At 32.6% G+C, this 288,358-nt stretch overlaps 3 protein-coding genes across 4 annotated transcripts; all 3 read left to right on the forward strand.

Moving 5' to 3' along the window:
- The first annotated feature begins 81,338 nt into the window (after positions 1–81,338).
- Positions 81,339–200,524, forward strand: LOC129217070 (uncharacterized). Of its 2 annotated transcripts, XM_054851316.1 has the most exons (6): positions 81,339–81,414; positions 99,788–99,887; positions 166,450–166,681; positions 183,360–183,491; positions 197,085–197,331; positions 199,203–200,524. In XM_054851316.1, the coding sequence occupies exons 3-6, from the start codon at positions 166,472–166,474 to the stop codon at positions 199,880–199,882; spliced, it is 1,269 nt and encodes a 422-aa protein (XP_054707291.1). In that variant the 5' UTR covers positions 81,339–81,414; positions 99,788–99,887; positions 166,450–166,471; the 3' UTR covers positions 199,883–200,524. The 2 variants fall into 2 exon arrangements, with proteins under 2 accessions (XP_054707291.1, XP_054707292.1); XM_054851317.1 differs by lacking the exons at positions 81,339–81,414; positions 99,788–99,887 and adding an exon at positions 138,324–138,472.
- A 22,593-nt stretch (positions 200,525–223,117) lies between these two features.
- LOC129216336 (uncharacterized) lies at positions 223,118–244,127 on the forward strand. Its single transcript, XM_054850547.1, has 5 exons — positions 223,118–223,180; positions 233,072–233,270; positions 235,654–235,785; positions 241,243–241,492; positions 243,400–244,127. Exons 2-5 carry the CDS (start codon positions 233,109–233,111, stop codon positions 244,125–244,127), a joined length of 1,272 nt encoding a protein of 423 aa, XP_054706522.1. The 5' UTR covers positions 223,118–223,180; positions 233,072–233,108.
- Positions 244,128–264,120: 19,993 nt separating this feature from the next.
- LOC129216337 (uncharacterized) lies at positions 264,121–284,878 on the forward strand. The gene is made up of 4 exons (XM_054850548.1): positions 264,121–264,306; positions 266,569–266,700; positions 277,420–277,669; positions 284,556–284,878. Exons 1-4 carry the CDS (start codon positions 264,121–264,123, stop codon positions 284,876–284,878), a joined length of 891 nt encoding a protein of 296 aa, XP_054706523.1.
- The last annotated feature ends 3,480 nt before the right edge of the window (positions 284,879–288,358 follow it).

Below are 288,358 nucleotides of genomic sequence, written 5' to 3' on the forward strand. Positions count from 1 at the left end.
GGAAATAAGTCTCCAATTCAACAAAAACGATTCAAAAATTGTATTTCGACGATCAGTTTGTATTTATATTTTCACTCCACAAAAATAACACTCATGTTTTTCTTCCCTGAAGAAGAAGCATTAAGCAAAATTTCCTCTATACTTAATTACGAGTTTCGTTTTCGATTATTATGGAAAAGCACTCGAATCAATAAAGCGCTCATAACGAACTCATTTCGAGCAAAAACTGAATTTGAATAACACTTAATTTTGTTAATTAGAGAAGATTTTCTTGTTTTCGGAAACATTTTTAGGACAAATTCGGAGTTTCTATCAATTTATCAAATTAATTACTCGTTTCTTGGAATATTTTTTTTTCAAGGAAATCCTTATATGTTTGTTAATTAGCTAATTAATGGGAAAACCACGAAATATTAATCAACTCTTCTGGAAGGAATTAAAAGTGTTTGCTTTTGTAAAATAAAAAAAAGCAGGAACGAATCGCTATTTAGTTTTCGCATTTTTTTTCTGAAAGTTGTTTTCAAATGAAAAAAGCTTGCATTTTAATAGAATAATCACATTTATGATGCGGGATTTCGAGTCATTTTAGTTGCAGAAAAACTATCCCACAAAAATGCGTGCTGCTACATGAGTGCTCTTCATAGCAAAACTATATATAATTCTTGATATATAATTCTTGAATATATAATATAAATAATATATAATTCTTCTATATATAATTCTTGAATGAGGAAACATTTCCACATGAAGATGAATCCCAAATGTAACACATTCTTATTAAAAGCAAATAAAAACACACGGAAATTTTAGTACGTGTTCCTATTAACTCTTAATAAAATAAAAGAAAACATGGACGTTATTCCTTTATGAACCTTAAACTAATGAAAACTAGAGAGGCAAGTTTTTTCAAAAAATCTTCTCCCAAACATTATCACGTGGAAATTTAATACATTATTTATTCATTTGACGTATTACACTTCTAACCACTGTATCATAACACTTTTTTTTTTGCTCACCAAATGGTGATATTGTTATTTAAATGATTTTTTAAAGGAAACGAAATACATTCTATGAAATCTTCGTTATCATTATTGTAATATATTCATAAATTCTTCGGTCAGAACAAAAATGAAAAAAAAAAAAAAAAAAAACAGCCGATTCTTGATACAGTAGACAGTCGCCAGTCAAACCTGGAAATTTCTTCTACTCTTCTACATTTGAAAAAAAAACAATTGCCTGTTTGGTGATATTTTGATATTTGAAATTTTAACCCTAACTCCAGTGGATTTACCTTAAACTTCAGTAAGTATAGCGTTCATTGTTGACCATTTTTTCGTTTTTTCATTCCCCTGAAATGACACAGTTTTACCAGTAAAACAGTTAATTTACCGGATCCAGTTCAGCCTTGTCACAACAAAGCATATCCATGCATGTTAAACATTACAGAAACATATTATCAAATTATCATGCCGTGGCACGAGTTTCATTGTTGAAACAAGCTGGTTACTCGATCATCGGCTATTATTTATATGAGGGTGTCTGAATTGATGAGAATTATGGTGATATTTTCTGTTTAGCTCAAGCAAAGAGAAAATGCCTCCAAACAATAAATCTTTTATTACTATTTGAGTAACGAGTAAAAAAAATGTATGATTAGCCTTTACTACATCTTGTTACATTAGAAAGTTTTTAATTATGTTTCGATGGATTGTCCTCCTAAAAGAACAATCACATTAGAATACATTTTTATATAAAATCCTAGAATCAATTCGAACTGTAATCCTATTTCAACTTATTCATATCTTTAACAGATAACGAAAAACAAGCAATAAACAGTTTAGTTGTCGTAAAACATGCTTCCTTCATAAAAATGGATTTTTTTTCCCGCCTCGCAATTTATTCACTTTTTAAAAGCCTTTGTAACCTGTACACTGCTTTTCTTTTGCCAGCAGCATTAATTGGTATGCAGAACATCAACAAAAACCCAATCAACTCTTTTGTTGATACCGTATGGATATGGCACAAAGCAAAAAATCCTAATCAAAATCTTTTTCCTAAAATACTCGAAAATGCTTTTGGTGTTTATGCAAATGGTTGCAATGACTTTTAAAATAAACTGCTCGAAGATGTCGATCTTCTTGTTCAAGTTCCCTCCCTGGAAGGTAAAAGGCACTATGTCATAAAAATACGGTATTTTTCCGTTATAGGTAAGCCACTTAGATTGGAGATTTATTTACTTTCTACCCTTGTGGACATTGAAAAAACAAGTTATAAATCAACCCTATGTTTGCCTCTTTTGTTTTAGTTTTACATTTTGATGGAATTTTTAACGTCTACTTATGACTCATCATATCTGATTATTTTACATGTTAATGGAACATCTATAATTTATTTGAAAAGTTATTCAAATGGGATATTTCTAGCTGTTTAATAAATTGTTGTATTATTTAGCTTATTATTTTACACAATAAACGGCTTAATTTAATCTTTCAGCGGATTTATTTTTTCATTTTAATTGAACTTTTGATCTTGCTTTACGGGTAGTCCACTAAAAGTACAAAATTGTATCAAGAAATATGTACTTTTTTTGTAGCTTTGACCAAATGCCAAAAATTAAAAAAAAAAAAAGAAATATGATCGTCAAGAATAAAAAAAACTTTGTGAAGTATCTATTACAGAAAAGTATAACAGTTAAACTAATTGAAACGAATGTTTTGTGCGAATTTGACGCTCCATTGTTCTAAAATGGCTTAAAAAACAAAGTAAATCTGGGCATTTAAAAAATGTAGATAAATTTTCCAACACAAGACAATTTAAATCGTCACGTTTTCCAATATCTGGAAAAGAATTTCAACGAACAGCTGACTTTTTCTCGAAATAAAAACTTTTGCACGTGTTCTCTACACATAATGTTAATTGATCTTCTTATTAAACTTATGACGGTGAAATTACAATGATTGCCTTAAGTTAATAATAATTCAAAATAAAGGCTCATGTTTTTTATCTTACCAAGCCTACCTTAAAACCCTTTTAGTATAGGTTTCATTTATTTATTTTTTTATTTTTATTTTATTTTATTTTTATCTATCTATTTATTTATTTTTATTTTATTTTTATTTATTTATTTATTTATTTTTATTTTATTTTATTTTTATTTTAGTTCATTTTTATTTATTTATTTTTTTATTTTATTTTATTTTATTTTTATTTATTTTTAAACTTATTTATTTATTTATTTATTTATTTTGTACTTAATGGTGCCATGAAACGTAACCATTTTTGAATATGTTCAAAATTAGGAGAAAATATTAACAATGCAGCTGTTATTGCGCTTATAACAACGGTTTTTTACAAACTGTATCCCAAATTGCTCATTTGTCTTCTGATAACTTGCAGTGCTCACGCTAGTTCTTTTGCAATAACTCACACGTAAAAAATGCATTAATTTAACTCAGGATGCTTTTTCACCAGGCAAATCTATTTTTGTTTTTTGAACTGTTCATTAATATTTTATAGTAAAAACAAGCAACAATTCTGACTTTTGCCAGGAATAAGTACTATAAAAAATTCTGTTTAACCTTACTCCATAAAACTGGTGGCAGCTTAGCTTCCTTCATTGCTCTGGAGTGTAAAGTTTCACATCGCTTGTGGAAGGTTACACCATGGTAATGTAACTACAGGTATAGCGTAACGTCTCACTAATTTCTGCGTAAGGTTACACTACAATTTTCTGTATGCTTACAGAGAAACGTTTGAAAGGTTACACATTAGCAAAAATTAAGCGTTCATCTGACTTTCTTCAACGAGTACTCATTTTTAATTGTACGTAGACTTATACTTCAAGTTAACTATTCGATCGTTTTAAATTGAAAATACAAAAAGGAATTATAGGTTACAGTAAAGTCAGACCAAACAACGTAAGTAGAAGCACAAATTTGTAAATTTGCTGTAATTTACAAATTTGTGCTTCTACTTACGTTGTTTGGTCTGACTTTACTATTCAGCACAAAGGTATTTATTTATCTTATAGGTTACAGTACTTGAAATTTCATTTTAATAGTAAAAAAAAAAGAAAATCGTGTTAGAAAACCCCTTTTTTATAGCACTTGATTTTTTTTAATCGTTTATGCAACATTTATTAAGTTCATGCTTTTCCTCAATTAATGTAAACAATTATGTATATATTTTAATGTAGAAACAAGACATCTTTATTGCACTTAGAAAGGAAATAACCTAACTGGTGTCCGAACCACAACGCGAATTTCACAGAGAGGTCGCAAAGCAAGAGCTTTTGCCGCTCGGCCACAAAGGCCAGTTTTCCTTTTTCTAATAAGAGTTTACCTGCTCTGCGTTGATTCTGATGTTTACGCATGCGCTTTGAATCCTACTGAAACCGTACTGCAAGGTTCTTTCAACAGTTTAAGTTTATTAAACCATAATACTACACACTTCAGAATTCGTGTAACGTTACACCCATTAATGCTGGTAACCTTACACTTTTTTTTTAACCCTGAAGTGACTTGTTCGTCTGCACGAAATGTTTCTTTCAAATCAATAAACCCAGCATAAATTATTAGCGGCTAAAAGAAACAACTATAACATACTTATTTTTTACAGAAGAAAAAGAAAAGATATTCATAATATTTTCATCGGAATTCTTTTGATCAGTTCAGATAGAAATGTTCCTTAAACGGAAAAACATCTCCCTTTATCGCTTAAAATACTCAATTAAAATCAGGCATCAGAATATAAACTCGGATATTCTGCATAAAATATCTCCAAGAAAAATGGTCTTTTTGCTGAAAAGATTTTCTTTTGAAAGATATTTCCATTTTAAAATATTTATCCAAAATCTAGTTTAAAAATCATCGTATATCCTGAAACGCGGAAAAGACCTAACGGATTTGAAGATGCATAGAAGAATAAATTCTAAAAGCTTTACTCTATAATAAGAATCTTTTGAGTGTTCGATTTTCGTCTTTACTGAAAATAAGGAATAGATACAAACAAAAACTCCATTTATAATTCACCCCCACATATTCTAAAAAAAGCTGTAACTTTTTATTATGTATGCAAAAGAAGCACCTCATTTGAATTTCTTTATCCTTTTTAGGAAGTACCAGCCATATTGTCATTAAAATGGCCGTGTATGTTTGTTAGGGATAAAAAAGAAATACTAAAGCGTGATTATACAGAATTTTCGAACTTAAAACTGCATTCACAAACATGAGAGGTAAAAAAAAAAACTTTAAAAAAACCTTTTCGATATGATGTTCATTAAATATTCTAAGAAGGTTCTTTTTAAATAGTTATCATTTTTACATTCTTTGTGTAACATCCCCCCCCCCCATTAGTTATGATTTAAAAATGCACCAATCAAAACACAGACAATTTGGTTGCATGTAGAAATTAATGTAGGGGAATGTAGGGCAAAGTGAAATTGCTAAGATGACTGAGCTTTCTCAAAATGAACAAATTGGAAATTCGTTTTGAAAATTACAGTAGAAGAAAGAAAGAACATTGTGTTTTATAATAAAACTTTCATTGAATAATTTTTGGTAGTAATTTTGAGCTTTAAAAAAAGTGGAAAATTTTCACTTTTTTTTCATGGAGCAAAGAGAAAAATGAAGTATTTTTTATTCGATTATTTTAAATATTTTTTAACAATTAAATAATAAAATAAAAGAAATAATGAATGAATAAAAGTAAAATGGAGCAGTAAACGAATAATTTAATTAATTAATTAAATAATGTATGAAGAAAAATGAATGAGTGAATGAATAAGAAAAGATGAGGATGAATGAACAAATAAGTGAATTACTAAAGGAAGGAATGTAAATGAATTAATCAATACATGAATACGTAAGTGTTTTAGTAAATGATTGAGTGATTTAACAAAATCACCTATTACACTTTGCCCCATTCACTTTGCCCCGCACGTACTTGACTACTTGAGCAAAATATTTAAAATACAAATAAGCTTAATATTAACTAAATAAATATTGCAATGCATATTAGAAGATCTCAATTAATACTTAACATGTTAATAACAAGAACTTTATTTTATTTTATAACGCAAAAACTAATTTTTGACTTTCAACAATTATTACAAAAAGAGTATCTTTTATTTTATTTATTTGTTTGTTTATTTATTTATTTATTTATTTATTTATTTATTTATTTATTTATTTTTGAAAATTACCTGTATTATCATTTGCTTTAATGTTCGGCGGTATTTTTTCCTGACTGTAACAGACTTAATGTACATCTACAATGTTGAAATATTACCAGATAAGTGTTGTTAAATGCAGATTAAATATTTTACCTTTTCACTTTGTCCCACATTCCCCTTTGTGTATGTGATTGTGAAGTAAATTTAACCCAAAATTCCCTCATTTTCTGATAAAAATAAAATTTTAAATATTATGCTAAAAATCGAATTAGCTTTTTTATTTGTATTTATTTTTTAAATTAATTTAATATTTATTCATTTAATTGCTTATTTATTTTTTATTCTTTTTTTTTCTTTCTGACACTAAAAAAATTTAAAAAAAAAATCATCTCATTTTTACAGATTTAATTTTCATTTTAAAGTTAAAACAAAACTACGTCAGATGCAGAACTCTAGTTTAGAGTAAGAGCTCGTGTTACAACCAGCTTCTTATAAACTTATACGAACTCTTATTTTGTCGCAATCCTCATATATATAATAGCCAATGGTCGAGGAACGCTCCTGACGTCATCAACAATGAAACTCCTGTCATGGCGTGATTATTTGATAATAAGTTTTGGTAATGTTTAAAATGCATGGATATGCTTTATTGTGACAAGGCTGTACTGGATCCGGTAACTTAACTGTTTTACTGGTACTGTGTCATTTCAGGGGGTAAAGAAATGAAAAAGTGGTTAACAATGAACGCTATGTACTAGAGTTTAGGGTTAATTCACTGGAGTTAGGGTTGAAATTTCAACTATCAGAATATCACCAAACAGACAATTACTTCGTTCAAATGTAGAAGCAATTTTCACCCGTCATATCTTGACGGGGATTTTCTAGTTACAAATAAAAAAGCTTAGCTTTATTGCTTAGAAAAGATTTTTGAAAAAATTATTTCAAACAATTATTTATTGTAAACTAAAATTGAAAGCGACAGCCAACTGAGACTCCCAGTGACCTTTCATTTAAAGCAAAAGGATTAACTTTACTAGACATATTTCTTATCACAAACCTATTACCCCCTGTCTATACCATTTACATTGGTGTACTGTGGTGAACACAGCTTTGTAGTGCAGTTCGAACTTCTTCTTCTTCTAGCGTTACTTCGAAAGCAGTGAGCACAAACTAAAAAGTAAGTATAGTCCGGATCTGACAAAAAGTTGCTTCACACTAGACGAGCTCTTTTACATTTGAATTGAAGGAGGGAAGAAGTTTTGCATTAGAACAACATCTATAACTGTTATTGGCAGATCAAAATACCTTTCCTCACCCTTATATTAAGAAATGGTTTTGTTTAATCTTTCTCATATCGGAAGTCATCTTATCTGAACAAGACTTATGATTTTCATGTCTTGTTCGTGTCTTGTCATGTCATCATCATGTTTTCCTGCAGTACTTTTCCAATCCGCAGTACTTTTCCAACTAAGCGACACCAGTAAAAAACGCTAGTCAAATGTTACAGCTTTTTGTCCGGAATAGAAGAGAGCTATTGACAATGTGTATCTTTAATAATGGTCGTTGCTGAGTTACCATGCTTGAAGTTGTGGATCCACCAGGTATCCCCTCTGTTCAACTTTTTTTTTTTTTTTTTTTTTTTTTTTACATCCAGAAAAGAACAAGGTTGTGAAAATTATGCCAAATAATTAGCAACTTTCTAATGCTGTGTGGTACAGGGCTAGGGATAAGCTTCGTGGATAAGAAGCTGCATTCAAAATCGGAGTCCTCCAGGCTCGAAGCTCGACCACGTTTAAAATATGTTGATCCTGAATAGCACTGGAGTCGCTGTGAGCGAAGTTACCTTGGAGGCGGCAGAGTACTGAAGACTCCTCCTCCCGTTCAATACTATGCCGAGATTGTGTCGGTATCACTGACCACGTGGTGCCATGGAATTTAAACATGATAAAAACAATTTCAATTCGCAGGTGTGCTGGTGTCGCTGGTGGCAAAATGTTCTTATTATGTACTAGTGGTACCCGCACGGCTTTGCCCGTAGTTGAAAATTAAAAGGCCATTCGGTCCGCCTGTATATTTACAAATAACGGCTGACGAATTTCTCGCCAATTGGCTATGTTCATTCGCTCTCCCATTCCACGTCATGCTAATTTCGTAATTTACTCGTCTATCTTATGATATTTTTGTCCTGGAAAATGTTCGTAAAATTGAAATAGAAAAAGAACAAAATCGAATTTTCGAAAAATTGCTTTGAGGTGCACACCCCGATGCTACAAATTAAGTTTGTGTGAAATTTCATGAAAATCGGCCGAACGGTCTAGGCGCTATGCGCATCATAGAGATTCTGACAGACATCCAGACAGAGAGACTTTGAGCTTCATTATTAGTAAAGAAGAGTATAATATACGTATGACACAACTTACAACTTAAAGTAACACTTAAAGCATTATAGAAACCAAAGAAAAAATTCTTTCATTCAAAAACACGTACTGAAACAAGTGAAAGTAATCTTGCATAAAACAATAACTTAATTATATGAGGCAGTGAGAAGCAAAGGGATGTAAGGGGAAATTTTAATGTTTTAAGTAAAGCGCGTTTTAAGATAAGGTCCTAGGCAGCATTCTTTGAAATTACTTTTTAAATCATGCTGTACAGCAGAACCTACCAGGCTACGAGTACTGTCTCTTGCCCCAAAACAGAATAGAGGTTCACCTACCATTTGTACTAGTTATCTCTAAATTTTAATTTTGTCACTTACATCCTTTTGCTTCTGACTGACTCCTTTGTCAAAAAATTCTAAAATTACAAATGTAGCTTAAATTTTCATCTCAATCCATCACCAAAATCAACATGACACCATTCATAATGACTACTTTACACTAGTGAAACATACACGCGTCCTCTGATCAGCAATCAATATTCGAATATTTGCAGGTAACAGCTTCCTCACATTTATTTCCATTCCATTTATAGAAAAGGATGGGAATTTTCTGCCGCCATATTTGCATCGCTCCCTTATGGAAATGACATTTGGAAGTAAGCTCTCCCTTTCCATCAGCTCAGTTATCCACTGCACTTGACAGACTTTTTGATGAATGGGTATAACTATGCAACTTTAGATAGAATTCGCGGGTGAAAAGCCTAGCGTAAAATCTATCTTCCGGAAGAAAAAAAAAAGTCCACTGTTTTTATCTTTCTCACTTAAAGATGCGATCATTTCCATACTTTGTGACTATAAATCATGGTTTATAAAAAGAATCTTGATCTCTTCTCATGCATATGAGATCATGGAATAAAATAACACATTGTTTTACTGGTGTTGATTTTCTTTTTTCTCAAGTCTACCATGAAGAGTTACAAATTGCTAAATTTTTATTTTGATGCTTATAAAGTCGGAATGAATAAAGAATTATCTGACTTACAGACTGTTTATGAGTGTTAAAAGTCTTGAAAATCTTAAATTAAACCTTCTCAAGCGTGGTAAAATAGTCACGTACGAGACTATTCGTAAAGAATATGTCAGGATTAGAATGAAAATTCCTTTAAGAAATTCAAACATAATTTCGAGTAAATGAAGGTTTTGTAAAAATATCTAAAAAAAGCAGGACTATGTAAATTGAAATTTCAAGAGCGGAATTTGTACTTAAAGATGGGTACCTATTTATTATGAAACATCTTTTACCAAAAGCTCCTTAATACTGGTTTTAAAGTAACTTGAAATGAGTTACCCCGCTTTCATTTGACATTTACAAAGGGTTAAAGAAGGCAAGTCTAATGCATCTAAAGACTTATAAATTAAAAATGAGCAGAAAACTCTGGCTGCTGATCTATTCTACACCATTGGAAACTGACTAACGCTACTCTCATTCGACGATGGGTTACCTGAAAGAAAGTCTAACATGTAAGACTATTATAAATAGAAAATAAGCAAGAAATTCTTGCAGCTGGTTCAATCAACGGCATTGGAAACTAACATACCCCAATCTTATTCAACATGTATCGATATAATGATAATAATAATAATAGGGTAAATTAGGGGAAGACGCAGTAGTTCTTAGCTTACAGTTTGCCATACAAGATTCTACGATGGTTTTATTTTTAATTAACTGTTTTATCAGAAATAAATGTACTTATGTGATTAATAAAAAAATATATTTCGACTTGGAAGACTATTTTTTACCTAAAAAAATAATAATTGGTAAACGTTTGCTTAGTCGGTGTGGTAGTCTGATCAGTTAGGGATGAAGCATGTAGCTGGTGTGTTTCAAGCTCGATAATAATAATAATAATAATAATAATAATAAATCTATAAAAATTGTTCACACCCGGTCTTTAAAGACATGAGTTTAAAAGCCTTTTTCAAATGTTTTCCACCGCGTTATCTTTAATGATAATTACATTATTCTTGCTCTTATTTTTTGCAGCTAATGTTTACTACGTTTACTATAATCAGATATAAGCAACTTAGAGGATATACAGAAACAACTGGTGAAACTTACTTGTCATTTTACAAAAAGTCAGTAATTTTATTTTTACCAATAGGCAAAATTGGCAACTTATACTTCACTTGTTTTATCCACGGATACGGGCAACAAATATCCAAGCTTGATCGAAGATGTTTCTTTGAAACATTACTTCAATGTCTCAAACCAGAACTAAAAAATAATGATGATAATGATAATGAATTCAATTTAATTATATTTTCGAAGGCTAAACAGAAAAATTTATCCCAATACAATTTTGCTGTTTACAAGCATTTAAATGCAGCTAGACTGTTAAAGAAACATACTTTATCACTTGTATACACCAATGAAATATGAACATTTTGTTCTATCTCATAACCATTGGAAAATAAAAATCATAATAGGACTAGCTTGCACTAACTGCTTTATCATTTCGTAAAAAAAAACCTCCCACATTAGCAAAATAGTTCATATACATGTAATTAATATTACGAAGAAATAAATACACTGCTGTGGGAAAGTAAAGCGCAGTATCTGCCGAAATCAGTTTTTGAGATATTTGAAGACTCCCGATTTTTATTCCATACTAACACTAGGAAAATGTTGGAATTTGACGTTGGTTTTGTGCTTTACTTGCAGCGCAAAAACCAAATAAGCTGCTTTACCTTCTTTTACTATAATAAAGCTGAAAGTCTGCATGTTTGGATCTTTTATGTCTGTTACGCACATAGTGCCTAGACCGTTCGGCCGATTTTCCTGAAATTTGGCACAAAATCAGTTTGTAGCGTAGGGGGGAGCACCTCGAAGCGATTTTTTCGAAAATACAATTTTTTTCTTCTTCTATTCCAAGTTTAAGCCCATTTTACCGAACGAATTATCATAACGTGGATGAGGAAATTACCATAACATGAACGAGCAAATTGCCATAACATGGACGAGCAAATTAACATATCATACTGGTTAGAAATTCATCATCCATTATTTCTAAATATACGGGCGAACCAAATGGCCTTTTAATTTTCTACTACGGGCAAAGCCGTGCGGGTACCACTAGTCTTCAATATTATGATTCTTGCAATATTTTCCTTTAATACTACATACATGCAAAACACGGTAAGCATTGCATTGTTAAATTGGCAATTTCAATTTCTTTTTGTGAACGAAAATAATTTCCCTTTCGAATGAACTGTTGTTTTCTTGGTTACAGTTTTAGACAGTGCCTTATACCACAATTTATCAGTTTGAGGAAAAACTTTTAAGTACGCAGAACAACGAGAAATATACCAGACATCTCGGTTATCATATCCAGAGACAGCAGTTTCGTTCTTAACAGAACTCATCACTCTGGATTAGTGAATAACCGAGCCGCATGCAGATGACATTTCATTGAAGCTGAGCGTACCAACAAACTCGTAGATACTGCTAAATACCCAAGCTTTGCCTTCAATTTACGAGTTGAACCGCACCATGTCTGTGGACGCTGGCTAGTGAGATAAATTTACTTTTGGCACTCTCATCATTAATGAGAGTGCTCGGTTATTTTCTAATCCAGACTGATGAGTTCTAATAAGAACGAAACTGCAGTCTCTGGATGTGATAACTGGGCTGCACACATTGCATGCAAACTTTTATAATTATTCTGCGGCAGCTATCACTAATTTTTCCTCCCGACTGCGTGACTTCAAATCTACTTCTGAAGCAATTTCTCATTTACAACTCTTACTATAAGAAAACTTCATAGTTACACGTGTATTCAATAGCATATTTCATTTTGAGTATATCACTTGAAATTTTTTTATTCGGTTGAAAGCAATAGCTTACTATTATTCATTTTCAAAACTTTTTTTTTTTTTGTATTCATTTCTAAGGAGCCGTGGTAGCCCGATCGGTAGAGTGTCGGATTCGGGGCCGGAGGGTCCTGGGTTCGAACCTCGATGGTCGAAGACCCACCGTCGTCATTAAAGGGGACTGGGTGACGTTAAATATGCTCGTGGCCTCAATGTCCTCCAAGTGAAACGATACCTCTGGGGGTGCTAGCACCAGGTAGCTATTAGCTCCTGGACTAGTTCTAAATTCTCATTAACTGTTCGATCCGGTGATGGTGCTGCCATCTATCGGTATATAAAATAATGGAGGCAAGGCACTTAGTATGCAGTCCTCGACATAAATACAGTTGTAGTCAGTTGTGACTCTGAATAGGAATAGGATTCATTTCTAAATACGTTTTCAATTTTAGCTCCTCTCCAAGTAATGTATTGCAAAAGCAATATCATTCACTATTGCACTTCATAGGATATAAATATGAACTATCGATCTAACTGTTAAATTCACATTATTACTGAATTGCCATGGAATAAGGATAGCAATGATCAAACCTTAATAACGCATATTTATTGGACAGCACATACATTTACATTCTGCAAATTCAATTACCAGTCCGCTAGTATCACTTACACTGACACTGGCACTGTTTGCAGTGCCTTTAATAACTCATCCAAAATAGCATCATTTTGGCAACAGTCGTTTTTTAGTTGCACTCCTTGAATCAACTTTTGTGTAAATAGATTCATGAAGACTTCCATCTTTGTACTAACCCAGAAGATTCAGAATTAGTGTCTGGCATTTACGCATAAAATGTCTAGGAAGCGCTATCACACAGTAAACATTGAGTTAACCACCTACATGAAACTGTAAATGTTAATAACCTTTAGTCTGAAGCTTTGGGAATTCCTTGATATGAAAAGGCATTAATGCCCTTCGATTAGAAGCTGTGTCCTCATTAATGCTTGAATTGCGTGCTTCCGAGGATTTCTCACGCAGGATTTGCATTCCTAGCTAGTATATGATGCTTCCTAATTTCGACGATTCAAAGTATAATGGACAATTAACGAAAACTAGTTGTGGGCATGATGACTGGATAAGATTAGATTCCACGTTCATTATGTAGAATGTGCCAATGAATAAATTCTGTTGTCACAAATGAAGAGATTATATCATTTACTTTTTCAACCAGTCAAAATGAGTAATTTTTGCCCAAAGTACTGCCTGAAGTTTGGGTACCAACACAGTCCATGAAAAGAAACTTCTGTTTACAATAAGGTTTAAGCCGACTTTTTTTTTGGGGGGGGGGGGGGTGACGAAAATTTGACTCGAAATTGCAAAATTTGATCCGCGACCTAAACTTTTAACATGTGATAACAAAGTAAAGAGCTATCATATTAGGTTTTGATATTTAAAGGATAAAAGTTTTAAAAGATTTTTACAAAGATGTTAGGTGCAAACATTATTCCTTTATTCCAATATTGTTCATAGGCGGAGCATTCACTTTCGACAAATTAAACACGTTTTGTGAACTGCACATAGTCGAAAACCATTCCACAGTTTTTTAAACCTGTCTTTGAACAGTTTTATGACACGAATAAGAATTGAGAAAAAGAAGATATCTACCCCCATAGTTTTTTGCAGAGGCATCAGTTTTAATGTATGGGGTGTGTTTATACACTGGTTAAAAGTTTTTGAAATATGTTTTGTAGAACAAGTTGAGTTTTGTTGTGAAAAGTTATGAGACAAGCTGAGTGGGGCGGTTTGGTTAATAAACGCGTATAAACGGTAGTGTTCAAACTTTAAAAATATAAAATATTGCAACTTTTTCTTGTTGCAACGTATTCCATTTTTAATCCAGGGCTTATTAAAAAACGCATTCTTTTTCTCCCCCTCCCCTTTTTTTTTAAATTTGAGCTAAAAGCATTCGCATATACGTTACCTTCATATCTTTCAATCTATGAAGGAGCAATAGTGAGAAAAAATAATAACAACTCTAATATTTTATGTAACTTGTGGAAATTTGAGAACATTTTCTTTGAAATTAAATCGGAATAACAAAATAAATTACTTACGGATGTGCTAAACATGAACCGAGCTAATTCACTGAACAATATTCCAGCACTGCAAATTAAAACAAAATCTATCAACATGCATTCTGACGTTCATAAAACTACTTCTACTTGAAAAAGTGATGTATGGATTAAAGTATTAGATGTTAATACCCCAAAAGTCCTAAAAAAATATTTTATCACGAACACCATTTTTCGAATTTTTCAAAAACTTCATTTATCAATTTTGAGCGATAACCTTAAACTATTAATCACCAACACAATATTGCATCCTTTTAAAGTTCATTAAGTATACTTTCTGTTGTAGATTATGTTTAAAAACAAAACTGTCTCTAGGATGTATGTAGTTGATCCCTTGTATACTTCGTGACAACAAAAACCATTTATCTTAATGAAAGGAACTGATGTAAATTAGAGTTTGAAACACGGCGGATTTATTCATTGCTTTTGAGTTCCTCCCGTGTCTTTTACAAAAGGGTGTTATTTTGTCACTTTTAAAATGAAGAATAATGAGAAATTTTCACATTATTGCCTGTGTTTTAATAACTTATTTATTACAATCGACAGATAATAATGTCTTCTATGAAACATTTTTAGTTTAGGAACACATAGCCTAGTTTTAAAATATGTGTTTTCGAGATTACATTATCAAACACAGTAATTTATTATCCATGATTTCTAGGTAGCGTTTTCAACTATATTAATAAGTCAAAATGTGTGGTTTGTTAGAAGAACAAAGATTTGTTTTGTACTCAGGGTTGCAATTTTAAAAATGTTTTAACTGTGTCTTTTTTGCCTCCTCTGTTTCGTTTTTTTCTTTAAGGATCCCGTTCCAATTTTTAAAACTAGTCAATGATTTAAAAAAAAACTAAATCAGCACTTGGTAAAAAAGAAAATTTCAAATTCCAATTTTAAGTTCTAATTTTGACACAATATTTTATTGCTGAGGCATAATATACCAAATATGCATTTAAAAAATGTATATAGTTAAACAAAAAAAATCATACACTGGAGCAAAAGAGAACACGTGCCTGCACACACGCACACCTGCACACACGCACACCTGCACACACGCACACCTGCACACACGCACACCTGCACACACATACGCCTGCACACACACATACGCCTGCACACACACATACGCCTGCACACACACATACGCCTGCACACACACACATACGCCTGCACACACACGTACGCCTGCACACATACACATACGCCTGCACACACACACATACGCCTGCACACACACACATACGCCTGCACACACACACATACGCCTGCACACACACGTACGCCTGCACACACACGTACGCCTGCACACATACACATACGCCTGCACACACACACATACGCCTGCACACACACACATACGCCTGAACATACATCTGCCTGCACACACATACGCCTGCACACACATACGCCTGCACACACATACGCCTGCACACACATACGCCTGCACACACACGCCTGCACACACACACACGCCTTCGCACACACCTACGATTACACAATATACACATGCCTGCACAAATACGTCTACACACATCCACACATAACATAAAACATAAACATAAACATAAATATAAAAACATAATTTTAATTCAAGATGACAAAAACTCAAATTTCTTTATTACTTGAATTTTTTCCGGCTGAAATCTATTTTTTCCCACTTTTTTTATACTTTAGCATGAAGATAAATTTCTAACCTACCCCGTTCTCGTACAATGTTAGTTAATTAGCTAACTCTCTTAAAACGAATTAAGACGATTGATTCATTAAATACGGCAGAGCAGTTATAATTATTCTGTGCGTCTATACAAATGCAATTGAAACTTACGAATTAATAAGCCAAATCCATTCTCGTTATTCAATTAATTCATTTCCAGGAAACATTAGGGTTGCAAATGAACGTCATTATCAAAGCTATCGCATTGTGACACAAATCTTAGTTAGAAATATTTCCGAATCAGTATAGTTCCAGCATCCGCCATTTATTTTCCCCAGGAGAATCTGCGTGCCATTCTCCTCTGCCATGACACAGACCATCATACTTATCAGGTTGATGGATGGAAAAGCGAAAGCTTTCTAACAAAATTCGGGAGAGAAAATAATTGCACGTCCCACGATGGTGATGAATGGAAATGTGAACGGTCATCTGTGAGTGATGGGGGTGATTTCCCATTAACGGCCACATGTACAGATTCTGTTCGTGATGGAGTTGAGGCATTTTTTTCCCAACAATCATAGAAAATAACTATTTTGGGGTCCTATTTCTCTTTTTGCTTTCCGTTACCTGTAGAAGAGACATAATTGATTATACCAGAGCTGAACGGAATTTTCAGACAACAGCAAGGGCGCCCATATAGGGGGGAAAGGAGGGGCTCGAGTCTCCCCCCCCCCCTGAAAAGTTAGAACTCCCTTGCTTTCAGTATTTTTTTCCTTTGTAAAAATGTAAAAACATTTCTTCTCCAGCCATTAATGAATAAGTTATTAAAAATGTCAAATTTTAATGACTTTTATGTGTCCTGAAATCGGTTTCCAAGGGGAAATATCCTGCTAAACCATGGGGAAAATATCTGAGCCCCCGCCCTCTTACAATTTTGCATATGGGCGCCCTTGGACAAAAGTACTGGTGCTTTTACAAAGGGCTGTGGAGTCGGAGTGAAAAAACCGACTCTGACTCCGAGAATATCAGAGCTTTCGAGTCCAACTCCGACTCTGCAAGCACTGGCGGATGTTGGGGAAAAATGACAAACTGCGACTCTTGATATTTTAAACCTTCGACTTCTGACTCCGACTCCGGAACCCTGCTTCTACAATAAATATACACGTTTCAATAATTTGCTGTTTCTTTTTTTACAAAATGCTAAAAGAAAAAAAATATGTAGGGGAATGTGGGATAAAGTGAAATAGCTAAGATGACTGAGCTTTTTCAAAATTAACAAATTGGATACTTCTTATGAAAATTACAGTACGTGTGTTGAACATTGTATTTTATATAAAAATTGCATTGAAACATTATTTTTAATTTTTGGTAGTACATTTGAGCCTTCAAAAGAGAAGTGGGAAATGTTCCCTTTTTTTCATGAGGCGAAGTGGAAAATGAAATATTTTTCTAATGGAAAATATTTTTAATGTAAGAAGAAAAATTAATCAACGGATAAAATAGTGAACGAACAAGAAAATGAGCGAATGAATGAATAAATAAGTGAGTTACTGAATGAAAAAATGCAAATGAATTAATTAATAACCGATGCCGTAAGGATATAGTAAATGATTGAATGAGTAAACGAAATAAACCATTTCACTTTGCCCTGCATGTACGTGATTGTTTGGACAAAATATTACAAATACAAATAAGATTGTTATTAACTAAATAAATACTGCATCTAGCATTGGAAAGTCTTAATTAAAATTTAAACTGTTAAAAAAAATCACATTAATAATTTTATAGTAACAAAAATAATTTTAGACTTATAACAAAATATTATAATGTGAGTTTCAATTTTTGAAAATTGCCTGTATTATCTTTAAACTTCAGATGCATTTTTTTCCTGATTGGAATAGACTACATACTAATTAAAATATTACCAGATAGTTGGCGTTAAAAGCAGACTAAGTTTATTTCACTTTGCCCAACATTCCCTTACATTTACCCTACACATCAAATTTAAATACAGAAGACTCTTTCAAGCGCTCATCAGTGAACTGTGATAAAAAGTTCTTTTACTGGTCTATTTTACAAAATCTGAACAAGATTTTTCTATTCAATCTGCAATAAATTATTGATTCAATTATGCTGAGTACTCCAGTGAAAAAAGATGCCGAGAACCTAATTGAATCATTTATGCTGATTAAAGCTGCTGCAGTAAGAAATAATTTTGTAGTGTATCTTTTTGTAAAAAATAAGGAATGTTCTTCCATAAGAAATAATTTACCCACGTCTACAAATCCAACGTTCGAATGCTTTCGCTTAAAGAAGTTTAAGAAGAAAATCTATTATATTTTACAACAAAGTATAATGAAAAAATTAAATTTTGTTTGAACTTTTCCGTTTCAAGCATTTTGAGCATTTTTAGACTTGGCGATTATTTTTCATCTCATTTATGACCACTATGTCTGGCCAAAGATGCATATAAACGTCTTGTTCGGCGAAACTATGCAATATTGTGTCTTTGTGTTCACTTTTAAACAAAACAAGCCATTAATTAAGACTAAAGCTAAACATGGAAACGTAATATGTAGTTCGATTAGAATAGTCCATTAGAAATAAAATTATCCACCAAATAAGAAACAAACCTTTTCATCTCATAAAAAGTTCATTAAAAAAGAAAAATTAAAGCATGTGGAGAGAATATGGCTGCAACGTTGAAGTATTTTCAGCTTTTACTGAATCAGGAAGGTGATTAAAATATTTAAAAAAAAAATAACTTCATCATGCAACAGAAGGGGATTATAAAACATTTATTTTAATTCAAAATAAATCATAAAATCATTCAGTGCTTTAAAATGAGTGATTAATTAGTAAAAATGATTGAGCACTCAATAAAAAGAAATTTACTAGTTGCATACAATTTGCTTAGAATATTTTATATGCATAAATGCTTCAAATGTAATAAACCGCAGGTTAAAAACTGTTCAAGAATTTTAAGATGTATGATAAATTACGCGAATTTACCAAGAAATTTTCTATGAAATTATTTCTTGGTAGTATTAATTCGTGGTAAAAAGGCTATAAATAAAAAAAACATTTTACCGTTTACAAAACCTGCTGTTTATTACACTTAAAAGACATGCATAATAATTTTATGTTTCAATATTGCACAGAATTTTCAAAATCATATCTTTCGTAGTCAGTACCGAGCGAAAACTGCATTTCTTCAAAAAAACGTAAAATAGACTACTGAAGGCATTTTGACTTCAGACACTTACTATTCGAGTGATTTTGACTTGAGTTCGTATTCACATAAAAAAGTAGATTGAAAATTCAAAACCATTTTAAGAAAATGTGGTGAAATATTACCTTTTCAACATATTCCTTGATTTAAGGAACAAAATCATAAGAACATTCCGAATTACTTCATAAATACGGACTCCACTTTCGACAAACATGGGACACCACAGATTAAAAGGCTGTCAATGCGTTAATGGGGAATGAAGAGAGACTAACAGAACTTAATTCGATGAATTACTTATGAGAATGCTTTGGGATGAATTGACTCCAAACGAAGTGTTCGCAACAGAGTAACACAATGACAAATTGATAAAACACGAAATCAAACATTTAAGAATCCCATTACAGTGAACTAACTCCGAAACAAACTGATAGACAATACATCTTCTTTTTACTTTTTTTTCAATAAGTTACCGCCCTATAGCCATTGCTAAGGCAAAAATACATGAAATACACCGCCAGCTCAGGCATTCCAGCCGAGGACAGCAGTTTCGTGCTTATTAGCACTCATCAGCCCGGCATAGGAAGTGACTGAGCTGAAGGTGGAAAACCGCTTAAGGAAGCCAAGAGTATCAAACATACTGGTAGATAGTATAGAATCAGCACTGACCAGACGAATGATCGAAGCAATGGTTTGGTTCAACTCGAAGATTGATTGAAGGCAAGGCAAGGTATTTTCAGTATTCCACCTCCAGCTCAGCCACTTCCTGAGTCGGGCTGATGAGTGCTAATAAGCACGAAACTGCGGTCCTCGGCTGGAATGCCTGAGCTGGCGTTGTATTTCATGTAATATATCTTCTCGTTGCGAGTGAATTTACGAATACTTCCTTTGTTTCGATACCCCACATCTTAAGGAAGTTTGATTTGAACCTTGACAACAAAACGTGCGATAAAACAACTTAAGATTGCAAATTTCTGTTTTACTGAAATTACTGCTTTTCATATTAAAAAATGGTATATGTAATTAAAATCAAGGCCAAACCATTCACTGGTATCCCTACTAAATATCCCAATGTATTATCCATGGATTTTTGAGCTTTCGCATTTTAAAAATCTGCATTACTCAAACGTCGTCTCGCAACAATCACAAGACTCTGAATAGCTGTTCAGGAGGAATGGGATAGAATACATTTCTGACATTTCAAAAGGCATTATTATCCTAGAAATTACGGTTTCGGAAGACAGTTCAGAATAAAGGCTATCAAATAGAATATTCAAATCAAAAAATTTTATGTAATTTAATTTTGTGTATCCAATATCGTCTAAAAAATGTGTGAACGGTCTCTGTATTTGCATACTTTAAGACAAATTTTACTATAAATTATAGAATTTACGTTATTGAATCATGAAAATGTATAAATAATGGTAATCGACGTTTTGAGATTCTGGGTAGTCTTATTGAATATAGAAAATATTTTGAGCTACTTACGCTGAGATAGTAACCAAAGAAATCTCCTCCAATAGGAATAGTAGCTTTAGAGTCTTGCTCCTTCAACTACTGGACGAACAAGAAATAACTTTTCGCATTTTATTTCGGCAAACATTGCATTTATCCTTTATTCTTTCTGCACAAAGGTAAGAGTATATTAAATATTAACAGAGCTTAAGGTATTTAAAGCAAAATAAAGAATCAAAGAACTTAATTCAGACTTTTAAACAAATCTGCAAGCAATCAGCGCGTTAAATTTTTCTATAGAAATTTGCATAATTGCCTTCTTTTTCCTATAACGAGTTCTTTTCCGATGGCTTAATGTGAGCTTTGTGTTAAATCAATCTTCACATTATATTTCTTCCATCTGAGCTGAGAGAGTAGTTCATCTAACTCTTTTTCGATACGTTTCTTCTCGAACTGGCTTGCCGCAAATACGGATCGTTACTTTGAAATTCGCCACCACCATAAATAACAGTAATCTGCAGAGATCTACGATATCCGATAAATGCCGACATGCCGATCCCTGATGGAAAAATTATGCACTATGGCAATGGTATGGAGGGAAGAAGTTGAGTAATGGTAAGAAAGAAGAGTTTAGATGGTCTTTTCCCCTTTTTCTTTCCCAGAGAAAGGTCTTATCTGATGTACACATTTAACATCGGTCTTTTCGAAAGATATAAAGGTTTTTGTGCTTTAGAAATGAGTTTCGTCTGAGGAATTAAAGAAATGAATAAATCCGATTGCTACCATTTGAACGTTTTCCAAACATTGATTTGTTTTTATCAGGGCTGCGAAATTGGTGTCGATGAGTCAAAGTGAGATTGATTTTGGGGCAAAAGAGTCGGAGTCGGAAGCCGAAGGTTTAAGGTTTCAAGAGTCGGAGTCGGTCATTTTCCCCCAAAGTCCGGATTTGGAGTCGACCTGCTTGTGGGGGGGGGGGGGGAATTTGGAATCGGAGAAAGAGTCGAAGGTTATAAAATTTTCAGAGTTGAAGTCGGAGTCCTGGTCGTTCATTTTGCTTCCTACGCCAGAAGCTTTTCTTTTTCTTTTTTTTTTTTAATCTTAGAGTACCTAAGCAACGTAGTCAACGTTGTGTCAGTATGCTTTTGTGCACTTTGAAAAGATTTCAAAGTTTTTATGAATTAATTTACTTCAAATAATAATTTCAATAAAAATTGGAGAAATACATTCAGAAATATTTTTAAAGGTATAACATATAGATAAATGAATTTTTTCTGAAACATCTAGCCATTTTTCGTGACAAAGTAACGTTTATGTTAAGTTTCAATCATAATATGGCCAAAGATATTGTCTGAAAAGTATCATATGACCTTCTTTTAATAGTCTTTTGGTTGAACAAAAACATCCTCTAAAAGCAGTGAAATTTACCGTTTTTATTTATTTCTTATTTTCGGTTGTTTCCATAGAAGGCAGATTATTTGTACCTCATTGTTTGAGGGGGGGGGGGTTCTAGTTTTTTCTCGTTTATAACGATTTTAGGAGTCTAAGATTCAAAGCGGATTTTAAAAAAAAACTTTAAAATTTTATATAAATGTATTTTTTTTATTTCGGACACAGCGTTTTTCTTCTTCTCTGCTGACTAATTCTAATTATTCTAGGATAGATTGCTAAGTATATTACTGAAAGAGTGAGTCGTGAATCAAAATAACTCCGCAGGTGTTAGAATTATGTCAATTAATACCTGTTAATGGGTTAGGGACAAAACAAGTGAGTACTATGTTATGCGCCTGTTTATTTAATTCCCGGGATGAGAATGATCGATTCAGCCTTTCATCCCTTCAGTGGGCTGATAAAATGAGTACAAAGCGTACTTGGGAACTAAACACAATAGTTGAGGCAAACTTAACCATGCAGTGGTGTAAAGGGTAGGCAGATCTTAATCACAGCATTGCGACGCTGCCAGGTTAGGTTTGTCCCAACTATAGAGGTTCCGCTTTCGACTCACCACCATAACGGAACATTTGCTCTTTGCACTCGAGAGTTTTTGGGCACAAAAACTGAGGTGGGTACAGTAGACCTTGGTCCCAGGCCCAGTTCTCCGTATCCGCAAACCCCGCAGTGTGATTCGGGGTTGCCCACAGCGCAAAAAGGCCCATTGTCCAATAAACCAAAAAGTTTTTTGAAAATTAATTAAAAAAACCTATTTAAAATTTTAAAAGTTGAAATTTTTTTTGTTATGTTTTAGAAAAGTTTTAGGTAAAACAGAAACATAACACATGTTATGTGTGAGCAACAGAGAATCTTGCTTAATAGAAATATCTTACTATAGTAGAGACAAACCTGACCTGGCAGCATTGTGAAGGCTGTGCATATTCTAATCACAGTATTTCAAAGTTGCCAGGTTAGGTTTTCTCCCACTATAGTAATAATAAATAAATAAGAGAAGATTTAAACAAATGAAATCAAAACGTAGTTAGAAATATTGAAGCAGTTAAAAAGAAACAACACTTACTCGTTTAAAAATTTATTATTTGGGAGGGGAAGGGGATTGAGCAATACAGAAGGCGGTTAGGGGCCCAGCTGATTTTTTGCAGGGTGGCCCAACATTTATAGATTCGGTCCTGCTGGGCCTCCATGATCTGTTGCGCCCCCGGGTTCAAGTTTAACCTGTTTTTTCATCCGTTTAATCAAAATCCGTCTCAATTTATTGATTTGAAATATAAAAAAATTGTCCTCGCTCATATTTCAAAGCTAAATACATTTTTTTATACAAAACAATTATCTTTTATTAATCGCAAAACACTAGTTGCAAGTAATAAAGTAGTTCTCATTATATTGGATTGGCTAAATTAATATTCAAGCATTAATTAAATGACGTCCCTCCCCGACATTTTCTCATTCATCTCTTTTCTTAAATCTTTTCTCATTATTTAATGTCTATCATTCTTAAAAGCACGGTTTTTTTTTTTTTTTTTCAGTTTTTTAAAGATAATATTATGTTTTTCATCTACCTTTTGAGCTTAAAATTCAATCCCACTTTTAACATTCTCAAAATTAAGAATCTCTGAGGTACTGATATTTATATCATTCGCTTGGTACTTCCTTTTTTCATCTTTTAATCAAGAATTTTGATAAAAAATACGTCAGCAATCAAAAACAACAACAACAAAAAAAAACGTAACAAAATAAAATAAACAAATAAAATATTAAACAAAAGAAAAAAATCATGTCTAAAAGTCAAAAGAAAATAAAAGCAAATTGCGTGGTTACTTGTCCATTTCTATAAAATCTCTTTCATAAGCAGGTTTTCGAAAATTTGCTCTCCGTTTTCCATTGAAATTTTCTTTCACGACACTGAACTTGAATACCTGTTGCTGGGTTCAAATCGGTACGCGGAAGTAGTTTTGTCGAAATTCGCGGAGAACATCCCCCCGGCAACATGTTTTTGGGATTTTCCTTCCTGATAAACTTCTTTCCATTTCGCGACCTCTCTATTCTTATGAGATTTGCATTTAAAATTTGTCTTTATCTGAGGAACATGCGAATATGTAAGTTTTTTTTCTTTAACAGAATGTCATAATTTTATTCTTGTTTAATGCGGGCACATTTTCCAACAGCCTAATATGTATGATGAAAAGCACACCATAGTATTAACGTAAATGCATGGCGTGCGAGTATAAGAAGTATTCTTGTCTAATTAATGTAAGATATATAGCATTGCTACGAATGTTACAAAAGACTCACAAAACTACTCTTTTTCTTGTTCAAACTATTAATAAAATGTGCCTAGCCTCCATTGGCAGGATCCGGTACCGAGCTGCATATTTAGTTAAGAAATTTAGAGATCATTTATGAAAACTCCTCATCGAAAGCAACTATAAGATAAATTTACTGCTTTTAAAACGTAATTTGCACACAGTAAAATATCTTTTGAGCAAACTGCGAATTGCTAATTATCCTTACTTGACCAAAGTTGATGCTGCTCTGATGTTTTAGATTACAATGATTACGATTATTTTTAATATTTATTTAAAAAGCGAAATTTTTGTCATATGGTGACAAATCGTATGCAGTTGGGTTTCATTCATATTTTTTTCAAAGATTAACTTAAGCAAACTTTGTATTGAAAAAGGATTTTTTGTGTAAAATTACGTTTCTTCTGGAAATAACACCTATACAGATCAATTTAAATAGCAAAACTTCATTTAAATACAAAATGTCCAAATTACTAATTAGATCATTTAAGATTGGTAAGAAATAAAAACACATAACTTTATACGCAGCAAATAATTGGATATCGGCCATAAAATCTTTGTCTTCACTACCGCATCCTAATCACCATTTCATTTTTAATGAGTATGCCTCATATTTTCTATTCTAGAAAATCACCAGTCATAATATGACGGATATAAATTTCATGGCCATTTCCATTCCATTCCATTTGTAGAATAATGAAGCCCAACCAGTAGGATTGCTATTACAACATAAAATAATTTGAAAAACTAGTCTTGCATGAGAGAACTAATAAACAAAAATGAAGAATAGAGTTTAGGAAAAATAAATAAAAAACGGTACTTTTTTAAAGAGATATAAATAAAATGAAAATCTACACATACATAAATGGTTAGATACATGCAAAGGCAAAGCAAAACTGCGATTTTTTTCAATGCATAAGATATAGATTTATCAATGTAAAGTTCTATATTATGTAAAATTTTATCCAGAAAAGAGTTGGGAGGAATGCGAAAGTGCTGCGTGCATGACAAACAAAATGTGAAAAATTAATTTTTGCTCACACTAGTGACGTAATAGCTTTGGACTCCTGCAGCTACATCTACAGGGCACAGTAATTTAGAGCAACGTCAATGGATTTCATGGGCTTCTACCAGGTAATATAGGAAAACAAGTAGATTTGGGGAAAGGTTTACTGAATTGCAACAAGCAACTTCAATACAGACTTCTTACTACTGTGATAAAAGATTTTAGCTACCAGCAAAATATATTCATCTTCCTTATACGATGTTTCACAATCAGCTCAGTTATGGTCATTCCAGAACAAATGAACCCTAAACATGATCGAAACGCAGTCTCTGGATATTCTACTTTTGCAAGTATTGCAGACAAATAAGCTGTTCAGTATTTGCTTGAAATTCGGCCTTAGCATCGGCCATATTACGTTTAAGAGCTTTCTTGGTAAATCAGGAAAGTACAAGCTATTATTACAGCATATGTACGTTTTGTCTGATTGTCCCATATTTATTCCAGAAACTTGACTGGCTTTTATTGGGAAGGATGCTGAATTTTTCAGAAAGATTCCAGGTTAATTTCAGGAAGATTACTGAATTTTAGCGGGAGATCTTCCTATTTCTTTTCAAATGTGTTACTAACAGAAATTAGGCACATTAGCTGTCCATTACTTTCCATTAACGTTACTGAAATGATTTTGCAGTGCAACCTGTAAAAATGTTTTTATTTCAGGATAAATGTAGCTCTGTGACATTCATTCCCCCGTGCCATTCCTCTCGACTCAGCCCTGTCAGCCGTTGGATGTAATTATGTAATCCAGCTGGTGAATGAAGATACTTCATCGAATATATAAATCGTAATCGTATACGAATAATCGTAAACAGGTAGACCGATCAGGGAATGAATGTATACTTCGATGAATGAATCGTAGTTTATTTTTAAAATAAGGTTTCAAAAGTTTGATCTTAGCAACACTATCATCATCCTTGCTGTTTGTTTGTATGGGGCATTGAGAAAGAATACTGATGGAGGGAGCCATAGCAAATTTCTCAGTGAAATAAGCTTGGGACGCAATGTTTCCCAGGTCAGGTGACTTGTTTGGCTGGGAAGTTGTCGCGTTTTGGCACGCAATCGTTCTTTTGGCATTAAATATTTTTCAGACGGCGCTTATTATGAAGTCGGGGCTAAAAATCAGAGCAACTCTGGCTCCAACTCCTTTACCGCATAATAATAAATAAATAAATAAATGATGGATACAAATACAGGCCTATCATTCAAACTCACTCTCCCCACTTCTTTCCCGATTTTAAAATATAATGTAATTGCATTTTTCATGTATTTTGATGTTTATTCCCTGAAATGACGGGCATGTACAAATAGTTTAAAGTGTTCTGTTATTGACTGAAAATTTATGGATTCATATGTATTGAAATCAATATTTTGAAAGGAGTTCATACGCAGGCATACCAGCATATAAATTGAACCATAGGCAAATCTTTATTCTTGCGCATCTGCTGTTCACAGGAGCTTGGCGAGAAGATACTCGCCAACAAAGCAAATGTACATAAAATGCTTAAGAGCCGTTAAAATAATAACTAGTTAAGTAAAAAGTTTTTATGGAACTAAAATGTTAATTGCACTCACGATATACTATGTTTTATAACTTTTATAGGTAAATAAGTACAAAAATTTAAAAATTATAGGCATCTGTGGAATATGTACTCGTTGAATGCATATAAATGTTATTTTTTCTTTATTTAGAAATAAAAAACATTCGTACATGATAGGGAAAAGTTACTGGACCTCCTGGTGTGGCTTTTTCCTCCCAGTTTACAATGCTAGAATACTGCACTATTACAATAAATCTAATTTTTCCCTTCTACAGTTAAAGGTTGTTATCATGCATGGCTTCAGCCAATGAAAACTTTTTCAGCGTTTACGGTCAACTCGAAATTGCTCCCCAAATCACATGGTACTGTTGCCGTATCGGGATAGCAGGGTTGCACTCTCTCCATCTCAATGGTATGGTTCCTTCTCAATGGTATGGGGCTCCATATTGGCTCTACGACAGAGACGTTTAATTTTGATGACCAATTTCACAACAGGTAGAAACACGTGGGTTCTCGCGATACAAAACTACACTAGGAATTAAATTTAGTCAAGAGTATCCAAGCAAAGAAGATAATCAAGGGGTCTTTAAGATGCTGTATAATCAACCAAATCGGATGCCACAGATTTTCAACATCTGGAAATACAGCAACTGGAACCGAATTTGAACCCGCGACCTTGGGCGTGAGAGGGCAACACCCAAACGCCAAATGCCAGCAACAAAACTTGTTTACCTTTACAATTCGAAATTTGAAACGATAAGAAAATTTCATATTTGTCCATTTATTGGATGCGTTAATTTACTCTGACCTACCGTACTTTTTTCATTTAAACCACCTGTGAAATCTAAAATCAACTGAAGCAGAACCATAAAATTTCTAACCTTTTCTTTTTTTTTAAATTTACATATTTAAAAACATGCATTTAATGTTAGGTACCAAATGTTAATAGAGTTTTTAGCCATATTATGAATTTCCGAATATGCACTTGTGCTTAAGTTTATTCATCGTTCAGACTATCTATGTGCTTAACTTACAAAGTAATTTAAAGCCCTAATTAATGATATTTTTTATTTATGTGTACGAATTATTTTAAGTTACGTAAAAACTTTTGTTTATGGCTTTGATAATTAGCTAACTGAACTTGCAATATAATGTAAAGTTCAAAACATCTTTTATTCGTGTGGGACTCTTTCTATATGACGAAAAATTTTATGCATCAGACTTAGATGAAGTTTCGTACAGTACACTCTTGATTATCCACAGGCTTTTCGGCGGACTTTGCCGTTTCAAAAAAAAAAAAAAAAAGGCAATGAGAGATTAACTGAAAGTAGATAAATGCACACATTTTAAGTGCAAAATCTATTTTTAGACATTTTTTTTCTTCATCCTCCCTGTCAATGAAATCAATTCTTCCAAGGTCACCGAAATCTGACTAGTTAAAAACCTGGTCTTTTAAATCAGCACTTCTTGATCTACCTCATTTACTGAGTTTTAGATTAGCACTACTTACACACGTAAACGAGTGTCCGGATCAGTCTTAAAAAACTTTCCACCCTTTCCCGTGAATATTTTGAGTAACCTATTTTCATCTGCTGCGGGCAATCTGGTTGCGCGAATTGCTCGCGTATGTGTGTAATCCGGTTCGCAATAATAGATGGACGTTTTTTTTTTCAGCTTTCACATGCACTTTTTACGTACACTTAGTTTTAGCTATAGTTAAATGTTGGCGAGTGTTGTTGATATTTTTAATCTTTTGCATAAACTAGCAACGTTTCTTCCTAATTTTCGGATTATCCGTGGATTCAGTTATCCCCGGTTACCCTCTATTCTGCGGATAATCGAGAGTTTACTGTGCTTAAAAAATAAGTTAAAGCCCAAATTTAAAATTGTTTATTTATACACCCGCCAAGTAAGCAAATAGTTATCGTTTTCTTCATTACGAATACACAACTCTTGGCTGTTGATGAAAACGGAACGCAAGCAAACAAGGCGAAAAATCTTCATTCTCAGCAACACAATGACGCAGAGCACCTTTTGATTGGTTCTAGCTTCCTGAAAGCTTTGTTTGTGTCACACAGATCTTCGCAAAAAAAAAAAGAAAACACGGTCCTGGAACTGCATGCAGTGTGCGGTGGAAGACAAGAAGACAGACACGTCGTGGAACTCGAGAATTCCCGGAAGATTTCTTAAGGAACAAAGGACTCTGTCCGGAAATCATTATTTTCAGGAAATATTTCCCTCACGTGTGCTCCGAGAGAAAGGAAATTACTTTTTCTCGACCTTAAGGACGGGAGTGGATTTTTTTTTCTGAGAAGCGAATGTAAGATCAGAAACAAGAAATTGCAATTAACTTTAGTAAGCAGGTAATGTTCAAGTCAAGTTTAGTTTGAAAAGATGCGGGATTCATTTAAGAGATGTCTACTAACTATCCCCTGAACCTTCTTTATCTGGTGGCAAATTATTTATTTGCGCGTAGTCGAGGGCTTTTACTGAAATTAAGAGCTTTAATTATTTTCTGAGGTTCAAAATATTTAATGTTTTTGAAATTTAGGTTTGAATCAATAATGAGTCGTTCTCATTGGATGCCAATTGTAGGCTGTAAATCTAATCTTCAAACATTGATTTATTGTTTTATTCTTATTTATAGAAACTTATTTATTCAGTTATTCATTCACTAAAATAATTTATGTATTTTTATTTACTTATTTATTTAGTTCACTTATTTCCTTATTTTATTTTACTTATTTTTATTTCTTTACTTCTTTATTTTTATTAAGAACGGTAGTGGAGAGTTTTTTACTTGGGAAGCAAATGTAAGACCGAACACAAAAAATTGCAATTAACTTTAATAAGCAGGTAATGTTCAAGTAAAGTTCAGTTTGAAAAGATGCGGGATTCATTCAAGAGATGTCTACTCACTATCTCCTGAACCTTCTTTATTTGGTGGCAAATTGCATGCGCGTAGTCAAGGGCTTTTACTGAAATTAATAGCCTTAAATATTTTCTGAGGTTCAAAATATTTAATGACTTTCAAATTTAGATTTTAGGTTAAATTTGAATTTAGAAGTTTATAATTTAAAAAAAAACTGTTAAAGATCAAATTTTTACAAATCTGATCTTTAAACAGTTTTTTTTAACTATACACTTCATTTTTTATTCTCATTTATGTCCACGAATTTATTCATTTGATCATTCATTTCTTAATTTTATTAATTAATTTTTATTTATTTACTGATTTATTTCATTTATATATTTTATTTAGTTATTTATTTATTTATTTTTATACTTGTTTTATTTACTTATTTATTATATTTATTTACTGTTTAATTTAGTAATTTATTTTATTCATTTCATTATGTCATCTACTTCTTTTTATTAAGTAAGGGAGTGGTTTTTTTTTTTTTCTGAGAAGCGAATGTAAGATCAGAAACAAGAAATTGCAATTAACTTTAGTAAGCAGGTAATGTTCAAGTTAAGTTCAGTTTGAAAAGATGTGCGATTCATTTGAGGAATATCTAGTATCTACCTCCTGAACTTTCTTTATTTGGTGGCAAATTGCATGTGAATAGTCGAGGGCTTTTACTGAAATTAAAAGCAGTAATTAATTTCTGAGGTTCAAAATATTTAATGCTTTTTAAATTTAGGTTTTTAGTCAATAATACATCGTTTTTACTTGATGAAAATCTAGTATTCAAACATTGATTTTTATTTTTAAATATATATGTATATATATTTTTTTTTTATTAAAAGCTGCTTTTTATTCAGTTATTCAATGATTTACTTATTTTATTTATTTTTATGTTTGTTTATTTATTTATATTTTTTTATCCATTTCTTTTTTATTAAGAATGGGGGAGTATATTTTCTTTTTCTTTTTTTTTCTAAGAAACGAATGCAAGATCAGAAACACGAAATAGGTAATAAATTTATCAAGTAAAAGTTCAGTTAAAAAAGATGCGCGATTCATTTAAGAGATGCCTTCTAACTATCTCCTGAACTTTCTTTGTCTGGTGGCAAATAACATGCAAATAGTCGAGGGCTTTTACGCAAATTAAAAACATTAATTATTTTTCGAGGTTCAAAATATTTAATGCTTTTGAAGTTAGATTCAATAATCGTTTTATTTGATGACAACTGTAGGCTGCAAACCTAACTTTCAAACACAGTTTTTTTTTTTAAACTATACACCCCTTTGTTATTTTCCTTTACATTTATTCATTCCTTTATTTTTATTCATTTGTTTTATTTGTTTCATTCATTCATTTATTTTATTTGTTCCTTTGTTTATTTTATTTATTTATTTATTTTATTTGAATTTATTTTAATTTATTTTTGTTTATTTAGTTAATTTTTCGGACTTTGCTATATTTTACGAGCAATTTTGGCGATTTTTTTCCTTATTAACTATTTTTTCGGTATAAACGAACAAAAACTGTACTGCTTTTCTTTTGCAGGTAGGTAATAAAGAATGAATTTACACTGCAACACGTAACGATATTTTCGTTAGTACTTACGGAGATGGGGAGTTTTTTGAAATGACTTCGTGAAAATAATAGAACGCTTGTAGACACAACAAAACTACCGAGATAGCTTCTGCACAAGCTTTTTACTTTTAGATTTGACTTAACTGGTTCAAGATAAAAAAATAACTAGCCATTAGATTCCTGGACATCTTGTTGTTTTTTCTTGCTAGTTTTTTTTTTCATGAAAGACACATGAAACAATTGCTATTGCTGATTTATACATTTTTTATTTAACTATAAGGAATAAAAGAAACTGTCTCCAGCAGTTGCTTTTCTGGGAACTGGCCATCTTTTTAGACTAAACAGTTTTTGTGATTACAAGTGCAGAAGTACCATTACAGTAATTGCTGCAACAGGATATATTCAAAAAATAAATAAATAAATAAAAACGTATTCATATGTATATTGCAATTTATTTTTAACGATTGTTGTGAAGTAATAGCCTTGTTTATAGCAATTTGCTTTCAACGTAGTAGGTACATCATTTGTTCTGTAAGATTTTTTGTAAGATCTTACCACGCTCATACTAATGCGTAGGACACTATAGTTGGCGTAGCAGCTTTTTAAAAGCTACAGGGACTAACCGCAATTATAGGTTTAATCATTAAAACCCTTCCAAAATTGTTCCTCCTCTTTCGTGAGCTTGGCGTTTTGTACTCCTTTAATGATGCGTACTTTCTTCCTTGTGCAAATGTTTTGGTTTTCCTCGCTTGCTATTCTTTTTTAGAAAATGACTTTATGATTTATTTTGTTTCTGCTCAAAATTATTTTGAAAAAAAATTATGTATGTATCGATTGGCTGGCTCTCGTGTTTTTCGCATAACGCGAAGTTTTATCTCATCACTGGTAACTTCAATTTTTTATCTCTTGTCGACTGTCTGATTTTGGCTTTCAAAATTAATTTGTCACAGTAAAGCTAAGCGATCTTTTGAAAGGTTGATATGTTATTAAATTAAAAGGCTTGAAATAAAATCATCACCTTTGCAATAGCTCATGTTTTCTTAAAAACAAATAGCAATTTTTCCATTAACACGTCGCTGCATTTGTCGTACCGAGGAACTCATTGTAGTCTTTAATGAAGCATCCTTGAATGTGTCAGTTTTCTGTTTTATGTACAGATATTGAAATAATTGAAGATATAGAAATCTGTGACTTTTTACTGTTTTTGAGCAATCACGATTGCTTATTGTTCTCACTTGACCGTCCTTGATGCTGTGGTTCCTTTTTCAGCTTGGACCAGGGGCCTCTGCAGCACCACCACCCACCGGCGCGGCTCCTATGTTCCTGAGCACTGTCCCCCAGAATCCACTTTTGCTGGACGGTGGCGTCCATGTCAAAACACACGCATGCTCATACACATTCAAACTCACACACGCGCGGGCCTTTGCACACATACACACTTACGTACACACACTTAAGCCTACACACACACACACACACTCAAATTTACACACATAACCAACCAGGAGGAGGGATATGCTTGGAGGGGGGCCGTTTCTAGAAACAATAACTCCAATGAGTAGGATCTTGTCGCAACTCGTGATTGCGAAAAACATAATTTGAATTCAAAGTTTCAGAATTCAAATTAGACTTGATTCGTGTTTCATATTTCTGGTATACAAGCTTTTAGTAACTTCTTTTCGGTGTATTTATTGCTGGAATATTATTTTTTTTAACAATTCGTTATCATCTGAAATTATATTATCTTATTAAAAGAACATTGTCAGTAAGCGCATAAATGACAAAAACTGGTGCTACTTATAAAAAATATAGTTCTACTAAATTTCTTTGAATCTTTTAGCAAGTAGAAGAATGAAAGATCAAGAAAGGCAAAGTAAAACATTTAAGATAACTTACAGTCTCTGAAATGAAGAAATAGGAAGTGTATTGTGAAAGTTACAGTACATGAAGAAAGAAAAATTTATTTTGTAATGAAACCTAAACTGAAATCGTACTTTCCATTTTTGATAGTAAATTTGTAGTTTCAAAGTTTAAAATTCTCACTTTACTGGTCTAAGTGATAACAAAGGAGATTAACGAAATATTTTTTACTTGATTATGAAAAATATTTTGCTCCAAATGAATCAATAAATAAATGGATCAACGAATTAAACATGAATCATTTAAATCAAAAAATAAATATACTAATCAATTAATGAATAAATAAATAAGCAAATGACGTAGTGAATGAATGAAAAGTAAGTGAAGGATGGAATAAATAAGGGAATGAATAAACGAATCAATGTGCATATGTATTAAGAAATAGATAAATCTGAAAATTATTTATTAAAAGAAGGAACAAATAAATGAAATGAATTATTTCACTTTCCCCTACATGAACTTAACAAATTGTGCTAAACAATTGAAATAAGAGTACGATTAATATTTGAAGAAAAATTACTACACTGATCATTAGTAAGTTTCAATTAATATTCAAAATGTTAACTATAAGAACTTTATCATTTTATAATAACGAAACTTATTTTCGACACATCATAAAATACATGAAATATAACATTTTGAAAATAACTCTTATTATCGTATTCCTTGATCTTTAGAGACAACTATCTTGTCAGGTAAGTGGCGCTGCTAATCTTTACTAATAATAAAGCTCAGTCTTTCTGTCTGGATGTCTGGATGTCTGTAGGATGTCTGTGACGCGCATAGCACCTAGACCGTCCGGCCGATTTTCATGAAATTTGGCACAAATTTAGTTTGTAGCATGGGGGTGTGCACCTCGAAGCGATGTTTCGAAAATTCGATTTTGTTCTTTTTCTATTTCAATTTTAAGAACATTTTCCGGAGCAAAATTATCACAAGATGGACGAGTAAATTACGAAATTAGCATGACGTGGAATGGGAGAGCGAATGAAAATAGCCAATTGGCGAGAAATTCGTCATCCATTATTTGTAAATATACAGGCGAACCGAATGACCTTTTAATTTTTAACTACGGGCAAATCCGTGCGGGTACCACTAGTTGAGTAAAATATTTTAATATTTTATTTTACCCCACTATTTCATCATGACTCACGTTCTCTTATTTCTAAGTAATCGGGAAAACAAATAAAATTTATCTTATATTTTTAAGCTACAAGATATCTTTAAATGAGAAAATATTTATGTCGAATTTGTATGCTTAAATTGTTAATTTAAAATACACTGCTTCACGTTCATGTACAAAGAATTTACTTCACAAGCCAGAACTATAAACGAGAGTTCCGTGATGTGAAGAAAAAGTAAAGATTATAAAATATAATCCGTCCCCTCACAAAAGCCACTGGTAAAGTTTTTGGGATAGAACCAGAAGAACTTTCACAAGTTCTGAAAGTGAAATCTCTATCGGAAATGTATTTTCATAGGAGTTTCTCCGAAAATCTTTCAGAATACAGCAGACTAAAAAAATCCTCAATCACTTTCGGAGTGGAGGAACAGGAATCGGCAGACATTTCGACAGTGAGATCAGTCCGATTTCTTTTGGTTGACTTGCAAAGCGAGTGAATTGATCCCAGCGCTCGCGAACCGTAACCCGGCTCATCTTTATTTACGAGTTCCACGGTTGCACTTTCAAATTTATTGTTTATTTTCCCCAACATTTGAACAGCTATATTTTTAGCATGTAAAAAGGAAATACTTGGAACATAAACACAATAGCACATTAATAAAAGTATTAATGCGTGTTTTCTTTCGGAACTATTTCTGAAACTTTATGTCAGTTCTTGTTAGAGAAATGAAATAATTAACTCAAAACTTAGGCAAACTACATTAGATTTTCAAATTATATTGTAAAGGGGACCGGCTTCCCTTTATTTATTCAAATACTTGGGTTAAGACAGGGGAATTACAAAATGGCCATCGGGAGATCCACAAAAACTTTAGGGCCGGGGTTTTAACATGAGCACATGCAGAAAACAGTCACTGAATGTGGTTTAAATTTAATATTACTTTAACTATACTCATTTAATTAACTCAATACATGTTCTCAAATCAGAAAATGCAGTGTGAATTCAATAATATACATTTTACGTACTTACGTGTATTTTCGACTCCGTTGACCTTGAAAAGATATTTAGCTGCAATCCACATAAATTTTAGCGTACAAAATACAGTGTTAAAAAATTACTGAATAAAACAAAATTTTACTTTCCGATTCAATCGCTTTTGAATTCGGCAGCATTCTAAAAGCTTGAATTTTTCTGAATGTTTTAAAAATTTACTAGTAGGTATGGTGAAACAAAAATCAGGGGTGATCACCTACGGGGAGGGGGGGTAGCGCGTAGACTGCGCTATTGAAATTTTTAGGCGAGTGTTGTGAGGGGTATTTTTCCCTTTTGGGGGGCTCTTACTTTTCCGGGGGGGTGCGATATTTTGGGGGGTGCGCCCCTGCTCTTAGGAGGATGGGGACCCTTAAAAAATGATAGAAATGTATGCCCAACCCGGTATCTGCAGTAGGACTTGCTGCCTTCCATGACCTTAAAAGTTTTTTTCTTAAAAAAACTTCAAATAATTCCAATTTCTGGTGATCGAGGTTTGGTTAAAAATATCAATTAAGAGTTTAAATTTTTAGAAATACTCGTTTTAGTGTACGAATATTTCAGGGCAGTATCCATAATCATTTTCCTGTCTCGCACCTTCTGCCTTTTTTTTTTTTGTGCTTAATGTGCTTATTTTAAATTCATTCATTTAAAAAATATTCTTTTTACGTGTATTCCTCTGCTTTTAAATATTTTAGAAAAACAAAACACGATTGCATTTTACTTTTGTGTGCATCTTATGTGTTTCTAACAGTTTACTACTGCGTTCACTGGAAAGACATACTAGATGTAAAAAAAGAACTGCGCCATCTGGCGACATGAATCCCGTGTTTCACGTGCACAAGAACTAATTGGTGCCGAGCAAACGGCGGATGTCAATACTATTGTTATCTTTTCATATTTTTAATTCCAGAGAATGTCCCCAAAATTTACCATAGTGGCAAACAATCTGGCAACCAGTTATTTTACTACCAGTCCATATTTTCCGTGAACACAATATAGGCTGTACACAAAATTTAGAGTAGTGATTGATTGGTCTATCGAATATTTATTGCTATTATCATAATGATTAATTTCCACAAAAATTCGAAACACGTTTCATGTTTATCTTTAAATAACCTATAATTAGTCAAAAGAAATGTGTATTAATATGTATTCTCAGTTGCAAGCATTGCCAAATGCCTTGCCTAGTGGTCAGAGAAGTCTAACTGCAGATTGGAAAGTTCTGAGTTAGAATCCCGGCTCGGGCATGGATGTATTTTCTCTCTCCTGTCTTTTTTCTTTCTTTGTGTGAATGTGTTGTTATGATGTGTTCCTTTCTTTGTGTGAATGTGTTGTTATGATGTGAATGTTTGCCTACTTTATAAATGGATCCTTATGCCATGTGTGCACTCTGGAAGTCGGACTTTACACCAAATTACGGTACAGTTGGATAAAGTAAAGCAGCGCTCTCCAAACTGCCACACTAGCTGGCACACGACAACAACAATCGCAAGCATTAAACTCATATGAATGGAGCACTAATTGAGTTCTCTTATTTTTACAAATTTTGATAATCATCTCCTTGTTTGCTTTGCTGAATAATATACCTTTGTAATACTAATCGTGAAACTGTGGTAATATATATATATATATATATATATATATATATATATATATATATATATATATATATATATATATATATATATATATATATATATATTTACTGATTGTCCTCGAATTTTTGATAATGGTTTTGATAATTCGTTAAATACTAAGCGTGGTCATTTTTAATTATTTAAATGAATTTTGTGGCTATTTATACTCGGAAAATCTCATACTGAACTCGAATTAGTGCAAACAATATTGTATACAAAAAAAGAAAAATATATGTTTTTAAAAGAATTGTATATTCGTCAATTTATTGAAGCGTTATAACAATCAGTTAAATTTTTAAAACTGGAATATTTTATGCTTTTTCATTAGATTAGCTATATTGTGTTCAATTCTCTTCTAATAGTAACTTAAAATATTGATTGCAAGATAATTATATTTCACCAAACTCTTACACTAATTAAATCCACGTGGGAATCATTATAACTCGCAGAACTTATCCCTAATAGCTAAAGCATACAGACAAGAATGCAGTATTAAAAGGAAGTTCAAAAGGAAACAGCCCCATTGCAGAAAGCTTATGTTATGTTTGATTTTTTTAAATCATACTCTTTTGAGTTTAAACATAAATCTGGTACAAATCTCAAAACTAGATTAGATTTTTGATAGACTCGAAACATAATGTTGTGATTAATTGACTGTAAAGTATATGTTGCAAAAGTGTTCCTGTAGAACTGTAAATGGAATGTGAATTAGTATGAGTTCCTTTATTAAAGGAAAAAAAAGTAAAAATTGGAGAAAACTACATATCAACCATAAGAAAAATTACATTCGGAAACATGAGCATGTTCAACTTAAAACAAGATGGCAAAGATATGTGTTTCAGAAAGCAAGAATGTGTCGTATTAATAATGCATATCTCCAGTATCCATAGCTGTTGAAAGTGAAATTCCTTTTTTTAGAAAACATCAAACGATTTCCTAGCTAACATTTCCCCATTGCCTCATATACTCAACAGCAGCCGCAAACTACATTCTTTACCCGCATTTTAAAGCCTCATTCCCAATTCATTTGAGCTTCCTCCTCAATTTTTCTTCATTCATATTCAAAATGTGAAAACAATACCAACTCATAAATTTTAATTTCGCTCGTAGGTAACGCTTCGATTTCTTCTTGAAAAGAAAATTTAGAATATTTGTTCTCACCTTTCGAAATTTAAGGCGGAATTCGTTTCTCGGAATATTCATGCGCATTGTTTTTTTTTTACTTAGAAATACATGATATTTTATAAAGTGAATTTTTCGTTTTAGTTATTGCTTCTAAATATATATATTTGAGTTAGTGGCAGATATATATTTAGGTAGTCGAGTTTCAAGCAGTATCAAAGGTATATTTCCATTGCCCAGTAGGAGTTTTTTTTACAGTAGCATTATCCACAGAAAAAAATCTGAGTAAAAGGTAAGTTAATAATATATGTCATTTAGCTAAAGCTGCTATAGTTTAAAATTCTGTTTAAGAACAAAACACTTATACTGGAAGCATCTAAAGATATTTTGAGCTGTACTGCGTTCACGGGAGTGGTATACTAGATATAAAACAAATAAAGAGAATGCATACAGACGATAAACCGAAAAATGCACCATTTGGTAACGTCAATCAGGTGTTGCCAAATGGCGAATGCCAGGCTTGGACAAAAATTAACTGGTGCCAAGCAGACAGCGAATGCGAATACAATTGGTTAACTATTTTTATTCCAAATAAAATGCACAAAAGAAGTCATAGTGATAAACATTCTAGCAAAATGTTTGTTTACTTTCGGTCTATTTTTTTTCGTTAATAGAGTACCTGCAGTTTTCTCATCTTTAAAATTTCGACAAATATGGATCACAATTTTTGACAAGCCAAATGCTTTGAGGGGCTTCCAAAAAGGACTTCAAAAATAAAAAGGGTTATTGTTCTCTGAATTGTAACCATATATAACGTGACCTAGAATTGCCTTCCATTCGGAGTAGCATATAAGCGTTAAGTTCAGTCGACGAAGTCAAGCAGGAAAATAAGTATACATGTTAAGAAACAAATTTAATGTCATGAAAAAAATCAGTAAACGTCCTTCTCGGAATGCCTCCAACAAAAGGAGAAGGGTATGGAATGAAAAACAGAATACTTTGAGGGTTATTAAGTTTAAAGCGCATCAGAAATGGCAGTTTTTTTTTTTTCCTTCGGCCGGAGGTCGAACACTTTTCTAACAGATCTCGAATGTTTGTGAGGACAGAATATTCAACTAGCTGCAACACTTTGCTTTCACCAATCAAATGATTTGGAATCGACTAAAGTAATTAATCGTAAAAATGTAACTAACCTCCTTCTTAGTATAAACAATAATTTCATTTATTAAATTAAGACAAGGTTTTCCAAACTATGGCCTACGAGCCATTCAACCGAATTGTGTTTGATTCGATCAAATTTTATATACCAGTAGCGTAGCGAGAAATTTATTTTTTGGTGTGGAAAAGGAAATTTCTAGCTGCGCCTTTAGTACAAACATTGATGAATTACATTTTTGCACTTTGTTTCATTATAAATGAATAATGTTAAGACCCCCCATAAAAAAGACTTATGATGATAGGGTAGAATCAAGAGGAACAGAACAGTGCTGCATTTCATCCGAAATACAATGTGAAAAAAGTTTTTCTAGCAAGTCCTGTTACTGTATCAGTAAGAGTCATAGACTAATAATAAGAGTAGACCGAGCTTTCTCATTCTTGCTGATAAAGAAAATTGGTTCATAGATGTATCATGTGACTAGTGGAAGGGCTTGGCGAAGACTTTGGCAGCATGGTTGCTAGATGGCAGCATTATCTATAGTTTGGCACTCGACATGTATTTTAAGACAATGTGTTTTCATTAAAAAAACTTCCAGGTGCAGAGATTGAACTGTTTTTCTTTTAGTTATGCATTATTTTGACATTAGTAATAGTTTTTGATCAGTTTTCGGTAACTTTTATTTCATTTGGAGCTGTCAGCGTTGGCGTAAACGAAATGGCGTAAACGTTTTGCGTTAACGCAAAAATGTACTAATCGGTATCTTAAATTGAAACTGTAGGTAAAAATCTTACCGTTTGCTGATTCTTCTTGGTCGCTTGCATCTTTTATTGCTTAGAGAGTTATTGAAATTGACTAAAGAAAATGCACAATACTATCTAAACGAAAAACTCACTATATTAACAAAATATTTACAACTTAGAATAACAAATTTACGAATCGGACTCCATAAAAGTTCATTCTTCCGTGTTCCATCAATTCTATTTATTTTATTTCGCGCTGGCGTTGATCGTCTGCTACGATTAACGCCCGCTGTTGCTAGGATATCCACCAGTCACATGGTTTGGTTTATGAGCAGCAAAAGGGTTGCCATAGCTCGGTCTACTCTTATTATTAGTCTATGGTATCAGTAAGAGTCAAAAGCTGCTACATCTACTGGAAAAGATGGAATAACATTTCACTTCATTTCGACAAGAATGAAATGCTGCACCATCTCTCCTGACTCTTTCCTACAGAAAAAAAAAATGTTGGAAAATATTCCTAAATCAATAAGAGTTTAATTAGGCGATAAACAAATGTTTCTAACAGGTGTGGTATTTTTTTATGAGTGGTAATGTATTATTCCTAACATGTATACTTATTATGAGTGTTCACGAATAATAACTAAAGATAATAATTAAGAAATTTTTCATATCATAGATGTTTGTATGATGAGCTATTTCTATCGGAGGATGGGAGGCATTAGCCCACGAATCTTGAGAAATTCTCAAATATGGCCAATTAACCAAATCGTTTGCTGATTCCTGTATTAAGGGCATTTTCTTCGCTACTTTATATTAAAGATTTTTTTTAACTCAAAAAGATGCATTTCAGCAACATTCAAGTGCAATGGCCTATTCTTAGGAACATAAAATCATCAGACAACCTGTTTTAGAACAACTGCGTTACTTCAAGAATGGGAGAAAGCAGCAAACTGGAGTATTTTTCAGAGATGTGCTTTCATTTATTTAAATTGTTTTCAAAATTTTGAAGATTCATCCCATTCATGATGCCAAAACAAGATTCGCCCAAAGCTGATAAACAATTCATGAGGTCAATGGTCAGTATATTAAATTACTGTTTTCCTCAAACTTTTCTCTTCCGCTTTTTTCACTTTATTTTACAAAAAGTTCATTCTCCTTCATTCTCCTTCTGATGGATAACTGATTTTTGAGAGTATAAATTAAAGTACTTGAAGTTTATTCACCTGCATGAGATGAAAGTAGTAAACAAATTTATGAAGACTGAAGTATTTTTCAATGAATAACATAAAAGTTATATGATTTTGTTAAAGAAATAATTTTAGTTTTGCTTTCATTTTTTTAAACAGATGTGTAAATAACTATTTCCACTTTCAAAATTTATTGTTTTTAAAGCAAAACCTAAACAACTGAAGTGATTTCTTTTTTTTTTTAAGTCTGAAATTATTTATTAAGCATTTTTGTTTTAGTTGGAATACATAATTCGTAAAATTACATACATTATTTTTCTTTAAAAAACATTTTTTAACTAAATTTTAATAAATTTAAAAATTAATGCCATTAATAGAAAACATTGACTAATTCTAAACATTTATTTATTTTTCTCGTTTGTTTTTATTATTGTTATTTTAAGGAAACTCCTTACTATTTACGTAGTATACCGTCAGGCTTACGTAAGTAAGAAAACAAACGAGACAATATTTATAAGTTTTAACAGAAATGAAAAATTTGAAATACGACAGGATTCAACGAAATTGGAGGATGAAACTGGTACGCTTCAATTCTCCTGACACGTTTCCAGCACTACTTACACATAGTCAGCTGTTTGAAGGGAATATAGAGTTTCTCTCGTTTCTATCGAAAAAATATTTTCTGTAATTAGGAATTGTATTCGTAGGTTTGTTTTTGAAACATGAAATGATTAAATTTCATTTTATGGTCAGTTAAAAATTGTAAAAACAAATAATAGTGTTTAAAAAAACATTGCTTCTACCAACAATATTTATTCATGTAAATGCTTAGAAAATAAGTAAATTAGATATTTACTTATTTTGTGCGAGTATTTATTTCTCAACAATGCGGTAATCAAAAATAAAATTTCATTTCCTTAACTTTAAGAAAAAAAAATACTTAAGGGTCATTCCATAGTGACTAACGTAACCTTCGCAGCTGATTTCCAAACTCTTTTTACTTACACCGGGAGTAAAAATAAATGTGTTTTAGTTTAATATGCAGATTTAAAATGTACAAGGTGATTATTTTTTCATTTCTACTAAGACTTTGAAGCAAAATAAGCGCTGGCAGGTGTTTTTTCACCAAAAAAGGCATCGTGACTAACGTAACATTTTTGCAACCCTGAGAAACAATGGTTATGTTACGAGGCAAATTTTTCTGAAGCTTACGCAGGCATTTAAAATTGGCTGATATATTTGTAAGAGGTAAACAATCTATTTTTAAAAATGTACTACAGATTTGTTACAGATGAATCATTTTTGGCCCTTAACGGTACTTTTACGAAAAACTGTGTGTGACTAACGTAACGTGACTAACGTAACCATCGAATAACAAGCAATGAATGCACATAAAAAAACCTTTTCTAATTAATTTCTTGCTCTTATATTACTTTTACACTTTTTAGGAACCTTCTTTGTGTTGCATTATGGTTCTTTCTTTACTTTTTTTCGATATTAGTGTAAGAAATTGAATGGAAGGATTCAGTTCAATTAACTCAATTTGAATATGCGAAAAAAAAATAAACAAATAAAAAAAACTGCTTTTACGAACTGAATAACATCATTCTTGGACTAATTAAATCCTAAATATCTCTCTTTTAAAAAAATTAACTTTATGCAAAATGACAGTTTCACCGAATTCTAGTATTCTGCCGATATACTAGTTATCGTCATAAGAAACTCCGTAGTACTTTTCGATGGCATATTATTTTTTAAGGTTTTTAACTGATTCATCGAACGAATAGTTTTGTGCATGCTTTTGAATTAAAATGTAATATTAAAAAAAATATTCGAATATTTTTGCAGAATGCATTTTAATTCCAGATATCACAGCAAATGTTTGAATTTCTAAACGATCATTCTTGCATTTTCTGAAATATATGGCAGCAGCACTTATTGTCGCTGTATCATGTAACATCTTCAAATGCTTTCCAACGAGCAGCCATTACTTCATTTTAATAATAGGTGGAGATGTATTTTCTAAAAAATAAAGACGTTCTCCTTTGTTAGGACTGTATTTCTATTACCTTAATTCTTACGCTTGGATTCTTGTGTTGAATGCATATTCAGCAGAGTACTCATTTTGCTTTACTCACCTTTTCTTTTTCAATAATTCTTTAAATTGGAAGTATCTTTATAAAGACCTTTAAAAAAGTATTTTCCTAAGTAAACAGAGGGTCTATACAATGCAATTTTACTTGCATTTTTCACCCTTTATATTTTTAATCAATATAGAATGCCTACATATTCAAAATTGTTCACGAAAATGAACATTAAATTAAATAAGTTTTATATATTAACAGTCATTTTTAAAATGTTACGTTAGTCACATGCAAACTGTTACGTTAGTCACACTAATTATTTTATATCTACTGATACTGAAATAAATATTTTGCACTTTTTAAGTAGATATGACACAGTTGTAAGAAAATAAAAAGTGCTGTTTGGTTCAATCATCTGGTTTAGTTTTTAAGCAGAAAATAGTACATTTTAGTGACTAACGCAACCTAAATATTTTCAGTGAAATAATCAAAATAATTAAAATACCTAACTTATAATGTATGCAAAAAGAACAGTCAATATTATTGGGCCAACATCTAATCATTTAGAATAAACATAGTTCTTTTAAAGATTTTCAAAAAATTTTATATTACACAAGAAAACTTAGACGCATGTTTTTTGCGTATGCTAAGCCTTTTCTACAACCTTGCACATTTAGAGCCAGAAGAAAGACACCGAATGAAATTTTTGAAAACTGTTACTGGATTTATGTACTAGAAAGTATGCTGAATGAAATGATAGGTCTCATTTAAGGCTTTGTTCAAAAAAAAATTCTGAGGTTGAGGTTGACATTTCTATGGAATGACCCTTAAACGAAACAAACGGCGTTCAATTTTATGCGTTGGTTTATGTCACTTTAATAAGAGATGTTTTTGGTTCATATAGTTTCTAAAAAAATTAATGTTGAAAAGGAACACATTTTTTTTTCTAAAGTCATTGCAGATTGTGATTTTTCCAGTGAAATATACATAGGACCTTTTTTTCTATATTATGGAAGAAACAATATCTAATGTGAGTTTAAATTTCTCACAATTAAAGACGATATTTCTACACCAGAGAAGCATTTTCAATGGGAAGAATGTAACATGTTTACTCATTGTTCTTAAAACAATTTTGATTTTAAAATAATCTCCTAAGCAAACTAGCTGTGCGAACTTATAAGGATATTGATTATAAACTTAAATTGTTTTAAAACACTAGGAAGGAAAAAAGAAAACCCAATATACACACATTTTCCGTTTTCTCCACAGTATTTCCAAATTTTCTATTTTCAAACTTTAATTTCATTTCCTTATTTTTTAGTAATAATTCTTATTTATACGTTGTCAAGAAAACCTTTGGATCTCAAAGATATTTCTGGACCAAACAAGAAAAAAGGATTTCAGATAAAAAGTTATTTGATCACTGCAAAAAACTTTATTAATTATTTTGCTTTTGTTTGTTGTAAAATAACTGTTTGACCAAAAAAAACACGCATGTGCAATAAAATTAATCTCATTAAACTGTAAATGTGTGCACACACATTTTCCGTGTTACCCACAGTATATTTCCAAATTTTAAATTTTCAAACTTTTATTTCATTTTCTTATGTTTTAAGCAGTAATTCTTATTTATACATTGTTGAGAAAACCTTTGAATCTCAAAGATTTCCTAACTAGAAAAGTGGATTTCAGATAAAAAGCACTGCAATAAACTTTATTAATTATTTATTTTTCGTTTGTTATTAGATAACTGTTTGACGAAAAAAACGCGCATATCCAATAAAATTAATCTTATTACACTGTGAACAATGTAATAATCGTTCTCTAATCTCATGTTTGGAATTCCTATTAAACAGGATAATTTATTGCTCTTAAATGAATGCTCTTATCGTTAGCTTAAGATCAAACTTACTTAAGCGCAATAATTGTCTTTTAATCAGGTGAGTAATTGCACGTCTCTTCATGTGAATTTGAATCATTTCCTATTTCTACGCCGATGCCCTTATTTATTATTCCTCGACACGAGTTGCAGACGGAGCTTTTATCTGATTGCTTGGGCCATCTTCTATTTCCTGACTGGCTTCACCGATAATTGTAGATGGGGATTTTGAACTGAACATAAAATCTTCAGTCTTTGAAATTTATGAAGCCCGTGACCTCTTTAGTGCAATTTAGAAAACAAAAATAAAAGCACAGTGGTTCATTTAGGATGGTCAGCGAAAGTCATAGCAGTTTGATGATTTTTATTATTGAATATTATTTTTAAAAATGTAAAACTGCTTTAACTTTGAATATAGATAGTTTATTTCTAAACAGTATGTCAGCAAAAATTATTCATGCCGTGCATTTTGCAACTCAGCTGACCTATTGGAAGACATCTGTTTTGCAATTTATCAAGTTTTCTGTGTGATAGGATCGTAAAAACTTCATGTATAAACCAATATATTTTATTTCATTTCATTTATTTCTGTTTTCCTTTTTAAATATTTCTATTATATTCCATTTTATTTTATTTTATTTGTTTTTTTATTCAATTACAATTGAACATTTTTTGATTTGTTTAATTTTGATTATTTATTCATTTAAATAAAAGGTATGCTGTGTTTTAAGATGTTCGTTTAAAAAATACTGAAAAACTTTTCTGTAGTTTAAGAATTGTTGTAGGTTTAGAAGAAAGATGTCTGTAAGAGTTCATTCGTTCAATTAAAGGAATTATCTTGCAAAAATCAAAAATTGTTTTCCTTGAATTAAGTAGAAGAGAAACATTATATTCAAACTGATACGTATTTAGAAGACATTGAAAAAGTGTTCGAAAATGTATTAACTACATGGTATCTTTTCTGTACCGGCCATTATACGTGAAAAGGGTACATAATTTTGAATTTAAGCATTAAATTAAGCTGGAACAGAAAACAGTTACTTAACCACATATATTGGAATTTATTTTAATTGATAAAAATATTTTATTTTAATATTAAGGTATTAATGCATGACAATATTGTACATATTTTAACACCAAAGTAATTCCATAAAATGTTGCAATACATAAATTACGACGGCAACTCATAGTATCGTTAGATAATACCAATAACTATATTAAACAACAATTTTTCCTAAGATAAAATTCTAGTGTTAAACCTCGATTAAGTACCTACTGATGACAAAGGAATTTACTTGTAAAACCGAACTTAGAGTAAAACCTAGTGATTTATTTCTATTTTTTTAATTTCCCGTTTGCTTAATTATTTTCTTCAAAAAACCCAATTTAGAGGAACCTATTTTCATTGTTTCTGAGAACAGTTTGTACAATCACATTTACAGGAGTGCGGTTATAAACTAACCAGTTTTCCAGTACGCTTTTTGTTGTCTTTTTTTTTTAGGTTGCAAGAAAATGGTTCACTTCCACAAAGGGTCGGCTAAATGATATTAAAAAACTTAAATACTTATTTCGATAAATTAAAACCCACGATACACTCGCTCAATGATTTTTATATAGTTTTCATTGTCAGACATTTGATATGCAACGAAAATACAAAACTGATTCAATATTCGGGCGCATATTATCAATACGAATTATGTTAAAGGAAAAATGTTGAAGGAATTTTCGAAGAAAAACAATACCGGAACAACGTCCCTGTACCAACGCTTCCCTGTCGATTTACATCAGCAACAAAATAAGAATCAGAATGTTTTAAAACTTGATTGCAGACCTTGAATTACGTGCAAATATATTTTTCATTCAGAAATATTGGGAAACATTTTCCATGCGAAACTAAAAGTACTAGAAAATTCAGTGCACCCATTCAAAAATTATGGCGTCCAGTCTTCGGTCATAATCGGTTGTGTTTCAGCTCAAATAAGCGAATTACGTGACTTCCCTACCAACACAATAGTAAAATAAAGAGGGTAGCTCAACTCTACCGTATACGTCCGCTTCTGGTCGTGATTCACCATGTGAGAATGACCTTCCGAGGATGCGCTTCACAGGGTCGACAAGTGATGGCGAAGAACAGAAAGTAAGAGCTTAAAAAGTGTCTGTTTCCCGCCATGCTTCAAAAACCCGATCATGTCGGTTCCACACTTTTTGAGACACCGCGGTCGCCAGACGTAGTGTCTGGTTTGGAGCCGAGTTGGCTGCAGGGCTTAATTTCTAAGGAAAGATGTGCAAAAACCTTGTAGTTCCTAGAACTAATTTCAATGAAAAAATAGTCTCAATTCCGTCTAACGTGTCAAAAACCACAGAAAATTGAGAATAAATGCAGAACCTGAGCTCCTGTGAGCTCTCATGCAAATTAAGCACTGGTTGGCTGTATTGATGATAATGAAAAGTATCTGTTCAACTAATTACTTCAAGTTTTCATTTGTTCAGCTCCCGTGAGCTCCCATGTAAATTAAGCCCTGGTTGACGACATTTATGAGCCTGGAAAGTATATGTTTAAATAGTTTCGTCAGTTTTCATTTGTTCAGCTCCCGTGAGCTCCCATACAAATTAAACCCCGGTTGACTGCATTTATAAGCCTGGAAAGTATCTGTTCAATTAACTTCTTAAGTTTTCATTTGTTCAGCTCCCGTGAGCTCCTTCATGGGAGCTCACGGGAGTTAAAAGATAGCCCTAGTTGACTGCATTGATGATTCTGGGAACTATCCGTTTAATTAGTTTCTTCAAGTTTTCATTTACTCAGCTTTCGTGAGCTCCCTTGCAAATTAAGCCCTAGTTGACTGCATTGATGAACCTGGGAAGTATCTGTTCAATTAGTTTTCTCAAGTTTTCATTTGTTCAGCTCCCGTGAGCTCCCATGCAAATTAAACCTTAATTGACTGTATTTATGAGCCTGGAAAGTATCTGTTCAATTAGTTACTTCAAGTTTTCATTTCTCCTTATCGAGGATACGACATATTCAAATTCACTTCCAGTGCTTTTGTCAAATTTTCAGGTGCTAATGAAATAAAGTTGTTTATCAATATTAAAAAAACGAAATACTTTAAATACACAAAATAATAAGTCATAAAGTGTATGTAATTTTAGCAGAAATATTTACCATTTTTAATATCAGGGTGATAATATGAGCTATTCTATATAAAAGTCTGTACTCTTAATATAAGAACGAGAAAACGGGACTAAAAATCTTCTCAAAACCTTTGATTTTAAGCCGAATTGCTGTTACATACCTACATTCTCAGGATACTTAGACATACGATTAAATTGGTGTGTGTTATAAATACATATCGAAATATTTATAATGAGGCAGAATTACAAAACGTTAAATTTTTTTTTTCATTTTTAAAACACAATGTCATAAGAAATATTTATTTCTCGATCGTTTGCTATAATACTCGAGACAATGTTAGCTGAGATAAATTTAACAATTTCCAATCCTTGCATGTTAAAATACATAAATATTACTAATATTATGCCTTCCCTCTTTCTCGGATAAAATTAAATGTAATTAATTGTAATATTAAGCATTTAATAGGGAAGTTTTCGATTTTTCAATTTTATTTTTATATGATAGAGTAACATGTATGAACATCATAGGTGAAAGTTTTTCGCGATACGATAAGTATTTTTTTTTAAATTAATTTTTAAAGTTCAAGCGCTTGTGACGTCAAATGGCATGGGAAGTGACATCATGCGCTCTTCCGATAGGGGAGAAGCCGAAGGTCACGCATTCGACTTCGAAGACGAAACGTAAAAGGCTTATCTCCTCGCATTTAACTCCTTTCGTTTCTGAAACATTAAACCTCTCATCCTCTCGGAAATATTCGAATATCATCATTGATGTTACATGAGGAAGATTTTTTAGATTGTGCTTTAACGAATCCGGTCTCCATAGTGTGTTCAAAAGGATTATTGTATTTCTAAAAAATAAAAATATCAGCGCGCTCAAAATGTCCCTAGCGAAAGCAAGGGATCTTCGGCGGAAGGTTGCCCATTCGCGCCCTGTGACGTAGGCTCGTGACGTTTCAGAAAAGCGCACTTCTGCGCATGGATTTTTAAAAATTCATTAAAAATCAAACATGGTGTTTTAAAATTCGGCGATGGTGATTTTTTTAGTTTTGAGGATCAATTAACAATATCCAATAGCCAAAATATGAACATTTAATAGGTTGCAACTTCCCTATTGTTAAAAAGAGAAAAAAAGTAGTTTTTCGAAAATTTTTAGGCAGGTACTTTATCTGCTGTTCGGTTCTTTTTTTCTTATCAATGTCACTTTTTTTTTAACTCTATTCTTCACTTTTTTAAGTTTCTTCCATAAAAATTCATTTATAGATGTGTTTAATTGAATATTAAAAATATTTTTGCGCAAACTGGCATACTAAAATTTTCATTATAATAGCGTATTTTTCAAGGTAATATAAATATTTCTCGATTTCTTCTCTGAAACTAAAGACTAACCCCTGAGGTTTTTCCTTGATAATGCTCTGCGACATCATGCAGCAGTTTAGTTATGATTTGAAAAGAGCCTATTGAACTGTTACTGCTATTTTCCGATCTCAATTAATATCTCCAAAAAAAATACACTAAATGTTTAAGTTTTATTACACAAATGAAGCAAGCTTTTTAAACGTTTCTGACACCATTCTGCTGAGTCTTATTTTGATGCATGCTATCAAGTTAGAGAAACAATATTGTATTATTATGATTACTATTATTGGTACTTCTGATTTGTCTTTCTTACGAGCATATATATATATATATATATATATATATATATATATATATATATATATATATATATATATAGGGGCGGACTGGCTCTCTTTGGTCCAGTCGGCAAAACAATATTTCGGCCCACCTCTGCGAATTAAGAAAGTTAAATTAAACAGTGCCGGACCTCGATTCTTACGAGTCGAGCACAGACATTAAACTACCGATAGTTCCTACTTTCCTTTAAGTTTCTATATCAAGTTTTAAAGTTCTTAAAAAAAAAAAGAAAGTAGTGAAACGTAAAATAAAGCTAACACATTTTTTTATGGGCCTTGAAAGAAGGATAGTAATGGTTATGAATCTGAAATGGCACATTTTTAGGCTTCTATACCGACAACATAGGAAGAACACGAGGAAAGAAAGGGATTAGATAAATCCCCCATCCCCGGAATTCTTTTTAAATTTGTTGATCTATATAGGCCTAAGGAGAAAAAAATAGCGAGAAGGGTTATAGTTCCCTTCGAAGCGATATTTTCAAAGTTGATGTCGGAAACCACAATTTTACAATTTTCGGTTACGTTAGAGGAGAGTGAAAAAAGGAGTTCCCCCACGGTTTTATTTTTTTAATCTTTTTTTTTCTCAAAATTGAAATCTACACTGGTGTGCGAAAATTAAGGACCAAAAATTTCAGTTTTCAAAATAACTTTGTACAAAAGCTTTCCAAATCAACACATTTAATACCGTAAGATCCCCAATACGTAAGGACATGTGTAATGTAAGCAATACTTACTAAAAGAGAAATCAGAGGGATAAAAAGAAGCTTTATTGCAAAAGTAGCATGGAGCGCAATGCGGCTGAAGGTCGAAACATCCCTATGATGGGTGTCCAGCAAGAAACATCCGGTCTTTAGTAGGTAGGGGATATGATCTCCCCCGACTGCTAGGCAGGTTTCACAGCGTCTCCCCATGTTGAGAATGAGGGTGTCAATGAGTTGTTGAGGCATTGCTGCCCATTCGTCTTGCAGCGCCAATCGAAGCTCCCGAATCGTTACTGGTGGTAAGGTACGAGCTGCCAAGCGTCTGCCTAGAAAATCCCATACATGCTCGATGGGATTGAGATCCGGAGATCGTGTCGGCCAATCCATACGTTCAATATCCTCACTCTCTAACAGCTGTTCGGCAGCTACTGTGCGATGACATGGTGCATTGTTGTCCATGAAAAGGAACTGCGGACCCATAGCGCCTCTAAAAAGACGCACATATGGAAGAAGAATCTCATTACAATAACGGGTCCCGTTGACTGAACCTGCGTCGAAGACGTGAACGTCTGTACGACTACCAAGTATGATGCCTTCCCGAACGAGAGCACCGCGACCTCCATACCTGTCCCTTTCAATGATGTTCGAGGGATGATGGCGGCTTCCCCGCTCTCTCCAGATGAATATGCGATGAGAATCTCTACTCAGACTGAATCTGCTCTCATCTGTAAAGAGTACTCGTCCCCATTCATTGTCTCTCCAATTTCGGTGTTCCCGGCACCACAGAGAACGCCTTCTCCGATGGGCAGGCGTTAGAGGTACACACCGTATAGGGCGTCGTGCAAACAGACCACCACCGTGCAGTCTTCTGGCCACGGTAAAACGCGATATCGGTCGTCCAGTCGCCTGTGTCGTGTGTCTAGCGATTTCTCCCGCTGTCTGCTGCCTGTTTCTTCTGGCCTGTAAGACAATATACCGGTCATCTGCGGATGTGGTTCCTCGTGGACGACCACTTCTGAACCCCCGGACAGCTGTTCGTGTAGTTTGCAATTGTCTCCAAAGTCGTGAAACGATGCTGTGAGCAATTCCGAACTCTGCAGCCACGCTTGTCACACTGCGGCCTTCCTCCAACTTCCAAATGATTCGACCTCGGGTAAAAGCATCCAGATGTCGTCAAACAGAGTGATTATTCGCCATTTCTCGCTGAGGCAGCAACTCGGTGTGATTTTAACTGCTATACGGCGTGCAATCTCTTTGCCAAAAATACTGATCTTACACCGACAACATGCTTTATACTACTCAGACACTCCCCCATTACGTCTGCCTGCATATCTGCGCTATGTGCTACCGTACATCACCTTTTTTAATCTCCTGATTGGTCTTTCTGTCCGCTCTGCTTCTTCGTTCAGCTGATTTGCTAATTTTTCGACTTCGTCCTTAATTTTTGCACACCAATGTATGTTAGTCTATCTTTGTTTACAATAGAATGTCGAGGGACGAAAATCTCCCGAATGGGATCTCCTAAATGAGAAGTTTAGAAAAGCAATTCTAGTCAACCTTTGGTAAGATTAATGGAGCAGGGAGCATCAGAAGATCTCTACGAAAACATTTTGACTTTGAAATATTAAAAAACTCAAAACTATCTTTGGCTACGTTTGAGAGAGTAAGAGGCTCGGTGATCTCATTTGGAAACACTTAAAAACTGAAGTATTCTTGACCCAATTTCAAACTACATTTAGTTACTATAGGGAATCCGCCGACTCGAAATTTCTCGATAAAGAAATTTTAAAAACATAATCTTATAATATGTTTGGAAACATTAAAAGGAAAGGGGACGCAGGTCTCTATAGAAACCTGCCTCTATAGAAATCTGCCACTATAGAAACCTGCCTCTATAGAAATCTGCCACTATAGAAACCTGCCTCTATAGAAACCTGCAAATTAATATATTATGCCAACTGCTCCAGCTCTTTGATAATGTAGCAGTTACTCCCATTCTAAAAATCATATTGTTCATATTGTTCAACTTCACATAGTTTTTCAATTTATACTGTTACTATTCTTATATGTTTCTTGCTGTTTTTGTTTCATACCATACACTTGCTAGTGTGTCACTTACGAGTGAGACTTTAAATGATATATATATATATATATATATATATATATATATATATATATATATATATATATATATATATATATATATATATATATATATATATATATATATATATATGGACAGAAAGAAACCTGTGTACAATGTACAAATCAGAAAAGGACTCAGAGTCTGTTCAATACTATTTATTTGTGCATTACTTAAATTCAATTTTGAATAGGGAATTCCGAGAAAGTAGAAATTGAAGAAAAAAATAGAGCTTGATGCGAGAAAAGAAAAAAAAAAGATTACTCAGACTGCGATAATAAATTCCGCCATTCTCACAATGGCCGGGTCCCTCCTTTGTTGACAAGAAGGGTCGAAACCATCTCTCTCCAGACCTGTTTTCTTCTTCCTTCGAATCTTTCAAGGGAAGCGAAGCAACAAACTGGAGAAAGCTCGAAACCAATAAAAAGATATACTAGAAAACGAAACAAAGCAATAGAAGAGACTATCTGAAAATTCATTGTTCCGGTGATTTTTCAGCGAGGATAAAAAGAGTTGTAGAATACCGAGAAAAGGCGAATTCTTGTTCCTTGTTCCTCTGAGTTCATTGCCAAGGTTTTGTTATTGAAAGCGAAAAACAGATTACAAGTCGTGAGAAATGTGAAAAGGAGAGGGCTGGTCTGTTATTGAACCCACCAGCCATAAATATAGACGCAGCGTTTAGTAGGGATTGACAATCTGGCCTTTGCTCTGGCAGCGTCTATTTTGATCTCTCAAAGAACAGCAGGCAGGTAAGAAATGTTAGATTACTCCATTTAATCCAGCGGTGAAGTTACAACTTCAGTGTTCACAAATTTCATGACGAATAGTTTGTTTAGAATATATATTTGCATTACAAACTCGAGTCTTAAATATAATATTTGTCGCCAATACGTAAATAGAAAATGGAGTTTATTATGGCTATATTTACTTGTGTTTACAAATCAGTAATTTTTGAAATAGGTTTTCTGAAGTATTGCGCATCATAAATAAGTGTGTTCAAAGCACATACAAAGGCATGCAAAAGCATTCAAGGAATATTCAAAACCGCCGCTATAAATTTGTGTATTTAATATAGAGTTTCTTGCATATTACGTGTGTGTAAAATGAGTAAAGGAATTATGTTACGGCTACATTATTTGTGGCTTCCGATAAATAATTTTTGAACTAGGTTTCCTAAATTAGTAGGTACCACAAAAAATAATTAAAGCGCCCATTTCAGATGAACATTTGAAATTTTCATTGTCAGTTTTCGTCTGTATTATAATGTTTCTCGCAAGTTATTAAGTATAGTAAAAGAATTATAGTAAGGTTACATCACTGTTATTTTCCAATATTTTAATTTTTAAACTAGGATTCCAAAAGTAGTTGGTACCATAAAAAGCTGTGTGTTTAAAGTACATATTTTAGATGAACATTTGAAATGTTCACTGCAATTTTGACTTTTTATTATAATATTTCTGAGCTATTTTACAGCTACATTACTTTTGCTTTCAAATGAATAATTTTTGAACTAGCTTTCCAAAAGTAGTAGGTCCCATTAAGAACGGTGTCTTTAAAGCGCGTATTTTTGATGAACATTAAAATGTTTCACATCAAATTTGTGTATTCATTGTGTTTCTCGCGAATAAGTATACATAGGAAAATGACTATTTTACAGCTCCACTACTTTTATTTTCGAATGAATAAATTTGTTACCAGATTTCCTAAAACAGAATTTTTTATGAATGACTGTGTTCACAACAGATATTTCTATGAAAAAAGTTGAACTGTTCACTACAAGTTTGGGTCTTTCTTATTATGATTCTCGATAATAAGTAAATGAAATAAATTATTTATTTTAAGGTTTGATTATTTGTGTTTTCAGATGAGTAACTCACTCTCACCAAAATAGCACAAATAAGGTGGTGAGAAGCAAAGGAATGTAAGTGGACATTTTCAAGTTTTGAGTAAAACGCTTTTAGCGATAACTTCCTCGGAAAGTTTTCATTGATTTTTTTTTTCTGAATCATGCTGTACAGCAACACCAACCAGGGCTACTAGTACTGTCGCTTGCCCCAAGATAGAGGAGAGGTTCACCTACTATTTGTACTGGTTATCTCCGAAGTTTTAATTTTGTCACTCACACACCTTTGTTTCTCATTGCCTCAAATCATATCTCTCACTTTGGAAATTTGTTATGAATTTTAATGACTTCTACCAATTAATCAAACTTTTTACTGATTCTTCATTTAATAATGCACACTCAAATATCAATGGTTTGCACATAAGTAACTTATGAAATACTTTTTAAAAAAATTTCGAAATAGGACGGAAAATATTAGGTGCTCTAGCTTCAAATCATTCGGACTTAAAATGTAATTCAAAGTCATGCTGAAATGCTACAGCAAAATAAAATGCCAGTTAAATTTTTCTTTCGTATAAAAACAATCAAAACGATACAACTTTTTTTTTTTTAATCCCTAGGAAAATGTGATTGTTTATTTATGTCCCAGCATTGCCTATGGTTCATACAGCCTACTATCAGCTACTTCAGTTGCAGCTATTTCGAAATTAAACTAAACAGTTACGCTAAACATAGTAACATTTTTAAGAAATCTTAGTATAACTCCTGTGCTCGCCAATCATTTTGAATTCTACAGTCAGCAAACAAGGAGAGTTTTATCCTTTCTTTTCTGATAATTATTTTGGCTTGCTGAATATTCACTCTGTTATATTGGCATAGGTGGTTTTTAAAACTTTTTTTATTTGCAATTGCTCGCAGAGTAAGTATTTGAATCGTTAATTCATTTCATACACGTGGCAGTCAGAAGCAGAGGGATGTAAGTGCCAAAATTAAAAATTTGGAGATAACCAATAGAAATGGTAGGTGAACCTCTCTTCTATTTTGGGCAAGAGATAGTACTGGTATCCCTGGTATGTGCTGCTTATACAGCAAGATTTAGAAAAACATTTCAATGAAAAGCTGCCTAGGACCGGAACTTTAAACACGTTTTACTCAAAACTTGAAAATGTCCTCTAACATTATTAAAATTGATAAACTAAATTAAAAACTTTTACTGATTTTGGGGAGAATAACTCAAGAACTGTATTAAAATTAAACTTAAAGTAGGCGAACATTCTATTTTTTTTAAAAAATCGATTTTGAGGTTTTGAAAAATTTAGAGAGCCCCAGTGTTCTTCTTCTTAAATTCGCAAGGTTTTTTTTTTTTTTTTTTTTTTTTTTTTTTTTTTTTTTTTTTTTTTAATCGATGAATTATTGAGAAAACTAGAAGAAATTTACCAAACTGAAAAGCACTGCTTAGAACTAAAATTTACTTTTCTTTCTTGACTTTTCTCATTATCACGTTTTCAAAGTGTTTATTGACGCCAACAGCTTTAGGGAAAAAAGTGATGACTACAAAGATGTAAAACTTTGCAAAAATGGTAGTTGAAATTATTACTGTGATGCAAAACCTCGAAAAGTTAATATACATGCGATATCTGGTTTTGAAACAGTGATAATTTAATCTTACGGGGCAAAAAGCATGTTTTTTGGGGAAATTTTAAACTTTTACACATAAAACCTGGTTTTAGTTAATTATTTCCAAATTGGTGCGTCATATCACTCTCTGGTATCTAACGAAGAGATAGACACAAAAAGTTTTAAAAATTATAAAAAATCAATGCACTGGAGGTGTTATGAAAATGGTAGTTTTTGCTAAAAGTATGTTTTTTTTATTAAAAAAAATACCTACATATATATATATATATATTTTTTTTTTTTTTTGAGCAAATAAGTTGTTAAAATGTGTTATTTATGTCATATTTAATAATCGTATAAAGTTTTACAAAGGTGCAATGAATATTGAAGAAAATAATATTTAGGGTGTTCACCTACCTTAAAAATCGGGAAACTGAGGACAAAAGTTAGACCTTAATGACTAATGAAAAAAAAAGGCACGGGAGAGAATTGTTTTGAACAGAAAAATCGATAAAATGTCTCTGAACAGTACATGATGGAATTTTACTCAAATAGTAATGTGTACTCATGAAACAAAATTACTACTTAGAAAGAAAATTTGAAATTCATAATTTCCGTGCCTGAAATGTTTTGTTTCCTGTCTACAATGCATTAAAAATTCATAAAAATAAGAATAGTCTTCCCGTTACTAGAGATTAAGTAAGGAAATTCAGCACAATCTTACAGAATTTCATTATAAATTTAATACACACGGGTCATTTAATTTTTACTTCTAGAAATTTCTATTTTCTTGCTCTGAGACAAGATTAGGGAATTTCCTCAGCATTTTTCAAGAAACTCGACTTTTATTTTAAGTTACGTGAAATGGAAAGATTAACCTTAAATTATTTAATCAAAGCTTCAACATTAATATTTAAATTTGAATTCATTCTTTCGCTTTTCTGAAGTAATTACTTCTGTTTGAGTCCAATAAAACTCGGAAAATGTTTAATTTTACAAGTTTCTGAGAAATAAAAAGTAGAGCGTTGTAGCTAAAATGTTTTTGGAGCCTCAGCAAGAAGGAATATTTGCTCAACTATGTTGCGCAGTATCTTATTTGGTTACTCTGCAGTTGAAAGAAATGAAAGTTTGTCTTTATTTATTTATTTCGGTAGGTGTATTAGGATAAACTTTTTTAATGAAAAATACATTATGAAGTAGCAAAATAAATGTGTGTACCCAAATGGAAGTAAGAGCAAAATTTATTCGTATTTACTTATTTAGGAATCTTTTCAGAAGAATGTGTATAAAAAGTTAATAAAAAACTTTTGCGCTGTCGCACTTCAAAACGTTGCAAATTTGACTGAAGTTTCTGTGAAATGTTTGGTAATAATGCATTAAAAAACAAATGCTTTCTTTAAAAGATTGTATTCTATGTTAGAGTGTAATAAAAGAAAAAATCCTGGCTGTAATGACCATAAAATCCTGTCTAAAAATGCTAACGACTGTGCTCGATATATTTTTACGAAATACATTGTTTCTTGCGGAAAGAACGTACTATGCGCACCCAGTCTTAACAATTATGATTAATTTTAACAGTGTGATACTTTCATTTATGTATTTCGGCTGGTCATGAGCAACAAAATTTGTTTGGGATAAACATTTTGGGTAATAAATAAGTTACATTAAAAAAACCTTTGAAAGCGTTTTCATTTCCCAAACTGTGCATAGTTTCTGTACGGTATTGTAGTGCGAATTAAGGTTTTTCTCTGGAGTGGATGGGGTGACATAAATTGAGGTCAAGTCAAATAATAATAACAATAATAGTAGCAATAAAAAATACTAAGGAAAATACAAACAATGAAAACAATAATAATAATAAAAATTATTATTATTATTATTATTATTATATTATTATTATAATATTATAATAATTAGAATATTATTATTATTGGGCAATTCCATGGGTAACTGACTGACATTCACAGAGCAAAACGATAAGCATTTTGAAACATAAACTGTAAAATATTAATTTTTAAAAATAAATTCTTGCCTCGCTTATTGTACTTTTTAAGCTGAATTTCATGGTATAGTTGAATTTTCAAAATACATATTGGGGGAATTAAAAAAAAATTATTAAAAGCAGGGTAACTGACTGACATGACTGTGTGAAAAGTAATACTGATTTAATAAGAGATTTTTCTAAAAGTAAAAGGAAGTTGTATTCAATTTAGATAACGATCAAAGAACAATGAATGAACTTTCGGCCTATGGCATTTGAGTTGGAAAATATTGCTAAAATAAAGATGTACAGTAATTATAACGGCTTGGTAAACGACAGACATTTCTGAAATTTTGTAAATATGCTAATGCAAATGCTCAAAATTAATTTATTGTCAAGAATTACAGTAATTAGAACGGCTTGATAACTGACAGACATTTCTGAAATTTTCTAAATATACTAATGCAAATGTTCAAGCAGCAAAACTTATAAATATGTTTACATAAAAGCTAAGCTATGAAAATACATTTGTTAAATTTAGTACAGCGAACGCCGGTTAATTGAATCAATGGTTAGTTGAATCAACCGCTTGAATGAATCAAATTGTCAAAAACAGAACAAAATCCAGCTTTAGTGAGCTAGCCGTTTTATTTAATCAAAACTGTTTAGAACAAACGTGATACATATTAGCGGCGGTCACTGTATTGCTAAAATAAATATTTTTATTATTTACGACAAGTTATAATTATTACTGACTGACATATTGGCGGCTGACTGATATTACAAAAATGCAACACAAAATATCTATTAAAAATATTTTCTCCTAGTTTATTGATTTCTTCAAGCTAAATTTAATGGTATAGTTGAATTTTTAAAATGCATTTTCGATCGTTTAAAAAAATGTTAAAAGCATGGTGACTCACTGACATGAATGCAACCTGCGGAAAAAGTAATATAGCTTGTATAAAAAACTCTTCTCTGAAATCAAAAGGAATTATTCAAAAATTTAAATTGAGGTCAAGGAATAATGAATAACATTTTAGCATGTGGCATTTGATTTCAAAAATATTACTGAAATAATAAAATTACAGTAACTAGAACACCCTGGTGAGCTAACTGACTGACATTTCTAAATTTCCTATACATCCAAATATAAAAAATTCAGAATTATGCAGTAACACAAACAAATAAGTTTACACAAAAGCAGTGCTTTCTTTGCCATTAGGGTTATACCAAGGGTCCATCAGCCTATGAGGACCCCCAAAATAAGTAGATCATATAGAAAATTACTAAAAAATATAGTCTTAATATGCTAATTATGATGTTTAAAGGCAAGGGAGATATAAAACGTATATAAAGATTGATTTTTAACATCAAAATAACAATTTTGTGCTACCTAGTGTTTTGTTCAAGTGGTCTATACCCTCAGTGCACCCTAGCTGTAATATATAAAATGACAGAAACTGTAAGCGCTTGCAACTCTGCAGTACTTCCTTCGATTTTTTTCCTTTTTTGGTAGCATCTATAAATGTGTTTGACCGAATGTCTAACAGCCTTAAAATTTGTAAATAAAACTCCACAGAAAAATTAAAAGCAATTAAAATAATATTTTATTTTTTTCTATCGATAACCTCTTTTCCCTCATAGTTTTTTTTTTTTTTTTCCTTTTTAATTGCTAGAAGATTTCAATTTTTTTTTTTTTTTTTTGTATTCTTTCGGTATTTTAAAATGGATCACATCCTTGTAAAATTATTAAGCTCTAAAAAGTAAACTATTTCTATTTCCTCTATATCATCTTGGCAAAATATATGATTGAACAAGTCCTTTTTCAAGAATTTCACCTTAGCCTTTCCCCTATTATCATCTCTCACTCTTACCACGAAATATTGTAAATCACAAGAAACTCCATAGAAATGTTCTTTACTAGCAGTCACTTCCCATATTTCTGAATTTCCCCCCCCCCCCTTACCCCCCCCCCCCTGAAAGTTGTGATATTGTAAATTTGTCTTTTGGCTGTACTGGTTGTAAAATGCTTTCCTCTTCTGTTTTGAATTGATGTATTTTTCGATTTTTCGGCAATTCTTTTCGAAATTTCGGCCCAAGCATTACTAAATTATGTAAGAATGAATAATGAACAAAATCAATAAAATAAGTTATCATTCTTAAAAATTAAAAGAGTTGAACTGTTTCGATATCACTAAAAAGTTTAAAAATAAAATAATTCTGTTTTCAGGTGTATTAAAATAAATACATTGCAGCCAGTTTAAAGTTAAACAGAAGGTTAGTCAGTTACTGTATTAACCGTATCAAGTGTGTCAGTCAGTTACCGAGAAATTTTCGGTGTTCCGGTTGTAAACCTCCAGTTCAGCATTTAAATACTCCTGATGTAAGCAGATAATATGAATTCTGAAATATTTCCACCAATAATTTTCATTCTGAGGGGAAAAAATTGATTTTTTATGGTAACTGACTGACATTCATAAACTGATTTTAAGATTTTTTTCTGAACGAAACACTATAAAGATATTTTTTGATATAAAATTTCAGTATAAAACTATATCATGAGTACAACAAAATACACTAAAATTTTTTCTTTTTAGTTAGAATTTTTTTTAACAGAAAGGTTGATTACTACAGATCAAATTTTCCCCAAAAATTCCGGAAAGGACATGGACCTCTGTTACGGCTAATATTCAATTGAAAAACTATAAATTAAAATTTAACTTCGTACACTTTGAAAATATATATTTCAAGAGCTTCTGAATGATATACAATACTTATAGTTTTGTTAATTTTGGAATTTTGGTGCTCAGTTAGACATTTTCGTGGAATTGCCCTATTATTATTATTATTATTATTATTACTATTATTACTATTATTATTATTATAACTATTATTACTATTATTATTATTATTATTATTATTATTATTACTTATTATTATTATTATTATTATTATTATTATTATTATCACTATTATATTGTTATAATAATATTCTAATTATTATAATAATACCATTATTATTATTATTACTATTATACTGTAATAATAATAATAATAATAATAATAAAGTAAATTGGCTTTGGTGACATAAAAAAAAGGAAAAATAAATGAATGCATAAATGTAAAAAAATAGAAACGAGATTAAGAACATTGAAAGCAATGATCACTGAATTACTATTATTTCGAATGTTTTTGACTGATTTCTGCTCAATTCTTAAACTCCCCATTTCAGTTCTTTGAACTAATCCCTGCCAGCTTAATAAAAATGTTATCTGGGAAAAAAGTGAGAAACGTTTTATGTTTAGTGTTGGAGAAACACAATTACATGTTAATTTGAACAAAACTTTCCAACAACGTCTTATTATCATACACATTTCTAAAATATTATTATTATTAATTCATTTCCGTTTACAACTTAATCAATCTTGAGGTTAATAAACCTGAATCTCTTTACTTTGACTCCTAAGAACCAATTTAAGGGGGGGGGGGGGAGTATGAAAGAAATCTTGATCTTACATCTAAAACTCTGAAAACGTAGATTTAAGCAGTTTCGAATAGACGGCAGCATTGAGTTAGATTTCTTTATTAAGTGTTCAATTATTTTAAAATATTTCTCATAGGAATTCAAGTTACCAAATCATGATCAAAAAACATAATCCTGATATGCAAGATATTGGTCATACGCTTGTTGAGTAAATTGCTACATGAAGTATCTAAAATATAATGAGCCGAGTATTGAGAAAAATTTAAACTATAAATAAAAACAAATAATTTTAGCTAATACTACTTATTTCATCACGACCAAGCAACAATCAAAGCTGCGTAAACAAATATTTCTCTTTATGCCTTAAATTTAACTTTCAAATTCTACAAAGTTATTCAATTGAAACAAAAGCTTCAAAAAAGTTTGCACACTTCATTTATCGTCATAGAAAGTAAAAGTCGATAATTCTTTTATGATAAAAATTATTCATGCGTGAAGAACTGCATTCTTCGATTATAGGAATCCATGAGATGAAAACTTACCGAACTGTAAATTTTTATAAAGAGATTGATAATTTGATTATTTCGTTTATTAAAAATATTTTTAAAGCTTAGAAAATTCTATTAAAGCGGAATTTAAGCACGGATATTTTCTTCCAAGTATTAATTTTATTTTTTCAGAATTACATTCTTATATTAATATTCATTTATATGTATATGAACTTTTGTCTTTTTCGGACTTCGGATAAATATTTCAAACTTTCAGCGGTTATCGGTCTCTCAAAAATCTGAATTGTTAGTGGCTCCTTCAAAAAATTACGTCATTATTTTACATTTTTATAGCTTAGGCACAAACATTTCCTTTTCATAAGAAACCTTTTTTTTTCTTTTTACTGCTCGTTTTGAGTTTTTATCTGCAGACAAAATATGGAGCTGAAACCTTTTATAGGATTTTTTATAGCTGATAAAAACAGATAAAATGCGGAAAAAATATATCATTGCGATCTGAGCTTTAAAAATATTAAAAAACTTCCCTGAAATACGATGAATATTTTTTTATGTATAGTGTGGTCTTAAGTGGCATGAGAATTTTCTTTTCTAACAAAACTTGAAATAAGTGTCTTCGTAAAGTTATTCATACACGAAATTTTTAGAGTTCGGTTATTACACTACAAATAATCAAGCACTTTTTGAACACTATTTGCACACGTACACTTTTCTCCTTTTTAAGAACACTATTTTTGTAATAGTTATTAGAACCGTTTTGTGAACACATGTTATAATACTTTTTGAACACGTACACTTGTCCCCTTTTTTAGAACACTTTTTCCGGTCAGTTTTCAAAACACTTCTAGAAACACTGTTCGGAACATGTATATACTTTTCAGCTCATTTTTTAGACCTTTAATAGATAGTGTAAAAGAATGATTTTTGAACACTTGCGCTAAACATTTTGTGGCACACGTTTTAGTACAGTTTTTAGGATATGTTTCGGAACAATTACCGATCACTAATATCCTCCTGGAAGTGTGCTACCCAAGTATAAAAGAAGCTTATAAAAAGAAAAAATACTCACTAAATTCATTTTTGTTGAGACTGCAGGCTTGATGATGTGTTTAGGCTTTGAGTGAATATGATTATTTATCTGCATTATTAGTATGAAAATTAGAAATCTAATGGCATCTCAAAACCAATTGAACAGTTTACAGCAAAATGACAAACGAGCAAAAAAAGTAGCAGGAAATTGTAGTACAAAATCATATTTACTACAGAAATGACAACTAAATTTGAAATATAAATTTCCTTAAGTACGTTTTCAAAGCCAATCATTAATGTAAAAAGTAAACAAAAATGTGTCAAAAACAAATGGTTATATAAATTAATTTTAAAAAAAATACATCCTCAAGAACAAAAACTTTTTTATTACTGTCTATAAATCTAATTTGTTTACGTTCCTACTACTTAGCTACTCAGTAGTCTACTGCTCGGTTTATGATCAATGACAATTAAAGAAAGTAGTGTTCTTTTATAGCATTAAAATGCAATGAAATTCTTTAATAACTAATCATTTCTGTGAAACTTCACTGCAAGGATGGAATTACCAATTAGTTAGTATTTATGTTTTCTTAATTGTGCAAAGTACAGGAGTAAATGCATTAAATTAAAAAAAAAACAATTTCAATTGAATTAACTAAAAAATTCCATTTAACTCATTCCCAGATGCATGTTTAGTGTTTCGACCCGTCTGCAAGTGCGTATGAATGTACGGACAGTCAAAATGCCCATTTTTGATAATTACTGAATTCATTATCACGAGTTTTCTCGTCACGTCAGTAAGTACGTATGTATCAGAGGTGAATTCGTAAATATTTCAGTACCAGAAACTCTAATGATAAATGATTGAATAACGATTTTTGGCCAGTTTTGTGTGGACGCGGAATTATTTCTCTTGAAAAGTAACGGCGTTCTAGAAAGACCAAGCACGAATTCACCACTGGTTTTAATCTATCTCGCATAGCTGAAACACTGTATGCCGTATTAAGTTCAAATTTTGTATGTAGACTGAGTGGAATCTGGTCGTGCATCTCCGTTCTTGGTGTGCACAGAGGTTTCAAAAGAAGCGTTTACACTTTTTCTTTTTTGAGCCAAATCGGTGTAGTTTTCAATGACGACTAAGAGGCATATTTTTCTCGATTATGTTCGATTCGATCGAAATGATGTTATGAATGGACGCCCACTTGGTGAAAAAATGAGCGACAAATATTTCACTAGGTATTGTTTCTAAACTGTTATTTCAGTATGATTTTTTGGAAGAATTTATTCTAGAATAAAATTTTGTGAAAATCCGATTATTAGGTTGATCAAAAGTTATTAAACGTAACTTGCTTTTTATTTAATGGCACATTCAACTCGATTGTGTTCAATTCGATGGAATGTTATTTACCAGTAGCGTAGTGGGACATTTCAACTAGATGAGGCAATGCAAATTTTTGGCTGTGCTATTGGTAGATACAATCTTATACGATTGGATCGAACTATGTTTGAGTTGAATGGGCCACTTCAACTTAAAAAGTTTCAGTTGTACTTGAATTTTTTCAATAGTGCGATTTTCTTCAAATAAAAACACGAGTTTACAGAAATTCCTGGTCAAACTCGCTTAATTATACTTTGAAATACAGAGTGCTGTTTTAAAAGTTAAATTGTTTCATGGAAGAAATAAGTTCCCTAATGCAATTAAAATTTAAAACACGTATTTAATTTTACATTTTAAACTGATGAACTTAGCCTCTGAGCTACTATTTTGCAGTTTACTAAACAAATCGTGTCGTAAACCAAAATATTTTTAAAATTAACCTAATTGACATAAATACACATTTTTAAATTTACATCACATTGTTGAAAGTAGTATTGCGGAATCCTCATCGTCTTTGGGCAAAATTTTAATTAATTGAGTGCTGGTCAACTTTGACTTATTTTGTTTCAGTCGAATGTTTAATTAAATTTAGTGTGGTAGGTTCATTGTTTCAAAGCTTTTCAAAATACGAAAAAAATGAATTTCAGTTTCAAATGTCTGGAAATTTAAATAAACACGACGTCAGAAAAAAGTTTTACATAACTCGAGCTTGAACAGAAGTATATTCATTTCTTTTCAATAAAAGGAAATCTTAAAACGCATCTGCAGAAATCGTTTACAGTTTTACTACTTAACAGTCATTTAACTCAATATTTTTTAAATGAATTTATTTGACACATGTACAGATTTTAAAATTTACATCACATTGCTGGACAATTGTATTGCAGAATCCTCGTTTTTACATGCAAGTCGATTCTATTGTAAAATTTCATAAAAATTTAATTTATAAAAGCTATTTTTTACATTTATAAACTTTATTAGTTGAACACAAATAATATATGTCCCCTTTAACACTAAATTCTCTTGGATAATATTTTTCTAGAATTAGACCCCCCCCCCTCCTCCCTTCCCTTTTATCATCAAATCTAGCTGAAATGTTTTTAAGATATCAGGGTTTTTTTTTTTTTTTTTTTTAATTACGGCGTGATTCTCCGAGTCTCTTTCCTCTAACGTCTACAAGTTCAGCTTAAAACTATACTTTCAAAATTAAATTTTGAAACATTGATGTTGGATATCCCCTTAAGTCCCCTAAAAATGTTCTTAATTCTTCACCTCTGAATCGTTTTCGGAGGGGATCATTCATGGAAACTCTAACCTTTATAGTTTACTAAAAACCGATCTAAAATTGCAATTTCAAAACTCCAGTTTAATTCATTTTTCAGACCCTCCCCCCCCCCCCCCCCTTCGTTTTCTCCCCTTTACATCACCCAAAGACAGCTTAAACGTTATTTTCAAAACATCAGCTTCAACAAATATCTCGGGAAGGTATCCCTACAACTTTGCCCGAACATTAAAAATATGGCCTAAAATTGCGTTATTAAAGCTAAAATTAGAATTTTTTGATTAAAAGCCCTGAAAATTCCGAGTATTCCAGTCTGAGGCCCCCTGAGCCTCTCTTTTATAGTGTTAAATAGTTTGCATGAAATATATGTATAATATTGAAATATTTCTTTAATATCTGCAACAGAATGAACTTTTTACTTATCCAATAATTACACGTTTTTCGTTAAAATTTTCATCATATGTTGTTTAATTTTAGTTCATCAAGTTGTACATTTTTCTTAAATAGCACATGGTCATTTTTCAAAATATAACATTTTTTATTAACGTGTCGAACAGTAAATTGAAAAATTGATTTAAAAAAGGCAAAAAAAAGGGTAAATTTCTCAGAATTATCTTCTAAACCAGTGGTTTTAAATCTTTTGTTTCCCAGTCCTATTTTTGAACAATTCCAGGCCCGATTTATGCACTAAGACACACATACATTTATACAACCCTATATAAGCTTTAGTAGTTTCAGAAATCATATCAAGATAGCTGATATAACTTTTTGCATATATTTCGAACTCAAGGTAGAAATTCAAACATCATTTTTTTTCTTGCTTTACTATGCATTTGTGTTAAATTTAAATTGTGAGACTCAACTTTCATAAATTTATAAAGTGTACCAAATAACAATAAAGGCTAGGGATCCTTGTTCCAAGCATAATCGATGGTCAAACATGAGGATTACAATTGTATAATTTTTAAATTTAGTTATTTAGATTCTTCTACAACTTAAACAGTATGATGAATAAAAGTTTATTTAAAACAAAATGTGAATGCTCAGAGATGTACAAGTGCTTAATGTACAAATGCTAACGCATAGTGTACACAAAATATGGAGGTCAACGATCTGCGAGTGCTATGTCAATTTTCAAATGTTTAAGTATAATGTAATGAATAGTAATGGAAATAAGTAACTTGCATTAAATTATTCCAAACCAGGCGAAAATAGTTACAGATGAAAATTCTGAAATCGACATCAATGTTTACTAATACTTTCTGCGTAGCTTCGCAGAATTTGGCACACGTGATGAAATACGTCACATTTCGTAGCACAAAGTTCTTTCAATTACGTTTATGATTGAGGGTATTGAAAAAATGTAACAAAACTTGCACTAAAAATAACGTTATCTAATTTAATAGTGTATACATACAGTATTGTTACAAATTCTGTAAATAGTAATTATTGTAGTAACGTAACCTGTAAATAGTTTTCCGTAATGAATATACAACCCCTTTTCATATGGCTAAAGTATACGAACCCCCTATTTCCTTTTTGTTCATTGATAAAATTTGATAACGGTCTACTATTTTCCAGAAGCGTGTGGAATATTTGAGAGATTTCTTTTCGGTGTGTATATAAACCGTTACGCTGGATAAAGAAGTTAGTTTCGATTGAGAATTTGTTCTGAGAGCGTATTAGCTCTGTTTATTGCGAGGCCTTTCGCTGTGTTGTTTTTGTATTTGGAAGTAAATACGTGTGTAACCGTTGAGTTTACGGTGTTGTGTGATAATTGCTTAATTGCTGATGAATAATTTAGCAGTTGTTGACGATATTTCTTGTACATAGTGTAAATAAATTTCCTGTGTTTTTATCAAGAACTGTGTCATCCTTTCAAGAAAGTTGGAAGTCTCACCGAATCCGTTACAATTGGCGCCCAACGTGGGGCTACTTTAGGACTTTCTTGGAGTAAGTGTGACTTTGGACATTTTTTCATAAAAACTTTTTGAATTTGGACTTTAATTTTATGGTGATTACTCGCGCAATGGATGAACAATTAAAACAACTTCTTGATGCAATCAACTCTGTAAAAAATGAATTGGCGGCTAATCAAGACCAATTAAAAAGTGATTTGACTGCAAGTTTTACTGCAAATCAAGAACAATTAAAAAATGATATGGCGGCTAATCAAGAACAATTAAAAAATGACATTGCGGCTAATCAAGAACAATTAAAAAGTGATTTAATGGTGCTGAAAAATGATTTAGCTTCTAACCAAGAGGAAATTAAAAACGACCTTACTTCGGTAAAGACTGTAATGGAAAATAAATTTAATGAGATAGAGCATCGAGTTGATGCTATTGAAGGAAAGTTTGAAGCAGTTGAAGGAAGATTCATCGCAGTGGAAAATAAAATCGAAGAGAAATTTGAAGAAAAATTGAGTACCGTTGAAGGCCGATGCAATGCTGTAGAAAATAAATTGGAAGAAGAAGATAGAAAATTTCACCAACTTAAAGAAGACATCTCTAAAGACCTGGAAAGGAGATTGGCGACCTCGGAAAGCTGCTCTGTACAGTTTGGCGCTCCCACATCGGTTGCTCGACCGTCCATTAAACTTGCCACATATGATGGGAAAACTTCGTGGCAGGTTTACAAAACACAATTCATGATAGTGGCGGAAGCGAACGGATGGGACTCTGCTACCAAGGCCTGCCATCTTGCAGCATCCCTGAGAGGTGACGCAGCGGACATTCTTCAGACCCTTCCGGACGGCCAGCGCCTGGATTTCGCCGCCCTCACATCTGCATTGGAGCTTCGCTTCGGTGAGAAGTGCCAGAAAGATTTCAGCCGACTCCAGTTGAAGTCCCGTTTCCAGAAAACCGGGGAAACCCTGCAAGAGCTAGCGGCGGACATCGAAAGACTGTCTCATCTTGCTTTTTGCGACTGCCCTGCGGATGTTCGAGACAACTTGGCACTCAACTACTTCATCGACGGAGTTCGGAATCCTGAAATCCAGAAAGCCCTCCGGATGGCGGATGTAAACGACCTGAAATCTGCTTTGGTGTATGCGATGAGATACGAGGCCGCGCAAGGAGCAACCCGTGTTGATCGCCATCCCATCCGGACTCTGGAAGCTGATGAGTCTGATTCCAGGTCGTCACATCTCGCTGAACTTGAGAGACAACTCGGTGACTTGGCAAGACATCTGAACAGCATAACAGCCCAAAAGAAACAAGAGCAGAAGTGCTGGAAATGCGGTAGCGCAGGACACCTGCGAAGGAGTTGTCCGGCTCGCCAAGCTGCGAGAGGGAAGGAAAACGCCACCACCAGAGCTCTGCAGATTTCCTCTTCTAGTAGCGGCAGTAATGGACTTTTCATCTACGCACATGTAAATGGGAATCCCTGCAGACTGATTGTCGACACTGGAGCCAATGTGACAATCATTAGGACAGATATGGCTCGTAAATTTGGATTGCAACTGTTGTGGACATCGCCACGCGTAAGTCTCCAGACTGTGACGGGTGACAAAATTGAGATTGAGGGTAAAGTGGACTTGGAAATAGTGTTTGGGAATGCCACTTACCATCATACGGCATTAGTTGCTGCTATCCTTCATTCTCGGATTGGACTTTTTGAAGAAATATGACTTCACCCATGACTTCAAGACTAATGAACTGCACTCGATGAGAGAAGACATAGCCATCTTCAACGTTGAAAATGATGTAAAATCCGCTCATCAAATAATAGCCCAAACACATTTATGGATTCCCTCAAGGTCAGAATCATTAATACCTGGCTCCATTGAAGAAAGCAATAGTTTTCGATTTGGACTCATTGAATACCCTAACCTAAGCAATAGCCTAAAGGGAGTGCTGGTGGCATCTACGCTTGTGGACCTTTCTAAGGATGTAATTCCTGTGAGAGTCGCCAACGTGAGTGAAAGGCCAAGGAATATCCGAAAAGGTGAAGTGTTGGCAACTTGTACTCCAGTAAACTGCATCATTAGAAGAATCAATTCCCCCGAGACTGTGTCTTCCGAGTCCTTGACATCGAAGTTAATTGGGAGTGCGTCATTATCGAAAGATCAAAGAACTGCTGCGGAACAATTGGTGGACGACTTCAAGCATCTGTTTTCCTCTACATCGGAGGATGTTGGCCGTACGAATTTAACGCAGCATAGGATTTACACTGGAGAACACTCCCCTACTAAACAGCATCCAAAACGACTACCGTTCGCTAAGAAGGAAGAGGTTGAAACTCTCCTGAAAGAGATGAAGGAGAATGATGTAATCGAACCCTTTTCCAGTCCTTGGGCCTCTCCCATCGTCTTGGTCCGAAAGAAAGATGGCTCCACCAGATTTTGTGTCGATTACCGACGGCTGAATGAAATCACCAAGAAAGACAGTTACCCTCTTCCACGGATAGACGACACCTTGACACTCTTTCCGGACACAAGTGGTTTTCGACTTTGGACTTGAAGAGCGGCTACTGGCAGGTTGAGATACACCCTGATGACCGAGAGAAGACAGCGTTTACAACTGGACAAGGCTTATGGCAGTTTAAAGTGATGCCCTTCGGCCTATGCAATGCACCAGCTACGTTCGAGCGTCTTATGGAGACAGTTTTAAGAGGATTTTCCTACGAATCCTGTCTGGTCTACTTAGACGATATCATCATCGTGGGACGCAGTTTCGAAGAACATCTGGCAAATCTTAGGAAGGTGCTGCAAAAGCTTAAGGAAGCCAATCTGAAGTTAAGCCCGTCCAAATGTAATTTGTTCCGCCGGGAAGTGAACTACCTTGGTCACATCATCTCTTCTGAGGGTGTACAAACCAATCCAGAAAAGGTATCCGCGGTCAAGAGTTGGAGTCGTCCCGAAAACATCCATCAGCTGCGAAGTTTCCTGGGGCTCTGCACGTACTACAGGAAGTTTGTGAAGGGTTTTTCCAACATTGCACGACTTTTGCATAAGCTGACGGAGAGCAAGCAAAAGTTTGAATGGTCCAAAGAATGCGAAGATGCATTTCTACGACTGAAGGAGGCTTTAACATCTACGCCTATTCTCTCATATCCTCAGCCTGGAAAATCCTTCATCCTAGACACTGATGCGAGCCACGAGGGCATCGGAGCTGTTTTATCCCAAGAAATTGACGGCAAAGAACACGTCATCGCTTACTGGAGCAAATGCTTATCAAAGTCGGAGCGAAATTACTGCGTCACCAGAAAGGAGTTACTGGCCATAGTGAAAGCTGTAGAACACTTCCATCATTACCTCTACGGCCGAAAATTTCTGCTTCGGACAGATCATGCCTCATTAACTTGGCTTTTGAACTTCAAAAATCCGGAAGGTCAGATAGCCAGGTGGATACAGCGGTTCCAGGAATATGACATGGAGATCAAGCACCGAAAAGGGTTGTCTCACGGTAATGCAGACGCTTTATCAAGGAGACCCTGTCCTGAGAACTGCAATTATTGTTCCCGATTCGAGAAACAGTATGGAACGACTACTAGCCCTACTGCCTATCAGGTGACAGTGACTCCAACATCATCAGAACCTGATCCATGGAGTGACGACCTAGTTCGAAAAGATCAACTTGAAGACCCCGACATAAAACCAATTTTGGAGTTCATGGAAAGTGACAGTCGGCGCCCTAGCTGGCAGGACGTTTCCATCTTCAGTCCTGCTACAAAAAGATACTGGGCTTTATGGAACTCACTCTATTTACGGAACGGCGTACTATACCGAAAATGGGAATCTGATGACGGCAAAACGTCTAGGTGGCAGTTACTACTTCCCCGAACAAGGATTTCAGATGTTCTGAAAAGAAATACATAGTAGTGCGACTGGAGGACATTTTGGTGTGTTGAAAACCCTCAATAAAGTTCGGGAGCGCTTCTCCTGGAGCAAGGCGAAGGATGACGTGGAGAAGTGGTGCCATTCTTGTGACGCCTGTTCTGCTCGTAAAGGACCGAAGAAAAGAAGCAGAGGGAAGCTACATCTGTACAACGTTGGAGCTCCTTTCGAACGAATTGGGATCGACATCTGGGTCTTCTACCAAGAACTGCTGATGGGAACAAATACATTCTTGTTTCCATCGACTACTTCACCAAATGGCCGGAAGCATATCCCATTCCAGATCAAGAGGCTACCAACGTAGCAGAGACTCTAGTCCAACATTGGATCTCGAGATACGGAACATCTTTGCAGATTCATTCCGATCAAGGGAGGAATTTCATCTCTGCTGTGTTTAAGGGCCTATGTCAAATTCTCGGAATTGAGAAAACTAGGACAGCACCACTACACCCACAATCGGACGGCATGGTGGAGAGATTTAACCGCACAATCCTGAATAATCTCTCACTTATGGTCTCCAGAAATCAACAGGATTGGGACAAGAAGCTACCTTTGTTCCTACTAGCCTCCGCAGTGCTGTCCACGAGACTACCGGATATGCCCCATCTCAGATGCTCTTCGGACGAGAGCTTCGGCTACCTTGTGATCTCGTCTTCGGTCGTCCTCCGGATGCGCCTGCATCGCCTGAGGAGTCTCCAGGATCTCCATGGGGGACATCCAGGGACTCCAGGACATCCAGGATCTCCAGGCCCGGTTGGAAGACGTTCATAACTTCGCACGAGAGCGAATCAACATCGCGGCGGAGAAGATGAAGACCCGATACGACACAAGGTCTACTGGACATGAATTCAACGAAGGCGACAAGGTTTGGTTATGGAATCCCATCCGACGGAAAGGTCTGTCACCCAAATTGCAGTCGCATTGGGATGGACCTTACAAAGTCCTTAACCGACTAAATGACGTCATAGTGAGGATCCAAAAATCACCTAATGCAAAACCTAGGGTTGTACATTATGATCGGTTAGCCCCATACTATGGCCATAGTTCATGAGTATTACGTAAACAACCATGGTTGATAACATAAAAGTTGTAGATAATTTTTTTTGCTTTTAATGTTAAGTAATATTTCTTGTTATTATTGTGTTTCCTATGCATTATTGGTTGTTATTTAAAGTGTGTATTTGTGAACTTGTGATTGAAGTTTGCACCCTTTCTGGGGATTGTACTGCCCGAGACGTGCAGTCCTTAGGAAGGGGGCAATGTTACAAATTCTGTAAATAGTAATTATTGTAGTAACGTAACCTGTAAATAGTTTCCCGTAATGAATATACAACCTCTTTTCATATGGCTAAAGTATACGACCCCCCCCCCCCTATTTCCTTTTTGTTCATTGATAAAATTTGATAACGGTCTACTATTTTCCAGAAGCGTGTGGAATATTTGAGAGATTTCTTTTCGGTGTGTATATAAACCGTTACGCTGGATAAAGAGGGGAGTTTCGATTGAGAATTTGTTCTGAGAGCGTATTTGCTCTGTTTATAGCTAGGCATTTCGCTGTGTTGTTTTCGTATTTGGAAGTAAATACGTGTGTAACCGTTGAGTTTACGGTGTTGTGTGATAATTGCTTAATTGCTGATGAATAATTTAGCAGTTGTTGACGATATTTCCTGTACATAGTGTAAATAAATTTCCTTTTTTTTTTTATCAAGAACTGTGTCATCCTTTCAAGAAAGTTGGAAGTCTCACCGAATCCGTTACAGTATATAGTACAACCAACCAATCTTTATCTACCCATCATCGTTGCAGCAAGGAAAGCAATGATTTTACAAGTGTGACCAAATGTGACCAAACATGTTTTCAAATGTGTTGACGAACCATCTGCTGCCTGGACTCGTGTGCTGGCACTCGAGGTTCAGTATCCAGAACACATTCGGAACACTTTCCTTCTGACGAAGCTTATTCAGAACACTTCATAGCGCACATTCACATATTAGGATCATTTTTTCTGAAACAAAGTGTTCCAAATTGGGCAGGTTTATTTGGAATGTATATTTCATACTGAAGTGGAAGACTCTATAGTAAAGGCAAACTTTAGTTGACGAAACTTAAAGTATCCCGATATTACTAATTGCTCGTTAAAAGAGGCAAGGTGGCTTGATTTTTACCAGAGCTCACGGGAGCTCAGAGCCAGTATTTATTATTATTTTCTTTTACGCCTTGCAAATGTTTTTACTCTAGAGTGATTTATGCCATTTCTGACTATTTGTTTAAAATTTAGGTCTGAATTAGATGTCTTTTACATCATCATGAAAAAAAAATATATAATTTGATAACACAATATTTGCATGCTATATATGGCACACTATCCCTTATTAATTTTTATAATATATGCATCTACTATCATTTTTCTGTATATTCTAGTATGCTTTTGTTGTTATTTCAGCATTAATACCAGAATCAATATAGCTAAATTTATGCTTGATTCCTAGTTATGTCAATTAAGCAACAGCAAGTACCTGTAATATTTTTTTTTCAATTGTCCAAAAGAGTAAGTAAGCATATCCCCCCCCTCCCCCACTTCTAAGCTGGATTTCCTACCTCTCTATTTAAAAAGGATTCAACTTTCTTTGAAACTACTGTTCCAGATTAAACTTTAATTTAAGTTTTATTTGAACAACTGACACTTTTAAAAAATTACTTACCTTCTTTGGAAATATTTTCAAAGGTATATCAGAGAGCCTGGCTGGGCTGTCTAGTCTATATCTTTGTTCTCTTGTAATAAAAAATCAATCAAAAATGTTTTTAAACCAATTTTACCAAAAATCTGTAATACTTGGAATAACATGGAATAATATTTCTACAATTTTTCCTACATGTCCACAAATAAAAGGTAAAATCGTGAAATAATATCGAAAAATTTCACTTTAGGTCAGTTAGGGATGATTACAGTCCCAATCTAGCAAACGAAGTACGTTACTATATTGCGGACGTTTTGATAGACTTATATACCCAGGAGATGTCGTCCTTTTATAGCATCTGAAATGAAATGATTCGTATCATATCGACAAATTTCACTTTAGGTCAGTTAGGGATCATTACAGTCCCAATCTAGCTAACGAAGTACGTTACTATATTGCGGACGTTTCGATAGACTTATATACCCAGGAGATGTCGTCCTTTTATAGCGTCTGAAATAAAATGATTCGTATTATATCGACAAATTTCACTTTAGGTCAGTTAGGGATCATTACAGTCCCAATCTAGCTAACGAAGTACGTTACTATATTGCGGACGTTTCGATAAACTTATATATCCAGGAGATTTCGTCCTTTTATAGCGTCTGAAATAAAATGATTCGTATCATATCGACAAATTTCACTTTAGGTCAGTTAGGGATCATTACAGTCCCAATCTAGCTAACGAAGTACGTTACTATATTGCGGACGTTTTGATAGACTTATATACCCAGGAGATGTCGTCCTTTTATAGCATCTGAAATGAAATGATTCGTATCATATCGACAAATTTCACTTTAGGTCAGTTAGGGATCATTACAGTCCCAATCTAGCTAACGAAGTACGTTACTATATTGCGGACGTTTCGATAGACTTATATACTCGGGAGATTTCGTCCTTTTATAGCGGTCTGAAATAAAATGATTCGTATCATATTGACGAATTTCACTTTAGGTCAGTTAGGGATCATTACAGTCTCATTCTAGCTTACGAATTTCGTTACTATATTGCGGATCTTTTGATAGATTTATGTACTCAAGAGATTTTGTCCTTTTATAGCTTCGGAAACAAAATGAATCATTTCAAATCGACAAATTTTACTTTAGGTCAGTTAGGGGTTATTACATTCTCATTCTAGCTTGCGACGTTCGTTACTATATTGTGAATTTTTTGACAGTCTTATATAATGATGATAATTCGTCCCTTTATATCTTCGGAAATAAAATGATTCATTTCAAAGAGAAGAGGTTGCGTGAAATTTCTTTAAGATTTTTAAACCATCCGCTTGGCTAATAAAAAAACCGCCATTTGACCAAGTTTAAGGATAACTAAGCGAGATAACAGATGACGACTCAATTCATCTTAAGTTTTATATAAACGACATTCCACCAAATCTGACGATCCAAATATATCATACAAAATAACATTGCCCAAAAGAAATTTATCATATCAGTCTCTTCCATTAGAATAAGTTGAAATATTTCAATATACCTTTTATTTTTAATGAGAGAAAATACTACTTTCATTTTTATGATAATCAGATTAAACTGATCGTGTTTCAGTTCAACAGTTAAAAGAAATTCTTCTAAACAGTACAAAACCCTTCGTTAACAAAACTGCTAATTCAAGAAAACTAACGCCATAAACTATTTTCCCTGTGAAACCCTATTAACGCGGCTTTGCAACGGTGTGAAGTTGATAATAAGGGAAAAATTTCAATCAGGCAGATGAGCTTAACAACGCATATTGATTTTTCGTTTCGCGGCTTAATTGGAAGACGTCCACTTCAGTTGCTTCATTAACGACCGTCCACTGTGATAACACCGCTGAGGAGAGCATTGATCCTTTCAAGAATAATAAAAAGGCGGGAGGCAATGACATAAAACCAAATTAAATTAAATCTAGGAGTCGATGAATCAATAAATCGGAAAATGTCTCAGGAGGTTAGAATTATAATCCGGAATTAATTCGTCGTTAAAAGCCTGAGAAAGGAGTCAATGGCAGAGTGAAGCCCCTCTGATAAGTTATAAATGCGTCATTAAACTTTTCTCTTTTTGTCTTACTTTTATTTTGAGGTTGTGGGTCTCGGTGGATAAAAACATCAGAAAGAACGAGACGGTAATAGTTTTGTGAGGTCAATTCAATGTCACTGACTTCAAAATTGAATCTTTTAGTTGTCTTCTTAGTTTAGTTTAGTTCTTAGAATTAAAAGAAAGTTCCGGTTCTTTTAGCAGAGATGTTGTTTTGTTGAAATATATGACCTAAAACTAAAAGTTGTTTGGAAACAATCCATCCCGAAAATTGTTTTTGATAATCAACTATTTGATTGATTTAAGATATTTTCACCAGTATAATATTTTTTAACTCTGAATTTTCCTTTATTTTGTTAATGGAGAGACCGACATAGTAAAACAATAATAGAAACTTGACTATTACTTTTACTTTCTAACCAGCTATAACTTTAATTTGAAATATTTTCACTCGCACATTATATAAAACTGAAAATTATACGCGTTTCTTTTTTTTTTTTTTTATTTTTTTTGTAAGTACGACATTATAAGTATGACTTCAAAAGAAAATATTTTGAATCAGTGAAAATTATTCTTTGTTTTACTGACGTTTATAAATTTGTTCTTAAAAAAATATCAGTATCTAGAAAAACTTACTTTATTTTCTAATCAAATAGTTTTTCAAGCTTTTTTTTCTCTATAGATTTCATAAAGAAATTACTTGAATATTTGTTTCAGAATAATCGATATTTATCCTATATATTTTTTAAATAATAAGCATAAAGAGTTAAGTAAATACCTTTGTGCATACAAAGTAAAATAAAAAATAACAACGTCACAAGGGCGGATTTGGGGGAGTGTCAAAGGATCAGTACCCCCCTGTGACAATACTTTTATTTTGATTACTAGTGGTACCCGCACGGCTTTGCCCGTAATAGAAAATTAAAAGGTCTTTTGGTTCGCCTGTATATTTACATATAATGTATGGTGAATTTTCTCGCCAATTGGCTTGGTTACGGTTTCACGTAATGATAATTTCGTAATTTACTCGGACATCTTATGAGAATTTTGTTCTTAAAATTGGAACAGAAAAAGAACCACATCGAATTTTCGAAAAATCGCATCGAGGTGCACACTCCCATGCTACAAACTAACTTTGTGCCAAATTTCATGAAAATCAGCCGAATGGTCTAGGCGCTATGCGCGTCACAGAGATCCTGACAGACAGAGATCCGTACAGACAGAGATCCTGACAGACTTTCAGCTTTATTATTAGTAAAGATTATAAAACTTCAATTCTTAGATCTGAAAAGATAATACACAAAATTAATGTAACCTTGTTTTTTCTTGATTTTGTAAGGTATTTCTTCTCAATGAGTCGTAATTTAATCGATTGACTGGGTTTGCTTACTGAGCTTTGCTATTATGAGTTTTTTGATCATTTTCAAAAGAACAGTCATATCTAATGAGCTTTACGTTTTTTTCTTCAAAGCACGCATCCTCTTCGAACCACATGTCGTTTTTTTTTTGTGCTTTTTCCATATTTTATAGCTGTAATGTGTAATCTCGTATATTCAAAGCTTAAGGTAGCATGAGACCAACCTGTCTGCCTAAAGAAGCATGACTTTTGATAAAGATTTGAGTTAATATGATCCATGACAAAATTTAGGGGGGGGGACTCTCTAGCAAATGAAGGGGTGTGCCATAACATGTGTGATGAGCACACCTAATTAACTGATAGTTTTATGTAGGAGGTATAACGCTGGCCATTGAATATTGACCCCCCTTACAAAACTTCTGGATGTAACGGGTATGCAGTAATCTGCATACACGTGCATTTGACTCTGTTATTTCTTATTTTACTAATAAATGTAGTGTTTCTTTCTTTTTTTTCTTTTTGTACGCAACGACTTGCATTTTATGCTTTTATAACATTGATTTCATCATTTATTTTCTAATATAGACTTCATTTCTTTTTGGATATTAAAGGAAAAAATTCAGACTAGTCTTCGTAACTTTTTTAACATAATAAACATTTTTAGTTTTACTTATATATTACTACTATCAATTCGTCAATGGAAAAGCAATAAAAAAAATTCAAATTTTGTTGAAATTCTTAAGTTTTCGCGGTGAGTCAAATTTCACTTTAAAAAAATAATTTATCACTAAAGCGTTAAAAATCAATTTTTAATAAATATATTCCAGATATTTAAAATGATGACATGGTGAATTATTTTCCTCCTTAACATTATTCTTTGCTAGAAAGCAAACCCGCTTTAAAATAGTTTCGTGCAATAAGTTCAAATATAGGCTTTTTTAACTACATAAAAATGCAAATTTACGACGACGAACCAAGATGTAACAAGAATAAAAATATCATCACAGGAAAAAAATAATATGCATAGTTTACACAGAATTCCCCAGTTCTGTTGCTAATTATTAGTTATCTAATTAATAGTTCTGTTGCTTTTAAAATATTTACTAAACAGAGTGTCACCAGCAAAAGCTAAAGTTTTTGAATTTCTTTTTTATTCAGAAAATAAAAACAAGCACATACTATTTCAAACAGAAGAAAGGAAATTCTTTGCATTTTTAAATGCAACAAAACTTCATAATTAATTCCTGCGATTAGGAAACTTTCAAATTTCTTTTATTATTTTCATCCTTGAATAAGCAATGCTCTCCAGAAAAATGTTTCAGTTAATTACCAATTTTGATTTATTTAGATTGCTTAGCGGAGGTCGGATTTAATTAAATTTTGTAGCTAATTAAAAGTTTCAGTGCTTTCTTTAATTTAACTCTTCAAACTACGTGCATTCAGAGTATTTTTGCAAAAATTGCTTGAAAAGCTTTTTTTCTGAGTATAATTTGTTATCGATTTTCTGGTTCATTTTCTGCATGAATTGTTTTGGTTTATAAAAGTTTTTTTTTCTTGTTGTTGTTCAAAATGTGAAACGCATTTCGTATAATATTGAAATTTGCGTGTTTTAAAAATGAAATATACTTTCTAAACGATGCCTAAATACATTGCATTTGCAATTTGATTCAGAAAATAATTTAAGCTTTGTATTCAAACGCGTTCTTTTATTCCCCCCCCCCCTTTATTTTGTTTTATTATAATTTTTTACGACGAATAAAATTATCTTTATGCTCAAATAAATCGAAATAGATTATTGTGAATTTTCCTCTAGAGTTGTTTTAAGAATTCACCATTGCAGAAATTAATTCTAACTTTATAACCTTTTTTGATGTTGTACAAAAATAAATAATTTCTGAAAATAAATTGGAAAATATTTTCTAACTCTTGAAAATATACTAAGCAGCTTAAGTTCAAAAAAAAAAAAAAACAATTTTATTTATTTTTTTTATAACTGCTTTCAAGAATACTTTGAGACAGGTACTGACTTTAAACTGATCGTTGCATTATTGAAGTTAATATGCACCTAATATCAAAGCTTGTCTGCCATTTTTTAGTTTTGCGAAATTATATTTTAAAGACACAATTTTATAAATTATACCCTCCATAATAAGGAATTTATGGTTCAAAATTTGCAAGAGAAATACATCTGCGTGTTTTTGAGCTGCAAAGAACTCCTTCTTTTATGGAAAAAGTTGAACAACAGTAGGTACAAAGATGGGAAAAATGGTTTTGAATCTTCCAAAAGCTTTCTTACTTTATTTTATTGCATTTTATTTTATGCATTTTTTAATTTTTATTTTTTGTTTATTTATTTATTTTACTTTATTTTATTTTTTTGTAAACATCGTAATGTTTGTCTAAATACCCAACCGGAAATCGGTAAATATTTCAACAATAACTATATAACTTCAATATTTCGTAACTGATTCCTACGTAACACAAAACTTTTGGTTTTTCATTCCCCGTTTAGAAAAAGTAGAATCGCCGTACTGTTCCTCGAACGCAACAGTAATCCTCTGTTGAGTTCACCCGATCTTTCTTGTTGTGCAACCTTGAAAATATCAATTCTCACCCCTCCCACAAGCGGTAACGAATATTCAAACGTCAGTAAGATAAAAGTCCCTTTGTTCCTAACGGATATTAATACCCATGTTCTTGGCGTCTTGGGATTCAGAAATACTTGTTTTGTGCATCAAATACATGCTTCGATGCGTTTCGTATCATAATTTCAGTCTTACTGGGAAACACTACGACCTTGAACCAATGACACTCCCCAGGAGTTAAGGACTTTTGAGAAAGCATCGTTAGAGATATTAGCATTTTTCATTTTGTTATTATTTTTATTCTTTTCGGAAATATGATAGAGGTAAAATTTTCTGCCTCTTAGTTCCGCATTGATAAACACCGTCTTCTCTGTTTCGCAAACCAAACTGAAGAGACTCGATTTATTTTGGCGGGGTTAATAGTTGTCTGTTTAAACTATTGGTCATTAACATGCAGCAGAAGGTCAAGAGACGTAAGTTTGCACATTTCATAACACTCATTGTTCTGTCTCAACTAATTGAGAGAATTTATTAATTAATCCAGATTTTTACCTTTAACATGAATTAACTATCACCAGCGCTACATTTTTTAATTTATAGTCCACTATGAGCGTTTATTATTGCTATGTAATGGAAGAACTATTTTTATGAGTTACGATAATCTCCGCTTAATGTGATATTTTGGGGACACAGTGGTTTTGATAAAAGATAATCGATTGATTACAATAAATGGTCGACGAAAACAAACGAATATACCAGCTTACGTTACCCAAACTGAGTGTCAAAGTAAGATTAAAAAAAAAAAACTATCATTATATTCTGGATTTTTCCGTTCAAATATGAAAATTAATCATTATTTTTAAAAAATCATCAATTATTGTTTGTCTTCCATTTTTCAAAAGTTTTTTACAAATTGCTCGGAATCACGGGTCCCCCCCCCCCCCCACCAATGAAGTAATGTTGTACTGTGAGTCTCAAGACTTTTTTATGTTTTAAGTATTTTAGTACTTTTAGCAGGTGTTTCACCGTCAAAGCATTTTTATCCCGACCTATCAGTTTCAGTACTCGTCTGTTTTCCCATAGCTATCTAACTTCTGATTATGCTTAAGTAGAAGACAGTGGCGTAAACAGCACCCTCACAACACCCACGATGCGGGGGAGCAGTAATAAAATTGCTCTTTTCTACACGCTAACGGAAAATTCTACACTATTATTTTTCTTTTTTTTTTTTTAGTCTGCTTGTTGAACATCTGTTACTTGACACAATTTTTATTTTCACTGTTGATCGTGCAACGCCGAGCCGCACCTATATTCATTACTAATAATAAAGCTGAAAATCTGTGCGACTGGATATCTGGATCACTGACTGTTACACACATAGCGCCGAGACCATTCGGCGGATATTCATGAAATTTGGCAAAAAATTAGTTCGTACTACAGGGGTGATCACCTCGAAGCGGTTTTTCTCATAAAATTGAATAGAGGTACGGGGGCGGATGTCCCGAGAGATCTTAAGCAAATAAATACGTAGTAGTGTTTATACTAATTGATAGTAAGCTTTGAATATAGTTGAAAAACCTTTGAATAAACGTAAACACAATGGGGAGGGGGGCAAATTGTTTAGGTTTAATGCAAATTGGTTGACTAGCATTTGATATAGAATTGCACTTCTTTGTACTTACTGCATAATAACTACACATTAAATAAATTCCTACACATTAAATAAATTCGTATCTTACTTCATTTTAAAGAACTCCTGAAAATCTCTAAGGGCTAGGCAGAAAATGAATTAGAATGTAAGCTCAAATCAGCTTCTCTTTCAACTTTTGAGCTGTCTACGTACACGCATTCACTCGTCAAGGATTATCATAAATTGCATGTGTACTAACCATGATTTAAAAAAAAAAAGTATCCACTGTAAACTCTGCGTGTTATTCCCTTCTTCATTTTAAGTATCTATTTTTCAGCCCAGAATTTTTTGAGCAATCACGATTGTTTATTGTTTTCACTTGACGGTTTCGATATTCCCTATGAGTTTATCCCCCCCCCCCCGAAATCCTTTGCAGCACCACCGTCGACCGGACTCACGATGCTGCTCCTTCAGCGAATAGTGTCTCCAGGTTGCGTCTATATCCTACACAATCACGCATACACACAGACACATATACACACACGCGCGTACATACCCACACATACACACACCTACATATACACACATACCTATACACACGTACATACACCCACACACATGCCTGCACACAGACACAAACACACAAGCCTACATGCACACACATTCGTGATTGCGAAAAACATAATTTGAATTCAGGATGTGAAAATTCAAAATATTTTTTTTTTCTAATGGATATTACATCGATGAGTTTTTTAAGTGAGATGGACCCTTTAACCTTTGAAATAAGATAGCATTTAACATTTAACCACAGCAAGTTTTAAATAGTTAAACACATATTTTTTTACATTTTTCGTCATTAAAAGTGTAAACTATGAGACTTGAATTGATCTTTGATATTATTTTTTAAAGTAATCAAATTTAATACCTTAGACACAAGATAAATTGAAATCCTGGTTACATTAATTATGTTCAGTATTTTATACTTTAACTAGAGAATGAAACGCATTAAAAGCTCCGTAAAAGTCACTGGAAAGCAACGAATTACTTAATCCTCGTCGTTCTAAGCTATTAAACTACTTGAATCACTTTTAATTGCATTGTTCAAATAAAATAAATTTTTGTAATCTGAAAGGTCACAAAAAAAGTATAGACGTTAGTAAACTTAAGGTTCGCATCCCAGTGGAATTAAGAAAAAAAATACTTTGAAATCCACACATAAATGCGATTAAACAAATATATAATTTCTATTTCAAATCAATTTATGTGCATAGGTGCATAAAATCTACGTTATAAGCACAAAAAGTACTTTTATTGAGGATCGAACGAAAAAATATTATGTGTGGTTTGAAAAAGAATTGCGATTACCAACCGTTTCATAGGTCAATAACACCAAGTTCATTTTTCTCACTCTTCTAAAAATACGACCAATAGCTTTCCAATGTATCGCTACTCATTTCTACACTTCTTATGTTAGGTTGCATTAAAATGAGTGTTTTTCAATGTAAACAAAATCTCAATATGATTAAAAGATTAAGTCTCCTCCACCTTTTAATCTTTGAAGCATCGTAGCTGCGTTGTTGGTTATAATTGCAGTGTTGGAAACTATATTTAGGTCGCCAAAGAGCAGCTAAAATTACACAAGGGTTTAATGTTTCGCGGGTTTTAGTTTAATCGCCTTACTAAGCCGTTTGTAGTGTTGTTTACTTTGAAGTACATGCGTTTTTAAATATCTCATAAGACACATATGCAGAACAGACTTCAAACCTTATATTCAGAGCATTAGTCATTGAAATAGATTAGCTGTAGGAAATAATACTTACTCTCTTGCATTTGGAGAACGTTTGTGTTCTGTTAACAAATCATTGGTATGAAAGAAAGTTTTCTAGCAAGTTTAGGTCCAAGAAATTGTTACAAACGTTCGCGTAAAAGTTTGAAGCAAAAATATTTTTTTTTTAGCAAATTGAGAAACAAGCATGGATTTTCTTTTCGTCAACAGAGTTTAACCACTACAAACATTGATTAAATTCATTTTTTATTGTTTTACTAAATTTACTGTATTAATTCGTACTCCGCCCATCGTAATATTAAAGTATCTTAAGAATGCAAGTGACACATTGAACTTTAATGCCTTAAGAACTGTATTTTCCTTGATTATACCACGATTTATCATTTTTCATGCATTTTTCCATAATTTCTTAAGCGTATAGGTACTAGAATTAATCTTCTAGTGAGTCAGTGAGTTTTTACATTATTGATCTTAACGCAAACAGTTTAACAGTTTATAGTTATTTCACTTTCAAATGGCCAGGACACCATTACTTATAATTAGTTAGATGTATAATCATTACATGTGACAATAACATTTTTTTTAAAAAAATCTATACAGTAATTTGATTTTTTTTTTTTTTTTTGAGCAATCACGATTGCTAATTGTTTTTATTTGACCGTCCTTGATGTTTGGTTCCTTTTTCAACCCCACCGTCCTCTGCAGGCGCGACTCCTCCCGGTAGCCGCTGCTACTGGTCGGTGGCGTCCATGTCCTACACGCACGCACGCTCATACAAAATCACACACATTCACACACGCACCTTTACACACATACACACACGCGCCTTTACACATATACACACACGCGCCTTTACACACATACACACACGCCCACGCGCATACACACAGGTCTACGCACACACACAAGCCTACACATCCACAACTATGCACACGTAACCGCCCAAAAAGAGGGACAGGAACTGTTTCTAGAAACAAGCGAGTGGGGTAGCAACCAATTGGTAGAGTCCTGTCGCAACTCGTGATTGCGAAAAACATAACTTGAATTCAAAATTTCATAAATCAAAGTAATTTTAAAAATTCGAAAGTCGTTTTTTTTTCTTTTTTGCGGTTTTAGTCTTGCTATTTACTAAAAATTTACAATTGAATGGCTTGAAGCTTGAAAAAAATATTAATGGCATTTCATACTCCATATGAACTTCGCAGCAAATTGTCAGCATAATTTACATACCTGTGGAAATAATAAACCCTTGTGGATCAAATAACCTGGAAAATTATTTTTAAACCATATTTTAGAGCTTGAATGAGTCAGATCATTCAACATGAAAGCAAAAAATAGTTCATTTCACACATTTAGAAGAAAGGATATACGCCAAAGGATAGCCTCATCCACCCAATTCAAAAACGAAATTAAAAACATTCTACTTTACTCAGTCTATCATTCTCAAGTTCAAATAAAAGGAACTGTTGATCAACTAAATTCCAGAGCACTTTTATGAACACCATCTTTCAAAGTTCTCCATGGTTTCAAAATATAACCGCGCAGCTGCTCATATTCCAAACGGAGAAAAGAGTGAAATCTGTTCTTTATTAAAGTTGCCTAGAATAGCTAGAATCATCATTATGACGTAAGAAAATCAGCGGACTGCCAAAGCAGAGCTAATGGCTAAGAACCCCAAAAAAAAAAAAAAAACAGGTGAATAATTTCTGTTATATACATTTTCAGAGAGTCCAGGTTCAAATCAAGGGATTTAAGCATGAGGTGTAAGCCAAGGGCATTAAAAGTTGAGGGCACCAAATAAGGAGAGTACAGCAACATGTAAACATTAAATCTAGAGGGATTTTTTTTTCTTGACACGTTAATCTCTTTCACAAATCCTAAAACCACTATACTTCCGTGCTAAGCACAAAATTAATATCAACAGTATTTATCAAAATTGCTTTACGGTCATCAGATGGTTTTTTGTCACATTTCTTTCCCTTAAGGACCTGTTTTATGGTCATTTGTCAATGGGAAATATATTTTTTTTAATCTGAAAATATTGCAACTGAATACATGGACGCACAAAACTTCAAATTGCATTTTCTCATTTTGGACTCAGCTACAGATATGACTTTTGCGCTTAGCAGTGCAGTATGCACAGTAAAAAACGAACCGAACTTTTCACTAATGGATAAAATAAGCGTGATATTATGTTTTAAAGCTATTTTTTTAAATAGGATCAACTTAGCTCAACACAACGTTTTGAACAGTCAACCAATTCATCCATAGACTTTGAATTCGAACTTGGGAATGTTCTTTAGCACCTGTGTCACTGCTTGAACGGATGAAACGTCATCGTAAAAAGTTTTGAACAGACAAAACAGAAAATGATTCTGTATCTTATCACCTTCCGTATTCGCTTGATATATCATCGTGTGACTATTTCCTGTTCCCAAAACTGAAAACTGCAATGAAAGAAGCTTTTTACGATGAAGTTCCAGCCATTCAAGCAGCCGTGGCGCAAATGCTAAAGAGCATTCCTGAAACCGAACTTAAAATATTTATGGATGAACTACGTGACCTTTCTAAACGTTGTATTGAGTTAAATAAAGCCTATTTTGAATAAATATTGGCTTTAAAACATATTACCTCGCAAATGTTATTCCATCAATAAAAAGTGATTTGATCAAAGTATGCATTTGCAGTATTATTAGATTGGTACTTGAGTTACATTACAACCAGCTAAATTTGACAATATATTATATTATAATGTATATAGGTCATACATATCACTTCTATTTATATTATTGCTATGTGTACATGTGTAATATTATGTATTGTCATACAAGACTGCGCCAAATTTGGCTGCTTATATGTAAGTACCAAAATATTTTATAGTCCCACTGTCTCTGGTAGCATTAGCAAAAAGGGAAGGGGCACCAAATCAAGTTTGTACCCAGTATCCTCAAAAGTCATAGTCGAACCTCCAGATACTTGCAGTCTCTGGATGTGATAACTGCGCTGTCTGGTCTGTTGCATTAGTTCTCCCTTAACCCTGACTAAGGGACGGTAACTTAATGCTAAACTGAAAATATTCAGCCATTAAGATTGTTCAAACTAAGACACAAATGGAGAGAACGGGACGAAACAAACCCGTAGAATTTCATTTCATAAACTCAATTACATAGAAGAATCACCAAAGACAAATTCAAATTCAAAACAAGGTAATAAAAATGCATTTGTGAGTATCGGAGACGAAAATGAAAAACTATTATGAAAAAACAATTTAGATAACACTAAGAAACATTCTAAACATTAATAGCAAACGATATGAAATGAACATTACATAACTCAATTAAAATTGTCTCATCCAGTTGCGGTGAACCATTTATTCACTTGACCCTGAGGACATCGAACAAGAAACTCATTAAATCTGCCGGAACCTTGGAAGTTCCTTTTGATGCGTGGGTCGCTTCAGTGGATTCATAAGTTTCCGGCGTGGGTCAAAATCCGTAGCCACAACCTTTGCTTATCCATTTAACACTGATTCCCGCGCTGGCTGTGTCAGTAGGTCATCCTGATACGCCAGTTCGATCTTGGAATTCTCATCAATTCACACCGGTAGTCTTGGTCTCCGGAGGATGGTCAATTGTTGGTTGGGTATTTTCCGCCGCATGGATTACTTTGATTGACTCATTTCGTTGGACTTTATAGCAGATATGAGTAAGTTCACAAATTAATTTTGTCTTGACTAAAGTACTTAATTGGGTGTGGAAATCTTTGGTATTATTTTATGAACTGTCATGGAAGCCAAGCTGTCGGAATTGTAATGTACAGCAAAATGGCATAATATGTGTGACAAATAATACCTTTTCGTTCAATTTTTAATCTAAAGTTTGAAAGTATTTTTAGTTTCCTCTGCCTTTCTCATACAGCGAACAACTATTCGAACAAAACTTTATTTTTATTCTCCTGTTTTATTCATGTACTCATTTTTGTTTTGTAATCAATAAACATGGATGTTGTTTAAGCTTTTAGTAATTATTTCAGGATTTGTTGCGATACTTTCGTAAAAATTTTCCTTATTGAAACATTTTTGAAAAAAAGAAACAATTTTTGTAAATGTTAAGAAAAAAAAGTGTATTATTTTAGCAGTTTAAGTATAGAGCTCATGTTCAAAACAAAATATATATATACATTGGATAAACTGCAAATGAACGTTTCCTGTAAACCGTCAAAAAACCATCATATCACATTTCTCCAAAGAAGTGTTAAGTAAACTTTGTCCTTGTAAAATCTTATCACGTAATGAACCAATTTTTTCTTTTTATAGCCATTCACGTATCATTTGCAGTTGCTCGATGAAGAAAAAAATAATCTTTTTATCTTTACTGTTGTAAGAATATTGCTCTAACTAACTGTCAGTGACATCCAAAAAGAACAAGTTTTTTTTTTTTTTTTTGCTTTTAATCTGCCAAACGGACAGTAAAACAATATTACGGGCCATTTTTGTTTAAAAAGAGATGTTTTTAAATTGCTTTTGTTCTACTTTTAAGGAGAGCTATTGCTTAGTCATGAATGATTTGTGATCAAGTTTTATGTAATTATATTTATTTGAAGTTATAATCTCTTTCACTAAAAAACCTTATTTTTAATTTGATTTATAGATGTGATATTATGATTAAATTTTGAAAAAATTACTCTTGCGAAGACATCAAAGAAAATATCGTCTCCTCAGAGGAACAGTAGGATATCATACTGTTATTTCAGGGTTTAGATGTTTTACTATTTGATCTGCGGCGACGATATGTAATAAGATACCCAGAGAAAAGTATGTAGCAGAAAAGGCAAGGCATTTCGGCAAATAGTTCCAATTCAGGAGCTGGAAAAGTTTCCTGTAATGACAAAATGCTTGCACGGAATTTTCAGCAAAATTCATTCCTTCCTTATTTTACTCATCCTATTAGTGCTAAATACGTCATTCTAATTGGAATTTGTAAATATTTTTTTCACTTCGTTTATGTATAAAAATGAAAATGAATCTGTCTCCTGATATATCCTCCTTATTTATATAGAAATAATCACTGTGAAAAAAAATATACTGTAAATTTTTTTAACTTGCAATCACTTACATTACAATCATCGAATCAGAAAAGATTAATACATTTTAAATGCTACAAATAGATGCTCTGAAAATAAATGCAGAACTTTATACTTTTTGAGACTTATTAACAATACAAAAAAATGCTCCAATCAATTTAAAAGTGAAAACGTTTTCAATTGTTGTGACGAAATTAACCGAAAAATTGAAACTGCGCAACATATTTCTTTTTTTGAACCTGGTGAACTACAACAGGTAAAAAATATTTTTAACTATGAGAGCAAAAAAGCTTTCTAAAATTTATTACAGTAGTTAACGAACATCTGAGCACCATAAAGGAAAGTTAGATGAATGACGAGCACCTTAAAGGACAAAAAGTTAGATGAATAACTGGCACCATAAAGAACAAAAAGTTAGATGAATAACTGGTTGATACTTGAGAATTAAATAATTTATTTTTTCAGAAAAAAAAATCTTCGTCTATTCCGCTACCACGCTGCGAAAATTTGTTTTGGCCTAATAACACCATACATCATATAAATACACTAAAAATTGTCTAAAGCAAAACATCCACTTAACTACCGGAGATCTCGACGGGTACGTACCAGGCTGCAAAACAACGGATTTTGAAAGAAATAGTATGAACAATTAAGTTTCTCTCGAACGTATTGCAAAGACGTCTTATTGCGACTTAGCTTCCAGTATTTGGCAAAGCTCGGAGACTGTAGGCCTTAAATCTCTTGACATAGAGGAGAAACTCCAGAAATTGAGGAAAATTTGTCCCTTCAGGATTCAAAATGAACCTTGATTGCATGATAAATGATCACGTCATTGGACCACCACAGCGTAGAACAAAATGCGTCAAAATTAAAAATAATTTTAAGTAAATAAATTAAGTATTTTATTCAATCATGACTTAAAATATACTAATTAGGAAAAACTCAACATAGCGAGCTTTCATCATGGCCAAATTGTCAAAATTTTACCGAAATACACATTTTGCTTACTCCTTTCAACAGCGTTATATCTCAAAAAAAAAAGTGATTTTTCAGGTGAGCGATTTTAAAAATTAAAAGTAAGATATCATGTGGTGAAACTATATTTCAAGTTTGAACTTTTTCCTACGTATAAGGTCTTTTTCAAGAAAATCTGGTGCTTCTTCCCTGTTTCATGAAGAAAAAATGTAAAAAATATAATTTTTTAAAAGTTGAGTTTTATTTATAGCGTTCTTGCATTAAATTTCGAAGATACTATTTGAAATATCTCAAAATGTGTCACTACTGTTATTAATTGTTCGCCTTACGATACCGACATAAGTGCAACTAATATGTTCTTGAATAAGAATGAAAAATGCTCCTTTTTGTATGCATTACTGTTTTCGGAATAAATAATATCATTTTTCACTAAACGACACACATGTTTCATGCCTAAGGGATCAAGCACAGCCCACGATGTGACATTCATGAAAAGAACATTCCGAAAATTCTTGAAAATGCACGAAAGTTTGCTCTCAGACTGCAAAATATGAAAAGATAGAAATGCAGGTCTTGCAGAGATATACTACTCATTCATAGCAGTTCAAAAAAGGCGCAACTCAAAATCGCTAACTTTTGAGTTATGACGTTTTTGAAAACAGTGAGCGATTTCTGTAAATCGCTCACTCTAATAAATGATAAAAAAGACGTCCCTCTAACTAAGAAGACATTTTGTGCACACAGCCGTGTTGCTGAATGTCTAATCTTATACACTTGGAACTCGTCAAAGATTTAAAACATCGTCTACTTTTTCTATCGTTATCAATGTAATCTTACAATTCGAGCTTTGTAAACAATGAAGAACTTAGCTGATAGACATTTGATACATATTTTCTTGTTTAATCTCTAAATTTTTCAGAGCTGCGATTCACAACGGTACACAACACTCATATGTTACTCCAATGCAGTGGTTTCCATCTGATCTGTGTAGTCAGAATCTGAGTCGTGGAGCTGGAGTCGAGAGTTGAAGATTTAAAATACCAAGAGTCGGAGTCTCTTATTTTATCTCAGATTTCGCAACTCTACCAGCCCCCACTTTTAAAGAGTACTCTTAAAAACGTCGAGACCTCCCTAGTGTCGAGATGTCCCTAACTTACAATATCGAGAGTTGGTTGAATAATGGGAAAGTTACTGCTACTTATAAATATTCCCCAAATTGTTTCCTTAGCTAACGTTTTTACATAATGAAAAAAAAAGCAAATAAGTTTTTTTGCGGTTTTAGATGTGCTTCAAGAGAGAGCAGATTTTAAACTTCAAATGAAGCTCCTTTTTTTTCAATAAAAAAATGTATGAAAAATCTGTCAGTTTTATCCAGTTCATTTATAAAAAAGGTTTACATTTAAGAAACTTGATATAACATTTAAACATATAATATCATTTCGTGTATTCATAATGCATATTTTCTTTTTAAGTCTGAATTGAATGCACTATAGGATTGCATTACGTATACATTTGGTGTCTCTGTCATTTGAATATTTCTTTTGTAACAATTGCGTTAATTTAAATGCATTTCAATTTTTAAAAAAAATTATTTTGCCTGCAGATTTTTTTAAAAATATTCCTTTATCAATACCTCTCCTTTTTTCCCCTTTTCTTTCTGATGAACTATGACGCCATGAAAAGAATCAAAACGCATATAAACAGTCAACGCTACCTGTGTATAATGCAATGTAACAAAGTACTATCGTTAAAGATACACCTATATTACATCCTTTTGGTCCCAGGTTTATGTTTTCTTCCCCTTATGATTTTGTCTTACTTTTTCGCAATCTTTCCTTTTTTAAAATATACAGTACTGGTCAGAATAGATACCAAGAGTCGGAGTCTCTTATTTTCTCTCAGATTTGTGAAAAACTGTGATGTTTATGAATGCACAAGTATGATAGCATTTAACTTAGTATTTATTTTATAGGAATTATTAATTTTAGTTATATAAGCTTAGTATATAATAATAATTGAGAAAGGGTTCAATATTTGGTGTGGAAACCTTTTTTTTTTACAATACAGCTTGGATACGATCAGTCATGGAAAAACATAATTTTTCACAAGGATTACACAATAATTTTTCGGAGAAAATTTAAGCTTCTTAGCAAGCTGGTAGGACTTTGAATTGGCATTGAATAGCCTCCTGCGGATTGTCTTTTGGCTGGGTACATTATCATCTTTTGGTAAACCAGCTTGGATTGCTTTCGCTGATTTTCTGGGTGAGTCCTTCGCTGACAAAATGATGGAATCATCCATGTGCTTACTTGTGCTCTTGTAACCAACCTTTTGGCTATGAATATCCATAATTTCCGGTTGTTTTGAAAGTAATTATAGAGCTGGAATATGTCTTTTGTCAATTGTAATCTGGCAGCAATTTCCCGAGTACTATAACCGTCTTAGCTCAGAATCTTTATTTGTGTACGAATGTCCCATAAACTTCTTTTACCAGGCTTTTGGATATTATTTCACTGCACCTTCTGCAAAGATTTGTACATCAACACACGGCGAACACAACTAATTAACTAACCAAATACCAATCAAGAACACCTTCACTTTGGTAGACAACCAAAACAAACATCTGGTGCCAATACATCGCTATGAATGGGAAAAAACAAGTGAATCATCCATTCTGGCCAGTACTGTACTTATGACTTGAAGACCGACCAAAAGGAAAGAAAATTAGGCGCAAAATATTTCTCAGAGTTTATTAAAAAAGTCAACTCAATATGGCTTATAAAGGATTCTTGTTCTGAAAGAACTAGTCGCCAAGGTAGTTTTTAGCCGCCAGTGTGACCTGGTGCCCAAGATTTGTTGGACCCAACTTACGACTCAGTAATAACGTCCACTCACAGGAAAGATAATATAAGGAAAGTTGTTAATTAAATTTAATTAAACAATACTAAATTAATTATTAAGTAAATAAGTGGAAAATGCCAATATTCAATGCTTGAATAGAAAATATTATGAAGTTAAATATGAATCAGTAATTTAAAAAAAACGCATGTTTCGTACTTTCATATCCTTCTCTGAATGCGCCAGTTTATTGTTCGCCGGTGTGAAATGTGAAATTCTGCAACCTTGAGCATCTATTTTTCCCCTTCTCTTGATGTCAATTCAACTTATGATTTTGTTGCTCTCCTTTTTTTAACATTTTGACAATTAATTTCACTTTCCTTCTACTCAAAGAAGAATGCAACATCGGGCTTCCACTGTAAATATTGCTCAACTTAATGACATTTTTATAGCACCTCCAAAACTATAGGGTAATGGCACCAGCAACAAACAAGTGTCCGGTAACAGACAGTCATCAGTTTGGATTTAAATAATAAGAATTTTAGGCGCGTAAAACTGATGTTGCTGTGGCCCACGAATATGATGCAGCCATCTAGTGTCATCAGAATGGATTTTATGAGCCAGTTGGTATTTACAAGGCAGTGGTGGAAGGTTATGAACAGCTACCAACGAGGTCTGCCGGTGTTTCATGTTCATTTGAATTTAATAAGGTTTTAGATCTAAAAATAAAGAACTTTTGCACATTTTGAAGAGAAAAGTGAAATTCTATCCATCACTCATCATTTCCTGTTTCTGGGTATCATCAGAATTTTCGGTTTCTGTTACTGGGGCGTTCGGACCTTTTTTCCGAAATTGAGCAAAGAAAAATAGAATTAACTAATTCAGAGAATCCAGAAGCAACCAAACGTTAGATGAGATGTAGTTGCATGAAAAGAAAAAATATTTTAAAAAGTCTAAATACATTAAAAGGCTCAGAAAATTGAGTTAATATGAGAGCGATGTCTTAAGCATGTCTATGACTGGTACCGTTACTCTAATGTTTTAGATTACTCTTACAGATGGAAATCTTACAGAGAGATCTTTTTGAAGCAAAAAGATTGGAAACTTCTTTGTTTCAAAAGGAAACCAAGGATGTTCCTTTTTTGAATATTCTACTTGCTTACTGAGACTTCAAACGCAGAAACATACCGTTAGTGTTTTTGAAAAGTTATCAAAACATTGAATTGAAATGAATAATTATAATAGTTTGTGATATCCATTTCAAAAAAAAAAAAAGAGTCTGGGTAAAAATATATTCTACATTCGCACTCAATATCTATTCAATATCGAAATTTCGGAATGATTCAGCCATTGCTTACATATTAGAAAGCAATATGCATGTGCTCCGACAATAGAAGAAAAACATTTCAAAATTTTTTAAAAACATAACAATCATTGATTTAAAAATCTAAATTTAATGCTCTTAAGATTGAGTTTATGTAACTGGTTCGTGGTGACGTATAAATAATGTGATCATCAAAAACAGCCTTGTTGTAATAATTTCCCCGCCAAGAAAACCTTTAACTTTTCCGCACAAAAAAGAAAGCCTTCATCCTAAAACCAAAAACCCTCAGCCTTGAAAAGTTAAGATATCTAGTTGGCGCGCCAAGTATCTGCCAAACTATCAGCCTCCCTCTTCTCTTTCATCACACCTACTTCCATTAGAACCTCCTCCCACCTTCAACTTATCAGAAATATGGATACATCCATTAAATTGTTTATCCTGCTTGGAGGGAAGCTTTTCCAAGCGAAATGGTTGCTTGGTTTGCAAAAAGTAAGGCTTAAGTAATTAAGTTAAGTTAAGGTAAGTAATGAGCAAACTTTGTAAATTTTTTCGCGCATTGTACGAGTAGTATTTGTGAATAAAAAAGTTAAAAGTAATATTGTGTAAAACTTTTTTTTTTTTTTGAGAGAGAGAGAGAGAGTGTTGTGTCACTTTTGATGCCAGGTTACGACCTTATTCACAGAGTATCAATCGGTTTTAATGCATTTTTAGACTATTTCTTCAGATTTTTACTACTTTAAAAGAAATATATGCGTAAATAACTTTTTGCTCATTGTATGCTGTATGAACTGTAATTCCTCTCAGCTCACATCCAGGTTTTCAGTATTGAGGACTTTGTTGTACTTGATATGGTAAATTCCTTTACAACCAGTTCCAACATTTCAGTTAGCTAACCAAGCAATCACGACAGACAGTTTAACGATGATTAAGATTGATTCAAATTACTTTAAACAACAAATCTTCAAACGCAAATTTCCTTTTGATAATTAGCGTGTGAAGTAACCCAAACTTCTGTAATCCCTCAACTTCGTTTAGGAACAGATTCCATTCCAAAACTTTTGAGACTGCCCGCTTCTGAAGGCACGGATTATTTTGGTGGAATATCTCACGCAAATACGCCACTTGCATTAGCGGGAAAACATCCAGTTGAGGAATAATCACGCAAGACACTCATTATCCCAATTTGAGCCTTATTCTGCTTCACGCCATCATTTAAATTAAAACCGATGGATTAGTTTATAAAGCTTCAAGTAAATTCCAAGTTTAAGGGATAGCTTCACACTTCAGCATGTGCTTTAAAGTATAACGCTACTTAATGCTCAAAGGATCCACGCTCCTGCGTCTTCCGAGAGCGATATTTCTGAAATTATGTTTAATTTTTAAATTTTGGTGAAGGGTTTAATATTATGAAACGTATGAATTTGTGTTATTCTCTAGTGCAGCATTTCCCGAGGATGGATCCAGAAATGCTTCAAGGAGGGGGCGATTGATTTTTTAACTTACTTCTCACAAAATATCTGGGTTTTTTCATGCTGGGGGAGGGAAGACTGTCGCAGCATTTTTTCCGAAACAAATAAAATATATAGATTTAGCCAAGGAGATCCCGTAGAATCACAAAATATCTAAGGTCAAGGTTGACAAATTTACATGGTAAAGTTTTACGTCTGACTGTCTAATATTTTCATTAAAAAAATCGAAATATTTCCTCTTTACTTCCACATTTTCAGAGAAAATTTTGTCGCATTAACAGATTTATTAAACAAGCTAAAATTTCCATTAGGTATTTATGTCTGACAATTTACGACAATTTCTTATTTCATGAAGAATGAACTGGTTTTTAGGATATAAAAATGCACTAATCAACAAGAACGCTCTTTCAACAAACTGCCTAAAAGTCGAAAATTAATACACATTAGGTTTAAGTAAACATTATATTTTTATAGATATAGTAACTTGATCAAAAAGCATTCTTGTAGCTCAATATATTTGTTAAGAGTTATACTTTTCAGCTCACCGAATATTCAGGCACATTTTGACACTTTACTGAGAGGGCAGCAAAGTACTTCGTATTTTGTTCTACGTATTTTGTAACTTGCATAGAATGGAGAATTTAAGTACTACAACTTCAGCCTGTTTATGCAATTAGTATTAAAAAATTCATGAATGAGATTCGTAGAATCAAACCTTCACACAGAAAGATTTTCGATTCCGTTAATCTGCCATAAAAGTTTGCAACAAACTAACATTCAAAATCTTTGGCTGAGAATAAAATACGCTACAAAAATTTTTCTTATTATTGTTACTGTCTCAGTTTTCCCTTCAAGCTAAAAATTATCAAATTAGAGTTTTTTACATGAGAAGATAACATATTTGCCAATAGTTAGAAACGTCTTTTCTTTAATGAATCAAGAAGCCACAACTGATAATTTCTTCAGAATCGAACTCGAGATAAATTGCTCTAAAGTGATATGTCCATTCAAAGATCATTAATATTAATAGTAATCTATGGCATCTCGAAATTGAGAAGACAGGCCGCATTAATCTCAATAGACAAGTTCAAGAGCAGATGATCAAAGGGTTTCAAGAATATTCCAATGAGGACTGGGGGAAAAAAACTGTCCACCTGAGAACAACAATGTGATTCCGGATCCGGGTTTGAAAATTCCAACCATGATCCTATTATGCAAATGAAGATTCGGCAGAGGAGGTCGTTCGTAGTGTAAGGTACGGTTGGAAACCTTCATTTGATATTAAAAGAAGAAAAAACTTCGCGAAAATGTGAATGATTTGTGACCGCTTAAGATGAGCGACCGTGCGCAACGGGAAAAATTACCCGTGCATGTTCTAAAAAATGTCAAGTTTCACTTTTTGAGTTTGCGTAAGGTTTAATCCCTTTTACTTTCTTCTTCATGCTAAGCATTAAAATTTCTCTTTTTGATGGTATTTCCAAAAAGTGCTCTTTAATTACTTTGAATTTAACTTAAATGCATGCATTTCGCTAAACACTCTTTTTTTTTTTTTGAAACATACATTTTTAAAGACCATATTTCTTGTGACTGTTCAGCAAATAAGAATGTTATTTGCATACGTCACACGGAAATATTTTTCAAAACCCATAGACGAAAAAAAATCTTTAAAAATATAAGGTTTCATTAAAAGTTTTCAGAATTAAAAAGCAATAATTTTTGTTCAAAAACCTTTTGTGCGGTGCACTGAAAAATGAAACTCATCGGGTTTCTAAATATAGCTTTCCATCCAGCAAGCAAAAAATATTTTATTTTTAACATCTTTAGTTGTAAATGTTCTAATCAAAGCTATTTTTAACATCTCTGCCAGTTTATTCATGCATTGAACACCTGAAATAACCTTAAAGAGTTTAGTCAAGTGTATTTTTAAGCTTTTTACTCAAAATAAAAATCTCTGCATCGTGGAAAATGGGGAGAGAAAAGCACTCGGAATTCCAAAATACTAGATTTGAATGTTTTATTATTTTTTAAATACAAAATGAAAAGCATTCCTAAAAGTAAAAATCACCATGTTATTTCTCTCTCCTTTTCCCGCCATATTCAATTTCTTCCTTAGAAAGTTAATTTTTTTGTAGACAATTGATCGCTCTTATGTTTTTTCTTGCTTTCGCATAATTTACGTCTCCAAAAAGAATTTCATTCTCCTGAAGAATGTCAAGAAGAATTTTCGAGCCTTGAAAAAACCCTTTAGCTGATATCTTTAGCTCTTATGTTACTTTTAAAGCACCAACAGTACCCTCCCGGCGCTGTCGGTGTTAAAAAGTTAAAAGATCAAGAATTGATAAACGATGAAAGTGGTGCATCCCTGAAAATTAAATATACAATGTTAAATCATAAAGATGCGTATTTTCATTTCAAATATTAATTATATCTGTGAATATAACTTGAATAAGCATAAGTAACATGGGAAGCGTGTTTTATTAATATCTTGAGCACGCGAAGGTTCTAAGATTTTTTTTTTTAAATATATTTATTTTTTTCTTTGAAGAGAATTTTTTTCGAGCATAGGGCTCATAGAAGTGAGATCAATACTCTGTTTTTACAATGAAAAATGAGTGAAAAAAGTGTCAAAGAAAAACCCATAAAAATTGTATAGATCGTCTTTGATTTTTTTAAAATGTTTTACGGAGAATATCCGTCTAAACGTTCCTTCTTGTTACGAATGTTTTTACCATGAAGCTTCCCTCGTCTCTATAGTCTGTCATGAAATTGTGAATGGTTAATATAATGCACAATTCCCCTCCTAATGAAAACAATGGCCATGAAACTGTCGAAATCTGAAAAATAAAAGGGGGGACTTTCGCCAATAAATGATGGGTGTGAGAGGAAACGGGTATTGTATTTGGATTCAGCGGTCATTTTACGTAAAACTCAGCAAAAATGGTTACAGAATTTTTTTTTTTTTTGCAGCGCAGAGTAATTTATGTTTTAAATGATATTGTCAAATAAAATAATATAACAGTTATTTCAGATTTTATTCTCACTAATACAGAATCATTCAAAACAGATTTCGCAAGAGCTTTCTGCGTTTTCGGTTGCATGATGCTTTATAACTCTTATAACAGTATTTTATAACAGAAAAATCAAACGTTAAGATTATTAAGTAATCTTACTGAAAATTTCCTTTTAATTTTATGCCAAAAATAATCAAAAAAACTTCAAAGCGTCTTCATCCAAAAATATTCTAAAGAAATATTCATTTTAAGCATCCAACATCTTCATGTTTATTCAGTAAAAATATTTTCGTTAGTTTGAAGGAAACCCACTACAAATCTCCATTGTATGCAGTTAAACAAAGGAATGGCTCAAAATGTCAAATATTAAAATAGCTTCATGTACCTCAAAGGGAAGTGCATAATTTACTAATAAATACCTGTACGAATTTTTTTATCAGATCAAGGCAACGAGAGATTAACGGAAATGAACATGATTAAGCCGCCTAAGCTTACGGCGAGTGCAAATTCCTTTCAAAATACCGCGTATTTAATGAAAGCGTGTAAATGCCAGGAACCAATCACCTTTCCTTATTGCTAATATCTGCTAATCAAAGTCTATACTCTGCGATGCATGACAGAATTCCTACACACCTACGAGATTTCCATTAATTTCAGCAGAATTATGAGTTATCCTTCTTCTAATTAGCGTCATTGTAATGCTTTCCTTTCTTGCATCTTTTTTTCCACAGAGTGCAGCAAGGAAAGGGACCCTGCTGAGGCGCTTCCGTTGGTGGTAACTGGTGGAAGAATTTCGTCGTCGTTTGGAGATCCACTGCTGTGAAACTGCCGGTAAGCCCTCTTTCGTAATTGAAATTTTTGAAGACTGCAAGAGACGGAAAATGATTTGGAGTTGGTTGATCTTGAAAATGAAAGTAGTCGGGACTAAAAATAATTGCGTGCCACAGGTGTGGTATACAATCATGTTTGGATTAATTTTCATTCAATCGAAGATGGAGCACAAATGTGCAATTAATCTGCGAAGTGCACGGTACTTTCGAAGAACACGGATACCCTTCCCCCGAATGTCACGGTTTCAAAATGCACGATTTTTGAGTCAAAGAATAAAATGCCTGTATTATTTGACACATTTTATTTCGAAATTTGCCATATGCTTGATAAAATAGAGAGTTATGATCAAACACTGTAAAAAAAATGCTCAAGGTTACCAGTATTAATATGTACCGTTACGCGAATTCTGAAGTGTGTAGTATCATTGTTTAAAAAACTCACATTGTTGGGAGAACCTTGCACAATGGTTTTCGTAGAATTCAAAGCGCATGCGTAAAGATCGGAATCAGCGCAAAGCAGGTAAATTCTTCTTAGCGAAAAGAAAACCGATCTTTGTGGCCCAGCGGTCAAAGCTCTTATTTTGCGACCCGTCTGTGAGATTCGCGTTGTGGTTTCGGACACCACTCAGGTACTTCATCTCTTAGTGCAATAAAAATGTATTGTTTGTGTATGAAAATAAATAAATAGTTATTGTATATTGGTTGTGAAACAGCATGAACTTGATAAGTATTGAATACACGAATAATTTAAAACGAGAGATGTAAAGAAAGGGTTTCTAGGATGATTTTTTTTAATACTGTCATAGCGAAATTCGAGTATAGTTCCTACTTTTTTTTATAATTTAAAACTTATAAGGAAGTTATTACTTGATCATTTAATGCACCTGGATAGTTTAAACCATCAAATAGTTGACTTGAAGTATCTACTTACAATTAAAAATGAGTACCCTTTCAAGAAAGTCAGATGAAAGGTTAATTTTTGGTAATGTGTAACCTTTCAAGCAATTTTTCTGTAAGCATACAAAAAATTCTGGTGTAACCTTACGCAGAAGTTACTGAGACGTTACGCTATCGTTGCATTAGCATGGTGTAACCTTCCACTAGCGATGTGTAACTTTACACCAGTTATATCAATTAAGTTCCTCCAGAGCAGTGGAGGCAGCTAAGATGCCACGATTTTATGAAATAAGGTTACAAATTGGTTTTTTTTTTTTTCTTTTTTTTTTTACAGTGAAGGCAAAATTGTAATTTTTTTATCTTATTATTTTTTTTGTTATAATACATTATTTTTTATTTTCTAAGTTCAAGCAACACCGGTTTCAAAGAACACCGAAACACTTAATCGTGTTTTTGGGGCGTTAACTGTACTATAATTCTTGCATTTATTATTTTTCAAATAATATTTTGAATATCCTAATTAGTAGGGCTTTATTTATTCGCATACTTCTGCGTCAACGCATTATTTGAACGACGTTACTTTGTCGATTCATCCACTTCTGTATCGGCAAATTTTGCTGTCAAAACATTCTGGGGTGATTTTTTTCCTTTTGTGTTTTCATCGATTGAGGAGTTTTGTGGGCTGATTCTTTACTAACTTTCATTAATAAATTAATGATAACTTGCTAGTGGAAGAGCAAGAAAACTTTAATTTTTTATTATTATTATTATTATATATATATATATATATATATATTTTTTTTTTTTTCTAGTAAGTTGGAGCAATTTGGTTTCAAAGAACATCGAATAAAGTAATCGTGTTTTTGGGGGGTTAACTGTACTATAATTCTTACATGTATTAATTTTTCAAATAATATTTTGAATATCCTAATTAGTAGAGCTTTTTTTAATCGCATACTTCTACGTCAACGCATTATTTGAACGACGCCGACGTTACTTTGTTGATTCATTAATTTCTTAACCGGCAATTTTGTTGTCAAAATATTTCAGGGGTGATTTTCTTACTTTTGTCTTTTCTTCGATTGAGGAGTTTTGTGGGGTGATTAACAAACTTTCATTTATAAATTAATCCCCCTCCCTGTGCACGACCTTGGTCATAACATTTAATTAATAAAAAGATGCGTTTCCCCCCCCCCCCTCTCCCCCACTACCTGATATTTTTCTTCCAACTGTGTACTATGATATCTTATGGTCAAAGATATAGGGGAACGTGGGGCAAAGTGCAATGTTCAAATATTTATTCTGATTTTAGCGCCACCTGCTTAGTAATATTTTAATTATCTAGTGACACATGTAGTATATTGCAGTGAAGAAAAAATTACCTCTGAGAATCAAAGAATATGATAAAACAAGCAATTTCCAAAAACTGATACTCATATTGTAATGTTTTTTTCTAACACAAAAATTAATTTTGTTATTATTAAATGATAAAGTTATTGTTATTAATATTTTAAATATTATATAATTGAGATCTACTTATATACGATACAGAATTTATTTGCTTGATAACTTGCTAATGGAAGAGCAAGAAGATTATTTGAAGAACGGCATACTTTTGACTCTAAAAAAAGTTTTTTTTTTTTTTTTTTTTTTTTTTTTTTGTATATTTATGAGTTTGGAGCGCTTGAGAACAATTGAAGTGCGATTAAGTTCAAACAAAGTTATTGATTATTTCATCAACAATAACATATACCGGAAGCAATTTTGGATCTGTACTACATTGATAAATTGAATTTTACACTTGTTTTAAACTAAAGAGGAAGTCTAATAAATGTTACGTAAAATCTAAATTCACTAGCTTAAACTCAAGGTGGCTCTGTTTTAAGAACAAAATGTTTATAAAATTCTCTTATTTGTAAAATATCTGCAGTTCTTTGTTGATTTTTAAGTGCACTTTATGATCAAATAATGAGCAATTTATTACTATTAATTATACGTATCAGTTATTTAATATTTATCTTTATAATACGCAACCAGATTATTCTTATGTTTGAATATTAATACATTTGGAAATTCTTTTTCTTCTCTGTGTGAAACGTACAAATTTCTAATATTATTGAAATAAAAATTAAAAGTAAATGCATTATTCTCACATTTTTACTGCCTTACAAAGCGCAAAGTTGAGGTCAAAATTAGAAAAATTCTTTTTCAGTTTTGCTTCTCCATGTATTTGTTTCAGATGCAACTTTTTAAGTGTTCATTTTTTTTTTTTAAATATTTTTAATAGACAAATGATCATAAAAAATTGTACTGTTTAAGTGAAATATGTGACAAAGAAAAACCTAGTGACCGTAACTCAAGTTTTGACAAAAAGTGCAGATGCAATTTTTATGCTTAGCACGACAGTACCCTAAGACATTCCGTTGGTGAATTTTAGTAAAATTACTCTTTTTGGTGCTCTTAAATCTTAGAAATCCACAAAAGAATGGCAAACTAAAATATTTTAGTTATTAAAGTGGAATCCAAAAGAAGAAGAGAAATACGATACATAAAAAGTAAAACACAATAAACTTAAATAAAACTCAAATAAAAAACACTGACGTATACATAAGAGATAATTAAAATGTTAAAAAAATGAATCGTTGCACATACACAAATTTTGTACCATGTGGATAGAAAGAGCAAAAAAAAGGCGATAAAAATATCACGTACCAGTTATCAAGAAAAGAATATTTTTAAAAGTATACAATGGAGCCTGAGATTTACCTTTAGTTCTATGCTTAAAATACCAAAAACTTACATAATCAGTTGAAAATACGGTTTTTTTTTTTTAATAAGTTAAAAATAAAAATAAAAAGACATTTAAAACGGCGTCATAGGAAAAATTAAAAGCAAAGTTTTAAAATTTTGTTTGTACATAAAATACTTAAATTTTAATACGATATAAATTTACTTTATTCTTTAATAGTAAAAAATAAATAATAAATGCAAAAGTTTCTTGTTTAAACAGTAAACTTAACCGTCAATTAATGCCCAAACCATTTAAGCTACCAACTCATCAGTATATTAGCTTAAAAAAAGTAACTTTTTAAAGCTAAAATATTTATTTAAAGTGGAAAAGCTTAATAAAAATCCGTTGCAATACAGGTGCACATTGTATAATATGTTTGCTTGCGTTTGTGGATTGTAGACAAATATTTTTCTTATTATTCTTATTCTCTCAGGTTTTAATATCCTTAATGTGTCTAAATATTAAACCATAGCGACAAATTTACTAAAAACTCTCCCGAATTTATGAGCAAAGATTCCTTTCCTTACTCAAAGAAAAGCTATCCAAGCTACGGGAAGCACTACTCCGAGAATTTCCTTTCACAAAATGAACCGTAAAAAACAACCTCCAGAAAAGAAAGCTGAGTCGATAAAGATACATTTTCTCATCCGAATGGTTTATCATGTCGAACATGCGCGCTCGTTCAAAAAGTGATTCAGCCCGAGGGATTTAACAGTAATCTTAGGGGAGAGAAATTCTGAAAAGCAGCATAGTTCCGTTCTCTGGATTTTATTGCTCCATTCATCTGTGTCGGAAAACATAAAATCATGTATTTCCTCCGCAAAGTGATCCTCTGAGAGTTACTCCCAACTTCTTCTGTCTTAATCCGCTTGGAAAACTTTCGCTGAATATATTTCTTTTTGTATAACCTACCTGGTCAGACGAAATACAAATCTACCAAAACAAATGATAAATGCGTTATTGTAGTTTGCTGGAACACGCCGTTCCCGAAATGTTTATTGTAAAGTCAGTTCAAGTTTAATGGAAGACGACTTCAAACCACTGGATCGATCTGTGTACTATGATATCTTATAGTCAAAGATATACACATAAATACTCGAGGGTTAATCCAGAAATGAGATATCCATCATTTTTTTTAAAATAGATAACATTGTTTATTCTCATTGAAGTTTCATCGTTAGAAAAATGAAACATGCTCAATTTTTTATGCATGATCACCATCTTTCTCAACGCATTTTTTCACAGTGATAAAATTTCTGTATCTCAATGAGTAGAACTTCACCGCCAACACGCTGAGGAAGCATTTCACCTCTTCTTTGACTTCGTCGTCTCTCCGGAAACGTTGGCCTCCCAAGTGTTCCTTCAACTAGGGGAACAAGTGATAATCATTAGGTTCAAGGTCCGGATTGCAATATGGGTGTGCCACGGCAGTCCATCCAAAGTCTGACGGTCTTCATTCCGTCCTTAATTGTGAACTTCCTTCCAACTGCCATTACACTCCTTGCGCCACTTTCGAGCGTATTGAACACTTGTCGCTGTACATTTTTGTCAACCAAAAATGAATATCCACGGGTGGAATCCCTTTGGCGTGCAAAAAGGGGTTTACCGAACGAATATCAAACTTGGCGGGGTCCACAATAAGAACCTCTATCTTGGACGGTTGCTGAGCCAAAACTGCAGTGAAGTGTGGCGAGGGAAGTCGTGAGTTAAGGGAACAGTTGTGCTCAGGGGGTGCTCTCAGATTTTACCTGGCACCTTCCCGTACTCTTTGGGAAACTCATTTTTTGGAAACCCCTCGTCTTTGCATCCAGTAAATCAAGAGAATATTTTTTGCTGCTAATGGACATACTCCAGGGTGGCGACAGATCAGGGAGATCAGGGAAAAGTCAGGGAACTTTATTAATCAGGGAAAAATCAGGGAAATATCAGGGAATTTTGAAAAAATAACAAAAAATCAGGGAAAATTGATTTCATGAAGGAAAAAAAAAATTTTTTTTTTTTTTGCTCTACAAAATTAAATACTCTAATTCCCTACGCATTTTCCGCCAATTATCTGTTCGAAAAAAGTAAAATTAATGAGGTGCGATTATACACTGCCCCATATTTGTGCATCTTTTTTCTTCAACGTCAAAGTATTGAATCTTACTTATTAACCACAGGATGAACTTATTAAGATTGCTTCTGTGTCTGTTAGGTTGTTTATTTTACCTAGCTTGAAATTTCCTTTTACGCTTTCAATGCTACGTAAAATAAACAACCATACAGGCAAAGAGGAAGCCTTCATTAATGCCTTAGCTCCGTTGCCTTTATCCCATTGTCTCGAAGTAATTAGCGTACTGTAATCACGATTTCAAGAAGAAATCTTTGGTTTTTAAATTAATACTATAAAAGCTTAAAAGTTATTACTTCTTTGGGTTTTTAATTTAATTGCTAAAATAGAACTTTCAATTAAAAGAACTTTGTTTTTGGCCGTTATACTATTTGTTGTCACCGCAGATTATAAAGGTTTTCTTTTCTTCAGACTTAAGTAATTTTTTAATTTTATAACCAAGTTGTATTCTTTTATATATTTTGATATTAACTAATTGCTTTTTTTTTTCTTGCATTCAAAGTTGTTTGTTACAAAAGCAATCTAAGATTTTTTTCGTTACATACTGAAATCATTTGAAATAGAGTTAACTTGTGAACTTAAGTAAATATTTTTATTTTTTTATTGTTAAAATGCTGTATTCATTCATTAAAACCTATATTTTTGATTAGAGAAAAGCTCCTTATGAATGGATGTCAAATGGTTTCATCTGTTTTGCATAAATATGTCAATTAGTTAGATAAGAATAACTACATCACTTCTATTCTTTCACTATTGTTTCTTGCAACAATTATTATACTGTTTGAAAACTTAGTTCAAAATAATTTCAATTGCTTTTTAGTTCTATCATAAATACACATATGTTTTTAAGAGTAATTTTAATAGTTTCTTAAATTTCTTATGCTAAGTGGTTTCTGGAAGTGAAGTTTTTTTTTTTTTTTTTAATTTTCTATAATCTTTCCATGTATAAAAATTTAATATACTGTTTTGTTGGTTTTTCTTTCCTTCCAAAAAAATTGTCTTGTTTTTTTTTAAAACCATTTTATTAAAAAAGTAACATCTTTTTAAAATATATCTTTAGTTCAACAACTTTACACAACTTAAAACGTTTAAAATACTGCATTTAATACAAACATACAATGGATTTCAAGTAGAGCAAAGAAAGAAAACCATTATCATTGGTAACGTAAATCAGGGAAATTTGGTGAACTTAATCAGGGAAATCAGGGAAAAGTCAGGGAACTTTTTTTCACAGTTCCTGTCGCCACCCTGTACTCACATCATTCTAGAAGTTTTTCACGCTTTTTCTTGGTACAAGTTAACGAAGACAATGGAAAAGGTACACTAGCGGTTCCCTGTTTTTTTTTTTTTTTTTTTTTTTTTTGTTATTTTCACATCTTGTCATTTGTCGAATGACAAAACAACAGATTGCTATTTTATGGAGTATTTGAACAAAAATGTTCATTCAATTTAATCTATAATATTTGAGTTAGAATCAATACAGTGGACTCTCTCTATTCTGAACACTCAAGGGGCCGAACAAAAGTGTCCAGATTATGGAGGTGTTCATTATAGAGTCTGGATAATGCATATGTGTATGCTGGGATCATCAAAATGTGTTCGGAATATTGGGGTGTTCTCATTAGAGAGTGTTCGGATAGAGGGAATCCACTGTAGTTTGAAATAAGGTGGGTTTTATAAATAAAGCATCTGAGGTTATGACTCTTCAAAAATGAATTCACCAGCCACACGTTTTGAGGTTTATTTTCATTTTTAAAGAATTTTTATGTACTTATCTTCGTTATTTCTTAATACTACCTAGTTTAAGGGTTGGTTCCAGGATTTGAGTCATTAGAACAATGATTTTTCTTTTGAAAAAATTTTCAAAAAAATAATGTTATGAATAGACTAAACTATTTCCAACAACCCACGATAGAAAGGAAGAATTCAGTTCACTGTCCTGTCTGGAAAAGAGGTAATATGGAACAAAGTCGTAAACACGTGCGATGTGCTCTTGAGCAATGGTGAACAGACGTAGGTTGGAAGGAAAACGAGGTTCTTCCTAACCTTGAACCTCTTCCGAGTTGCCGGAAGTTCGAATCCGCTTTCCGCCCTCCTCGCAGTAGAGTTCCAGCTCTATTTTGGAGGTCACTGTCACAGAAAAGGTGTCGTCATTTATAATTTGCGGTTTTGTTGTAGGGTGTTATCGAATATCGTTGCAGAAAGATCATGAAGACGATCGTTTCCAACTCTCAAAAAGCTGTGTTCTGCTGGTCTACAGTCTACGCCCTACTAGAACGTAAAATTGGCTTCCTCATTCTTTGTATTGTTCTGATATATGAAGGGCATTTGGAATTTGAGAGTTTCGAACTACTTTTGATGACCTTTAGAGAAATAGTAATATATTTTCATCATCATGAAGAAAGTAATACATTTCAAAATGTTTAAGTATTTTGATGCTTTTAATTTGGCTTGAACAAATTTCCCATTGTGTAAAAATTTAAAGAAGTTACAACCAGCGTGCAAGAAACGAAATGAAAACTTTGCATTTTCAAGTTGAAATCAGTTGCTCCCCGATGGGAGATCGCGTGAGGTCACCGTGACCTCCGAAAGATTTCCTTGTTCGGCAAATAGTTTGATGATTCGACAAAATTATCATCATTCGGCAACATTTGGAGTTCTGTTAGGAAAAATTACCATCGCTTGGAGAAATTTCGATTTCCATTCGGCAAAATTATCATCATTCGGCCTCGGCAAACATTGGAATTCCACTCGGAAATTGAAAATCCAAAAATTTGAGTACTTGAATGCCTTAATTGAAATATGTTTAAAATATTTTCCAACTGTTTCTTTATCAACTTCATAATAGCTTAACAACTTTAAACTGCGCAAAATGCATATTACAAATTCGAAAAAATAAATGAATACTTTTCTGCAGCAACATAAAAGTAGGAAACGTAGAAACTGCAAGAATTAGAAATTGATTACAGGCACGTGTTTCGAGGTTTCTAGGAGCTCATTTTATCAAACGAAAAATGTTTTGAAGTTTTTCAGTGCAAAACAATTTTACTTAACAGTTTGGATGCCGTTACATCCAACAGCTTACACTTTTTTTTGGATTGAAAAAAAAAGGGTTCTTTGATGCTCCAAAACTCGTGGCAGAAATCAGTTGCTACTTTGTGCATTTTCAACGCTGCGTTTGCTGCTGTTATAATGCTACTAATGTTTTTAAATTACAGTTTAAAATATTCAAATTTGTTATAATTTTCTTAACTTTAAAAATTTTAAATATTTCTCTTCTTCACATTTGTTAAGTTTTGTTACGTATTTTTCAAAATAGCGTTAAATATCATCACTAAAAACATTTAATGCAATACATTTTTAATTTCAATATTCTAGCAGATATTAAACTCGTAATGTGAATCGTATAATATCTAAGATTCATAAAAGAAAAGAAAAAACTCATTTTGTGTCACACAGTTGAAGATTAAAGAACTTTCTTAGACTTTCTTGTATCAGGAACCATACTAGAGGAAAATAAATTGCTCTTATGATTTTTTATACCTTTCGGGAGTTTTAGATAATCTTAGTGTGAAAAATCTAGCTAGATGAAAAAGAATTTCGCCTGAAGTGAGAGTAAGTCATTATTTATCGCTTTAGCTAACTTATAATATTTCGCGCTGGCAGAGAAAAAAATCTCCCATTGTCGTGAAAAAGGATTAATATTATCCGTTTTTATGTCTTTCCCAGAAGAATTGTGCTGCTCAGGACATTGAATTTCAGTGTCAATTACATTTCTCGAATGAGAATTTCGAAATAAAATGTTATTCTGTTACAATCCTTTTTTTCTCTTTTTTCCCTTGCTTGAAAGATTTAGTTGCTTCATAGGTCAAACGATAATACATAACTCTGCGTGCTTAGATTCTTCATTTTTTGCCCCTTCGTTTTGTTACATTCAAATGTATGTAGGGGAGACTGGGGATACTTGATCCCCACTTTAGTTTTCAACTTCTTTCTCTGCAGCAAAATATGAGTTTTTTTTTTTTTTTTTTTTTTTTTTTTTTTTAAAAGTACGTGAAGAAAGGTAATTTTTTTCCTTATCTGACAGTGTCTTTTTTTTTTTAGTTGAAATGAAACAGATAGTTTTGGTAAAATATTTCTTTTCAAAAATTTCATAAAGGAATCATGTATCCCTAAATCTAGGGATACATGATCCCTTCATGTGGGATACTTGATCCCACTGAGAAAATACATAGACTTTTCATTAGATTGGCAATTTATTTATGGATTTTAGTTTTCTACATATTGTTTCTATAAAAAAAAAACACAATTTTAATTTTCTTTATTAGATTATAATAATGTGAACACAAAATAACATAGTTTCAAATTTCACTAGACATTTGTAAAAAAAACGTACATAACTTTAATGAACTTATGATGCTTTTGATAAGTTATTTATTATCGAATACAGTTGTAAACAAAAATAAAAAAATACTATATTTATAAATAAAACTAACAATTTTTTAAAGTAGCGTAATGAAATTAAAATTACAATAATAAAAAACAACAATAAAAAAAAATAGGATGACAAGCACGAAAATCATTTTATTTGCTTCTTGTCTTGCAACAATAAAATTAAGAGTTTCATCATTTGAATTAATTTTTAAAAAGGAGGAAAAAAACAGTAAGTATCAGCGTACTCATAAAATAGAAAGCCTAGCTTATATGTTTTCAAAACCTGAAAATTCAAATGCAAAAAAAATGGTTTGTTGTAGTTCCTTAAGTTCCGCTCAACCCAACTGGATGTGTGCAGCTTAACACATTTTGTCAATTTTTCAGGAAAAATAGATTGGTTAAACATATTACCTTTTCGCTTCAGAAAACTTAATTCAAACTCTAGAAATCCAACTTTGCATTCTATCCGCTAATGGGTCAAACTAATGGGCAACTCACTTTTTTGTTGTAAATCTAGCTATAGTTAAATCATTTATTTTACCGTTCAAACAAAGACAGCTATTTCAACTTTTTCAAGCTCGTTTGGCTGATCAGAACATAATTTATCGGTAGAGTTAGTTTATGTTTCGATGTTTGAGGTGTTATGTGGGTTACAAGTTCGAATTGATATTTCAATTGTTTAGCATATTTACAGTAGTGATTGTTTAAATCTATCACTCAAATTATGATTAATTTTATTATGTTAACATGGTTTTGAGCGTTTAAAGTTAATGTCAACTAAGTAAACAACATTTATATTGTTTTCAATGCGTTTATATTGTCATATGGATACTGGGATCGTGTATCCCTCTAAACGAAGGAATCAAGTATCCTTAATATGCGATTTTCACAAACATACTTGTTCTATTATTAACAATCAGTGGCAATTTACTAAAAATATGTCTCAATTTTTAAAGACTGTCTATACTTTAACATTACACTTCGGAAATTTTTTTAAGTTGTATTTAACGGATAATGTAAACTTCGGAAGGCTTTCCTAAAAAAAAAGTGTCACATTCAGACGATCATTTCTTGAGCTAAAACAAAATGGCTGAAAAAAATGTTGCCAGTTTTTATGTACAAGTATAACTTTAATATAATTGTCAGGTTTCAAATTTCTACTTAATGATTTTGGTACATTTTTGGCTATCATGCATCTCTAGGGATCAAGTATCCCTAGTCTTAAATGACACGTTAAAATAACAGACACTCGCTCAGAGTAGAGCTTATTTCTGGATGATTTAAGAAGTCTCCCACAAAAGCTTATTCATTGATCCTGAAGCCGTATGTTGACGCTTGCTCATGATATTGGTAGAAGCTCGAAAATGTGGTGTTGCTACTGCTGTTATTGATATTGCTACTACTGTTAAAAAATTTCGTATTTATTTTTTAAATTTCAAAAAATAAATACAAAAGTACCCATAGGCTTATTGGTATTTTGGCCATACTCTTATTTATCGATTAGGTATTTAAATACCTAATCATTGCCTTTCGTTGATGTTTGTTCACGATTTTGGTCTAAGTTCGAAAATATGGCGTTACTACTGCTGTTGTTGATATTGCAAACTATGTAGTGTTAAAATTTTTCGTATTTATTTTTTAAATTTTAAAAAATAAATACATTTTTTTCTTTCTATTTAAGTTTAGGTTTAAGTCTTGAACGAGGTATATGGCAATACTTTAAAATTGATATTATAATTCTATATACAGTAAGCGAGAGTGCACGCTGTTACGCGATATTTTTCTAACGTGAGGAAAAAGGGGATTTTATTTATTTTTATTTATTTTAATATCAAAAAATGTTACTGTTTGCGGTTTTTTTTAGTTTTAAATAAAAGATTGTCAGCTTTTATTTAAAACTAAAATTTTAATAACATTTTAAGGATCCCGAGACCCCTTAATGTCGAATGATCGTTGTGACTAAAGGAGCACCATTTCTTGGTGAAACATTGAACGAGAACTTTCAACGATGTACATCGAGGACTGGTAAAGACCAAGACACCAGCTGTCTGCTCTGAGTTTTAGAACCAGAAAATATTACACTACCAACTACACGAAAAAATTAAACCATACCTTCATTGTTGTGATATTACCTATAATTGGGGCAAACCTAACCTGGCAGCGACGTAATGTTGCAATTGCTTGTACTTTCTTATATATTCATTATCCTTATCCTCAACAATTTAATGAGCTTCGAGGATTATGACTCCTCTTTTGAAATGGGACTCAAAACCAGCCATATGTTATTTATGCCATCATTTATAGTATTATCATGGTCAAACTTTCAGATTCCTCATATTTGGCCACATACTTCTTAAAGATTGTTTAAAAATTTATTTTTAATTATTTATTTTTTTTTCATTAATTTTTATTTATTTATTTATTTATTTTTCTCGTGTTCAACATTATAATTCTGTTTCTTAATACTAATTACATTTTCCCTCGCAATGTTGCATCTTTATGCCTTTCAGTATTTTCCAAAAAACTGAAAATGAGTTAAAAATATATTGACGAATTTTGTTTTATTTGCTTTTGCGGTTCGTGCATTTGTTATTTATTATTTATGAAGCAAAATAAATGCAGTACAAAACATAACAGAATTTGTGACTACTTATGAATATAAGGTTATTTCTCTCTCTTGAAAAATAGAATTATTGCTAGACCATGCTCCGAAGAGCAAACTCAAAAGAACTCTTTCATATACGAATAAACTAGACACTAATGCACAAAACGGAATCACACCACTTTTACCATCGCAGCTAGCGATAAAAACAAACAAGAAATTTTGAAAAAGCTAAAGTAAGGCTAAAATATTAGCTCAGCAAAAATATCTCCAGTGACTTATAGATCTCTCTCCAAATATCACCGACGTCCCGTATTTTCATCGGATATCCTCTCATAATAAATAGCTTCCTGGTCCCCAGAAAGCGATCTTTCTGCACTATGTCTGAACTGGGGCTTTCTATCAAAGCGCAAATAGCCCCGAGTTCTTCATCTCTTGGGGCTCAAAACACAGACTCCGGTCGATCAACAACCATAAATTCCGACTTTCAGCAGTTACGCCTATCTGGGAGCCAGCGGCCTGGAACGGCGTCATAAAATTCCTTAATCAAGACGATTCTGTTTTTGTGTTCGTAATTGTGATTTTCGTTTTATCGTATTTAGAGGGGGAAATTAATGTGAATGGGGTGATGTATGTGCTAATTAAAAGCACTCGCTGAGTTGTTTTGAAATGAAAGAAGAATTTTTGCAAGCTGGGCGCTTTTAGAAGGGTTTTCTCTTCGAAGACCAATTTTTAGTTGGTTGGGGATAATTGAACAAAAGTGGGGCTTTAAATTTATTGTCTGCTTCGTTTCTGGTGGCTGAAATAAACTCTGAACGTACATCAAATCAACTGATAATGTTTCTGAATTCTCCGATAATATTGTTGCTGTGCAAAATTTTTGCATCTTTAAAAAACAGTTTTCGAAAAGAAATCTAGTTTAAGTGAAATTTATTGTAAATGTAACGATAAGTTTTAAAAGTCTATAAAATTGTGGCTTTAAAACCTATTGTTTGTTTTGTTTCAGGTGGCTATAATAAGCTCTGAAAGTAAATGAAATCAACTGATAATGTTTCGAAATTTTTTGATGATATTGTTGTTGTGCGAAATTCTTGCAGTTTTAAACAGATTTAAAAAAATAAATCTCTTTTAAACGAAGTGTACTGTAAATCTAATAACAATGAGTTTAAAAGTCTCTAAAACTGTGACTTTAAAATCTATTGTTTGTCTCGTGTCAGGCTGCTATTATAAACTCTGACGTAAATAAAATCAACTGATAATGTTTCGAAATTCTTCGATAGTATTTGTTACCATGCAAAACTTCTGCGGATTTAAAAATATTTTGAAAGGAAATCTAGTTCTAGCGAAGTTTATTATGAATCTTTTATTAGATTGCTATACATCATAGTCATTTTTTTTTCTTTTTTTCTTAAATGTGCTTTCATTTCGAGGTTATTTTGACGCCTATCAGAAAAAAATCGAGTAAAGTTAACCAGGATTTTGAGAGGACAGAATGCTTAGTAAACTACAGATTATAGATTTAGGTGCAGTTTTACGAAACGTTTATGAAATACAAAATGTTCGTGACTTAAACATTTTTAAAATTTTGATGGTGGAGTACAAAGACTTGATAAATAAGCAAAATCTTTTAACAAAGCAGTTGCAAATAAATTAAAATGTCAACATTAGATATGTAAACAATGACAACTGTGATTTTTCAGTTTTTTTTTTTTTTTTTTTCTATTTATGCATCGTTTTAGTTTTATTAACAAAAAGCTAATTTTTTTTTATTTCTCAAAGGAACTTGTAATTTAATAACCAGTTTTTCTCTTACTGTTCTCGGAAACAACTGTCCTCTTAATTACCTTCTGAGTTTGCAAACTTTGTAATGTGAAAATTTGTTCAGAGAAAAAGCGTTACTTTGAACAGAATTTCAATGATCTGTTAAAAGAAAAACCGTTACTAACCCAATTAAAAATATATAGCTCGAATAGTGTTATTCGGAATATGCTATCTGGAAAAGAAAAAACAACTTAAATCTATGTCTTTTTGTCGTACACTTAAATTGCTACACATACAAGAGTAGATAAAAACTAATCCTTTTGTTCAATAATAATAAACAAAACTTTAAATATGCTTTTAAAAATCTTAAAATACTCTTAAAAACATGTTTGAAGAAATTATTTTCATCAAAATTATGATTCGATGTACTTTTAATTTACGTGCTTGGATACAAGGTTTTTATAAATTCTAAAAGGTAGGTGAGCCAAATAAGGTCACTCTAAGGTTCATGGGAAAGTATCTCGCTTATTTTTGATTCAATTGGCTCCAAATTTTGCATTCATCAGGTGACTTATAAAAAAAAAAACTAGACAAAAATTATTCTGTTGGAAAATTTAAGTTTCATCATCAGTTTTAACAAAGAAAGACAAATAGGACTTATTAGGAACCCGGATCCCCATCAAGGCCAACTCTGAAGAAACGCCAAAAGTACCATTAAACTGAAAAATACAAAAAAATCATTCATTTTCAACATAAAAACATATCAAACGACATTTGATACTACTCAAAAACAAATCAAATCACAGGAAAAAATGGTGGCACAAAACGACACTTTTCTTTTTTGAAGTTGTCAACTTTATAAATTCGTCTTTAAAAACAATAAACGACTTTTGTCTGTACTAGTAAACTACAGTGACCCATGAAGAAACAAGACTTATTGTACAATAAGATCAGCCTGTCTTGACGTACTGTACGTGCGCTGTTGCCTGTTGATTTAAAAAAAAAAACTGCTTGTTGATAACGCTTTATCATCACTTAGGCTTCCTGATGACGATGAAATCATGATCTAGCGAATTTTCGTTCTACTACATCAAAATAGGGAATGGCTTTATTGGTCTACATGGCCTTATTTGGCGCACCCATCTCAGTTGATTTTCATTCAGTATTTCACATGTCATCAATGTTTAGTTTTAAAGTATTATTTCCCGGAGTCCTTCAAGCAATTGTATACTGCCCTGCTAAGCACAAAAGTCGAATGTGCACTTTTTATCAAAATTGAGTTACGATCGCCAGGTGGTTCTTTGTCACATATTTCACCTGAATTACAATGCGTTGTGGCCATATGTCAACGGGAAGTATTTTTTAAAAAATTCAGAAAAAGCTGCTTCTGAATCAAAAACATGGGGACCCAAAACTTTAAATGGCAATTTTTCAATTTGAAATCAGTTGTAGATACGACTTTTGCGCTTAGCACGGCAGTAAAGCGTAAACTAAAAGAAAATGTGCAAAATTATTTTTGGCATATTTTGAATAAAAATGTTTGAGAGGGAGTTGAAATAAAAAGATACAAAATATAAAAGAAAAGCTATATAACTTTAAAGTTAATACATATAAAAGTTTAGCCGTAAAATAAACGAACTGATTTCTTCTTCTTCTTCTTCTTCTTTTATTTTTTTTGGCAACATCTTCAAACTCTTTAATTCTCCAAAGAAAATGCCCAGAATGTTCAGCTGTCATCACGTTCTGATGAGGTTACTGAACTCTAATTACACTTTTACCTCTTCCTTTATTACTATGTCCTTTAAATAATGGCAGACTTAAAATCTCAGCTCTGTCAATATACGAGTAGATAATTAAAGCAATTAATACTGACAGTTTTCCCACGCAAACAATATCCTTTTGTGTCAAACTATCAGAAAATAAGACAGAATGTTATCTTAGTTTAAATCATGCAGCTGTAATTAATTACTTGAAAGTAAACTGTGTGAGTGATGGTTTCTTTCATTATTTCACACGTAAAAGAATAAATTCCAACCGGGTTGCTTTAATCGAAAAAGGAATACATTTTATTAATAATTAGTGGTACCTGCATGGCTTTTCCCGTAGTTGAAAATTAAAAGGTCATTCGGTTCGCCTGTATATTTACAAATAATGAATGACGAATTTCTCGCCAATTGGCTAGGTTCATTCGCTCTCCTATTCCACGTTATGATAATTTCGTAATTTACTCGTCCATCTTATGATAATTTTGCTCCGGAAAATGTTCTTAAAATTGAAATAGAAGAACAAAATCGAATTTTCGAAAAATCGCTTCGAGGTGCACAACCCCATGCTACAAACTAACTTTGTGCCAAATTTCATGAAAATCGGCCGATCGGTCTAGGCTCTAGGCGCGTCACAGACATTCAAACATCCTACAGGCATCCAGAGAGACTTTGAGCTTTATTATTAGTGATAATAAAGATGAGTTGCAACTTTATTACTCAATACTAACAAAAGATTTTTTTGTAGTTTATCATTAAGTATGATAAGAAATTTTGTTTATTTATCGTTGACAAAGCTAAAATTTTACTGTTTCATACAAAATCCTATGTTGACTTTTGGTTAGTCAAAACTAAATGAAAGGGGAATGTTTTAGTTGTTGAATAATGGAGCAGTGATTTCTTTTTTGATGTATTAAGAACTAAAAAACATAAGAAGCTTTTGTTGCAAAACGGAAAACATAATGGGTGATTTTACTTATTCAATATTAAGCCCTATAAAAAAAAACTTCTAAATATACAATACTAATCAAAGGAGAATTGTAATTATTTAATGTTAAATACGTTCAGACTTCTATATTCCAGAGAAGGCTTATTTAATTACTTAACCACAAAGAATCTTTTTCTTTTCAAACGTTTTTCTCCAATGGTAAGCAAAGTGTGTTTTTATCTTTTAGTTATATTAAGCAATGTTAGAAATGCAAGGGTTTGTAAACTGAAAAATTTAGTTACTGAATCCGAAAACCAATTAAATTTCAATTTGTCAATGAAAGTTGAGAATTTTTCATAATTTAATGTTAAAAGAATGTAGAAATAGAATCGATCATCAGTAGCTCTCAACCGGTACTCGTACCCCCTGGGGTACGCGAAAATCATTAGGGGTATCTGGTCAACCACCAAAAAGTGGGCAAAATTATATTATAATGATAAATGCTATTGTGAAGAAAGTTTGTCCAGTATAAAGTTGTCCTAAAACCTACATTGAACTAAAAGTATTACAATACTTAATTACTTAATTACTTTCAGACTGGTATTGAAATAAAAACATTGTAAAAAACACACTCAGACAAATCTTGCAGACATTATTGTACTGAGATTTTCGACAAGTTATTTCCGTGAAAAAGTGTGTTCAACTATTTTGAATAGCAAAATAACAAGCTTATGTGAAGAATGCGTTGTGGTTGAATTTAACCAAGTTGAAACTGGAGCCAAACATTGATGAATTTTACTTTTAAAAAAATCCACTCTTTATTTCCTGAGACTTTCAAATTTTTATCTGACTGGTAAAATCGTAGCATAAAACGTGCATTCCAATAAAATGTATTTTTTTTAATTCAAATTACCAACACGTACATGCAATGTACCGACTGATATCCAGACTGATGTGTCCATAACAAAGGTGAAACTGCAGTCTTTGGACGTCATAACCGGGTGTCGGTACATTGCATGTAGTTCTTCCTTAGCCCTTACGGGTGCTTACGGGTGGTAATTTGCCTACTGTTTAATACAGTAAACCCTTGTTACATTGCTCCTCGTTATACCGCTCACTCAGATACATCGCACATACCCTTTGTCTCTCAAAAAATTATCTTTAAAAAAATATTGCTTTGCAATTGACATTTCAAAAAAAAAAAAAAAAAAAACGGTTATATTACTCTAAAAAAATATTTGCCCTTTTTTTTCTCTAATCAATGAACAAAACCGGCATATTTCCCATAGACGTAATTCGTTGCAGTTTAAGTTGCATCTTTCGATTTCTACTCTGTCATAAAACAATAATAACATTTTTATTCATTTTTTCTTAGTTTCAAGGAAACAAATGATAGACACATTTTCCAAGGAAAGTTTGTCTACGAATAGCCCACAACTCGAAAGAACTCTTTCGATAATAAATTAATACTTTTTTAGATGCACATCTCATTAATTTTTACGTTAGTTGAATTGCTACTTTCAATAACCGCGATTATACCACGTTTTCGGATGTATCGCACTTTTTTTTGTCTCCCGACAATCACAATATATCGGGGAATTATTGAACTAACATGTAATTAAACGTAAACAGTTAAACTTTTTACTTATATAACATACTAGTGGTACCCGCACGGCTTTGCGCATAGATGAAAATTAGAAGATCAATCGGTTCGCCTGTATATTTACAAATAATGGATGATAAATTTCTCGCCAATTGGCTATGTTCGTTCACTCTCCCATTCCACGTCATGATAATTTCGTAATTTATTTGTCTATCTTATGATAATTTTGCTCCGGAAGGTGTTCTTAAAATTGATATAAGAAAAGAACAAAATCGAATTTTCGAAAAATCGCTTCGAGGTGCACACCCCTATGCTACAAACTAACTTTGTGACAAATTTCATGAAAATCGGCCGAACGATCTACGCGCTATGCGCATCACAGACACCCTACAGACATCCAGACAGAGAGACTTTGAACTTTATTATTAGTAAAGATTTTTTAAAAACTGGAGGGGTCTGTTGGGAGTACGGGCAGTTACTGATACATCAAAAAGGGCCGTGGACGAGAAAAGCTAAGAACCCTTGTTGTACTGCAGTAAGGAAACTGATCTCTTATTTCTAAGATAAGGTGAGCAAATTTTATCATCCAAAGTTAAGCAATACTGAGATAAATGTTTTCGTAATAAATGAAAATCTAAAGACCTATATTTAGAAACAGGCAGGTGAAATGTGATAATTACGGCAATAAGCGTAAGAGTCATTCCATTTCAAATCAGGCAGGCAGGTATGAAAAGTGTCATATGACAGTCACCGATTTTTTTGAAAAAAATACAGTAGTTACAACTAAGGGACATATGAAATATCCCAAAAGGATTTTGCAAGAAAAATTTTTTTTCTTCAGTTACAGCCTATTAAAATTCTGCACAAAATCCGCCATTTTGGAAAAAAACGGCAAAACACTCCATTTCAAATGGACATTATTTCAAAAGTATTTAACCTATTTGAATAATTCTTTTTTCTAAAAATAAATAAGGATCCATATATCCTATAGACATCGTTTTTGAAAGTTTAGTTAGGTTTTTTGATAAAGAAAAAAAATCATTTTTGTCGCGAAAAAACTGCATTTTTACCGATTTTATGATTTTTTTCTCCATGAAAAAAAAAGTTTTTTTTACTAAACGGAGATGGCAGTCTAAAGCCCTTATATGATAGTTTCATAACATATTTTATTATAATCCTTGGATGCATACAGCCTCGGAAATAAAATTTGAAATTTTGAAAATTTTCAAAAATTAGCGATTTTTGAAGTGATTTTACTCAAAAAACCCATTTTTTTAAAATCTGAAAATTGGCTCATTTGAACCCCATATAATGTTTAACAAGTGGATAGACACCTCATCCCGTATTTTTTCCCATGAAATGTTTTATGATTTTTTGAAAGTGACCTTATTGCCCATGGAATGCATGTAAAATAAAAATTTCTAATAATTTCAGTAACTGAAATTCTGATTATATTAATGCCTAATAGCTACAATAACAGTGCACTTTATCAGGAACAACTAAAATCTTACTGACTTTTAATAATATATCACTAACAAACCGTTTTTGATGACCCAGTCAATTCGTCTTTTTGTAAGACTCTGTGTGTAGCCTTTAGATAGAAGAGCCTTTGGTGATTATATTAATGACTAATAGCTACGATAATGATATACTTTATCACTATTAGTTAAAATATTTTCTTTTTTTATAAATATTAGTTTATTTTGTCTCCAAAGCTATGCATTCACCGTTACTTTCATATGCAGCAACGATTCATATTTTTCTCTTTCAATTCTCTTTCTCTTCAACTCAATTACGCGACAGGGGAAACCATCAAAGGGAAGAACAATACAATGCATTTAAAACGATTAATTTTAATTTCGTGCTTTGGTTGTCATTGGCGAATGTTGTCACATAATTTTTGGATCCTACCTCATATAATTACTTTTATACGTAAGAATATGTATACTAAATTCAAACCGCAAAACTCACTTGTAGTTTAAGAATTGAAAAAGCCCACTGTTTTATGAGAGAAATAATTAATTGAACATGGTTGTAAGTTGAGGTAACCAAACAGATCTCACCAAAGGTAGCTATTATAGCCAGGGATCCAATTTCTAACAAAAGAAGGTCAGGATCCCTATAGTCTTCAGAACTTATTTTAATGCTTAAATGGCCTGAATTCGGTCAAAAATACAAAAATTTGAATGAAACAAATAAGGAAGTATGGGATCTCAGCTCCCATAACAATTAGGCGCTGATCAGCAGAAAAATATATTCATATAACGAAGTGCAAAAAGACGAATTGACTGGGTCATCAGAAGCGGTTTGATACTGCTACATTATTAAAAGTCAGTAAAATTTTATTTGTTGCTGATAAAGTGCACCATTATTGTAGCTATTAGGCATTAATTTCATTAGATTCTCAGCGACTGAAATTATTAGAAATTTTTATTTTACATGCATGCCATGGGCGATAAGGTCACTTTCAAAAAATCATAAAACATTTTGTGGGAAAAAATACGGGATACGGTGTCTACCCACTTGTTAAGCATTATATGGGGTTCAAATGAGCCAATTTTTAGATTTTTAAAAAATGGGTTTTTTGAGTAAAATCACTTCAAAAATCGCTAATTTTTGATAATTTTTAAAATTTCAAATTTTATTTCCGAGGCTGTATGCATCCAAGGATTATAATAAAATATGTTATGAAACTATCATATAAGGGCTTTAGACTGCCATCTCCGTTTAGTAAAAAAAAACTTTTTTTTCATGGAGAAAAAAAATCATAAAATCGGTAAAAATGCAGTTTTTTTCGCGACAAAAATGATTTTTTTTCTTTATCAAAAAACCTAACTAAACTTTTAAAAATGATGTCTGGAGGATATATGGGTCCTTATTTATTTTTAAAAAAAAGAATTATTCAAATAGGTTAAATACTTTTGAAATAATGTCCATTTGAAATGGAGTGTTTTGCCGGTTTTTTCCAAAATGGCGGATTTTGTGCAGAATTTTAATAGGCTATAACTGAAGAAAAAAAAAATTTCTTGCAAAATCCTTTTGGGATATTTCATATGTCCCTTAGTTGTAACTACTGTAATTTTTTCAAAAAAATCGGTGATGGTCATGTGACAGACCCTGCCTGATCTGAAATGGAATGGCTCGTAAATGTCTTGTCTGGATTTCAGCGTTCATTCACATTTTTGCCTTTCCTCTGAGTAAGCGTATCCGATCCTTTCCTTTACGTCATGATAACTTCCCACAGGATGCTGCAGGCTACTTTATTAACGTTGAACCTAAGCAGCATCGAAAACGCAGTAATTTTGAAACACGAATGATTTCCATCCATTTTAAGCAACTTCTTGTGATACATCAGGTATGTGGCATTTTTATTGTATTGTTTTTCGGGACCACATGCAAAAGATAAAACAAATTCGACATTATGGCAAATGCCGAATTGTGATTTTTATTTTATTTTTTCCTTTCTTTTTTTTTTTTTTTTTCATTTATTTATTTCCGCGTGTGTGCTTTTTAAAACTAGGGAAGCTGATTGGATAGCTCAGAGGTTCTCAAAGTAGGTGCCCGCTGAGAGGGAAGAGTACAGATAATAAAACAGTGTCGTGAGAAAATTCAAATTCTTCAAAGGGTGCTACGAATCGAAAAAGTTTGGGATTCCCTGGGCTAGCTGATTGGATTATGTACGACAAACACTTGAGTTTGAATGGTAAAAATACAAAAAATTTTACTACGCACGGAAAGATTTTTTTTTCTTTTTTTGAGGGACGGGATGCTAAAAACAGGAAAACAAAGTGATATATGCCTTTGCCAACTAAATATTATAGCTTCTTAAGATTCTAAATTAATTAATTTATTTTTTATGTCGTGATATATTGAATTAGTTTGAATTTCAATTACTCTTCTTTTTATTAATCTAATGCTGTATAAAGTACAATTCGCAAATTATATTTCCAACTCGGAACATTACATGGCCTTTTTTTTAAAAAAAACTTCACTTAACTAAATGTTTAACTTACATCGCTTTCATTTTGGTGCATTGTAGGACTTCCAAATATATGCGAGTGTGTGTGTGTGTGCGTGTTTGTGATAACATTTGTGTGTATGATCCAAATAACATCTGAATTTGACACACCTAAATAATATGCAAAATTTAAATGAAGGGCTCACAACCATATTAGACGAAGTTCACTCTCGCTTCTTTTGTTTTTTCTCTACCTTAATAGTCAATTTTGTAGAGAGTAACGTTATAAAAATATATCGTTAAGATATATTATAACTAATAATATTAAGAATAACTTATTAGTGTTACCACAAGACTGTATGTATTGAGTTTTTAAACTAAAGATTCAAATAAAGGTTCAGATGATTTAAAACAGATTTTCTTAAGGACATATTTTTAACTTAAAGAATTTAACTAATTTAGTGTGCTTAAAAACTTAATGTCTAAGTGGAGGGGAGGGGGTGGCAGTCGTTAACATGCTAAACATGCTAAATTAAGTTGCTAAATTAACATGCCACTCTCGTGACGTAGCAAACCATCTTTTTCAAGACCAAACCAGACTGCCATTGTTAGATGGGAAATGAGACATTTTAAGAGAGTACCTACTCCACGAATTGTAGAGTTTTTCTTTTTCTTTTTTGAGGGACTTTGATTGCGGCTTGCAGACCGAATTTTTAAGTACCTTTTCACTTTTCACTCCAGGGCTCCCCTTACCTTCCACTGTTTGTGCTTTAACCAGTTCGATGGGACCCTGAAGACAGCTCTAACTTTTTTATCCAGACCAAAAGCCGAGCAATCCCCATCCCAGAGGTATCGCCTAAATTGAAAGACTTTGTGATCACGAGCATAATTAACGTCCCCAGTCACCATTAAGGAAGACGGTGGATCTTCGACCGGCTTGGCTCGAAATCAGGCCCCTCCGGTCGCAAGTTCGATACCTCACCGATCAGGCCACCATGGAATTGCTTAGCACTGCCGGTCTAAACTAAAACTTGAAAACTTTTTCAAAACTTTGTTCTGTTCTGTTCTGTTCTTGAGAATTTTGAGGCTCAATTTCCCAACAGAGATTCACCCAGACTCTTACGATGCGAAATTGCTCTAATTGAGCCAAGAGTATTCATGCAAAGACAGGAACTCGAGGGATATTTAGCGTGCTGCGTTCTTATACATGAAAGTTAACTATTTTCTGCATCTCAAAAATTCTCCGACAAAGCCGGAACACTTGCCACACCCGACATATGTATAACAATTAAAAGTAATGCATGGATATTGAGATATGTGTGGGGGAAGAAGATGAATAATGCAATACCGATCGCTTTGACCAGTGCAATTAAGGTGTCGGATGCCCTAGATCATATACATTTTGGGGCGCCATGTATTCAAATTTTAGATATAGATTAAAGTAATTTTAGCTATTTGGGGGCCCCTTAATAGCGGCGGCCCTAGGCCACGGCCTAGTTGACTTATTCAGTAATCAGTCTCTGGATCTGTGCATTTGGCTAGATAAAAATAATCTATTCGGCAAAAATGCACCCCCGATATATACATATGTTGTACATTCAAAATGTGGCCCTGAACTTGAAAAATGTACTTAGAAAACGCTCCCTTAATCCTGAGTCTTTCCAAGCTTTCAGAATGACCGATCGGAAGTAGTATATCTTCTTCCTGTTCCGATTTACTTGCCTTCCGGCAGAGAAACCATCGTTTTGGTTTTACTCATCACCAGATGGCGCGCTCAACGAAGCGAGAACTAATGCCACCGAGATCTATCTATTTTGCTTCATTGGTGATGAATCGGAAGAGATAAATCCCGAGCTGAGTTGTCTAGCTGAGGGATCTTCCTAGGGGATTTTTATTCTGCTTAGAACAAAGTGATATTTTTCAACTTTACGATTTGTTGATATATTAAAAAATAAGTACATCACTTATGTACGAATTTTTTGTATTTGACTTGATGTTTGAACCGCTAAAATAAAAAATTTAATTACATGCAGTGAAGATACAAATAGAGAGGTTGAATGATTATTGAAACCCCTCATCTATTGTGCCGTTGAAAAATTCAAAGAATGTTGTTGTGTCATCTGGAAATTATTAAGTAACCCTCCATCCAATTCCTATGAAACATGATATTGTTATTGTTGGTACAAACCAACCTGGGAGCACATTAATACTATGATTAGGATCTGCGTTGCCTTCATAATGCTGCCAGGTTAGGTTTGCCCCAGCTGCAGATATACAGTCAAACCATGCAGTAGCGGATTTTAGGGGGGGGGGAGAGAGAGGTGTTAACCGCGAACTCCTTTTAAAACAAAACTTCGCTTAACGCGAAATAAATGTCCTTCACCGTCAGGTAAGGTAAACATTTTTTGCTAAATCGATCACTCATTTAAGATGAAGACAACTTGAACGAAATCCCTCTTAAGACGAAAATCAAGTTTTTAAGGACAAAATAATAATAGTAATAACAATAATAACAAATGATAATAAATGAATAATAATAAAAACGTAAGTAATAATAATAAATAAATAATAATAAAAAGTAAGAAATAATAATAAACAAATAAATAATAATGATAATGATGATGATGATGATGATAATAATAATAATAAATATTAATAAAAATTAATTAATAATAATAGATAATAATAAAAAATAATAATTTTTAATAAATAATAATTGATAATAATAAATAATAATAAAACAATAAATAATAATTGATAATAATAAATAATAATAAAACAATAAATAATAATAATAAAAATAAATAATAATAAATAAATAATAGTAAATCAATTAATTAATTAATAATAATCATCCCTTCGTAAGTCGATAAAATGAGTGCCAAGCGTGCTCGGGAATAAATAATAGTAAATCAATTAAATAATTAATAATAATCTTCCCTTCGTAGGTCGATAAAATGAGTACCAAGTGTGCTCGGGAACTAAATCCTGGATGGTATAATGCATACGGTTGACCACCTAACTTTAACATCCGGCTTGCATCCCAGAACCCTAAGTCTCAAAAACTGAAATGGGCACTATAGGTCTTGGCCTCCCATGGGATGTTGTGCCACTGAGTTTAATTTTTATAATAATAATAATAATAATAATGACAAAGAAAGAAAAATTAACGAGCTGATGTGCATCACATGACTTCCTTTTACGCTAATTTAATGGTAATAGTGGACTTGGAGTAAGCAAAGAATTTCTTTAAATATTTTCACCACAAGTTTGTTGCGAACTGATGCAAACAAAAAGAGATTAATTTTAACAACATCAGCAATTTTTATGTGATTCAATGGTTGACTCTCTAAATATCACCAATTGTGGCCAAATTGAAACCAGATTTTAAAAAAAACGCCAAATTTTTCAACTAGTTGGCGACAAAACTTGGCGATATATCGCCAAGTGTTTGCCAAATTATAACACCACTTGAGTTAGCATTGAAATTAACAATGATTTTTCCCTAAAAAGACCTCCTTTAAAACATCCGAATGCAACCAAAAAGGGAGGTGCACAACAAGACCCCGTTTAGAGTCTACGTACCAAATTTCAACTTTCTAGGACAAACCATTCTTGAGTTATGCGAGATAAATATGCACATACATAAGTACGTACATACGGACGTCAAGAGAAAACTCGTTGTAATTAACTCGGGGTCGTCAAAATGGATATTTCGGGTGTCTATATATTCTTAAGCATCTATCCACGTGTAGTCGGGTTGGGGAAAAAAATATATTCACTTGGGGGCGAGCAAAATGAAAAATAAGGCCGTTTTTTTTTTTTTTTTTTTCTTTTTGTGAATGCAATACTTTTTTTTTTTTTTTTGTAAAAGGAAGTAAAAAGAAAAAGCCCATTCTTTTACATCAAATATCCATACTAACAAAAACGCGACGCAGAAAATTTATTCTTCCATTCTAATAATTTTTTTTTCACACTAGTTGATTAGACTTAGCATAAATTTCGTATCCAAAATTGAACTATAAATGCTTGTGTGTGCATTTGCATAAATGTTTGTTGGTTCCTATATTTTCCCTGTCGCAAGAACACAAACTTGCTCTGTTTACTCAAAATCCGGTAAACATGAAGATCAGATATCGCGAAAAATTTTGAGGTCACTATCGAGTTCACGTTAACGAAGCTTGATTGTATATAAAACTGTAGGTCATAGTCAAAGTTGCCCAGTTAAGATCCGCGTAGAGCTCACTTTGACTACATTTTGGGTACTATGATTGCTAAAACTTTCTATTTCAAGAATCATACTTCAGCTTAACGATACTAATTAGCACCTAAGAAATGTCTTGTTCTGTTTTTTTTTTTTTTATGGCGTCTTTTTTTTTTTAACATGGCGTATTTTGAGACACATTCTTTATCTTTTTACAATAGTTTATAATCGTATGTTTTATAAAAGTAAGCTTATAGCTGCCTTTTTAATTTGCATCTCAGATTATGTGAGATACTTATATCAGAGATATTCAGTACGTACATGCAAATCATGTATATCCGTACATACATAGAGACGTCACGAGAAAACTCGTAATACTAATGAAATCAGGGATGGTCGGAACGGATATTTCGGCATTCGTACATATATTTGCAGGAGCCGGCGAGCAAAAGAAACATTCAACATTCAGTTAATAGCGAGTAAACCTAAAGCGGCCAAGTTAAAAAGTGGGGATGAATGTTGAAAAATCGGGGTAGACTAAAAAAAGGCAGGCTAAAATTTGAGTGAGAAACTTTTCTGCGATCCCGCACTCCTTCCCATACTTCGTAAAAGGAAGTAAAAAGCTTGCAACATAAGTGCTCATGAAATTTAGATACATTGTCGTCCCATGATGTTCGCAACAGATAAATTAGAAATAAATGAAAGATCTCTGTATTCTACAATAATTATTTACCTTGAGGTTTTTAAATTCATTTCCTGAAAGACTTATTCCCTCATTAAGCACTCTTAGAAGAATATTTAACAACCAGTATCAAACGATTCGCTTTGTCCATCGATATGTCTCATTGCATTAATTCTTAGTTGAGTTTCGATCCATGACAGATTGGTGTGAATTACTTCGTAAATATATCTTTTTCAAGTGTATGGGAACTGACACTTGTGAAAATAGGTGAAGATGACGTGTGTTTAGTTTCAAGGGTTTCACTTGGGTAAAATTACGGTCAAATGTTTTCGATTTAGAATTAATACTGTATTTCCTTATTTGAGTAAGATCTGTTTGCAAACTGCTTGTTTCTGGAACAGAGTATAACTCTGCTCTTGTAAGTCGACCTCCGACATTGACAATGTTTTCCTTTTTTTTTTCGGGTAATTGGAAGGTGTAATTGCTGCGGATTTGAGTTTTTAATACTTTTGTAAAACGAGAGCGAAAGTAATCCAGCTCAATTCAACGCCAATTACCTCTCCATGTTACCGGGAAAAGAGTTACACATTGCCAACGTCGGAGGTAACGTAATTTCCTTTACTCCTAAAGTTGGATGAGATAATTCAAGCTGTAACTGGAAATGAAATATAAGGTAACTTCCTAAAAATTTCACATGGGTACCTACTAAAAAATAATAATTCCTACAAAAGATTACACAATCCAAAATATTTTTTTAATCTCTGATAAATTTGGATTAAAACAAAAATTTACTTCGATATTAAATTTTCTTACGCCTCTCCTAAAAAAACTAGTCAGTTTAACAGCTGTGTTCTTGTATTGGAGGTGCAGTTTGAAGTATATATTATGTGAGAATCATAATAGTTTGACAAATAATCATCGTTATGCTAAATATATACGAAGTACAAGCATTTGCTTATAAAACCTCGTACACTTTCAAAACTTCAGGAAATTTTTAGGATAAATGTTACAGTAAAATATAGTGTTTTCTGTACAGAAAAATTTTACGGTCAATTTTACCAGAAATGGTAAGCGATTTACAGCGCCTATCGGAACACCAAGTGAAAATGGAGCGAGGCACACAATTCTCTATTCCTGTGTTCTCGCCGAGTCCCAATTGGTGAAGGGGTTAAAAAAACCTGTCTGCTAATCAAAGAATCCTAAGTTCAAAACCCGCAGATTGCATTTTGTTCTCTTTTAATCGGCGAAACTAGACACAGCGCTCTGTTTTTTCCTACCACCAAATTTTACAGCAAATAGGTTTTTACGATAAAAAGTACTGGCAACCTGAATGCGTATACTTTTTACGTAAAATGTCAGGCATATTTTTAACAATGGACACCAACTGATGCTGTAAGGAGTAAACAATGAAAAATTGTATATTTCGTCTCTTCACACTTGTTAAATAGTGAGGAGAAGTTTGGTTTAAACATAGGACTTCGCCCACAGCATTTCCAGCTGAATAAGAAAAGAAAAAAACTCAAGTTTAACATATTCCCATTCTTAAGTCTTTATACTTATAGAGAGAAAGTTGGAGTTAAAACTCTCTCATAATAAACTATTACTTACATTTGACAAAAAAGAGTTCATATCGCAAAGGATTTATTTCATAAATCATTAATTCGGGTCAGTCAAGTGAAAGGTAACCTTCCCTAGGGCTTCACTCCTTTGTCACTACTTTCCTACAGGACTATTAAATCTTACCTGTCTTAAAAATACAATAAAATCATCTCTTTAACAGAGTACTGAACTAAAGTCAACTAAACCATTTAAAGCGCATTCCTATATTAAGAACTTTCTCCAAAACTGGAGCAGATAGCTCTAAAGGATAAGCATAAAACGAAATATCTGTCACCACCGGAATTTTTATCAAGAACTTTCACCATTTAACTGCATGTGCAACTTCTATCTCATTATCTTGCGTGTTGGCGTGTAATATCTATTGTTGTCACTCAATCAGGCGTTTCTGCTCGCGAAAGTTGTCATCGCAATTTAAGAGTCGCATTTCTCCGGGCTACTCGCGAGTGGACTGTAACTTTGCTGGAAAGAAGGCAAACTCTTTAAATTGAGGGCAGAAATATGCGTCTTGTTAATTTCTGACATGCACAGGACAGTAGGAGGAAATGAAGTTTTGACCGCCAGCGGTATGCTCATTCAAGTACATCGACCTTAAAAAATGAACGAGATGTAATTGGACTAAACTGCAATTTAAGTCTATGGAAAGTGAATCGTAATTTTTGCTAATCTGTATTTAATTTAATAAGGAAAATAATTTGTTTCGACTCTTGGAATTATGCTTTATTCTACTAACTTACGTGCGATATCTAATTATGTTTTAGCGCATTTGTTTATATTTTTTCCGATAAACATTAACTGCTGAGTACGAACTCTTCAGTCAATAGAAACTGAAAATGTTCCCTGTAAAATGCAAATGAGCCATATATACTTTTTCAGTAAGTTTATTGAATTTTCTTAAGAAGATTTTTGAAAACTATTTATTGGCCAATATATGCAAGAAAAAAAAAGATTTATGCATATAGTGTAGAACTCAAACATGTTGAACTTTCATTTATTGTTCATACATCTGTGTTTAAGTTTTCTTCTTCATTTTCAGTAACTCTAAATCAATAAACATTTAGAAAATTAGTTTGAATTTAGAGAACTTGAATTCAATTAACATTTTTCGCAATCACGAATTGCGATAGAACCTATTTGTTGGGTTTCTTGTTTCTACTAACGACTATTATCGCAACCATAATTTGAATTCAAGACGTCAGAATTCAAACGAATGCCAGAGGCTGGACGTTATGTGCTGGATGTTGGCTGTTGTGTGCTGGATACTATTTTCGCGTAAAAAGGATTTTGTAAAGACGAGAAGGTCGTTTATGAATAAATCGATTCCGAGACATGGACGCCTGCATTATAAGCATAGAAAAAACTCAAAGGACCGGCTTCCTTCAACGGTCAAGTGAAAACAATAAGCATTTCGTGATTGTTCAATAACAAACATTTTTTTTTTTTTTTTTGGAAATTGTATTTAGTCACCATCAAACATATTCATTGCATGACATAACCACTGATGCCAAGTACTCGTTAATGGTCAAAATACAATTTTACAATTTTTTCTTTCGGACTTGAGGTTTATTAAGAAAAACATGTTTCAATTTACTTTTCCGACCATCATCTGCACATGAGCTAACGTTTATAGTACACCGCTGAAGCTGAGGTCACGCACTACAATCGTAGTGATAAGTCGAAGGCTACTTTGCCATGGTAAGCACGGAAGTCGTATATACACTGCTTATCAAAATTCAGTTATTGTATAGAAGAGCGTTTTGTAACGTAATTCATCTAAATGCAATGTATTGCGGTCATTTGTGAATGATTTATTTTTTTTTAATTCTTAAAAAGCGACATCTAAATTAAGTATATGGAGGCGTAAAACTTTGAAAAGTAATATCTCACTTTGAGTTTGGCTGCAGATACTTTTGTGCTTATCACGGAAGTAACTGCATCGAACAGACATATTTAAAAAATGTGGGTAATGTGTTGCTCTTGAATAATAAAAAACAACATCCATGAACTGTACTTGATTTGTTTTTATGATCTACAACTAATGACGTAAAGTATAGACTTCGTGATATCACGTGTTGAATTTCGTATCATTCTTTATTTTCAAAAAACAAGCCGACAATAGTCCATTTCTTTAAAATAAAAAAAAATGAGCACCTAATATTCTGTGCCCATGTTCTTTTCAAATCAAAACGTTAGGTCATGCTATGCTTATATTATGCGCTTGCCTTTCAAATAATTGATAAAAGATTTCGAAATTAAGTATATGTGCAGATGCCGTTTGTGTCGACCAAATGATCCTAAATAAAGAAGAAACGAGCTGGTGTGTAACGAGATACTGTGGTGAACAAATATTTTACATTTTTGTTTAAGACATTCAAAGGAAACTTCAGTCGGGTAAAAGCGTATCTCTGAATGGAAACTTGTAACGATGACAGTTTAGAACATTTTCTTCTTTTCAATGTATAGCGAAGTTCTTCAGACATGATTTGACCACCGTCGTCAATTCAACGAATCTAATTCCTTAGTTGGTAATTTCCTCAAGATTTTAGGAAGGAAACTCTAGTATTTCGTGTCAAAGGAAGTGGAGTGGTCAAGAAGATAAAATCATCTGTGTCTACTCGTGATAAATTTAAGGGAAGAGCTACTATGCGTCAAGCGTCACATATGAGTATGCCGGAGCAGTATTGATCCAATCTGGAGACATGAAGTTTAGCTATTTGAGATCGTGGCCTAGAGGAAATCTAGCAAAATATCATTCTGATAATATCACCACAGATGTGACATCATGACCATTAAGCTATGGTTAAAACCTACGTAAAAAGGTATGCATCAGAGATCATTGGAAAGACGTACTGACAATTATTAACCACTATTTATATGAAACATTCACATGCAATATCAAGCTTTCATAAAAGATGTTTCTTAAATTTATGAAATTAAACAGGAATGTTTCATTAATTTTGAACTTTTCATTCAATTAAAAATAGTTTTTTTACAATGGAATAGATTTTTAATTGCACAAAAAATGTAATTACTTGTTTATTGAAGAACCATATTTTAAATAACAAACAACAACAGCAGATATCATTATAATAATATCACCAAAGATGCGACATCAGGACCATTAAACTATCAAAAGAAATACATCAGAGATTACTGGAAAGGCTCAACCGACAATAATTAACCACTATTGACCACTACTAACATTCATAAGCAATATCAAGCTTTCATCAAAGATGTTTCCTATTTTTATGAAAGCAAACAGAAATGTTTCATTAGTTTTGAACTTATCAATCAATTAAAAATAAATTTTTTTTAATGGAATGGATTTTTATTTGCACAAAAACTGGATTACTTGCTTATTGAAGCAACATATTTTATTAGTGCAGAAAGAACAGTTCATTTAGTCTAAAATGTTTTCTAGAAAGGGATTGTTTTACTTCTACCATCTTGGAAATTTCGTTGAATAACTTCTAAATTACCATTATAATTTTTAATTAGAACACATCTGCACAAGTTTTTTTTTTTTTTTGCATGCGCATTAGATTCAGCTACTAAAAAAGACGTGATTTGTTTGATGTACAAATGAAAAGAGAGCAATATTCAATATGTATACTATACAGCGGTTTTTATACGTTACAAATTTGGAAGATTTTACTCATAATGTTTAAAACTGAACACAAAAAAATGTGACATTTTAAATTAAAGCTTTGATTACTTTCACAAATTATGCCCTAAGTGTTGAAAATTATAAAATATCTTAGGAAAATTCCAATTACTCATTATTGCATAAGCGGGTACATGTTGAACAGCAAGCAGTTTTTTGTCCTTCAAAAATGCATACAAGAATCAAAAGTCGGAAAATATTGCAATATTGTCACATAGAGTGCTCTGTTTTGCAACAGTATTTCATGAAACTATTCATAAAGGTATGTTGAAAACTGAGTAAAAGGCTTTCTACAAAAAATGTGTAGAAGTAAGTAGGAGGGAGATTCTTCAGTCCAGAAGCCATGACACACCAAATCAATTGCAGAACTTTATTGATCTTAACTCTTAACAGGGGAGGTGCAGTCTCACAAACCGCTCAAAAGTTCATCCGATCACCCCTATTTCATTTTCAGTCCGATTGAATGGTTTTTCCCAATAGCTTTTTGATTTGTGACCTTGAACACCCCCTTGCTTATCAGTATCTTTAGACAAGTGCATCTGGTTTAAATTTTATTGAATTCTTAGAAGCGGTCTGTGAGACCGCACCTGCTCTTCAGTGTTATAATTTTCGGCAGAAGTAGACATAGCTCTTAAAGTTAAAAACCGCGGATATAGGTTCATTTAGTCTTATCCGCGTTATCTGGAAGAGATGCAAAATATTCTAGATGAGGTTAAGGGTTGTTTGAAAGGTTCACAAACGTTACGCAATGATGTTCTAGGACAAATGAAGGCTGAATTATTCCTCGAAATACGACGCGAAATACTAGCAGTTAAAAGACGCTCAAAAATTTCCCGTAACGTGATATAACGAATTTTCTGATACTAAAATGTTCTGTGTATATTAAAGAACTAAAATGAAATCATTAATAAATAATAGATTCGTTTTTAATAGGAATAGATATTTATTTATTACAGCATATGATTTTCTCGAAAAATCTTAAAACTCTAGAAAAATTTCCTCGAAAAAGGTATATTTCGAATAAAAATTCAAAAATATTTTTTCCCCTTGCTAATAAAACTTCAAAGAATATCTGTGAACAATTAGAGGAATATATCATAATTACACGATTTTTTAAAAATTTGCAAATAGAGCGATCTTTGAGATCTCACGGCCCCTGTTATATCCTACTTTTCCACCTCCCCTGTTACGGGTTAACTTCGCGTGCTCAACAATGCCATGTTTTTCATAAATAATACCGCTATGTAACGCTATGTTTACCGCTTTCATTTATTTCTTTTTCTTTTTTTTTTCTTGCACATTACATGATAACTACAAGAGAAAGCGTTACTTATATGCTATCCTTCTCTCCACTCAACACGATTTTGTTGAAAACTGTCTGTTCTAAAAAATACCATATCGTTCTTCTCATTCAGCCCAAGGTCATCTAACCGATAATTTCCAAAGTAAATAAGTCGCAATCTAATCATAACCATGGCTAACAAGCCGTAACCAAAACTTCTTTCCGAGCACCTAAAGAAAATTCTGGCGGGGAACCGACAACAAGTGATCGCTTTATTAGCATTGTTCCTCGACAATAAGTTAGAATTCCTTTTTTCCCCGGTTTAGATAAAAGGGTAAGCTTCATTAAACAAAGAAATTTTGATTTTCTTTCATTGCACTCTTCTTTATCTCCCAGCCTCTTGCTTTCTTACACCGTCCTGAGGCACTGTCTTCCGAAAAGCAACAACTGAAGAATGTTACTCGAGATGGGCCTGCTTTTTATTCCAAAACAATCGCCAGGAATGCCATTAATAGAATTAAGCAGAGCAATTAATGCTTTGTATTCTAAGGAGCGGAAACAGGGACTATTCCTACTGCTTTCCTTTCCTTTGTACTACAAGATTGATAAGGACTCATTGAAATCGTGTTTACAAAGGGAACAATGGTAATAATTAATTTCAACTTAGATAATGATATTTAGAACAAGGCAACGCAAATGGAAACTTGTACACAGAGCATAAATAACGAAGCTGGGTTACATTGCACTTATTTGCATTTAACATTTTTACATTTCCAAGTGTCTTTTTCAAAATGTGAAAAAAGGAATTGAATAAATTACGAAACTGAGATTAAAACCTGCTATGCATTGTAATCTAGAGAACTTTTAATTATTTCGAAAATAAAAATACCATTGTATTTCTTCTTACTATATGACTATTTTTTAAACACTTACAAAGAAATGGGAAAGAAAACTAGGTAAAAGAAATTAATATTAACTAGTGTGGATGATGATTCCACCAATGGATCAATGTCCCACGTTTATATCTGTAAATATATATATCAAAGAAGTAATTTTTTTGTCATGTGGTATACTGTAAGTATGCTTAGACTGAGTGAAGACATTAATGTTATGGTGATATAACTCCACGTTATAACGTTTTTTAAGAAAAAGTGTAGACTTTGTTTATCCTACTCGGTAAAATGTACTGGGAATACTGATCTAAAAATGGATCAAATTTCATGATATTTATGTTATAAGATGTTTTGTAAAACTACTCTCAAGTCATAAATTTACTTTTCACTCACATGATAGGAAAAATTACTTGGAATATTAATAAGTCATTAAATTAATCTTAAATTTCAAGTGTATATGCACAAATGTAATACTGTGCGTAGAAATACCTCTATTCCTCCTCTCACCCAGAAATTTTATAGTTTCAAGAAATTCCTTGAGCATGAGTTTTAAATAAAAGCATCTGGGTCATTCTTCAAACAGTGTAACTTTTCTGTCACACGCCTTTTACAGTAAGAACTTTAATTCATTTACGCAATGATTTTTAATTTCATCAAAAATATATCTATTTAAACCTGCCAACAATTTTTTAATAATAATTTTTATTTTAGTATATTTTTGGTTCACAACATGTGAATTCTCAGTTGTGAGATTTTTGTCGAAAAACAAGAAGATAGATTTTGCTTTAAAAACTTAGTGCGGTTACTCTGACTTCTCCCCTCCGTGAACTTGAATTTCAGTGATGTAAATTAATGTTAAATAAGAAGTGAGCATGTTTTTATATGCTTAACATGTGCAGATTATAGCAACGAAAGAAAAAAAAATTCCATGAAAAATTGTATCTATTAGGCCAATATTAATGGAAAGATCCTCACCTCCGTGAATCTCACCTCCATGACAGACCTTATCAATGTCATTATTTCTGAGGTGAAAATAACTGATGGAGTTGAAATATATCAATAATAAGCATTGTACCAAAATTATAAATTGCCAGCATATCCTCCAATTTACAAAATACTATTTTTAACATATATTTGAAACTACTAATTAAGCCGTAGTTTAAATTAAGAGAGCTTAATATTAGATTCCCACTGATCATTGAAACAGCTGACTGTTTGCACAACTAACAAAATTACTACTTTGATATTAAATTGGCCTCGATTTTTAAACATTAAAAGGTTTTTTTTTTATTTCCGTGAAAAAAATATTTTTTTAATTATGAGTAAAATAATTGGAACTTAGCTTGGCTATTGTTTATGGTTACTTCTAGTAGGTAACACTTTCATGTAAGAATGAAAAATAAAGAAAACAAAAGGTTTCGAAATTGAAAAATATTTGCGTTCAAAAGTTACGTTTTCTGGAGAATGACCCATATACAGGGATATGTAACATGTAATATTATCTAAGAAATTATTGGAAATTTTAACTATAAAAATTAGAGTAAATATTTCAGTAAAATTTTTATGAGTAGTATTCTTTCTTGCTAAGCGCAAAAATCGTATTTCCACTTTTTATAAAAATTAAAACTTTAAATGTCAGTTTCTCATTTTAAACTCGGCTACAGATACGACTTTTGCGCTTATCACGGCAGTATTTGTACTTAAATACTTCGAACACGGCTGAGTTTTCGCTCGCTTTTATTGTCACAGATACGAGTGAAATGCAGAATTGAGCAGATTGATGTGTGCCCGAAATAATGCTCAGAGTAGTAGGTAACGTAATTCATGTGTAAAATGATCTGCTACATAAAAATAGTTCGAATTATTAACGTATTTTTACAAGTAAAAAAAAAAAGAGTCAAAATATTTTGTCATTTTCCAGTAAAACTCGATAAGCTTGTGCTTCACTGTACCTTTCGTGATTTACTGATATGGGAGGATTACGGGAGGATTATTACTTTTATCGTTACAGTATACATATTTTTATAAAAAGGTCGTTAAAGAAAAAAGGGTAGAATTTGTAAAAATTTATAAATGCTGTATAAACTCTTAAAACCTCAGTTTTTGCTTTTACGATATGGCCAAAAATAGATGAAACAACAGTATTATCCGAAAATAAATGCTTCAAAAACGCAAATGGAGAGGTTATATTTCTTTTATGTGTTATGGACCATGTAGAACTACTGAAATTGAAGGAGGGCTTGACATATGTTCACAAAACAGTAAGAAACTACTAAATTCCAGGCCTCCAAATAAATTTTGACCGTTTCTTTGAACTAAATTCATATTTAAGGAATCCTTTGATTTTCTTCAATATTAGAGGCAGTTATGTGCCTTTTTGATTCCTGAAGTAAAACGTTGCATAAGATGGGAAAGTTTCAGATCATAATTTTGCTCACAGAAGTTAACTCTTATTTATCGAATAAATTATATTAATCTAATCATTATGGGAGAAAGTAAAAACTGAAGTAGTGAAATTAATCGTATTACCTCGTAAAAAAACCGCTCATTTGAAAAATGACACATTTTAAAGTTCGTTGTTCTGTCCATGATTCGTCTTTTTCAGTAACTCGAAAATGAGTAAGACAATAAAGCTTATAGAAACAATTGAACTTTTATGCAAAGTATTTTGTCAAAAAAATTTAGTAATTATTTCTCAAAGGTCAATAAATCAGTTGAAATAACTTCTTGAATAGGGAAAAAATCTTACTCCCGTTGTCGCAAAAAATATTAATTTAAAGAGAAAGTTTATACACTATGTTCATCGTCTCTTCCATCAGACACTGAAAGCGAACGAAATATGCATCCCGATTAGCACAGAGATGGGTTCAAAAAAAGAATAAATCCTCAAACCCCATTCACACACCTGTCGGTTCGTTGCAGCTGACAAAACGAAACTGCGAAATAAAGTCAATTAAAAACCACTTGCGTTGCATAAAAACGGATATTTCGTTCCGTATCAGAAAACGCTATCTGCGAACATAATGAAACGCAAAATAGGAAAAAGAGAAATCCCCATCCCCATCCGCTTGCATCGCTTACTCAAATAGAAAAGTGCCCCAAAACTAGAGGTCGAAAAGTACATCCCGAGTTCGTTTGTTTCTCTTTTTCCTCTGCAAAAAATAATAAACTGAAGCGAACGCGCGCGAAAAGGTTTGACAATGAAATCAAGATTCACGAGTTTCACTTTCTCTGTAACTGTCGCTGAGTTTGCACGCCTGTGTTGTTGTTCCAGTTTTCAGTGAGGCTGAGCTGCGATCATGCCGACTTGGGCTGAAGATGCTTTCGCTCTTTGCCAAGGACGTGTTTTCTAAGCAATTGGCCGAAGGAGATTGATGGTTGTTAGATGAATAGATCGGTAAGTGACCTTTCCTAGCCTTGCATCAAATCCAAGTTACTTGTGACGCACTCTGATGTGTAGCATCGTGTATCAGATATTTTTATGATCAAAAAATGTTTTCAGTTTGAAATGTTAAGTAAATTTTAAAATTATCTTATTCATATAAAGGATTTTGAAATAATTGTTTTCTAAACAATTAACTTTTAGCTGATAAAATATACTGACTTGCCAACCGGGGGGGATTTTGTATTGTAATTTTTATACTATTGAATGTTTCAATGCGAGTTATTGTGTTTTTTTTTTCTGGAGTCAAACAGTCCAATAATTGTTCTGTGTAAAATTTTTACTACTTGTGTAAAATTAATTTGTAAATATTTCTGTTAATACATATTTGTGTTTGTACTCCATACTAAACCAATTAAAAAACACTACGGACAGTGCCTTTGGCGCTCTTTAGTGTGAATTTAATACTAACTCGTGTTGAACTATAGTCAAGATTTTCTTAATATTTTGTTATGAAGTTTGTAATTTATGTTTTATAATTTGTAAGTTTTTTTTAACTTTACTTTTTTAATTTTGCTTACTGTTATGTATGTGTATTTTGTTTGTTAATAAATTTTATCTTATCTTTATCTTTATCTAAACAATTAACCGAAGGAGATCAATGAATGTTAGGTGAATTAATCGGCAAAAAATCTTTCCTGGCCTTGCATCAAATCCAAGTTACTTGTGCCGCACTCTGATGTGTAGTATTGTGTATTTATTTTTATGATCAAACGTGTTTTTAGTTTGAAAATTTAAGTAAATTTTAAAATTACCTCATTCATGTAAAGGATTTTAAAATTACTTGTTTTTTAAACAATTGACCGATTGATTGACAAATGTTAGGTGAATTCATCGGTAAGGGAACTTTCCTGGTCTTATATCAAAACCAACTTACTTGTGCCGCACTCTGATGTGTAGTATCGTGTTTCAGATATTTTTACGATCAAAAAATATCTTTAGTTTGAAATGTTAAGTAAATTTTAAAATTACCTCATTCACATTAAGGGTTTTGAAATTACTTGTTTTCTAAACAATTGATCAAAAGAGATTAATGGTTGTTAGATGATTTCATCGGTAAGTGACATTTCCTGCTGGTCTTGAATCAAATCCAACTTACTTGTGCCGCACTCTGATGTGTAATATCGTGTTTCAGATATTTTTATGATCGAAAAATATTTTTAGTTTGAAATGTTAAATAAATTTTAAAATTAGCTCATTCATTTAAGCGATTTTAAAATTACTTGTTTTCTAAACAATTGACCAAAAGAGATCAATGAATGTTAGGTAAAATCACCAGTAAGTGACCTTTCCTGGTCTTGCATCAAATCCAACTTACTTGTGCCGCACTCTGATCTGTAGTATCGTGATTCAGATATTTTTATAATCAAAAAATATTTTCAGTTTGAAATAATGATAAGTAAGTTTTAAAATTACCTTATTCAATATAAAGGATTTTAAAAGGACTTGTTTTCTAAACAGTTGACCAAAAGAGATCAATGAATGTTTGGTGAATTTATCGGTAAGGGACCTTTCCTGGCCTTGCATTAAATCCAAGTTACATGTGCCACACTCCGGTGTGTAGGATCGTGTTTCAAATATTTTTGTGATCAGAAAATATCTTCAGTTTGAAATGTTAATTTAAATTTTAAAATTATCTCATTTATGTAAAGGATTTTTAAAGGACTTGTTTTCTAAACAATTGACCAAAAGAGATTAATGGTTGTTAGTTGAATTCATCGGTAAGTGACCTTAATGGTCTTGCGTTAAATTCCAGTTACTTGTGCCCCACTCCGATACGTGGTATCGCGATTCAGATATTTTTATGATATAAAAAAAAATTTAGTTTGAAAGATTAATTAAATTTTCAAATAACCTCATTCATATAAATTATCTTAAGTTTTTAGTGCATGTACAATTTTCGATCCCAGGTTGAGTTAGTATTACAAATGTTAGTATGTTTTCAACCCGACTTCCGCGGAACACAAGGGTTTCTTTTAACTTTGATAAGGGTTTCGCAAGTGACTACTATTGTCTTAATCAGAGAGAAAACGATTTTGTGACATTTTAATTTTTTTTTAAACATTAAATTTCTTGATGTGGTTTGTTTACAAAAAAAAAATAGTTGCTTCTGCTTATTGTTCATATAGAATATTCATAGATACCAACAAAAAACCCATTAGTTATCTTACCATTTATGATCTTATAAGATGTTTGTATTGTTATAAAATAAACAAGCAGTAATAATTTTGTAAATATGAGTATAATTACATAATTTTTGATATCCTAATATTTCCTGCTCTTTGATCAAGAGGTTCCTTCAGCGGGTCCCCCAAAGTGTTAAAAGGTTGCATTTCCCGGCATTAGATACAAACAAATAGATTAAGAGAAACTGATTTTCTAACAGACTAACAGAGATTATTAATGGTCTGACAGAGAAATTTACAATGCTTAAAACTAATATTAGATTTTTTTTTTTTTTTTTTTTTTTTCATTTTACAGCATTGAAACCTTTTGCTCCTACTTTTACCCTGTGTGCAAACCCACGCATTAGTTTCCTGCTTAGACCCAATGCTTCACATGACTCTTAACAAACGCATTTGGAACTCCGATACAATTTAATTGTCTCCCTCTATATTACTCAGAATATGAACCGTTCTACGAAAAACGGTAAATTATAAACTCGGACGGGACGAAGAATATATTTCATTAAAAATAATACTTTAAAAGGGTAATGATAAAAATGTTATTGTTTGACACATTACAAACGAATGTGTGATCCTTAAGCAAAAGATGTCGTCATTACTTTGTTAAATAATTACTTTTTAATAAAATATATGAACGTCACGTGCGGGACAAGTGACTACTTTTTCATGGAGTGTCACAATACATATTTTTTTTAATGATTTAAATTATTGTTTCCTTTACATTGGGACATTTTCTCTCAAAATCTTTAATTTATATTAACATTAATACATTAATCGAGCAAAAATATTAACTATTTCATACCGCAAGTTACAAGAGGTTGACTTTGGATGTCCCGCACGTGACGCATGCCAATAAATTAAGCTTTAAGAAACAAAATTGTTTAATAAAAACATAAGTGTGTCATGAGTATCTTTGTATCAAATGTATAGATTGAAAATTTTGCTTACCCCAATTTAATTAAAATATTAAGAGATATGACAGAATGTTAATGAAATTTAAGAGCATTGTTGTCCCGCACGTGGCAGTGGAATGGTCCATATTCTCTCTTTCGATCTTTTTCTCACTGTATATTTAGATTTTACTTTTAAGCAAACAGAAAACCAAAGACAACTTTCAGCGCAAGTATTGCTGTATATTTTTAAATTATGTCATGCGCAAAAAATTATTTAAAAGCCTTTCAAAATCAATATTTGTTAATTTTTCTTTCTTTGTTACACATTAACTCATCCGTTAAATTTGACCAAAAAAAAAAAAAACTTCCACGCATTGATACTCCATATTATTCCATTTATAATTGAAAGAAATAATTCTAAGCCTAAAGCTCTGCTGCTACTGTCAGCCGCAATGTCCAAAGAAAGGACTTGACATTCAAACAAAATGACATGAAAGAAAAAATGCAAATGTACCTCAAGATCAACTTCAGGAGATTTTGTTTTTTAATGTTTGAAAGACTAATTATATAAATGCAAGAAAACGTTGGATTTTTGATTATACAACCGCAGAATATATACGATTACGCAACTGTATTCTGATAACCATTGAACAAATTTCTGCGGTTTATAACCAAACGTTTCCAAACCACAGTGGGTTTAGATTCTGAGCTCGTTGTATCTCGTTCCGTTCTAATAGAAAAAGCTCCACAAAGTCATAACTATAAAAACTTACATAGGACTCTAAAACTATTTAATTCTTCTTAAAATGTTTCCAGTTATGGTTAATTTATTCCAAATAAAATGAGTTGATTCTAACTCGTTTAACACCAACTGCTGGTCTTAATTTTGAACTCAATTTGACTTAATTTTGTAACTTTGGAAGATTAAAAATAGTCTTAATTTCCTGTCTCAAAAGCGTGTATTTTTGGACATGATTTAAAATTCTCAGTCTCTTTTCATGATGTTATTTTGATTTCTGACTTAAATTTTTAATTAATACTGAAAGTGTTCTTGATACCCGAAACCTTTTAATGAGCAACTTTCTGCTATTTACTACTTATATAAAAGCTTCCGCAGTAAATATTGTATTTCTAAAGGCCTTAATTAGCGGATTTCGCCATTAAGAGCGTCTCAGTTTTGGGGTCAAAAAAACCTTTCATTCCAAAAATCGATAATTTTCAAAAGTCTATTTTACTTGCAACGCCACAATATATGCAGATATAAATAGTTAACATAATTCTGTGTTTGAAAATTAAGGGATAGCAGAAGCGAAGTAAAAATGAAAATAGAAAGTTTGGACTTTCCCCTTCCTTAAACATGATCGTCTGCGTTTTGCTTTTTTTTCCAATTATAGCTTTCGAGCAACATATGTTCTTCCTGATTTTCATGAAAACTCACCGGGGCATGAAACAGGAATATTTTTATCGATTGACAGCTCTTAACTACTTAAAACCACCTCGAAATTCGCTTTGGAAATGTGTGACATAATGGCAGTAGCTATTAGGATGCAATTTTGTGCTTGACAAAATTGTGTTATTTTTTATGAATTCAAAAAGGCTTGAATTCCTTTGATTGTATCCAAACTTTAATTGATTTTTAAAAATAAATTGAATTAGGGGAATGTGGGGCAAAGTGAAATGGCTAAGTTGACTGAGTTTTTTCAAACTGAACCAATTGGAAATTGTTCTTGAAAATTACAATACAAAAAAAAAAGAACATTGTATTTCGTAATAAAACTTGCATTGAAACATTATTATTTATTATTATTATTATTATTATTATTATTATTTTGGTAGTAATTTTTGAGCCTTCAAAAAAAAGTGGAAAATTTTCAATATTTTTTTTATGGGGCAAAAAAAATTAAATATTTTTGTAATGAAATATTTTCTATTTAATTATAAAAATTGTTTTTGATCAAATGAGGTAAAAAAAAATGAAATATTTTTGTAATGAAATATTTTCTATTTAATTACAGAAAGTGTTTTTCATCAAATGAATCTGTAATCAAAATTTTGACTGAATAAATGAAAAGAAAATGGAACAATAAACAAATAATTTAATTATCAATTAATTAATATATGAAGAAAAACAAATGAGGGAGTAAAAGAGTAAATGAGTAGGAAACTAAGGGAATGGATGAATAAATAAGTGAATTACTAAATGAAGGAATGTAAATGACGTAATTAATAAATGAATACGTAAATGTTTCAATAAATAATTGAGTGAGTAAACGAAATAACTATTTCACTTTGCCCCATCCACTTTGCCCCGCATGTACTCGACTAATTCAGCAAAATATTTAAAATACAAATAACAAATAAGCTTAATATTAACTAAATAAATATTGTACCTCATATTAAAAGTTCTCAATTCGTATTTAAAATGGTAATAACAAGAACTTTATTATTTTATAATATCAAAAATAATGTTTGACTTTTGACCAATATTACAATAAGAGTTTCAATTTTTGAAAATTCCCTGTATTGTCATAAGTTTCAATCATCGTCGGTATTTTTTTCCTGACTGGAGTAGACTATATGTGCAACTGTAATGTTAAAATATTACCAGATAGGTGGTGCTAAGCGCAGAGTAAATATCTCACCTTTTCACTTTGCCCCACATTTCCCTACTTCCCTAATAAAATACAAAAATCCATCGCTTCTTTCTCATTGCTGGGTCATTCCATACGAAATGAGCAAAATTCACAAAAAGTGGTAGCCGCATGGTAACAGACTTTTATGAAATTTGACATACAGAGGTTCCTTTTATGCCTATATAAAAGTACTTAAAATATTTTTGCTTAATGGTATTTTTTATTTGAATAGTTACATGCGATTGAAAATTGGTCAAATCGAACAGCATCCTTATAAATGCTAAATGTTGCATTTTTGAAGGCTTGTATCTCATTAACTATTTAATGAAAACATAAAAGTTATATGTTGTTGCAATCTATGCAATAGGTTAATCAATCTGATAACAGTCAAATTTTCAAAGATTATAGTTAACTTTTAACCGAGTTTCAAAAACTGAAAATATTTCAATTTTCTCATAATTAAGCATTTTATTTTTCAATCTCAATCTTTAAGAAATGCATTAGCTTTGATGAAATTAATACCCAATAATGTGCTAAGTATCATAAAAGAAATACCTTACTTTTGAAGTTGTATTTTAACTCCTTTGTCTTCAAAATCAGTTTTAAACTAAGTGACATTTTGTAAAATGATGATTTTCCCCTTCACATAGACACAAAAAATCAAATGAGGGAAAGTTCAAACAACTTTAAAATTTTGCAAGAATATAGAGCTGTGTTTCTACTATTTGCTTGAAGAAACTTGAAATTGGTTTTTGATTTCCAAACGTAAAATAAAATTCAGAAAAATAGCATTTTCTTTGTGTTTTATGGGTCAATCCATACAAGTTCAACGGATGGGTGAGCTCGACTATTTTCAATTTTTTTGAAATTCATATTCCTAAAAGCTGCATATAAAAGATGTTTAAAACCACTTTTATTTTTTCTCTCAACTGGACCTCTGATTTTTTAGAGGTCATCAAAACAGATTTTCGTAGTCAAAAATGGGACTTATAGACCTTTGCATTTTGGCCAAAATCTATTTGAATTACATTTATGGCAGTTAATTTAACGCTTTGATGCTAAAATGCATACGTTGATAGTCTTACGTGCTGAGTTACGTAGGTGTATATTAATAATTAAAATGATGGCAACACGTTAAAGTTCAAGGTCAAATGTAAAAATTTTACTGATTTTAAAGCGGGATAACTCGCGTAGGGGACGGAAATACAAAATGAAATACGGCAAAAACTAATCACTGGAACCATGCTAAAAATAATATGTAACTGTTGCTGTGTGTTTGTGTACCCTTTATAGATTACAGCTCCTCAAAAATCAGGAAAAATGACATTTTAGACCACTGTAAACCAAAAGGGGATTTAAAAATAAAATTTCTTGGCCAATTGAATATTCCACTCAAGTACTATACATGTTATGTATATTGTTTTTTTGTAATTGGTTTGTAAAAAAGTTACAGGTCTTTGAAATTAAGCAATTTTGCTAGTCAATTCACACACTAAAACAGAAATAAAAAGTGTGAAAACTTCATTGCACCTTCTTAGATTACGTATATTGTGCCCTATATAATACATTATACCGAAAAAACATGTTGTAATTTTCAAAATAATTGTTTTAATTTGATAACTTAGAAATATTTGGACATGAATGAGTAGTTTATACTGTATAAAACTTGTATGGATTGACCCTTATGTGAAATTACGAGAATTCAAAGAACTAGATAAACGACTAAATGATGCAAAAGCAAGTATATCTAACATATGTTTCAATTTTTAAAAAATGTACTCGTATAATATGAATTTTATAAAAAAAAATTTGCGGATAAAAATTATATATCAAGTAATAATAATACATAATAATAACTTCAACACATGCATCAAAAGAAATGTCGTTTCTTTTTTCTTTCTCTATTTGCTCTGTGAAAAAAAATTCTTTCAATCTGGCTAAAAATTTGTAGCTCATTTTTTGTAGAAATATCCAGTTGAAGACATTAATAGTACTTTCATTAATGTATTTAAAGTAGTTTCAGACAAATATCATCTTTAATCGGTCATGTGTACTACGGTGACGGTTCATGTGGATTCAGTAACTTGAGAAAATCATTTATCTGAAAAACTATCGATGCATTCAATCATTGTGTAGAAAAATATTACCTAGTCATAAATAGTTACGATATATATATGACAAACAAATGAAATAATTGATGTTGGATTTAGGCCTGATCTCTAAATTATTTCGCTTCAAACATATGCTCATTTCAGTGATGACTGAAATAAGTGCGAGACAAAGAGTTTAGGTGTTCAATTGTTAATTGAAATGAAACGATGATAATTTCATATTTCCTAGGCAGTTATCGGTACTTCAATTAATTGCTATTGAACCTAACTTTCAAGGTTGATAAGTTTTACTGATGAGACAAAAAAAAAAAAAAACTATTTGCTGGCAGAAGAAGAAAATATCTTGCAGCTATAAGTGGATTATTGTATGTCGTATGAATACTTGTTCATACGGATAATAGTAGGATAGTTTTATCAATGCCATAATAATCACTATTGCCATAGATAGTAGAAAGAAAAGCCAGTTGTTTTCCATTGAAAATTATATTTATTGTGGCAAATGTTGTTAAACTGACAGTTTTTATTCTGGAAGGAAAAGCTATAACTAAAATAGAGACGAGTTTCGCTATTGTGAATTAGACGAGATGGTCCTCTGCCCATATCTTTAATTTAGTATGTTCTTTAAGAGCGGTTTTTTTTTTCCTACATCACGAATGGAGAGAGAAAATCAACACAATAATTAAGGAAACATTTCAACAAGTACTTCAGAAAGAAATGGTTAGTTTTGCTAAACTTACAATAAAAAGAAGTAACTAATGAAATTTTACCTTAGTTCAAGTTACTCTAGTTACAAAAATACGCTGATTCCAATGATTAAAATTTAGTAGCATCTAAAAAACACTTCAATATATATAACGTAAAAAAATTGAATAAATTTAGAGCATTCCCTAATCTTCAAAAAAACATCTAAAATAGAGGAAAAAATTAAATTTTCGGAAATTTTTGATTTTTTAATGTACGATTTCGTCATCACCAAATTCATAAACAATTACTAAATTAGAGCAAATGGTTAGTTATAGATAGTTTTTCAATCTGATTCATTTTTACTGTTATTTTTCATTAAAAAAGCTAGAAGAGTGATTTGAAATCTGAAGTAAATTGGCAGAATTTCAATCTTTGTTAATATCTCAGATTCAAAAAAAAAGATCCGAATAAATTTTACTTTGCTCTTTCCCAATAGAGATTTGTTTATAGAATGTGGAAATATTTATTTATTTTTTATGTGTACGTTTATAACTTATGGAGTTACTAAGTCACAAACTGGCTGCAATGAACTCTGACAATTTAGGCTTAGCGTAAGCATCAACTTCTAATTTCAATAACAAAGCAACAAACAGTTTTTAAACTTCCATACTTTGCATTCCCTCATGGATATGCATAGTTTACCTAAATAAAAACCATCATTGAAATCTGTGACATGTCAGTCACAGCTGATTTGCTCATTTCGCATGGAATGACACTGCTTCTTCTCTCTTTTTATAATTTCATATCAAAAGTTGTTAGAAGTTGGCGCTAGAAGTGGAAAACTACGTACATCTAACTTGGAGTTACAAAAGACTAGTCCGCAGAAACGATACCAAGCAGCAAAACCAGATGTGTGTTTTTCAGCTACACATGGAAGTAGATTTTCTCCCGCACACTGGAAGGCTTAAAAATAATGAGTTGAAAACTGAGCTCTCCTCGAAATATTTTCAAAATCTACTGTTTAAGTAACACCCTCTTACCTTACTTTTCGACAACTGTCCCTCCTGAATGTACAATCCACACCACTGAACAACTTTTCGTTGTTTATTTCTTGTCCTTTTGTTGCAAATAAAATATGTTCAAACGAGTGAAACAATGCGAAAACAATTGAGTAACAGTAGAAAACGAAAAAGTAATCAACTGTTGCTAATTAGTTTTTTAATTAGAAGTAGGTAAATAAGGCCACCTTATGCTGTGAAAAACCTCCTTTTTTCATTTCTGGCAAAGAATAAAAAGAAAGTTTTAAAAATTTTAAAAAAGATGGACTTTTAAAAATTAGCAGAAAATCGTATGTTAAAATTTTATGTTGCGTGAAATAAAGCTAGGAAAACTTCTCTTTCTAAGCTTGAAAGAGAGATAGAGTTTCAAAATCAAAAACATGTGTAAAACATGTAAAAATTCTATTTCACTATGAAATAGAAAGATTAGGTTGTATGTATTTGATAATAAAATGTTTTTTTTTTTTCTTTTCTTTTAAGTTAGCGATAAAAAATCAGCAAATTTCAATTTAGAACGTTTGGTCAAATAACGAATAAATACCTCTGAGCTGAAAATTAAAATAATCAATTATTCAACGTTTTGAAGCACAAAAAATGCAAATTTGCATTTTTTTGTGCTGCAAAACGTTGGATAACTGATTATTTTAGTTTGGTCAAATGTTACTACATACAGTTCAGACAAGGAGTTAGTTACAAAAAATGTCTCATAATTTTGTGCCAAAATGTTTAACAGTTTCGATTGAGCTATTATGATAAAAATGTTGATCGTTGACTGGGGGACTTAAAACTTAGACAAGATGGATGTAGCTCGTATATCCTTGCAAAATAACTTGAAAGTATTCGAATTTTAAGTACAGTCGAGCCTCCATATATCGAACTTCCACATATCGAAATTTTCTATATATCGAAATCCCATCAAATTTCAATGTTCATTACATAGAAAAATTGTTTCTATATATCGAAAAAATCTCTATATATCGAAAAAAAATTTCGAGACATTCGTAGTTTTTTTTTTCCACTTTAGACTGTTTGTCTCATGAAAAATACAGGTTAAGGGAGAAAATTATGTTTACTAAAAGTTGCTAAGAAACTCATAAGAAATCTGAATTTGAGGGGTGTGTATAGGTCGTTGTTCCGTTTTGGAGTTCTTAAATTCCCTCAAGTTTATTTCAAAGCTTAGTTGTAACCTGTAACACTGTAAAATCAGTTTCAAGTGATCCTTTTTGTCTGTTGATTATCAATCCTAGTCTTTTCAGCTTCAGTAAAAATCATTCAAGTTAGGTAGATTGATTTTTTACTTTTCTCTCGATTACATTGTCAAAACGAAAATCCCCCTATGTTGCGGATCAAATTGAACTGCCGAAGAATGAAGATGTATGAAGGCACAAATATGTAATTTCTGTTAATTTTTCAATTATTAACTTTCGTTTAATCCAATGCTCGTAAAAATTATAAATTGGGTTTCATGCACGAAAATTAGCTTTTCTTTTAATGTTTTAGGAGATTTTTATGATAAAATAAGATCGTTTCTATATATCGAAATTTCTATATATCGAATTTTTTCCCGGCAATTTGCTACTTCGATATATGGAGGTCCGACTTATACAAATATTTAAAGTCTAGGACGTGACAGAAGACCTTACGTAAGTAAGAGATATTTTGTGTCAAAAAAGAGTCTTTTATAAACAATTCTAATTTAATCATCACTTTGTTTTATGAGTACACAAGCTCATGCCAAGCGTTTTAAAATGATTTAAAGTTTAAAATTATCAAAAATCAAAACGAGATTTATAAAATTACATTTAGAAAACAAAAGTAAAAACTTCAAATTTTAAAGATAAAGGATATGAGTTTGAAAAACTAATCGCAACTCAAAAACTTAAAACATAATTAAATGTATACTGATTCTTAGATAAGTCATCATTTTTAAGCATATTTCAGCATACCTCTATCATTTTTCTGATCAATCTTAGAAAGGAAAGAAATCAATGAAATAGACTACGAATGATACTTTTAACCCCTTCGTTCCAGTTTTACCGTCTGCGGGTGCTGGACCAGGAGTTGCTCGGCTTCTGGTCTGGATCAAAAAACCTGAGAGCTGTCTTCAGGTCCCATCGAACTGGTTAAATCACAAACAGTGGTAGGTACGGAGACCCCTAGAGTGAAAAAAAAGCACATTAATTAAAAAAAATTCGTAAAAAATATCTTTTTGCTCAAAAATCATTATAAACTAGTAAACTCAAAAAAATAACTTAATCACATTATTGTCACGTATTTTCATGACAGTTTAGGTTACATTTATGGGAAACTCATTCGCAAAGAAAATAGCAGATTAAAACTTGATGAAAGCTGAGACTTCTTGTGGGATAAAATCTTAAGTTATTTTCCTCTTCTATTTAGACTTTTCAACCTTAAAGTGATTTCTTTTGTTAAGCACGTTTTTGACTTGAAATTAAGCTTTAAAAAAATTCCTGTTCAGGTTTTGTTGTTAAATGTTCAGTTTTCAAGTTCAAATAACGGTACATTATTGTTTTCATTCAAAGAATCAAATATTTTTTCCCACTTGTTTTTGTCGTAGGACGATCAAAGAAGGAAAGTTTTTGAGCCGTGGTTTTACTTCGAGTCTAAAGAAGATAAATCACGAAATAAAAATCAATTTAAAAAGTAAAATCGTAGAGGTATCGGACTCTGCTTTTTACAACTAAGCCAAAAAATAAGTTTTAATTTGTAAGGAAATTATTCTATTTATAAGGCAGTGAGAAGCAAAATGATGAAAGTGCCAAAATTAAAATTTTGTAGATAACCAGTAGACGTGGTAGGTGAACCTCTCCTTTGTCTTGGAGCAAGATATGGTACTAGTAGCTCTGTAGGTGCTGCTATACAGCATGGTTTTAAAATAAAACGAGCTGATGTGTGTATCACATGACTTCCTTTTACTCCAATTTAATGTCATTTCCCCATTATTGGCAATTTTAATATGATTCAATTGTTTACTCTCTAAATAACACCAACAATGGCCAAGTTGAAACCTAATTTTTAAAAAAAATCTCCAAATTTGTCGTCAAGTTGGCGACAAAACCTGGCGACCAAAAGACTGGGGATATGTCGCCAAGTGTCCGACAAATTATAACACCACTTGAGTTTACATCGAAATTAACGATGATTTCCCCCAAAAAAGGGGAAAAAGACCCCTTTAGGAACATCCGAATGCAACCAAAAGGAAAGGTGCACAACTAGGCCCCACTAGGAGTCTACGTAATAAATTTCAACTTTCTAGGACATACCATTTTTGAGTTATGCGAGATACATACACACATACATACGTACATACGGACGTCACGAGAAAATTCGTTGTAATTAACTCGGGGGTCGTCAAAATGTATATTTCGGGTGTCTAGGTTCCTAGGCATATATCCATGTATGTCGGGTCGAAAAAAAAAACTCAACATTCATTCGGGGATGAGAAAAATAGAAATTAAGGCTGATTTTTGAGTGAAATTTTTTTTGCGAATACAATACTTCCTTTTTTGTAAAAGGAAGTAAAAAACAATGAAAGCCTACCTAGAATCTGAACTTTAAACGGGTTTTATTAGAAACCTTACAAAATCCACTTACATCCCTTTGCTTCTCCCTGCCTAATGGAAACCGATTTAAGAACAAAGAAAGCATTTTAAAAACAGAGCACAGTTCATTTTATTTACAAAACATAGATTTTTACGTAGAAGGAGTTATGTTGTAAGTAAACATTACATATTTATTTACACCATAACTCCAAATTTTTATACACTATTTTTAATTTTCAAAGATTTTGTTCCTAGCAATGAAAGAGCGGAAGTACACATTGTAGAAGGTTAATAACCCTGAATAAAAACATTTAGAATTGGAGGTTAGTTTTGATTTCATTCGTTGCTCCCGCAGAGGGATACGTAATATCAATACCCCAAAACAAGTTTTCCAATTCAGTACTCCCTAATGAGTAGTAGTAAAATTGATATGCATGAATTGATATCAGCGATAACAGATAAAACTGAATGTGTTGAAAACTATCTAAGGAAGGAGGGAATGATGCATATCACTTAGAAATCTGTGAACTGTGGAAAAAAGATGTTTCACTGAAGCGGCTGATGTTACTTTCAGCATTCGTAGTAATAAACCCATAAAATGTCGGAAATGATATAGGAATTTATGAGAGTATTGCAGAATCTGAAAGTAGAACGTGCAATGCAACAATACAATTTAATTTTTTATTTGTTTAATTTTTTTTATGAACACTGTTCGAGTTATGATAACACGAACGAAGCCAAGAATTCGCTTTTCATTTCGATCTACAAATGATAAAGCGTTTGTTTGGCCGTGCTTCATTCAAAAACCACTCTTGTTTGAAGCAGAAGACCAACACTCTGTTAAGAAATGTTGTGAAAATTATATTCTTAACGTCTAAAAAATTTATGTAATTTTGTTAAAAAAACAAGGATTTATCATCGGCGGTAAGTTTTCCTGCTTTAGGATTTCTTTTGTGTAGTATCCATTCTACACGGATTATCCAAATTTTCGAATCTTCAGACTTTCTTTGGTTCTAGATAGTCCGGCTAAACGAAGTTGAACTCTATTATAATTAAGTGCTTATTTATTTCGATCCAGAAAGTTTTGTCGGTATAAGAAGAAGCCAAAAATAATGCACTTTTAAATGCAGTTAGCAATATTTATAATTTGTAGTGTTGCTTAAGACTTCTTTCCAACGTGTTGGCAATTTGCAAATCCCACTTTTGAAGAACGTCTTGTTTTGGAGGTAAAGAACTCAATTCGTTGTATTGTTTTGATATCTTCATTTTTTATTCTTTTTCCGCAAAAAAATAGTACAAAGAGAAGAATGGTTGAAAATCAAAGTGAAAAAAAATCTAAATTGCTTTGCGTACTGATTTTAAGTAAGTTCGATTATGATTTGACAATTTTATGACAGAGTTTTACAGATAACTTATGCAATAGAGGGAAAATATTAAATAACATTTTTTAGAAAAAAAAAACTATCAGGCCTGACCTTTTTCCCGGGAATTACACCACGCGCATACTAAATCCTAATTTTGTTATTTGTACAGAAACCTTACATTTTATGAAACTAATGCTTTGTTCAACTCACCTTTTTGCTCTATGTTGGGCTACATAATTGTTTTATATCTCGAAAACACTAACCTTGTTCTGACATTGAATGAGCTAAGTTAAACCTAAGGAACAAATACTTCACGCATTTGTTTTAAATCTTTGCTGAGCAGGTTCTTAAAAGAGTGAACAAATAGAATTCTCTAAAATTTCCCTTGTACTTTCATGGCAGTGAACACCATTCAATAGTCACTTCAGAGCTAATTTTGTTGCATTGTCCAATTTTCCAAACGATTACAAACATATCAATCATCATCGATCATTAGTCTTCTATTATATTTTCCGAATTGCTTGACAGAAGCCATTTTCCTGGCAGTTATGCTTTAAGTTATGCCAAATTGATTCCATTTCTCCTTCAGAATTCGCAATCTTTACAAGATGGCGAAATCAGGTGATATTTGGCTGTAAAGATAATGATACACGTAGTTCTTTAACAAGCATCCAGCCAGGAAGAATATTCAGATTTGCAAGGAAATGGTTTCTTTCAAGTGTGGATAAAAAGAAATCTTCCGCCTATTAACTCCATTTTTCAACAACTAAAAACGAACTGAAAATTATGTGTCGAATATAATTGGTAATAAAAGTATGTTACTCTAATGCATATATTTTATTCCAACGAATGATTTTGCAGATATGTATGTGTTTTTAAAAAAACTATGCAAGCATTTTCATTTAATGGAATGTTTCTAAGGAACATTTTTTCGCATTTGACGTTTAAATCGTTCAAAAGAGAGCCAATATTTTGAACTACTATACTTGTTATTTTGGGAAGTTGGTTGAAAATGATATTCTGCCTTGGGAGATAAAGCGCATATTTGTATTTCTTTTTTTTTTTTCTTAGTTTGTCATCTAATTTACTTTAGATTTATTATGGAAACTTGCTTTTTTGATTTCCGCTGAGAATATAGCTGGAAAAGTACATCAAATTCCAACATTTCCCTATCGTTAGTATGGAATCCAAAATGCGTTTCTTCAAATGTCTCAAAAACTTATTTCTGTAGATACTGCTCTTTACCTCCCCCCTGCAGCATTTTACTTTGCACATTTTCTAAGTATAATTAAACATGACATCTATATGTTTTTGCTCTTGTATGTTTGTCCTGCCGTTAAGATTAATTACAAAAAAAATCCATTATCGCCCCAATTTAAGTCTAGCATCCCTTTTGATTTAAAATACAATGGTAATTCTCAACTTCAAATATCAAACCGTTCAGTAAATATCCATTTACATACTTAAGATAATAATGTGTAGTGATTTGCCACTTCGCTACTTGGAGCAATTTTTGTTCTCAATGGTTGTGTCGCTGTCATTGAAGTCTGTGGCTGTCACTTTGGTTCACTTCTTCGAAACTGTAATTTTCTTTACAACCATTGCTCCTGCAGCCATGTTTGTGATCAAATCTTTTCTGCAACCAGAATTTTCCCCTGAATGATGGGGATTTTTGGTCATAATATGCCTTATAATATTTGGGTAAGATTTGGTCGGAACAGTCTACTGTCTTACCATAGGGTAACGGCACCAGTAACAGACATGCTTAAGACATCGCTCTCGGGTTAACTCAATTTTCTGAGCCTATTAATGTATTTAGACTTTTTAAACTTTTTTTCTCTCTGCAACTACATCTCATCTAACGTTTGACTGCTTCTGGATCCTCTGAATTAGTTAATTCTATTTTTATTTGCTCAATTTCGGAAAAAGGTCCGACCCCCAGTAGCAGAAACCAAAAAATCTGATGATATAAAGCAACAGGAGTAATGGACAAGATTCCATTTTTCTCTTCAAAAAGTGCAAAAAATGTTTATTTTTAGACTTAAAAGCTTTATTTAATTCGAATGAATATGAAACACCAGCTGACCTCGTGGTGTCAGTTCATAACCTTCCACCACTGCCTTGTAAATACCAACTGGATCATGATTCACTAGATGGTTGCACCGTATTCAAGGGTCGCAGCAACATCAATTTTACACGGCTTTTTATTATTCAAATCCAAACTTACGACTGTCTGCTACTGGACCCTTGTCTGCTACACCGTAATCCTACTATTAATAGCAACATAAGTATGATGAAATAGGCTTAAGAATAAGGTTTCTGGGCAGAAAACACTACTCTTTCGCTGCGCATCTGAATCCAATAACTAATATTGTCTGGAGAAAAAACTTTAACTATTGTAGACTAAAATCATGAAGAATGATGTATCATTGCACCGCACCAATTTTTAATGTACTTCCGCTTTATAGAGGCTTTAAAAAATGAAATGGCGAGTTAAGTGTGTCCAAGCAGAGGCATAACTTCTTAGATATACGTGCATGAATTGCATGAAAGCATCGCGATTTGCATACTAAACTTGGAAAATGAAAAACGCAATTAGTGTGATTTTACAGAAGAATCAATATTAATAAAGAAGTGCTAAAAAAGGGCAAAAAATTGCTATCAACTCTTAGTTAAAATGAGCACTACATATTCTTCAAAACTGAACCTTTCGAGTGATTTTTATCACTTTGGTTTAAAATTTAAAATGCTATTAAGTTGATCTTTCAAAAATTTTAAGTAAAGTTCTGTTTGTAAATTGGTGTGATTTTATATTATCGTGCTGTTTGTTCTAAGAGCATATTGTATATAAAATGAAGTGATGAGGATCTAAAGGTACTATGATTTTTAAATTCTTAACTGTCACTGTCATTCAGACTTATTAATAACTAACTTTCATTCAAAAATTTACAAAAATATTCTACTTCAAATTTGACAATAGATTCTTTTTTGAAAATGCTAATAATATAGCATTAAACTAAATGCCATCATTACTCATATAGACTGATATTTAACGAGTCATGTTATGAAAGACTTAATCCTCAGTTTAAATTTTGTCACTAGCTGCTTTGCTCTAGCCGCTTGTGTCAAGTGCCATAAAAATAGTTGCTGAAATATTTCTTCAACTTTCTCGCGACTTAATTTTCAACGGAAAGCAAACATTACTCACTGTCTGCAGAATTCAATTCTTCCACAAATATGCAAACATTATTTGCATAGCATTTCCGAAAAAAAAATTAAACTAAAAGAGGAAGTCGAACCCGGTAGCCATTCCCTAAGGAACGCCATTCATTCCCAGCTTATTAGTAAAGAAAGAGCACTTGACCTTCATGTCTAATGATTTCCTACCTGACCTCAGTATTAGTCACGTTTCTTTTCTTTGTTATGTGCTCTCGACGTCTGCAAAAGTTGAAACACTTTTAAGAGAAGAGAAATGATAACTTTTACGTTGCGGTGAGGTAATGCAGGTCATTCTATCCGTGGCTGCGTTTTGTTAAGGAGTGTACGATTACTAAGGGTGGTAAAGAAAGGACTGTTTTCAAGAAATGCATTCTTTGAGGCTGGAGAATGAAAAATACTAACGCAAAGGTATGAATCATACTCGATAAAATTCCGTGAATCGTCCGTTTTCTTCAAAATTTCTTTTAAGTTACATTAATAAAATGTAGTTTGGATTTCCAGTGGTGATAAAAGGAAATTACGACCACATGGAAGGGTATCCTAGCCACTCCATATTTAACATTAAGAAAGAATTATACATGATGACAACACTTACAATACCCCACCTACGGCTGGGTTAGATGCCTCTACCAGGAGCATTCCCGTATCAATCAACACATGTACGGTGACAATTACGATGATTAGAAGAAATTTGTTGAAGCTAAATAATAATCTAAAACTGGAGTTAATTATATCTATGTATGAATTCCTGAATTTTTTTTTTAGATAAGCAGTACCACTCTCACGGCAGATAAGATGTCTAATTATACTTGACTGAAGGTACTCCTATAGCAGAAGAGTAAGTTCAATAAACGGTTCGGTTCAATAGCAATGATTACAACGCCATTGCAATGGGGCTTAGAGTGAAATCCGGACAGTATTACACACACAACGGGACTCGAGGCCTAAAATCTTTTTTCTACCGAGTTTCCTAGCACCATTTTCTGAAAAATCCGATTATTTGAGATAGCAAAAAACTTGTCTGTCCCCTGTCTGTTTTTTTTTTTTTTTCTAAAAGGAAATGTCATTTTCTTCAGCTGGGGGGGGGGGGGGTCTATATTATACAAACCATCCTGTGGCATTTTCTACACAGGTGTTGCTTTCCAGCCTTGAAATAACGCTGCGGGTTACATAGGAATTAGAATATAGAATAAGTGTGAGACATAGGAACAGGAACATACAATGACTAATGAATGCTGTTGTTGCTGTGTCCTTCCCATGTTCTAATTTTCACATTTTGCGTTTTCAAAGAATGATAATACTCTTCATCCTTAGCAGTTGTCCACTAGTGTTTTACCAATGAGCTTCACATTACAGATTGAATTTCGAAGAGTCTACAATGTTTAACATAAACAAACTCTTCGGACGTTGCATATAGCACTAAGAACACTTTCTTTTGTAATACAAAAGTGGAATAATATTTCTATCGACATGGTTCTAAAAGAGATAAACTTCAGCTATTACGCAAAAGCACAATTTAGTCCCAAAGTTGTCAGTTACTAATTCAATCGTTTATTTTTTATGCTTCAAAATGAACAGTCGTGGAACCATTGGGGATGACAGGGCTTGTGGATTTCTTATGAAACTAATCCTTCCTATATTCAATAGAAAGAAATTACATGGATTCTGGTCCGGTGATTAAGGTGATCGACGCAATGCACTAAGATAACGATTTGAATATTGACAGTTGTTGTCTCTACCATCAACAAACCATCAATGGTGACAGAAAAATGCCTGTTCTGTGCGAAATTGCACCGGCCTACACTTCCACCAAATAGGGAGCAGTATTAGGTACTATTCATACACACGTTACGCAGGTTTCTAGTTTGGTGGTGAATGATCGGCACCTCTCTCACTACCTCTCTCATTTATGATGTCATCTATTGAATCATTTGTTGTTATTAACGTCATCTATTGAGGCTCCGCGAACTTATTTCAATTTAAAGTCACGCTCTATGCAACAATTTTTTTCTGTATTCCTTTAAATGCAATGCAACTAGATTTGTTTCCGCACGAGAATCTCCGAAGATTTTCCTACATTAAGAGGAAAAATAACCTTTAAAACCTACGCGTCCAATGTTCAAACAACATTATGTGGTATTTGAGAAAATAACATTCCCAACAATAGATAGGACAGTTTTCTGACTGAAATTATTCATGAGTTCTCATGCATATTTAAATGGTAAAATTATTATATGCGGCATAACTGAAAAAATAGGAATTCGACTCTCCCTCTAAACAAACACCATTCCGTTTTCTTGCATCTCATTAACAGATTCCTTCGAAGGATTCCCCAGATGTCCAACAGTCCTCTTGAAATACTTACTTAAGTGTTCTTTTAGAATGAAGATTTTTATTTGAGTAAGAGATTTTAAGTAAACTTTGACTTTACATGTTGATTCAGTATTTTGTCTCTAATTATGAAGGGTTAAATATTGACTTAAGTTAATTTAACTTCATCAATGGAGAAACAAAATTTGTGTGTTAGCAATAAGTATTTATTTTCTCAATCATTTGTCAAAATGTTTTGTCGCTAGAACCAGGTTCGATATATTTCTACATATGTATCACATTTTTATGCATTATTAAAATTTCATCTCAAATTTTCATGCAGTTCAAGATGTTAAATGCTTTAAAAGATTCAGCTTTCTAAATTACAGGTTTCGTTTCTACGATTCATCATCTTGAAAATACACTGAAACAGGGATACATCTAACGGGTGTTTTTGGATTTACACTCCCTTAAACGTTTGTTTTTAAACTATATCTCCGATCATTATATGTGTACATCGGTTAAGGCAAGAGTACTAAATGGATGCGTCAATTGCCAAATCGATTAACTCCACTTTTTAAAAAAATCCTCATTTCTACCTTAATAGTGCTTTATCAATGCTTAGCATGTGAATTTACATTAAAGTTTTGGTTCAGTACATTTCAGACCATGTGATGGCAGAAAATGTAACACGAGAGCCTATTCACTCCTATGAATAACACTATCTTCTACATAACTTTTCTCGACTTTCTGTTTCATGGAGTTAATCGATTTGGCAAGTGAGGCATCCAAATACTAATTCTCTGTTGTTAAAGTTTTAATGTTCCGTCAAATGTACTAAATTCCTAACGTAAAGATAGTGACGTAGTACTTAATGCTTACCAACTTCAGAAGAAAAAGTATTTTAAAAATGACTTTTATTTATTTACTTGTAAAAACTCAAAAATAAAATAATAAAATCTGCTAAATAGAATTTTGCAATATCCGTAGACACACCTTTAACAAACGTCTTTAAATTAAAAAAAAAAAACTTAAGAATTGTTGATTGTTGTTGTCGTCAACCTTAACAATTGTTAACTGTTGTTGTTTTCAACCTTAAGAATTGTTAATTGTTGTTATGAGTATCTGAGTTTTGTGAATATTGGAGCTATCGACGGGCCCCCATTCACCACACATAACACTTATTAGAATTCAAATGACCTGTAAATCACCAGTTCACACTTGATCTTTTATTTAAAAATCGAATATATCTGTTCCATATCATCGATAAACCGAAGTTGCAGGATATTCTTTTTTATTTCCAATCTTCTAGGTTCCTAACGGGGGGGGGGGGGGGTATGGTAACGACCCTCTTTTAAGAGAAGTCAAATTTAAACAAAATATCATTTTTTTTTTTTTTTTTTGCGAAGTTTAACTTCGAAGCCTTAGCTTGCCTTCAACTAATTTTCATAAATGTTTTAGGATTTTTTTAATCATTTATTTAATTACTTCATTGATTGAGCGGTAATATCCTACGTAGTAAGGTAATTGTGCTTAAAATTTGGACACGGCATTTAAGTAGTACAAAAGACTCACATGTAGTAGTGTGGGCTGTTCACACCACTACATACGTTTTGGACCAATGTAAGAGAGGCTTTATGCACCCACGTTTTCCATATTGTGGTTGCAAAATCACGTTTAGTCATCCATTCCGAATCCAATGAAAAAACAGCGGATTTCTGTTTACATATCCTGATTAGAAGTAAAATATCTCTGTGGTCATCATTATTACACAGATGCGTCTCATCAATGTCTTCCTCTTTTAACTGATATATTCTTTTCTTCATATTCTCACCAGTTCAAGTGAGCGCCATTACCCTTCATCGACATGCTGGAATTTAATATGTTATAGTTGATGTAACAAAGCACTGCAAGAAAAAATTAAAGCATTTACTTACAGCTAAATGTACATTTGTTATTGAAGTAATGAGTAAGCATTTAAAGATAAGCGTGTACAGGGGCGGATCCAGAAATTTTTGCAAGGGGGGCGGATCCGGTTTCAAGGGACAAATCTCCATTGTAAAAAATTACAGGTAAGCAAGTCTGCCCATCCCTCCATAGTTGATGTAACACCCCTCATACACTGCAGCAAAACCACCCCCCCCCCACCCCCAAATGAGACAAAAAACCTTTCAAATTGCCACCCCCTCCCTGCTCCTAAAACTTCCAATGGTGCAACTGACACTATGGATTCCCTCAAACTCCCTCAAATGTTTATAAAAAGTCACCTTTCTTTAGTCAGACAGGTCGGTTATGTTGGAAAAAGCACGTGCACGCACAGATGTCTTTTGAGATGGAAGAGTGCTCTGAAAAACGCTAAGTTCATCAGAGATTATTATTCTTTTGAAAATGAACAAAAAAACTCAAAATAGTAGTAGACCAGTAAACGAACCCAGTCAATTCTTTGAATTATGATGCGCTGAGAAGAAATACATTGCAGATTCAAGAAAAAAAAATATATTAGCATTGATTTCATGCACTATTTTTTCAAATCAAAAAAATTGAACTTTAAAAATAATCATAATAAAATTCTTGTCACAGGGGGGTCAGCTGACCCTTTGACCCTCCCCTCTGAATCCGCCCCTGAGCGTGTACTAACCTACTTACCTTACCTTACCTACAACTTACCTACAACTAAGATGTTCTAAAATTTTGTCATGAAACAATTGAAAACTAATATCGGAAGACACAAAAACAGTTTATTTCTTCCAATGACTAGAGCTTTACTGGACACTTACAATAATTTTTGCTAAAATGAGAGTAAGTTTTCAGTGCTTTACTTATAAGAGATATTTGAGTGAGCGGGATTGCCCGCTGAGCGTTATTACACTACTTTCCCGGAAAATTATTTTCCCTTTCACCAATAATGAGGCCCTTGTCATGGAACTTGAATTTAGCATGACATTTTAACACTTGGATTCGCTTCAATGCCTACATCATACACAGCAAAACAGTTGCTCGGCTCTGAACGGCAGAAAAACTTACGGCAGAAAAGGAGAGAGAGAAATCTATGTTCGGCTGTATTTAAGCACAATACTACGTCAAATTATAATTTTTCTCGAAATGGGCTGGGTTTTTAAACACAATTATTATTTTTTTCGTTAATCTCTGATGAAATAATTTTTTACAATAACTGTATAAGGAATGTATGACTACCCCTCCCCCTCTCCCAGGAGAAAACATTCTGGCTGTGCTAAAGCACTCATTAGTTTATCTGTGGATATCTTCATTGCTGTAGTAGGGGAGAGGGGGTGCCGTCCTTATTTATTTATTTATTTTTTACTGCACAACTAATGCAGATGTAATGTAAATTGATTTCAAATTATCTTTTCTTTTAATGCGTCCCCCCAAAATCCAAAGGTGAGTTACACCCCCAAACCTCCAAAAACTCCCCAAAATATTTTTTTTCAACTACAGCACTGAGTAAGTGGAAATTGGTTGGGTATCTTAAGTACTTTTTTATTATTATTTTTTTTTTTTTAATTCCTGACAACATAAGTTCAATCTAGATTCTGACTTCAATATTTGATTGCGATTTCAAAAATCGAAAGCTCACATTTCAATTTATTATCTTTCACATCATTTACTACTTTTACGTATATCTTCAATGCTTATCTATGAAAGGAAATGTTTTATTTACATCATCATAATCCCTGAATGAAAGTGGAACATCACGAAAATTTGCCCCAAATATGTAGAGATAACGTGAATTGTTGCAGGGTGGGACAGGATGGAAATCCATAGGCTCTTCTGGGCGTGAAGAGGAAATTCCAGGCAGTTCACACTCGCTAAATAAAAATGATTCCATCAGAAGAAACTTTTGCTTTTATAGAAATAATCTCCTTAATAACCCGAAAACCTATTTTGATAACCACACAAACTAAACGAGATAGCATAATCATAATGAACCGCCAGTTTCATGTCATTTTTATTCTTTTGCAGAGTAGAAGTTGGTAATTTGCATGACAAATTAACGATGTTAAACGCGCAAAATAGTTTGCATTTTATGTTTAATTTAAAAGTTAACAATTTGTTTCTCTAGCAATAAACAATTTCGATTTAATATGTAATACGCTTAAACCTAAGTTTCTTTGTGTATTTTGTTTATTTTTTTTTCCTATACAATGTGAGTTACAAGAGTTCATTTATGCTTTGGATGAAAAGTGAGAAGTTACTGATTAGCAAAGCAAAATCATTATCGTAATACAAACTGGCTTTCCGCACTCCTATTTTAAGATTTAAAATCGTTTCAGCCTCAGAAGTCAACTTATGTGTGTATGAGAGACCTTCACTACGTTAAACATAACCCGTGGCCATACAAAATGTTAAGGTAGTGCAAATGTATGTAAGTCAACTTATGAGAGTCGAACTAGACCCTCACTACGTTAAACATAACCCGTGGCTATGCAAAATGTTAAGGTAGTGCAAATGTATGTAAGTCAACTTATGAGAGTCGAACTAGACCCTAACTACGTTAAACATAACCCGTGGCTCTACAAAATGTTAAGGTAGTGCAAAAGTATGTAAGTCAACTTATGAGAGTCGAACTAGACCCTCACTAAGTTAAACATAACCCGTGGCTCTACAAAATGTTAAGGTAGTGCAAAAGTATGTAAGTCAACTTGGTATTCGCTCTGTTGTAATTCATTACTTGACGGAAAAACTTAAACATAAATTTTAAACTTTCAACAAAACAAAAAGAAATGTCATCAACGAAAACATGTCCCGAAAAGCAATTTTGGTGAAGCTCAGAAATATATCATTGCACCCTATCCTATAGATCTTCCATACAGTTCTTTGACCTTGGAGTAGCGTAACTCATGCTGAGTTCCATGTAGGAAAAGTAAGTAAAGGAGTCCTCACGAATCAAGCGAGATATCATCGTGTTTCCTCTATCTCTACAATGAGACGTTATTTATTGGCCCATCGCTCTCCAAGTTGACTTTTTCCTCATTCAAAGAGGTGAGAACACGTAACTGTAAAGTAAACGGAACGTTTGTTGTGCGAAGAAACACACATTGAAGGATCAAGAAAATAAAAGTCTTTAAAATAACATTGTGATAGTTATTCCCTTTTAAAATGTAAGCGAATATGTCCAATAACTTTTCGGTCTTGTTAATTCTCCTTTCGAAAAATCATGTTTTAATTAGATAACGTCTACTCAAGAATGAATTTAATTCAATTGTGTTCCGATCATTTTTAAGTTTCAATAAAGCTGAATATCACAGTGAGCTTCAGTTAAATAAAAAGAGCATTATTTCGATTGTTAACGTGTGAATTATATCATTTAATTTATTAGTTTATAATGAAACTGCATAAAAATTAAATGCAGCTAAATGATTAAAAATTTTTTAAGTGGGTGATTTTTTTCTCAAAAATCCAATGTATATTAACAAATGATCTAAGGATTGTTTTTAATTTCTTGAATTAAAAAAATAATCTTATATAATGTTTATATACATGATAAATTGTTTCCCAATCGTAAATTTATCGATTTTTTTTCCTAAAGAGAAAAATAGCTTTTTTTGAAACTTTGTAACCGATATTTTCCTTAATTACAATTGCAAAGCAGCAAAAAGGAAATGTGAAAAATATTTTATTTATCAATTTATCATTTGTTTATTCAATTCTGAAATTGAATTATAATTTTCTAAATATAACGAAGCAACATCAAAAATACATAAATAGCATATTTCTTTCAGGTAAAGAAAATTAATTACAGCTTCAAAGTACATTGCTCATTGAAGGTCATAACCTTTATACACGATTTCTATATAGCTCGTGCGCACCTTATAGTGCTTCTAACTGATTCTGAGAACTGATTGCAATTCCTACCAAGAATGTCACACGTCACTTTCCCAATTCACACTTTCTTGAGCAAATTCTAGAAGTAATTCCATCACTTGCTGATAGGACACAGACCACATACTGCTTCAAAAGGGGGGGATTTGCTTATCTTTAGGCTTCCTAATCAAAACTTGCTTGGATAGACACAACATCTGGTTTACAATAGCAAATAAGCAAATATTTTTCAGTTCAACGAACCTATTCAATCTTACCCCTTTCAAACGCTTGACAAAGAAGCAAAGCAATTTCTGAGCAGTGTCAAGCCACAAGCATTATCATGCTGGTCTACCGGAACAGAGCTCCTTGTTGACAATTTTCATTTAGATATTTGCTCTGAAAAAGGAAATTGCTTGTAAATAGTTTTATGTACAGAATATATTCAACGTTATTTTGAAGCTTCCATGGTTAATGTGGACATTGGTGGTATGTACCCAAATGAGTTATTTCTGAATATTTTAGTAATATTTCATAATTTGCAAGGTTTTTATTATTTTGAGCAAATCATAAAAGGTCTCTTATTGTGTTGATAAGATTTAGTGGTACTGTGTTGATATGATTTAGTCAGTAAATATTGAAAATTATAACTGAAAATTACTCATAGAAGTATTTTATTTATATAAATTCATCATATTATCAGCCATTCTATATCTATTATCAAGCATTCATCTGTTTTTATGTGTATTAGTCCTAGCAATGTAGGACAGAGTCGGTAGGACTAGTACCGCTGCCTTTATGCCAAAATGAAATGCAAAAATTTATTTCACCTTGTTCAGTAGACATAGCAGCAAGATCCAAAAGTGGCAACATCTAATAGATAAGCTGGAAATTATTTTTCGGGATGTGAGTAAAACTGAGCTATAATCTCGAAAAATTTCGATTTTTTGAATAACATACATAAAGCAAACTTCCAATTATTTGCGGAATAGGGTGGTACCGCTGATAAGCGAAAACCGCAGATAATCCTAATATTAGGGAAAAAATGATACTAGTGTAGACAATAACTAAAAAATATGATTAACACTCACACATTCAATTTAAATTCTAGCTAAAAACATTGTTACACTGCATCTACTAACATTGAATGTAAAAAAAAATCTATCTATATAAGCTAAAAGCGAACAATAAAACAATCATTAGTTTATAATCTGACCGCCGATAATCAGGAGTTTATTGTATAGTTCTCCAGTTTTTCTTGGAAAATTTAAGACAAACCGCTTTGGAAAATATCTATAGTTGAGGAAGTTGTGCGAGAAAACGTATCAGTTGTTTCACGCAATTTATCGTAAAAAAACAGCAAAAAAGCCTTTTTCTTAAAATTTCTTTTTTGTTTTTAATATTATGTGCATGATATCTCAAGAACTTAAATATTTTTATGTGAAGTTTTTCCTTTTTACGGAACATGTATAATGTCTTGTTTTACAGAGTGAACGACAATTTGTGTAGAATTACCTACTCGAAAAATTATGTAAGACATTTAAAAAAACGAAATTTGGATCATTTTTTGACACTTTAATTTAAATTGCTATACAAAATAGGAATTTCACTTAAGTGTTTAAAAAAAAACTATTTTCATTTCTGAAATTGAGAGTTTGAATTATTTATATACACAAGATATTGTTTTGACTAATATTTTTTCTGTAATCATGCGCACAAGTTAACTAACTCATTTTTTGTCAAAAAATTCATGATCATATTTATTACTCACTTAAACAAATATTTACCAATTATTTGGAATAAAAAAATGTATGCAGTAGAAAAGAACAAATATTAAAAAAAAAAAAAATGAGTATCTAAAAAGTATTCTTTCAGAGTTACGGTACTTCGAATTCTACTGTTTTTTCCCCTTTCCGCAAGGTTAAAGAGTCATATTTCCCCATAAAATAAATAAAGCGTTACCTTTTAGAAAATGCACAACTTATTACTTCTGTTTGATGTTCTTTCTCGCACTTTTTAAAATCCCGAAACTCAACAAGCTTAAAAGAACATGATCGCTGAAATTAACGTCCTTACTTGTTTCTTATACAGGTGCGTATCTTGTAACAAAATCATGAAGCCGAATCGCCATCGGATGAAATTGATGTCATCACTGTTTTCCCCTGCAGTTGTCATAATCTTCATTACCTTTCTTCATTTTCCATCAAAAGTCTCCGGACATGGTCGTCTCATCGAACCACCCTCTAGATCCAGTATGTGGAGATTCGGTTTTAAGACAAAACCAAATTACAATGATAATGAGCTGTTCTGCGGAGGATACACGGTAAGATGGTTTTATTTTTAAAATACAGGTGAATTCTCTTAATACGATCATGTTTAATACGAAATCACGGTGAAAACGAACAACTTATTCCATAAGTTTAGTTTACTGTTTAATTACATTAAAAGTTTCACCCATAATATGTGCATTAAATTGAAAGTCTCAACGATGGGATAAAAAAAAATTTCTGACCTCTGCACTGAAAATATTCGCTGTTGAATTCTGTGATTTTCTTTTTTTAGAAGTTATTCATCATTTTTTAAGATCGAATGGAATGAAAAAATCTAATTTACGTATTATGTGATACAAGGTCCATTGTCTTTCGAGAAGAAATTGTTAAATGTTCTGCATAGACCAGAGGTTCCAAACTTTTTTGAGCCCATCGTCCCTCCTGCTACGGACGATAGGTCTCATTGCTGACACTTATCGTCCCCCCCCCCCTCTTATCATCGTCTGATGATCCTGCTCTTCGTATTATATCTGCCTTTACAAAACCTATCTCTCCAAACATCTAACAGAGCATAGTCACAAAAATACGCAAGAAATTTTCACACAAGAAGAAAAATTAAGTTAACAGGAAATACAGGATAGGTGAAACCACAGCACATATTTCGAACAATAGATATGTAATTTTGGTCAACCAATAAGAAAGTAGGTTCCACAAAAGCTTTTTAACCAAACGTCGCCCCTCCCCTCCCGTCCGCACCTTGTATAAATTCACAATTTGAGATCTTATGTTACGCTATAAGTTAAAACTTGATTGTGGGCATAGGATTAAGCAGAAAGCATTTTAGAAGCTTTACAGCATTTTAAACAATATATTTCTAGCGGTGCAAATAAACAAGATCTTGCCAAAATCTGATAAGTTTGGAAAAAAGAAATGAAATTGTGAATCACTTTTAGTTCAATAATTTCGTTGATTCAGAACTAATGAAGGTATATATTATTTTTAGTGTAAACACTTTTCATATTTAGCTCAATAAGAAAAGAACATTTTAATTTTAAAAAATATCAAAGTCAGTCTAAAAAGCGGATTCAAAGTTTCTGCAGGTTTAAAATGCAAATATATTTTATAAGATAATAATTGAATATACATATTTTCTCTACGCATACATTTTTAATCTGCAGATACTTTAACTTTTTTACACTGACTGATGATTTTTTTTAATTATTATTATCATTATTAAAAAGTTTTTTTCTTGGGAGGGGGAGGGGTTGAGCGAAATAGGAAAAGTGTTTACACGATAAAAATGATATATACCTTCATAAGCTGTGAATCACTGAATTCATTAAACTAAAATTGCTTTGTCTGATTCACAATATTATTTCTTTTCTACAATCTACATTTAAAATTTAGTTTTAATTTTCAACGAATTGAAAAATTTCACAATTGACACAACGAAATCGATACTATTTATTATCATACGTTCCTTGTTTTCAACCTTGTTTTATAGCCACTATGACAAATCTTTATTGCTTAGTGCAAAAAACCCTGTTGTCAAGCTACAAAGTATTTCTGCCATATATGTTTACATAGCAACTGAAATAAGAATCGTTATCTTGAAAATAAGAAATGGATCTCGGGTTGCGGTCACTTGGGGACAGCTGCGTTTTTTCAAGTGCATCATCTTACGTGAAAATCCGGTTGCGAAGATGAGGATGAAGATGATTTATGCATAATCAAGTACCATTTGCATTTGCATCACGAATAAAAAGAAACAGCAACATTTATCTTAACTGCAGTTTATTTTTCCTCATTTAAAATTAGAAAGAAAGAATTATTTTCTTGGCGATAGAATTGTTGCATTCGTGTTGTTATTTGATGTACAGAAGTTTATGTGAAATATTATTTTAAACTTTTAGCGTCACTAGAGTATAAAATGCAGCTCTTCTATTAGAGTCGAGCATTTACAATTTTTGTGCATTGTTGCATTTGGTGTGCAGAAGTTTTGAATAAAATATTGCTTTTAAGTTTTAGGGTCAATAGAATACAGAATGTCATTCCAGTTTCTAGTCCATTTAAAGTAAAATCAACTTTGCAGACAAGCGTAAATCTGCAAAAAAAAAAAAAAAAAGCCATCACGCGTTTTGGGATTGCAAGAGATCCCTTTTGAGTTTTTTGGGATGTCTCTACATCTATAAACTCACATCATTTTGTATTGAAAAAAAAAAAGGTTTCTTGGACGCCGAAACGCGTGTTGAAATTTTTTGCAAGTTTGTTCGTTCCCATGTTATTGATTTTACTTTTACTTCGCTGCGCAAAAGCATTTATTTGTTTCTAAAAATTCTACTATTGTTGAAAAATTATCTAGTTTATTATTTAAGTAGCAGGAAGTATGATAATCCGCTTTAGACAAATAATTGAAGTTAATGTTTGGTAACTAAGTCTTTGGCATGTGATGATGTAAAGTTGTTGCTTATGGCTTTCATAAGTTGAAGATAACGACCTCATCAAATGACTCTTGACTTGTTAATTCTTTGGTACTACTACTAGACTACTACTAGATCCTTCCACAGTAGACACGCATACGTTTCCATGCTGCCGAGGGCAGGTAAACTGCAGTATTGGCAGAAATGAATTTTCAACATACTTGAAGAAATGCATTTAGGATTGAATATTAACAATAGTGTTACGCGTTTAGTTCAACTTCAAACTTTCTTTCAATGACGACACAGTTCTTGAGAAAAACACTAGAGATTTATTTACAACTATGTACAAAAACATTGTTAACAACTGCTAAATTAACCATAGCAATTAGGCAAATATCGATTGACACCGTATACTCAACGGTCAACTACGTATTTACATCAAAACATGCAAAAACACAGAGCAAGGCTAAAACGAAAGCAAGAACTAAAACGAGACTAACTCATCCCGCCATTCATTACAAGAAACTATTTACAGGTTACGTTACTAAGATAATAATGGAATAAACGCTAAATTTAGCCAGATTGCAACAAATTAATCATAAAAATAATTACTATTTAGAGAATTTGTAACAATACGAAAATACTGGAACCAGAAGTTTCTTTTTATTTTATTTTTTATTTTTTTATCGGCGGAAACCAAACGAGCAAGATAGTACAGTTGAGCTAACGTACAATATGCGACAAAAATGCAAAAAAAATGAAAAATGAAAATTTTGCAGCTACTGCCCTATACCTGCCCACTGCAACATATCTCATCAAAAGTATTAAAATATAGAAATAATTACTAAAATTTCTTGTACGTGCTATATTTAAGAAAAAAAAAACAATCTGTTCTGGAACAGATTCGATTTTTTGCAGTCCAAGAAAAGATTCTTATTTCCATTACTGTTACAATTTCCCATTACTTTATTTGTTTTGGTATACTTTCAAACATCGGACAATATTTTAAACTTCACACTTGCCTCTGCACCCTAAGAAAGATGGTGGATTCCACCAATATTTGCTTTCAGATATTCGTTCCGTTTCGCGATTGTATTTCGTTAAAAAGTTGTGCTGATTTTTCGATACATTTTTATTAAATTTGATTGTTTGCTTAGTACGCCCTAAAATAGTAAAAATGGTTTTGAGACATTCCACGAAAAAACCGCCATTTTACCCCTCACGTGACAGCTCATATGGCTCTTTAAAAAGAAATAATTTTATAGTGTAATGAACAAAATATTTTGCTGGAGAAATCTCTTAAACGGATACATTTGTGATTTCCTAAACAGCAAAATTTAATTCAATACCCCTTTTAAAGTATTATTTTTAATGGAATATGTAAACTGTCACGTGTAGAAAAAATGTCTGTTTTCCGTGGAATGACCATTCATAGCTGCCAACTTGTAAGATTTCGCCTTACATTGTAAGATTTTTGGAGATACTTTAAGTTTGTAAGATCTTATGACATAATTGTAAGAGAATTAGGTTTTAGATCCCTGGTATTGCTTTTCTTTTTAATGAGTTTCCTGTTGTGTTGCTTCAGAAGAACAGAGAAACTGCAGATGAAGAGCCTAAGATAAGCTCCGAAGTTGCTCTGCACAAATAGATGATTTGCCCAACGTTGCGCAAAAAAGGGAGAGGATAGATAAAAAATAGGCTGCTTTGAAGAAATTAGTTGATGTCAATGGTTCATTGAAGTATGAAAGGCTCTCCTTTTCTATGCAAAAGAATATTCAGTAGCGTTAGAAAGGCAAGGAAAGAGCTGTGCAGTTCTCTGTTTGATAATAACCTGGGTAACATTTTAATCATTAAAAACTTACAAAAAAAACTAATGTTTTGAATAAGTTATTGAAATAAAATTGTTGAATGTTGCTAAGTCAGCAACTTAAGAAAGCTTAAGTTCCAGTGAAAGTAGTTTCAAGAAAAGCAGCTGACTGCATTAATTTACGAAGGAGAAAGTAAGATAATACAGCAAGTTATTAGTTTCTTCCAAAAGAATATTTTTAATGATTAATATTAAATGATGCATCTTGCAGAAAAATAATCTTTATCTTCTTTATCTTTACTAATAATAAACCTGTAAGTCTCTCTGTCTGTCAGGATCTCTGTGACGCGCACAGCGCCTAGACCGTTCTGCCGATTTTCATGAAATTTGCCACAAAGTTAGTTTGTAGCATGGGGGTGTGCACCTCGAAGCGATTCTTCGAAAATTCGACGTGGTTCTTTTTCTATTCTAATTTTAAGAAAAAAAAATAATCATAAGATGGACGAGTAAATTACGAAATTATCATAACGTGGAACCGTAACATGGGCACAAGCCAATTGGCGAGAAAATTCACCATACATTATTTGTAAATATACAGGCGAACCAAAAGACCTTTTAATTTTCTATTACGGGCAAAGCCGTGTGGGTACCACTAGTAGACAATATTTTAAAAGTGTACACTTGTATCCCCTAAATTTTTAAATATACAGGCCTGCCTTTTTGAAACTAACTGCTTGTTGTAATCCTATATTTCTCTTTTGTGAATCCAGTTTTTTTTTTTTTTTTTTTTTTTTTTTTTTTTTTTTTTTTTTTTTTTTTTTTACATTTTGTGCTCATTAATTACAAGTAAAGATTTGAAAATATAACACTTTTAGTTTTATCGGTTTGTTGTGTGTTGGTTAAAAAAGTGTACAAATACACTCACGGCATGCATTGTAAGATTTTTAAAGTTGATATGTTGACAGCTATGACCATTTTCAGTTTACGTAGAATAGTGAACAACTATTGCCTGTAGACGGGTATGTCCTCATTCATACTGCTCTAACGGACCAGTAACTTTTCTTCAGGATTTTAAACTCTGGTCAAATGTTCTATGAGGCGTGATAGTGTGAAACCTTTGGACATTTACCGCTATGGCTATTTTAATCGTATTTTTCCAACTTATGTCGTATGTTGAATACGTTAAAAAGTGAAATAATGCTGAACGGATATGGGAGATAAAGATATGATTCTCCCATTTGAAGCATCCCATTAACAGTTTAATGACTGCAGTTTTAGGTAGTTATTTTTCTGGGATGTTTCCAATTAGCTGTTTGAAGAGAAACACAAGATGTTTTTGAGACCTATTTTTAATTTCTGATTTTTTACATCAGATTTTGTATATAAGTTTTTGAAAGATATTGGCGTGATTGTTTTTTTTTACGGAGCTTTTCTGTTGAATCAGACAAAACCGAGTGTCACCAATTATTCAAATTTTCGATCAATGTTAAAATTACTCTGATTTTCCGCATTAAGAATTAATCCGACATGGAAGCATTTCAAATCAGTATACTGGCGTGGTCAGGTAAAAGGCAGTAACAGCGATTTTTGTTCCTTTTTTTTTTTTTTTTTTTTTTTTTTTTTTTTGAATTTTCTTGTACAAGCTTGCTAGCTCATATTTGTATTGAAAAAAGCGCGAAAAAATGCCTAATTAAAACAATTAATTCCCTATTGTTAGTTTTGAATCCTACGCTTTTCGTTAAACATCTCGAAAACTCATTTCTGCAGATACTACCGTCTACCTACTCGAGGAAATACAAGTGAAGTTAGTGTGGAATTCTCCAAAGTATCTTCATGTGAACATTTATCCCGTTTCATAAAAATATTTTTTGCTACGAAACTGCAGTAGCTTTTCAAATTCTTCTTAGGAATATAAAAATACTTTTAACTTATCGTGTTTAAACAGCCTTACGCAGAGACCCCAACACCCATGTAGTCATCCATCGGGGCATCGGGCAACAACTGACCCCAAGTTCACGGCCACTAGTCGACAATGACCGCTTCCTCTCTGTTTGCGCCACCTTTAGCGGATGAGATAAGGTTGGAGCTGTCTTCCAAAGAACCAAATTCCATTCATATTAGCATCACGATTACTTGAGGACGAAAAGGTCTGTCTTTCTTTGGGTAATTTATTTACGATGGTATGCAAAAGTGAAGATTGCGCGTAACCTTACATCTGCATAAAAAGCAAAGTTGAAGATGATGCAAAAAGAAAAAAGAAAATTCTAAAACGATAAGTGGATTTTTACATAACTCTTTAGAATTCAGAAATGATGAGATATTTCTGCATACTAAATCGCTGAATAGCAGGAACTTCTCCAAACTGTTGCTTTTTTCACAATTGACCAAGGGCGAACCCAACTTCTGGTTTTAGGAAAGGGTATTATTATAACGTGATCACTTAAATCGGAAGGGGGGAGGGATAAGAGTAACTTTCAATTACAAATGGAGGTGGTCTGAGTTTTTCCCATATAATTTTTGAATTTGAAGCTTCCAAAACGTAGTTCAAAGGGGAATCATTACCCTTTGATCCGCACCCTCGATGTGTGCTTACTGCTAGGTTAGCGTAATTTTCTTAATTTCATATCCCTGAATGGATTAATAATTCAGTGATAATTTTCCAGCTTTGCTCAAACACTTTCCAAGATTTTTTTTCCAAGTTTTATTTTCCTTTGTTTTCAAACTCAGATAGATATTTTAAAAAGAAAAGTAGTATGATCAATATGATATCAGCAAGTTAAGCTTTTTTCTATTGTTTCGTTCCTTAGTTAGCAAACTCGACTGTGCCTAACATTTTATAGTAACAACTTTTTTTTCTTCTAATTTGTCGAAACTCCTACTTTTCTAGCTCAGAAAAAAGGATTAATAAATACCTATTAAAATCCATTGCTAACAAAAAAAAAAGCGCGAAATGTACCCTTAAAATGTTGTTAAGTTGATTGAAATATTATTTTTTGTTTAAATGACTAGACTGCCTCATTTTTGATTATTTTAATTTTGTACTTCTAATTAAGTTGTCTCATATTACTTATATCTCAGTACAAAGTTTCGATCGTTTTCACGAAATCCTTATGTTGTTTTTCTTAAATTTTCAACTTACGGGTCCCATTGCTTCATATCTCGTGTCAAGCAAAGTGGAAAGAATGTTCCAAAGAACAATAAATGCCCTTATCGTTTGTCAGCTTAAAGAAATGTATGTATTATTTTGACTTTGGCTGTCTGATATAAATGATATCACTCGTCTTAAGCAAGAGTACTGCGATATATATTGCCTTCACTTTCTAATGGTGTACTCTCAGATAAATCGTAGTGACATGAGGTTATTGTAAGCCAAAATGAAGTTCAACTCTTTCAACGTGACCTCTAATGCAACGAAATTCGATTTCACAAAGTTCGAACCGTGTTATGCCCCTCACATTTGTCATTTTGTACCCCATTGTGCTTAACAATTTTAATTTTTTTGTAAGATTTGTTGAGACAAAACACTTTTTTTATAACGTTGCGGCACATTTTTCCTTTTGTATATGATTTAGCAATATTAAAAGACAACTTGAATATATCATGATACTAACTGCACAATGCAATATTGTCCTATAGAGGTTGGACAGATTTTTTTTTTTTTTTTTTTTTTTTTTGCAAAGTTTTACAATGAGGCTATTTTGTGTCAATTTCGTTCAGAGTCTTGATATACTAAAATGATGTAATAACATGCGAATAATATTGATCAAACGTAAAACGTTTTTAAAAGCGTAAATATCAATAAATTTTAATAAAATATTTTAATCTGATCTTTTGAAATATTTGCGTGATTGTTTTTTTATTGAGCTTTTCCGCTGAATCAGTCAAAACAGAATTTCATCAATTATTCAAACTTTTGTTCAACGTTCAAATTATTCTGATTTTCAGCATCAAGTACTAATCCGACATGGGAGATTTCAAATCAATATATGATAATGATGTTAATTTAGTAACTGTTATTAATTTTAAAAAATCCAACAGAAAAACCAATTATGTTATTAAATTATTAATTAAATTAAGTAAAAATATCTTCAAACATATATCTCTTTTCTTATTAACTGAGCTATGCAGCTAATTGAAAGTAAATTAGCCATGAAATTGCGGGTCTTCGGCAGAGTACCTTTTGTCAACTACACGCCGTTTCCAATTCAAATGGGCATTGATCTTGCTTCATCAGATCATTGCTGAAATGAAATTTAAAGTCAGTTCCTTCACTGTAAGTAATTATGATGAAACCATGTGTTGCATATAGTTACTGAAACTCTTGACTGTGAGAATCAATGACATATTTTCTCAAGTACTTAGCAGTATTGCGTGATTTATCGAAAAATATTTACCGGTCTGATGAACTCGTTTCAAGATTACTATTTAAAGAGTAATTTAATGTGATGAAGATTTATATAGAAAACCTTTAATTTTTAATATTTTTTTATTCTAAAAACTCAAGATTATTTTTACCAAAATTGGGGATGAAAACTAGGGGTTTGATGCTGAAAACGAAGTTTCTTCTCGGGTTGAGTTTTAGATCAAACTAGCAATTACTCACCTCTCTTATAGCACTCCAACTATATAGTAACTTGACGCTGTGTAATTTACAATTAACTATTTCAAAAATCACAGTCATTTTACTGTTTTCAAATAAAACCAAATGTATGTATTAGTAATAAAAATTTAAAATGAAACTATTCTCATTAATCTCTTTTATATCTTATTAATTACGAATACCTAAATTAAAACCGTTCGTAGTCCTCTCTTTCGTTTGAAAATTAACGTTTCAGAGATCTAGAATGCGTAAATTGAATCAGATCGTTCAATTCTCGCTATCATATACCTTAGTCAATATCATAGATACACAGAAACTCTTTTTGCTCTGTACTCATAACTTTTCTCTTCCCAGGAAAACTCCTTCAAATTTCTCGGCAATTTCTTTGAACCAGAAAAACCCATTCAAATTTCTTGGCAATTGCTTTGATTGTTGCACCGTTGCTTTACTTTTAGTGTATTTATTTCGTACTACCACATTTAAACAAATTTTACTGCATTAAAAAAAATATTTAAAATTTTCCAGTAAAAGGTAGTGTTTTACATTTTGTGTAATTCTTCCTTAACATGATGAAGCATTATAATATTATTATTATATATATTTTTTTATTATTTATTTTTTTCTTTTGGTACCTCCCAAGTCCTGTCTGACAAGGATCGCCTAAAGTTACTCTGCCTTTGGATCAGATTTTCAACGGACGGCTTTAAAATTTTCCCTGGTACCAACTCATTGTCAACTTTTGAGCGATTCAAGAGGAAAAAAAGCTATCCCAATTATACAGTAGAAATTTTGACATAGGTGTCTGTGGTGGGGAAGATCTATAGAAAAACAAAAGAGTACTCGCAACCGACTAATCCTCTTAAAAGTTATTGGAGGAGGTGGCGAAGATAAATACAAATATTTCCTTCATCTTTTGCTCTCGTAACTATTCTGATAATTCAAGGAATTACCGCCCATTAGCCAGGGCTAAAGCAGAGATACATGAAATACACCGCCAAGCTCAGTCATTTCCAGCCGAGGACAGCAGTTTCGTGCTTATTAGCACTCATCAGCCCGGCATACGAAAGTGATTGAGCTGGAGATGGAAAACCTCTTAAGCAAGCCAAGAGTGCCAAACAAACTGGTAGCTAATATAGAATTAGCACAGACCAGACGAGTGACCGAAGCAATGGTTCAGTGCAACTCGAAAATTGATGGCAAGGCATGGTATATTCAATAATGGCGGTGTATTTCATGTATTTCTGCTTTCGCCCTGGCTAATGGGCGGTAATTCATTGAATAAACCATGCTTTGACATCAATCTTCGAGTTGAACCGAACCATTGCTTCGATCACTCGTTTGGTCTGTGCAATTCTATATTAGCTACGAGTTTGTTAGGCAAGGCCGTATCCAGAGGGGGGGGGGCCTGACGGGCCCGCCTCCCCCCCCCCCCCGAAACCCGAAATGTTTTTTACTGTAAAACAGAAGAAGTTTTTTTTTTTTTTTTTTTTTTTTTTAATTCCTATTGTCAGAAAAGGAAAATAACAATTTTTTTTTAATTCTTAATTTTGCTACTATTCAAAATTTATAATATTTTGAAGAAATACAGAAAAAGCAGTTCTAGTTCTCATTAGCTGCAAGGCACACTTGAAATTTAGACCTTTAATTTGGACTTCCTGCTTTCTTTCCCAATTCAATTCAGGGCAGTCCAGGGTCAAGGCAGGCCCTTTGTCAATTCGGTAGACTTTTCAAGTCTATTAAACTGACTTCTGTGCACTTCCTCCTCCAGAGGCGTGCACAGAAATTTTGGGGCTGTCACAAATGTTTTTTTTTGGGCCCCTTCCACATTGTTTACCCACATTTTCAACCCTAGGTTTAAAAATATTGGGCCCCTTTTAAGCTCGGGCCCGAGCCAACAGGTGTCCCTTCTCCCCTCTGTGCACGACCCTGCCCTCCTCCCCATAAAACTCTTATAAAACTTACACTGTACTGATTTCGAGCCGAGGACTCCCCAAAGGCTGGACCCCTAGTTTCCGATTAGGCGAGTATCTTGTTACCAAGATCTGCCAAATTCCGCTCCTTGATACATCCTGAGTAAAAAATGCAAAAATCACGATTCTCGCGTTTTTGTAGCATAATTTTCAAGATCATTTTTGTGACTGATATGTTTCTTGTCTTGCATTTATTTAATGCCGAATTCAGTATCATGGAAGTTCTTTTGTTATTGCTTTTTTTTTTTTTTTTCTTACTTCTACTGCATACTGTTAATACCTTAAGTATGAGAAAAAAATAACACTTACTATACTCTCTTTCATTTTCTGCACTACTTGTGATTGAAAAAAAGTCGTTTCGAGAAATATTTCGTTGCATTTATTTTTAACTTAAAACGGGTGTGTCTTACAAAGTTATAATTATTTTGTAAGACTGTGCAATCAACTCCTGAAAAGTGTAAATAAAGAGCTTCAAATAGTTTCAATTGTTCGAGAGTCTTTGAAAATTATTTAAGTTTTTGAAATTCCTTGAAGAAAGTTCTTCAATTTGATATCTTATCAAGAAAATCAAGTATGAATTGTCCGAATGGCCAGAATATTATTCTTCCGTTCTTATTTTCTGAATGTCTATACCATTTTTTTTAAACTGTTTTGTACAATTTTCATACTGTAGGGCATTTAATGAAAAAAAAATGGGGGTAGGGGGAATGATCAAAAACAAACTTCACTAAAAGCCGATATGAGCAGATGGCGGGGTGCTTCTCTTTTCTCCTTTCTCGTTTTTCCTCTCTGTCCATTAAGTTCCATGATTTGTCGAGCAAGCAATTTTTATTTTGTTTGATCTTGATTTGCAAAAGAATGTATAACTTTTAAAAGACTTCGTTTGCCTTTTTTTTTTTTTTTCACATTTTGTAGTCTCAATTACCTAATATAAGGCCTCAAAATACAGATTTTTTTTTTCAAAAATTTCTCGGGGGAAAAAACCCCGGACCCCCTGAAATTATGGATGTTCTCCATCCGACTTAAAGGGACACTCTCCTGTTATCCTTACCACTACAAGGTGAATAAGAAAAATAATAAGAAATTAAAATAACAACAGTCCAAACAGTGGAATCATTAAAAATCGAGACAAAAAGTCTTCTATGTTAACATTTTTATGCGTTTGGTGTGTCTATATATACTATATATGTGTGTGTTAGGGCAATGTGCTAATCCGGGCCCCTCCCGAAAAAAACTTCTGGATACGGCCTTGTTGTTAGGCACTCTTGGCTTGCTTAAGAGGTTTTCCATCTCCAGCTCAGTCAGTTTCCTATGCCGGGCTGATAAGTGCTAATAAGCACAAAACTGCAGTCTTCGGCTGGAAATGACAGAGCTGGCGGTGTATTTCATGTATTCTGATAATTATTATTTTTTCTCTTAAAGAAAACATTTACCAGGAAAGTGCTAAAAAATAAGGGAAACGAAATGAAAAGCATTTTTTAGTCATTAACATCATTATAACGTGTTCATTTTCTTAATTACTTAACACGTACATTAATTTAAGTAAGCCTTTCTTCCGTTTATTCGTAACCACTTTTCAACTAATTTCGTTTCCCGAATAGAAACCATCGAAATATCATCTGCGTTAGCCTCTACATATCTTCATGGTAATTCAAATATTTGGAATAAACTACATGGTTCAATGAGAGTTCATAAAGTTTCATGTCTATGTTCCTTATGGTCTATGCAAAAGTGTTTTTGTCATGCTTAACTAGTTTCATATGTTTTCGTTTTAAACTTTAGTAGTAAAAAAACATCTTAAATGATTTTGAAAATTAGTAAACCATTTCGAATTATTCTCCTGTTAACTCACTAGTATAATTAGAAACGCAGTCAGGTTTTTCTCCCTGAGTTGAAACACAAAACCTAAACAAACAAAAGTCTGGTGAAAGTTTAAGTTTAACAACCTTCTCAAATTATTACAAAATGATATTAATTAAAGAAAAAACGCGGATTTCTTTTAACTTATTGATTTTATTCTTATTATTTCTTTTTTCATTTATTCATATAACTTTCATGCGTTTAAATTAAGTGATTTCAGCCCAAGCGGTTAAATATGAGCGAAGTGAAACTCGAAAGTTTTAAAAGTCTTACCGACTAAATTTATTTCAACATCTTTTGCACAATTACATATAATCAGTATTGAAGAATGTAGTCGAAGAAAATGAAAGCGTCTTTATATTAAATTTATAATGAATGTTTTCTTGTTTTCTTAAGACAATATGATTGAAAGTGTCATATTGGATTTTTCACAAAGTTAATCCTAAAATGACTAAAATTTTATCCTATTTTAATGGTTTTGTGTTCGGTAAAAGTAAATTGTAGAGCCTGCGAATAACGAAGAAAGACAACTTAAGGTCAGTGGAATGAAATAAGGTACATCTTATTACGATAATTGCTAATTGTAACTGTCAAGGCAAAACATAGTGGTCAACTTCTAGTTCATACTTTCTAAGTATGAAAAGTTGGGCTTTTAGCATTCTATGTAGTGTGTGAAATCATAGAAATCCAAAAGCTCACAACTTTGAATTAAAAAAGGGCTTTCTGGAAACCCCAAAACACGTGTATTCTGTAATCTGTTTATTTGTGTTAAACAACGTTGAATACTGCCTGTTAGAATGATCTACCTGTGCACGTCCGTCTGGGTGTGTGTGTGTCTGTAACTCTAGCTAATCTGGACTGTCAATGTCTACCGGGTCAATACTGGTACCGTTGGATACAGGACATCAAGGGAATGCCTTGTCATCTAAAAAATTAAATGGGCGCCCATATGGGGGGGGGGGCTAATTCATTGAAAATGTCGAATTTTAATAACTCTAATCTGAATACTATACTGAAATCGGTTTCCACAGGGAAAATGTCCAGCTAAACCACGACGAAAATATCTGAGCCCCCCCCCCCCTTAAAATTTGACATATGGGCGCCCATGGGCCGCATCCTGCCCACAATGAGTTAAGATTATATACTAGTGAAAATTTGAATCAGAGTTCAGTTGAGGAAAATTACTCGTTAAAAACTAGGGGAGAGGGCGGCACATGTGAACAAAAACGACATTTTTCTATATTTTTCATTATTGATTTGAGATAAAAAAAGAAAAAGGTGCTAAATATGATAAATCAAACATTTGCTAATATTTTCATGCAGTTATCCCCCTTCTACAAGAGTAAATTCCAACCTAAAAATTAATTCTAAAAATGTTACATTTTGTTCACATCTGCCCCGGTGGGGGGGGGGGCAGTTGTAAACACACCTGGGACACAAGTGAACGGATACATAAATGGTATAAAATGCACCTAAGCATATCTTTAATTACTCTTTATTACACATTAATAAACACAATGAAAATATAAATATTGAGTACGTAATAAATTAACTTGATTCAACGAACATTATAGCCTTCAAGTTTTACAGAAAAAGAAACTGAAGAAGCAGCTTGATATGTGCTACCTAAAATTGTAGGTGGGGGTAATTTTAGCAGAATATCATCAGAGTTTACCATCGATGTATCATCTGTTTCTGGAAATACAAAGGTTTCTTTCTTCTGCTTCCTCATGAATTTAACATTTGCTTCATCACTCTCCATTTTCTCGATACGGCCAACATAGTGAATTTTTACGAGGACAAAGTCATTCACAGCTAAATTTTCTGGTGCAAGGTTGACTTCAGCACAAATTTCTTGATGGCTACTCTCTTCAAAGCTAATGTCGGACTCGGAGTCACTGACTACAACCTTTGACTGCTCCTTTTTCAACAGTTCAGCAAGTTCTAACTTTATTTTCTTTGCAACTCTTTCACATTTTATCTTCATTTTCTCTGCCTTTTCTTCCATAGCTTTGACAACATTGTCTTTTTCGGGGGTGTCTGTGAAAATTCTTGATTTTCTTTTTTGACGCTGCTTACTTTTCCCTAGAGTGGAATCGTGAAATTCTATTCTAGGCAATGGTCTCACGCATTCTGGGGTAGGACTTGAATGTGCATTGCAGCTGGATTAGGCATCTTCAGGATTAACTGGCATTAAGCTTGTTATTTGGATTGGGATGAAATCAGCGTCAGTAAAAGCAAGCCAAGATAACGACCAAATTCCTGGTTTAGAAAAACCCAATTTAATATTTTTGGATGTAAAGGCTGCTGTGAAAGCTGGTGAAGAACATTGACCAATTTCATATATAGTTATTCTTTTTCCTGGGTGTAATGTCAACCAGTCATTGAAAGAAGTTTTCAGTGCAGATTTAAAGGGGCCATAAACACCTACATCCAAAGGCTGTAAGCGATGTGAACAATGAGGGGGGAATATAAGGAGTACTATTCCATTCTCACGACAAAATAATACTACATCCAAACTGATATGACTTTCATGATTATCAAGTAGAAGCAAAACAGGATTTGCTGCGGTACAGCGGGAGTACTTTTGGAAGTGTTTTACAACTTCTAGGAAGATATCTGCTGTCATCCATCCAGTTTTGGATATTAACCCTAAGCTTTCTGATGGTGCTCCGTTTAAGAAAATATCTTTGTATCTTTTTCTTGGGAATACAAAAACAGGAGGTTCAGTGTTTCCCATTGCATTAACTATACCACAAAATGATACAAGTTCACCTCTCTCGCCTGAAACATTTTGTCCAACTTGTTTCTCTCCACAAACCGCAATCACTTTTGGAGCCTCTAACACAGTCGCGATACAGCTGATACTAACTTCAATTATTAAAATTTTTTTAATTATTCAATGTTTCTTAATTAGCCTAATCAAATAAAAAAATTAAACAGTTTTTGAAATTTAAAAAACTAAAAAAAAAAACAGTATGGGGCACATGTAAACAGTTCACACCTGCCCCTACATAGTGTGTTCACATGTGCCCCATATAACAACTTAAGCCTAATCTGATAAAAAGCAATATTTTTTTCAAATTTAAAAAAAAAATAAAGTACAAAAACTTATTTTATAAATCCCACTTCAAAATGAATAAAGTTTAAATCACAATAAAGATAGTGTTGAATGTGTTTTTACTCTGAGAACTGGAACATGAAAGTTTATTGGCACCTTCCAAAACAGAAGTTATTATGATAACTAAAAAACAAAATGGTTGAGATCTTTGAAATTTCAGGCAGCATACAGTACTACTGCTGTCATCTACATGAATTTTTTTCAGATTTTTTCCTCATGTTATCTGGGTAAAATATGGTTTGTTCACATGTACCCCATGTTTACATGTGCCCCCCTCTCCCCTACATTTTCTGGCCCATAGTAAGATCGCTTGAAGGACGCTCTTACCAATTGAAGTACGGAGTTTTCATCTTGTGAGACTATACACTGAAGTAATGCGTAAGAAAGCAAAAAAATGATTTTAAATCGATGTATCTATTTTGTTGAAGCATTTTTAAAACGTTATACTGCAATTTGCCATGCTCAAATTAATATCTTGTTCCCTGATTTTTAACAACGATAGAACTATAGCTCAGAACTCTGCAGTAAATTTACATTAATTCATTGGAATCGTGGAATTGGTTCATGGAAATTTGGATCATAATTCTGATGAAGAAAATGTATCATTAAAACAATACTTTTCGGTCCATCGGGATTCGAACTCACGACGAATCATTATTGTGATGGTGAAAAGTGGTGAAAGTAATGCGTAATAATAAACAGAAAAAAATCGTTTTTTTTTTTTTTTTTTCTTTGACAAAACAACTAAAATGTGAATTATTTCTTTATTTTTCTCCAAAAACTGATAATAAATCTTTAAAATGTTTAAAACTAAAAATGACTTAGTGGCGTAATAGTATAGACAGAGTATCAAATTATGAAAGAAAAAGCACTTTTGAAGATTCATGATATTGAATTCTTTTGATACTAAATGCCTCAATTATTGTATACAGAAGTCCTTTCCATCTTTTCAGGTGCAATGGCAAAGAAATGGCGGCCGATGCGGTGTTTGCGGAGATTCCTGGAATTTACCTTCTCCAAGGCCTAATGAAGCGGGTGGTGTTTATGGCAGAGGAATTATTGTTCGAAAGTACAAACCAGGACAGGTATGTGCAAAATTTGCCAGCCATAAGTTTTAATTTATCTTACATGCTTCTTGGATAAAGAAACTTTCCCCAAAAAGGGAAGAAAATATTTTTGAAATGACATGATGAATAATACCAACAAGGAATTTTAGTTATTGAAAAGAGGGTCGTATTATTTTGATAATTTATGAACTTGAGCGCGTTGAATGGGTTACTGAATTAAAAAAAAAGAATTGTTTTGTAGGAAAAACATTATGCAGCATCGCTTTAAATGTATTTCTGATCTCAATTGGTATTACGATTTCTGTATTCAATAGCAGCAAGGCCTAGCAAAAGCAAAACTTCACGGACCAGCATCACGATGGTAAAAGGACAAACAAGCAAGAGCAGAGATTTTGGGGTTGGGGGATCTCACTTATTTCTTCGTTTTAATCAGCCCTAGTCCACAACTTTTGCTACATCCTTCACAGCCTGTTACTCTTAAGTCTGTCTTCTTCCTTTTTCTAATTTTTTTTTTCTCTAAAGTACATTCATCATTCTCGCGTTGTCACGTAATAATTTTCAAAAAACTTAAGATTTTTGATGTCAAATGCTGCATAAAAAGGCTGAATCGTGTCGAAATCAAGCCTGCTAGAACAATTTTCAACGCTGACGACATAAAAATATAGTCGGACCACGATTTAACGAACCTCTATTTCAAATTTCGCGATTTAGCGAATTTTTCTTTTTTCCCCGACTAAAATGACGGCAAAAATCATTATTTACCGAATAATAAACCCCGCCCCTACTAGCAAAATTTCTTGCATCAACCTTGACAGATCTTGATATTATACTGACGGCGTCAATATTGACGTGTTTCATACTGCATAAAGCTTGCATAAAGATTAAAAAGCAATATTACTATAACAACACGTATGCAACATTGCATTCATCTTAAAATATCAATATTGATATTACCTTAAAATAACAACATTGCATACATGTTGATGCCGTCAAGATGATATTGATTTCATGCTGTCGCCATCAAGTTAATTAGTACACAATAGAGCAGGTGGACCTTCGTTGATACTTGCGCATGCGCACAGTTCTTTCTACCCAGCGTCCCTCGCATTGCTGGCACATTGATTCAGTCGGTTCAGAGGAGTTGCACGTGGCTTTGCATTTTTTAGGCTTCGTTAAGTTGGTTGCTTAGTTATTAGTGTGGAATAGTATTGTTTTAGGAATAACTTATGAATAACTGATATTTGCATTTGTTTATTAATATAGTACTAAACAAGTCATATCGCAGACGGTGCGATCAATGTTAGAAATGGCCGAAAATAACAAAGGACATGAAGTCCAGAATTTCGTATCTCACAAGTAAGATTAATTTTATTCAATGGTTATTTATGTTATTCTTTGAGATAAATTCATATGTTTTGTCCATGGGATATTTTCAATGCTGACATCCATTTGAAAATGTACTTTATTGTATTTATTTATTATTTTGCTACCTTTACTCTTAAATGTGCTATAAAAACTTCCGCAATTATTTCTAAATAGGCATTTTATGTCTTTGTAATACAATTAGAAGCAAGAATTTAAAAAATAAGTCAAGTATTACGCAAAACGAAGAAACTTTCATTTTTTTAAATTAAATTGCGAGTACTATTAATATCTTTATATGAATTTCCGATCAGATGTCAGCTTTAAGAAAATATTCTCAGACTAGAAAACTATCTTGAAGAATAACAGAAATAATTAAAGAATGAAATTTAATTCTCGAGTTTGAAGTGAAAATAATACAAATAAATAAATGGATAAAACACCTTGCAAACGTGCTGATTTCATACTGTCATGTAAATGTATCCTGATATTTTCCTGTCATACCAATACGTATGCAATATTACAAAAGCAAGATCATCTTGCCTAGACCTTGATTTCATGCTGTCATGACAACATCTTGATATTATCCTGTCATATCAATACGTATGCAAGATTACAAAAGCAAGATCATCTTGCCTAGACCTTGATTTCATGCTGTCATGACAACATCTTGATATTATCCTGTCATATCAATACGTATGCAATGTTACAAAAGCAGCCTACCTTGATATTTTCCTGATATTATGCTGCATACACCTTGTCAGTCAATATTGTGGCAGCCTGCTGACAGCATAAAGGGAGTAACATAACAACATTGAGGCAGTATTAATACAAGATGATTTTTCTTGCATGTCAACCTTTATGCAATACTGAGGCAAGATATTTTGCTTACTGGGGCATTAACGAATTATTTTAACAGCCGAAAAAAAAATTTTTAATTCTAGTTCGGAAATATTGGATTGTTTTCAAAATATTGTATCCATATTGTCCGAAGCAGAAAAAAAACTTTTCTTGGAATTAGCAATTTTTGACGAACGAGGGGGCAACCAACGAATATTGATTCTGATGCAGAAAACAATAATGAAACTCCCATTAAAACCATTAAAGTTAACTTTTTCAAAAGTTTTACAGAGTTCGGAAACTAAAAACATATCTCCTGCAGCAGGCTGAAAATGGCACAGTATTTTCTTCTCTCCATAAAGTTGAAAGAGAACTATTTCGAGTTCGAGTCAAGTATCAAGGAAATTGTTAAACATCTATCATTCAGTAGTTTTTTAAACAGTCGCATAACTAGTGTGTAATAAGTCGTGAAAAGCGGAATAAAAAGTGTACACTCTCTAATTATGGATATTTTTGCGCTGTTGCTTATTAGGGGTTTCAGGTAAGCTGAGTGCAGTTATATTTTTTTTTTCTTTTTTTCACGCCCTGATTTTACGAATAACCCCGATTTAACGTATAAAAGTTTCGGTCCCTTTGAATTCGCTAAGTTGGGATCCGACTGTATTTTGCTTCGAATGGAACCAAAAAAAAAATGAACAAGAGCTATTTTGCAGACCAAAATTTAAAATTAAAACTTTGCTACATATTTTCATATTTACCCTCCACTTCATACAAATAAAACAAATTTTAGTTGGTGGCGCCATCTTTTATCAACATATGAAAGTATTATCCAAATTGAATAAAATGCACCAACCTTTCTAACCATTATTCATTCAACATGCTCAACTTGTACACAATATTTGTATGGTACACAAATGTTAGTTCATTATTGTGACCTACACATTTAGTCACTTTATAGATTTATTTATTATGCTGATGTCAAAATAAAAGGGTAGAAACTTTTTAGATTTTAGCACGTGTATGTAATGAATATCATTTCCTTTTTCGTGTTTTCAGTTGATATTTTTATTGCTACGTTAGATTTCAGTGTCCAGAAAATAATAAATTACTCATCATTAAATTTTTTTGGAAGAACCACTTTTGGTCACATTTGTTGAATATAGGTGCTTTACTGCTCATTCCGTCACACTAAGGCCCTGCATTTTTGTTCTATTTTATTATTCCGTTCACTTATTGTTGTTATTATTTACGATTTTAGTCACAATGATTTTTTTTTTTTTTTCAAAATTTGGAAAAAACTTTCGATACGTTTATTATTGCCTCTTATATTGTAATTTTAAGGTGGATATTATTGGTACTCAAATCGTTCATCTTATCATTTTGACGTTCGGTTTCAATATATTTCAGCTCTGTTTTTATACGACATTTGTTTCATCTTATTTCAAGTCATTATTATTTTCGACAAAGATTTTTTATTTAATTCATTAAAATATCTTGTTTTAGACTTTCAGTAGGGTTGTGAGAACTGGTTGTATTTCTCTAAACATTTTCTTTTTTTATTGCTGAACTTCTGCCATTTTAGATTTTAACTAGTTCATACTATTTTTTAACAAAATTATTTTACAAAACAACTCGGCTTTTTTTCTGACTTTGCGATGCAACTTTATTTTTCTACATTATTTGCTTCTATACAATCAAGGAAATGTCTACAGTAGAATCCAGACTTACACGAGAGATGCGTTCCAAGACCCCTCGCGTAAGTCGAAATTTCGCGTTGTGGAAAAGGGTATGTGTAAAATTTTTCATAAACATACTTAATTAGTTTAGACACTTGTTAACACCACCACAAACTGTTTTAAACCTCATTCCTTAATTATACATTAACGTTTCTTACATAAGGAACTGAATTTTTGTTTGTATCAAAACAGCTGTTTTAATCTACATAAAATACTGTTACGATGCACAAAAATCTGTACTGTACGGAACGTACAGTATATAGCAATAATTAAATGATGACACTGTACAGTATATCCAGTAATGATATTTGTAACTTTAAAAAATTGAGATGTTGATGATTTATGCTGCATGATCAAATTGTTATTCTTTTACATTAAATGTTATTCTTCCACATTTTAAAATTCAGTTGCTTCGCTAGTTCTTTCATAACGTTTCCGTAATGGCAACACCCCTCTTCCTGGTTTCTTCAATTATCAATACAAGAGCATTCCATTTTCATAATTTTTGAACTTCACTTAAGCACTACTCGGTAAACTTTTACAGATTTTTTTTTTTTTTTTTTTGTCTTGGCTTTTAATTGTACATATGGAAGATTCACTCACACCTAATTGTCGTGCTACCTTTGACGCATTTTTTTAGTTGTTTAAGTGCATCGAGAACATTTAGCTTTTCTGTAATTGTCAGAAACTTTCTCTTTTTCACAAATTTTAGATGAAACAGTGCTGTTAGGTGTCATTATATTTCATTAACTTTCGCACTTAGAATGAAAAAATAAATAAATGGTAAATGAGGGGTAGTTATTTGTATGCATAAACAAAGCTATGTTCAGATTAGTACAGTGCGAGAATTCCTGCTGCCAGTGATGCTAAAGGGATAAAGATCTATACACGAAAAAAATATTTTAAGTAGCCAATAGCAAAGCCGATACTTTCAAACCGCGATGCCCTTCTGAAAATTTTCGTGTTGCGGGCGAGGAATTCGCTTTATCTCTAAAATTATTTACTGGTAGAAAAATCGCGTTATAGCCATTTCGTGAAAGTCAAATCGCGTTGTGGCTGGAGTCGACTGTACTTCAATTCTGTATTCTGAACCACATTTAATTGACATTTATTAGTGATTATTATTTCAAGTAAGTTACCAAATGTTCCATTCTTTCCAATATGATTGTTTTTAAGAACAGACTCTCCGTCGGGATTTGAACCTGTCCTAATATGATCATACAGTTTGTAGTATTTGTGTCCGCTGCAGTACTATTTTTTGTATGCAATTTGTGATCCAAATGTAATTTTTGAACTATAATTGTAACTCTCGACTGATATCTCATTTGACATTTCAAACCTTTCATTTGTTACGCAGATATCATAAGAATTGAGTCAGATAATTTTCTTGTCATTCCTGATCTTCTATTTGTTGTTCAGATGTACGAATACGATAGTCATATTTTCTTTTCATTACAGGTCTTTCACTTTTCCTTCAGATATCGTAAGTTGATTTATCAACTTATTTTCTGACTATTTCAAGACTTTTCTTTGTTATTCGGAAGTCATATTAACTAAATCAGTTTATTTTCTTGTAATTTCATGTCTTTCATTTATAATTCAGATTTCATATGAATCAGCTTATTTTCTTGTCATTCCAGATCTTTCATTTGCCATTCAGGTATCGTGCGAGATAAAGTTCGCATTTATTACAGACAACAAAATCACTAGACAAGGCCGCCTGCCTTGTCTAGTGGTCAGAGGAGTCTGACTGCGACAAGAAGGTTCGGGTTCGAATCCCGGCTCGGGCATGGAAGTACTTTCTCTCTCCTGTCCTTGTCCTTCCTTTGTGTGAATGTGTTGGTATGCTGTGAATGGTTGCCTACCCTATAAACGGCTTCTTATGGCATGTGTGTACTGCAGAAGTCAGACTTCACACCAAGTTACGGTACAGTTGGAAATGTGAAGCAGCGCACCCCAAATTGCCAGCCTGGCTGGCACACGACAACAACAACAACAAAAAAATTCAGAAAAATTTAAAACTTACGCTTAATGCAAATTGATTATTTGATTATAAAAATACAATTGTGCTAATATAATTTATATCAATCCCAATGACGCAGTTATTTGCTAGTAATATTCCCTTCCTAATTTTCGAGTCCCTAAAAAGAAATTTATTTGCAAAATAATTTTCCAAGTTCACTCACGCAACATAACTCAGAGACTTCACGAAGAATCATGGGCGCCACATAACCCTTTTAGTAGGTCTTAAAGGTTTATGGATGCAATTAAAGGTCTAGAATGCTTGCAAGAGGAAGTTGAAGTAGCATTTGCTCTCCGTTCGAAAATTTCTCAACTTTTTTTCTCGAACAGCGAAATTGCGGAAGTGAGTGGCAAAAAAATAATCAAGGATATGATCCAGAGCTAAACAAGCACCAGGATCAACTTCCTAGCGTCAAACCAATGTCTCTCTGACAATTGTTCTTAGGTTTAAAAAAAAAGCAAGTTTTAGAGCTAAAACATTTTAAACAAAGTCTGTCTTTGTGTGCAACGTGAAAAGTAAATATAATTACAATATCAAATGCATTCTTTCAGATAAGCGTGAACTTTGTGTAAATCGTTCAGTTTGTTCCAACTTTTTTTTTTAATTTATTTATCTCTTTATTTTTCAATTTGAACACTTGAAAGCTCAGATGCATCTTTTTCGCTTGAAAGCTTATCAACGTAAGAGACACATTGGAACTAAACTCAAATAAGAAACGTCCTCGATATACAAAGCTTTATATGTATTAGAAATTCAAATAAAGTAAAATTGATTTTTATACAATACTTCAGAAAGGCACGTCATTTTTAAATGTAAAATAATACTGAAATCATAATCTTTTTCCGTAAAGAAGATTGTTTTTTACGAAATCGTTCCCAAACAAAAGAAGAAAAAAACTAATATCGAAACTTCACGATAAATCAAATACATCACAATTACCATTCGCAACTCCAGCGCTCGAATACGCTACCTTGCGGTGATTTACAAAGCTTCCAAAGAAACTAAAACATTGCCATGTTGCTTTCCACGTGTGTCTGTTGACGTAAACACAGGCAGTTTGTTCTGAGTATTTATTAACTCAATCGATGTGTCTTAGTTTGCTTTCAGCTACAGAAATTAATTCGTCCCTTAGTAGTATTCTCGAGCTTCTCAAAATAATGTTAGTTTTCCTTATTTCCTTCTAAAATATGAGTTTTGAGAAATGGTGAAAGCGAAAACTCTGGATTTTCTGGAAGCGAAAACTCTGGATCTGGCGTCAAACTTGGATGACGTTATACAAAGTAAAATTTTATTGTTTTGTATGAATTTGTAAGAATATGAGTTTTTTTTAATCTTAAATTAATTTAACTAACCATATTTTACAGCAGCATTTAGTTGGAATGGACAGTATGCAAAATATTTTCTTGAATATATTATCGTAGAACAAAATGAAAAATGTTTAACCGAGAAAGAATTTACATTATTCCTTTTATTCTCAGCTGAAAGGTTTCGCCAAATTTGTTTCGAGTTATAGTTTTAGTATTGTGCGAGCAACGTAGTCTTGGCGAGATTTCGCGTTTTTAGTTAAACCATTTTTAATTTTTATCATGAGTGGAATAAAATGGTAGTAAGATTACAGAATTCGATAAGTAAAAAGAAATAATGGTCAATCAACTGAAAAGAAAACTACCACCATATATCCGTAAGAATGTTGTAGATGATTTGCATAACATGACATAATTAAATCGTAACTCAGAAATTAGAAACATCGAAACAGAAAAATTTTAAATTAACTGATTCGGGAATTCGAGAGAAATAACTCAGCTACAAATGCAAAACAATAAGCGCTAGTTAAGCAAAGCAATTAAATATCATCTTCTTTTGGTAATAATTTGTAATGTCATATTAAATTTTCTAGCATTAATTGTTATTCTTGTCAGGCTACAATTATTATTTAGTTTTATCAAGAATTGATAAATATCGAATTCAACATCGTGAAAATGGCTGCTTAGAACTACGAACTAGGTAGTTTGCATTAATGTTTGACGTTTAGTATTGCTTCTTGAATTCTCATTTCTTTCTACGTGGGTCAGAATATCAACAAGACTTTGAAAATTAATTTAAAAAGAATAAAGCGAAAAAATCATGCATACGAACAAAATTTACTAGGCTTATTAGCATTTTCTTCGTTACCACGTGCGTTTGTTTTAGTTTTTTTCGTCCGCCATTAGACAGTGACTGCAGTGCCCCCTATAGTTCGTTGGAGTTGCGAATTGATATCGAAAGTAAAATCGTTTGCGGTATTTGATTTTTATGAAAAATAAATTGCTTTTGAAGTTCTCAATCAATCAATCAAACGGTACTTCATCAGTAAATTTTTACTTGCAACTTTTTTTCGCATATTTTGAAGCAAAAGCAAAAATCATTTTCAGAATAACTGTAATTTTCTCGACTAATCGGTACAAAATAAATAAACTTTAGTGTACTTGATACTTTAGGGGGATGATTTAAATTTCTTCCGTTTTTATTTGAACCCATCTCCCATTTTTGTCTATTTAAAATACGAATGAACATTTATTTATTTTTCAAAACATACTTTTTCATTTTCATAACTAAATATCCTCTTATGCAACAATAATCTTCGGGGAAAAAACATTTATTATTCCTTTTAAATCGTGCATTACATATTGAGTTAAAGCACCAACAAAAGGTTATGATTTCGAATTTACATTGGGGCGAATCTCGAAAAAATGTCCCATGCGCAACGCGAAGTTTTGTTTTTTATTTTTTCCATATAACCAAAGCCTTCAAAAAATAATGATGTTGGGAAATAATACATGCTTTAATACTATCAAAGCAGGGTTGATATAAAAACCGGTTTTTTTTATTTAAATCAGAATTTTTTGGTTTAAACTGGGCTTATTTGGTTTTTATTACTTTTTGTAAGAAAAACAATTTTATTTTAGGAAAATGATGAAGATTTCATTAATTAATTGTTAAGAAGTGTTTAATATTCATATTTGTACCTAATTTCTTTGTAATTAATTAAATAATTACGAGTAAAATCTTGTAATTTCATCTCCCCTTACTTAGAGATTTCTATAGAAGAATATTGTTTGAAAACTTTAAACTATTATAAAAAATACAATACGTAAATGGGTCTTGGTATAAATAATCAAAGAAATAATTTACTGTGATAGTTCAGACATTATTAATTACAAATAACCAAGAATACATTCTTGCTAATTAATATCCTCATAATTATAGCTATCTACTCTAAATAAAAAAATAAAAGTAAAATTAAAATCACGCATTCTAAAATATGGAAAGTATATTTCACTATCTACAAATCAATCATAAGTCTGATGTACATGATACAACTTTAAAAACCAAAAGATCAACGCATATTTTGTTTGAAGACTTTAAAAAAAGTTACAAATCAAGTAATTTATTTACCTAATGTATCAGTGACAACAATTATTGAAGCAGGACAAGTAAGTTTTAAGAAAATTATTATTCTTACCATTGTAGACATTATTTCTCCTGGTTTAATGCATTTAGGAATACAATATTTTTATCATAGAAAAAAAAAATCATTTTAACTAAAAGCCTCAGTACAAACTTATATGAAAATACTCCTTTAAAATATTTTAAGAATGAAGACTGTCATAAAAATTAACATTTAACGATTCTTCCACCATTCATACATGAGACTTCTTTTATTATATTGGGATCAAAAAAGTTCTTTGAAAGGTGAAAATTTGTCAGTAATTATTTTATAAGAGTACAGATTTACATGAATGTTTTCTGTTTCCATAATTTTATACATTTTCTTGCTCTGACTGCATTATCTATCGAGAATGCAAAAAGTGCAGGTATAAGAGCAAATTTTATGCCCACTCTAAGTGTTCATGGACTTCTTTAGTTATTTTTTTTTCTTGTCATTTAAATATTCTATTGTTAAGATATTTTTACACTATGCATCACTTCAATGGTACGTAATCTATCTCAATAAATCTTAAGCAATCAAGCAAATTAGGTAGTATAGAAAGTTTTGGTTGAGATATGCCTTTTGGACTATTTTGAAATGCAAAAGACTAAAAAATAATGATAAACAAAGATTATGAAAGAGCTACTTGGATTTTTTTTCCATGTAATTTTAGAAAAACTTAGTCGGCCTGCCTTATATATTTATGTACCTAATAAGAAAGCTGCATAAATTTTTAAAAAAAAATAAATAAATATAAACTATTTAGTAAACTTGCATTACCTTAAAAAATATAAGTTTCTAAATTTATTAAATCTGTAATTTATCTATAAAGCTTTGCTAGTTACTTTGCATTAATTAGACTTTACTCTTTGCAATAATATGTAAAATTTATGAAAACATAATGAAATTTTTCAAAAAAAAAAAAAAACATTTTTGAGAAAACCGCATGGTTTTCTAAAAAAAACCACTTGGTTAAACCGTGGTTTAAACCAAACAACCCTGTATCAAAGCATAACAGTTAATCCCATATTTAAATAACAGTTACTTGAATAAAAGAAAAAACCTAGTATTACACCATGGACATTTTTTCGACAATCGCTCATCAAAGTTACTGATTGATCATCCGTATCTTTCTTTCCAAAGAGAAAGCATGGTGAAGCGAAGGTGCGCGAGCTAAGTTAGACCACCATTTATCAATTTAAGAAAAATAATTACTTAAATTGGTTCATTCCATTTGAAGCTATCTCCATAAAAATATCTTTTAAAAATACAATGCACATTTGATGGGAATTGGTCAAGAAATCATTTTTTAAAGTTTGATTAGGTAATGATATAAATTTTTCCAAACCATTATGAAATCAAAATAATTTCTCAACATGAGTTACACAGGCAGATTTTAGAATTCCCCCATATCAGAAGCTGACGGATCTCTTGAATAAACTATGAATAATAAATAACTTGTTCTATTAATACATCAGATGAAGCATCATCAATGATCCGGAAACGTAATTTCCATGTAGAACTATGAAGTCAATAGGTTAATAGAGTAAGCGGCGTGTGTTGATTAACCCCTTCTATTGATTGATCATAATCTGGAGATTAGTTGAGGTTCCATCATCAATTATGATTCAGTTGGGTAACTTTCTGACCTCTACCGATACGCCACTGTATGGTTCATCGATATCCAATGATGCTTCATGATTGAAAAGTGTTGAAGTGTTGGCGCGTGATACAATATTTTGTTGATGTTTCATCTGCAGTAATTGAACATTTTCGCTTGGCGTGGCGTTAATGTAAGAAATTGAGAACTTTTGCTCTGATAAGTATAAATGATATTTTCTTCGGTTGCCTTGATTTCCGGATTTTACTTTTTTTTTATTTCTTCTCATTTTTCTGAAACAATAGATTCGTGTTTTCTGAAATCTTAATGAAACAGATATTAGTTCACGATACTAATTATGGCACAATTAGTGTACTTAAAACTAAATCAAGGAAGCCATTTCCCCATTTTCGATAATCATTATCGAAAATGGGGTAATTTCTGAAATACCTTAAATGTATTACAGAAATTCTCTACATTGCGACTTCATCGCTGTCAGAGAGACTAACTGAAGATCGTTTGTTTTCAAAAAGCAAAAGTAAAGCAAAAATTATTACAAAAGAAGGTTGCAAAAATTAAGTGACTTTATTTAACAGCAAGTTTTGTTTCTTCATGATTCGCTATACTTGACAAGAGTTTAAAAAAAAAAAATTTCTTTAAGCCGAACTTGCAGTTGACTGTTTCATACAGTGAAAATGTATTCACTACGGTAAAAAAGTTTTGTATTTTTGCACTACAGATCATAACATCAATAAAGAGCAAGTGTATGTACGATGAAGAAAGCGCAATAAATAAATAAATAAGCAAATAAAGTAAAAACAGCTGAGTTTAAGTTTACAATTTTTCTTCAAAAAAACAGCCATTGGTATTGGCTTTTTACTGCGAAAATACATGTTCCTGATTGTCGATTGACGTGCAGATAATCCATCCCACGGATAATCTGCTAGCAGATAATCGGAAGTTTACTGTATAGCCCAATATGGCGATGCTACGCTTTATTAGGACAGCGGAGTATCAAGTGGAGGACAAGAGCCTGTTCTGCATATGTGCAGTGCGCAAACTGTGCGCAGGAGTGACCAAAAAAAAAAAAAAAAAAAAAAAACAGAAAATTCGAATTATCGGTGCCCTGAATATGTGACGATTGATCTATCATATTTCCATTGAAATTAACATGACTTTTTGATTATGTTTTTGAGTTTATCAAATGTGGTTTAATATGTTTTGTATTAGTATTTGGATTCAATTAGTTTTAGTTTCATGGTACATTTTTGTCGTTCTTTTGCCGTCAATCCTGCGTGAGGTAATTTTTCCCTATTGAAAGTTTTTTGTTTTCTTATTTTTATGATTCAGCTGATGAATGTGCAAAAATTGAAGCCAATTGAACCATAAATGAGCGAGATATTATTCCATAAACCTTAGAGGGACCGTATTTGGCTCACTTACCCTAATAATTTTTACAGTGATATTGGAAAACGGAGATACTGAGCCACTTTTAGAGGCATGCCTTTAGGTTACATGAGATATTGGCCTTCTTTTATAGGTGTTTTAGATGTAAATATGGGACTCCTCACTTGGTGTAAGTATGGGCTCCCAATTTAATTTCTTAATTTTCTTATTTTCAGCTAAATAAATGCATTGACGTTTTAGAACTTTGAAATTTCAGAAAGCAAAGCTACAAAGTCCAATCGCATGATTGGATACGAGGATCAGTTAACCAAATGCTCGACTATGTGTTCTCAAAAAGCCGCGTTGAGTTTTCTGATAAGAGACCAGTCATTGGGTAACTGAGGAAAGACAAAAAGACTATTTTAAAAAAGAAAGAAAATTTGAGTCAGGGATCTGTACGATTCAGCATCACCCTCGTCAGACTGCACTGTGACCTTCGCTTTCTGGGCATGGATAATGATACTGGTACAACCTGTACATCAACCCTGATAACAGCCTGTATGTGTATATCAACAATAAAGATATACGAGACTCGATCGAACAGGTTGCATCTTTTATGATAAAAAGTTTTCTGAAGCAGAGAACCATTGCTTAAATGTGTCATGCACCAAATGTGTGCCAGATCTGAAGGAGTGAACTATGTTTGCGATTCCTGTAAATATTTATTTTCAGTTCCAAAAACTTATCTTCCGATTTTGTGCATTATCATTTTTGCTGCCTATTTGAAGAGGTTCTACGTTTTGAAGCTTTTTGTAAATCTTCGAGGCTCTCAAATTGGAAGGAATGGATATTAAGTATTGTTTTTCCTCCTCTAATTTATTAAGCTTGTCATTGTTGTCCATAAAGGTCAAAGCTGTTGAATTCTTTAAAGGGGGAAGTAACTTTAATTCAAAACAAAAGAGGTTGATAGATTGTTGTTATTCGTGTGCCTACTTCGGGATTTGAAACATCGGACCCCCCTATGAATCGCACGAGACTTATCTGATAAACTGTGGAAAATGTTATTACGTTTGTTCAAATTAATAAACAATTTAAATAAGATATACGAACCAGGTTTATCAGCTTTGAATTTAAGTAATAGTATTTATGTCATTATATTGTATCACAACATGAATCCGTTCTCTTTCTGTTCCAGGTAATTAAATCAACTGTAGATATAACTGCAAATCACATGGGCTTCTTCGAGTTCAAACTTTGCCCACACAACAAGCCAACAACAGTTGTTACTCAGGAATGTTTGGACCAGTTTCTTCTGGAGTTAGCAGATGGCTCAGGAACTAAATATTATCCCTCAGCCGGCACGGGACCTTTTAGTGTGCAATTAAGGTTGCCAAGTCGTGTGACGTGCAGTCAGTGCGTGTTTCAGTGGACCTACACTGCAGGTACAAAATTTCGAAAACTACTTTTTTTCGTTTGTGTATGTGTGTGTCTGTATGTTACTTAAAATAAAATGTAGCACAATTTCGGGAAAAAAAATTATTTACGAGTACGACTACTTTTGCTAAAGAATGATACACACAAAAATATATATAGTAGGAGAGCAGAGGTAGCCCCATAGATAAAAAAAACCAGGCTCGTGGCTAAAGGGAAGCGGGTTCTATAGCGGGTGGTCGAAGACCCTTCCATGAACTCCAATGGAGACTGGTGCACTTTAAATGAGTCGTAGTCAAGCTTTCTAAGTTCCTATTATAAATCAATATCTCTTGGGGTGCTGTATCAGGGGTTGCTCTACTCCTGTTTTGGATCAAAACAAAGACTGAGCTGTCTTACTCAGTCATCAAATCACTTCAGCAGTTAGTAACCACCTCTGAGGTAGGAAAAGAAGACCCTGGGGTGTGAAGTTTCCCTTTTTCAGGGGAGGGAGAGAACTATTTGAGAGTGTTAATCCAAAACAAACTAAAATGAGTTGAAATTGTAGGATTGTTAGGAAAAAAGACACATTACTGCAGGATATAGATTGTGATCACAGCTGTTCGATAAATCCTCCATTTCCTATTTCAAAAATCCGTCAAGTTCTATATTTGTTCTATTATTGTGAAATGATGTATATGTTTTATATTTCTTTAAATTCTACTTTTATCAATTTCTCCACTGCATCAGGAAATTCACCCGTCCACCGCTGTTCAGACTTCTGACAAAATGAAAAAATTATGAAGTAATCAGAGATTTCTAATATTCTGGAAAATCAGAGAAAAGTGCAAAAAATATCCAAAATCAAAAATAAAACCATCGTTTTTGACTCATCCCAAGTTCTGACGATCTTATCAGAAACTATTAGGGTTAAAATGCCTCTCTGAGTTGGAATACGATAATTATTTTACTTTCAAAAGTTCTTTCATTTTCCTTTTCTTATTTATTTGATGCATTTTGCGTTTCGCAACGATGAAGAGATTTTTTCCCCGACGGTCATTGAGTTCTATTGAACAGAAAATATCATATTACATCGAAAACTTTCTTTTTGTTTTCTACAAATTTGGAGAATGTTTACAACTAGTGTTAGTATGAAAAGAATAGTTTTTTTTTTCTTTTTTATTTGCTTAATTATTTTTTTTATTTTTTTTATACATTTATGTAGTTCACATTTATTTAATTTACCAAATTTCTTGTTATTTCTTCTACTTCAGTTATTACTCTGTATAGGATGATGCATTTTTTAGTTCTCCCTAAGCAAAAAGAAGTAAACTAAAATTAAATTGAATATTCCTGTACTAGTTTTAAATGATTCAAGTTGAATTTCATATTCTACTTTTTTATTAGGAAAACCTGTGTATTTCTTTTTCTGCGTCCTTGTTGTAATTACTGTACAGAAATCTAAGACCTAATGTATTCCTGTGCATTTATTCGTCAATTTGAGCATTTGAACAAAAAATCAACGGCGAAAATATATTTTGTCCAAATCAAGGACTCAAACTGTCTACGCAAAAAAGTAATTTGGGAAGTATTTCAGCCATAAGCATATAGGGCGCTTAATAAACTTAAATCTTGGCCTTAAAAATCAAAATATTCCGATTCTGTAGTTCCTAAGACTGAATTTTTCCTCGTTAGCTTCTACTCTGCAAATGAACAAAATTAAAGGAAGATCGTTTCTTGTAACATTTTTTTATTGCTATACAATTTAAAATTACTATCGATAATTCATAAATTAAAAAAACTCTTTGTATGAAAATTAATTTTTATATTTTATCAAAAAAAAAAAACTATTGATTTAAACACATTTAATACAGTAAATGTATGCTATTTTTTAAAAATTCAGGAAACAACTGGGGAAGATGTGAAAACGGAACGTCAAAAGTTGGCTGCGGACCACAAGAGACTTTCAGGGGTTGTGCAGATGTTTCCATTGATGACTTTGAGAGCAATGACATTCCTTCTTACAATGAAAGACCCTTTGATAAGCCATCCATATCTGCTATTCCGACGAGGAGAACTACGTACAGACCTAGAACGTATAAAACCAGACCATCAACATATAAGCCCAGGACAACGTATAAGCCAAGGTCAACGTATAGGCCTCGAGCCAGACCTTCATATGCTCCATCCCGAAAACCTTACTACAATCGTCAACCATCCACACGAAGGACAACAACCACTAGGCGACCTAGACCAACAAGACCAACTCGTCGTTATAACGCACCAAGCAGGCAGTACCCAACAAGAAGACCTAGGCCAACTCCGTACGCACCAATATACACTCCAAAGGTCACTCCATATAGACCATTCTACACTAAAGCTCCAATCACTAAGAAGCCAAGACCAACTTACAAACCTAAAAATCCGCCAAGGAAGACGACGAACATTGAAACTGAAGGTAACCATAGTGGTGGAGGCTGTCGAGCAGTTGGTGTATGGGCTTCAATTGCTGGAATTGCTAGTTGGTGTGATTCGAATTGTGCTAGAGGATACTGTCCGTCAACTCACTGCGATTGCAGTTAAAAAAATCCCTTCATACTGCTTATACTTTTCAATTGGAGAAACGTTTCTTCCTTTCGCTGTAAGGAACAAAATAGAATATTTTTCAAGTTTTACTAAACTACAATTTGATCATCATCGTTGACTCTACATTATTTTATGTAAGAGTATTCAATCCAATTCTCTTCAGTCTAGGAATAACTTCGATATAGTTTCCGACTCGGTCATACAGCGAATTTGATAACAGATTGGCGAGTTGGGAGCGATTTCTACTACGTGACTGGTCGAAAACGACCAGGGGAGAAGTTCATCCGGTAGAAGAATCACCCTTTTTGGGTTATGAAAACGTACCTTTATTTTAAAATCTTAATCGAAAACGAGAATTACTTTCAATCTCAAGTAAACTTCAGTCATTTAGCCCTTCATACTAATTGGCGAATACTATTTTCTCTTGGATCTAGAAGAAATCTAAAAATTGTTTAATTTATAGTACATGTATTAAAACATATTTTAATATAGTACATATATTAAGATTTTTGAAACAAATTTGTAAATATATTTGAAAATTTATTGACATTTTTCAATATTTTATCACATTGATAATTGAACGGAAAATTAAACATTTTCTTACTGTCTCAACTTGAAGAAAATTTCAATCATAACGAAATGCGCTACATTTTTTATTTACTAATTTACTCACTTTAAAAAAAAAAAAAATATTTCCCATTTATTTCATATAAAATAACTGAAAAAGGTTAATTCTTACATTTGATATATTTTGTAATGTATTGGTGCCAATATTTGATTTTAAGTCTAGTTCTTAAAACGTTGAGTCTAATTTTTCAGACTTCGTGTTTAAAAGTGATTTTTCAGGTGGATGATTTTTTCCACTATTTTAAGACTTTGATGTTACTATTGATGTCATTTAATACGAAGTTTTTAAAGTATCAATCTATATTGGTGTTGGTTTTTACTTGACACAAGTTGTTTGGGACAACTTCCATCAAAGTTCAGAACTTCATAATACTTGACTGACTTCGGAGAAGTTAGGTTCTCTTTCTCTGGCTCCGAAACAAACTTTTTGTTTCATTAAAAATTAATGGTTCGATTCAATTTTAATTTATTGGTGTCCCATTCTAGATGATCATGGTGTTTGTATTTAAATTTTCATCATCGCTGGTAGATGAACGTATAATTTTATGTAATGTGTTGGGAAAAAAATCCCTTTTCATTTTGTGTTTATTGATAATTTTTATTTATTTTGTAGAATGTGAATACATGTTTTTTACTTTTTTTGTATTTTTATGTGTGAAATAAAATATTTATTTGCTTTTGTATGTTATTAGTGTTTTTCTTCTCATTGATATCACCCGTTTTTAATACTAGAAAAATGTCATAATTTTTCAAAAATAACGTAGAAATAACGCTATTATGTAGCTTGCTAGGTGTAGTAATTTAAGTTATTGAACTGTTATTACGTACTAGTGGTACCCGCACAGCTTTGCCCGTAATAGAAAAATTAAAAGATCTTTTCGTTCGCCTGTATATTTACAAATAATGTATAATGAATTTTCTCGCCAATTGGCTTGTACCTATGTTACGGTTCCACGTTATGATAATTTCGTATCTCGCCAATTGGCTTGTGCCCATGTTACGGTTCCACGTTATGATAATTTCGTAATTTACTCGTCCATCTTATGATTTTGTTCTTAAAATTGGAATAGAAAAAGAACCACATCGAATTTTCAAAAAATCGCTTCGAGGTGCACACTCCCATGCTAAAAACTAACTTTGTGCCAAATTTCATGAAAATCGGCCGAACGGTCTAGGCGCGACACAGAGATCCGGACAGAGATCCTGACAGAAAGACAGACTTTCAGCTTTATTATTAGTAAAGAAAAGAAGACATAAAATAGCTAATCATTAGGGATGTAACGAATAGAGATTTGATCGAGTTAACTAAGTATTCGATCACAAATTAGGTCGAATACAGAATATTCACCGGCGAAATAATAACATGAAAAAGCATCAATAAAAACATCAGGACTTACTCATGCTGTTGTTATGTAATGGATTTATAACGTGATAATTACGCAATGGGTTTAAAACATAAAAACATGTTTTCAATTAATACTTCCGTTAGTTCAGGGGTTCTCAATTTTTTTAGACTTGCGGCACCCTTTGAAGAATTAGAAATTTTCTCACGGCTTTCTAGTCAATTTCTATTCTTTAAACTACGTGCGTAAGTGCAAGGCTACGCTTCAGTTCAAAACCTAATATCTCGTTCCCTTATGATTGAATTTCTCCGGCTTTTGCAGATTCATTAGATGCTTCACAAAAAAATTTAAAAAAAACCAAGCTAAAATTTAAGTTGCGCTTTTTTAGCTATTTTAGCAACAAAAAGCGCTTTTTAAGAACACGGGACGTACACTGTTAAAAATTCAGGAAGATTTTCTGGTAATTGTTACTGTAAAATGGCGGACTAACGCATCGCTGATTTTTACGGTAATTTATACCGGAGAAATAAGCGATCCCAGCGCCAATTGGTTGCTGCGGCCTACCGAGGAAACCGTAAAATTTTACAGTAACATTTGAGTTTTACGGTAATAGTTACTGGCAACATGGATGCCAGTAACAATTACCGTAAATTTTCCGGAAAATTTTTAACAGTGTAATGAGGAAAACTCTGGACAAAGATAACTTCACACTTGAAGGCAAAAACGATAAAAAGTATTATCAAGCTAAAACGAACTGAAATAGTATTTTATGTTATTCAACCTTTGATGACGACCTCAAAAGCATTATCAAAAATTCCATATTTACTTCCATGGAAAGGCGATACATCAATCACCATATTTGGCGCAACTGATAAATCGTTTTTTTTTTTTTTTTTGGTCACTCATACGCACACACATTCAACATCCGATACTCCTGTGACATCTTATAAAGACACCGGAGTGCTAAGAAAGTTAACAACATCCTTAACGACCGATAATCTACTTTTATAGGTTATCAAATCGCAAGAAAAACGAGCTGATGTGTGCATCACATGACTTCCTTTTACTCCAATTTAGAATATCCACATCATGTGAATTAATTAATCCACAAGATAATAGTGCCTCGGAGTGTTTGCCAAATTATAGCACCACTTGAGTTTACATTGAAATTACCAATGATTTTACTCCAAAAAAGTGTAAAAGACCTCCTTTGGAACATCCGAATGCAACCAAAAGAGAAGGTGCACAACTAGACCCCACTTGGAGTCTATGTGCCAAATTTCAGCTTTCTACCGTAACTTACCGTTTGACTTACCGTTCTTGAGTTATGCGAGATACATACACACATTCATACGTACATACGGACGTCACGAGAAAACTCGTTGTAATTAACTCGGGGATCGTCAAAATGGATTCTTCAGGTGTCTATACGTTCTTAGGCATGTATCCACGTGTGATCGGGTTGAAAAGAATAATGAGTATTCATTCGGGGGCGAGCAAAATGGAAATTAAGGCCGATTTTTGAATGAAAATTTTTTTGCGAATACAGTACCTCCTTTTTTGTAAAAGGAAATAAAAAAGATCGGTGCACAGCTACATCTATCTTTGAATTCCCCGACTACATGAATTTGGCTACAAGAGTAATACGTAACTTTTTTTTTATACTGGTAACTTACACTGAACCATGTTGAAACAAAACTTGCAGGAAAATAAGATCAGGCACTTTTTACATTTGGTAAACCAAATTAACATACATACATGGATATTATGGACACTTCGTGGCACCCAGTTTGAGAATCCCTGCGTTTTTTAATGTTCGACAACCGACTCTTACTCCACAGCCCTGGCAGAGTGTAAGACTTGGATAGTAAATAACCGACTCCGACTCTTTGAATTTTGAAGTTTTCTGCCTTAGACTTCCGATTCTGACTCTATCAGCGCAAAATCAGCTCAACTCCGACTCCACAGCCCTGAATTGAATTGAATATTGGTACTATAAGTGGAATGAAAAAATTAAATTTAGGAAAATATTATTCTCATAAGAGTCTTTTATCTCTTTTGTAAGTCTAAAAGCCAATTCTAACGTTTATGTGGGGCAACAAAACTTGGTTAATTTTTCTATGACCGTGCAAACATTTTATTTCTCAGTATTCCTACGCAATTTTCTACGCTATACCAAATGTAGCACTAAATGCAGCACAAGTGCACTAAAACTCTAGATTAGGGATTCTGAATAGTAACCACTTGCTACTGTTGCTATTACAGTCACAAAAAAATAGTAGCGATTTTTAACCCTCGACACACAAAGGAAGGGGGTTATACGTTTGACGTATCTGTGTATCTATGTGTATGTGTATCTGTCTGTGGCACTCTAGAGCCAAAACGGATGGACCGATTTTGAAAAAAAAAATCGTTTGAAAGGAGAGTTGCTCAAGAAGATTCTTAGCTAGGTTGCGTCTTTGGATGACATTAATTACCGATGATATTATTTAAAATCCTTTAAAATGGTTTTCGCGACTTTTTCAGTGAAAACATATTAAAAAATTTAGTACCAAATGAAAGAGTAACTTTTCCTGCGTCTTGTAGAGAGGAGTTTAGAACTTGCATGTGCAATAGAATTCGAATTATAGCGTTCTTCAAAGCAGATTTTAAATTTGGCTAAGCCTTTATTAACGCGATTGGTATCCGAATTCATTGTTTGCCGACAATGAAATTAAACGCACAAATTGAAAATTTTTATCTGCTGCCAGTCTCTATTTGTCAACAAATAAAATACCGTACAGTGGGGTTACTTGGACCCGAAATTTTCGAGTTTTACACTGAATTTCTGGTTAAACTTATAATGTGAACCGATAACCTTGTTTCTACCACTTTCCAGACGTTCTGCTACCCCCTTAAGATTTTTTTTTTTAACAATATTTTTTTTTTTTTCTATTTTTAAAAATTGGGTTAAAGTCGCCCCGCGCTGGGGTTACTTGGTCTCACTCAGCAACTACATTAGAAAAAGCTATAAAACAGGTGGTGGTACAATAAGGACCAATGATTTTGAAAGAAAACTCAAAACGAACATTCTAGTGAGCAAACTATTTATACAAATTGCACATTATTTACATAAATTAATATAAAATGAACGTATATATAAAACCATATTCTAAGGCAAACGTAATTTCTCAATATCGAAATATAATCTAACTGCAGCTAAAACCAATTTAAAAGCTCATTATTTAAACATTAGAAAGAATGAAAACTCAATTTAATGGCTTGGGTGGATTTATTTACTAAATACTACAGGATGCCCAGGCTGACTTTGTGAACGATCTTTAATTTTTTTTTTTAAACTTGATATACTTAAGTCAAAATGGGCTGATGCCACTCTCTAAGACATTTCTCCGGAATTCGTTGAATCTGGACACAGTTGTAATTTTTCTTCTTAATAATTCGCAATGCTGTTTCCTACTTCAAGGGGTTATCTTTTACTTTCGGAGCCTTTTTATCGCCAGATCTGCAAATAAACGGGTGTAAATAGTTCTTTATTTTAAAAGATTACAAGCCTTACTTAACATAATTAAGTGATAAAATGTGGTTTGGAGCCACTTGAACACTGGGTTCAAGTAGCCTCATTTTCAGGCAACCAGTGCACTTTTACTAACTTATATTAGTTTTTGTGTTAATTATATAGCTATAACCTTAAAGCATTGTCATTTCATTAAGAAATAGAATACAAGCAAAAAAACTATCTTTACTTTGATGATATCAAATGTTTTCATGAACTTACATGTGAAAATTTGCAGACACTAAAAACAACTGTTTAGATAACTTGCAATCATAACCTCAATCAGAAAAAGGCGGAAGTAGCAGAAACTTTGTTTCATGCTTCAGCCTCTACCTACTACTGTTACCTGTCATGGATAAAGTTTTTAAGTCTATACATTAAGTTTTATAGGACCATGACGGATTTTAAAAGCTTTTTTTCTCATGAGTTCAAGTAGCCCCTGGAGGCTCAAGTAGCCCCACATTACGGTACTTGTAATTGATTTTTAATAGTACAAGGCTTTTAAAAGGATTCTCAATTTTCCCTCTTGATTCGACATTTGGGACCCAGTAAGGGTTTTTTTTTTTTTTTTTTTCAAATTTTTAATTTTAGTTATTTAATACAAGATATATTCATCAACAAAAAAAAAACCCTCAGTGAGTTAACTCCAAGATACGTAGCCAATGTGGAGACGTCTATGAGCTGAACGTCTCTAGGTTGGAAGCGTAAGAAAAATTGGTGATTGAAAAATTGAATTTTAAGCAGCAAAGATATTAAGTAAAAATAATACTGTGTCAAGAGAATCTTAGTATCAAATGCAAAAATTAAAAAATGAGCTTACTCCTATTTGATTAAAATACTACTCTATAACAAAATGTTGGTGAAATATTCGAGTTCGATTGTCCCACACGTGGCGGTCGAATGGCCCTATTTAGCAAGGGCTTTGAATTCCTCATTTTCTGTGAGGTATTATTTGCTATCTAGGTACTTGATTTGAAATAGGCCACCCTCATCTTTGTATGGTAAAAGAAATCTTTAACAAAAAATGTATTAATAATGGACAAAATATCATCAATCAAGGAAATGTTTAACTTTTTTAGTCTTTTTAATGATGGCAGGTTGTAAGAACCACAACAAATTAAACGAACCGGAAAATAATAAAGTAAAAAATCTAAAATTAAAAAAAAAAAACTTTTTAATATGAAATAACCAAGAAACTAGAGATGAGACGGAATCAGCCCGGGCTCGACAGCCCGGGTCCGAATCGGGCTCAGGCTCTAGAACCTAAAATATACTTCGGACTCGGACTAAAGCTAAGATATTCAATCGTCATTCTCCAAACAAATTCAAAGGAAATAAACATTATAATGTTTGAGGAAAAAAAAAAAAAAACGAACATCTAAATCAGTTCAATCAATGTGAAAAACTTTTTTTTTTTTTTTTTTTTCACAATATGTCATACAATAATGCATTTTGAGAAAATTTAGAAACTTCGGCTAATGAAGAATATTTAACATAACATTTTTCATCAATAGAGAGACTGAGTTGCAATATAAGTACTCATATTTAGTAAATTTTTGTAAAACAACAGCTACGACTAGCATTTCATTAAATCATGTCAAAGTGTAGAAGGCTCAGTTTTTGATACAAGTAAGCTTCCCTCTGACTCGGGGGGGCAGGCTCTGATTTTGGACAAAATCAGCCGGGCTCGAGCGGGCTCGGTTACAAGTTTTCGGGCTCGGGTGAGCCAGAGTTTCTTTCAGACTTTTTGCTCGTGGGGGGGGGGGGGGGGCACTTTGGAAGTTTGGGGTGGCAAGGGCGTATTTAAGGGGACGGAGCACATTAAGAGTTCGGAGGTGGTCATGGGCGTATTTAAGTAGTCGGATACGTAATCCCCCCCCCCCCCTCCCAAGAAATAAATTCAAAATTACCAACTCTGAATAATTTTATAATATGAATTTGTAAAGTTACCATCATGTTTGGTTTGCTCGCTCCTCCTGAAATAAATCCCTCTATGCGTCCACAGGCGGGACAATATGAGTTTTAAAAAACGCTCCTGGTTCATTATATCGTACCCACAAAAATGTAACAGATCAAAAGTCTGACGGAACTGCAATATCATGAAAAACAGAACATTTTATTGGAAAGTACAAAAGTGTTATGAAAATATTTCTTAGCCATTAAAATGTACACAAAATCCCTCAAAGCGTGAAAAATACTGTGAAGTTTCAAATTGACGACTCTAAGTGACACTGCAAATGTATAAGAAACTTCTAAATTTCTAAAACACGCAAGGAAGCATGAATATCGTGAAATAAAAATTATTTAAAACTAAGCACATTCACAGAAGCAAATATTCGTTGAATTGCTTCTTCTAAAGCCGAATTTTGTTTCATTAAATAGTCTTACATTTGACTAACAATAACATGCAATAAAATAAAAATTGGAAATAGTGATGAACAATAACTCTCACTAAGTTTCACAGGAAAAAAGACAAGGACAATGATTAGAGCTCGGATTATCTGCACTAAAAAATTATGAAACAATGCATGCACTGCACATATATACACTAAAAATACTTAAAATATTTACTAAACACTAAAAATGTGCGCTGGAAAAAAATATTTGCTCTTTTTTTTTTTTTTAAATTTACGTAAAGAAAGAAGTGAAGAAAAATCTTGTAAAAAAACACAGTAGTATGCATTTTTTAATTTACCTTTTTTATGCATTTATATGCACTAAACGTCAAAAGGGGCCAAATTAGCGATTACATATGTGCATATGCAAAAGGCGGTTTTGTATTACGTGCAAAAATAAATAACTTTTTTGGTAAATAAATAAAACTTAAGTTAAAAAAAAACACTTAGTGTTTTTAAAAATTAAAATGTTTTTAATTTTTCGGAATTGAAAAAATGGGTAATACTAAATTTGAACATAAGTTATTAATTGTCAAATAAGCACGTATGAGAATCTTTCAAAGAGTTATTTCTTTTACCTAAAATTTAAGAAAATGTTATGAGGGTAATGTTACTGGACCCCACATTAGTTTCAATGTAGGATTTTGATTGCATTGTAAACAGAGACGTATGTAAGGACCATTTATTATTAAGTAGATAAACATTTTTATTTTAAAAAAACATTAAAAAAAATAAGCTTCCATTCATAAACAACTTTATTAAAATTAGTTTTAATAAATCTGCCAAGCTAAGAAAACTTGGAGAATGATTTATCTAAGTCCTTGTAAATAAAGTATTGGAGTTCATTTTTTTATACAATTTTTAAAGCGAACAGTACAATATTATCACGAGTAATCATTGTTAAAAAAAATTTAAACTAAAGAAAAAGAAATATTAAAAAACATAAACTTCCCTCAAAATAATTTGTCTCAGAGATGATCGCTAAATACAGTAAAAACCTCTGTAGGGAGATTTGTACAAATTCACATATTAGAGGGCTTCAAGTTTTGTTTTGTCGGACTGAAAACTGTGGGATGACATAAGAGGGGGAGGGGACAGTAAAAGATGCCGAATTTTCAGAATTTTTTTTCAAAAAGAATACGTTGATGACACCAAGTCATTTGTCATTAAAAGAGAAAAGAACATAAGCATTTCTATTACAGCCCGCTAAAGATAACCCACAACCCACTATCCCTTCCTATAATGATACTATTCCAGGAAACTTGATTTCCAACGAAATGTATTTTTAATACCATGAGCAGGGCCCAATTTCCCAATAGGCAGAGCTGGAAGCTGCCTAGGGGGCAAATTTCTCAGGGACGGCAAATTCTGCTTTAGCCTCGCATTTTTTTAATCATTATTATTATTCTTGAAAGTGAACCACTAGCATTCTTTCACTTTCCATAGCGACATCCAATAGCAATTGTACGTGGTTATTTCTTATTTTTAGCCTACTTTCCCAGTAAAAGTTAGAAAAAGAGAAAAATAGCATGAAAGAAGGCTTAATGCATCGTAAAAATATGGCGAAAAACGAAAAAAAAAATGTCAAAAATAAATAAAAGAATGAAATGAATATCGAAAAATTAAAAATTGGAAAGTAGGGCATTGAGATGGGGGGAGGGGGATGTCTGTCTATCAGTCAGTCAGTCAGTCAGTCGGTCTGTCTGTTTGTCTCCCCTAATAACTTTTGAGTTAATAGTCCTATTCGTACATTTTTTTTTTTTTTTTTTTTTTGTTCAAAAGATCTCGGCGAGGATACCTCATTCCCATGTTTCACTTTTTGATTTGAACAATTTTTTGTTCAATTTTAAACAGTTTAAAAAAAAAAACTTCGCGTACGGGGAAATTCAAGGGAATTCCTCACTTAGAGGCAAATTTGCTTCAAACACGCTTTGCAATAAAAATGTTTTGAAGAAGAGCATGTGTACAAAATGTCTTTTTTGATTTGAGCGATTTTCCGCTCAATTTTGAACAGTTCAAATCTCTTAACATTAGTGCCTGTGGCAAAACTAAAAGCCAATGTAGATCGTGAAATTAAAGGCGGATTTATTTCAAACAAATTTTGTTGGAAATAGCTTTTGGTGACAAACTCCTGACTCCGACTCCTGAAATTTTAGAGCAGTCTACTCCTAATACGACTCTTGTACTCGAAAATTATTCAGACTCCGATAACACGCCTCTGATTCTGACTCCATAGCTTTGACAAAAATTTAGAAAAGGAGGGGAAATGAATAACTCGACTCTTCTGGATATAAAGTTTTTGACTCCGACTCCGACTTTTATCCCAAATAAGTCCGACTCCGACTTTTATCCCAAAATAAGTCCGACTCCGCAAACACTGGCAGATTTTCTGACTTTTTGGGAAAATGACCGATTCCGACTCCGAGTTGAATTAAAATCCTTCAACTCCCAAATCTGCCTCTTATACCCCAAAATGAGATTGACTCCGACTCCGCTACTCCGCAGGCATGACTTTTACTTTGAATTATATTATTGTTGATACGATTTGTTTTTATTTTAACGCTAAAGTTTTTATGTATTCAGTGTTTGGTGGAGAAATTCCAAGAGTCTTTTATATTTCTACATAAAGATATGCGCAGACAGGCAGTTTTTTTTTTTTTTTTTTTTTTTTTTTTTTTTTTGCTAATGAAAATTCTTTTTTAATTATTTTTTGGCTACAAGGAGAAAAAAAAACGATTTTTTTTTTCTTTTTGCATTTTGACACTATGTATTTATTTTATTGAGCTTATTATTTCTCAATCCTATTTCTTTAGTTTTTTTATCATCGAGAGCGATTAAAGATTTTTTTAATGGAAAAAAAAATATATTAGCTGCTTTGTTTAAAAGTTACTACTACTATATTTTTGTCTGCTTATTTTTACTAGATGAGCGAGACATATTTTATTTCTAGAAATCAGGTTAAAGTGATAAGAAATTACGTTTAAAATAATTTACGATTTTAGTTTGAGCTAATTTTGAGAATATTGATTAGATCAGATACTAGAGAGTCGATATTGGAAAACGGGAAAGAAGGCTCGTTTAGTTCTGTAACGGAACGTCTTGTTCTTTTTAAAATCTTTCAACATCAATATGAAACCTGGTCATTTTAATGAGCACTTTAAAGTTAAAAATTTAATGATGTAAATATTTTTACCGTTCTACTTTCTTTAGGCAATTTTAGTGTCGCCATCTAGTAGAATTAATCAAAACTTACAAAATATTTGACGAACTTTATTTCATTTAATATACAGGGTGAATCTAAACTGGGCAAAACTTTAAAAGGGGGGGGGATAGCACACATCGAGACAAACAAATTGAACAAAAACTAAAGGTCTCAAATGTCTTTTAAAGAGATAGGTGCCATTTCAGTTGAGGATCCCAAATTTCTAATAATTTAAAAAACTGAAAAATTGTTGATTCTTTTGCAGTTACGCTAAAATTATTCTTTAGGTAAGAACTTTCTCGAAAATAAATTTTAAACACAAAGTTCAAAAAATGCTGATCGAGTGCGCTTTAGACTTTGGAGCAACAAGCAACTTTTTTTTATCGTTAATTTTTGTATCTCATTAAATAATTTCCAATGCTTAGACCTACATTTTGAACTCAAAATTTGAATCGTTGTCAGCGATCAAGTAGTGCAAACTGAGTTGAATTCAGGAGTTAAAATTTGAAACACACACCCGGGTGTGTGTCCAAACTTGTGAAACTTTTGTTGAAACAGGCGTTAATTTTATTATTGTTATATATATTTTTTTTTTAATTTGATTTTTTGTTTTGTAATTTTGAAATGAAACAATGACACATGAAAATGCTTCAATATGAAATGTAATATGCAATTTTTTGCTGTGGTACATCCAGAAATCTTTGTAATTATTATTTGTGAGGGTGAAAATTTTTATTGCTGTAAAAGGAGCAATTTTTTAGCTTAGATTTACTATTCGATAAAGCTAAGAAAACACTTTATCTAGTCCATTTTTCCTGTTTGAAACTGTTCAAAAATTTTTAAAAAATATATTATCAAGCTATAAAAAATACAAAAATAAAGAGCATTCAAGAAAAATGATGATCATACCAATAGTGGAGGAGCAAATGTCAAAATTTAGCTTCCGTGCGAGTTTTGTGATACAATTATTGGAGTTAGTTTTTCTGAAAGGTATTGGCACGAGGAAAACGAATGTGGATGTTGCCAACCTCGAAAATGGTGCAGAGGGGAAAAGGGGGCGGTTATAACTGCGCTGGGGAACAAGTGGTTTTCCGTTCAATTTTTGTGATACAATTGCGGGAGTTAGTTTTTCTGAAAGGTATTGACGCGAAGAAAAAGAACTTTGATGTTACCAGCTCCGAAAACGGTGCAGGGGGGCAAGGGAATGCCGTTAAAACTGCGCTGGGGGGAGGGGGGCAAGTGGTTCTCCATTCAATTTTTGTGATGCGATTACTGGAGTTAGTTTTTCTAAAAGGTATTGGCACTATTAAAACGAACTTAGATGCTGCCTGTACTGTATGTACAATAAATGAATATTAGGAAATGCACTTTATTGTAAAAAGTAATGCATTTTATTTATCATACAATTTTATATCTCTAACAAACCATTTTCATAATTCCAATCTTCATCTACATCTGTTGCCACTCACAATATTGTTTAATTGGCGCAGTTATAAACTCCTCCTTGCCCCTGCACCATTTTTGGGATTGGCAACATCCAAATTCGTTTTTCTCGTGCCAATAACTTTCAGAAAAACTAACTCCCTCAATTGTATCACAAAAATTGAACGGAAATCCACTTGCCCTCCAGCGCAGTTACAACATTCCTCGTGCCAATAACTTTAATAAAAACTTACTCCCTTAATTGCATCACAAAAATTGAACGGAAAACCATTTGCCCCCCAGCGCAGTTATAACCGCCACCCTGCACCAGTTTTGGTGTTGCCAACATCCAAATTCGTTTTCCTAGTGTCAATACCTTTCAGAAAAACTGACTGCCTCAATTGTATCACAAAAATTGAACGGAAATCCACTTGCCCTCCAGTGCAGTTACAACATTCCTCGTGCCAATAACTTTCATAAAAACTTATTCCCTTAATTGCAACACGAAAATTGAACGGAAAACTACTTGACCCCCTGCACAGTTATAACGCCCCCCCTCCCCCCACAACATTTTCGGAGTTGGCAGCATCCAAATTCGTTTTCCTCGTGCCAATACTTTTCACAAAAACTAACTCTCATAATTGTATCATAAAAATTGCACGGGAAACCATTTGCTCCCAGACTCGAGTGAAAAAACACGTGTACATTCCGGACTCTGTAAATCACCATAATGACTGAAAATCAGTTACTTATTGGAAAAACAGTCTGTTTTTAAAAAGTGCACGTAAAATTAAAACAAAAATTCGATTTTTAACTTTCTTTACTAAAAGATATATTTTTATTCCAGCGTTGAAAACGACCTTTTAGCAGTACATGCTGTAATAAGCAAGGTGACTAAATTTTTAAAAGTTAGTTAATAGTAGTCGAAAAAAAATATCAACTCTGCATTTTTGTAAAGATTCGACAGCAATTAATGTATTGTTAGGCCTAAACAAATTGCTGGCCTAATACCTCAATCTGAATCATTTGAAGAAAGTTTTAAATATTTTTCCTGGACGACCAAAAAAAGAAAAGTCTTCAAAATGCTGCGCTTTGGAAGCCCCCTTCCCCAGTCAAAGCCATTCAAAAGCATCTCAAATTTCGTTTCCAATGCTTCAATTTCGCAAAATTCCAGAGTAGAACTAACACCTCGCCTTCTAACAACATCAAAAATCGTTTAAGGCTACTTTTATGGAACTACAATTTTGAATAATTGTTTAGCCCCAAACGTTACCAAATGTGATTTACAGTCGAATTTTTAAGACTTCAATTTCCGAAAATTTTCGGACAAGGCCCTTGAGCTCCCTTTCTCTAATACCAACCAATTCGTCAAAAATTGGATTTCTAAAACGACAATTGATTGAGGCGCTTAGCACGCAGTTCCCTTAAATAAAAGTGAACTGATGCTCCCGTAATCTGAAAATACAAAAACTACAATTCCGAAAACAAAAACCATATGGAGAGCTTTAAACTCCTCTCCCTATTATCACTAAATAATGCTTAAAAACTTCGTCTTTTAAGACTTCTATTTTGAAATGTTTTTTGGGGAGAGTTCCAGAGCACCCTCTTCCCTAACAAACCTTCATCAAAGTTTGTCGGTAACTGCGTTTTGGAACTTCAATTTTGAAAACTTGGAGGAGGAATGATCGATTTCACTCTAGTTTTTAAAAAAATCGATAAGAAATAGCTTCTAAGTTCCATCCCTTACCCTAACTTCAATAAATATCGCCCATAAGAGCATTTTTAGGACTTCATTTTCTAAAAAATTCCTCTTAAGTCCTCACGAAACTTTCCTCCCCATAATATATCACCAGAGACACTAAAAACTCGTGTTCTTAGGACTAAAATACCAAAACATTTTCCCGGGGAGAACCCCCAGGACCCCCCTTTCAGATAGGGAAAGTTTTAAGTGCGCCCTCCCCCCCCCCTTCCCCAAATATTTTATGGTTGCATCACTGGCAGGGTTTTTTTTTTTTTTTTTTCAACAATAAAAAAAAAATGGGCCCGAAAAGAACTTACAGACATTTGCAGCTGATTTTATTGCGGTATGTAATTGTTTCAAATACACCAAACCCTCCTGAACTTGTAGAGTAAATGAAGAAACCTGTTGCTCTTTTTGCAAATGTAGTACCGAAGGTTTCAAACGAACTTGTAGCACAAATTTTTAAAATATACTTTTTAGATTATATTAGATATTAGTTTTCTACTTATACCGTACTTTTAAACTTAAATTTGAACATGTTTCAACGCATTTAATATCTGCATTTTTTTAAATTTGTAAATTAATAAGTAATATACAAAAAATAACCAAATATCTATGAATTTATAGCAACAGCTAAAACGCGTTGCAATTCCCGTTAAAAACACTGATTGCAACATTTTGACAAAAATTTTCGATCAAATCAGTTAAGTACTAATATATATATGAACGAGCATTTATTAGAGTAAACTGCCGCCATCTTTAATGGCGTTATGTCTAGAAAATGTACCAGACGGCAGCTGTCCACCCAAGCTCAAAAAACTTTCTAAGACATCTAATAAACTCCTATGATAAAACATTCTCCCTGCTCAAACATTTACAGAAATGATGAGCATTTATGAGAGCTACTGGCCACCATCTTTGATGACGTCGTAGCAGGGAAATGTACCAGGTGAAGGTTGTCGAACTAAGTCCAAAATACTTTCTAAGACACCAATTAAACATTAAAAAAAATAATCTCCCTGCTCAAATTTTCCTACAACATGTGCTGCCAGATCCTGGACTAAGAGGCTAAAACTAGAAGATTAAAAGTAAAACTCTGTGAATTCGCGTTCGTAAAAAAGGGTAGAGACTTTTTAATTGCAATTTATGCTACAGTATTTCCGTTTGGACAAAAAAAATTCATACTGACATGCTTTGTATAAAATGAATTTTTAATCAAACTCTTTCGTATTTTACAGTTTATTAAAAATATTAAAATAAACCTGATCGAGAAATTTAAAGCAAGATGTATGTATGTGTGTGGGGGGGGCGGCATTTTGAAGTTTTGCCCCACCTCTGAAACTTCCTAGATCCGGTACTGTTCCCGAAATATCACAAAGAATCCCCAAGAAAAAGCCCCCCCCCCCTAAAAAGACATTAAAATACCCCTACTCTCCCCCCCCCTCCTAAAAATTTCAATGATGCAGTCTGCGCCATGACTTCATCCAGATTATCGAAACATCTGGATAATCGAACGATGCGGATTAATGAGGTTATACTGAATTTTTCGATTGGTTTCACATTAAAATACCATACCCAAAGGAACCCCTTTCTTTTTGCACACCCAGTTTATCAGCCTTGATTTTTTCTCATAAAAACAATTGGTGAATCATGAGCGAAAAAAAAAAAAAACGAAAAAATGTATTGTGAGATAAACTTCTTAAAAGGAGGTCGCGATCATGCATTTCATACGAAATATGAGAACGTGTTAATAAAACCCGAAATAAAAGGTTACGACTCTCGTAAATTACGCAATAAATCGCTTTTATTTCTGATTCATTTTCCCCATGAACCATCTTTCTTACCTATTTCTAGAAATAGGATTTTGTACTCAATCTGAGCTAAGAAGAAGAAAAAAAGCTTCAAACAAAAGCACGACATTTGAATTTGCGTGTGAGACGTGTGAGAAATGAGTTTTTTAAGCAGTAAGCAGCAGAAAAAATATTCAAATTGATAATAAGTATGCTTTTTAAATGGTATCACTGTCATTCTCAAGCTGCATTTAAGAATATTTTATTCAAAGAAATTTTTTCTCGGATGGTCATGATGACAGCAGTTTTTTTTAATAATTATGCAGTGTTACCACAAATGAATCATTTGTTTTCAAAACGCTATGAGGTAAATCTACTTTATCTGCCAGTTTGTTGGCGCTCTTAGCTTCAATGAGATGACATCCGTCTCCAGTTCGGTTATTCACTATTTCACACTGATGAGTACTAATAAGAACGAAACTGCAGTCTCTGGGTGTGATAACCGGGCTGTCTGGCACATTGCATACAGGGTATTCTGAAAAGTCCTTGAAAAATTTAAGTAATTCACAGGAAAGCAACATATTGACGTATCAATATGGCGGTTTGTGTCATAATACTTCATAGGTTAAGAATTATGAAATAGTAAAAAAAAATGGGGGAGGGAGTATATAGCTAGGGGAGGGTGGCCGAAACCGGCGTATGTCACCCACAGCGGGTGGGCCTTCGTATGCACCCCCCCCCCCCCCCCAAGATGAGTAAGCGGTGATGCATTCATATGTCGTGTTTACATGAACACAGACGAGTTTTAATCAGTCCCAGCGAAGCAGTAGTGAAGCGGCATGACGAAACCGGGCTTAAATTTTAAAAAATGATACATTTCCTTAAAAAAAATGAACTTTTGTAATTTGTGATTAGTCGAAGATCAGCCTATTTTTTTGATTGTCAATAATATTTCGTTATTCTGAATTCTGACACCATCCACCTACAAACTACGATAGTCATTCAGTTTTTTTTTTTTTTTTAAATTTAAGGTTAAAATTATTGAAATATGAACCGTGCCTTCGGGCAAAGCGGGTCGGGAAAAGCGGGTATTGAATTCAATCATACATTTCTTGACTCGTGTGCTGACTTCGATTTTCTATTTCAATGGGATAAGTATAACTTTTAAAAGTTATATTTTAGGATGGCAATTAATTCGTCTATTAATTTAATCAGTTATTTCTTTATGTTTTATAAACAATTATGCTGACTTTAAATTGCGTAAGTACAACTTTTTTACACTTTTTTTTATAATGGCTGGTAGCTAGTCAATTATTTTAATCCTTTATAACTTCATATTTGATTGGCAAATGTACCAAATCACAATTAGTTAAACTAACCCGATTTGGCGTCTGGTAGGGCAAAGCGGGTTTTAAGATTGTTTGTAAAGTTTGATAATAAATAAATACCGGGTGCGAAATAAAATAAAAATTACTTTTTATTTTAAAGTTCAAGAACCCTGCTAGGAAATAAAATCGAAATTGTTGCGATAAAAATCCAAAAACTACAATTTTTGAACTCTTTTCGAAAATCTACTCTCTTTGGGTTACCCTCCCCTATAAGTAATCGCTGTATCGTCATATTAAGAACTTGTTTTTCTTACTATACCGATACAGCCGTCAATGTAAATTACGTTTTTTTTTTTTTTCTTTTCCTTTTTTACGATGTCATAAAAAATTCTTAAACCTGTGAAGAGTATTATGGCACGAACCGCATATTCATACGTCTATTTGTCACTTTTCTATCATTTTTTAGAAATCAATCAAGTACTTTTCGGACACCCTGTATATCCAAAAGTGTTACACGTAAAACAGAAAGGATTTCACATATAAGAATAACCACAAACTCACCAGGATTTAGTATTGTGTAGAAAAGGTGGTAATACGAATGAAGAGTTTTTTTTGAAGTGTGAGAATTTTAAAAAAAGCAGATTGGTTTGTGTTTGCGTGTTTTGTAAATCGTGTCCAGCGTCGTCCTGGTAAAGTCATCGCTGCCGCATTGGTGCTATCCTCTATGCTTTTGGTAGTTTTCGTACAAAAAGAAAATCATCAATGAGCCCCCAAAGCATTTGCAGTAACAGATGAACGTCACGCCCCCCCCATATAGTAATGCTCAGACAAAACCCTTTTCTTGTTTTGTCGCCAAAAAAAAAAAATATTGCACCCGTATTGAAAAGAAAAATGTTTGCTGTAATGCAAGCGATTGAAGCAGCTAAGGTATTACATTTTAGCTGATTCTAACTAATGTTTTAATGGTAAAAAGTGCAAAACACACACACACGCGCGCGCAAATTTATTTAGAATGTAAGGTTTAATTTATTGACCGTTATATCTTCAACATTTCACATTGCACACAGTTAGGCTTGTCAGGAGAGAGGGAGGGAACTGAAGAGAATTCGTTGCAGAAAATGGTTGTTGTACTTTGTTTTCTACACCACATGCTGAGCAATGATCGTGATATAAAACAGATTATCTTACACTCATTATTGAGCAGTCACAATTGCTAACTGTTTTCACTTGACCTTCCTTGACGTTCCGGTTCCCTTTTCAACACCACCGTCCTCTGCTCCTCCGGTCCTGAGCAATGAATGTCACTCGGTAGCCGCTTCTCCTGGTCGGTGGCGTCCATGTCCTACACACACGCACGCTCATACACATACACACTCATACACTTACACACACACACACACGCCTTTACAGACATACATGGCAACGTGCATTCACGCTGGTCTACGCACACACACAAGCCTATACATACACATACAGAACTATACACACAGAACCGCCCAAAAGGAGGGATAGGCTTGGGGGAGAAGGAGCCGTTTCAAGAAACAATAACTCCAATGAGTAGTGTCTTGTCACAGCTCGTGATTGCGAAAAACATAATTTGAATTCAAAATTTCAGAATTCATATTAATTTTTTTTAATCTTTCTTTACTATAGCTATACCACCCTTCACAAATACTTTTTCAACTTAAAATACATTTTTTAAAATGTCGTAGTTTTTTAATGGATGCCAATAAGTCTGCAAACGAAGAGGAGCTCATATGCAGTCTTTCTAAGGAAAGAAAGGGATGTACATTTAGGCTTGACAGACGTCCCTGTTTAACCAGGGCAGTCCCGGTATTCGGACAAAATCTTGGTATCCCGGCCGGTTTACTTTATGTCCCGGAAAATTATAAATTTGATTGCAGTTGATTAAAAAAGTGTAAAAATAATTAACTTTGAAGGATTACGTAGGATAACTACTTTGTCATTTGTAACATTGACTTGAAAATTAATATTGGATTAGCTTGTGGGAAGTTTTAAACCAGGTTAATCCCTAAAAAGACTTTCTAAAAAAAGTAATATCCGATAAAATGCACATGTAAATAATGTTCAAATTTTTTTCCTCATTCAAAGTGTTTCTTTTCTTACTAAAGTAACTTATAAATGTTAACATGAAAGGCATGAAATCTTCTTGTGTCATTTATTATTACTTCTGGTTTAGAGTTCATAATTAGTATTCATTTATTCATAGCATTGAGAATGAAGTACCCTCTATAAAACTCTCTAGAAACCAAATAGGGTTTTTCACCCTTTAGAATACTTTGGAAGGGGGGTGCATTCCGGTGTCTAGGTTGAACATTTCAGAAATCTGGCAAGCCTGTGTATGTATAAACCAGAGTTGTTGAGTTGGAGTCGTACTGATTTTAATGTAAAGGAGTTGGAGTCAAGAGAAAGACTTTAAAATTCCAAGATTCGGAGTCGGTAATTTTCCCTCCGAGTCCACAATCTGCCATAGCTGTGTAGTCAAAGGCAGAGTCGGAGCCGGACTGAGTCGTTCATTTTCCTTCCGACTCCGCAGCCTTGGTATAAACATCGGAAAACTTATACAGCTCCATTGATTGTCACAATCAATTCTGTGCCTTCAAAAGGCTTTCTGTATGTCATAGTTTGTCGACCACTGGTTTGAATTTTTCCTTGCTTAGCATGATAAAATTTCTGAATCAACAAAATTGAAACATTTTTAAAGTATTTTATTCACTTTTAAGTATTTATTATTATTATTGTTATTTTTTCTGTGTGCTCCTGAACTCATACTTGAGGAGTAATTTATCAAAAGCTAACGTATCCACTATTTAGAAAAACTCATTTTATAACATTTTCTAAATCTTTCAGATGACCTTAATCAAATCGCTTACTCTCAAGAAGTCTAAACGGGTCAAATTCTAGTTTATTTAAGGGTAAGTCTGACCTTTTGATCAATAGGTAAACAAATCTGTTCTTCACATTTTTTATTTTGAACAAAACGGGACATATCCTGAAAGAATCTGTAGTACAATTTTTTTTTTAACTCAAACGAAAACGTGCCCAAAATCTTCAAATTTAAATCCGCTAGTTTTAGGTTCAAGTACTTCGATAGGAGGATATGAGAAGATGAAATATTAGGGTTTTGGTGAAATTGAAATTCTCAGCATTCAGATTTTCGTTCAAAAGGGCACATATCCAAAGTTAAGAAGGCAATATCTTTTTCACTCAAGTATTTTTTACCCGACTGCGCGTACGCGACGAAAAGGAGGGTAATGTGTTTTTAAGTCTCTGTATGTATGTATGTCTGTTCCTATGTGGCGTTCTGCAGGCTGAACGCCTTGGCCAATTTTGGTAATTCTTACGTCAATCGATTTGTCTGAACCTTGGGAGTGTCACTAAACACATGGCAGTAATCAAAATTCACCATATCAACAACCAGTTGCCATATTTTGTCAGTTTGGGATCGGAGCGCGTTGGGTGTTGTACACTGTGTCGCACGTTACCTGCGTGCGACAAATGCAGGTAGTTTTCACTGCCTGAATTTTTTGTTTAATAAGTCTACTAATTGGGGTCTCATTGGCCGAGTGGTCTAAGCGATTGCTTCTAACACTTGAGTCGGTGGGTCAAGGCACCCTCGCTCCGGATGTACTTTCCCCTGTTTCTGATGTAAATTCTTTCATGTGTTCTTTATATGTATTCTGTATTGTAATAAAAAATATATTATGCGTAACGAAGGCAAGACACTCAGATTGTAGTCCTCATTAAAATAAACCCTTGCAATAAGCACCAAAAGAAAGAGAGTCTACTAATTCGATTTTCATCTCTAACTTGTTGCATTTGTTTTTGCCTTGATTTAAGGGACTGAGTTTCGCGACATGTGCTTTCTTGAGAGACTTTTTTAGTTTTGCGAGAAAGATTTGACTGACAACGTTTCCGATTTCGCGTCATCATGAGTTATACAGGCTGTTTATATAGCTGTGCTGTGGTTGACTTAAGTTCGGGCATTTTTGCCGAAGGTCAAGCATATGTAACTTTAAGCCGAGTTAGGTCCCTAGAGGGACTAATTATCAATAGTTTAGACCACCGCAAGTTACTTAGTAAACCTCACGATAGAAACAAACTATCCCAATGAAATGACAAGTTTGTGAAATGTACCGAATTATAATCATAATAACTAAGTCAATGAAAATCAACTAAAAAGTGTAAAATAAAGAATTATTAAATAAAAACAAAAAACCCGACTGCGTAAAAACCAAAAAAACTAAAAAGAAAACTGTATAAGCCCAGTAGTTTAGAATGTTATTAAGTACTACTGAATAACTGTACCGTTGAAATAGTTTTATAGCCGTACACAGATAAGACAAATCATAAATTCAAAAGCAGAATAGAAGGATCAACAGTTGGGGCCCATTCAAATTTTACGGGGTTCTTTGAATCAGAAAGGAATGGGTCTCGACTGTTGATCCTTCAATTCTGCTTTTTAATTTATGATTTGTCTTATCTGTGTACGGTTATAAAACTATTTCAACTGTGTAGTTATTCAGTAGTACTTAATAACATTCTAAACTATTGGGCTTATTCATTTTTCTTTTTAGTTTTTTTTTTTTTTTTTGGTTTTTCCGCAGTCGGGTTTTTGTTTTTATTTTATAATTTTTTATTACTCTGGGACATAACTTGCTGTGCTTTTGTGCGCATTTCTGTACCAAGAAAACATAATAAAACTATTTTGCTTCTACCCTAATGTAGGGAATATGTTCCCCTTTGATAAATTAGTCCTCACTTATTGTGCCACTCTTATGGCACATGTTTTGTAATGTAGAATATAAAAAAAAGGCTCCTTTAAGTCAAATATGCACTATCATTTATTTGATCAATTTTTAATTTGAATCTTTTAATGTAAAAGATATTGTAACAATACAATTTTCAACAATCTCCTGCACACTTTCTAACACACATTTTTTAAAATAACAAGTTTTAAAAAAAAATAAAACACAACAAGAAATTCCGAATAACAAGAGTTTGCCCTTTCTACTCCATAACTATTTATGATTTGTGCAATATTCCTTGAATTATTCATATTTTAAGGCAAGACCCCCCCATGAAATTCTTTAGAGACTAAAGCATTTAAACATTACCGATCTATATTATTCAGTTTTGCAACAGCATTACCTAACATCAATTTGAATGAACAAAAACGGAAGTAAAACGATTGCTTTACATGAAACTCTAAAGCATTATCTGCGGTAGACTTTTCGTGGAATACTTGTCCTGAAAATATTATGACAATTACCTCATATTTTTGACTCCAATTTTCACCTCCATGCCGAATGCATTTGAAGTCTTTCCAGTAAGATGCCTCTAAAGTGACACTTACACATGTCACTTCCGAGAAAAAGAAGATATAAAAAAAAAAACTGGCAAACAATTTCCTTATAGCTTCCAGGAGCAATTTTGAGCACAGACTTCTCTCAGTTTACCAGAAGGAAACAAACAACAAAAGTACCACAGGAATTTATTTATAAACGTTTCCGCAGCTCAGCGAAAGTGAAAGAAATTCTATTGAAAACTAAGACTTTTTTTTCTTTCTTTCTTTATTTAAAATAACAAATCAAATATTTTCTTCAGTGATGCTTTTTATTTATAAATCTTGACTTTCTTGCGCTTTGCCAGGGTTAGTGATGCAGATGACGAGTGTGATTTATGTGATCACTGAATATATCGTCTTTTTCGTGAATCTGGTCGCGACAGCTGGTCACCCAACCGGAACGCACCGTTTACCAAGCCGCCTATAAATAAAAATTTAAGATAGAATTTAGTGCCGTAAAACCAGAAGCGGATGTTTTCACTCAAACATGTGTTTATTTACTTCGAATGTGACTGGAATTTGCAGGTAAAATTTCGTTCTTTGTTACGGATTATACAAGATAGGTGAGTGCTTCATGATATTCCATTATGCTTTTCCATGAATTCTGTACGGTTGAAAACGAACATGCGATGTGATATAGGACCATTCTACGGAAAACGATCAATTTGTCGTTGTTTTGACGCCTCATGTATTTCATTAAAAATAGGTAATACTTGAAAAAATTAATGAACAAATGTGTTCCGCTTAACAAATTACAAACTTATGTGTGGTTTCTTAGCAAAAAATTTTGTAATTGCCCTTAATTAGGCTTGCCAGATTTCTGAAATGTTCAACCGGGACACCAGAATGTATCCCCCCCCCCCCAAACGTCGCTAGTGTTCAAAAGGTACACACCTGTGGCTGATCTTTGGTATTTTAAAGCGCAGTTTATTCTTAATGTTATGACTAAATGGTTACTAATTAAAAACTTAAAACAGGAGTAATGAAAACTGACATAAGCGGATAAGATTTGAACATTTCACTTTCTAAGATGTAAATATTTAGTGTAAATATTTTTTAAACTGAAATAAGATGTAAATATTTACATTTTATTTCAGTTTAAAAACACTTTGAATGAGGAATTAAAAAATGAACAATATTTAGATATACTTTTCATTTTATAGGGCTTTTTTAGTCTTTTCTGGTTTCAATTTTGTAAAAATCCTCACAAGCTAATCCGGTATAAATTTGCAAGTGACTGTTACAAATGATAAAGTAATTATCCTAAATATTCCTTTACAGTTAATTATTTTTAAAAATTAATTATAATAATAAATTATAAAAATATTTTAAAAATAAATTATAAAAATAAAATTTTAAAAAATTTGTCTTTTTCCGGGACGTGAAGTAAACCGGCCAGGACCCTGGAATTTTGTCTGAAAACCGGGACGTTTGGCAAGCCTACCCTTTATAAATATTACTTTTGAATGAAATATATGAACGTCAAGTGCATAACAAATGGTTGATTCCAGTGGCGTAGCTAGACCCGACTTTCGGGGGGGGTTACTTCTTTTATATATATATATATATATATATATATATATATATATATATATATATATATATATATATATATATATATATATATATATATATATATATATATATATATATATATATATATATATATATATATATATATATTATATATATATATAATATATATATATATAATATATATAATATATATATATAATATATATATATATATATATATATATATATATATATATATATATATATATATATGTATAATCGCTTGGAATTTTTTCCTTTTCTTCTTTTTTTTTTCTTTCACTTCTCTCTTCTTTCTCTCTTTTTTTTGAGACTAACTTTTCGGGGGGGTTTTGTCCCCAAAACCCCCCCCTTAGCTACGCCCCTGGTTGATTCTTTCGTGGAATGGCCATATATAGTCTTTAATTTATCGTAAATTTAATTTATCCTTCGTATTTTCAATGCCTTTACGTTACGTTCACAATTTTTTGAACTTAAGTACGGTAAAAATCAATATTTTTATGAATTGTTTGGTGCTTTTATAGTTAAAAACTACTTAATATTTTTCAAGATACGGAAAAATTCAATCCATTCTTTCTCAAGCTAAACCAGAAAATTGATGACTTTTTGAGTGCTCAATTTATGTCTTAACAAATGCAGTCTTGAATAACAAGTAATAGTAATGTAACCCGCTTTTATTGCTGTTTCTGCTAATAGCCAAATAGAATCATAAAAGCCAAATAGAATCATTATTCATGAGTCAAACATGTGAGACAAAAAATTTAATATCAGAAAAACATTTTATAATATAGTTTCAACGCAAACCATTAAAAATAAATACTTTTCCAAACTTAATTAATTAAATTTAACCATTGTAATGCTGTTGTAAATATTGTCAAGAGACTGGAAATTGTTTCATTAGTATTTTCAAATCAGGTGATATATTAGAAACAATATATTCGAAACAATAGTCACCGATTGATCAAATCCTTAAAATTTTAATGGTTTTGAACATGAAGTTTTAATTTTTCCTGATACTTCTCCTATTATTAGATCAGAGGCACTCAATGTTTTACTTTGACTTGTCCTGAAAGACTTTTAAAAGTTTGTCAAGGATATAAGCTGAACTATAATAATTTTCTTTTGTCAATAATGCAACATAATGTGTAGCAGAACGTCCTTCTTGCGTCAATTACAGTTCGTTAATTGTTAATATTTCATTAATATAATTTACTCTTAATTATTATTAATGTTATTACTGTTAATATTTTCAACCATGCTCATGTTCCAAATCAAATAAGTTTTCCGTTTACTCAATTTATTTATTATTATTTATTAAAGTATTGCACACTACAGAAAGAATCCAGTTACGGTGGTAACAATAATATAAAAAAAGCAATTAAAACAAACTATGCATTAAAATATTAAAACACAAAGACTTAAAATTGTAAAATGACAAGTTAAAAATAACTAAATCATGACAATGAATGTTAAAACGTTTATAAAATTTAAAAAGACAAAAATTATCCACATAGTTCCATCTGGTAAAAAAAATTTTAAAAGAAGAAAGACTCCTAAGAGTCCTACTTGGGAGAGTAAGTTGTATCGAATTGATGATAACTGACGATTTATGTCTTAACAAATGCATTATTGATTAAAAAATAATAATGAAACGAGCTTTTATTGCTGTTTCTGCTTTTATATAAAAGCCAAATAGAATTAACTACATCACTAGACATGAGTTAAACATGTGAGACAAAAAAAAAATCAATCGCAGAAAAATATTAATTTTAACGCAAACCATTAAACATAAGCACAAATATCGTTTATGAAGTTCAAAAATTGCTGCCGTTACGTTTCATTAGTTTTTGCAACTAATGCTAGACAGGAGTTCCAAGTTCCTTTCACAAAGCAGGTGTGAATTCAGGCAGAGGGAAACAGCTCTTAAAGAAAATTAAAGACTTGCATACACTTGTTTAGGGTTAAATCGAATTCCAATTTCAATTCAGAAAGTGTTTTCATACATATGAAACAACATTAATGAAAAAGGTACCGCCTGATGCCATATATAATTTCATAAAATATTTTTTTTTTCAATTATAAATGTCAATTCGATGTCAATAACAAAAATGTCAATTCTAACTTCCGAAGAATTTTCAATGCTTGAAATAGCTTTTTAATGTGAGATTTTGAAATTTTACCCAAGGCTTCATATTTTTGGAACAAATAAAAAAACGCTTATGCATCATGCAAATTATTGAGCGTATGAAGTTATTGTTCGGTTATTGCAATGATTTATCCGCCTTACTAATTTAGCTTAGTTCACTCCTTTAATGGTCCAGTTCTACTCTATGAAGCTTGTTCAAACTCATTGCATAACAAAATTTATTTACTTTATTTTATTTTATTTATTTCTTTATTTATTTGTTTATTATTTATTTATTTATATATTTATTTATTCATTTTAAATTGTTTCTACTTTTTAAAAAAAAACTAGTTGTTCATGTGCTAAAGAAGTTCTGGGAAATTTTTGATTTTTCTTATTTTTAGCAGTTCCATTTTCAAATTTACTATCTTATAATGTTCATTCACATGATGTTTATAGTGACTATACTTCAATTCGGCACACTATTTTTCTAAAATATATTTAAATGATCCATCACAGTTTTAGCATTATGTGTGTGTTTCTCAATTTAAAAAAGAAAATCGTATTTTTTTAGATCTTAATTTTACTTAATTTTGGAAAATAAGAAAAAAACATCGAAAGATATCTCCTTGCTGTTACGAATTGATTGCAAGAATTATTCCCAGTTTGACCATTCCGTTTTAATTAATGTTACATTAACTTGAAGAAAATCAAAAATGAAAACTAATTTTGATGTCCAGTCTAAACAAGAATAGCAAAGCAGAAACCATACATATTTCATATGATTTTATGCACACCATGTTTTAGGAAATACGAAAAACGCCTTCTTTTGTTGTATAGTTTTAATTACTGCTTAATGTCTGTGGCTGGCTACTAGTTCGTTATACTTTCTCTAAACACACAGGATTCTTTACTGAATGGACAGATGTTGCATTTTTACAGAACATCCAGTACTTTGTACTTCAAAACCTCTTCGTTGTTTACGTGTCCCTGGTTTATAAACACCATGGAAAGAGTGAGTCCTATTGCTTAAGAATAGCTGACTTTGGAAGGGAGAGGGGGAGTTCGCATAGTCAATGCTTGTTTTCCTTAAAATATTCTTTAAGAAACCGTACGACGGTATTTCGAATTTTCATAAGTATGCTATTCCTTTCAAAATACATAAAAGTAAGTCACGGTAATTATTCCCGGAATTACCTCAAAAGACCACAAACACAAACCCAACTTGACGAAAAGGGCGTTGAGAATTTTCGATTATTAAGAGCGCACTAATTTCCGACCTCCTTGACTTTGATTCTCTGACTCAACTACACACCCACTTTTCACTCCTCAAAAACTGTCGTGACTCAATCTTTTGACATGTGCTAACGGAAGTCACTTCCACCGTTAGATTTTTACCACAAAACAAAAATATTTTTCTCCGAGGAACTTGAACAGTGAATCCCCTATTTATGAGTCCGGAGTTGCCAGCAATTTAGAGGAATTCGAAGGATTTTTCCAGCCATGCGTCACAAGACTTTAGTCATTGGTACTGGGTTCAAAGGCCTTCTACTCTAAGGCCACTTTTGTGTTTGTATATTTTATTTTTTTACTTATACTCAGAAAACATAAGCTCCGAAATTTTACTGCAAGCTTTTCGGAGGAAATGCTTTATAAAATAACGAACGTATATAAACAGTGCGTAGGCTTTATTTGCACAATTTCGAGACAGGTAAGTCCATCTTCAGATTTTGAAAATTTCAAATGTAGTAAAATCCTATCTGATAGCCGGAACCTTGTCTAACCGACGTCGGAATTCTTATACTTAATTAATTCATTGGTTCATTTAATTGCTTTGGTAAAAAAAAAAACAAATGTCACTACAAAGTTAGTAATGTGTTTCTGCCGTTTCGCCGACTCGAAATTTCCTTCCCTTTTGTTTTTCTGTTCCATTCCTACTTTTTGATAGATTTAGAAGGGGTAGGGAGATTTAAGTTTCGGTAAAACTGTACCGAGACAGTTTTAAAAATTAGAGTCCCAAACATTTTCTAGAAGACTAGAAGAGAAAAAAAATACGCATGTAATAGAAATGCGCTGTTAATTCGATGTTAGCAGTCAGAATGACTGTCTCCGCTGACGGTTTACCTCCATTTCGACGACAATTTAAACTTCCTCCCCCGCTCTAAATATATCAAAAGATAAGATTGAAACTAAAAAACAACGGGATGTAAACCTTTTTGAAAGCGATCGAATTCAAAAGTAAAGTGTTGTTGATTAAATAATTATTTTGTATTTACGTATTTAGTTTTGAAATTAAAGAACAAATATAAGTTAACTAAGTTCTCAATAGCACTCTTATGGCTAAAGTGTATTATAATTTGTCTTGTTACATTTACATTGAATGCACTATCTGATTTGTGGGACATTTATTCAACAGATTTATATTTTATAATTCTAGTAGCAATATAATTTTAAAACATCGCATTTTTAATGCGTACGTGTTTAAATTCAGAGTTAAAGTTTTCGCTGTCCCCTGGCAGCCACTTTTGAGGCTCTCTATAATTAAGAATTTTTGATTTACTGAAAGAGGTTCGCTTCCAATCATTTCAGTCTGTCAGGATTCTACCATAGTTTGAATTATTTAGTAGGCAATCCTTGGTATTTTGCTTAATTTCCAATCCTAGTATGGTAATATAAATACCTGTAAGTTCTATTATGATCACAATCCCCTCCTCCCAACCCCATGATAAAATACTATCTATGCTATAAATATGGACAGATGTAAATGTATAAATATGTGGTGTAAATTGAAAGATAGATAGGTAGATAACTATTATTATGTGTTTATCTGAGACTTACACATTAAGCTTCTCAGTTTTTCATAACTATGCACATTTTAGTGTAAAAAGAGGTGCTTATATTCATTGATACATATGTTTTTAATCTCAAAGTGTTTTCTGATCACTATTAGATGAATGTAAAATCTACTGCATTTTTTAACTTTTAAAAAAGTAAATAAATAAAATTTAGTACTAAAATATTTTCTACAAATAAATTGTGGATGCATAGATGGTTTTTAACACCACATTTAGTAAAAGTCTACTTACTCTGCATCTACTAAAACAAATACATTTCATTAAAAATAACTTTATTATATTAGATGTAGTAGTGTAATTTTTCCTTTCAAACAAATATTAGTCATAACTGATTTAAAAATACTGTGTGGACAGTTTTTCTGTTTTGGTTTCTTATTTATGTATTTGTTTATTTATGTATCTACTGCTAACTAAATACAATAAATTGATAAACATCACGAAATATTGTACATGAAATGGTCTAGATAAATTAAGTAGTGATTTAGCATTATTATGATATGAAAATTATAGAATGGGAGTGCGAATTGCACAGAACAAGAGAACTGAATTTGATATTTTGAAAGACATTTAGCTGACAGGAAATTTCTTATGTATTGAAGAATGCACTTAAACTGAACTATTAAATGCAGCAAAAATTAATGCATAGCATGATGAAGAGGTGATGCACAATTGCACAAAAATAGCTCTTGTTTCAACCAGAGAATAAATTTCTCAAAAATATGTCACTTAATTCGTTTGAAAAACTAAAACTGTACGTCGTTTTAAACTATGCTGTTTGTTAATAATTGTATGCTAAGTTTATTTTTTTTTTACAAAAGATTTTATTTTTTTCAATGAGATTATTATTACTTAATTCATTTTTCATATATTTTTTTCTAATACATCTTGATAAGATTGTTTTTGCTTTACTTTTATGCAAGTATTTCTATTAAACTTAATTTTATAATAATAAATTCAAGTGACTGTAATTTATTTACATGGCAATAATTTTGTATTTTTGCTTATCTTAATTTTAGCCAATTTTTTATGATTTATTATTTTAAGGTGTTGTTATTTTTTTACAAGGCTTTATTTCTATTTCAAATACATTTTCCTGAAGAATAAAGTGTTCTCTTTCAATAATAAAAAAAAACTACCAAAATAATTAATGAGGAATTTTATTATGTCAAACCTTCGAAATGTTATTTAAGTGCTTTGATTACCGTCAAGTGTTCTTTTAAAAACAGCTTTTTTTTAGCTCAAAAAAATCAAAATTGCTATTTTACCTTAATTGCATACATTAAAAACGTTACTACGAAAATATAGCTTTTATTTTATTGCTACTATTATTAACTGTATGATCACCATAGGGATTACTTTTAAACGCTTGATGGAAAATCAATTAAAAATGTATAAAGACCCAATTGAATAAAAACTAAAGGAAAAAATATTTGGTGATTGAATGTCGACTGAAACAAAAGTTGCCGAAATAAAACTGAATTAACATAGTTAATACTTTGATTTTTGAAAAAAATCATTTCAAAAATGCTAACTCTTCAGGGACCATACTTTTGCCAGCATAATTGAAAAAACATTTCATTGAAACACATAAACTTGATTAAATGATTTTAAACAAACACAATAAGCTTTTAGACGATTAAACTAAACTAGTTCTCATCAATGTGCTTAATTTTGTTCTGAATGCGAATTTTCAAGTACCAATCGAACATTGAAAGAATCTTAGAAGTTAATTCGCACATAAGATTGATAAAATTGTTTTCTAAAAAAAAGTAAGCTTTTAGACGATTAAACTAAGCTAGTTCTCATTAATATGCCTGACTTTGTTCTGAATGCAAATTTTCACGTAGGGGAAAGGGGGCACATGTGAAGAATTTTGTTCATTTCTTTATATTTCAAAAAATGTCATCGATTTTTCAACGCAAAATTGTCCTCATGATTGAATACACTTTTCTGTGTGTCATGGATTTTTTGGGCTTTTTAAAACTATTATTTTTTTTTACTTTATGGTATTTTTTAAAAATGTCTGCAGTTATTCACTTGTGCCCCTAGAGGGGGGTCAATGTGAACAGGCCTGAAGCACATATGAACACGGGTAAAAAACGCAGGAGAAGCATCATATTTCAAAGAAAAATTCTTCAATATGAAACATATACCTAAATAACAAATAGGTTGAAGGGTTTGTAACCGTCAATTTCTGCAACAACTGCGTCAGTTTCAACTGTACAGTTATACAGTTATTGTATCACTGAGAAAATATTTTTGCCGAATAGATAACTGAACAATGTCAAATTCTGAAGTCTTGTAGCTTGTTCTGGTCACTGAATAGACTAGACAAAAACTTATATGGCTACATAATACGAAGAATTTTTTTATGCATGGATTACTTTATATATATTTTGCTTTTAAGCTTCATACATTGTTTGATAATGTATTTTTAAATGATTTCAGTTTTTAATTAAATGAAAATATTTTGCTTCTTTTTATTTTCTTTAAGATTATATAACAGTAAATTGTGGATCAACTATTTAGTAACAAAAAATATAAAAAATAGAAATATTAAACATTTATTTATTAATGTTTATTAATATTAATAACAATTGACAATAAAATTACAAATTCATTATAGGAAAATAATAATTATAAATATTTACACGTTTTGTAACACTTACAATATCCTACACTAATAATAATATTATGGAAAGCGGCTATGGGAACTGTTCACTTGTGTCCCTAGATGTTGTGTGCACATGCGCCCCACTTTAGAGCTAATTCACTAAAATAAGGAAATTTTAATTTAATAAAAAATTTAAACATTGTCATAAATTTACTTGAATGTTCATACAATAATTCGTAATAGTTAGATTTAGATTAGCAGTTAGTTTTTAAAATGTTATCACGTGAAGAAGACAGTGATAAAAAATTTTCCACATCTATGAAAACAAAGAAGTTGCTTCAATAGAAACATAAAACGACTTATTGCTATAAATGTTTGTCCAAGAGGTACAACTGGTACTGCTCTTAATTGAGAAATTTTCAGGATTTTTTGCTTGAAGCGATCTTAGTAAAACATACCATGTTCACATGTGCCCTGTGTTCACATGAGCCCCCTTTTTCCCTACCAATCGAACATTGAAACAATTTTTGTTGAAAGTTAATTCTCACATAAGCTTGGTTAAATAATTAAAAGAACAACCAATAAACTTTTTGGCGATCAAACTAAACCAGTTCTCATTAATATGCCTGGCTTGGTTCTAAATGAGAATTGTCAGGTACCAATCGAACATTGAAAGAATTTTTGTTGAAAGTTAATTCTCACATAAACTTGGTTAAATAATTAAAAGAACAACCAATAAGCTTTTAAATGATTAAACTAAATCCAGTATTAATACGCCTGCCTTTGTTCTGAATGTGAATTTTCAGATACCAATCGAACATTCAAAGGATCTTCGTCGGAAGTTATTTTTACCTGTATCTATCCGCTTGTAGAGATTACAATAATTACTTGATTAGACGCCGCATAAAGTAACAACACCCAGTAGAATTTCTTCTATCAGTTGTGTGAAATAAATATTTCTCACAACTCAACAACCCAAGAAAGAGGTTAATTCATCTGTCGTCAAAAACCGCTTCCTATAAGCATACAATAAACTCATATATTATTCAGAACAATGGGGCGGTTTGGAAAATATACGAAGTTTTGAAACATAATATCGACAAATTTTTTAGATTTTTTCAATGCCTTCTGTCACCATTTTTAGGTTATTTCTTTCGATTCCCACAGATTCTAATCCCCGCTTTTCATGGCGTCTACTTCACCGAAATTCTGTATTTGAGAAGTGACTTTTCATGTTAGTTTCTTAGCATTTCAATTTCGTTTTTTAGGCGGATGTTAGTCAAATGATATCTAATAGTCTGAAATATGCTGTATCTGCTGTCATTGCTTCTCGTGATATGGCTTCCAAGTGCAGCGTGGGGCCATGCTCGTCTCATGTCGCCTCCATCTAGATCTAGCATGTGGAGGCTAGGATTTCGGACCAAGAAAAATTTCAACGACAATGCTCTGTACTGTGGAGGAATTAATGTAAGTAGTATTAGTTTTAAACCTCTTTGCTCGTTTTCTTAATACATTGAGATATTCTCAATATAGTATTATTTGAGCTGGAATTACTTATAGAAAGTAGTTAGAGTATAAGAAAATTAATAAGTGAGGATATTATGTCATATTTCCCTTGTCGAAAAAAATAAAAATTTATTCTTAGATTTTTAAAATTTAAACAAAAATTTAGAATTTTTCGTATTATCTAGAGCAGTTCAGAAATTTTGTGAATAAAACGCTCTAACTCTCATCGTAGTTTATAATTAAAATCACGCAGTAGAATAGTTGAAATAATTTTTCCATATTAAGAAATATAAAAGTGAGGATGCTTAACTTTGTCGAAAGCTTTTATAAATTATAACAAGGTAAACAGTTCCTTGTAAACGTGAAAGGAAAGTCAAACAAATATTATAAGCAATTTATTTAATCCCTCTAGAGATTCTTACAATTATTTTCAGTTTATATCTCTTTGACTGCTGTATCAACTGTAAGTTGGAGAACATTGCTAGATTTTCTATACTTTGCAGTTTTGGGAGAATAATTCCGAAAACATTTTACATTCTAGAAACTTCTACGCAAATTCAAAAAAGCAATATCATACAATAAAGAGGTCAGAATCGATGTTTAAATTTTTTCCCCCTGGAAAAAAAAAGAAAGTTGCATTTCATACTAAATAAAATGCGGTATATAAGAAATTTTTCATTAGATACTAGTTGTTCAAGATAACTTCAAGCAGAAATTTTATTCACAGAGAAAATTTTGGAAAACCAATCAGTTTTATATGAAACGTGAATAACAATTTTCTCTAGCAAAATATTAAAAATCTCTGTTTGATTTATTTTACAATAAATATGATTCTAAAAACCTTTTTTTTTTGTGTGTGTGTGTGTGTGGTACAGAAACATGCACAAAATTGCATGAGGAAATTGCTGTTGCAGTGCTTTTTTTTTTTTTTTTAACTGGAGCGCAACAACGGATAACATTTTTCTACAAAAAAAATTAAATCTTTGTTGCTGTCGTGCTATGTTCATTGGGCAATATGAGGGTTTGGAGGGGGATAGTGAGTTCTCTGGAACAAAGATTGAATCCTGTACCCAATGTAATTGTGTAAAATTATACATTAATATTACTTTTAATATTAATGCATTAAAAGGTTATGCATCATTTCGTGATTATTTTTAACGAAATAGAAATAAAAAACAATGCCAAATACCAAGCAAATTTAATTAGTCACTGAACATCAAAACTTTAACAAACCACAAAAGCACGAAAAAGGTGATGAGGGTGTTACTTTTCCGTTATAAGTGTAACATTCCTCATTTTCAAAACCTTTCGCCTAGTTGATCAAAACAAAACGTTTATTTGCTCTTCAAATGTTGCCAAAAACATTAGTGGTCCTCTTTCACTCGTTTTGAGTTCATTTTTGCTCAATGTTAAAAACGAGAAAACTAAAAGCATTCTGTCAATTTCTTCTTTTGAATATTTGATGTTTTGAAGCTTTAACCGGATTAGTTGATGCCTCTCATTTTTTACTGCTTTTAAACCTTATGGTAACGGCATCAGTAACAGACAGTCGTAAGTTTGGATTTAAGTAATAAGAATTTTAGGCCGGTAAAACTGATGTTCCTGACCCATGAATATGGTGCGACCATCTAGTGTTATCACAGTGAATTTTATGATCCAGTTGGTACATATTTACAAGCAAAGGTGGAAGGTTACGAAACTTCGAGGTCTGCCGGTGTTTCATGTTCACTTGAATTTAATAAGGTTTTAAATCCAAAAATAAAGAACTTTTGCACAATTTGAAGATAAAAGGGGAATTATGTCCGTTTCTTATCCTTTCCTCAGAATTTTCGGTGTCTGTTACTGGGGTTCGGATCTTTTTTTCGAAATGGAGCAAATAAAAATAGAATTAACTAATTCAGGAGATCCAGAAGCAGCCAAACGTTAGATGAGATGTAGTTGCATGAGAGAAAAATAGTTTTAAAAATCTAAATATATTAATAGGCTCAGAAAATTGAGTTAACCTGAGAGCGATATCTTAAGCATGTCTGTTACGGGTGCAGGACGATTTCGATAATTGGGAATCTGGCGATCTTTCTTCATTGGCGTCAATTTTTGGCTGCAATGCCTGCACGAGAGGCATTTTTCGTTGCAAATCTAAACAAAGAGAACCGAAACCTCTATTGACATAGGGTTACTATAAATCAGCAGGGTTACCAAAACAAAATAATTTACGCCTAAAATGAGACGACCGCGCCAAATTCCCAGTTATCGAAATATCCCCACGGGTGCCGTTACCCTAACACTTTGTGCTGAGATTTTCGTGATTCCTCTTTATGGTGTTATTATGGTTCTTTGCTTACAGATTCAATGGCAGAAAAACGGCGGGAAATGTGGCATTTGTGGTGATCCGTACAATATGCCTCATCCAAGAGACAACGAAGCAGGAGGCAAGTTTGGCCGAGGAATAATTTCTCGGCGTTACTTGTCCGGGCAAGTAAGTAACTACTATTTTTCTCATAAATATGTATTTAAAATATGAGCAATGTTGCTAGATTTAAACTTCAGTATGAACTTGAACTAACTAGTTTGAATTAATATAATCTTTACTAATAATGTAGCTAAAAGTTTGTCTGTCAGGCTGATGTCTGGATGCCTGTGAACGCATAGCACCTAGACTATTCTGGCTACTTTCATGAAATTAGACACAAAATTAGTTTGTAGCATAGGGGTGTGCACCTTGAAGTGTTGTTCCGAAAATTCTTTTTTGTTCTTTTTCTATTCCAATTTTAAGCTTATTTTCCCATAAATTTAATAATATGGGGAAGAAATATTTCTCGCACATGTTTTAAATTTTAAAACATTCGAAATCTTCGAATTTTCTGAATAAATGAAGTTGGTTCGAAGTTTCTACAAGCATTAGTAGAGCTGTAGGAATTGTTTTTAGAAAACCAGAATTCAAGGCTTACCTTTAGCAAGCCAAACGATTCTAAATGATTCAGCTTATTAAATGGATTAAATTGAAATATTTTGACTGTTTAAAAAAAGTCATCTTCTTTTATTTTCTCTGTTTTTACAGCATTATTCGCAACTCCAGAGCTCGAATACGCTACCTTGCGGTGGTTAACAATACGAAAGAAAAAGGTAAAACATTCCATTCCACGTGTTTTCTTTGGGGTAAATTACATTCTTCAGACAGTTTGTGGTGTAATGTAATTTCAGAAGAATTAGAAAAGAAAGCTTCCCACAAGCACGTTTAAAAATTACTGCCATTCATAAAGCGTAGATGCAAGTTATAAGTTACGGCATTTGTTTGTTTTACCTTTTTCATCCGCCATTGGACAGTGGCTGCAGCGCCCCCTATAGTTTATTGGAGTTGCGAGTACTTAATTGGTTAATATGTTTAATTTCATATAGTAGGCGATATTTTAACGTTCTTTTTAAACTGTTCAATTTCGGGAAAATGTTTGATCGTTACGATATTGATTAATCATTACTGATTCTGATTCAAAATATTGTTTTCATTTGTTTTCAGAAATTAAAGCGTTTTTAATTAAAGCTAATTCCAGGAAGAAATGTTTATTTTTTTCTTTCGTTTAGAGATTATACAGTTTGTGGTTCGGGGCTTGATTTATTATTTGAATGTAATACTACTTCTATTTATAACCGAACTATTCTAACGAATTTTAATTCAAGAAACAAAACAAACGTTTTTGGAGTTCACAAATCTTTAAGTTATAGTACTTTTCACTAGAGTATTAGTAGTTTTTTAGTATTAGTAGTGAAATCACGGAGTTAGTGGGACGGAAGCAGGGGCGTGCACGGGGGGGGGGGAGAAGAGACAACTGTTGGTTCGTTAAATATATTATAAAAAATTACTCTACGAATAATAGAAGTTAACTGCAAATATACAGGTGAATACAAAAATATTTTGAGGAAAATTATTCTCTTACTAGTGGTACCCGCACGGCTTTGCCCGTAGTAGAAAATTAAAAGGATTTTTGGTTCGCCTGTATATTTATAAATAATGTATGGTGAATTTCTCGCCAATTGACTTGTGCCAATGTTACGGTTCCACGTTATGGTATCTTGGTAATTTACTAGTCCATTTTATGCCAATTTTGCTCGGAAAAATGTTCTTAAAATTGGAATAGAAAAAGAACAAAATCGAATTTTCGAAAAATCGCTTCGAAGTGCACATCCCCATGCTACAAACTAACTTTGTGCCAAAATTCATTAGAATCGGCCGAGCCGTCTAGGCACTATGCGCGTCACAGAGATCCAAACATCCTGACAGAGAGACTTAGTGCTTTATTATTAGTAAAGATAAAGAATAAACAATTAATTTTATGAAAGCCATTGGTGTGGTAATAAATGACAGAATGTTAGGAAGCAGAACTATATGCTTGACTTAAATAAAATCTCTGCATTTCTCCGAAGAATAAGAGTTTCCTTCTACCCTCATAATGACAAAAGCACATACTAATAACAAGTATTAATGTCTCTTTCGTTTTAGAAATGGAAGCAAAAAAAGCGCTTTTCTTAGTTGTAATAATTTTCTAATATATACACGTCTTTTTTCTTTTCTTTTTTTTTTACTAATACATTTCGCGAACATCATCATTGTTAAGAAATGAATGCAATTAGAATGGGCTGGTTTCCTTCAGTGAAAAGTACTACTTTTAGTCATGGAAATGGATAGAATGAGCAAAAAAAAATTACATGGACCCAGAAAATACTTTCATTTTCCCCACAGTTTTTTTTTTAATTATTTTTTTTTAATGTCCGATTTTGCAAACAAGGCGTGGTCTTTAGGACGTCATAAATGATGTAATTTGGCGCATCTTTCTACTACGTTTCCACGTTATGATAATCAAGCAGCGAATTAAAATTGCGCTTTACGCTTGCTATCAACCATATCGTTGCCAATACACGTGAGTAAAGATGCGAATTAAATATTTTGTTCTGTGAATGGCAACATTGAATGGCATTTCATCATTCGTGATGCCACACGACAGAAGTGCAAACAATGAAAGCGCAACGATTTAAGTAGTTTTGTAAAAATATTAAACTTAAATAAATTATTTAAAAAATGGTCAGATCCTATGTTTTTAAGCATGCTCTGTCAAAAAACAATACTTTTAAAATTTTGGAAACGACCCCATTGTACTGATTCGTAAATTTCCCAAAGCAAGTAGTTCTCAAAAACAATAATAACAGCAAAAATAATAATAATCACAATGATAATAATGAGGGTGGTGGTGGTGGTGATGATGATTATGATGATAATAGTGAAAAAAAAGGATGATTTTTTTAGGAAATAAATAAGAAACTTTTTTTAATGAAGGGAAAACAATTCCCATGTATTTTCCACTTGGAAACTCATTTTACCATATTTTTGAAGATTTTATTCGTTTTTGAACCCTTGGACTTGGAACTGATAGCATCTTGGGAGCGTCAAATTGAAAAATTTTAAACTTACCTTTAGTTATTTTGGAAACAGAATATCATGAGCAAAACTGCTTAAATTCCTCAGTCGCCAATGATCGGTGGTATCGGGTTCAATAGCACCACCTTTTGGCAATAGTGGCATGCTCAAAGGTCAAAATGATACATTTTTAAAAATTGTTGAAAGTTATGTTCCTAAATACATTAATTGATGCAAGGTCCCACTCAATTAATGGCGCTGGCGCTTAAGTATTGAGTGGGGCCATGATTGATGTTAGTAATTCGGAACTCCAGCGCTCGAATACGCTACCTTGCGGTGATTTACAAAACTGCAAAGGAAGCGTTCCACGTGTGTCTGTTGACGTAAACACAGGCAGTTTGTTCTCAGTATTTATTAACGCAATCGATGTGTCTTAGTTTGCTTTCAGCTACAGAAATTAATTCGTCACTTAGTAGTATTCTCGAGCTTCTCAAAATAATGTTAGTTTTCATTATTTCCTTAATAATTGGTAAAAGCGAAAATACTGGATTAACAAACTTGGATAACGTTATACAAGGTAAAAAATTTTATTGTTTTGTATGAATTTGTAAGAATATGGGGTTTTTTTTAATCTTAAATTAATTAAACTTACCATATTTTACAGCAGCATTTAGTTGGAATGGACAGTATGCAAAATATTTTCTTGAATTTATTATCGTAGAACAAAATGAATAACCGAGAAAGAATTTACTTTATTCCTTTTATTCTCAGCTGAAAGGTTTCGCCAAATTTGTTTAGGGTCATAATTTTGGCATTGTGCGAGCAAAGTAGCCTTGGCGAGATTTCGCGTTTTTAGTTAAACCATTTTCAATTTTTATCATGAGTGGAATAAAATGGTAGTAAGATTACAGAATTCGATAAGTAAAAAGAAATAATTGTCAATCAACTGAAAAGAAAACTACCACCATATATCCGTGAGAATTTTGTTGATGATTTGCATAACATGACACAATTAAATCGTAACTCAGAAATTAGAAAAATCGAAACAGAAAATTTTTAAATTAACCGATTCGGGAATTCAAGAGAAATAACTCAGCTACAAATGGAAAATAAGTGCTAGCCAAAGCAAAGCAAAGAAGTATCATCTTCTTTTGGTAATAATTTGTAATGTCACATTAAATTTTCTAGCCTTAATTGTTATTCTTGTCAGGCCACAATTATTATTTAGTTTTATCAAGAATTGATAAATATCGAATTCAACATCGTGAAAATGGCTGCTTAGAACTATTGAACTACGTACTTTGCATTAATGTTTGACGTTTAGTAATGCTTCTTGAATTCTCATTTCTTTCTACGTGGGTCAGAATATCAACACGACTTTGAAAATTAATTTAAAAAGAATAAAGCGAAAAAATCATACGTACGAACAAAAATCACAACACTTTTAGCATTTTCTTCGTTACCATGTGCGTTTGTTTTAGTTTTCAATTCCGCCATTAGACAGTGACTTCAGTGCCCCCTATAGTTCGTTGGAGTTGCGAATATACTTTGAATAAATTTGTTCATTAAGGCTACCTCTTGATTTTTGTGAAAACGATATTGGAAATTACTTTTCGCCTTTTGTACACTTATAGGTCGTTCATTCCTTTCTTGTAGTGGCGATCGAGTGGTAATTGACAGCTTATTTTTTAATCGCCATTTTTTAAAATTCCCCCTGTAGCCAATGGCGACGGCTAATTTTGCCCTTTGACAGAAGAATGCGAATAAAAGAAAATAATCTATAGTAATTTATGCAAGCGGCTCGAAATTGTATTTTAATACCATTTAGACAAATTTGACAAAGCATTATGTTCTAAAATTAAATCAATAGGTAGCAGATTTTTTTTTTTTTTTTTCATGGAGAATTTGAAAGGAAAATGCAATAAGGTTTGTTTAGTGCTTTGGATTTTTTTTAAATATTCATCGTCATTTAGTATCAGAATCTTGCTCTAAAAAACTCTTTCTAGAAGTATTAGTTCAAGGATTCAAGGGCTCCCTGAAAGGCATTGTGAAGAGGATTACGTAGGATTGAAAAGTTTGGAAATTTCTGATGAGAGCTCTAACACTAAAAGTTTATCAAAGCTGAAGTTACTTTCAAAGCATATATCACCATTTTCCTTTTACATATGTGGCAGTGAGAAGCAAAGGGTTGTAAGTGACAAAATTAAAAATTTGGAGAAAACCAGTACACCAGAAAACCAGGTAGGTGAACCTCTCCTCTGTCTTGGAGCAAGATATAGTACTATTTGCCCTGGTAATTGCTGCTATACAGCATGATTTAAAGAAACTTTTCAATGAAAGACTACCTAGGACCGCAACTTTAAGCGCGTTTTGCTCAAAACTTGAAACGTCACCTACATCCTTTTACTTTCCACTGCCTCATATTTAAATACTTACTACTAAGGTGTATTACACTTTAGTATGCAATTCAACTTGTTCAATATTGGTTTATTCCTCTTATCTCTCTTTTTATAATGGCCAACCTAGGTTATGGAAGCCACAGTCGATGTGACCACAAACCACAGAGGGTACTTCGAATTCAAACTCTGCCCTAACAACAATCCGAGGCGGGAAGCCACTCAAGATTGCTTGGATAAGTACATTCTCAAAGAAGCTCATGGCATAGGAACTCGATACTACATCGGCGACAGAGGCAGAGGCGACATCACCGTGAAATTGCAATTGCCAAAAGGGTTAACTTGTACGCAATGTGTCTTTCAATGGACTTACGTAGCAGGTTTGGTGCATTTTAGTTACTTCTAGTACCATTAAAAAGTTATATTATTTAGGTTTTAATGAAATGAGTGTATTCAATGACTTTCCAACAATCATGTTGTCCTGTGCCGAAACTCGTGGTATCACTCCGCCAAAATATCATATTACTGTTCTTTGGCGATTTTTTTTTTTTGAGAGGGGGAGGCTAACGGTTAGTAATTGTGTTTTTTTTTTTTTTTTTTTTTTTTTTTTTTTAAGTTATAAATGTGCTAGTTTGACATTAAAAGTAACCTCATTACAATTATTTATCAATTTACTAGTTCATGTTCATTAGGTTACAAATTTCATTTCCATTTCGTAACTTAAAATAACTGTAATATTGCTTTAAATTTCTCTGACATAATTTATTTAGGTAGTTTGCTTACGAGTATTTGAGTGAAAACTGTGTTCCTTTTTTGCGGCTAAGTTTTATTTTAATGTCTCAAGTCAAAATGTCAAAGGAGTTCATTTACTTGAGTACTGTTTTGAACGTGTCCTTTTCATATTTATTGATTTTGTAATTTTTGTCAGTTTCACGGCTACTATATGAAATGGACAGCTACTAAAATGATGCATAAATGTTTTTCAACTACTGTAAGCGACTTGATTTCTTTTGAAATTTTATAATTTTGTCACCGCGACTCGTTTTTTTCCAAAAACAGGCCACGGGCCGCACCAAGACTTTGTTATTTCCGACTGCAGACATTTTTCAGGCAGTGTGACATCATCAGTGACATATATTGGAGTGGAGCTACAGGGGCTATAGCCAAGAACATAAAAGTTGAAAAAGTGACAAATTTTGAGATATTGTCTACAGCACAAAATCACAGAATGCGATGAAAAAAGGGGGGGGGGTGAGAAAAAGTTTGCGGCACAAAGTCATAGAGTGCGATGAAAGAAGGGGGGATATCAAACTTTGAGAAAATGTCTGCAGTACAAAGTCACATAAAACGGTGAAAGATAGGGATAGTGCTAACCCGTAGATGGTAGAAATATAAATTCAGCAATGGGGCATGACTGCAGGTTTGACATATTTATCACCTCCATTGATGACAAAATCTTTCGCTAATCTACGAGTAAAGAATTTGAAGTAAAACAGAATCGTAGCTTTTTTTTAAGAAATTAAACATCACAAAATCTTATTTTTAATGATTCAAGAAATCTATTGTGTGACACTAATTCTTTTTTACAAATGATTTTATTTACTCATCGGAAAGCTACAGTTGTGATCAGATTTTTAAAGTACTTATGTAGAGGCATTCTGCCTGCAAAAATTAAAGATACACGGAAATTAGTTCCATGTAGTATCTTTTGCATTTTTCTCACCAGGTTGATGGCAATAATTCATTAGGAAAAATAAAAGCATGTTCCATTTTTTACATGGTCTAATTACTTTAAATAATGTGATTCGTTTAAAATATTTCCCAATGGCGTAACTGTTCTTTGTTAGATGAATTATGGCTTGTCTCAATTTTTAACTGCTGCCGTAATTTCTTTGTAGTTACTCAAAATTAATTATAATAAGGTTTCGTAAAACAGCTGCATTTGGTGAGTCATTTTCTTAGAACTATAGTATCAATCAAAAAAAAGGCAAAACGTTTTATTATAATGATTTTAAAAAATCCATAAATATCAAATCCTAAATAAAATCTTTCTATAACTGGTGCTACTGCTCATTCATCCATCGGTCTTTCATTTCTTATCTAAATCCATGTCACTTAACAGCAGTTGTATTTAAAATGTTGGTGCAATAAATGTTCATTATTTTTGTAAATATTCTTGTTATCAGATCCAGACAGCACTTAAATAATCAAGTAAGTGAATAAATAAATAAATGCTTTTATTCAGTATTTGCTTTTTATAAATTACTATAAATCGATATTATTCCAGGAAACAATTGGGGAATGTGTGAAGATGGAGTTTCGAGACTAGGCTGTGGACCACAGGAGACATTTAGAGGCTGTGCAGACATATCCATTGAAAAAAGCTCTGATGTCTTCAACTTCAGAGCCATTGAAAATGAAATACGCAACAGACGACGTGGGTTTTATTCCAACAAAACAAGAAAGCAAAACTTATACAAGTATTCAACGGACGCCAACTATCCTGAATATAATTATCAAGTATCCAAGTACAATCGAAGAAACACCACTAGACATAACTTTGTAGATACGAAACGTCAACCCCATTACAACAAATATTATTACAACAAGAAGAACGAATATGATTTGAATTCTCATCAGTCTCCATTGAATGCACAAGAATTTTTAGGCGATAAGACTTTGTTGAAATTGAAAAACCACAAGAATTACGACGGCAGGAAAAGGCAAAAACACCGAAACTACAGTGAGCATGGTGCGGGTTATAAAGCCTCTTATCTGCACTTTCCTAGTGATAGAGATTATGAAGTAGATACATTTTTAGAAAAAGGGCGACATAGAACTTCTTTGTCTTCAGTTCGAGGACAGCGAGGAAAAAAGCGATACCCCAATAGGAGGCCAGAGCGTGAATCTGCTCTTTCTCAATTGTCCAGTTTCATTGATCATGCACAAGACGACAGAGACTCACAATATTTTACCATAGGGGGAAGAAGGTATAAAGATTTTTGGTATTTGTAGAAAATTTGGTTTTCAAAGCAGCATAATGCACATTCATCATTACGCTACCGTTATGTTTCCACACATTCTTAAATTTCACTCTTGACATTCCGGTATCACTGTGTTTGATTATCAAAAAACACTTTGTTTGCTAGTAAATGCTTCTAGAAATATGATTTTTTCAAGATATTTTTCATTCTCAGTTCATAGTATAGGGTTATTAATGTTTGAGGTACTCACACAAAATCGTAACAGTTTATTAAAAACGACTTCATAATTTCATTAATAAAGGTATAACCAGTGCAGGGGAGGGGGTGACGCGGGAAAACTTCGGTCCTCTTTTCGTCCTCCGTTTTTTTTTTTTTTTTTTTTGTAAAAATGATGGAACTTGGTTTTTAACCACCTCTTATTTTGTGGAGCCCCTCAAACACCAAGGCGAGTCATACTTTTTTTTTTTTGCAGTTACAGCACTGGATATAATGCTCATAAGGTCACAGATCTGTTTTGTTCAATAAAGCAGTTGTTTGCTGTTTCAAACAATTCAATTTTTACTACTGAAATGTTTGTTTATTATTTCATAAATAGTAACTTAACTCCCTGAATTTTTCGGTAGAAAATTTATCTTAAAAACCTTTTAAAGTGTTACAAACTCTTAGATTACTATCTTCTGCTTAGCAACTTTAATATGTAAATACTATTATTATTTATGCATCTTGCAATTCGATTACAATTATGTAACAAACTGTGCTAGCAATCAAAAGCATTACGATGATTGCCCCAAAGAGCTTAATTTTCAAAGAAGCACAATAAGGCAAATGTTTTGTGCTATATTTTTCTTCATACAAGTTTTTATCACATATATTAATTAGGTTCGATGCTTAAAACATCAAGCCAAATAAATGTAGGGGGAAATACAAGTAGTAGAAAAAATGGTAAACTTTCTTAACTGTTAAATTATTTTAAAAAAAAAGCTGTTAAAACCAACCTCATGAAATTACTGAATAAGTATTTTATGATTTGGATTTTCTTCGACTTAATTTATTAGTCCCTACATAAACGTATTTCCTTTCACTTACCAGATATTTTACTTAACTCAAAATTTCACTCCGACAGAAGAGCAAATGCGTAACTTGTTTCTCGAAGCTCGTAAATCCTTGTTAAACCTCAAGTGTATCTGCTAAGTCATGTAACTATCAGACTAAAAATGTCTTAATTAGTTCCAGTTACTACAAACTGAATAAAAGTTTTCTTTTTCTTCAAATTTGACGAAGTTATAATTTTAATCAAATGTTGTTTCATTGTAAGTGGCAATGAATAAACATGTCATCAATTCTTAAAACTTAACTTAATATTCATCATTCCAATTTTCTGTTTTCATCTTTTAGAAGCAGATCTGTCCTCTTAATTGGCTTTTAACAGTTCAAAATCCGACTCGGAAGTCATTATGAAAGTAATTTTCAACTTTGACCTGAGTACTCGTTGATCTTCGTGACACTTGGAATTTGGTCTTAAGACCAAACGAGGAATCGTGACACTTGGAACTACTGGAGTATGCGGTCTCATGGTCTGAAGAAGTGAATACAATCAACAGAAATTTTGTGAAATTACGTTGACTGTTAGATGAGTATTTTCTATTACGATTTCGTCATGAATCCATTCAAAATTACAGCAGAGTTTGAAGAACATCGCTGTGTCTTAGGGTGCAATTATAATTCCTTCATTATTTAATTTTTCTTTTCATTTCATTTGACATGGTTTTCGTGACTATTCCTGGTTTTCTTACTATTCTTTGGTACATTTTTTTCCTTAAATAGTTTTAAGAATAGCTAGTCTTTTTTAAGATCTTTACTTGATAATAACATTATTTATTTTTTGTGATGAATATTAAAATTGCTTTTACCAATTTCAATACGTCTGAGAATACATACATAACATGTTTTTAATCACTCCAGAGTTCTATATTATAAATTATTCCATCTATATTGTATAATTCATTATCTACAGTTCTATGCTGTCTATTCTCAATTTTTAAAATCTCTTACATTAAAAAGACGTATTGATTGTTTTTTTTTTATTTTAAAAAAGAAAAACTTGTTCTGATGTTATAAATAAAAAATGTAACTATTGTTCTTGTATCCACCATTTTGGGAAGAATGCTGGTTTTAAAGATTGTTTTGACATTTTTTGTGGATAACGTTTCTTGCTTGTAAGAGCGCAACAGTTCATTCAATAATATTTTTATCTTCAAAAAAGTGATTTATAATAAAACATTAGTAAAAATCAAGATCGTAAACTCTCAGTAACTCATTGTTTCTGTAACCCTACTGAATTTAAAAAAAAAAAGATTCGATATATTTTTTATTTCTAGTCTTGAGATTTTATTGCTTTAAAAACCTTTTCCACTTAACGTAATCATATACATATACCAGAAGAAACAACATACCCGCTAGTTATTTATAGTCAACACGATATTGAGTAGTACTTTACATAAAAGATATTTTTAAAGAAGACTAATCTTTCCAAATAAATTTGAAATTTGTATGTAATTCAAGAATATGGATAGCTGTTTATCGATAAAAACCATACACATAAATATTCTTTTGATGAAAGCTAAAAACATTAATGCCCAACGACAAAAACACAATGTTTGTAATCAACAAAAAAAAAGAAGGAAAAAATGTGTAAGCGTGTTTTTGGGTTACAAGGAATACTTTCTTCAATGTAAAAAGCTTATACGAAACACGTGCATGCAATGTTTTGCTAATTTTGCTTTTTTGTAACGTTTTTGTTTATCTTCGTCCATTGAAACACCACTCACTCGTGGATTGCAAAAATATTTAAATAGAGGAAACATTTTCATTGCAAATATGAAGTAAAATGAACAGTATTAAACCCGTTTAAGTTCATCATTCGCCAGTTTTACACAATTTTATTTCATCCGGACAGCAATTGCTGCCTTCATTTAAAAACTTATTTTAATTTAGATGTAGTATAATTTATTTAAACTTCTTAAATTAGTGAATTTCGTACATATAGTATTAATTACCGGCCTGATCTTTTGCTATTTCAATTTGCTTCTAACGTTTCTTTCTGTTTGTGTGGGTGTACAAAGTTTCATTCACAAATCATTGCTTGTAATGCTTATAGTCCTTGCATGTACATTAAAATAATGTGCCATTTTGTTACGTAAACTGCTTTATATGAATAAAATGTGATACAAAAAAAAACAATTTGTCAATTTACTTTGTTGTTAAAGCCGTGAATCTCGATTTAAATTTTTAATTCACTCCATCGACGTGCCTAAACAAAATGCCAAACATTTTTCTAAATTTGCCAAAGGTTTTGGTCAACTGTAGGATATCATTTTATGCTTAATTTATCATCTGCCTTACAATAAATAGTAACTTTTGTAAATTTATTTCCTCGATCATGTTTGTAACAATCTAACATCTTCATGTGGTTTTCTCATTACTCAATTATTTTCGGCCTTATTATTGATAGGAAATATAGAGAAATATTTTCCGACAAAAATTGCTCTCAATGCATCCATCTTCCGTTTCTTTCCGTTGCGGACAGAATCGTTACAAACCCTTCTCACTCAGCACTTTGGAAATATTGTTAGAGAAGTAGAAGTTTTTAACTTCATATTCTATAATCATGTTCCAAATATTTCTATAATACAGCTCAAGAACGGATAGAACAAAATTAATATTAAGCAATAAATAAATACCTTTGTGCCGAGGAATAACAGGAAATATCCAACGTTGTTTTTGTGCTAAACAACGTTGGATATTTCCTGTTAAAATGAATATTGTTCGAAATTGTTTTTTCATTTTGTACAAAATTCATGATAAGAGGACTTTTCCTTCACAACAATGCTAGATACGTGTTTAATTTCTACTACTGCTGTTGAATACATTTGGGTATTTAGATGACTTATCGCTTTTAAAAAGCGGGAGGCGTAACAACGACACTGAGAAGACCAGTGTATTAATCCACAGCTAGTCCCAACGATAGAAGAATTTAGCAAAAGTAAAGTTTCGTTGCGATCTAATAGGAATATTTGTCAATTGTTAGGGTTCGAATTAATGACAGCCGAGGTGCACAAACCAATTATAAATAAGGTCCCAATAAGTTGCAAAGAGAATGACACGCAGCTTCCTCCTGATCACGGATTGCGCTAGGGTGCGGGATTGTGGGATTCCTTTTTTTTTTTTTTTAAATCTAGGAATTTAGCCACAAAGAAACAGAATAAAAGATTAAGAACAGCTTTGTTCTCTTTGTTTACTGAATATTCTAACACCTTTTGGAACTTTGAGTTTTTCTTTATGCTTCCGTAATCTTTAAAGCCCTGAAAACCAGCTTCTAGCACATTACACGACGGAAAAATATATGGGTCATTTATTAATTTTCCTTCTAAATGTCACGTGCATAGACACATACCTTCTTGTATGATCTACTTCCTATTTGAAGATCCTTCAATTATATATGCACAAATCCTGTTCTATATCTGTATTTTAGAGATACGAGCCATTTCATTATTTCTCCATTAATTCATTTGGATATTCTTCATTAATCAATTTTTTAGATATTTACATCACGTACTGAGACTTACAAATGAGCTCCGAAGTATCTATCATGACCCTTTATAAGATGTCACAAATATCATTACCATATGCGTGAATGAAGACTTAACGGAATTTTAATGTAGGGAAGGAGTGGGTACAGTAAGACATGGAGAACAATGCGACAACAGAGTTTATTTTAAATTTGGATATTTTCAAACAGGTAAAACTTTTGAACACTCAAGTCGACATACTGTAAACAATATTTCAGCAAAAAAGTTGCTTTCGCTAGTATAGCGTACGAAAAATAACTATGTCATCACAGTTATATTGGTTATAAGAACAAAATACGTTTTAACGTCATGCCCCAACAAAATAAGAATACTTAAATAGAATTTTGACTTTAATTATCCATATAATATCACATAAGTATTTCTATTTCGTACTTATTCTATTTAAATTATTTTTTTATTGTTTCATTACAATATGCTAAATGTAATAATATTTATCCACGTCTCAAAATTTCAACAAGTCTAGAAACTAAGGCAGTGGCGGATCCAGATTATGGATTTGGGAGGGGAACTTTTTCAGCAATTTATGTTTATGGGGGGGGGGGGTATATGATATTACTTATTAAAAAATAACAATGAAAATTGAGCTATACAACTTATTCTCTGCGTCTAAACGCTTCTTATAAAAAAAAAAATTTGCATTACAAATTCTGCAAGTACAGTTCCCAAAAAATATTTTTTTAAAAACCGTTTTGCTCATTGCTGTATTTGTATTGTTGTTTTTATATTTTAATCTTAAAATGTTCACCAACTGGTAGGGGGGTCCAGGGGGTCTCCCCCGGAAAATTTTTGAAATTGTAGTCCTAAGAACAGTTCTAGACGGTCTCTGGTGAGGTTATACGGGGAGGAAAGGTTCGGGGGGGGGGGTCTTCCGTGGAAATTTTTAGAAATTGAAGTTTTAAAAAGTGATAGTTGTTGACGGTAAGGTAAGAAATGGGACTTTTTGGGGCTTACCTCGATAGATTTTTTTTGGAGAATAGATCTAAATACATCACACCTCCGCCCGATGTTTCGAAATTGAAGTTTCAAAAACGCAGTTACAGACAAACTTTGATGTTACGAGCAGTGGAGTTCTGGGGCTGTTCCCAAAAAATATTTCGAAACTGAAGTCTTAGAAAACGAAGTTTTTAAGCGATATTAGTGACGAAGGATTTAAACGCTCTCCCCCTCAGATTTTTCGAAATTGTAATTTTTTTCATTTTTAGATTTCCTACGAAAGCATTCGGACCCTTGTCCGGAAATTTTCGTAATTGTCGCCTTAAAAACGTGACTGTAGATCATATTCGGTAACGTTAGGGGTTCGGCTATTTTTCAAATTTGAAGCTGAAAAAACGCAATATTAAACGATTCTCGATGTTTTTGGAATGCGAGATGTTAGGTAGTCCTCCCCTGGAAATTTTTCGCAATTGAAGGCCTGAAAACGAAATTTGAGGAGCTCTTGAAAGGTTTTGGCGGGGGAAAGGATACTTCCAAAACGTAGCATTATGAAGACTTTCTTATTTTAAAATCGAATAGGAAAAAGAAAACAAAAAGGAACGAGGATAAAAGAAATAGGAGGTGCGGGATGTAATTAACTGATCAATAATCCGCCATGATTGAAAAATTTCAAGGTTCTTTTCAATAGAAATTTAGATTATTTTCGCGACATTTCCCCCCTCCTATTAAAATAACTTCGTTTTCCCCCAGGTACGTTCTATTCTTCTCTTTAATTATAATAAATGTTTTTAAAAACATTCTAATCTGCCTTCTGGGGTACCCCCCCCCCCCTCTGGTTGTGCCACTAAACTGTGGAAGCTTTACATATAATGATAATCTACACCAAATAAATACAAAAGACAGTTTAAACAGGTTTGTGTTCAAAAAGATTTATTTTAAAAGATTAGTACTGGAAAACAGATGAAAAAATTTTCTGCACTCTGTTTTAAAAATTTTTAGGTACACGTGGAATTTTTTTGGGGGAGGGGAACGTTTCCCCAGTTTTCCTCCGGTGGATCCGCTTCCGCTATTGTCTGATCGCTTTTCCTGGAACCTTTCGTCAAGTTCTAAAAAACAGAAAAAAAAAATCCTATACTCTGTTTTCTGAACAGTCTTAGGATCATTTGGATTTTTTTGAGGGAAAAGGGGAACATTCCCCAGTTCCCCTCCTGGTATCCACTTTTGCAATTCTCTCTTCACTTTTCCTTGTGCCTTTCTTCAAGTTCAAGTTCTAAAAAACAGAAAAATTTTGTTGTACTCTGTTGTGAAAAGTTTTAGGTACATATGAGATTTTGGGGGGAGGGGAACATTCCTCCAGTTCCCCTCCGTGGACTCACTTCTGCTATTTTCTAATCGCTTTTCCTGGAGCTCTTCTTCAAGTTCAAGTTCTATAAAACAGAAAAATTTTCCTGCACTCTGTTGTGAAATTTTTTAGGTATCTCTGAGATTTCGGGGGGGGGAGGACATTCCCCCTGTTCCCCTCTGTGGATCCGCTTCTGCTGTTGTCTAATTGCTTTTCCTGGTTCCTTAGTTCACGTTCTAAAAAACGGAAAAAATTTCCTGTACTCTGTTTTCTGAACAGTTTTAGGTACTCTTATGATTTTTTTTTTTTTTTTTTTTTTTGAGAGAGAGGGGGGAGAACTTCCCGCAGTTATCCCTTCTTTGGATCCGCTTTTCCCCCGCTTTTCCTGGTGCCTTTCTTCAAGTTCAAGTTTTAAAAAACGGAGGAGTTTTTCCCGTATTCTATTCTGAAAAATTTTAGGTACACTTGGGATTTTAGAGGGGGAACGTTCCCCCAGTTCTCCTCCCGTGGATCCGCGCCTGAACTAAGGTCGGATAAGCTATTTTTGAGATTTTCAAAAACAGACAGTAAATAAGCTGTTGTACTGATAGACAAAGGCTACCTTGAAAGCATTCCGTCCTTATCAAATGCGACATCATACTTCAAACCAATTTACCAATCAAGAATCATCTACATCATTCGATCTCAGTCTGAAAGTAATAATAGTTAGCCAAGAACATTTTTCATATTTTAAAATCAGTGATGTTCCCATCAATTTTTCTGAGGGTATACTCCCAGTAATAAATTACGCACAATATGTGTATGCGATCATGTACAAAATGTCATAATAGGAAAATTTTTGAAGCTTGAGAGTATACGCTATTTGTCTACAAAACATTTGAGAGTATACGGCGCATATAGAGTATACCCTATGGGAACACCATTGTTTAAGATAGATTTCAACAAATGACCCACCTTTGGAACCCTATGCTCCAAATGTCGCCCACAAGCTACAATTTCGAAACTATATTATAAAAATAGTAAAATTTTATCTCACTAAAAAATTGCATTTCATATGTGTTATAAATTAGTGTGAAATTCAATATAAAAAAATTCAGCGAAATGCATCAAACCGAAAAGTTATACAAAATCTTCAAAGCTTAACTATGGCCGGCTTTGGCTGATTTATCTTACTATAATTAGAACAACTCCTGGGCATAGTGAAATCAATTTTTAAAAAGTAAGTTTACTAAAAGTGAAAACACTTTCATTTCTAGTTCACGAATATCACAAATACATCCAGGTTCCCTGATTTTGCACCAAATTTAGTAAAAGTTTTACATCATCTGTAAGTAAGAAATATGTTTCAATGACTTAAACCTATTATGTCTTTTAAAATATGCTAATATAAACAGCACCTACTAGCAGTGAAAGCGATTTCAAAAATTAAATCCGCCAACTAAAGCACAAAAACTTTTCATTTCTACTTAACAAATCTCACACGCATATTCATACAGTCATAACACAAATTCAACTCCCACACACACAAAGAGAGAAACCCAAATATTTTTTTTTCCCCACTGACACCACTTTCATTGGATTCGTTCGATGCAATTGCTTCTGATCATCGGATGGCTTCATTTTCCAAACAGGTGTCTCCTCCACCCAACACGGATCTCCGCTTCTCGGGCAGAGGTCCTGATTCACTTCTCAGTTCCTGATGAATATTCAGGAGTAAATATAAGGTCAGAGGCGGGTCGTCGACCGATATTTTCTCACTCGCACTACGTACACAAGATGGTGATGAGATGTTGAAGTGGTGCAAGTCAATATTCAGTGGAATATTGAAATGCTATTTCAATCTCCTTTTGTTGTACACTGAGAAAAGTAAATGAACGTTTCAAATTTAAAGAAAAGTTAAGTCCAGACCCCGACTATGGTTTTGGAGGCCCTGGGAACGAAATTTATTAGGTAATCCCCGCCCCCACCACCACTTGTTCCATGTAGTTAAACAATTTAACATTTTGATACTTGCGTATTAACACAGTCATGCCAAATTTGAATCCTTTTTTTCAATGTTGTAAAGAAAGGATGTAGCGCTAAATGGTGGTTGCAAAAAAGTTGGGCTGTTTTGTTCGGTAGCATGTATTAATTGTCAAAACCGGTCGTGCTCCAATGTTGAATCCCCAACAATTGACGATTCATTTGATTCTAAAGAGGAGACATGCGAAGTGTCATAAAGGTCATACAAGGTGCCACAAATTTAGCATGGCTGTGTTAATACGCAATTATCGAAATATTTTATAATAAAAACTTGACGTGATATTATACGATAATTAATCATTATAATATGTCGTCAAACTTGGCCCGTTGCAGTAAGTCTGCAATATCTGGTATTATTTATTAATTTTTGAAATTTGATACTTTTTAGTTCAACTTTCGAAACTTTAATAGTAAAAACAGACTGAACTAGGAGTGGTTTTTGAATTTGTAAAAGATATTAAATTCTCAAAGGGGATTTTTCCCCCTTAATTTACTGTCTTGCTATATTGCGATATGAAATTAGTTCAATCAAAACTTTTCTTACAGATTTGATGCCTTCCAAATGTGGGTGTCCTAGGCCCGTTCCTCATGTACCCATGCTTTAATCTAACCTTGGTTAACCCTCTTTAAGATACATTAGCAAAATGAAGAACAGCAGTTCTTAAAAAGTGGATAATAAAACAACAGTAATTTTGAAAAATTAGTGAAAAAAACAACAGCATTAAATGATTAGAACCATAAATTGTAGAAGTAGTGAAAGGTTAGAGATACAAATAATGTATGATATCGTTTAAAAAAAGAAACAAACGGAACAGTATTAAAATATTAGCAAACACGTGACTACAATACTGAAAGATGAAAGAAAAAATTTACTTCGTTACCCTAAACAACAAAAATAAACAACAAGTTGAACTTTCCTAATTGCTTGCACATTGTTCTTGCGAGGCGAAAATAAAACCTTGAAAGGAAGTGTTTGAACCGATAGTTTAAAAATTTAATCGTTGCTAGCTAAGCCATTTTAGATCGAGATACAGCAGTAATAGACAAATTACAGCTATGTGTAACTGTCGCCAAGCAATTAACATCAAGATTGAAAATTTGAAAAACAAGTAACCTGTACACTGATTGTCTATAAAATCAAACAACATCAACACTAAATGTTAAAAAAATAATTTACATAAATAAATGAATAAATAAATGTAGTATTTCACTAATAAAAATACAAATTACATCAGCAGTGAAATTTTAAGAAAACAAATAGGGTAACGGCACCAGTAACAGACAGGGGTTCAGTAACAGACAGTCATAAATCTGGATTTAAATAATAAGAATTTTAGGCTGGTCAAACTGATGTTGCTGTGGCCCATGAATACGGTGCAACCATCTAGTGTTATCAGAGTGAATTTTATGACCCGGTTGGTATTTACAAGGCAGTGGTGGAAGGTTATGAACAGCTACCAACGAGGTCAGCCGGTGTTTCATGTTCATTTGAACTTGATAAGTTTTTAGTCCTAAAAATAAAGAACTTTTGCACATTTCGAAGAGAAAAGGGGAATTCTGTCCATTACCCAGCCTTTCCTCATCCTATCTGTTACTGGGTGTCATCAGAATTGTCGATGTCTGTTGCTGTGGGGTCGGACTTTTTTTCGATATTGAGCAAATCAAAATATAATTAACTAATGCAGAGGATCCAGAAGCAGCTAAAAGTTTGATGATATGTATTTTCATGAGAGAAAAATAGTTTAAAAATTCTAAATGCATTAAAAGGTTCAGAAAATTGAGTTAACCTGAGAGCGATGTTTTAGGTATGTTTGTTACTGGTGCTGGTTACCCTAACGGTAGCATTGAAAAATTTAAAATAACAGCTGAATTGAACGCTAAAACAAATCATAGAGTACTGAAAAATTATTAAAACTTTTGTCATTCAATAAAAGCATAGTTTCTGTCGGTCAGTCCAGTAACTGCTTATTTTTTAAAACACTCATATTAAAAAGAATATCACTCTCTCTAGGAAGTTTGAACCACCAACCACAGCCAAACTAGCTAGCCACTTGCACCGTGGAGGCTTCGCTGCAGATGAATTGTTAACGTGTGTGAAAAAAACTCTGCGTATGAGCTTTGAAGATATCAGGTTGCACGTTCTTTTATGTCGTTTATTTTTTCAATTCACTCTGGCCACCAACGCTCCACAAGAGCATAACTTCAAAAATGTCAGTAGTATTAAAAGTTTAATGGAATAAATAACAACATCATTAGAATATGACATCAGTCTTGTTACATTTGACGAATAAGTGACAGCAGCGCAAAAAGTTTATAAAAACAATAGGAAAAAACATTATGGGGGAATTGCTAGTTTGGAAAAACAAATGTACAGAACTTATTGTAAGTGTACTCGTATCAGTGATGTGTCGAATCGTTAATGATGTAGATTCACAGACGCATTATTTATATCTGGATCAGCGAAAACTGATCTTAACTTTTTTACCCAACTTAATCCTGGTTCAAAAGTAAAATTTGTGACGGAAGATATTCCCATTTGGGTGCAGGACCAAACTTCTTTTAAAAAATCCATCTATAGCGAAAGCATCACCAAGAATATGATTTATTTGTAAAAGAAGTAAAGGGAGAGAATCGGTAGGATTTGGATGGCAGAAGGAATGGGACAATGGGGGGGGGGGGGGCCGTATTCATGCCGGAAGTAAATGGGAAAAAAATATTTCTAGCTTATGTAGGAGCAAAAGCCTAAAACTGATACATTTACAGAACAAGCTAGAAATATTTTTTCACATTTTATTTTGGCACTAGGGGGCTCAGCCCAGTGCTCGCTTTCCTCTCAAACCCCCATATTACACTTGCTTGTGACAGGGGACAATTGATAATTTCAATGGTTAAAATGTCAGTAATCCAACGTTATTAAGCACAAAACTTGCAAATGATTGCAGACACGTGTTTCGGTGTTACAAGGAACACCTTTTTCAATGCAAAGAAGTGTGAGCTTTTGGATGAAAAGTCATCCGAGAAAAGCAACACGGTGGAACAGGAGGTAGTATAAATATCAAAAAATAGAAATTAAACAAAACAAAAAAGATAAAATGACACATGGAGACAAAATTTATTATATAATTCCATCAGGAAAAAACGTTAAGTAATAAATTTTAAAAGAAAACACATAAACAATGCAAAAAGTCCAAAAATGAAACCACTCTGAATAAATTAGCAATAAATTTACCAGCGGGAAAAACTATGTATGGAAGCAATGTATCAAATGGAGAAATGCAGAAAAAACAGAGTGAAGGATAAACATATTGGAATTAGTTAATCACAAAACGAAATAAGAAAGCAAAAAATGAAAAAATAAAAGTAAGAAATGTACGACGTTTACATAAAAATAATAGAAAATCTAAACCAATTTTAACAAAGGAGTCCACACAGAGGAAAAATAGGGAATTGCAGTAAGATCATTAACTAAATTAGAACGGTTCCTCCGGATGTGAAAAGATTCCCCACTCTTTTGATTTTAACTCTTATCAAATTATCCAAAAATGCCCCAATTCGTTGGATCTTGATTTTTGGGAATCTTTTCACATCCTGAGGAACCGTTCTAATTTAGTTAACGATCTTACTGCAATTCCCTATTTTTCCTCTGTGTGGACTCCTTTGTTAAAATTGGTTTAGATTTTCTATTATTTTTATGTAAACGTCGTACATTTCTTACTTTTATTTTTTCATTTTTTGCTTTCTTATTTCGTTTTGTAATTAACTAATTCCAATATGTTTATCCTTCACTCTGTTTTTTCTGCATTTCTCCATTTGATACATTGCTTCCATACATAGTTTTTCCCGCTGGTAAATTTATTGCTAATTTATTCAGAGTGGTTTCATTTTTGGACTTTTTGCATTGTTTATGGGTTTTCTTTTAAAATTTATTACTTAACGGTTTTTTCCTGATGGAATTATATAATAAATTTTGTCTCCATGTGTCATTTTATCTTTTTTGTTTTGTTTAATTTCTATTTTTTGATATTTATACTACCTCCTGTTCCACCGTGTTGCTTTTCTCGGATGACTTTTCATCCAAAAGCTCACACTTCTTTGCATTGAAAAAGGTGTTCCTTGTAACACCGAAACACGTGTCTGCAATCATTTGCAAGTTTTGTGCTTAATAACGTTGGATTACTGACATTTTAATTTTTCAGCACAAAGGTATTTATTCTTTAATTTCAATGGTGTTTTTATTAATTCATATCTCCTGCCCCTTAAGACTTAGAAAAGTGAAACAGAAAGGAATTCCTTTCCCTGGACATATTGAATCCAACGGTACCAGTATTGATTGACCTGGTAGAGACTGACAGTCCGAAGAAGATAGGGATACAGACACGCACACACACACAATAAGACAGACGCACACAGGTTTTAATATTTTATTTTGGAATAAATGCAGCGTTGGTCCATTTTTCTCAATTTGCCCCTACCGATGACACACCGGTACAACCGGTAACACTTTTACAAACGGTAAACAGAGAACTGTCTCTCTGTTTTCGAAGCAAGCCTAGACAAGCCAAAATGATAAATAAAACAATCTCCAATTCAATAAAATTGACCAGTTAATTACTGAAAAGATATTTTATACTTTTTAAGAAATAAAAACTAATTCAAATGGAATTTAAAAGTATATTACAGTTACCCATATGTAGAATTTCAAATCTTCTTTACTAATAATGAAGCTGAAAGTATCTCTGTCTGGATGTCCGGAAAAAGTCTGGATATCTGTAGGATGTCTGGATCTCTGTGACGCGCATAGCGCCTAGACCGTTCGGCCGATTTTCATGAAATTTGACACAAAGTTAGTTTGTAGCATGGGGTGTGCACCTCGAAGAGATTTTTCTAAAATTCGATGTGATTAAAATTTTAAGAACAAAATTATCATAAGATGGACGAGTAAATAACAAAATCATAACGTGTAACCGTAACATGGGCACAAGATTGGCGAGATACGAAATTATCATAGCGTGGAACTGTAACATGGGTACAAGCTAATTGGCGAGTTATATATATATATATATATATATATATATATATATATATATATATATATATATATATATATATATATATATATATATATACATTATTTGTAAATATATGGGCGAACCAAAAGACCTTTTAAAATTTCTATTACGGGCAAAGCCGTGCGGGTACCACTAGTATGAAATAAAATTTTAAGATTGAAAAGGTCCGTTAAAGATCCGCTAATCACAAAACTGATAAGGATACGGATGCAGATCTTTATTTTCCCTCTGAAATCCGCGGTTATGCATACAGATATCCGACACATCACAATCTAATATATATGTACGTGCATACATGTATGTATGTATAGATAGATATATATGGATTGATTTGTAAATAATACAAAATTCAAGCGTCCACTCAAAAGATAAAAGAGTGACGTTTGAAATATGTTTTGTGTGCACAGTCCTACAAATTTGTAGACGGTAACATGCCATAACGATAATACAGCGGTTGTTATAGACATTGTTATGTATCGCATTCATACCAAGGTAAAGTTGGAATTTCTAATTTCGTAAATAATTGGAAAGCCTGGTGTAGAATATATATTCATTTGTACACGATACAAATCAGTTGATTGGTACTGAAGTTTAAAATAAATGTCTAAAACTCAAACATTAAGTTTGTGTGAACCATGATCCCTTTTTTTTTTTTCTTGTTGAAAATATAAAATCAGTTATTGTTCTTCATTTTTATTTTTTTTCGTAACACTAAAGGATTAAGATAATTATGCAAAAAAAAAAATTAAATACAAAAGATAAAAAAAAAGTAGAAGAAATAGAAGAGTGGACAGAAAAGAGAGGAGAAAAATAAATAAATGAAAAAAATGAGTTCTTGTTTCTCTTTTCTTTTCTTTTTCTTTTTAAACACGGATTAAGATAATGGGGTAGTTTCCAAAATTTTAAAACTATTTTTTTCTGAAAGAACATACTTAAAAACATAGTATCAGACCATTTTTTTAGTAATTTGTTTAAGTTTAATATTTAAAAAAAAAACTTAAATCGTCGAGTTTTCAATGTTTACATTTCTTGCCGATGACATCACAAATGATGAAATGCCATTCTGTGTTGCTATTTACAGAGCAAAATATTTAATTCGCATCTTTACTCACGTGTATTGGGAACGATATGGTTGATAGCAAGCGTAGAGCGCAATTTTAATTCGCTTATTGATTATCATAACGTGGAAACGCAGTAGAAAGATGCGCCAAAGAGCATCATTTGTGACGTCATCAAGACCACGCCTTGTTTGAAAGATCGGACACTTTAAAAAATTAATTAAAAAATAACTGTTGGGAAAATGAAAATATTTTCTGGTTCCATGTTATTTTTATTTTTATTTATTTATTTTTGCTTATTATTCTATCAATTTCTGTGACAAAAAGTACTACTTTTGACTGAAGGAAACAACCCCATTGTGCAAAATAAAAAGATAAAAAAGCAGAAGAAATAGAGGAGTGGACGGAAAAGAGAGAAGAAAAAATAAGAGTTGTATTTACTTATTTAAGGTCCGTAATTTCTCTTGATCAGCATAAATCTAAGACATTATTATGCAAATAAAATTTTATCTAACTTCCGCTACTTAATATTGAATATCACCAACGCATACAAATTAACACTACCTCAGTGTCCTTCACTTAGTTCACTTTGCTTCAGAGCATAATTAACGGAGTTCAAACTAGCGACTGATCCACAACCTAATAATAACGAATAACAAAACAAAAAGCGCAACCCTTGTCGCAACAAAAAAAAAAGCAAGAAAAAAAATAATTAATTAACGTCCCATCCCAAAAGCCGCTAATAGAACGGAACTGTTGGAATTCTTGCGAAGTGAGTGATTCGGGAAGTTATATCTGAGAAACCACTCTTTGGGCACGAGTTTAAAAGGTGTTGGTGTTTTTGAAGGCGGTCGAAAGCGATTTGTCCCGTGATTACCACTGCAAGGTAAGATAAATATTTTGTGATGTTGCATAATTGCTGTGATTACATTTTTTAATGAAGCAAAAATGAGAAATTGTATAATTTTATAATTTGTATGGGGTTGCTAAAGTTTTAAAATTTTACTTAAAATCAAAAGATCACCCGTTTTTATTGTGGGAACTCTTTTGTCAATGTGTTAGTACTAGGCGAGAGCCAGTTAGTAATTGGCGAAAACAGTTTTTTAGCTATTGGTTTTTAAAAAAATAGTCATTTGGGGGCCACTAAAGAGTGGGGGCCCTAGGCCACAGCCTAGTTGACCTTTTCAGTAATCAGACCCTGCGGCTTTCTATAGATTTTTTTTCTTTTTGGTGATTTTTATATTTAAATTTTTTAATAATAATTGCCAAATTAAAATTTCTTTTTCAATAATTTATCGCAGTAAACGAACACAGTTATGTAAATCAATTAATGATGATTCTTGAAAATGTGCTTATATTTTCTTATTTATTCAGAATGTTGCATATTTGCTGTAAACAGAACTTGAAGAACTGAAGTAGGATTTTGACTAAAGGAGTTGAAAAGAAATTATTTACAGATATTGTTTAATAGTAATCAAGTTGAAAAATGTATTTTCAAGATGTTTTCCCAAAATAGTTAATATTTGTAATGAAAGTTAAAAGTAATTTTGTTGACTTTTTTCAAAAGGCGGGTTTAAGCTTTTGAAGATTTTATGTCAGCAATAATCAAGCAGCCGCCCAAAACAGCATGATCTCTATCCCAGCATTATAGCGGTTAAGTAAAAGCAGATAAAATCTTGACAAGAAGTAATAATTAATTTTTGTGAAGGTGAACCCAAAAGAAGTACTCATTTTCTTTTCGCAAACAATTGCTGTTTAGTTTGGTCTAAAGAAAGATTTTGCTTTGTTGCTTCGGTGAATTCATTGTCATTACCAAAAAAATACGCATTAGTTTCCAAAAATTACTTTGCAAGCAATATGACAGAGGCGTAGCTAGACCCGAATTTCGGGGGGGGGGGGTTTCTACTTATATATATATATATATATATATATATATATATATATATATATATATATATATATATATATATATATATATATATATATATATATATATATATATATAGATAGATAGATAGATAGATAGATATAGATAGATAGATAGATAGATAGATAGATATAGATATATATATATATAGATATATATATGTGTGTGTGTGTGTGTGTGTGTGTAAATTTTTTTAGTATTAAAAAAATAAGAGATAGGTGAATCTTACATACTTTGGAATGGGGTGTCCCAATTCCGATACTTGTGTCAAACAAAACAAAAGCAAAGAATTTTTTATTTTTTTAATGTTATAGAAAATTCAACTTTTTTTTCTTTTCCCTCCATTTAATTTAAAGTGAAATTTTCTAACAACGTCTTGTCAAAACCAGTCTATCCAAATCAGAGGGAAATCAAATATCTGATGAGCGTGTTCCGTTCATTTCAGTGTGACTGCTTAATTTAGAGGCTAACACACATCTACAAAAGCTGGCATCCCTGAAAGCTAATAGATACTTCCATTTCCGCCTGTAAACTGGATGTTTGACTTTCAATCTCATCGGTGGTCAGACTATAAAGACTATTTATACTAACTTGGTTTGCATTAAAAGTATGAAATAAAATAAAAATAAAAAAGACTTCTTGAGTTATAATCCGCAAAAAATGAAATTGCTTTTCATATCGTTATATTTATATGTTGCTTTTTATGTATTTACATTTATGCTAATTCTAAAGCAGTTGATAAGATTTGAATAAAAAAAGTTAGGGAAGAAGTATAGGGGGTAGAAAGTTATTCGCTCAAATGCATACCATCTGTTCTCCTTTCAAGTCTTTATTTTTAATTTTATTAGCTGCTTTAGAATTTACATAAATATCTATTTGAGAAAGCAACAGCAATTTTCGGCTATTATAAACAGAAATCTTTTTTTTATTTTCTACTTTTTAATCCGAACCAAGCTAATAGAAATAATCTAGATTCATCTCGTTTTTAAACATTTCATTCATGTAATGCTAGGCAGTTTTTGTTTTGAATTAAAATAAAATTACCTTCAGAAGGGTCCGATCGGACTAATGCTGCTTTGCAGACTGTACTTCGTTTTCTTCGGACGACGTTAACTTTCTCTTTTTAGAGCAATCGTTTTCGTCGTTTTAATTTTTTTCTTTGGGTTGAAAAAAGCTTGTTATCGGTCTTGCTCGCTTCATTATGCTACAATTTTCACTTAGAATGTACTAATTTTAAACAGACTGCACGTTTCCAAAAGAATGCGCAGTAAATACAGGCTGAAAAATCAATGTGATTGAAATGGATACTATGGTTAGCAAAGGTCGTTTTGACTATGACCTATGGCACACACGAAACCACACCAACAAAAACCTCTATCGTCTCGAATTCCGGTTATGCTATCATTTTCGGATTCCAAACTCAATGATCTTTAAAGCAGCAAACAAAAACATTTTCTTCAACTCAGAAACAGAGGAATTGTCTTCAAGAGTTGAGGAGGCAGTGGAAAAAAGGGAGAAATGCGTTCCACGAATAGGCTTTCCATGAAGATTAACCAAAGGACAGTCGTTTCGCGCACTTTCTTGGAAGAAGAGTAAAGGGGTGAAATTCACAGGTTTGACATGTTAAGATGAACATTTTAAGTTCATGGTTAAAGGTCATTCAAGTTAAAAGCCATTTCTCTCTGCTATCTGGCTTAGTACTGTTCTTTGGTTGCTCTCTTTCTTAAAATTGTGATTCCTTAGAAAACCGAAATGGTAGGAGTGAAAAGAAAGTATAATTTTTTTTTCAAGTTATGAAAAAAGGAAAATCGTAGAATACTGGCCAAGTTAAGTTTGCTGCAATTGATAACTTCAAGAAGATAAATAATGAATCAAAAAAAAAATCTGGGACCAAAAAGCAATAAAAGATTTTTTTTTGAAAAAGATATGCTTAAAAATTCTTTTACTGTCAAAATGATTCCTTAAACTCGCAATAAAGCACTTAATAATGTAATAATAGAATAAATGCCTAACAAAACCAATAAAGAGGAATTTTAATCAAAAGCCCGTATTGTCTTTAGTATTGATTTCAAATTTTCACTATCATATTTCAAATTTCTATAAAAAGTTTCTTAAAGCTCCCATATTTCAAAACCTGTTTATCTCGATTTTTTTTCTTTAATGTGAAATTCGAAATATACAGATTCGACTGTATGCAATATTCCCACTACGCGGCTCATAAAATTAAACATATTTAACAATTTGCAGAATCTATGACAAAGAAAGGCTGCATATATGTGGATTTAACAAATCAATCTCATTTCTAAAGCAAAGTGTCAAATTTCACTCAACTATCAAAAAATTGTCGCTGCAGAGGGTGGCGTCTTTATGATTGAAGGTCACACATGGAGCAGATTTTCAATGGCATTGGGGGGGTGGGGGGAGCAAAGTGAATTTTTGACCTTTGTTACTCAGAAAAAAGTCGTTTTGATTTTTTTTTCTTTTTCTTCTTCTTTTTTTTTCTTTATCTTCCCTCTTTTTCCCTTTTTTTTTTTTTTTTGAGACTAACGTTTCGGGGGGGAGATTGTCCCCAAACCCCCCCCTTAGCTACGCCCCTGAATATGAACTACTAGTAGTACATAATGTGTATTTGCTCCAAAAGGGAAGAAAGATATCTCTGTTGTACGTTATGGAAAGAATACCCATTAATGATAGTGCCCAGGGCCGCTCCGAACGTAAATTTATAGGAAGGTGGAGAGTCTTAATTTTCCGAAAGGGACTCCCAATTTTGCCAAATGATGATAAGTTGGCCGAATGCAACTCCAAATTTGGCCGAATGATGATATTTTTCCGAATAATCAGACAAAATTTGCCGAATAAGAAAAAATTTGTTGGTCACGGTGACCTCCCTTGACCTCCCATCGAGGTGCCTATGATAGTCCCTGACACCAAACAGAACAATGGCAAGATTATCGAGTATACCAATTGATTTATCTCGATTATAATATTTTTCCTTTTTCTTAAGTAATTTATTTATTTTTCAGAATGGGTACAACGAATATTAGTAGGAAATTAATCTCATTAGTTGCCTTGGTACATGCATATTTACTGCCAAGCGTATCCAGTCACGCCCGCTTGATGGAGCCACCATCGCGTTCAAGCATGTGGAGATTTGGATATGATACTCCAGTTAACTATGATGATGATGGCTTATACTGCGGAGGAATTAAGGTAAGCAGTTTTCTTGGCAAATGATACACGTTAAAAAAATATCCATTTTTATCGCACATTATTTTCTCGAATAAAATTTTGAGTTGCTCATTTGGCAACAGGCATAATTCTCTCCCCTTGCTTTCAAAATTGAATTTTTAGCATTGAATATTGATTTCGTGGAGTGCATGAAAAAATGAAATGAAATTTTGTCGATGCTGAATAATAAAATCGAAGAAACATGAAAACGTATTAGCAATGTAATGAGCTATACTGCCGTGCTAAAGCACAAAAGTCGCAGCTGCGCTTTTTATGAAAATTGACTGTCACCTGGTGGGTCTTTGTCACATATTTCACCGAAGTACGATGTTTTACGGTAGTTTGTCAATGGAAATATTTCGTACAAAATTCTGAAAAAGTCCCACCTGAATCAAACCTATGAGACTCACGACTTTAAATGGCAATTTCTCATTTTTCAACGCTACTGTAGATAAAACTTTTGCAAGGTGTAGGGGAGAGTGTTGTACCTTGGGACGCAGCTAATTTCTAAGAATCTATTTTTAGAAGTCATGTTTTTGTAATCTCTAATAGTTACCTTCACCACTAAATAGTGCCACAGTAAAAATCAGCATCAAATGAGTAAAATTGACGATTTTGTGAGAGAAAGAAAATTTCATGACTCCAAAGTAAATAACAGTGCTGGTAAAAAAAAATTGCATCACCCTCACATTTTCACAACAATGGGATTATGTGAGAGTTTTGGTAACGATGAATATATGTGAAATTCTGCAAAACTTCTGAAACAAAGATTTAACAGCAGGAATCCGATAATTGTTTACGTAGATCGAGGCTGATTCGGAGCCAAGGCAAACTGCTGACCCCATGCTCATTTTTCCAATTCTGAACCTGCGTGTGAGTTTAGAGAAAAAAAATTACTTAACCCCATGTCAATTTAAGTCTAATGGCAGGATAAAGGTTTTTGAGTTGTTACTTACCAGTTTTGCCCTATGGCACGGAGCAGAATCATTCTGGAAAATGACGTTTGGAACTGAAGTAAAGTGATCCCGGATAGTAGGAAGCAATTTCTCCTTCAAAATGCCAATATATACCTGAGCGTTTACTCTTCCTTGCACAAAGTGAAACCCACGAACTCCTTGATCAGAAATACGTCCCCAAATTATCTGGGATACGGGATGCTTGACTGTGTGTTGAATGCAGTCAGGATGATATTCCTCTCCTTTGCGGCGCGGGTGATGAATTTTTTTTTTTACCACCACTGTATTTTCTTCATTTTTATTTCATTTTCTGTCTTTGTATTTGTAAAACTAATTAACTGAATTTTATTTTAAGGAAGTACTTAAAAATTTTTTTCATGATTTCTTATTCCTGATTTAATTCATTACCATGAAAAAAAAATTCTTTTTTTTTTTTTTTGGTGCAAAAGTTATTCAAGTATATGTCTGTTCCCTGGATCATGAAGGCTTTCCCATAGTACAACAGGATGTATCCCAAGGTACAATTGTCTGTTGTACCTTGGGACAACTTGGAATTTTTACTTTAAATAGCTGGCAATATTTTATTTTCAAACTGTCCGAGTTTTAAAAAATATATTGCATAGAAATATGTTGACGTATTTTAATGTGACTTTTAGATTTTAAATTTAATTCAAATAATTGACGTTAAAAATTAAAATATGAAAAGTGTCCCAAGGTACAACACAGGTTTATATGTTTTGTAATTTCAAGTGTGTTTAAGTTATAACGTAAAGAGTTTTTTTTTTTTTTTTTTTTTTTTGCGTTTTTGTCCTAAACTATAAAGTTACTGATACAAATAGATTGATTACTGGTTGCCAACAAGGAAAAATAAAAATGTTTTCAATGCACTATGCACTGCAATCATTTCCCCCCTATCCGAGACGATATCTCCTTTAAAATGGTGAATGGGATGAATGCGAAGGAGGGCTGGAACAAGATTTGCGAAGATTGAATTTGACGAACATTGCATTTTGATTCGCTAAAACCTGAAAGAAAAGTAGGGCTGTGCTCAGCTGGTACTATCAAACATGTGTGGTTGGGTATAGTTTCATTAAGATTTCATTTTTCTCCGTGACCTTGAAATAGTTTTCTGCTGAAAGTGAAATTTTTTCTCACGCTGTCCAACTTCTGTAGACTCTCCCCTTATATCTGACAACTTCCTTTTCCGCCAGTGGTGTCTTTTAGTAGTTATGTTTCTATAATAAAACGTTTCTTCGCATAAATATTGATCTTTTCATTTTCGTTGCAGGTTCAGTGGAAGAAAAATAATGGCAAATGTGGAGTTTGCGGGGATCCATGGCACTTACCGACTCCAAGACCGAACGAAGCTGGAGGGAAATATGGTCAAGGAATCATTGTCAGAAGTTACAAAACTGGCCAGGTAGAGCAAATAACTTTTTAAGGAAAAAATCTGAAAATAGTACAAGTTTTTTTCTTCCTTTTTTTTTTTTTTTTGCAAACTGCTGTAAAAAAAATCGTATTGTGGCACTTAACATATAATATGACAAAATGAAGGGCTCAAAAAAAAAAAAAAACTAGTAAAAGAACAACATTTATAATTTTGAAAAATACCATTTATATTTTTGCATCATTACAATGGGTAAACACTAAACAGGTAGTATAATGGCAGGACTGCTTGAGAAACCATCTAAGCGGGTATGACCATTCCTACTGTCCATTTTTGCGATTAGAGAGAACTGTTGAATAGGAAATACATGCATTGCTCTGCTAAGACATGAATCCTTAAGTAATGTAACTACTCCCTCTGAGCGTATGTTAAATCAAAAGACTATGTAAGAAAACCTCAATCAATGTAAGAATACACGGTAGTGGTACAAAAATCGTAAACCACACTGATGACCAAGGGTCCTCAAGGGTTGGGCCCCTAGTTTTCGACTAAATTGACCGGGCCTCTCGTCGGACCTGTCCAGGATTTTCGGCAGTTCACAGATTTCGAAGGAAGTTATAGTCCGTATTGTGCTGGATTACACTGAAAACGAGGTAATGTGTGCATCACATGACTTCTTTTTACGCCAATTTAATGGTAACAGTAGTGCCTTGGAGTAAGCAAAGAAACACTTTAAATATTTTTGCCCAAAGTTTGTTGCGAACTGAAACAAAACAAAAAAAAAAGGTTTTATACAGATTAATTTTCTCAATATTGGACATTTTAATGTGATTCAATGGTTAATTCTCTAAATATCGGCAACAGTGGTAAAAATAAAACCAAATTTTTTTTAAAAAAGTACGCCAAAGTTTTTGTTGCCAAGTGGGCGAAAAAATTTGGCGACCAAAAGCTTGGCAGTATGTCGCCAAGTGTTTGCCAAATAATAACACCACTTGAATTTTTTTTGATATTAACAATGATTTCCCCCAAAAAACGTGTAAAAGACCCCCTTAGGAACATCCGAATGCAACCAAAACGGGAGTTGCACAACAATACCCCAATAGGAGTCTACGTACCAAATTTCAACTTTCTAGGACATACTGTTTTTGAGTTATGCGAGATACATACGCACATACACACATACGTATACATACGCACATACATACGTACCTACATACAGACGTCGCGAGAAAACTCGTTGTAATTAATTCGGGGATCGTCAAAATGGATATTTTGTGTGTGTATACGTTCTTAGACATATATCCACGCGTGATCGGGTTGAAAAAAGAACTCAACATTCATTCGGGGGCGAACAAAATGGAAATTAAGGCCTATTTTTGGATCAAAATTTTTTCGTGACTACAATACTTCCTTTACTTCGTAAAAGGAAGTAAAAACTGCCGTAGTACTTGAAAATTCTGGGAAACTGCTTCCATAAAGGTTTTTAGTAACCATGCAACTTCTTCTTAAGTAACATTGTCAACATTACTTAAGAAGAAACTGCATCGTTACTAGAAACCTTTATGGGAGTCCAGTTTCCTATAGATTTTCTTGTTGTATTGTAGAATTTTTTACAGTGAAAAACAGACTTGGAATCAGAACGTATGCAGAAAATATCTTCTTCCATTGACTTGCAGAAAACCAAGTCATCAATAAAGGTCAGTAATTTTGCGTTCATGCTAGCTGGAGTGTCGTGAAAGATTCCATACGTCGTTACATCAAGAATTTTGCAAAAAATGCTGCTTGACCTCTGCAATTCTCCCCATCGAATGGGCCATCAGAGTAGATTTTGATATTGTACCATTTGCTTATTAAATTCAATGAAACTGATAAAGTACCACGTAGATTGAGTACACACTACACTGTAGAGATGAACGCTGGTTTATTCTATACAAGCGAGCCATCAGGACACAAGGGGTGCGTTCAAAAAGTCTAACGAAACTCGCTGGCTTAACGAACGATAACTCTTCGGATTTTCGTAACCCGCGTTCACTTTTTGAATGATCAGTTAAAATTAAAGATGGCGGACGTTAGGTTAGCAGATGACGCAGATCACTGCTTTTTCGGTGGATATGTATTTTGAAGTTAGTGATGAAAAAAAGACTAGAGGATTCTTCTTTTGAATAAAATAAAAAAAGGAAAACAAATTTTCAGATTCCTTTGAGCTAAATTTCATCTTAATTAAGATAATTTTTAGAGTCCATCATTGTTTCTTAGCACAGAGCAACAAATAGTACTTTTTTTTTAAAGAAAAAAAATATGTTCCCACACATTCTATTTTCTGCCCTAGTGTTAGCAAATATTATTAATTTCTAAAAAATCTAAAAAAAAATGTATAGAAAACAGTCTCTTGTATACTCTTAAATTGATGTATGCCCGGTATATGCAGAAAAAGTCACACCGACTCTTTCTGGATAGAAAACATTTTACTATAAATCTACTAACTTTTATAAAATCAGATATGAACTGACTTAAACAAGGTGTTCTGAATTATTTCTTGATGAGTTACAGGAAAATGCAAAATGTGTTTTTGATTTAAAATTTCCGATCTCCAACACATTTTTCCCCCGTTAAGAAATGACAGGCAAATGTGTATTTAAATTACTTGACTAAAAGTAAAGTACAATGCATCGGTAAAGGCTAATAAAATTCAAAATGCATTATTATTATTATTATTTGTGTCATAGTTGTCTACAGCAAATGAATAATTAAAGTATGAAGAATTTATTTCGATTTCTTTTACTGAAATTTTCTCAACCCTGCAAACCCTGATGTTTTATCGCTACAAGATTTTATATGCTCAACAATAAACTCATTATAAACCGCACATATATCGCATTTAAAACATAAACATTGCATGCGCTGGAGCGCTGGGGGCCGCCATGTTTTCTAACTGAGCAAACCACCTCTTTCCGGGTGCGTTCATAAAGTCGAACGCGTTTAACGAGTGAAGCAAGTTAACCGAACGAGGCGTTCAAAAAGAGAACGCGTTAGCTAACTGGTCGTTCAGAAAGTCGGTTAGTTTCGTGAAGCGAAATTCTTAACGAAGCTCATGAAGGAAAGAGGTGGTTTGCTCAGTTAGAAAACATGGCGGCGCCCAGTGCAAGCAATGTTTATGTTTTAAGTGCGATATATGTGCGGTTTATAATGTGTTTATTGTTGAGCATATGAAATCTTGTAGCGATAAAACATCAGCGTTTGCAAGGTTGAGAAAATTTCAGTAAAAGAAATCGAAATAAATACTTCATACTTTAATTATTCATTTGTTCTATACAACTATGACACAAAATAATAATAATAATGCATTTTGAATTTTACTAGCCTTTACCGATGCATTGTACTTTACTTTTAGTCAAATAATTTAAATACACCTTTGCCTATCATTTCTTAACGGAGGAAAAATGTCGGAGATCGGAAATTTTAAATCAAAAACACATTTTACATTTTCCGGTAACTCATGAAGAAATAATTCAAAATATCTCGTTTATGTCAGGTCAAAGCTGATTTTATAAAAGTTAGTAGATTTATAGTGAAATGTTTTCCATCGAAAAAGAGTTGGCGTGACTTTTTCTGCATATACCGGGGATACACCAATTTAAGAGTAAACAAGAGACTGTTTTCTATAAATTTTTTAAAGATTTTTTAGAAATTATCAATATTTGCAAACAGTAGGGCAGAAAATAGAATATGTGGGAACATATTTTTTTTTTCTTTTTTTAAAAAAAGTACCATTTGTTGTTCTGTGCTAAGAAACAATGATGGGATCTAAACAATTGTCTTAATTAAGGTGAAATTTAGTTGAAAGGAATCTGAAAATTTATTTTCCTCCCTTTATTTTATTCAAAAGAAGAATCCTCTAGTCTTTTTTTCATCACTAACTTCAAAATACATATCCTCCGAAAAAGCAATGATCTGCGTCGTCCGCTAACCTAACGTCCGCCATCTTTAATTTTAACTAATCGTTCAAAAAGTGAACGCGGGTAACGAAAAACCGAAGAGTTATCGTTCGTTAAGCCTGTGAGTTTCGTTAGACTTTTTGAACGCACCCTCCGTCGTGAGCTTCGTTAAGAATTTCGCTTCACGAAACTAAAACCGAGTTACATTTTCTGAACGCCCAGTTAGATAACGCGTTCTCTTTTTGAACGCCTCGTTCGTTAACTCGCTTCACTCGTTAAACGCGTTCGACTTTATGAACGCACCCAAGGTCGCAACTGCCAACTCAGCTTGAGAGTTTTCATACAGAAACTTAAGAAAATTCGAGAACAATGCAAATTAAGTCTATTTACAAATATTTACATATTTCTACAAACTTAGAGAAAAGAAGGAAAGTAAAAGAGGAATAAACGAGAAAGTCGCTCCTGAGGCCCGAAATCACAATCTTCGGGTTCCCAGTCCAGCGCTCTAGCCGTTTTGCCATACGGGCGCTCGTTTACTTAGCGATTTATGACAATATGATGCAAGGCAGATAGTTTTTCGAAAAGCACAGAAAAGACCTAATGGTAGACAAAAATTCTCTGTTTATGGATCTCTTAAACCAAATAATATTGTTTAGTTTTCTACGAATGTAGGCATGTGGGGCCATCATTTTTACCCGAGAGCCTCCCCACCCCTCTGATGTAGGCATTGAAATGCTTACGTGTCACCTTGAGAAGACGGAAGATAAAAAATATGAACCTTTTTCTGAAATTTTAGGGAACTACGTCTTCTTCTAAATTCTTGAGTTACCACTTTCGTAATTTCTGTAAAAGCGTACTAATCAGTTTTCTGCCCTTTTTTTCTTAATCTGTATGTATGGTGTTCAGCCCTAAATTCATTCAACCCACCACCAGAGTGCGCAACGACGCAACATTGCGCACGCGCGTAACTAGCAACATTGATGTAACCTTCAGTGTAGATGTTTTGTCTTTCCAATAAAGTTGTTCAAAAACCAGTGCTTTTCTTTCCATCGTTCGCACATGGTCCGTCGAGCCACAGCAATAGTCAATCAAGTTTAGGATGATGTGTAGCAGTCAACGTGCAAACTGTTATAAAACAAGCAGTTCATATTCATCACTCTTGAACGAGTAAAGCAAAAGACGAAACAAGCATCGCACTCATTGAGGAAGGTCACGTCCTTAACATGGAGCCCCTTTTAAAGAGGAAAAAAATAACAAAAGGTAAGCTAACTAGATTAACTACCCAAGTAAAGAATTCGCAAGTCAAGGGTATTTCTCTGTCTGATATAGAAGTATTCGAAAATAGTGCTATTTCTTTAGATAGTGAGATAAATACTTTAAATGATGAAATTCTAACAACTTGTTTAGACACAGAATTTGATAAATATGAACAAGAAATGCATGAATTGCTTTCAAAATTAGATGAGTTAAAAATCACTTTAAAAAATGAACAAAAGAAATGTGTAAGCGATAACACTGTTAACGACATTAATGTAAATATATCTCAAAACACAGTAAATTCAGATGTCAATAGCCTCAAACTTCCGCGTGTAGAGTTACCAGTGTTTACTTCTAATTATCTTGATTGGATTTCATTTCGTGATTTATTTTTAGCAAGTGTAGGAAACAATCAATCATTAAGTAACTGTCAAAAATTACAGTATCTTAAACTTTCTGTTAAGGGTGAAGCAGCTACCTTGTTACAATCGATTCAAATTTCAAATGAAAATTATGAAAGAGCGTGGAAGGCGCTTACTGATCGTTATGAAAACGAATCAGAAATCATAAATGCAGCTTTAAACGAATTAATTTCTCAACCTATTATATTAAAACAGGAATCAGCCGCAGGGTTACGGAAATTAATTGACACTACATCACAATGCATAGATACATTAAAAATCCTAAAACAGCCTGTAGAGCATTGGGATACAATTATTATTTTCCTATTAAAAGGAAAACTAGATTCAGAAACACTTCGCGTTTGGACGCTAGAACATGCGAAAAAATTTCCTTCATTCGATGAGTTCAAATCTTTCACACTAAGCAGAGCAGATGCTTTAGCGTCTTTAGCGTTAAGGGAGGCCAGAAAGGAGAAATCCAATGCAAACTTTGAGAGCGGGGGATCCTTTCGAAGTCAGAAAACCCATAAATCAGTTCATTCAGCTCAAGTGGTTGCTAACATATGCGTTTTCTGTAAAAGTGAGTCTCATTTCAGATTATTTAAGTGCAATACTTTTTTGGAGCTGCCCTTGAAGGAAAAATGGAACGTAGTGAAAAGAAATAACTTATGCGCTAATTGTCTGAAATCAAATAAAACTCATCGAATTGAAAAATGTCGAGCGGGAAATTGCAAAAATTGTTCTCAGCCACATAACACATTATTGTGCGCAAAAAACACAAATGAAACAAAATCTCAATCACAAACAGAAAATGAAATGCTTTCAATTATTAGTAGCAATAGCACAGTTGCTCCAAACACACAATGTGTGCTATTACCTACTGCAGTTGTTTATGTCAAAGACATCAATGGCATTTCACACACTTTCAGACTGCTGATCGATTCTGCTAGTCAGGGCACATTTATCCGGGAAAGTTGTGTAAATTTTCTGGGATTAAAACGCAATCGAATAAACATAAGCGTAGATGGCTTGAGTTCACAGAAAGTGGGCAAAGTTACAGGTTCAGTTCAAATACAAATCACATCACTATTTTACAAAAATGCTACTATCACAGCAGAAGCGTTCATTATACCTAAAATAACTTGTGACCTTCCCCAATATCAAGTGGATGCATCCGTCTTAAGTAATTTCAAACACTTACAACTGGCAGACAAAAATTGCCATCAACCGGGCCCTATAGACATACTGCTGGGTGCAGATGTATTTAATGAAATAATGCTTAGCGGACAGACAAAAGTCCCAGGACAATCATTAGTCGCTCTAGAATCCATTTTCGGATGGGTGATTCTAGGAAAAACTGAAAGCAAGTCAAATTCCAAATCACAAACTGTAATTTCCAATCATGCAAGTTTCGAGTATAATGCCATTGAGTATGAGCTAGACAAGTTCTGGAAATTGGAAGAAATTTCAGAAACAAATCCTTATACGGAAGAGGAAGCCGCATGTGAGAACCATTTTAAACAAACATTCTCCCGTGATTCTACTGGCAGATTTGTGGTGAAACTACCGTTCCGTGAAACAATCAATGAACTCGGATCGTCTCGAGACATAGCCGTGCATAGGCTACAACAAATAGAATGTAGGTTTGTTAAAAATCAATCCCTCTCAAAACATTACCACAAATTCATGCAAGATTATCAGGACTTAAAACATATGGAACTAATTCCAGACAACGAAATTGATGTTCCGGCAACTTCCAGCTTTTATCTCCCTCACCACGCAGTTCCCAATAAAACCGGAGATAAATTTCGGGTTGTTTTTTATGGTTCTGCAAAATCATCCAGCGGTATATCTCTTAATGACAATTTAATGGTGGGACCACAGCTACAAAGTGATCTCACTACATTACTTCTTCGCTTTCGAACTTACAAGATAGCGATGACTGCAGACATAGAAAAAATGTACAGACAAATTATCCTACAAGACGCAGACTTTCAGAGAATAGTCTGGCGCAATTCATCGGTTGGAGCCAATTCAAGATTTTCGTCTAACAAGAATAGCATACGGCACAGCTTCAGCACCGTACCTTACTGTTAGATGTCTACAACAATTGGCAGTGGAAGAAGCAGATCAATTTCCAATGGCCTCCAAAGCAGCCATCATGGACTTCTACGTTGACGATTTAATGTCTGGAGCCAAGTCAATCTCAGAAGCTATTGAATTGCAGAAACAATTGATGCACATGCTATCAAGTGCAGGCTTCATTCTACGAAAATGGGCATCCAACAGTGAAGAGCTCATAAATTCGATTGATTCAGATTTACGTTCTTCAAAGACCGCGTTGAACATAGATAGTGATGAGACTGTCAAAACATTAGGTGTCCTGCGGCATCCAGCATCAGACACATTCCGGTTCAAAGTAAACACCACACCTCTAGAAAGTACTTTAACAAAACGAACACTTCTTTCAACCATCGCCAGAACATTTGACCCTCTTGGATGGTTGTCACCCATCACAATCAAATCTAAAATCATGATGCAAAAAATGTGGAAATATCAAGTGCAATGGGATGAAAACGTTCCTCCAGACATCGCACGCGAATGGACAGAACTTGCAGAAGACATGATGTCTGTAAAATATGTCAAAATTCCAAGATTTTTGTCGACTGGTGATAGCAATGAACTCAAATTATTCGGCTTCAGTGATGCATCGGAAAAAGCGTACGCAGCAGTTATTTACTCCTGTTCTACTGAAGAGAATGAAAAAACAAATGTGCAGCTCGTAATATCAAAAACCAGAGTAGCTCCACTCAAAACCGTTTCCATTCCAAGGTTGGAACTTTGCGGTGCTCTATTACTCACAAAATTAATGGATTTTACCTGCAAAGCATTGAATACCAACATAGCACACACGCAGTTCTATACAGACTCTAATATTGTTCTTTCTTGGTTAGCATCTCACTCAAGCAAGTGGAAAACCTTTGTAGCCAACAGGGTGGCTAAAATCCAAAATCTCTCATCACCGACCCAGTGGTTCTTCGTAAGTAGTGAATTAAACCCAGCTGATCACGCCAGCCGTGGCATGTCATCATCAGCGCTACTGAGTTCATCATGGTTTACAGGACCAAGTTTTTTACATGAACCTATGCCTCTACAGGTAAGTGCACCAACACCTCCAATCCCAGAGCCTGTGCCAGAGGAACGTTTGCATACGATACAATCAACAACTGCAATCAATAATACATCAGAAGTTAATACTTTGTTTAACCGTTATTCATCCCTTTCTACCCTTAAACGTGTTGTAGCTCTTTGCTTAAGATTCATTCACAACTGTAAAAATTCACGTAATAAGATTTCTGGATTTTTAAAGACAATAGAAATTAATAATGCTATGTGTGTTTTAATTAAACTTGTACAAAATTCAGAGTTTATTAATGAGATCAGTGCACTTAACAAAAATCAAACTTTATCTTGTAGAAGCAAAATTTTAGCTCTCAATCCTTATCTCGATGCTTCAGGAATTTTGAGGGTGGGCGGCCGCTTGCGACATGCAAACGTCGCATACAGCCAAAAACATCCCATCTTACTTCCAAAGAAACATATTTTAACTGATCTCATTATTAAACACTATCATCTAAATCTATTGCATGCTGGTACACAACTTTTACTATCATGTATTCAAGAACAGTTCTGGATTATTGGTGCTAAGGATATCATTGGGCATTTTATAAGAAAGTGTGTTAAATGTTGCAGAATTCGAGCAACTGTAACCAATCAAATGATGAGTGATTTGCCACCCACACGCATTTCTCCTGCTCCTACATTTTCTCGTTGTGGTGTAGATTATGCAGGCCCGTTCCAAATCAAAACAGCTAAAGGACGAGGCTCTAAAACATTCAAGACATACATTGCTCTTTTTGTTTGTTTTATCACTAGAGCTATTCACTTAGAGTTAGTTACTGATCTTTCAGCAGACGCGTTCATTGCAGCTCTGAAACGTTTTATTTCTCGCAGAGGGAAATGCAGTGACATATATAGTGATTGTGGTTCTAACTTTATTGGCGCAAAACGTAAACTCATGGAATTTGAAAAGCTCGCTAAGACTAAGAGTTACAATGAAAATATTAATAATTTTTTATCTGAAAAGGGTATTAATTGGCATTTAAATGTTCCAGGAGCTCCACACATGGGTGGTCTCTGGGAGGCAGGCATAAAATCTACAAAATTTCATTTAAAACGTGTTGTTGGGGATATAAAATTAACTTATGAAGAATTTGAAACACTTTTAGCCCAAATTGAAGCTTGTCTTAATTCTAGACCATTAACAGCTTTGTCTAGTGATCCCAATGACCTGTCAGCATTAATGCCTGGTCATTTCATTATTGGTAGACCATTAGTAAGTATTCCTGAACCAAGTTATATTGACTCCAACATTTCGCATTTAACCAGGTGGCAAATTATTCAGAAAATGGTTCAACAATTTTGGAAACGATGGCATAAGGAATATTTATGTAGATTACAACAGAGGCCAAAATGGTTATTACCAAAAAAAAATCTTCAAATAAATGATCTGTGTCTTTTGAAAGAAGACAATTTGCCTCCTACTAAATGGAAAATGTGCCGAGTGACTCAGTTACACCCTGGCAGTGACAATATGGTTAGGGTAGTCACTGTGAAAACATCAGATGGTGTATTCAAGAGAAACATCACAAAATTATGTCTCTTACCTATCTAAACACTAATTAAAGCATACTTTTAATCCATATTGTTGCATATGTTGAAATAATATTTCAAGGTGGGCGGCATGTTCAGCCCTAAATTCATTCAACCCACCACCAGAGTGCGCAACGACACAACAGTGCGCACGCGCGTAACTAGCAACATTGATGTAACCTTAGTAAGATGTACAACATTGATGTAACCTAGTGTAGATGTTTTGTCTTTCCAATAAAGTTGTTCAAAAACCCGTGCTGCTCTTTCCGTCGTTCGAACATATGGAACTTATTGCCGTTTTGAGAATGACAGTTGCGCTGAATTTACAATGCCTAGGTAATATTCGGTTTAGTGGACGTACGGACTTTTAAGACTTTGATTGACGAGACTACAATCGATCTTTACAAATGTAAAAAGGTAGTCATGCTTCTTTTTTCTTCCTTTAGGTGATTCAAACTGTTGTGGATATAACTGCAAATCATCGTGGCTATTTCATGTTTCGTGTTTGCCCAAGTAAGCACCCTAAAAAGGAAGTCATTCAAGAATGCTTGGACAAGCACGTACTGAAGGTAGTCAACTCTACGAGCACAAAGTACTATGTTGAAAATCATGGCAAATCCAGAGTGACGCTTTCTTTAAGATTGCCCAAAAGCCTTACTTGTAAACATTGCGTATTTCAATGGACTTACACAGCAGGTAACGTCACCTAAACATCTTTTTGGGTCATTCCATAGAAATGTCAACCTCAACCTCAGAAATTTTTTTTCCACAAAGCCTTAATTGTGACCTATCATTTCATTCAGCATACTTTCTAGTACATAAATTCAATAACAGTTTGCAAAAATTTCATTCGGTGTTTTTCTTCTGGCTCAAAACGTGCGAGGTTGTAGAAAAGGCTTAGCATGTGCAAAAAACATGCGTCTACGTTTTCTTGTGTAATGTAAAATTTTTTGCAATTTTTTAAAAGAATTATGTTTATTCTAAATCAATAGATGTTGGCCCAATGAAATTGACTGTTCTTTTTGCATGCATTATAAGATAAGTCTTTTAATTAGTTTGGTTATTTCACTGAAAATATTTACGTTACGTTAGTCACGAAAATGTACTATTTTCTGCTTAAAAACTAAACCAGACGATTGAACCAAACAGCATTTTTTATTTTCTTACATCTGTGTCATATCTACTTTAAAAGTGCAAAATATTCATTTTAGTGTCAGTAGATGTAAAATAATTAGTGTGACTAACGTAACATTTGAGCTGTGACTAACGTAACATTTTTAAAATGACTGCTAATATTTAAAATTTATTTAATTTAATGTAAATATTCATGAACAATTTTGAATACGTAGGCATTCTATATTGATTAAAAAAATAAAGGGTGAAAAATACCAGTAATATTACATTGTAGACCTTCTGTTTACTTAGAAAAATACTTTTTTAAAGGTCTTTATGAAGATACTTCCAATTTAAAGAATTATTAAAAAAAGAAAAAAGTGAGTAAAGCAAAATGAGTACTCTGCTGAATGTGCATTCAACACAAGAATCCAAGCTTAAGAATTAAGATAATAGAAATACAGTCTTAACAAAGAAGAATGTCTCTATTTTTTAGAAAATACATCTCCATTTATTATTAAAATGAAGTAACGGCTGCTCGTTGAAAACATTTGAAGATGTTACATGATGCAGTGACAATAAGCGCTGCTGTCATATATTTCAGAAAATGCAAGAATGATCATTTAGAAATTCAAACATTTGCGGTGATATCTGGAATTAAAATGCTTTCTGATAAAACGTTCGAATATTTTTTTTTTTTTTTTTCAATATTACATTTTAATTCAAAAGGATGCACAACACTATTCGTTTGATGAATCAGTAAACCTTAAAAAATAATATGCCATTGAAAAATACTACGGAGTTTCTTCTAACGATAACTAGTATATCAGCAGAATACTAGAATTCAGTGAAACTACCAACTTGCAAAAAGTTAATTTTTTAAAAGAGAGATATTTAGGATTTAATTAGACCAAGAATGATGTTATTTAGTTTGTAAAAGCAGTTTTTTTTTATTTGTTTTTTTTTTTTTTCGCACATTCAAATTGAGTTAATTGAACTGAATCCCTCCATTCAATTTCTTACACTAATATAGAAAAAAAGTAAAGAAAAAACTATAATACAACACAAAGAAGGTTCCTAAAAAGTGTAAAAGTAATATAAGAGCAAGAAATTAATTATAAAAGGTTTTTCATATGCATTCATTGCTTGTTATTCGATGGTTACGTTAGTCACGTTACGTTAGTCACACACAGTTTTTCGGAAAAGTACCATTTAGGGCCAAAAAAGATTCGTCTGTAACAAATCTGTAGTACGATTTTAAAAATAGATTGTTTACCTCTTACAAATATATCGGCCAACTTTAAATGTCTGCGTAAGTTTCAGAAAAAATTAGCTCGTAACATAAGCATTGTTTCTCAGGGTTGCAAAAATGTTACGTTAGTCACGATGTCTTTTTCGGTGAAAAAACACCTGCTAGCGTTTATTTTGCTTCAAATTCTTGGTAGAAATGAAAAATAGTCACCTTGTAAATTCTAGATCTGCATATTAAACCAAAACACATTTATTTTTACTCCCGGTGTATGTAAAAAGAGTTTGAAAATCAGCTGCGAATGTTACGTTAGTCACTATGGAATGACCCTTTTCCATTTTTGTACTAAGATTTTAAAATGCTATTTTTTTTAACAGCTCTTACTTAACCACTTAAAGAAATTGCCTGTGTCTGACATGGACGAAGATTCCTGACAAATTTGCACACGAATGTGTCTGACCATCACCTCTTATGAAAAAGTCACATCACTGGTTTCTTGACATCACAGTAATTTCGCGTCATGGGGATTTTGGATTTGCTGTGTCATGGCTTTCTTGTAGAAGATGATGGTCTGACACGAGTGTTCTTGTATTTCGCGTTATTTTATTTCTAAATCCCCGTCTGAATTCCGTACACAAGTGATAAAACCAGATGGTCTAGATTATTACTGAACTTATTTACCACTAGCGGTACCCGCACGGCTTTGCCTATAGCGGAAAAATTAAAAGGTCATTTGGTTTGCCTATACATTTACAAATAATGGATGATGAATTTCTCGGCAATTTGCTACGTTAATTTGCTCGCCCATGCTATGGTTCCTCGTTATGATAATTTGGTAATTTATTCGTCCACGTTACGATAATTTGCTCGGTAAAATGTTCTTAAAATTGGAATAGAAAAAGCACAAAATCGAATTTTCAAAAAATCGCTTCGAGGTGCTCACGTCTATGTTAAGAACTAATAGTGTACCAAATTTTATGAAAATTGGTCGAAGGGTCTAGGCGCTGTACGCGTAACAGGCATCCAGACAGAGATTCAGAGAGACAGAAATCCACACTTTCAGCTTTATTATTAGTAAAGATAAAGATAGATGAACAACTGTGCAACATTTTTCTTGCGTGAACCACGTCTCCTTATGTGAAGCAGTTCTTCGGTGGAGATTAGGTAATACATATCCATTTTTGCTGCCTAACTGAATATTCAGCATTTTTTATGCTTGTAAGTATGCCAATTTCATTTAATTAAATTTAATTGTTTTGAAATTCAAAAAAAAACGGTTTACCCCCCGTTCTGCCAGCAGTTAAAGTTTTCTCGCCCCCCCCCCTCCACCCTAAATATATCAAAAGGTAAGATTGAAGCTGAAAAACAGGGGGGGGGGGGGAATACTTCGAATCAGAGTATAGAGATGATAATAATAATAATCCCTTAAACATTTTTAAATGAAAGGAACAGAAAAGTCAATAAATACGACTAGATATATTTTTTTGCGAATACTTCTTGATTTATTTTTTGCGAATACTTCTTGATTTTTTTAAATGTTTTTAACGATGTTATAAAAATGAATTAAGTCTTCGCTCATGCCTTTTTGTGTTTCTTTTACTTTTACAGAAGAGTAGGCTAAAAAAAAAGAAAGTTCAAGGTCATAAGTACCTGCCGTTAGCGGGCAATGGCTATAACCTCTGTAACTGCATTTGAGTTTTTTGAAAACATTTGCGAAACTAGTAATTTTTTTCGTGTGCTTTTGTGTGACTTGTACTGTACAGACGGTAGATGAATCAATAGTTGTTATGCCACAATGCATTTAACAACTCAAATTTTTTACCGAAATAAAGTTTACGACTGAAAGTTCGCAGTTGTGTCGAAAAGAACCGAAATTAGCACATCAACAGAGAGCATAATCGAATGAATGTAGTATTGCCACCAGTACTGATTTTTATGAATTGTTACCTCAATGAGCTCATGTGGTTAGAATTGATAGCCATTGTTCGTTTGTTTACTATGTGACTATAGACTCGGTATAGTCACTGTGCGCGAAAATGTTAAAAGTTCAAAGAAATTTATGAGCTGTCGAAGTGTGGGAAAAAAATATTTTGTAACTATCAATTTTCAAGTCAAAATACAGTAGAAGTTTGTTTATCTCGACCTCTGGTCGATCCGAATCAAGTTGTAGGATTACAAAAAAAAAAAAATCTTCGATTTAATAGTAATTTTAACTTGTGAAAGCAAGAACGGAGCTATAATGCTATAAATGCACCAAATATTCGCCTTTTATTTTGATGTAATATATAGCTTCTGCATAGCTTTGCAGTAAATTATTGTAATGTAAAAACATGGTGTGTATGGAACATCAGTCTGACACCACTTCAGCTGATGAATAAGCTGAATCAGCTTATAAATGATAAAGTGTTTGCGAGAAACAATCCCATGTGGTTTTCTGTTTTTTGCTATAAAAAAATATTAGTGTTTATTTAAGAATGTGTTTCGCTTTTCACCTATGTTACCTGGATAATCCGGATTTTTGTTTATCCGGATTGTCTTTGGTCCAGTTAGTCATGGATAAACGAGGTTGTACTGGCATATGATTGTATGTGTGCTCCCTACCGAAGACTCGGCATATAAAAACGAACATGGAAACACATTTTTGTAATACGTAGGGCAGGGTGGCCCAAAATGGGTAGGTCGTCCAAAGCGGGTACGCCTTCGTATACCCCCCCCCCCCATGGTGTGTAAGCGGCGATGCATACGTATGTCGTGTTTACACGAGCACCCCAGAGCTTTAATCAGTCTCAAATTAAGCAGCAGTGAAAGGCATTGCGCAACCAGGCTTAAAATAAAAACAATGGTACATTTCTAAAAAAAAATTAAGTTTTGTAACTTTTGACCAGCTTTTTTTTTTTTTGATTGTCAATAATATAACGTTATTCTGACACCATCTATCTACAAACTACGATAGTCATTTCGCATATTTCCTTTTTTAAATTTAAGGTTATAATTGCTGACTGAGATTTTCTATTTAAATAAGATAAGTATAAGTATAACTTTCAAAATTATTTTTTGGATGGCAATTAGTTTATTAATTTAATCAGTTATTTCTTTATGTTTTATAAACAAATGTGCTGACTTTAAATTGGATAAGTACAACTTTTTTATATATTTTTTATAACGGCAGGTAGCTAGTCAATTATTTTAATCATTTATAACTTCATATTTGATTGGCAAATGTATCAAATCACAATTAGTTGGGCAAAGCGGGTTTTTCAAGTGTTTGTAATGTTTGATAATAAATGAATATTGGGTTTGAAATGATGCAAAAATTACTTTTAATTTCGAAGTTCAAGAACCCTGCTAGGAAATAAAACCGAAATTGTTGAGATAAAATTTAAAAAAAAAAACTACAATGTTCGAGCGTTCTTTGAAAACCTACCCGCTCTGGGCCACCCTCCCCTAAGCTATAAAAACGAACGTAAAAACACATTTTTGTGTTACGTACACAGGTCCCGACTATGATTTTGAAAGCACTGGGCTCGAACTGTATCTGGTGTTTTCTCCCTCCCCCTGCTCTTCTATACAATGATGTAATAAAATATTTTAGACAAGCAGTACCCCCACGGCGATGCCCGTGCTAAGAATTTAAAGGAAGTCCGATGAATAAAAAAATTCCACGCCCTTCTGATGTGAAATGATCATTTTTCTTCAACTAAAATGCGTACACATCTATCTTGAACTATAGGAACAAAAATATAGGAAGACATATGGGAAAACAAAACCCAATAGCAAAATCCTACGAAATCAAATTATGTATCTGAACATCGAAGAAAAAACGCATTCAAAAATCAGTTCGCTGACCACAACAGTCCCACAATAGCGTAGCCGACCTTGCGTCAGAGCCGCACGATATGGTTCCTAGCAGCTATCGACACTGTCAGCCAGCACCCTCTCAATGAGTTAACTTACCCCACCATCTATTAAGAATTCATAGAACCAAACCTACCCCGCCATCTATTACGAATTCATAGAACTAAGCAATTAATTAAACATTTTAATTTGCAGTTACAAATATTTCGGTCAATCTGATTTAAAAAAAAAAAAAGCCCATAGCCTTCCCCAATAAATGGATTATTCAACACAAAAAAAACTTTTCAATTTGAACCAGTAGCTCCTGAGATTAGCGGGTTCAGATAAGAAAACAAACTCTTCAGCTTTATATTATTAGTATAGATTTGGATCTTGTGAGTGAGATTTTTTTATTCTTAGCTGCGTTGCCCGGCTTTGCATGGTCTACCTCGAAAATGAAAGTTTTGTCAAGTGACGTATGTTCAACAATCGGGTTTCAATTAGAGAAAAAAAAAATACTGTAAAATTTCCTGTCAAAATAATCATTCTTAAAGAAAGAAAACGGCAAATCAAAAATTCTCGAATAAATTAAACGCGACCCTCCGTAAATACAACGAAAATCCTAAAGAAAAAAAAAAGAAAGAAAATAAATCGCCAATTAATAATCAAGAGGGGAACTTTTTACCTCAAAACAAAAATATATATATATTATTTAATCACAGCGGAGAAAAAAAAGTGGCAACCTTCTGAACGCTAATTAAAAATGAGATCGCGCAAACGATTGTTTTCCGATATGAAAATAGAGTTCCATTAGGCTTTAAAAGTGCTTTTTTAATTTTTTCTCAGCGATTTTACAGCCTTTTTTTTAATTAAAAGGAAGTGAATAATTTCGATGGGTATTTTTCAAGGACTTTCGAATGGCATTAAAATCGAAATGATCGGATTATTATTTCTATTAGAAAGAACCATTTTCGGGCAATAAAATTAAAATTCGAACGGTTCTGTTCTTTTTTGGCGTTCGAACCCCTCCCCCCCCCCCCCCTTACGTTCCTTCTCGGGTGCCCAAGTACCTCTCTGGCAAATTTGGTCGAGATCCGACGTAAACTATGAATTCGTATAGGGAACATGCACACATGCATTAATATACTAGATATACTCTTAGTTTCATTTATATATATTACTTTTTTCTAATATTTATATCTTGCTACTGAAATTTTGCGATATGAAATTGCTTCATTTTTTTTTTTTTCAACTTAAGGTACACCTTCCAACTCTGGTGCCCTGGGCATGTGCCCATGTCTTAATCTGGCCCTGCGCGTATAACTAGTTTGCAAAAAAAAAAATCCGTATCTTATAGTTGTCTTTCATTTTTATTTTTCTTTCTAGGAAACAACTGGGGCAAATGCAACAATGGATCTTTTGCTCTCTCTTGTGGCCAACAAGAAACATTTCGAGCTTGTGCTGACATTGCCATTGGTCAGAAAAATCGAGTCGTTCTTCCATCAAATACAACGAACAAGAAGAATGAAACGCAACCTGACATAAATAAGCAAAAAATACCAGTCGTTAGACCTGAAACAAAAAAGCAAAAAATACCAATCTTTAGACCACCTGTGATAAGGAATACAGCATATGAAGATGCTATTGAGCAAATTAGGAATAACCCTAAGCTCAGATGGATGCTGCAACCGAAAAAAGGAAAATCATGAAGAGTACAGAAGGGTTTTTCATTGCTTCATGTCATATATTCCTCGCCATTTTGTTATCGTCCGCAGAAAAACATCCTCATTTTGCAGTCAGTGACTGTACTTTACTTAGAAAATTGTTACATGAAGAAATTGTAAGAAAACAAAACAAAAAAAAAAGTTTTGATTTCACCGTCATCATCATTATCGCCGTCACTAACATTTCAAAGTGAACATTTTTGTGTAAATATTTTTTGAACGTAGTGAGAAAATGATACAAATATTTCTCTAATCATTTTGATGTCTAAAGACAAACAGAAAAAATGCGTTATATTTTATTAATTTTGTTTGAATCAGGGAGATTTAAATGCTTTTTCTAAAATTTCTTAATTGATATTGTTACTTAACTGCTAATACATTTTGAAAAAAATAAAGGACAAACAACACGATCACCACACCTGCAAATTTTCAACTTAAATATTTATGGTAGTATAGCATTGAATAAAAGCCGAATGTTGTGTAGTTTATTCATTTGTAGTATGTATGTTTAGATTTTTCAACTGTTCAATGAATGTGTTATAAAACACGATGCTTGATTTTCTTCCTTTTTCTTTTTTTAAATCAATGTTGGCAACATTGATTTTAAAACATTTTTTTTTTTTTTTTTTGATCACTGATTTTTTTTTTTTTTTCTCTCTCAATGTAGCTGATTTTTTCATGGTTATAAATGAATTATAGTAGCAGTACCAGTGCCGGCGGAAGACGTTTTTGCGCCCCGGACGAAACTGAAATCGGCTCCCTTAACGCAATTAATTTTGAAAAAGACTTCATTTTTTAAAAAAAATATATGTTTTCTTGAGTTGTCTTGCTCGAGTTGCTCCATGTTTTTAACGCTACATTGCTAATTATATATTTCAATTGCCATGTGAGAAACTATTTCATTTTTATTTTAAAAAAATTATGTAGAAAATTGTTTTTGCATTTCGAATCGAAACATTTCATCCAGGAAATCTAAAAATTCAAAAAAACTAAAACTTGATTTAAGTAACAAATCTATTATGAGTAACGACTTAGACATTCAAGGTCAAAAAGTAAGCGTTTATGCAGATTACTCAGAATACCATCCGAAATATTCTAGACATAAAGTTTTGTATTAGGTGCGTAATTAACTCTTTGAATAAGCATAATGTTTTACAGTGTACCAATAGAGTAAGTTGGGGAATCACGCCCCACATAAGCAGAAACTTTCTTTTTTTAATTTTTTTGTTGAGAAAAATAAAAGATAATACTTCCTGCCTCTCTTAATGTAGTTCCATATACTGTATAAAATCTATCAAAAACTAGGAATTAAATTTTTTATTGGAAAAAAAATGCAGCTTTAGAACATATTACCTTGACAGTCAAGTATCTCTTCTTATTCCATCAGATTAAATATTCTACTTGAGGTAACATCACTAAACTTGTTACAATAAGAAAAAAAAAGTATTTAAAATTAACTAAATTAATGCAAATCAGTACAAACTATAATATGAGCAATGAAATGAAAAATCAAAATCATTTTTATTCTAGCAAAATGAAAATATAGAAAGCTTTGCTATAAAGCTGTAACCAAAAAGCTGTACCTCCAAAAAATAGTTGAAAATGACTGTAATGTGTGTGTAAAACTTTTTTATGCGCAAATACTCTTGAAAAAGTTGACGCAGGCACATTCTGTTGCTAAAATCGTGAAAAACATTTGCTGGGGAGTTTTACATGGCGAGACGTGATACCCTGAGTTACTCTATCAAAAAATGCATTTTAAAATACATTTTTTTTTCTTTTTTGTTTTTAGAAGGAATTCCGTGTAATCCTAAAACCCGTGTCTACAGTTTTTTTACCCGCAAATTTGCCATTTTTAAATATCGTTTTTTTTTAATTTGTTTGCATAAATGTATTTATTTGTTTCTAAGCCTCTATTTTTCAGAAAATTCGCCAAATTTGGATGGGAAACTGAAACTAAAATTACACTTCAAAATCATTTTATGAAAATATTTCTGCATTAAACATTACGATTTATATTGATTAATTTGTGTTTATTGTACAGCAAATTTAACTCTTTTTACAAAGCAAAATTTAATGTTGGAGCACAATTTTTAATTAGAAATTAATTCCTATTATTTTTCGCGTTCAAAAAATAATAATTCTACTTTTATGTCCTTAAAATGAAATAAAATAATTTTTAAAAATTAAAAGCTACAAAAATACATTTATTTTAAATAAATTAGAATTTTTTTTTTAAATAGGTTTTTTTTTTCTTTAATAATTAGAAAATGTGATTTTCAAAGTTTCAACACAATCGGATAATATCAAACCGTTCAATGAGGGTAAAGTTGAGAAAAACAGCGATTTTCAACAAAAAAGTTTTTTTTTTTTTTCTGACACCAAAACTTCTGGTCTCATTTAAAAGGAAATTTTGCTGTCTTAAAGTTTAATCTAATCCACATTTTTAATAAATTGATTGAGTAGTATTTGGGACTTTTCAAGTGAGGTAGCACTAGATACCATCAAAATTGCATTAAAAGATTAATTCATCAAAGTATAAACCACAGTAATTCTTCTAGCAAGATGTTAGTATTTATTCATAATGTAACGTTTCGAAAGCAAAAACAAGAGCATATGCAATGCTTCAGGGGTTCTGATTAAAAAGGGGGAGATTAAATGAAAATGGCTCTACCTGCAAGTTCTAGCGCATCGCAACCATGAATTTAATACAGAAAAATGACAATCTATTGATTGGTCTCATGCCTCACCAAAGTATAGCATGTTACATTCCAATTTCCAGCTTTTGCTCCATAATTCTAAAGAGAACTCATTCAACTTTGCTTAATTTATTTAGAGCATCTTCTGCGACAAGACATTGCTTTTGGAGTACCCTGCTATGTTCATCGTCCTGTTGAATGGAAAAGTGCATATATTTTTTCAAAATATCGGCACATCAACCTCCTGTATTTGGAGAGAGCGCAGCGTGAGTAGTGTTGGGAATACGACAGTGGAAGTGGCATCGATGGATGGCAAGTTCCATTCGTGCCATTTTTAGGCCTGGGCTCCACATGCGCGGAAAACCGAAAGCGTCGGCATGAACGGAATTTCCGATTCAGTCGTATTTCCGCGCAACGGGTGGTTTTGAGAGCAGAAAAGACAACGCGGAATTCTAGAGCGGAATTCCAGAGCGCCATCTGCAGGTGGCTTCTGGACGTTCAGCTTTTTGTTTTGGTATCAGCGGGAAAAATGGATGATCAAGACGAAGAGATCGCCGTGGCGAATTAATTTTTTTAAATTTGACCACTACAATTAAAAATAAATAAATAGAATAGAATAAAAAAAGGGGGAGAAAAAAAAACAAAAGCATTCTAAGTGACTGAGGAAGATACTGCAAGAACGGGAAAAAAAACTAGGCTTTCAAGCTACTTTGATAAGAGAGCTGAAGGTGAATTCTACCCATTCATGAACGATCCACTGTAGATG

This window comes from Uloborus diversus, chromosome 2 (genome assembly GCF_026930045.1).
Source record: "Uloborus diversus isolate 005 chromosome 2, Udiv.v.3.1, whole genome shotgun sequence".
Lineage (NCBI taxonomy): Eukaryota > Metazoa > Arthropoda > Arachnida > Araneae > Uloboridae > Uloborus > Uloborus diversus.

Bases quoted from the DNA above. Each gene is read 5' to 3' on its own strand.
- LOC129216337 (XM_054850548.1), top strand. From the start codon at position 264,121: ATGGGTACAACGAATATTAGTAGGAAATTAATCTCATTAGTTGCCTTG. The intron at 266,701-277,419 runs GTAGAGCAAATA...TTCTTCCTTTAG, and splicing joins GAAGTTACAAAACTGGCCAG to GTGATTCAAACTGTTGTGGA. The intron at 277,670-284,555 runs GTAACGTCACCT...TTTTCTTTCTAG, and splicing joins TCAATGGACTTACACAGCAG to GAAACAACTGGGGCAAATGC.
- LOC129216336 (XM_054850547.1), top strand. From the start codon at position 233,109: ATGCTGTATCTGCTGTCATTGCTTCTCGTGATATGGCTTCCAAGTGCA. The intron at 233,271-235,653 runs GTAAGTAGTATT...CTTTGCTTACAG, and splicing joins TGTACTGTGGAGGAATTAAT to ATTCAATGGCAGAAAAACGG. The intron at 235,786-241,242 runs GTAAGTAACTAC...TGGCCAACCTAG, and splicing joins GGCGTTACTTGTCCGGGCAA to GTTATGGAAGCCACAGTCGA.
- LOC129217070 (XM_054851316.1), top strand. From the start codon at position 166,472: ATGAAGCCGAATCGCCATCGGATGAAATTGATGTCATCACTGTTTTCC. The intron at 166,682-183,359 runs GTAAGATGGTTT...CCATCTTTTCAG, and splicing joins TGTTCTGCGGAGGATACACG to GTGCAATGGCAAAGAAATGG. The intron at 183,492-197,084 runs GTATGTGCAAAA...TTTCTGTTCCAG, and splicing joins GAAAGTACAAACCAGGACAG to GTAATTAAATCAACTGTAGA.